The 288,358-nt window shown below is 39.7% G+C and overlaps 1 pseudogene; it reads left to right on the top strand.

Moving 5' to 3' along the window:
• The first annotated feature begins 276,108 nt into the window (after positions 1-276,108).
• LOC130838030 (60S ribosomal protein L7-like) overlaps positions 276,109-288,358 on the top strand; it is a 16,853-nt pseudogene continuing 4,603 nt past the window's right edge.

Genomic DNA, 288,358 nt, shown 5'->3' on the forward strand with positions numbered 1-288,358 from the left:
CCTGGATGATTTTTTAAAAAATAAAGGAACATAAAATAAAAAAGAAGACTAGGGTGCTCTCTAAATAGAACCCAGTTCTAATGAGGGGATTTTGGAGTTGTTTATAGAGCACATCTCTTTATCTGTATAAAGCAAAGAACCTCTCTAGGTATTTTCAGTGGATTGATCTCATCAAGCAGCAGATTTATTAAAAAGAAATACAGATAGAGGGAAACAGGCCACTGTAATTATACATTAGTATTTTTTTAAGAAAATAAAATCTGACTCCAAGTTTTTTAGCCATTGAAATGGGCCCTGCACATCATGTATGTGATGTAATGACAGCTTCAGACTGGGGATGCTTTTGATGCATTATTAACCATAAAAAAGACATTAAATACCAGACTTGAATGCCATGGGGATGCATATTTCACTAGGAATTAGTTTCCAATGTATGCTTAAAGTTTACTTTGGTAAACAGATGACTGGAGGCTGTCAGAGCTGGGGTGAGATTTATGTTCATTTGAAATCTTCTTGAAAGAAAAGGAAATGACTGGGACCTGTTGCACACTGACAGCCAAATGTAAATCTTTTCTTGGCTCCAGGGGAGGTTGGAAAGTGCCACACAAACAATTCCTCCTAGGAATGTGCTTTCCAAGAGGCATCCAGCGTAGATGCTCTCAGAGGCGCACAACCCTGGGGAGGGGGTGGAGGGGACCCACATTCCTTGTGCTCTAGGAGGAGGCAGCAAAGCAAAAACATCTGGATGGGAAAGCTGGCCTCAGGATGCGCCGTCAGATGTCTTGTTGAGCATCAGCTACAAAGAGCACCCTGAATGAATTCCTCCCTCTCCAAGTCAACCCCATATAGGTACTAAGAGCTGATTCCTTCTGTACCATCACATTGCTAGTAACTCTGGTTTGGGACATAGAACTTCTTGGCCATATGGGTTCTCTGATCCTTGGTAAATGATGGAGGTACCCCTATACAGTCTACAAAACCTGTCCTCGGGGGTCTACACACTCAGAGGAACTAGCACAGAATTAGTCAAGGCAGGACCAGCTGCAACCCTGCAGGACCTGAAGATAATTTCAGATGACTACAGAAAATAGTGTCAACATTTAGGGTCTCCTCCTGGCTTTTTACTGCTTGATATTTAAGAAATCTCTTCCTAAAGACATATCCATTTTGGCAGATACTAATAGTTTAATATAGCTTCCCCAGGCTCATACACTCATGTGGAATGCAATAAATTCTGTTAAACACTTGTTACAGAGACACTTAACTACAGATCCAGAGCCAAATGGGCACACTAGCCCATATGCATCTGTTAAATACTTTCTTGTTGACATCCTGCCTGGCCTGAAAAACTCTGAGTGCCCAGCAGATGTTACTACAAGTCTAGGGCTGTAGGTTGGTCTCTATCAGGTCAACGATCCATGATTTGCACTAACAGGACATTAGCAGTGTGAAGAATGCCTGAAAAATAACAGAGAATGGCTTGGGACTGTATTTTCTTTTCACAGCCTTATCTTCTTTAACTTTTACTGGGACTGGTTTATACTGTCTGACAACATTCCAGTTCCTGAATAAGGCACTGAATGAGCCTGTGCATTTTTGTTTCAGTTTCTTATGGTAACCATTAATTGGATCATGGTTTTTGGTGATGCTTTCTCCAAGGGTGGTTGATTCTAAGGCAGTGGTCCTCAATGGAGGGCAACTTTGTCTTGCAGCAGACGTCTGGCAATGTTTTAGACACTCTGGTTGTCAGAACTTGGAGGGTGCTACAGGTATCTCGTAGGTAGAGGCCAGGGATGCTGTCAAGCACCCAACAATGCACGGGACAGCCTTCCACCACAAAGAATGATCCAGCCCCAAATGTCAGTTGTGCTGAGGTTAGAAACCCCGGTCTAAAGGATTGCAAAGGTAGCTCCCATGTTTGGTGACTAGAAGCAGCTGGAATTACAGTTCAGCTGTGAACCATCCAAAATTGGTTGCATTTCAAAATGAGAAAAGAGCTCAAATGTTAATTTCCCCCGAAAGCGGACTTGTACCTTGTGTCCTGTGTTGAACAGCCGGTGCTATAATGATGTCATCACCACTCTGAGACCCACAGAGTGTGACAGAGGACACATCAGGAGTCCAAGTAGGTGTCATTAAACTCATCCTATGGTTGATGAAAGGGAGGCACACACCAGTTCGATGACTCGCCAGGGATCATTGCATGAAGGAGTGGCAGGGTTAGGAATAGGCCCTCGACCTTTCCATCTTCAGTCTCCCACCACCCGGTCTGGTGTTAGAACCAGGAGACCGTGCCGAACACATGCACTCCCTCCCTCCTTTCCTCTCCTGTATATAGAGATATAGCAAAATGCAGGTTAAGTTGCCTTTAATCTTTAATTCATACACAAGGACGTGCTGCACAGAGTGAAATAAAGAGTAAACTCCAGAGGCAGCAAGTTCTGTAGGTTTGGCCAGATCTTCCTTTTCAAAGACAGACAGCCTGGGGAATCGCACAGATGGCCTTCCATTGCCCTCTTAGATTCTTTTTATGGCAAAATGCTCACTTTTATCAATTCCTACCCCAACCTCTGATTCCCACAGGCTGGGGAAAAGCAAACAGCAGTTGAGGGAAGCACACCTACCCTTTCCTCTGATGGAAACGGGAGGCTTGGGTCACTGGGGAGGCAGCCAAGGATGGGAGTGGGAAGGCTGTCAGGGGTGGGAGGGCGGGGGGAGAATATCTGGTTGCGGAAGGCTGTGGAGCAGCTTTTTCTGCTTGGGTGGAGGGATTTGGCCCAGGACCTAAGAGGCTGTTGTTCATTCCAAGTTCCCTGTAGGCATTTCTACATTAAGTGATATCAGAGCAGACACGGAGGAAAGCGAAGGCTATTGTAGAATCCACCATCAAAATGTCTACGTGGAGGCAATGGTCCTGGAGCAGAAGTGCCTGGAGAGAGTGCACTCAGGCGGAAGAAACCACCCTGAACCAGCCTGAGTCCCTGTCAGTGCCTTGAGGTCTTGAGGACAGACAAGGGGATTTGGATGCCAATAACTTTAACCAGCAGCAGATGCAGCTGCTACTGGTTCCTCATTGACACATCTGCCCTTCCTTTTCATTCCCAGTGCATCTGGCCAAGAACTAATGGCAAGTCCGAACCCCAGCGGCCAGCAGTGCTGTGGTTGAAGCCTTGGGGTTGGGAATGCTCGCTTCATTGGAAATGAGAGGAGCACGAGCTAGGCAGAGCTTTGGAAATCTGGTTTCCCACTAGCTGGCCTTGGGGCCCTTTAGGCTTTAAGTCAGGGCAGCAGTGGCCTTGACATTCCCATTGGGTGGCCCAGAAGACCAGGTTTGTGGCCTCGATGCTGCCATGTGTCAGTGTCTGAAGAACGGCTCAGTTCCTGCTCGGAAAGGAAGACAGGTGTGACCTCACATGGGGCCCACATGCTCTCCAGACTCTCCCTGGGGGAGGGCCACACGCTGCATCAAATCCCAGCTGAGACAACCAGAGTGGTCCTCATCCGCCAGACTGGAGCAAACTTTACAGACACAAGCACTAGAGAGTTCCAAAAAAGGCTGGCTCTCTCCCCATACATTTCAACCTAGCTTTGTGCAATGGATTCCCGCTGTTCGCTAAATAGCTCTTTCCCTGCATTCAGCACAGGGATTCATTCATTTGGTCAAAGCCGGCTACGGTGAAATGAAAATGTTAATTCACTGCCTAGATGAATATTTCACCCTAAATGAGTAGTTTCTTTGCTAAAAAAGCAACTCAGTAAGTACCTTTTTGTTTATAGTGCCAAGCTTGGCAATGCAGGCAGCAAAACAGAAGAACATGCTTTGCCCTTTCAAAGCTTCTTGTTCACTGGAGAGCCCAGTGACATACCTGAGCATGGAGAAGACATAGCGGGGCTGAATCATTAATGCTGGATACACCCAAAGACAAGAAACAATGGTTACATTTGGTCTGAGGACAACCATGCCCTGGATAAGGTGGTAAGAAATCTGAACTCATGGAACACACTTGTACCTCTCATTTTAAGGAGCAGTTTCTCCAGTTTATACCTACAGTACAGGTGGGTGCTGACTGGTGTGATCTTCAGGGACAAAAGCTTGTGGGTAGAAGAAGAACCAGACGGGAGAGACTGCATCCTCTGATGATGCTAATGGTATTACTAAGAAAGAATGACCGCAACGGTTACCAGCCACTGAGTGCAAAATTGTGTGCTATGCATAGCGTTATCTCATCTCACTCCTCTAACAGCCCATGAGGTAGGTACCCGTGTGGTGATGTGGCCTCGAAAGCACAGAGAGTGTAGATGACTTGCTCAGTCTCTCAGTGGTAGCTCTGGAATTAGAATCTCGCACCTAAAATGCAAGATGCCATGCTTTTGATCTCCAGTCATTCACCACTCAGATAAGCATAGAGCTCTGTTGTGTGGATGGCTTTGGCTGATTTCTTTAATGGCTCTGCCTGTGGCATTGAGGTCTTCAGAATACATTGTTGATGGCCACCTGCAAACAGCTTTCATGCTGGTAGGATGCTATCAAAGGGTGAACAGACTATAGCCAGAGAAATTTGAGGCCCCTGAACTCTGGGTGAGGGACCCCAGGGGCTACTGGAGAAAGACTAAGAATTTTAAAGACAGAGTCCTGTGATATAGAATCTGCAGAGAATGGGAATAGCCAAGTATTAGAGTTGACTTTGGAACTGATGACATGAGTCTCCATCTAAAAATATCCTGGTCCTTGGTCAAAAATTTCCTATTTTCTGCAGTATTTTACCCAGGGGTTTTGAGGTGTTAGCAATTATATTTACTAGATATTGGTGCATTATTGTTAAAATTTTTTTCAGAAACTGGCACTTGCCCCTTGAAAGATGCTCATAAACTATTTCCTGAAGTGTGATTTTCAAGTGTGTTTTCTGAAGAGAAATCTTTTTTCTGTGCAAACACGTGTCTGAAATTTTAATGTCCATCAAGTGGGAATATATGATTCTACCTAAAAAATTTTATTTAAAATTCTTTTTTCTTTTTTCAGGATCACATTAAGTGAAATATGACTGTATACAGGAAAGATTTCATGGGTGGGACCAATAAGTGTGTGTACGTGTGTGTGTGTGTGTGTCTGTGTGTTAAAAAATTTTTAAAATTAACTGTCAACATAAAATTCAGGGAATAGTACATAAAAAGTGAGATTGGTGGGTTCTCTTGAAAAAGGTGAATATTTTGAACCCAGGGCGGGCACTTGACTGGAGCGACACAGAAGCTGCTGCCTTTGGATGGAGCATGTGCGATGCAGGTCGCCACAGACCCCACCCTCTTACTCCTGATCTGCAGCAGACATTTCCATGTCTGCGTGGCCTCTAGTCAACATCATAGCCTTTGCCTCCACGTGTTGAAATAAGTCGTTCCTCGGTTTCTTCATTAATATGCTTAGTTTCTCCTGTGGTGAAAACTGAAGAAAGAACAATCAAATCCCCCTGAAACAGGCCTAGGCAGGCAGCCTTCCAAAGACTTTCTAATAGAAGTAAATGTCAGAGAATGTACTTATCCTCGAAAGTCCCATGTGCTTGGCGTGCGCTGTACCCATTACAAAGGGCCATCGCAGACCAGAAGCCCTAGATCAGTTATCACAGCCACTTTCCTCCCATTTTCCTCCTTCCCTCCCCTCCTCCCTCCTTCCCCTCCATCACCCGCAGCTGCTGGAGACGGTGCCCCTGATCCCATTCCACCCCTGCCTCATATGTTGCCTCAGGGCAAGGTCTGTAGTGTTAAGACTGGCAATGGCCTGAGAGAAGAGGCCGATGAACCCCTGGGGCTGCTATTAGTATCGGACGTTAGACACATTACAAGTTAAATGGGCTTTTGTGGGCTAGCTGGGAGACACATCCACCGTGCGTAATACTGTTTCTAAGGGAAAATTTAACCCAGGTTCCAAACAACAGACTTACAAATGAACTTCTGCAATATAGCCCATTAGTAAATTGGATGCTTCTAAATTCTAGAAGGTAATTGGGACTTCCATTTGGAACTTCAGCTTTCTTAGGGCAAGACCTGTGTCTCTCTGTGCTGATCCATTGAAAAGCAATCACACAGATGCACTTATGGCTCTTGAGAAGAGCGCTCATCTCACCAAATATTAGCTGCAGGCTCACTGTGTGCAAGGAGCAGTCCTAGGTATTGAAAAGGAAAAAGAATAAAACGCTACCTTGCAGAAGTTTACAATTCAGTGTGTGTCGGGGAGGGGGGAGGTGGTGAGGGTTTGGGGGTAGGGTAGAAAAGAGGCAAACAGAACAAAGTGAATGCTAGGTAATTATGACTGATGTAAGAGAATGTCAAGGAGCTCAGAAAATAGTAGGACTCAAGATATTCTCATAAAGGAGGTGGTTTGAAATGAAAATGAAAAAATAGGTAGTATTTCAAGAGGCCCTTTGCACAAATGATGTGGGATTCCCCAGGCATTCCAGACAGAGGAAACAACACAAAAAAGCAGCACAGGGAGGAGAAAACTTTCCAAGTGGCCCCAGGAGACTGAGGGAGGCTGTCTGGTGTGGAATGTGGCCCCTACGGGGGAGATTAGGCTGGTGGGTGAGCCGGGGGCCATGTCTCAGGAGGCCCTGGGCACTGAGGCGAGGGCATGACTCAGGTGACTGACACACAGGCACTGCCACCTGGAAACTGGCAGTTGCCATCTGCCTCTACAAGGATTAGGTCAATGGCCACTGCAGCCGTGGACCTTCAATATCCCTGAAAGGAGTTCCGGGTGAAGATCAGGAGGAAGCATCCTGTGCTCTGGGGAAAACTGGCAGAACAGGGCTTCAGACTGATATTTTCAGGAGAAGATTTTTATGAGCCCAAATTCTTGCACCTCCTCCTGTCTGGAAAAGCGCTAAAATCATGAACAGCGACACATGTTCCTCGTGATTAGCAGCAAGCCCCTGCCAAAATGTGCACTCCACTGCACGCACCCCCTTCACGAAAACCTGATGCACACTGACCTCCATCCCCACCCCGCCCCCGCCTCTTTGGAGCAGTTCCCGGAGCTATCGGAGAGGCTGTCCCCTGGGCGACAGTCCTCATTTTGCCCAAAGGAAAACAACTCACAGCTCTCAAGCTGCGCTTTTTTTTTTTTTTCTCCAGTCGACATCATGTAAGGCCCAGGCATGATGGATTGGAGAGCAGCAAGACCAGATGTAGGAAGGCTCTTTGAAAAGATACTGCAATCAGCAAAATGTAGCGTTCCTGGGGGGAGGGGAGTGTCAATGGGAATGGTAAAATGAAAAGGTTACATGTGAGAATATTCATGGTTTGGGGAAATCTCAGCAACGCACTTAGATATTGATAATGGTGATGTTAATCCCTATATCATGTAACTATTATTCTGATATAGCCATAATCTCATTCATTCACTCTTGCATTCACTCACTGAACAAGTACGTGAGCACCTAGGGTATGTGATACATTTGATTCACACACAAGTAACCAGTCCAAAGTCAAATGTGGAAAAGATAGAAAACAAACAACCTAGGATGATTTACCCAAAATAAATGATCTATATATTATCAGTGTTTCTCAAATTATTTTCATTTGATAATTACATGGAAGATGCTATGAGAAAGAAAAAAAATATTCAGAAGTCTAATGTTTCACGGCTCTCTTGGTAAGTCCCAACACCCATTCAAAGTATCAAAGGCTCTGTTAAGTCCTGCAGTTCAAAACAAAAAAACAAACTGTTTAACCTTTACAGTTCAAACTTTGACCACTGAAATCTTTTTACTGAATAATATCTAGTAATTTTCCAAAAATGCATTTTGATAAAAGTTGTTACAAAGTATTATATAAAGTATAGACCCCTATGTGCAATTATTCCTGTTAGATCACCTCCCACCTACAACCATCACCTCAAAGGTAAATGAAAGGGACCATAGCTCAGGATGCAACTCCCACAGAGATGTTTTCTATAATCAACCATTTATTCAAGTATCAGGGGTTCACTGAGCACTGACCACCTGCCAGGCACCATGCATGGCATTCGAGATATGGCAGTGACTAACAGATATGTGTCCCTGTCTGTAAGAGAGTAAATTCACAGTTTAATCAGTAACACAGAAACACCACAGTAATCTGTGACAAATTGGTTACTCATTCTCCCACTCTCACTTTCCCTGTGATCTTCCAAATTATATTTACTGAAAGCAATTTTATAGTCAAATTTCAAAAGTTTCCTATTAAAAATGGGGACTTAAGAGATATGATCTCAAACCAATGCACTCCTCTATCTGCTAGCAGATATGACAAGAGACTAGTTGGGAAAAGGAATTTAACAAGCACTGGCTCAAATAAAAAGAGTAGGGGACTAATTTGGATTTTCCTTATCCCTGGAGCCTTCTCTCTCTGTAACAGAGACCACTGCCCGTGATCAACTCCTGGGTGTCTTGTCCCATTTGGCATTCACAGTTAACACTAGGAGTCAACCCTCCCTTTTAGTTACAAACATTTCTCCCTCAGTCTTTTTACTTTTTAAATGATGTCTGATGTATCTAAAAGATAGGCAAAATAAACTGCGATCTTTAATTGTATACTTAAAATAGTACAAATTGGCTGTGGGTTGGAAATCAGAGAAACAGACTTAGCTTATAAGAGACTAAGGGAATTTTTTAGTCTTGAAGTCTGGACATTTTGTGAGCTTTATAGAGAGGATAAGAGTAAAACTTCAGCTCTTAAACTATCTACTTAAAAACTATATTTTACATCCAGTGTAATTCTGCAACCATTAAGCCTTAAATGGATATTAGGCCTGATGCAAAGTAATGAAACTGACAGTGGAAACACACACTATGAATTCTTCAATCTGGGGAGAAAGGGCTGATTCATCTGTTTCAAGGGCCAGGCAGAGATAAAAGACCTCATCCCAAATGGGGCTGCCTCCTTTCCAAACCTTAGCACCCCCTCCAATGTGTTTCTCGGTGTGGAAAGCATTATTAATGTCAGTATCACTAGTGCTTGTAAAAGATTCATGGACCATTTCCTCCCCTTCTCCGTGAATTACCCTGTCTGTGGCAGTTGCCACCCTGTGTTCGTCTTACTGTTGAGCCATTTTGTGACACCAGCTGCAGATTCTGTCACAAGCGACCTCCTGTCATAGAATTGTAGCATTTGAGAGCCGGAAGGGGCTTAGAGATGGCATTTTGAGAAGAGAAAACTGAAGCTCAAAGAAAGAACAGTGACTTGTTTAAAGTCACATGGTGAGCCTGGACCAGAACGTTTCTGGGCTCTTTTATCCCTTTTTCTCATCTTTTCTCTCTTTTTTCTTTCCATTAAAAAAATATCTATAGAGCCCGATTTAGGGACCAGAGGATGAGGCTAGGCAAAATCCTACAAGGTGAGGACACAAATTCTGTGGACAGTCACACAAAAGGTCTTGGGAGTTCCAATCAATACATGTAGAAGGCATGAGAGAAGCAGGAAATTGCCATTAGGACACCACAGTGGTCATTGTTGCAGGCAAGGTCTACACTTCCACAGATGTTAAAACTAGCAGACAAAAGTTTGAGGAGAAGCAAGATATTTGCATAGTCTCAAGGTATTTCCTCCAAGACATTTGTTAATTATAAAGGGACAAATAGTAACTTTATGGTAGGAAAACTCAGAAAATACCATCTTAACCAAGCAACTGAAATTAATAACAAGACAGATAAGCATCGTGTGCCCCCTGACGTGACACGCAGAGAAGAGCACATCACCCTTGGGGTACCTTAGGCAAAATGTGTATCCTCATTCTGATCATGAGAAAATATCAGACACACAGTAATAGAGGGACAGTCTATGAAATAACTGGCCAGTACTTTTCAAAAGTGTTAAAGTCATGAAAGACAAGGGAAGGCAGGAACTGGCACAGGTTGGAAGAGATGAAAGAGTCATGACAAGCAAAGGCAATGTGGGATCCTGAATTGGATCCTGGACCAGAAAAAGAACAGTAGTGGAAAAACATGTGAAAACCAAAAAAGCCTGTAGTTTAGTTAATACTGTACGGATATTAACTTCTTAGTTTTGATAACTGTGTTATGCTCATATGTGATGTTAACATTAGGGGAAGCTGGGTGCAGAGTATGTGGAAACTCTCGGAACTATTTTTGGAGCCTCTCTGTTAAGTCTAAAATGATTTCAAAGTAAATTTTTAAGAAAGAGAGAAAAGAAAAGGCTGGGGGAAGCAGAGAGAGGAAAGGGAGTGGGTAATGGGAAGAGATGCAGCATAGCAGCTATTACTTCTAGAACCGTCTACAGCCTGAGGCCGCTGAGAATTTGCCATTTCCCTCTTGGGTTAATGTGAACTTGTATGCGATTATAGCCATACCATATACAAGTTAAACTTCTGAGAATAGGCCCCTGGGTGTGGAAAGGATTAAAAAAGATTCTGACATCCTCATCAGCCGCAGTTGGTAGCCAGCAGAGCAAGGAGGGATGTCAAGTGCCTTTAGGGACAGCTGGGGTCTGAGACCAGCTACCCTAAAGCCTGCACCCCAGAGGCTCACCTGGCTTAGTCACCTGAAATGGGGAATCCAGTTATCACAGGACAGGCTAGGAAGGGAGGGCCCAGCCAAGGGTGGGGGCAGGGGAGAGGACATCTTTGTCCAGGGCAGTTACCATATTATGTGTATATGTTAATGACAGTGAAATGTGTTCTTGGAAATGTCCTCTTCATTTGTAGACGTATCACTGCAGAGTGTGTGTATGAGAGAGAAAGAGACATGCCAGATCCCAAAGAAAACAGCTTAGTCCTGCATCCCATTATATATACAAAGCTCAGTGTACGTTAGTGATAAATTAGCAGAAGGGGTGGGAATGTGGTTTTGTTAGTATTTCCAAATGCAAAACAGGTCTTCCGTCGCCTCTGTTTGGTTGTTGCTATTTTCCAACAGAATGAAAATGCCAGCATTCAAGACATGTTGCCAGAAACTTGCTTAGCAAAACACTTCAATTCCTTTGTATAGGAGATGAGCACTTCTTCCAGTAGGTACTTTTCTGTGTTCTCCCTGATTCCTGTGGTAATAACGGCTACATTTGGCTCCAGATCTGTGGACATGGTAGAGAAAGCCACCTCCAGATTCCAGATCCTAAAATCTCATGGAAGATTAACATGAACGTCAAACTGACGTTACCAATTTAAGGGATTTAAACACTTAGCTTTAGAGTAAACAAAACCCAGTGGCAAGGTTTGGACAACTTCAGCGGCATTCAACAATATAACCCAGATGTCGGGTAATGCAAACCTCATACATGTTTGCTTTCCATTGCATTCTTCAAGAGAAAAATCTAAGTGGGACGGACTGGATAATGAAGGAAAGCAGAACTGATAATTATTGGGTGGCTTTTATGGGGCAGGTTCTATGGCAGGTGCTTTATATAGACAGCCTCACTTAAGATTTGCAATGAGGTAACTATTGTTATTTCCATCTACAGAGAGGGGTATGAGACTCAGGAATCTGCAGTTTGCCTGGGTAACCCAACTGGTGAGTGGCAAAGTCAGGATTTCACCTGTGTGGGTGTGACTTTAAAAGCTTTGCTGTTTCCAAAAGTCAGCAGTGACTACATATAACACTCCCTTGCTTAAAACCTTCCAATTTCTCACATTGCCACCAGGTCAGCAAGAATTTTAGCCAACTTTTGAGGATGGTGATCACACTGCGCTCCTTTCTGGCCCCGTATTCTGCCACATAAAGCTAAAAACAAGTTACCCAAGACCGAGGCGTTCTCACAAAGACACATGGTTTCCTCAGCCTCCCACACCTGCCAGCATCTACTTTCTGCTGTGTGATTCTTCATTCTCAGGTCTGCTGGCTGCTCCTTGCCCATGAAGGGGTTGAGACCCCGTATCCACTGATAGTCTATGCTCAGGGCTTAATATCTGCTTGCCAAATGGATGACTGAATGGATGGATGAGAAAGAATAGGATATTTCAAATACTTATTTTTCAAGTTTTGTATAACATCCTACATAAGTGCTACAAATGTTACAACTCTTTGTGAATAATTCACTAAAGCAGTATTCCTAAAGATCCGTATAAGATAATATTCAAATGTTTTATTTTGGTGGTTCTCAACCGGGGTGATTTTGGTCCCCCTACCCAGGGGACATTTGACATTGTCTGGAAACACTTCTTTGGTTGTCACAGCTGGGGGCAGAGGGGTGCTACTGGCATCTAGTGGGTAGACTCCAGGGATGCTACTAAACATCCTACAGTGCAAGGACAGTCTCCCCACCCCTAACAAAGACGTCAATGGTGCCCAAGGTTGAGAAACCCTGTTTTAGTTTACTTAATCGCATGTACGTGAAAACAATCAAACTATGTCTTGTTTGTTTTGTTCTGTTTTAATACAGATCTATGGGTAGCCAGACTGACTTTCATTGCCTCAATTTGTCTGAATTCCCAAGGGATGCTGACATTTTCCTGGGGCTGTGCTTTTGGAACAGTCAGAAGCACTTTGGTTGTCTTCATACCTATGCTCCGTAGCAATGTTTTTGCACATTCGTTGACTATCAACTGGTCGTTGTCTACAACTCAAACTACATAATGAATCCAGCACATAAATTATTTACCCAGATTTAATTCCAGAGACTGTTATCTTTGTATTTTCTCCTCTGCCAGCTAATCTGGCTCACTGCATTGGAATTTTGGTCATGCCCACTCTGCTTCCGCACTAAATTATCTCCATAACGTAGTATAAACAGAACAAGCTTGTGTGTGATACGCTTAACTGTTAATTTACCTAATTAAGCTAATTCAATTAAATCATTTACATCTTTTTGGTATCATGCCAGTTGATACCACTGCAGAAGTGGGATGTTTTAGAAGATGATTGTTCAGCAAATGAATGGAAAAAAAAATAATGGAACACAAAAGGAAACAACAGTCCAAATCTCCTGGCTTGAACATTAAATGATACTGAAAAAGTGCTGCTTTCACAGGGTCCTGTGATTAGCTATTTTTCTTAAATCAATTTTGTCTAGAAATTGGTATTTTAACATAGTGATCATAATTTATTGTGTAAGAGATTTTTTAAACACTATTTATATGTTCACATATTTGGTGTGTTTAAGTAATGTGTGTTCGTTCCCACATTAAGGTGCGATTAGTAAAATGTTTTGCGGTGTTAGCAAGACATGAACCGAGCAGATTCTTTTGAACAAACCTGCAAAATAATTTTGCTAAATTACATAAATATCTTTAGGATGCATACATATTTCATTTACAGTCATCATCCAAACATCCCTGTCGTAGTGATAAATGAGCAAAAGTAAATGTGAAACCTTTTATGCCAATAAAAATCAACGGGAAAAAGAAAAAGACAAGAAATTCTAGGCAGGAGAGCCCAAATAAGTTGTCATCTTTATAGATCTGCCATAAATCCCCACTTTGGGCTTGGCTGATATAGAATTCAAATTTGGGTGGGACTCTGGATGCCCTAAGGTTGTTAATGGATGAGCCACCGCCACCGTAGTTTTATCTGCCCAAGGCCTCAGCTTGGCGGGATCTGGCCTCCTCTCCAGGAGAACACACACCCAGGGCGAGACTTGAGGCAATGCTCTGCCTTGACTTACCCTAGGCAAGTAAAGCCCTAGGTTTGCTAGAACATTCTTTCAAAACAAATAATCTCCTGAGTCCACCAGGAAAACCAGTGAGATCCCAGGACTAATCATAGATATGCAGTAAGACCCACCAGCTGCCTGCGGTTTCCTTGTCAGAAAAGTACATTTCTTCCCCCACGCTGCAGGGGAAAATAGGGAATGTATTTTGTTTCCTGGAAGCCCTTGCTTTCCACCGATTTCCACTTCAAATCCAAAGATCTTTTTCCCCCCTATATTTAGGAAGCACAAGGAGATAATTTATGGAAATAAAACAGTGTTTTAAGAAGATGGCTTTTTTTTTTTCTGTTTGGGAGAGGAGCTCTGCAGGTTTTCCTCTGCTTGACCCTTGAATGGGGCTACTCGTCTTTACAAAGAGCGATAACTCCAGCGTATCACAAACTTTCTGACAGTAGAGTTTTGGGGGTTGGCAACCAGATTTTTGATGCTAACCTTCCCTTCATTGCTCACGCCAAACTCATTCTCCCTTAATTAATACCAGTTCCCTAAAAGCAGGGGTCATGTTGCCTATCCCTCCTCATTGCTCTGGCGCAGTGACTGGCACAGAGAAAACACAGGAATTATTTATTTCATAGTTACCAAAGAGTAAAGAGACCATTCCCCAATTCAAATTCACCTTTCCACCCAAAGCAACTTTCCCTTTGAACTTCACAGTAGGTCTGTGGTGCCGTGAACGATCCAGGCACCAGGCTTAGGTCTGATCTTACTGCCTAACGAGTCAAATTGCCAAAGTGCATCCACATCCCCTAACACTCTTTATTTTGTCCTCTACATCTTCCCTCTCCTTCTTAGTAGTCAGGCTCCTAGTCTCCTCTACCTTCCCTGTCATTCCCAATCACTAATGAATACCATGGATGGTAGGAAAACTGTAAAACTGACATTCCTCCTGTATTAGTTGGCCAGGGCTGCCATAGCAAAGTAGCATAGACTGGGTGGCTTAAACAACAGAAATTTTCTCGTAGTTCTGGAGCCTAGAAGTCTGAGATCAATGTAATAGCAGGGTTAGTTTCTTCTAAGGCCACTCTCCCTGGCTGGCAGAGGACCATCCTCTCCCTGTGTCATCACGTGGGCTTCCCTCTGTGAGCGTGCCTGTGTCCTAACCTCCTCTGACCAGCCTGGGCTGTCTTGGGCATCCCACTCACATATCAGTGATTGGGTTAGGTCTGGTCATGTGACCCAAATCTGACCTATGTGAGAGGAAAGAACTTCCTCTGGGGGTTTCCTCGAAAGGTTTTGCTATTAAGAGACCTCGAAATTGATGCTTCTTTTTTACCTCTGGACCATATTGGGTCTCAGTGTGACAACTGGAATTTCTGTGCCCAGATGGCAACCTCGAGGGGACCTGAAGGAGGGCACGCTAACCTAAGGACAGCATTACTGGGGAGAGACTGAGAAAGTCCATCAATGACATCTTTGAACCATGGACGCCACCCATCAGACAGCACCCCCTACTGCTAAACTTGCGAGGCAAGATGATACTTTTTATTATTGAAGCCAATTAGATTTTTACCACGTTAATGAAAAACATCCCAACTAAATGAATGGATTCAGGCCACTTATTAGTGATTCACGCGTCACTCAGTGCCTCAGTTTCCCTCATTGGTAATTAAGATAATAATGCTTACCCCCCTGAATTACTGTGTACCTTGAATGAGGTCAGTCACATAAAGCATTCAACACATTGCTTCACACATAGAAGATGCTCAATAAATGTTTTCCCTCTTTGCGGGCCTCCGAGACTTTAGAAATTGTTCTTCTTGTACTTCCCACACATGTGCTCCTAAGCAGAGTGGCCCAACAATGCGAGCTGTCGATATTTTCATATACAAAATTACAGTCAAATTTGCCAAGGTGGCTCGCTATTTCAAGGAACTCTGCAACCAGCTTGTTTGTCAAGTAGTGTGAACTACTGACCAAGAGTCAGTCATCTTTTTCCTTTAGCCAAAAAATGTAACATAGAATTCTCAAAGACTCTCCTTTTCCTGAAATTGTGTCACTGGGCTGGACTTTCTTACCTGGAGCTTTCTTAACCAGGGCACATTGATCTCTTAATTGGGGTTTCAAGACTACATCCTGCCTGTCCCCACCTTCTCCCATCCTTTGTTTCTCCCACTACCCTGTCCCTCTTGCCTTGCCTGCCTGCCCCACAGCACCTAACACAGTGCTTCCCGGCAGTAATCATCAACAAGTGCTTACTGAACAAATGCTTGGCTGTAGGGAGCATTGTAACAAAGGCTAAGGAGGGGCTGGTGATGGGAGGATGGACAGGGAGAAGCGAGGAAGCCTATTACTGGGAACTGCATTGTTGGGTATTTGTCCTTGTGTTCAGTGGGGGACCAGACTGCAGCTTGGGATGCACACCCACATTGGGGCCACGTGGGGGCGCCCAGGAGGCCCAGCCTGGACAGAATGTTTATATGTAAATATATATTTACCTGACACACCTAGCGATTTACTAACTGTTTAATCTGTGCCAGGCACAATGCCACAAGTTTTATGCTGTCATATAATCACCACCATTCTAAGGGCATGAAGCCCATGTTAAAATGGAGACACTGAGGAGGCAAAAGGTAAAGTGACTTGCCCAAGGCCCTACAGTGGATGAGTGAAAAAGCCAAACCCCAAACCAGAGCCCATGTGTTTATGGCCAGGAGTCAAAGGGTTTGAGAGATATCCCAGGGTCAGGATATGCTGGAGGACCCAAGGGCATGGCAGAATCAGGGCATCCTGGTAGGTACCCTCCTGTGTGTGATACAGCAAAAGAAGCACGAGAGGAAGAGGTACCATCACTACTCCCAGGATGGCCCTGAGCAAATCAGAGAGACCCTGGCTCAGTTTACCCATCTGAAAAATTAGCATATGACTATCAGCCATATCTTCTCTTGAGATCACTGTAAAAATCAGATGGGCAAAAAGGTAACAAAGCACTTCAAACAGCATCAACAGTCTCTTAAAAAACTACACCTTGTTCATTCTTGGCCCATAGTAGGTACTCCATAAATGTTTAAGAAATCAAGCCAAGCAAAACAAAACCTACTTCTTTACCTTTTAAGAAATGTTTCTGCTTCTCGTCTGTCAACTGTGATTCTCTTTTTTTCACTTTTTCTTCCTTCTTTCTTTCTTCTGTTTTCCATCCCCTCCAGCCAGCCCATAGCATTCACCCTTGGTCCCAGGCTGGCCACACCTCAGTGGGTACTAACTGGCTAGTCCCAGCTGGTGTGCACTGGGCCGCCCACAAGCCCTGGGCAGCCAGTCTGTGATGGCCAGAGGTGGGCTGGTGACAAATGGGCTCTCTGTGCCTTTCTGCATGCGTATGGCCCAGAGCCACCGGACTTTCCATTCGAGACAAGGAACCTAAAGCTTTTGGGAGAGGATTTTATTTTATTTTTTTTGGTAAACTAGAGAAACATGAAGCCCAAGTGAGGTAGAGTATGAGATAGACAGAGAAGGGAATCCAGGAGAGTAAAAGAAAAAAAGTCAAAAACTAAAATGGAGTACGAAGGGTGAAAAATGGTCTTGGCCAGACAGTGGCTGTCCTGTCTGGCTTTAGGAAATCACATTAAGGGGGACTGGTAAAGAATTTGGGTCAGAATTATTGAAAACCTTTTACAAAGAAGAGTTTGAATACAGTTCTGCAGCCAGAAGCTTCCATAAATGTCTTCAAATCACATCCATAGGATGTGTGTGTGTGTGTGTGTGTGTGTGTGTGTGTAAGAGCGAAAACCATTCCTGGGCACCTGTACTGATGAAGAAATATGTGTGTGGGGGATGTTTGCAGGAAAAAATATATGACCCTGCTGCACGAGCTGCATGTAAACCAACACACTCTCGGGAAACACTCATTATATCTGTTTTTATCACAAAACGTAAATGTGAGGAAAGAGGTCACAGCGTACTCAACAGATACACCTTGAAGATTCTCTCTGTATCCTCGAAAAGCATCAGAATCTGCTGCAAGTGAAACCTCAGAGAAATCCAAGGCAGCGCCTTTCTCTTCCCCGTGTCCTGCTCACATGCATAAAGATGTCAGCGTGTTGATTATTCCGATTAGACTTTTAGTATAATTTACGGGGTCCAGCCATCGTGCCTGGGTGTCTGGCCTGCACTCGCTGCCCTGACGATGCCATTTTTAAAATGTCAGCTCGGCCATGATTCATGGCTGATGCTAGTGACATTGCCGCTGACCTGAAAGAGTTAGGCAGCAATATTTAATTAAAGGGAAAAAAAAAAAAAAAAAAAAGAACCGGCCTAAAGAAAGTCGAGGGCAAAATCTAAAAGAACCAAATTCATCTCTGGGAAGATCAACATCTCAAAACAGGGTAGAGGCACCGAGAGTCCAATGTATTTTCATTTATCCGGGGTGCTGCTTGTCCACCTGTCATTCGGAGCGGTGAGGTCACTCTTAATGCGGGAGACAACTGCTTAGATCCCACGCACCATCATTCCACGGGCTCCCATTCCACGTCTCTTCTGGGATCCCCTGGAAGGTGGGGCCATGACTTTTAGTCCTTGTCACACAGATATCAGCCTGCCTGCTGTCCAACCTACTGGCCACAGAAGCACCTGGGGTCCTGCTCCCTGCGCTTCCCAGCCTGCAAAGGGCCACGCTCAGCTCCAAGCTCCCAGGCCCAGGATGCTGTACAAACTTCAGGGTGAAATAGATACTGTGGAACCTGTGTTCTGCTTGTTGGGGGCATACATCCAGCACCCACACTCCCTAACCGGAGCCACATACCGGCATTGGGAACAAGGACCTCGCCAGGCTTTGTGTAGTAGGTTAAGTGGGAGAACAACTGTCCCTTAAAACACACACGCACACATACGTAGACACACACATCCACACACCTTAGCTGGGAAGCCTGATAAGCCAGTCCCTTTTCCAGAAGTGGAAAGAGCGTGTTGCATGAATGGGAAGGCTGCAGTGAGCTGAGGTTCGAGAATGAGGGCCGGCCTTTGTCCAGGCCTGTGGGAGCCAGGCTATTGTCTTCCGGGCTCCCCTTCCCCAGTGACCCCAGGGTCAGGGGCACACATGCCGGCCTTGAACTCTCCGTCTGTCTCCCCCACCATATTAATTACTATTCCCTTTGGTCAGGCTAAGAAAACAGCCTCAACTGCATTAGTGCTAATTAAGAAGAGTGAGCTCGCCATCCTGGCAGCCTTCCTCGGTCCGTTCAGGCCGGGAATAGGCCCTGACAATCTTATTACTGGAGAAGAAAATGCCTCCCTCCTCCTTCCTGATCTGGTGAACGTGCGACACCCTCCTTCCAACCCCCAGCCGTGAATTCACCTCTTCCATTACGAATGCATCTGCCCCCAGCAACCAGTGACAGCCGGGGTCACTCAGACACACAGGGCAGGGGCACAGCTACGTTTCCTTAAGCCAAGAGGAGTTAGCAGAGCAAATGGGGGGTCATGTCCATTTCTGACACCATCTGTTGCCTCTTCCTCATTCACTCACCATAAATAAATTAATAGACAGACAGACAGATTGAATAGATGTGGATCACTCTACATCATCATCCCCTATACCCCCGTGCTCCCCCTTTAAACCCACGAGGTTATCACAGGCTCGTGAGGAGAATCCAATGCTCTGGAAGCACGTGTGCCCTTCTGCAGGGCTCTGAAGACAGTTGATGATAATGTAAGCCGTCCTCCACATCGTGTCCTCTCTGCTGTCCTCACCACCCCATCAACTGCACTGGCCTCCATACTGACTCCAGACACCGTCTGTTCCAACCCATCCTCCACGAGATCGCCAGGGTTATATTGAGTATGCCACTTGCCCATTTGATCCCTGTCTGCAGAAGCAAACTCCTTAGCATGGACTACAGGCCCTTGACAACCTGGACATGGCCTTCTTTCCTATCGCATCTCTTGTCAGTCACCCAACACTGGGGTGGCCATTCCCCCTAGTCAGCCTCCATGGGGGTAGGAGTGATCCCAGTCACTACCTGAGAAAGGTAGCAAACACAGAAGCTTGTACGGTCCAGGAGGGGGGAATATATGTCCAAAGCAAGTGCTCGGAGAGTGCAGCTAACGGGAAAGCCCAGGCTCTACCGCCCCCCAACCCCCACAAAAGGGCCGAAAAGGGCAGCTCCTAGTCACCTCCTATGGAAGGTTATCATTTGGAAATAAAGACATTCAGATTCCTACCTACAAGCATCCCCCCCAACCCAGAAAAAGACATACATATAGATATTTATTTAAATTTGAAATTGGCCAGATTTCAAATATCAATAATTAATTAAAATTAGAAGGTCAAAAAAAAATTGCCACGTCAGCCCACACCTGCCATGGGAACTCTGCTCCCCAGTCTAGCATGCTCCCTGCCGCTCCCTGAATGAGCCGAGCATCCTCACCCCTCCAAGCCTTGCTCCTCACTCTGCCTTGTCTGTCTTGTGTAACTGGTGAGCACCTTCTGATCCACTGTCAACTTAACTCAGCACCAGGCTGCCATCGCTTGTCATGGCTCAGGGTTGCCAGGTGTCCCAGGGTGCCTAGTACAATTTGAACTTCAGCTAACAAAGAGTAATTTTAAAGCATACGTATATCCTAAATATTGTATGGGACATACTTTTTACACTAAAAAGTATTCACTGTTTGTCTAAAATTTCAATTTGACTGGGTGTCCTTTATTTTATCTGCTAAATCTGGCAACCCCACTATGGCTACAAGGTACCCACCCTCCACTCTTGCCAGGTACTTGCTGTTCTAGGTGCCGGGGATACAGCAGGAGACAAAATGGACCAAAAAACCAACACCAAAACCAAAAAAAAACCTCTTTCCACTTGTAGCTTATGTTCTTCAGGGACAGTCAAAGGTTTCCTCTTCTATTCCAACAACAATTTGGCTCAAGAGTTAAACCAGAAATAAGTACAGGGAAATTGGTGTTTGAGTCCTGGCTCTACCACCTGCCACTTGCCAAGATGTCATCGTGTCCATTTCACAGATGGGGAGATTGGGCCTATGGTGTATGTTGATTTGAACATGTGAGGTGATGTATATGGGTATCGTCCTAGGACAATGCCTGCCAGAAGTAACAGGTGACACCTGGTATTAACCTTTAATTGTTTACATTTTTATGTCCCCCTTGGTCCCAACAATGTCTTTCCAAGGAAGGGATGACTCACTAAATATCTTCGTATTTCTGGTTCCCAGCACATTGCTGATATGTGGTAGGGACTCAGTGGGTTAGTTTAGCAGGTCACAGTTACAGCTGCTTTAGCACATGATAAGGCATGGATTTTGACTGTCTCCACCCAAGCAAGGACAAATGGAAATTTTAAGCAAGTTTCCTGATTAAGAAGGCCAAATGTCTAATTGTAGAGGAAGTGTGGGTTTCCTTTCAGCATGAATGATGCAATTTGCATATTACCCCCAAGTGGATATTAATAGAAAATTGACTTCACTTTCCCCTTACAGATGTTCTCCAAGAGAGCCTCCTTCTAGGGACTTTGTTACAGAGGTACCCTTAAAAATAAAGTACCTTAATATTTGTGGCAGCCTAGGCTTTCTTTTTGGTAAACATTTCCTGATTATAAAAGTAATTTGTAAAATAGAGAAAAGTTACAAAAAGCCCCAAACTCACCCACAAAACCACCACTCAGAGATAGCCTCCATCAACATTTGGTGTGTTCTTTTATCTCTTTATTACTTGTGTGTATATACTTCTCCCTTTCAGTTGTATACAATAATGTGGGATCCTAATTTATGTAACTTTTGAATCCTGTTTCTTTCATTTCATAATCTTCAAAAACATATTCTTAGAAAAGCAAGGACTTTACAAACCTCAAAATATTCCATATATATATATATAATCCATAAATGTTTTATTACTTATAAATCCAATGACTTATCATTAGATTTAGTTAATCCCAGTTTTTAAAATTATTTAGAATAATGATGTGATGAGTATCTTTTATATACAATTCCATGATTTAGTTCCTTGGGAGAGAAAATCCTAGAAGTTCGGTCAAGAAGAGACACTTTATGATACGTGAAACAGATAAAGCATCTGACCTCTAAGAATCATTACAACCCAGTGTAAGGAGACACCCAACGGCCTTGATAAGACAAGCTGGGACCTTCGATGGTGTCTGTGGAGATGGTTCTCCACATAGGGAGAAGTGACTAGCCCTTGGGATCCTAATCTCATCTCTAAGATTCCCCTACGTTTGGCAAGGGGAAGGTTGATGTTTGCTTGTTATGAAGGCTGCTGGTTGGTTTCCTTACACCAAGAGACTGTGAAGAATTGCTGGGCTGATAATGGGTTACCTTGAGCATTTGTGACGTTCATCATTAAAATCAAAATGTATCTCTGCCTAGGTTTGGATGAAGATTTCTACCTACATCCAAGAAGACAGAGTCTGATGTCTTTAAACTTTTAAAAATCTCAGAGTCCTTTCTTTACAGCAAGTCGATGCTAGGCATAGCAAATGCACAGTTAACGTGCGCTGCTCTCCAGTCCTGGTGATGACAGCTCTCTTTCCCCAAATTCGCGGACTCGGCCTTAGGGGCCTCATCGTAGCAATCTAGGTAGCCCCTCTTAATCGACTGGAGTAAGCACATAACTCCATTTTATAGTGTGGATGCAGAGCTACACAACATAAAACACATCAACTGGAGCTGGACTGTTTATAAAGGGGTAAGAAATCCAGAGCCCTAACCACTTCCTTCCCTCTGGAAAGACTTTCTCGCTTTCTGCTCGATAGTCACTGATCCAGTCTGTCTGTCCCAATCCCTCTGAATTCTAGCATTTCAAGATTCTGGCACCCTGTTAGAGATCATTTTTCATATTAAAGATCCCATCTGACACTTTGCTTGCCCTCTTTGCCACATGATTCCTGTTCACTGGATTGAGGTGTGAACAGAAGATGAGGGAGGCCCACTAGTGCCTTCACAACACTATCAGCAACCAGCACTGAGCAGCAGAAATGGATTTTCGATACTAAGATTATCTTGGATGGACTCATTCTTCTGATTTTTTCCAGTTTGGGCTGTAAGAGGCTACAAGAGGCCTTGGCCAGTCATAGCTCCCCCGACCTGACCTTACAGAGAGACAGTCATGAATCATCTAATTAAAAATGCAGATCATTGTTGCACCAACAATACTGATGTAGAGGATGATCACCCCGATAATGATAGCTGAGACAGAGTCCTGCCGAGACTCACACCTGGGCAAGCCATCAGGAAGGAGAGGCTGGGGGCCCTGCCACCGTCCTACAAGCCCTGTTGTATCCCCGGGTCCTTCTCCTTCTGGCTGGAGAGAAGGATCAGGCAGGGCTGCTTCCTCAGCTCAAGGGCCTCCATGGAGTGGAGCAACTAGGCAGGTCGGGGCCACTGCCACGGAGCTGCCACTGGATATTACTATCACTCCAGACAGCAGCACGTCCCCTGAAAAGAGAGATTTCAAACCCCACAAGCTCAGCCCTCCATCCCCTTGTTCTCCCAGTCTTATAAAAATAGAAAGAACACATGTTCCCATTAGTCACTTGCTTGAGGGTTGCTGTGGGGTATATGCAAGCAGCCTGTACACTGGAACCAAATTTGAATATCATTTGCATCTTTCAGGTAGACAATGGATACTGCATCAAACACGTGGGCACTGCCCCCCTCCTCTCCTTCGCAGCAAGGCACCAAGTGAGGCAGACCAGATGACATTTCCTGGAAACAAGACCTCTCGTCTGTGTGTTTTCACAGCTCCTTGATCAGGCCCCTCCTGGTGACCGAGGCCCACCCCAGCTGGAGAGCCATTCTGAGAGGCTTTTAATTAAAATTCTGCTTGCCAAGAGTGGTTTGCATATGCACAGGGGGGCTGGCACTCCTGGGGGACCCATAAAGGCAGCGACTTCCTTTGCCTCTGTGTGTCCTTAACTCTCTGAGGTCATGGAGCAGAAGCGCGCCCTGGGCTGGCAACCCCTACCCGAAGGGCATCTGCGGCGCAGAGCTGAGTCTGTGCTGCGGGGCACGGTGCAACTTTGCCTGCCTGGTGGAGTCCTGGCTCCCTTGGTACCTGTGGGACTCCCAGGACAGCAGCATTCAGGGTAAAAGCTGGAGAAGACAGGGCTGCACGGGGGTTAGGTCAGGGCACAGCCAGAAGCAGAAAGACTGAAAAAGCCTCCAGACCCCACAGGTGGCTTAGTTATTGACCTGCACTTCCCTTCTGGGAGGGCAGCAGGCTCCAAGAGTAGGCGGCGTCCTTTGTGGCGTTGACCTGACTTGACCTGACCTTTGTAACTCTATCAGGACTAGTGGTCAGTAGTTATCAACTGTCAATAAACTGCCAAAACACACACTTTAATTCAGAATACGGGGAGGCCCATCTATTTGCTGATCGATCTTGGCCTTGCAAGTTGACAAAATGCAGAGTCCCTTGTCTTCTTATCATAATATTGAAAATATGCGCCGCGACAAATTGAATGATCTACACCTCTCTGCCCCACTCCTGGGGCCCTCGGTAAATACAAGACGATTGATTGAGATAAAAGGTGAATGTGAGGGCTGTGCGCTCCTCCACAGAAAACAATGCCATGGAACCGTGGGCAAGAGGACTAAGTAGTCCATCTCATTAAATGTATCTACTAAAACAGGAAATGGGGCAGGGCTACCCTCCTCCAGTAATCTGGGTAATTTAAAATCAATCTGCATGTGTTTGAATAACTGAGGCAAAAACAGATTTGGGGGTTTCATGAGCTATTTTAATAGATACTGTGAGTCACTGGATTCTTGCCAGTTCCTTTCCACATGACCTTGTGCTGTGTTGTCTGTGGTTTCATAATTTCTTCCTCTGCACCCCAGAAAATAATGATATGGTATTGGAGGTGGTCTGATCACATAACCAGGGCTGATATCAAGACACAGGGCAGGTGTCTGGGAGTACTGGGCTGGCCTTCTGTTTTCCAGTTGCTGGGGCAGTGGTGGAGGTGCAAGGTCAGTGACTTCAGCAGTCCCTCCTGCATGGGCCGTGTGCCTCAGGTGACCGCTCAAATGGGCCAAACAAAGAGTGTGGCTGACAGTTTCTGGTAAATTAGCAGCTTGGCTATTTAAATCATCTGTAAGTGGCAGATGAGAATCACACCTACTTCTTAGAGTTGTGATGGGAATTAAAAGAGTGGGCATCTGTGAAAGGCTTGGAACAGTCCTGCAGGGAGAGGACTAACACATGGTTGGCTAGCATTAGGGAGGTTATTCACATTACCACGGTCACAGGACCGTCCTCCTTGTTACACGTAGCACACAGTCAGGATCCTGGTACGCAGGGGTGGAATCTGTGTTTTCCTTTGTCACAGCCGCATGAAGGCTTGTGGGGTTTCTCAGTCTCAGTACTGTTGATATTTTGGACCAGATGGTTCTTTGGTGGGGAAGGGGAGCTGCCCTGTACACTGTAGCATTTGTGTCCTCTACCCGTTAGATGCCAGCAGCACTCCCTTCCCCACAGTTGTGACAGCCAAAAATGCCTCCAGGCATTGTTAAACGTCCCTGAAAGGCAAAACAGCCCTCGACGAGAACCACTGAAGTGAAGTCACAGTCATGAGCTGTATCTCCCAGGTCCCCACCCCCACGTGTGGTCACAGAATCTCCGCCTCTGCTCAAGTCTCCTGTCGCTAGTTGGTTCTCACAGATGCTAACAAATGAGTGGCTTCAGCTCCCGCAGGAATCTGCCATGTTCCTTGTGGGCTATTCCGGCCCATCGGTCTGGGCTGGCCCTGCAGACCTCGAGGGCACCCTCCCAGAACCCACGTTCACACCGGGTGTATCTGCTGTTGCTCCCCAAATGGGTGGTAAGTCCTCCCACGGCCCAGTGTGTGGGCGATGACTACCACCTGCCGCTGCTACCGTGGCTCTCAGGGCCCCGAGTGCCTTCGTCACCCCATCCTCTGAGGACATCAATGCCGTGAAGCCAGGTGATACCCGGGCTGAGGTGGGGGCATGACTGCCTCCTGTATGGACACTCCAATAGATGGCCAACTAAGTGATCCAACTGTCTTTCTGGAGATGGCACAGAGCTTCACTGAAAACAAGTCTTTAGATTCATATGAGAGCTTTGGGGAGGCTGGCCCAAAGCACACATTCAAGTGTCCCGGGCTCTCCTGAGTTCCAAACCATGCCTATTTCATATCCCTCCCCACCCCAACCCACACATTCCCCACTCCAGATGCCTTTAATTCATTCAAGCTGGTCTGGCTTCTCTTAGACTGCAGCTTCTTCAGTCTCTTAGCCAAACAGCCTCTGGGGAAGCCTGGAATCTACCAGTTGCCTGATGTGATCAACTGCACAAGAATCACATGGCTTCTCACAAATAGTAGAAACTTAATTTTGAAGTAATACTTTATTTTGCAGATGGAAAAACTTAGGGTCAGGGAGATTAAATGACTGGTTCAAGGTCACATAATTAACCAGTAACAAAAGCAAGAACAAGACACTCAATTCCCTTCATAGAGACCATCTTTAACTTACAAACTACAAAATGTGTTGTAGAAATTAATACATTAATTTTAGGAAGGGGGTTTTGCACAATAGTGCCTTTTTATCTGACATGGGATTGAGGGGTGTGTGAACATGGTGAGAAATTGAAGCCTATGCCTGTAAGCACCAAAGCATTGTTTTCACTTTAAATGTTTTAATGAAATGTTTCTAAAAGATATTAAGAATATATGAAAGATTTGGAATTGTGTGTGCATGCTGTGTCATACTTTTTTTCTTCTGTAGAAAGCTTTCCCCATCATAATTTTGAGTTTTTAATTTTGTTCTAGTCAATATTACTGGATGTAAATTCTGAATAAATGCCATAGTCTATTATTACTATTTCACCAACAAATCTGTGCTTACCAATTTTTAGATAAAACAGTTTCCAAGTGGGAAGTATTAATCAAAAGAAAATCAGATCTCACTATTTCCTGGATATGCTCTACTCGCAATTTTTACCCACTAAGCATTAATGCCTGTTAATCTTTCAAATATTTGCAAACCAAAGTGGTCCTTGCACGTTCTTCTGTTGTCTTTCTCAATATTATGCTTCTTTCTTAAGCCAATGGGCACCCAAGAAAGCTGCAACTAATAAGGGCAATATTGTCTTTCAACACAGATGTTCAACTTTTTATTTGGCTTCCTTTTCTTGAGTTAGATGATCTAACAGAACTTGATTTGAACGACAAGTGGTTATGGGATTGCCCTAAACCTAAGAAATGACAAATGCTGGTCCGTCAATATTATGTCTGAGGCAGGGGAATGTCAAGAGAGTATCTGCCTAATTCTGTGGTCCCAGTTTATCACCCTCTCCCATGCCTGCAACTCTCAGCTCGAGAATTCTAGCTCATCAAGAAAGAGTATAGAATAAGGCGTGATGACATTATCACAAAGTCAGATTAACAACAAATAGGGGGAAACAAAAATTGGATCTTCCCTGGTAAAGATGTTTTCCCTGCAGAAGGGTAGATGCTGATAATGCGGTCCCTGGGATAAGTCCATCAATCATTATGAACTCATAATGGCTCAAAGGCAGTCTTGGCCATTTGAACAAAGCCACAAAAATCATGAGAGAAGAGGGTCTGAAGCAGATTATAAAATGCACGTAAGTAGATGAAAGAAATAATCATCCAAATGTATTTTAAGTTCTAGTGGATTAGTAATATTCTATGTTGATAGGAAAAATAATAATATCTAATGCAAATCATATTATTCATCCATGCATTGCTTCTGGGTTGTATAAAACTCAGGAATTAAAAAAATTCCTGGGTTATAAAGTAGAAAAATAATAATGCATTAATGATAACCCTTAATTATGATTACCACATTTGTGTTAAATTAGCATTTTCAGAAACTCAAATTCTTTCCATGTTTCCAGCTCCCTCTGGAAAATTTGAAAATAAAATGTGTGGTAATTATTCCAACAACTGTAGCACAAATGTCCTTCTCATGGAAACTTCCTACCTGCCTAGGGCGTGATGGTGTTTTCCACTCCAGAGGAAATCAGAGTCACAAACAGCAAAGGAAGTGGCAGCCAGAATCAGAGATGAAGGTGACAGAGGCTCAGAGCACTGAAGCCAGTGGCTGGGTTTGCTGAGGACAGTGCAAATCTGTGAGCAACAGAATGCCAAAAAGGAAGGGAAGGGGAACTGGACAAGAGAAGCACATCTGTTTTATACCATCATAAGATATAACCTCTGGAGCTTTCACCCTCTTCTCAAAACTGAAGGAAATGAATGGAATCCAGCTTCCATATCCTTGGCAGAGCCTCTGAGGGTCTAGTATCAGCAGTAGAGGTGGGGTAAGAAATCTATCTGCCTCCTTACTTGCTAGAAAGTTTGAAAAGTCAGTCAGCAGAAGGGCACTGCTGACCAGGCTCCTTGGTTCAACAGACTGCCTGATGATTAAATGCGGTTTGGAATATTAAAAGGGCCACCTGGGAGATGAATTAGTGGCTCTGTTTCTCATGCCAGCTTCGTTCATCTCACTTGGCCACCTTTGAGCTCAGTGTGCTATTGCAACTGACCTTCATCTTAAGACGGTGAGTATTAGGAATTTATGGGTGATAGAATTCTCAAACCTGGTGCTTTTGGACTTTTTACTTCTGCCAGACTGCAACTAAATGCAAAATGCATAGGTATGCAGGAGGGAGACCACCGAGCTACTTCCCAGTACTACATTACTTCAATCCCTGTGCGATGTACAGAAAGCAAGCTTCAATTATACAATTAGACTGAATATTCACTTTCCCCATTAATGTTTACTTTTGTCACCAGTCACGTTGCTTACCGGTAAATGAAGGCTGTTAGTCTATGTGGCTCATCTGTTCTTCCCCCTTTGAAGACATTTTGCTGATCTGCTTTGATTTCTTTTTAGCAGCCTGCCGATTCTTCTCTTTACAGATATTCCTCGGAGTTTGAGGGACTCAGAGGTATGTGGATTGCTGAAATTGGACTTACGTGGCATATTTACCTCAAAAAGCTGAGGCTTGTGTAAAGAGGCCCCTGGTAGCTGGCTGTCAGTGGGGCAGGAAGAAGAAAGAAAAACCCAAAGAGGGGAGGATGAGGCTTCAGAGAGAGGCTAACTCCTGGACACGGGGTTGAAGGCAAGGAACAAGGATGGTAGTTAGCAGTCCAATGCATTCCTCAGTGCATGGGATCCAGGTGAGAGGACACTGATAGGAATGCTGCACGATTCAGAGGAATAACCACAGAGTGTTTACTGAACTGCCAAACTGCCTGGCAGCAGCCCATCTGACCATCCAACGAGCTTCCCAGCAGCGCAAATCAGAAAGTCAATAAGACACCACCAGTTTCCAAATTCTATCTCATTGCACATAAACCGAAAGTCTCAACAATCAATAACATGTTACTGAATTACAATCAGAATTCAGTGTAGCAACACCTCGACGAGTAAGTGTGTCCAAGAGGCATTTGAGTCAAAAAGTGAATTCCAAAATTTTCACATGGGATGAGGAGATCAGATTGTAATTTGGGGAGGAATGTCTTCAAGAGAGAGAAAAAGTAAAGATGAGAGAGAAAGACTGCAGTCGATCTTTTTTAAAAATGGTCCGGAGTTCAGTACCAATTAACTATTTCTGTTCCTCTGCACCCACGATGGAAAATCTCCAGTATCTCTGAATTTGTGTTGATTGGCCTCAGTTTCATTTCCGACTGACTGAGATTTGAATTTCTAAAGCTACTGCTGATTGCTTGTTGGGCCCCTACCTACCTTGGCAATGGTTCCAAGGAGATCCATGAGGCTAATTCACTAACCACTATTTTGGTAGTAGATGCACATTTTCAGTACCTAAGGGAACTATCAAGGCTGGCTTTCCAAGCTGTTTTGAAAAAAAATCATCAGTTTCTCAAAATCTGCTTAGCTGAACAAATGATCACTGATCCCGTGTGTACAGACGCCACCACTCTACTTCTCCTGTCATCCGCCTCCTTCCTGTTATTGCTCTCATATTAGTAGATTAAAAGATCAGAATTGCCAGCTTTTAGCAAATAGATTCATCTTTAGTCACAAACAGATTTCCATGAGAATGAACACAAAGTTATTAGAGGAGAGAGACAAGTACATTACATATATTTTAAGCTTGCTGTCTGATTTCTGTTAGGCATGCCCTGATTTCTTTTAAGCACTGGGAACACGTTCATTTTCCAGTTTATATGGGGGATCTTACGTATCTAGAGTGCCATTTAGAGGATTACTAATTTACTAAATGGTACCCCAGTGCCCTGAAAGAGTTAATTCTCTTCCAAGAGATAAGCAATTTATTTTCTATTTAGCAGCAGGATAAGGCCCACTGCTTACAAATGGCTATGAGCCCCTTAGAGAGGAGGAGAGAGAGAGAGAGCGCTATATAAATACAGGGTATAATAATCATAATTACTATAATATAATGTCAATCCACAGTATTATTTTTATACATACCCTTTCCTAACCTTTGTCTAGAAAGACCAGATCAACATTGTGAGAGCCCTGTCACTTTTGCATACATCTTTGGAAAGCCAGATGCCAAGAGATATGCCAGATTCTCTAGTAAAAAGTTCATTTAACCAATCAATCAAGAAATGTTCCTCAAATACCGTAACTAAACAGAAAGCACAGCCCAGAACCTGCCTCCCTAGAGCTTCCGATTTAGTTGGGGTAATAATGATTCATGAGCAAACACCTAGCTGGAGGTGATCACGTGTGAATAGAAAGATCATGAAAGTCAAGTGCAGGGGAGAGAGAAACCAGTCATACTGTAAAACAGCTCTCACTGACCACCTGGTCGTGGGAGTCAGTGACAGTTCCTATCTTTACCTTGGTTCCAATTCCAGCTCTGCCATTTACTTGCTGTGCAACTTTGATCAAGTTACTTAACCTCTCTGAGTTCCAGGGTCTTTAAAAACCACTGACTTGAAATGTGGGGAGGATTAAGCAAAGTTATGTCTGCAAAAATACTTTATCAACTTTGATAAGCCACACAAACACAAATACAAAAGTTTCTCTAACATATGTACTTTTTAAAAAATGGAAACGATGTAAGGCAGTATCTTCTTTGCATGAAAACTTGCTCAACAGATAGTCTTGGAATTCACAATGTTTTCTTTCCTAACAGGGCTCTGGGTCTAATTCTCAATGATGGGGGCCTGGGTAGGGCAGCAAAGAAATGACAGTTCTCAGTGACGATACATCATTAGGAAGCCGAAGAGAGGAGGGAGGGCTGTGTTCTAAAGATGACTAGAAAGAAAAGAAATGTTAGTGAGCCTAGACAGGCCACCCCAGAGAAGGCAAAGGGAAAGGAGAGAGGATGGAAGGGAAAGGATGTCTGTATTAGTTTCCTAGGGCTGCTGTTCAAAGAAGTCTGAGATCAAGGTGTTGGCAAGATTGCTTTCTCCTGAGGCCCCTCTCCTTGGCTTGTTGGTGGTCATCTCTTCCCTGTGTCTTTAGATTGTCTTCCCTCTGTACATGTCTGTGTCCAAATTTCCTCTTCTTATAAGGACACCAGTCATCTTGGATTAGGGCCCATCCCAATGACCTCATTGTAACTTAATTACTATTTTAAACACCCTATTTCCAAATACAGTCACATTCTGGGGTGCTGGGCCTTAGGAGTTCACCATGTGAATTTTGGGAGGGACACAATTCAATCCATAACACATGTAAGTTTATAGATGAATCTGGAACTTTACTTGAGGTGATGATGAAACATAAAGAGCAGAAGAAACAGATTTACAAGTGTATGGAGCAGCCCAAATGATTAGTGACATAATTATAGAGACGTGGGGAGGGAGGAGTTTAGTGAAGCAAATGGTTTTGTGGATGGGAGTTACTGAGATGTGCTTCTGCATGTACATTTTCCTAAAACAATAGCCATTCCCCCTTCAGAGAGTAATCAGAGCTTCTGGACATTATACTAACTTTCAAACTCTGGCCTGGGTCTTTCATATAAATCTTTCACAGAAGATGGTAGTATCTTCTCTAAAAGACTTCAGAACTGGGCACTCCACGGGATCACTTAGAGATCTGCTCCGATGATTTATCTACTCTGCCTAACAAGAAGTTATTTCTTACATCTGACCCAAATCTCTTGCTAATGGAGGCCACAGTTCAGCATTTCAAGGCCGCATGACATTGGTGAGTTCCTTCTCACATTCTCTTCTAGTCTATTTTTCAGTCTTAGTCGCTCCCTCCTCTCTCTTCCCCCCTCTATGTATACGGGGAATAATTACTTAGAAATACCCACAGAAATTCCACCATATATTGAGCAGTTAAGTCACTCCTTGGCTTTCTCTTATTTTAGCCAAAGAAATATCAAAGATTCCCATCCCCTCCATCTGACATTCTAGATCTAGTTTTTTATCAGTAAACACGAGCTACAATACTCAGAAATTTTTAAGTAATGATTTCTAGTATGGGTAATTTTATCAAGTACCATGAAGCAAGTAAGCCAGTATTCCTTATAACATGAACATACATACACTTCCCAATTCCTTAGTTTGGACTTCAAAAGTACATTTGCTTTTCAAAATATGTACGCTTACATATAAGCAAAATAGTTGATTGAAATTCCCTAAACTTTGCTGTATTTTAAATTATAATTTTCTCTCTATCTTAATGAATGAGCTTGGAAATCTTTTTAGTTTTTTTCTCTTAGATTGAATTTAAACCACCATTTTTTAAACCACTCAGTTAGATAATTAACATGTAGGGAAAGGTTGGATTTACGGGATTCCATTCCAATATATGACATGTACAGCTGTCAAAGGCCAAAAGTCACAAAAGCCCCTTCTAAAACTAAAATCAGTATGATATCTTTATAAAAGAGATTATTTGAAAGCAGGATTGCAGGAGAGAGGGGTTTATGCTATGGCCTCCATAAGAACTACGTAATCCCTTCCCCATGTATCAGATTGGAACTGATGGGGATGCAACCCTGCAACACTCTAAATGCTCTCAATGAAAGAATCCATATAGTACACATGCAATACACAACTTTGTACACACTTACTTTGTGTGTATTACCTCACCTATACCTTACAAGATATATATATGAAGATACACATATGAAAACATATGTATATATAATGAATATAATTTGTGTCCACATATATATCTTTATGTGTGTATGTATATACATACACACACATATATGAATATATATATATAATTTTAAAAAATGCTTATGGTTTTTCTAGCTTTATTGATGAGAATGGCTCCCCTTCATCTTTTTTCAGGCCTCCCAAGATATTTCCCCTGATTTTACCTATAAGTGCACCCATTAAATTTGAAGAGACGTTATAACTGTATAAACTAGAAGGATCACTGCCCAAGATCTATACTTGGTATCAAGTAGGAGACCATTCAAGTAGTATTACCATTTAAGCAGCCCTGAGACAATCCTCCTTCCCTGACTATTTTACCCAAATACCAGGATTCCTGAAATTCACAATCACACAGTATGCCCTGGCCATCTTCCCTCGGATTTTACCATTTCAGGGTATGATAGCTCAACTTCCAGCTTCTAGAGCCTGCATCTTATTGAGATCTTTCTTTGGCCATCTGGGCCTGTAGCACTACCTGGGTGTGGGGTAGGCAAGAAGTGAATGGGAATTCAACCCTGGGAACAGTCTCAACCAATAGATGACAGGAATTAGTGTGTGAATACACCAGCTCCCTTTTCCCTTGGGTGCATAACTGTGAAGTGTGTTCTAAACTCTTTCCTGAGTTTTGCCAGGGAAATTAAGCTCCAGGTGCCCACAATGGCAAAGTTGCACATTCTTTATTAGCATCTTTTTCTTCCTTGCTTTTTTCCCCTACACCTCCCCCAGTTCCTGGGGTCACCTTAGAAACAAGTTACTTTTACTTAAATACTTGGCTCAGAGTCTATTTCCGAAAGAACCCAAATGAAGGTAGACAATCATTCCTTTGGTATAGCACCAATATCTCTAAGATGGCTTCTGTTAAAATGCAGAATCTTAGATTTATGGAGAAGATAGTAGGATGAGTTCAGATTACAGAATCTTCTTGCTTTGATATATAAGGAAGAAACAGACTTATCAAGCTAAGGGTATAGCATATTCTAGGAAAAACTGTTACAAATTAGTTGATGATGAGAATATCCTCGCTTAGTTGTTGAGTTCAAAAGATAAATAAAAATGTTTTTAGTTATCCAGGTAGAAAAATCAAGTTCTCCATAAACAGAAAATTTAGATGAGCCTCAAAGTTCCCCACAGCATTGAATTCCAGAAGACAAAGAAGCAACATTTACAAGTTTCTAAAAAAAAAAAAAGAAAGTATATCTATACTCTCTAGAAGTATATCTAAAGTATATCTATATGCTCTATAGAATATCACATTCAGTCAAGCTGATGTTCAGATGTAACCACAACTTTGTGACATCCTCAAATATGAAGGAACTCAGAGTACGGAACCCATAAGCCCACCTACCAATGAAACAAAATATGAACAACAACTTCATGATTAAATAATAGTACTCAGTGCCAAGAGACAATGGAGAAAAGTCTACAAAGTTTCGAGGGAAAGAAAGGATGATCTGAAAATTTTATAGTCCGCTAAAGTGTACTTTTGATTACTCAATTATTCTTATTTATTTATTTTTATTTTATTTTCTATGCCTTTATACTGTACCTTGAGTATAAAGACAACATACATTCTCAAGTATGCAAGAACTTAGAATATGGTATCTAAATATCTTCTAAAAGTCTACTTAAAAATCAAGTTTATCCAACTAAAAGAGAAATCAAAAAAAAAGAAGAAGAATGGAGAACACGGATCTAAAAACTTGAGTTGAGCACTGAAAATGTATTTAAATACAGAAGTATAAAAATATAACAAAATTAATGTGGTATTTATGGTTCAGAACAATTTGACAAATGTTAAAAACTATGACAAAGTAAACCAATAACCAATAAATACAGGAAGCAGAGGAAGGAAATTGGGTAGCGGTGTGCTAATTTTCTCATCTTTAAAGCAGGGAGTCAACCAATACTTTACAATACTGAAACATGAAATTAAACAATAATGGATGTACACAATGATTTTTCCTAATCTTTTTTTCTTAATTGTAGATAGATCACTTAAGAACTATAGTTTCTTTTATAATTTTTTTCTGTTAAATTCTAATGTAACAAAGTCTAGTACCATTACATTTAATACTTGTTATTATGTCACACATCATCCCTTTATTAAAATGTTTTTCTCAGTCTCTTTGAATCATTCATTCTCTGTCTCTGTCTCTCTCACTCTTCTCTGTTTTATATACACATGGTAAACAAATGCTTGGGAAAATGTTCATTAAATCTGAAAGATGACTATTTTTGAGTGGTGAAAGTTTTAGTAAAATTGTGTTTTCTTCTTTGTACTTTACTGTTTTTAATTTCATAAAGTAACATGTATAATTTTTATGAAAACAGTAGTCATTATTCTATAAAAGAAAAATACAGGCATCTAACATCTTGTTGTAAATGTATTTATGATTTCCTACATTGCAGAAAAGGAAAGCAGAAGCTGGGAGATGCTAAGAGCCCAGACTGGAAACTTAGGGCATAACGAAAGGGGAAGAAAATTATAATAGAATTATCACATCATCTTTAATTTTTTCATATTTTTGCCTATGGTTTCAAACGAAAGAAACTATCATTTTAACTTTATTGATACATTGCTAATTCTGCTATTTTCTTCAGAAGATTTAGCCTCTTAGGAAGCAGATGTCCCTCTTCTTTTAATGGTACCAGATCCTTAATTCTGACTCTCAGAAAGTTTAATCCTCAAGGTTTTCTGAGAAGGACTCACCAGTGCCTGCATACATTTGCAGATTAACAGCTTCTGCCATTAGCAAATTGGAAATTCTTTCCCTCATCCCTCTTATAGTGGGAGTCTCTCTCTTTTAATGGTACTATGATTCCCATTTCTGCATCTTCCTTAGTATAATGCAGTCCATAAAGCAGTTTTCTTTTTTTTGGCTGTTTCAGCCTTCTGTTGAGTTTCAAGAGTATCAAATGAAATTTAATACTTATCTGAGGCAACAAAGCAAAGACTCTACCTTCAACTAATGGGAACACTGATCCTTAATACAGAAGGCACACCTTGGTAGGAAACAATACATGTGTTATGTATGTTTCGTGTTCCATTAAGTCATAGAGTTCTCATAAGATCACAGAGAAGACATCTTAGCAATAATGTTGCCACAGTAAGTGAGACGAGACCAGGAAAGGGTTGGCAGCTTCTGACTCAGGGATCTAAATGGGATACTTCAGAACATGATCCACACTTTCAGCATTAACATTCTAGATCCACTAGGGATACATTATACCTTGATAACTGGAAGGAGGGGGACCAGATCCATCACGAAATACCTTAGACCAAGGGCAACTAGGAGTTGAGAATCCTTATTATGCAATTCTTTAGACTGCTTTTTACTTGAATTCAGTTGGCTGTTAATTGCGCCAAGTAATGAAAAGTCCCTCCACCCTCAAGTATTTTGCAAAATCTGTGGGTTCTTTCGAGTCTAGTGCCTGATGGCATCTAGTTACTGCATTAAATATCCTGTTAATACTGAGTAGCATCCCTATTTCTAATTACAAAATGAATATATAGAAGCATTCTTGTTCAAGGAAGCATCAGTACTTTTGTTATTAATGAACCATTAACTTAGTTGACAGAATGAGCCATGTACGTCTGAATGTTTTAAGCATTTTCCAAATTATTATTACTCTTTGGATAAGATGTTTGATTCCCTCCGTATGTCTCTGTTAACTAAGAAATGATCTCAGACGGAAGATCCATTATTTTCGGTAATGAAAGGAATTTTTAAGAAGTTTATAACTAAAACCCAGGACCCAAACCAAGGAGAAAATGGCACACATATATATAACATTTATATAGATATTGACATATATAAATATATAATTTATAACACATTCTATATTATAAAATGACAATAAAACACTAATACATATTATGATTATGTATATATATATCATATGGGAGGACATTTTGATCATATTTCAGGAAAGAACTCTTTCATATGACAAACCCAACATCTTCTTGTTAAAAGCCCAACTCTCTGCTTGAAAAATATCAAAGCTTCACATAAGTTGCCATGGGGCAAATAGAGTTATGTACAATTCAGAATCATTTGGAGAGATAGCAGGTGCGCACACTGTATTTAACTTTCAAAACAGTGAGTAGAATGAGCTCAACAGCACACAAAGGGCTCAGAGTTTCTGGAATAAACACATGGGAAGCAGAGGTGGTGCGGGAGGTAGCAAAAGGAAACTGAAGATTACAAAATTCAGTCACATTTCAAAATTTTCTGCTACAATAATTCACTTTATGTGGAATTAATGTGGCTGATTGAATGTTTGTGCTGTAATTTACTTATAATTAACATTTTATGGTGAACAGATTTCACCATCTCCTTCATGCTGTGACCTCTAAGCCACAGGTCAAAAATGGAGATGAAACAGATAAGCACAAAATATTCTCACTGAAATATTAATGAGATTTTAATTTACTGCTTTAAAAACATCTTTCATCAACGTCTGTATATAAAAAATCACTATTTTGTTTTAATTTTTTAATCACATTAAAAATATAATGAACTCTTCTAGCTGGCAGGAAGACACTAAAGAATCTAATGTATGCAGGCAATCCTAGGTAGGTAAAATGTTTTTCCAACTTCTTCAGCTGCCAGAAATATTGTTACACGAAGAGGTATCAGCTAAAGTCCACAGAGCCAAGAATTCCTTCTCAGTTAACCAGTTCCGAGCCCTAAACTCTATGGAGCAGAGATGAGGCATCCCCACTGCATCCTCTCCAAATTCTCGACCCAGAGACTCTGTGAGTGTAATGAAATCGTTGTTTCACATCATTGATAAATGGAACCTCCTAAGACGCTTTAATATGCTGGTTTGACTTTGCCACTATCTCAGATAATTGTCACTATTATTCTAGAGAGAAAAATCCACACAGAACCTTACTCAACCAGAAACTATTTTACAGATGATAGAAAGATGGTGGGATCTTCGAAGCAAACTCAGCAGACTTAATAAAACTAGTAGTAGAACCAGATGACAATCCAAAGGAAATAAATATCTCATGAGGATTTCATATGTGTTCTCTGAATCCTTGAACATAGTAATGAGACCACTAGACCTACCAAATTTTACCAGATTAGACCTACCAGTTTCTCCAGGAATTTTACTCATGTTAGTTAGCAAATACTGAGATTCCTTCTTCTCCCTTTCACACCAAATCCCTCAAAACAGCTGTTTGCACATGTCCAATTTCTTCATTCTCTATCCATTCCTCAACCCATCAAAGCCTTCACAATGACTGTTTCCTTTTCCAAGTTGGAAGGTCACCCCTCTAAAAAGAGGGTGTGTGGCTAAGCAAAAGGAGTAAGAAATGACTACAAACACTTACAAGAAAGATATACCTGGTTGCATAAGGAACATCCTATCTTTTCTGCTACAAATCTTCTACAATGTTATGCAAATAGTCAAGACTTTTCCATCATTTATGATAACCGTGTTGGGAGAGCTAGGATATTAGAGCATAAAGCAGTTAAAAAAAAACAAAACCCAAACAAACAACAACAAAACTGCAATAGAAAACTAACCTGGGCCTTGATTTATCTTTGTTAAGGTCAGATCAAATGAGAATTAGATGTTTCATGCCAAGAACATGCTACTTATTTTTTTTTTTTCAATGACTTACAAATGGATACTTATGATTACAAATTCTGAATTGACTGTCTTTTTTTTTAAAACCAGTATGGCATTGTTTGGTGTCCATCACAGATGGGTAGCTCATAAAATTAAAGCATGATCTCTTGATAGGAACCAAGATTTGCACAAGCCTGTTTTCCTATCAGCCAACACTTGCTTTTGGAACAAAGGCAAATGCATTTAGTCCATAAAAAATAGCACCTCTGATCTGAGAGGTCCAAATACTTCTGAGAAACCTTACATATGTATTCTTAGAAGAGAATTTCTTGAGAGAATGGAAAAGATAACTCTTCCAATTCATTCAAACATCACAGGGACATGCAAACTAAGGTGTGGAAAATACAGACCCATGTGACTGCATAAATGGACTGTATATGCTGGTTCTACCTAGTCATTCTTCCCACTCCATGTTTGCTTCTGTCCCCTGTATCAACTCAACAAAAATCCCATGAAAAGAAAGGTGACACCGAGAAGAGACCTAGGACATCTAAGAGGAAGCCAGTAAAACCTCACAATTCAATAAAGACATTTCATTCCCTTTACTTTCTAACAAGCTCCAACCCATTCAAAGCACTTATTAGAATTTCAAATGAAATGCTGAATACTATGAGCATTGTAAATCAGCTGCAAACAGCTTTTAAAACTGTGTCAGGAGAAAATACACATGTAATTTTCTTCTTTTTTTAATATTGCTTTTTTTTTTTTTTTTTTTTTTTTTTGCCCTCAAAGGTTTGTTTGTTAAGAAGCAGGTACCAATTTATTTTTACAGAGGGAATCTGTCTGATGTGGGGAGGAGTGAGAGGGCTGGAGAAATTCCTTAACCTGTGTTGGGAGGGCTCCCAGCATTATTTCTACTAGTGGAACATGCTCTACCACCCAAGCTGGTTGGTGCTCCTTCACAAACCACATTGCATTGCTGACATTTTCTCTGTCAGAATTCTTAGAATCTGAAGCAGAAGTATCACTTACCTGGGAAAAACTGCTCGTCAGACTTCTCCAGTCCAGGAAACTACAGCTGTTTGTCTTTGAACAGTCTGGGAAAGATCAGGGCGCTAGAGGGGAGCTCTCCTGCTAATGGGGAAGAGGGAGGCAGGGTCCTTTCTCAAGAGTCAGCAGCCTTTCACCTCTTCTGCTGGGATGTCCCGCAGTCTTCCATAAGTTCATTCTCCTGAGAATCTGACAGGGTCATGAGACGGGGATACTTTATAATTGTTCCTTTTTTCCCTGTTCAAATTCCTGGAAAGACAAGAAAAGAAAAAGAGCTTTGTCAATTTGTCAAGTTCTTGAAGTAGCTGGAGACGGGGATGCATTTCCAGATTGAAGAGTTTCATTCCCTCCTTCCCTCCCTTCCTCTCATCCTTCCTTCCTTATCTCCGGCAGCATAGGAAGCTGGTGTGGTTTTATGTGGGTCACCTTCCACACTCCATAAAGAAAAAGATAAAGAGAAACCCAAGTATCAGAGGGGCTACATCCTCTAGAAAACATCCACAACAATTCAATCTCCTTGTTCCTTTCTTGACACAGAACACTCACTGCTAAAGACTGTGAAAATGTAGGACATGTTCTCATAGAAAAGACCACAGCCAGCTCTGGTGGAAAAGCAGGTGCCACTCAAGTCAGAAACTTTCATCTCTTCTGTTTCAGTTCTAAAAGTAGCTACCTTGACATCAAAATGAAAATTACAACCTTGAAATGAATGAAGCGCTGCTCCAAGGCCTGGAGAATGGGATCCAGATGTCATTTTACCTTCTGTCTGGATAGAAAGATTGAATCAAGCTGCACTGGATAATTTATTTATTTAACAAAGAATTACTAAGCGTCAACTACTGAAAACCATATGCATACACGTTAAGTACCGATAATTCTCTGCCTGTCTCCCCTTCAAATTTTGTAATCATCTTCCAGGCAAAAGCACTTGAACGGTCAAAGTGTTACCCCATCAGTTTTCTTCAGCATGGGTAATGAAGGGTCCTGAGCTCAAGGATCAGACAGACTAGAGAGAACACACAGGAGGAAGGGAATCCACTGGTTGTTCTGGGTTAGAAGTGTAGGGGGACCACCACATACAGAGGGTGGCTGAACCTTGTGTTTCTGGGTAGACTGGAAAACCCACTCTTCTCCCTTTCCTGTACCCTCCCCTCAGAGCCAATATAATCCTCTTCCAATTTTGGAGGATTTTAATTGAAGAAATGACAGGTTTTTTTTCTCATGGGGTAGCATCTGCCTTGAAACCAGTCTGGCAGGTCAAGAGGTGATGACAGAGACCCCAGTGGCAGTGGAAATCCTGGGCACCAGATAAGGAGTCAGTGAGGTCTAGACTTTCCTTTTGGGAAATGTTTCTTCCACCATTGGCAGCCGTGAAGCACATGGCTTTGATTTCATTGTGGGAGCCGGAATGTTTCCTTCCATGTGGATCTGCTACTTATTAGCAGAATGACCTTAGGCAAGCTACTTAACCCCTGTGAACCTTACTCAGTCACCTATAAGATGAGAAAGTAATACCTGCTTCATGGTGATGCCTAAATGAGATAACATACAGAAAGTTCTAAGGATACAGCTTAGCTCAGGAGCACACATGAGTCTAGCTGCAGTATCCTTCCATCCCAACTCCTCCTGGGGAGACAATGACACTGGTTAAAGAAGGGGGCCCTTAAACTCAGTTGTTTAGAAGGGCCTTCTGTGAATTTCTATGGGCTGATTTCACAACCTCTGCCCACAATAGTTACCTATCCTGGTAATGGCTATCGGCTTTTTCTGTCCCCTCTTTAGTCAACTAAAAAAAAAAAAAAATCTCCCTTAAAGAAATCTTTCTTCCTCTTTTCAGCCTCCTTTTCTTTCTCATGATTCCCCATTTTTCTTTACCTCTCTTCCTTTTAGATAGACATGTTTAGCCCCGCAGTGGTTACATGCTGCCTAAGACGCGTAGGTAGAATTCTTATACCTAAACTTGGAATTTCTCCTCTGACTCTCTCTTGGTTTTTTCCCCTCTGCTTGTCACCTCCCTCTCTCTACTTAGCTCACCTCCTCCAGTGCCTTACCCTCAATTCTTATCTCATTTTCTTATACTTTTGTATGATATTTTTCCTTTTTGGTAAAAACCCAACATGATTTCCAATCGCTTGCTCTGTAAAAATCTCTCTTTTTTCCTGCTTTAAATAATTAAGGAGAGAACATAACTGAAACATGTCAACAAGGCCTCATATTTGTAGCAACTGAAACCTGCCTTCGATGACAGGGAGAATAAATATCCTAGTCTATAGTGTTCCAACTGACTTGCCCAAGAAGCTCATTTGCCTAATTACCAGAGCTAATCAAACAAACTCATCTACCTGCTTTTGTAGCACTTCTGCTCTTTGTCACACCTGTTGATGGATATCAGTAAGATAGAAGAGACACATACTTGAGATCTACTGAGTAATTCCTCCAAACAATATCACAGAAAACAGACACAAAAAGTTAATTTTATTTCTAATGTGGAAAAGTTTGTGAAGTCACTGGACGCACGGAACTCCTGGCTGTTTTATTTTTTTAATTAAACTTTTTTTTTTGAGATAATTGTCAAGTCATGTGCATTTGAGGAAATAACAGAGATCCCATGTACTCTTTACTAGTTTCCTCCAATGACACCATCTTCCAGAACTACAGTACACCGTCACAACTAGGCTATGACATTGACAGAGTCAACATACAGAACAACTGCATCCCCACAGGGATCTCTCCTATTGCCCTGTTATAGCCACAATCACTTCCTTCCAGTCCCCACTCTCTCCTTAATCCTTGGCAACCACTAATCTACAGTTTTTTTCTCAATTAGAGGATGTTATATAAATGAAATCATACAGTATGTAACCTTTTGGGATTGGCTTTTTCTACTCAGCATAATTCTCTGGTGATCCATCCAGGTTGTTGTATACATCAATGGTTTGTTCCTCTTTTACTGCTGAATGGTATTCCATAGTATGGGTGTACCACAGTTGTTTAACCATTTACCCACTGAAGGACATCTAGGTGGTTTCCAGTTTTTTACTGTTTCAAATAAAGTTGTTATAAACATTCACGTGCAGGTTTTTGTGTGACATGCGTTTTCATTTCTCTGGTATAAATGTCTAGGAGTACAATTGTTGGGTTATATAATTGCATGCTTAGTTTTTAAGTTTTTAAGAAACTCCCAAACTGTTTTCTAGAGCAGTTGTATCATTTTACATTCCCCCCAGCAATGTATGAGGGATTTGATTTCTCCGCACCCCTGCCAGTATTTGGTGTTGTTACTACTTTTTACTTTATCCAATCTCATATACATGTTATGTTATCTCATTGTTGCTTTAATTTATATTTCCCCCATAGCCCATGATAGTTGAATATCTTTCCATGTGCTTATTTTCCATTTGCCTGTCGTCTTTGGTGAAATGTCTCTTCATATCTCTTGCCCATTTTCTAATTGGATTGTTTGGGTTTTTTTTTACTGTTGAATTTTAAGAGTTCTTAACATAGTTTAGAAACTAGTCCTTTGTTGGATACGAGGTTTGCAAATATTTTCCCCAGTCTGCAGCTTATTTTTTCATCGTCCCAAAAAGACCTTTCACAGAGCAAAAGTTTTCAACTTTGTAGAAACAATTTATTAAGTTTTCCTTAAATGGATTGGGCTTTTGGTGTCAAGTCTAGGAAATCTTTGTCTAGCCCCAGATCCTGAAGATTCTCCAATTTTTTCTCCTAAAAATCATATTCTATGATTTACATTACCTCTGCAGTTCACTTTCAGTTAATTTTTGTGTATGGTGTGAACTTAGGTTGAAGTTCATTTTTGCTTGCCCACGGGTATCCAATTGCACTAGCAACATTTGCTGGAAGGCTATCTTTCCTTCATTGAATTGCTTTTATATCTTTGTCAAAAATCATTTAGACATATTTGTGTGGGTCTATTTCTGGGTTTTCTATTTTCTCCATTGATCTGTGTGACAACACCATATTGATTACTGCAGCCATATAAGAAGTCTTTAAATTGGGTAGATTGATTTCCTCCCATTTCATTCTTCTTTTCAAAATGGTTTTAGCTATTCTAGTTCCTTTGAATTTCCATGTAAATTTTAAAATAATCTTGCCCAAATTTACGAAAATCATCTTGCTGGGATTTTGACAGGAATTACATTGAACCTATATATCAATTCAAGAAAAACTGATATCTTTACTATGTTGAGTGTTCCAAACCATGAACATAGTATTTTCTCTCCATTTATTAAGAGCTTCTTTGATTTCTCTCATCAGCATTTTGTAATTTTCAACATACAAATCCTACATGTTCTGTTAGATTTATACCTAAGTATTCATTTTTAAAAAGTTATTATAAATGGCATTGTATTTTTAAGTTTGATTTTCATGTGTTCAATGATAGTATATAAAGATGCAGCTAATTTTTGTGTGTTTATCTTATGTTCTCTGACTTCACTGAACTCTTATTTATTCTAGGGGGTTTGTTTGTTTGTTTGTTGTGGAGTCCTTGGAAATTTCTATGTTGACAATCATGTCTTCTAAAAATTAAGAAAATTTTATTTCTTGCCAATCTGTGAGTCTTTTGCTTTCTTTTTTGATGCTATTGCACTGACTAGAACTCCTATCAACATGTAGAATAAGAGTGTTGAGAGTGGGCATCCTTGTCTTTTTCCTAGTCTTTGGGGGAAAGCATTCAGTCTTTCATCCTTAAGTATGATATTAGCTGTAGGTTTTTTGTAGACACTTTTTATAAAGCTGAATAAGTTTCTCTCTATTCCTATTTCTCTGAGAGTTTTTATCATGAACGGGTACTAAATTTTGTCAATTATTTCTGCATCAATTGATAAGATCATGTGATTTTCCTTCTTTAGCTTGTTGATATGATGGAATATATTGTATGATTTTTTAATATTTAATGAGCTTTGTATGCCTGGAATGAACCTTGCTTGGTCACAGTATATAATTCTTTTTATATATTACTAAATTCCATTTGCTAATATTTTATTAAAGATTTTACATCTATGCTCATGAGGGATATCTGTCTGTATTTTTTTTTGTACTGTCTAAAGTTGGCCTTGGTATTGAGGTAATATTAACTTCACAAAATGAATTGGGAAGTATTTTCTCCTTTCTGGATGAAATTGTGTAGATTGGTGTCAATGTTCTAAACATTTATAGAGTTCACCAATGAAATAATTAGGTCAGCGACTTTTCTCTGTTTCTCCAACTCTCCTTCCAGATCTTATTTCCCTAGCTCCTTCCACTATTGTGCAAGGTTCTGATGTCTATAATAAATTCCTTATCCCATAATACTCATAGTACTGCTCCTGTGATTAAATTCTGACTGATATCTTAAGACATTTGCTATTAACCTGAAATAATAATAATTAATATTTGCTGAACGCTTAAAACACACCAAGCACCTGCCATGCACTTTACATTTGTTATTTAATGTAAACAACCCCATAAGGAAGGTTATACTATCACCCCAATTTTACAGAAAAGGAAATGCAAGGACAGAGAAGTTAAGTAAGCTGTAAACAACACACAGTAAGGTTGGAGGCAGGATAGAAGTCAAACTCTCAGCCATGAGGCTTTGCTGAAGTTCTTGCTCTTGGCAATGTACTTCTCTTCCAGAAGACCGTGGCATATGGTGCTAATAGAAAGCATATGCTTAAGTCTGAGTTATATCCATCACTTCCAGTATAACCTGTGCATCTAATTTTGTTGGTGTTCTCTTTATACTCACATCTTTTCTTGTTTTCTTCTTTCCTTTGCCCATTGAGGATTTTTCCCCTGAACTTTATCTAGAAGCCCCCTTACCTCCCTAACACCTTTCATAGAGTTGGAAAGTAAGCAATCCTCACTGATGTGCCTCCTTCCAGATTCACTGGCCCCCATATAAGCAAAGCACAGGCAGGAGAACAGGGGCAAGGACAGGCTGCGGAAGCAGCAGGATGGCCAGTGTGGCACGCTCCACAGTAGGTGTGTGCATTAGAGCAAGAACCAGGGGGGTGTGTGGGGTCAGCAGATATAAACCTGCTTAAAAAGCAGAAGAAAATAGTACAGCGTTACTCTGAGAAACCGCCTCTCTTGTTCTTGCTTTTTTTTTTTTTGCTCACTTTGGGGTCAGTCCATTTATTTATTAAAATGTCTACCATGCCTTTAGAAACAGTATTAATGCATTAAAATAAACAATACTTTGGATGCAGAAATGAACATTTAAGCAGATGCAGACCAGATCTATTCCATTCAACGTGTGCGTGTGTGTGTGTGTGTGTGTGTGTGTGTTATTCCTTTTTCTTTTTCCCTGAGTGCCTTTGCTTGGTAAAAGCCATCAAATATCCTTGGGAATTATTGCTAATTTTTTGAACAGCCCTGAAGAATTAAAGTGAGAGAGTAAGAGAGAAGGAATAAGAGGAAGAGAGAGAGAAAGAGAGAAAGAGACAGAGAGGTTAAGCTCAAAGGCAGAGAGAGCGAAATGGACCAGATTATACAAAATTAAAAAGCAAATACGAGCAGACAATTTGTGCCGAGTGATTGCAAGCAATTACAGTCCGGCTTTTCTGGAGGGAAGATGGGGGAGGGGGTTATTTCAGCTTAAAAGGAGACTTTATTCATTCCTGATCAGCTTCTCCTACCATTCTCTCTTTTATTCTTGGATATCAATTTAAAAAAAAAATCAGCTTTCAGATGTTCCATGTCCACCCCTGCAAATCCACCCCTGGGCAGACAGTGAGAGTTTAAGCTTCCAGTCGGTGCTTTCTATAGCCCTGGAAACCAATTTGTTCATAAAGAATAAAATAAGGAGGGGGAGGGGGCAAAACACAACAAGAGCATGTGTTTCTTTTAGAGGAGAGCTTCAATTTTACTATAATTGTCTAAAGACGGAGCTGCTTTGATCTGAAGAATTATTATTGTGCCTCAAATGCCGGCTGCTAATGTCACAGCTGTGCTGGGGCTCGGTCACGCCAAGGGGCTTGGGGACCAGTGTAGTCCCTGACCGGCCTCTGGGTCCCTCTCTCCTTATCTTTCCTTTGTCCACACGGGAAAGTTTGCTTTCCTGGTACATCCCTCCACTGCTCTGTTGGCTTTATTCAGGACCCTGGGGGGCAGGAACGTAGTGGTGGTGACATAACGAGGGGCTGCTGAGGTTGGGCAGGAGTGGGGCTCTTGCCTTCTCGGGGGGGCAGGCAGAGCTGGACATGAACATGCCCAGGAGGGCTGGCATGGTCATTAGACCAGGGGACCCGGCTGCTCTTGGTCTCCTAGTGTGGGCAAGACCAGCGGGGAAGAGGGCCCCAGTGCTTGCAAGAAACACACTCACTGCATTTCCCTGATTTCACTTCTTTGTGTTAACAGTTATTTTCCCTCTCTCCAGCTTAGGCTGCACCGAAGCAAAGGGCAACTCAAGAAGTGCAATTAAACAATTTTCTTTCTTTCAGAAGAACAGCCAAAAACTATATTTAGGATCTGAGAACTAAGCCATCTTCAGCGCTTGTGTTTTCCTTCCCGAGGCTGAAGGAAAGCCCCAGAGGGCCTGTTCACCCCCCTCACTCCCCAGGCAGCTGGGCAGGATGCGCTCAGGGCTGCTCAGGTCCACACCTCGCCTCACTTGCTCCCATCTCAGAAGCTGCAGTGCCTGCCTCTGCCAAGAGCCTCTGAGGTGTCCCTGGAGACTGGAACCCTAGCAGGGTCCTCCTCGTCTGTTCTCTGGCTCCCCACTGCCTACAGCACCATCCAGACTCCCTGCTTTGGCACTCAAAGCTCTGCAGAGAAGCTGCCCACGGACCTCCCCGCTCAGCCCTGCCACCTCAAGGGATGAGCCTCACCTCTGTGCCACACGCTCCAGAGAATTCTCACTTCTGGGCCTTCACTTATGCCTTCCTTATGGCCGGAACGCAGCCCCTCCCTCCTCTCCCCTTCCCTGAGCCCTAGCCCCTTCCTTAGCTCCACTTCTAGCCCAAAGCACAGATGAGATGGAAAGAAAAGCACTGCCAATGGACTGAGAAACAAAGTATCAGAGATATAGCTACCTAAATGGCCTGCATTATAGTCTAGGGGGCCCATGACAATAAGGAGAGGACAGACTGGGAGGGAAAGACCCACCCCCTGGCCTCCAAGCCAGTGTTTCTCACACTGGAAGAATGCACAGAGCCCTTTCAAAGAAGAGGTGGTAAAACACAAGAATGTTTGTGAGCACCTAGGGTCTGAAGCTTCAGTTGGAATAACAACCGCCTTGAGAAATGAAAACCCAGGAACACGAAAATATAAACATAATTGTAGCTCTATGAAGTATTAGGTCCAAATTCCCCACAAAAATCGTTCTTTCCAACCTGAGCTTACCTGATATAAAAATATATATATATATATATATTTCTAGAAGACTTTTATTAGCTGTGCAAGCATGGACCAGTTACTTAACATCTCCGAGCCTTAGTTTCCTCACCCATAATAGGAAGAGAAATAAAAGTACCTACCTCAAAGTGTTGCTAGAGGGATAAAATGAGGTAAGACACATGGTAAAGTGTTTTCATGATCCCTGGCACCTTGTCAGTTTGCAACCAGCAGCAGCTGTTATCAAACCTATCCCTCTAGGTACACGTTTTTTTACTAAAAAATTCAGGGACCTAACCCTGAATCCCCTACTCCCTCTTCAGCTCCAGGAGGTCTGATGCCCTGGGGTTTCCAAGGAGTGGGAGGGTGGATGCTCAGGAGACGAAGGCTTTGAGGAAGGCCGAGGTGCAGCCCCAGAAAGCACAAGAAAGCAGGCACAGAGCAAAACATGAGGTGTGAGCTAAGGGGAGGTGAATTGGTTTTCTAGAGTGACGCGGGTAGGACCTGACAGGTATTGAACACCTGGACAGCTGCCCTAAGGATGGGACAAAGGGAGGCAGGCTTCACTGCAGAGCTTATGGAGGAAGATCTGGTTGAAGAGAAGAACGGGGAGGATTCCAGCTAACGAGGAAGGATCTTTGTGAGCCATGGGGTAAGTATCAGGAGTCAGGCAAGCAGGGAGAGAGCTATAGGGCTCAGAGAAATCTAGAGAACCATCTGAGGGCAACTTTAAGAACAGAGAATGAGGAGGCAAGACCTCTCCACAAGGACAACACAGCTCTCTCTGACTTTGGTATCTACTTCCACAAACTGCCCAGTAACTTTAGGTGCTGGAATAGGAAAGAGGAACCCTGTGAAGATCTGTTAAGTCACAGTTTTTGGCCCTGAACCCCCTGCTCTCCTTTCTTGCAGGGAAATGAGCTTGAACAGAAACAGAGAAGCAGCTGTAAAAATGAACAGAATTTAGGTAGCAGAGACGTATTCAAGAGGAAGGGTGCTGATGCCTGCAACTTACTTTGAAATTAATTACAAAAAAAAAAAAAAAAAAGAAAAGATTGACGGACAGGCAGAGGGAAGAATAGGTGGACACTGTGATAAAGAAAATATGTTCCAATGTTTACAGTGGACTGTAGATGGTGAGTGTATGGATATAAAACTTTTTTCAGTTTTTCCATGTCTTAGCAAATTTTCATAATAATAAAATTGGAAAAAAAACCTAGGCAATGGTGTCCAAAATAATCAACCACATACCCTTGTGGCCCCAAGACAAGTTGTCCCAAAAGAGCAATTGGCAGAATAGTGAGAATGGCAAAATGGCAGATTTTCTTCAACTCTCCTCCCTCGCCTTTCAGCTCACTGCTACTGTCCACACACCTTTTGCAAGGCTGGAAAATCTGCTAGGAATGTTGCTTGTAAAGATTTAAGCTATGAGCCCACCCTGTAGAATCTGTATTTTATCCGATTTTTCCTGACGAGGGATACAAGTCTTCAACGTTCAAAGAAATAAATCTTCAGAAGTGGAATTTGGCCAGTGGAGAAGCAGCTTTAGGTAATACATCAGTTGGGATAGGTCTGGTTGCAAGTGTCAGGCCAAAACAATTGCTACTTAAACAAAATGGAAGTTCATTTCATGTTCACATAAATAAAGTCCAAATGAAATTTGCCCAAGACTCTTTACCTCAAACATCTCAAGAACTCAGTTCCTTTCCAACTCAACTGCTCCACCACCCTAAACAATAGTTCCTTTCTTCATGGTCTAAGATGGCTGCACTTTTATTCCAAGCAGCAGGATGAAGGAAGGAGTAAAGAAGGAGTACAACATCGCACACAAGCTGTCTCTCAAGGGAGGGTCCTGGAAACTGACATGTAAACTTAGTCACATGTTTGTATTTAGCTTCAGGGGAGGCTGGGAAATGTAGTCCTTATTCTCAGCAATAATGTACCCAGTAGAGAAATTATCTTACTATGAAAGAAGGGAGAAAGGATTTGTGGAGATAACTAATAAGCTCTCTCAGAGGCGGGGAGAATGTCCCATCACAAATCCACAGTTTCTGACTTACTCTGCCTTCCCATAGGAGAGCTCTAACCTTATCCGTTGACCTCCATGATAACGGTCTCCTTTCTGGCCTAATCACATAGTGAAGAGGACAAGAAAACAAGAAACTATGTGATAAGTGCTTTAGAATTTAATAAACAGTGTAAGGTAGGTACTAGCATCATCAGGCTAGAGATAAGAAGTGGACTCTCCTTAAATGCAAAAGACTAGTAGGGTCCTTGTCTTTAGAGGCTGCTGTTAAAAGTGTATGAGGATTTACAGCAAGGCTCCTCAGCCTCTCCCACCACCCAGCCCCTCTACCTCCATTGGATAACGGAAACCGTAAAAAGCACAGAGGCTGCCTGAGAGCAGAGACGCCTTAAACAGGTGGTGTCATCTGCGGGGAAAAGAATCAACAAAAGCTAGCAGTGGACTGTAGGGAGGCAGCAGGAAAATGTTGGAGTAAGAAAGGCCAGCCAAGGATCCTTGAGTGGTTGGAAGAGGACAGATGCTGGTATGGAGGAGAGGGAAAGAGGACTGACAAAGGGAGGCATTCAGGTTGATGTAGATCACCTGTATGCCTGCGGCAGTCCTGAATCTACTTCAAGGACTAGAATATGAGTTCTCAAAGTTCTTGAAAGATGTTAAGTTAATCTAGTGCCACAGACTTCCTGATCAGAAGTACCCAAAGCTGACTGCCCGTTAAAATCACCGGGGGCTTCTTAAAACATGCTAATGCCTTTTTCCAACCTCCAAGATTCTGATTTTATGAGTCTGGGGTAAAGACTGGGTGTGGGATTTTTCAAACTCCCCACAAGATTCTAATGTGCAGCAGACTTGGAGAATTACTACAGGCTAGGGCAGTGGTCCTCAAGCTTAAATGTGCACATCCATTACCTTGGGATTACGTAAAAATGCCAACTCTTATTCACGAGGTCCAGGATGGGGCCTGAGACTCTGAATCTTAATAATTTTCCAGGTGATGCCTATGCTGCCCATCTTTGGGGGACACTTGACTTTGAGTAGCAGGTTTGACACTTGCATTTCTCCTACAGATAATGTGCCCTTTTGTTATCTTCACGGGAGTGTTGATGTATTGTCCACTTATACAAGGCTGTCTGGAGGCCAGAGGAGGCCTGGTCCCTGTAAGGAGACACTCCTGATAGGACTCGAGGCCTGCTCCTGGCTTCTGGGTCAATGTCTGCCTTCATGTTTAGCCTGTTACCCACTAAGCTGATGATCTAGAATGACCCATCCTGGACACAGCAGAGAGCAGGCTCCTGGTTCTCAAAACAGCTCTTATTAATATTAAGAATTAATGCCTAGTGCTAATGAGTAACCAATTACTAATAGCAATAATGACATGGAGAAAATAATGATAGCCCTACATGGTACAATCCCCTCTGCTCCCCCTACCCCAAATTATAGTTCTAAATGAGCTTCCAGAATCATGTTTTGACAGGTACAACCTCACACACATTCACTTAATAAGACAGCTCTATGGAGTGAAATTCCACTTTCAATGAATGCGTTTTCAGTGTGGCATACAGGAAATTAAATGTGAAAGTGTCATTAACATGGGAGTTGTGAGTTTAATTCCCTACACAGGGTGCTGACAAACTGAGATTGTTTATCTATTTCTCATCATGGCTACGTGTTTCTTATGAGACCCAGTGAATTCCTTAGAATTCAAAGTCTTCCGTCTCCTTTTTTGGATATACATCTAATTGCAGCTTCAAAGTCCATCAAATTCTATTCTCAGAAGCCAAAAAAGCTAACGTGAGCACATCACTAGGGAGAACGTGACTCTACAGTTTGGTTCGTGATCGCTAGAGATGGTATTCAGGACACAGAATTTTTGTGTGTGTTGTTTCCTTAAATATTTCTTCTTGGAGGAAGTAATGTAGCACACTTAACATCTAATGATATCTATTAAGGAATTCATTAAAGAAAAACTGATAACAAGATATGTTACCATAGTCAACAATTAACTGTGCCATGTAGGAAACTTGGTTGCTCTTAGGATATGTAACTGGCACTGCTTTTGGAGCTATTCTTACAAAGTGGCAAGTGTGGCACAGGTGCATCTTGCTGGGGCTGATTTTGACCAGCGGGCAAGCTACAAGTCTCAGTCACAGGTAAAGAGATGGGCCAAGGCAGGCTATTTATACCCTACATTTGTTACATGTGGGCAAGAGACACCTCCACTTCATGACTTCCACTTCAAGCCATGTCTCTGTCTTTCTCAACCTCATCTGTCCTCAAGTCTACCCTTTACTGCAGGTCCAACTGACCTGGGTGATGGTGGCAAAAGGAGATCCAGGGACCCCTACAAGTTTTGATATCCTTGGGATCTAGGTTAGAGGGAACTACAGGAGAAGCATTTTACTAGCAATCTCCCTTGACAGGAGTGCACCTAAGGGAGACTCAAATGTCTCTGTTCCTCTGGTGGAGAAGAGCAGAGTTAAGAACCTGCCTAAATCTTTACATTTAGCCTCAGCCTGGGAAAGACCCTGAAGCAAGTTAAGACTTCTGAGAGCATCTGGCACGTTAAGCATGTGAGCTAGCCCTCTTCATGGGGATAAATCACCTACCCACCTTCTGCTTCCCACAATGTGATGTCCAACTGGTCCAGCGGCCTAAGCATTTCAGAACCTCCTCTTGCCTCTCCGCACACTCATGTCTGAGGATGGTTCAGACACTCACCTGTATAACCTGTCATTCTTCCCGGTAGTCTTCTGGTTTAAACTTAAAGACCTATGGAATGTTAGAGCCAGAAGAGATTTAAACCAGCTTTTAACCCAATTTCCTTATTTCACAGATGAGAAAGCACCTAGAGAGGATTACCCACAGCCAACCGGAACAGGAGCCCAGGTTTTCTGACTCCTAGTTCAGGGATTCTACTTTGTAAATCCCTGAAAATGGTAAATTTAAAGACTCAAAGAAGTACTCCCTGGATTATCTTGCCTGTGGTGGTACAATGTGGAATCACACTTAGCTGGCTTATAGGCTGCTGTCTACACCATGGATTCTGATGGAGCCGCGATACTTCTGCTTTGCTGACAGATGCGCTGCCATACGGAAAAGGGCACATTCTCCACTTCCGCCGCCCGTGGGAGAAACAGCGTACTGAGTCTTGGACAGATCGTGATTGCCTGAGTCAGGAGGGTAGTCCCAAAGTAAGGGGAGCGCTGATTAGTCTATTTATTCTATTCTGCAGACCCCCACACCATCCTCCATCTTCTCCACCTGTCCTGGGAGACTAACTTCTACAGACTGCATCACCTGGATTTACTGTTCCTACAGCGCGCAGTTGGATTTGACCAAAGGGAAGGCCCAGAAGGTGGTCAGAGCTCAAGGTATGGGTTATTCTGGCTCCCTTCCTGCCTCACCATAGTTTTGGCAGGGGTCACATCCCTCTGCCTACAGATACAGCTCTCTCACAGCCACAGGTCTCACAAGGGATAAATTTTCTGTTCCTCCTTCGGCCACTTCATCCCTCTGTGGTGCTTCACCATCCTTTGTCAGTCCCCTTCACCTTTTCCCCTCTATCAACAGTCTCACTGTTAAACTCTCTTCATTAAATTAGCATGTTGGATGTGCTGTCTTTTCCCTGCCAGGACCTTGACCCTGACCCTGCCCCATCCCTGTGGATTGGGGCAGTCCTTAACTATCTTGGGTATCCCTGGGTGGAACTGTATCAGATAACAGTAGCCTGTATTAGCTGACTTGTGTATGGGGGCACTTCCATTTGAAAAGAGAGGAAGGGCAAAAATAAGGTAGAAGGTATATGGGAAACCAACAGCAGTTCGCAAAACCTGCCTGACACTTGAGAGTCTCGTGGTCTACTTTAGAGCATCCCACTCAAGTTAAATGAGTCCACAGCTGAATCACAGGGTTCCACTTCCAGTGCCACCACCGATTTATTCTGTGGAATTGGGCAGGTCCCTGCTTTCATTGCTCCAGACTGGTCATGTGATTCTGTTCCCTTACATGCCCACTAAAGTACCACTACCTGCAATGTCCAAACTCTACCAACTCACGGTAAGCTGTCTTAAATGCTAAAACAAACACAAATTGAACTGGTTTTCCCATCTGTTTCTTTAACAAAAGGGAGCTTAAGCCCATAGGGAAACTGCGTGGGTCAGGGAAACATCAAATGAACACTTCTGAGTAAAAACAAATGTCTCTGAAGATCTCAAGATATTTTAAACATAGCACTCCATTGGCCAGGCCAGCTCCCCTCCGACGCCTGCACAGGATCCTGATGACAGCATTATTTGCTTGAATTGGATTTGTTTCTGTGCCCAGAAACAACACACAAGGAACCTGGAACAGGAAACGGCTACTGGGTCCTAAAAGTTTTTCCAGGACACTGTCTAAGACCAGACAGGAATGAAACAACAGTTGGAAAGCACACCAAGGGAGCAAAGAGAATCATTCTTGGGGATCTGCATTGTTGCTCTTATTTTACTATTAAAAATATCAAGAGCAAAGAGCCATGGCTTGCATTCCAACCTAAAACCCTGCCACAGGAGACAGCATTTCCAGGGGAGGGAGAAGAGAAAATGGAGGAGGAGCAGCAGGAGGAAGTTTTATTCAAGAACCTGGATTATCAACCCCCTAATGTCCCCTCTCAGCAGATGCTCCTTCTGGGTGCTCTATAGGCCTCCTACATGCCTCCACTCCAGCAGGCAGCTTCCATGCCCATCTCTGGAACTGGGAATGATTCACCAGTGCCTAATGTGCTTGGCACATAGTAAGAATTCAGCAAATACTTCTTGGTTGATTGAGTTAAAGAATTAATGAATGATTGAGTGAATGAGTAAGAGATGAACTTAGTGAATGGAAGAATCAACAACGGACAGCACTACCTCTCTAGCTGATAAATTATTTCTTTCGAAAAGGGCGATAGATACTTACCCCTAGAGGGACCCTATATTATGATGTCATGGGGCCATTTTCAGAGGCTCGCTACTGCTCCTTCCCAGATACCCACGCTCACTCCCAGCAGTATACCAGCATCCCTAGGAGGGGTTTCCTTTTGAGCAGTGCGCCTCACCACAGCTCCCTTAGGGCTCCCCATCTCCCTTCCTGTCCCCCTCCTTCCTTCTTCCTGGGCTTCCATGGTTTTCCTTCTGTTCTTGCCTCTGCTCTCTGACTCTTGGATCCATTCTGATCTCTTCTTGCTAAGTATTTCTTCAGTTTTTATTCCTATTATGGAGGAGGCCACACGTTGATCAGCAAAACAAGGACACTCTTCAGCGTAAAAGGAAGAGCTGGGAATAATTAAAATTTTGTAATTTAAAATATTAACTTATCAATACATTGATTTTATTTTTATTGATGGAATTATAAAATAGTTTTATTTAAAACCTGTTTTCAAACATGAAATTATTTCTATAAAAAACATAGCATCTATGTTCATTAAAGCAAAATGAAAATAATTTCTTTTGTTCACTCTATTATCAGAATATTAAACAATATCATTAGCAGAATAATGGTGCTTGGCATATCCCCATATATTTTGATGTACTTTTAGTCATATTTAGTTTTAATGTTATGTCATAGTATTTTCATAAAGAATGTTTTTTAAAGCATGGCTTTATTTTTTAATCTTTTGTTTCATAAAATTGCAAATAATCTTCTTTGAAGTGGCATTTTTAAAGCTGTTTGAAGTATTACACACTGAAAAGTACTGAAGTTGCATTTTATTATTAATAATATTGTTAAACTGTTGACACCCTCAACTGAATCTTTTCTGTAGATTATATTATTATTTTTAATGAGAAAAATACTTTCTCCAGAGTTACTAAGATGCCTTGTAAGTTCAGGGCAAATTCTACTGGTGTATATTCCAATTCTCTAATTTTCATGTTAAAATGTGTAAATATTTTAGCCCAAATATCTTCTCAGATATTGTCTTTTTACCTCCCAACTATTTATCTCCCACAGATATTTTTTCAGGGAAAACTACACAAATTAGTTTTCTCTATGATTCCAAGTTATAAGCCTTTCAGTTTCATTCCATCCACCAAGAATATAACTTTATGTAATTAAAAATGGAAATGTCATCAAAAGTCTTCCAATAGATCAAGATATTCCAAAGAACAATTATAATTTTGAAAATGAAGTCTATGATTTTTGAGTTCTCAACATTTAATTTGTTCATGGTTTTTTCTTTCTGCTCTAGGGATAAATTTCATGCAAGCATCATTTTCAACAACTGCAACTGATTGAAAGCTTTAAAATGAAGTTTTTGAATACTCCATTCTTATGTAAAGTTATCCAATTGATGTTGAATAAAATGCAACCAAAATTTACAAATTTGTTTATAAAAGAAGGTCAATACCATTGCAAACATGTAGGTTGATTTACAAAGCAGTTCTTCAAAAGTGCAAAATCTTTTAAAATCTCATCGATGATGGCCAGCAAAGAAAAAGTGCATACTGCCATAGTAAAGTATTTAATTATTTTAATTGATGTAATGTTGCAGCTTAGTGGGAGGAAATTATGAATTATATGAGCACCAAAACAAATTCAAAGCCTATTCCTGTCCCATAAGTATCTTAGTTCTGTGATAACACTGCTCTTACCATGAAGATGTGCACTGCCAAAATTTGAATGTGTATTATCACTACAAAAACTAATCATTTTATCTTCAAAGTTAAACTAAAAAGGTCATTTTTTAAAGATGAATTTTACACTAGCGTTAACAAAAGCAGATACGAAATTCCAGAAACTTTATTTGGATTTCCTGAAAGTGAATACTTGACCTAATTATAGAATTAACTGGTTTTCTTTGTGAAGCATCGAATAGCACTAATAAAATTGATACCATCGAACTATTTGCAGTAGAGTCAACATATTAACTATGAACACGTCATATTTTGCAAATGCATGAGGCGAGCTGGAATTAAAAAAATGAGTGAAATTTAGGGGAAAAAAAGTCACCTGATATAAAAATCATGCTTTACAGAGGAATCTGTAAACCTACTTTTTGCAAATTCATATGTTAATTTGTTGTCTACAAGAGAGCCTTCTTAAAATAACCGATTTTAAAAATTAGATGCTGTTGGCAACTTTTGTCCTCTATTTTTCATGTGATTATTAACCACAATGGATGGTAAATGTTGATAAACATTTTGTGTAAGCTGCATGTCCATCAGCTTTTCCAAGAAACAGAAACACAGTAATTAATTTTTCATTAAACATTCACTTTTTTTTTTAGCTCATTTCTGCCATAAGGGTTTATTTCAAAATCAAAAAGTTACCAAATAATGAAATAAGTTGTGGATTTACATTACAATAAATGACAAAATTGCTATTGCAAGAGCATTTTATGTTCTATGGCAGAGCTGTTAAGACTCTATTTCCTGCATGGAATCAATATTTTCCTATACACCTACACTATGGTTTTCCACAGTTCACACACACCCTGCCATCAGGCATCCTAGAGGCTTGCTGCCCTCTGAGGGCCCTGGCACTGGCCAAAACACCGGTAGCAAGTAGAGGCAGCAGCATCCACCACTTACCACCACCAGAGGCCCTGAGGAGGCACTAAATCCCAGTGTTCACAGCTGAGTACGCTTTGCACCATCAGCAAGTACCCTGCACACGGCACTTGAGAAAGTGGCATCAATTACCTCGTGTCCAGAACAAACTGGGAAAGAGATGGGTCATCCCTGGTAATCTTTCAGCCTTAACTATAAGTTACAAGGAGGACTCTGTTCACTGAACTTGCATCTCATACACAGCTGGATGAAACCTTGGCAGGAGCCAGCAAAACTAAGTGGAGGTCCATCAGCCCTCCTGGATTATTTTAATGCAACAATTAATTGTGACATTTTGTTAAAAAAAATAGTAATAAAAGTAAAATCCAGAACAAATAGTAAATTGCACGAATACCAAGACAATAGTCATATACCAGGAATCCCGTGGGCAAAGGTGGATTTTTTTAGGATTCTTGGGTTTTATTTTTCACTGCAGCAAATCTCTTCATTTCTTACTCTTTTCTCTGCTAAGTGTTTTTCTGTGCACGTGTCCATCCCTTAGAACTCCTAGCTCTTTCATGAAACAAAAAAACAAGGTGCAAATATCTGATAGAGTATGGATGCAAGATGACTGCAAATCTCATGGAAGTAATGGCCATGGCCTCACACCCAAGAGAAACCCACACCCCCTCATCTGTTGGAAAAGATCTAGCGTCTGCTCCGTGCCTATGCCATGTTCTTGCTACCCTTCCTCCCTATGAGTGAGATGAATTTGAAGCGGGAAGCCACCCACTAAGAATGGTGAATCAGAAAAATAAAAGGATCGTGGGTTGCTGATGACTGTGGAACCCCCACAGCTATGAACTGCCAACCTCCAAGGCCACAATACAATTCCTGACTTACAAAAACACTCATGGGTACTGTTCCTACTTTCTGCTCCAGGTTTCTCTGTCTCCAGTCTGCCCTTTGTGCCCCACTTCCTTTTCCAGAAGAGTCTTTTCAACAGTTTCCAAACTCATCCCTCTCATCCTTCGTACATGCTGTTCCCTTGACTGAGATGCCCTTCCCAGCCTTGACACCCAGCTACTTCTGCCAGAAATGAACATAGTCATCACCTCCTCCAGGAAGCCTCTCCAGGTTGAGCTAGCATGACATCCCATGCTTGTGCCCTCACACTGCCCTATCATTCATCACCAGTTACCTTGCCTGCCTCCTTTACCCTGTGATCAACCTGAGGGAGGGGATGGGTGCTTTCCACATTTGTTGTCATGTGCAACCATACTTGGTACAGAGCAGCACATCTCATGTGAACTGAATGGATGCTGAAACTCCCCACAAAAGGGAAGGTCCCGCAAAGGCCTCTAGGAGGATACCTGCAGAGCCTCTAAAGGCAGACGTCACAAAATGGCAGTTACTCATTCTCCATCAATAAGATCAGGCCCGTTATCCTATTATACCTCCTCAGGGACCTGGGGGGTGAGGGAACACGCCTGTTAGTAACCCCAGTTTATAGCTGGGCAAATGGAGGCACAGGAAGGTTAAAAGCCCCAGGTCAGCCTAGGAGCTGGTGATGGACCTGTGACTAGCAATCAAGGCAAGGCTGTACATGCACCTGGTGGAGGTCTGTCCTCCAAGCCCTGCTACCTCCAAGGCCTCATCAGTACTTTTTTTTTTTTTTTTTAAGTAGAATCCAAAAAGTCCTCTCTCCAGATTAAGTCATCCTGGCTTCAAATATCGAAAGCAGCTGTTTTTTTTTTTCCTTTAGCATTTGAAATGTTTTTAAGGGTTTATTTCAAACACTCTTTTCTTTGAACTGATTGTTCAGAACTTTCATTCCACTTTGTCACTGTTTTTTGTAGTGAGCTCTGATTTCTAAAAGGTTTTTATTTCTTCTGTATTAGCAGCCACCACCTGCTTACTGTTTGGATGGGGTTTGCTGTATTTTCTTTGCTTTCATCTATTGAAATGGCTGAGCGGGACCTTAGGTAATGAACCTTGTTTCCCCTCTTCCCCCTAACCTCCCCTATTTTTAACTCCTCCTGCCACTGCTAAGGATGAGGAAAAGGGTGGAAAATGCCTGGGGTATTTATAAGTCTATGGGAGTCCCTTTGCCTTTCTCCCCAGGCACAGAGAAGGAGTGGCAGGCAGAAGAGGGCAGAATCATGCCTGAAATGTCACACATGCCCTGGCTGTCTTTGAGATTGCCTGGCCATACTGCTTGGTTTTCTAAATGGCCTTCCTGACTGGGAATGAACGGGTGTCTTTCTGTATTCTAATGGTGACCCCTTGCCTGTAACTGCAATGTGTGTCACTGGCCACTGCTGAGACCCCACCTTGATGGACACTAGCTTGTCCCATTTGGGAATAATCTGCACACACTGGCCCTTATGGGAGCAGCATCGCATATAAATATATAAATATTTTACCAGTCCATCCTGCCCTCAGGGTATCAAGTTTAATGAACTAAACCTCTTCCATTAATCACCCAGCAGAATGTTATTTACTTCTAGTGAGAGGGTAAGTGGCCAGCTGCAAAGACGGGGTGAGGGCTCTGTCTACACAACACTTCCCTAAGCCATGTTGTCCCAAATCTTTAAGAAAAAAGTCTTAAATCCAGCAGGTCTGCAATCTGAGTTGACACCTTGCTCCCCTGCCCTCTTCTCTCCCCCTGCCACATTTCAGATACCAACTTTCTCCCCTACCTTCTGTCACCTTTAAAATAACTCATTCTTCCCCCATATCTGCCCAGTCCTGGAAATGCATGGCTGTGGGGTATTTCAGCCCATTGAGGCAAAAAGAGGTGTTTCTTGAGTGCTTCTCCCATAGCCAAGGTCAAGTATGTTGCAAGTGACACTGAGAAAATGTAGCTGAGGTGGGTATAGTACCAGAGGCCCTTTGACATCTCTGAATATGCTCTGTAGATAATATCTGTCACCCAGCTTAGAGCTCTGACAGCCACTCAATGCAAGTGTGGAGTCAGGAATGAAGGAAGGCGCAGCTGGAGGGAAGGAAGTGGGGGCTGGTGTTGGTAGGCAGGAGGCGGGCTTGCGGAGGTAACACAGCGGTGCCCAGGCTGAGCAGGACTTTTCCACCCTCAGGTACCCCACCCACTACTCCTACAGACACAGACAAAGGTAAGGCTTGGAAGCTGATGTCTCACTTGATTCTTATTGGGAACAGTGATGTGCTATACATGTTGACCCTACTGACATTTAAGGTGTTGGGGGGAGCTGCCACCCTGGCACAGAAAATGGTACAAGCTACTGAGGCTCTGAAATGCATTCTGCCTTTTGTCTCCGTTCTTTTGCAGGGCTGACCCTGGCTCACCCACTCCCCACTAGACTGGCAGGCTCCTCCCCACACATGGCCAGACTTCCAGAGCATCCTGCCTTTGGCCAGAGGTCTAGCAAAGCCTCTCTCCGGCTGTGCACTGCTCCAGCCCAGCGCTAATTAGTAATGCAATCCCTCAAAGAGTGAAGCTGTCTGCCACCTCCCCTCACTCATAGTGATTTATGTTCAATTTGTACAAATGGAGAAAATGAGATTTCAAATTTCAATGCCATTTCTGCAATGAGGTGATTAAAAGAGAGAGAGGTATCGCCTTCCACTGTATAGAATATTGATCCCAGTGCTATTTTCCTTTGCAATAACCATTAGCTCAGTATTATTTGCAAACCTCTAATGTGAACCTGGAGATGTAATTTACATTTGTGCCTCACTTATTTGCTTTAACAAAACAACACAAAAGCTTTGGGTCTTTCAATCTATCCATATTGTCAATAAAATTAGCAGCTTGAAGGGGGAAAAATTATATTCAAAACCATAACTTCCCATTAACTACCGCAAGACACAACACATTGTTCCAAAGAAGCAAGCACGTCACGGTTAAGCCCCTTTCGTATTCTTCGTCTCCTCCCTCTCCCCCACCCCCTTTGTGGGGCTAAGATGCAATAAGAAAACTTAAAAGTGAAGCATCCCCTCCTCTTAATGCGGATCAGCCTGAGTGCTTGGGGCACGTCTGATCCCTCAGAGCGCGTCCCCGGAAGAGCGCGTTCCCAGTGCCAAGTGCCTGCACGCGCCTTGCCCAGAGGTCCGGCCCGGCTGCCAGGACAAATGCGTACACACAGCCACGTGCGGGGCCGCCGCTGACCCTCCGAGAGGCTTCCCCAAAGAGAGGGGGGAGCCGGGGCGGGGCTGGAGGGGACAGAAGAAAAGAAGAGGAGGAGGGAATCATGAATAAAAGCGCAGAGCTGTGTTAGCGCAATTCAAGTGGCAGTCCGTCAGCCTCCGACTCTTTAACAAATAGGCCACGCAGCTCCGCTCTCTCATTTCTTGTCTCTGCAAATCCGTCAGCTGCCTACCACTGCCTACCAGACCCTGGAAGACAGAACAAGAAAGAGGGCGGGGGGGGGGGGGGGGGGGGCGCTAATGACCCATAATTGCCATGATAGTGGGAGAGGGGCCAGGCAGCTGTTTTACATTCCTGGTATGTATAGTATGCAAATATCGACAAAGGCTCGACACAGTTTCGCTATTGTGGATCCGGAGGGTAACCAAATTAGCCTTTGGCAGCCATGGTAATTGGGAGGTGCTGTTCCCATTAGGAGTCCTGCAAATTATGAAGAAAAATGGACCGAGGGCTTTGTCACAAATAATAATACCAAGAAGAAAAGAGCAGGCGGCTGTCTTTTCTTTTCTCACCCCCCCCCCAACTCCTCACCCTCTGCCTTTATTTTTTTTTTTTTTAATTTCTGCATTGTGTTAATACCTCTCCATTTTGTAATAAGAAAACAGTCTGAAATACCCCACTAGACGGTGCCCAGACTTGGCTGCAAGAATGTCAAGTTTGCAAGGGGGAAGAATATGGGTCAGGCCAGGAGCTTCTTTTCTGTGCTGGAGCCCAGAGCCTGCAGGTAAGAAAGGTGCAGATGTCCTGGGCCAATGCTGTGGCCCAGAGCCCTGGGTGATGAGAGAGTCTTTGGAACTGATGGGTTGGAGAAAACGCTCTCTCGAAGGAGTATCCTCTCCTTAGTCCAGTGGTCCAGAGAACCTGGCCTCCTGGGTCATAGTTGGACTTTGTCCTCCGTATTATTCCCAAAGAATCTAAAGTTCTGGCTGCCTTTAAGGTCCTAACAATTCAGATACTAGCCTGCAACCCTCCAGTCAGGATGCATTAAGTCCCAAACTCAGGCAGAAAAGGTTTGGAGACTGTTGCCCTGGGCATTCCCTTGAGACAGCCTAATTCCATGTCTCCAGGAGCTGGGTGCCTAGTGACCAGATGGGCCACCAGAATATCCGATGACTCCAGGATGAGCTCACCCCCTTGTGTGGCATGGGTGAGTGAAGGGGAGTGGTCAGCGGGGGGCATCAGAGGGGACAGCCAACACTGTGTTCCAAGAGCTCCAATGTGACGGCTCACACTTCCAAAAGCTCTCTCTCCTTTAAAGCATCAATTTCCAATTTCCCTTGTTTTAGCCTCTGTTTGCTCTGCGGGAGGAGTGCCTTCCATGAAAAAGGCCTCTCCGGACATACAATGTCTTTCATTTATATTCCTCCAGTGGCATAGGAACATTACATGCATTGCTTTGGCACTTTATTTTTATTTTACATTTCATAACTGTTCAGAGTTGAAACATGGAAAGGAAAAGGAACCTTCCACTTGGATAACTGGAAAGATATAGCCATACACATGCCTTTAAAACCAGACAGCATTTCCCATAAGAAAAAAAAATGGAATTTTTATGAGGTTTGAAGTATCCTCAGAGACACAGCTACAAAAGGATCCTGCCAATTTTGTCCTCCAAAGGGTAAAGAAAGAACTAATGGCTAGTTCTGTGCATTCGGAAAATTAACAAAAACACGAGAGAGACTAAAAATAGATGAGGTCATAGCAAAGTCAAACAGAGGGTTGAAAAATGAGTTAGAGGGGAAATGACAAATTGCTTGTACAATGTCACTGCAGATGGGACCAATGGGTGACCTAGGGAACGGCTGAGTGAAGAGGTAGGGCCCCCCCACCGAGATGCTGACTCCTTCCATCTTGTCCTGTTCAAACCCATTCAGCAGACAGGAAACAAGGGGCCCTGTGTTTCTCTACGCAGCCTCCCTCCCAATCCCATTCCTGGCTCGTTGTGGGGTACAATCTCGACTGCTGGGTACAATCTAGGTTTCAAATCTCTTAGGAGAGAAACCTGAGAGTGGTATGTATGTGGGGGGAACCTCTTTAGCATTCACAAATTTTTTTCAGAAAAAAATGTTTTTGATGAAAATGCCGTTCTGTTTTGTGATTGTGTTTAGGCCTTTGTTCTGGTTCTGCCCCTTGACCGGGTGACGAGACCTGCAGCATCTCGGCTCCCAGTTGCCCTCCAATATGATTTCTTTCTCCTCCCTCCTCAGAAATCCAACCATACTAAATGTGTGTCAGTGTCTTGAACCCAATGTGCTTTCTCTCACCTCCTACTTCCACACAAATACTGCCTCTGCCCATTGGGATGTCCCTGTCCCCTGCTCCACTCTGTCACAGAAGCATCTGTAGGTGCACACGGGGGAGACGTGTGCGCGAACCCCCCCCCACACACACACCCTCAGGCTGACTCATCTGAATCCTCTTCCTTAGCTCTCTGCTTAGATGCTGCTTCCCCTGGCAGCCTTCACTGACCTCCCAAGTCTGGGGCAAGCCCCCTCTCACAGTGCCCAGGGCGAGAACGTATTACAAAGTTCTCTAATGGATGGCTTTTCCAAGGCTGTGAGCTCCATGAGAGCAGCAGCCATCCCTCTCTTGTTCACCATGGGCCTCTGCTACCTAGCATGGTGCCTGGCACATAAGAGTGGAGCCATAAACGCGTTGAATACATGCTATCTGATTATCCAAAAGCTTAACTGAGGCCTTAAAGTGTTGCTTGCTAACACTGCTCCACCACTCTGTTTTTGCATCTGGAAAAACAGATTTTGCATTGCCAGGAAAGCCTATCCACTCCAGAATCCCAGCGAGCCCCCAACGTAAAGGTAGGCCCGTGTGTCTTCCAATTACCAAATTAACTCGACGGTGCTTGTTGACCTCATGGGTTTTGTCATGCAGTTTTCACTCTAGCCCAGAACCTTCCTTGCTTCCTGCTGAAACTAGGGCCTCTCTTCTTTTCTCTTCAGAAATGGAATTCATTTTTATCTGTGAATGTTGCAAAGAATCCGTCCTTCAATGTGCTGTGCTCTGCTCTGCACATTTCAGGATCCCAGGCTTTCCCCATAACCCAGAGCAAGACCACTTCAACCCTTGCAGGGAATTCACAAACCCTGAGGTAAATTCCTTTCACCATAAGCCCAATTCAAGGCAGGTTACTGAGTATTTATATCTTAGGTACATATATGTTAGGGCCTACAACCTACTTGTAAAAATAAGGCTTATGAGATGACAGCAATAGCAGAAACAAAATGATGGGAAGTGGGACTGGAGATTGGAATTTGGTAAAATAGTGTTCCTTAAGCAGAAATAGCTTACTATTTAGAATGAGCAAGCTTTTGACCTTGAGGAAATGGGAAGAGACAGTGAATAGAAGCGGTGGCTAAGGTAGAAGATTCCTGAGGAGGTTTATAAAAAGAGAATTTTAGAAGAGAGCCACATTGGTGAGAGCCTTGAAAATCAAACTAAGGATTTTAGTTGCTGGTGGGCAGTTTGGCTTTGGTGTTGTAGGGCAAAGTCACTCAAGTGTCTTCTGAACCAATTCCAGGATGACTTTTATTAAGGTCTATTACAGCAATGGCCCAATGAATCACATCTCTGTGTATCCACATGATTATGTACACCCTCTCACACTGACTCTGGGCTTGATCATGTGACTTGCTTTGGTCAATGGGACTTTAGCAAATGTGATACAAGCCAAAGTTTCGAAAAGTGGTCACGCTTTGGAGTTTGTCTTCTCTTACTGCTTACTGGGAGTCTTTCCAGCACCATGTGAAAAAAGCCTAGGCTAGCCTCCTTGAGGGTGAAAGAGAAAATGGAGAAAGAGGTCCAGCTGTTCTAGCTGATCCAGCTGAGGTCCCAGACATGTAAGTGAGCTTAGCTAACATTCTGTGGGGCAGAAATGAGCTATCTCAGCTGAACCCAGCCCAAATGGTCCACCTACAGAAGATTGGGCTACTATATCGTTTTTGTCTTAAGTGTCTAACTTTGGGGCTGATTTGTTACTCAGCAGTAGATAATTGATACAAGGTCCTCAAGAGAGGAGTCTAGAAGAGCTTGAGAGAACAGAGTTGCTCTTTTGGGAACTGATATAAGAGCTGCGAACACTTTAAGAAAGCTGAAAGAATGGGGCCATCCTTTAGGGCTGCCTGATCAGGGTTGTGACAATACCATGGCAGATTGAGGACAGCAGCCATGAGGGTGGCAAGGGAAGGTGAGACAGCCCACTATGGTGGTGATCAGAAAAGCAACATGGCCCTGCAGTGGCTGGAGTGGGGTTAAGGGAAGCCCAAAAGGATGGAAAGAATAAAAAGCCCACATCAGCAGGGATCTCATGGCCAAATGGCAGGTCACAGCAAGGCCAGCCCACACTGGAGCAGCCAGGATAACAGAGTAGAAGTTAATATTGACATGGATGGATATAGCAGACGAATCTCAGTGGCTGACTCTTAGGATCCTGTTGAGGCAAGAAAACAAGGAGGGGAGGGGTGATATCTTGACTCTCCTGGGAAAAAGTTTCACTGATCAAGTTTTCCCCATTCTAGGCAGTTGGCTGTGATTTAGGAAAGCATGGGATGCCCAGAGAATAATGCTGCGTGACAGGGTATATGAAACCCAGCAAAAGTTGTCTGTCAGCCTAGACATTATTTTTGTTTTTATTTCCATTACCCCATCCACTATTGAAGTTGATGTCCAATTGTATGCTCAGTTGTTAGGGGCCAAGACAGAATGGTGACCAAGAGTATCTGTTCTAGAACGAAAATGCCAGCTTAAACAGCTACTGGCTGATGGCCTTGGGCAACTTACTTAACATCAGTTTCCTGATTATAAAATGGAGATAATAATAGTTTCTATCTCACATGGTTGTTGTGAGGATTAAATAAAATTATACATTCAAAGTATTTAGCACAGTATCCAGTACATTATATTGTTATTATTTTCAACAGTTATTTGGTTCTCCATACTTTCTCAAGGTTCTGAGTAATTCATTTGGATTATCCAGAAATATTTCACCATTTGAATACCATCAAAACTTTCTCTGTTACCTAAATATATATTAATTAGGGAAGATGCCCTCTTGATCATAGCATTTGAAACTAGCAAGGAGAGCAGGAAGTTCTGTACTTTCCTAATGTTTGGGATTCTAATGTATTCCTGATGAAAATCTATATATACATTCAACTGTATTTGATCTTTATTTCTATCCCATCTGGCTAGCAAGTTCTCATTAAGATATGATTTAAGAACTGAAAGTTCATTAAAAAGATCATTCTGTGACAAAGTGAGATGAGCGACGTAGAAATGATTCCATATCTTTTCCAGATCATCCCATTTAGGGCTTTTTTCCAACTGAATCCAGCATAATTCATAAAAGCACTGAGATTTGCCTTTTAAAGCCCTGGAATAATTCAACAATTAATAGTATACACTGCTGTTACCGGATGGACGCTCTGGATCCAAATTGCAACAAATACCACTATTAGTAACTTCCTACTACAGCTTTCTTACTTTAAGCAGCATTATCTTAGGAAACTTTCCTTCTTCTAAATTCAGTTCTAAGGGAAAATATTCGCAAATAATCTCCAACTTCAATATAATTTCCCCTTACTTTCTTAAGAATAGAACTATGGGGAAAAATACTTCATGAAAAGGACCAAAGTTTTGATTCAGGATGCATAACACATCTTTTTTTTTCAGATTTTTTTTTCAGATGAATAGAACAAAAGCTCATAGAAATTGCAATATTATTAGCATCCTTTTAAGAGCAGGGATCAGTCACAGAAAGCTTGTGTTCTACAATGTCAAAATTTGTCTGAACTGCACTTTAATAAAATCACAAAATGATAACGGCATCTCTATTCATGCTATATAAATATGAAAAACATCACATCAAGTGTAAAAACATGAGATGCACCATTTAGGTAATTGTTATAAATTCCTGTTGTGTAACCAATTCCCTCAAAATTCCACTGCAGTTATTCAAATACTTGTGGAAGAGTATCTTAAAACTTCTACATTTTGCACCGTAAAGTTAACTTAACAAAAATACCGTCAGCCAAGATGCTAACAATTTTATCAAGAATTCCACTGCAGCTCAGAGTAGAGGAATAACATTAGTTCCTTCATCTAGAGATATAAAGTTCAAGAATCAACATCATATTAACTCTAGTACTTCCACAAACGTTTTCCAGAGACAGGAAGTTTTTCATATTTTTTCATTCACACAGAGTTGTGAAGTTTTGCCCAATTCCTGTTGTAAAACTTTTTAAGTGGGTAGAGAAAAAACCACAGGTGATTCCCTTATGGTTCACACTAGTGAAAATTTTATTGTGATTTAAGTAATGTGGAAATTAGTTTCAAAGTGCACATGAAACATCTGAAATCAAGACTAAATTGGTACGTTGTCTAATTCCACCTTTCACTGACACAAGCTCTATTTAACAAAATCAGTTGTGTTAAAAAAAATAAAACCAACTCCACTGAAACTGGGAAACTACAAAGGTGACAGCTAACTGATGTTTTTTTACTGAATATATAATATGATGTCAGATTTCTCAATATGACTAACATTTATCTTACTATTCTATTAGGTACAGTTTTTATATGTGGTTGTCATGTTCCTATAAATTGGATACACATTTCACAAAACCTCATTAAAATTTTCTTGCTCCTCCTACCTTCTATGCTAATAGGATTTCTATTTGTCAGGGTAAAGCTAAGCTCTGCTGTGGTAACAAATAAGCCTCCCAGCCTTAGTGGCTTGACATATCATATCCATACAAAGTCAGATATGGTTCAGGCAGCCCTCTTCCATCTTGAAGCTAAGTCATCTGGAATATGCCTTCTGATGCTATTGTGTCAAGGGCAAGAGAGATGGAAAAAAGACACCTGGCTTTTATCTATTTCAGCCCAGAAGTGATACATGTCAATTTCTCGCTCCCAAAATCATTGAATAAACTAGTTGCCTGACTCTAACTCAAATGTCTGAGAAATATGTGAGCACATGGGTAGTTGGTGAGCACCAACTGTCTTTGACACAGGCACTAAAATAAAACTGTAAAATTAAGTGATTTTGAATATCCCTTGAAAGGTTTCAAACTATAGGCAAGTAACTGGTGCTAAAGCATTTATAAATATTCAGTATTCTGACCGGTTCACATCAGAGTAATTTTTCACTGTTTGTGCAGTTAGAAGAGTAGCACTGAGTCCTACTGAATGGAAAAATAGCACAGGTGTACATAATATATACAAAGAAGTTATACATGTGTGTGTGTGTGTGTGTGTGTGTGTGTGTGTGTGATGATATTCATGCTTATAGATAGCCATATGGACTAGAAAGAAAATTCTATAGTCAACCTCAGTGGTTTTCAAATGGGGGCAATTTTGCCCCCCAAGGGACATTTGGAAGTGTCCAGAGACATCTTTGGTTGCCACAGCTGAAGGATGAGAAGTTGCTCCTGGCATCTAGTGGGTAAAGGCCAGGGATGCTGCTAAAATCCTACAATGCACAAGACAGCCATTCACAGCCATGAATTACCTGACCCAAATTGCCAATGGCTCCGAGTTGAAAAACCCTTGTCGACCAGTCGGTCCATGGAATGCCCAATGCCCAATGTGCCCACTGCGTGCTTGTGAACAAAGCAGCCAGAGACAACTGCTTGTTTGGGGCCTTGTACTCCTATTTCCTTGGCCCCTTTGTTCCTGGTTCCCAGGTCTGTATATCTAGCTTTAATCTCTTCCAAATGCCGTATATCCAATTACTATTAGCTATGTTTACCTGGATGTCCGGTCATCTCCTTACATGAAACCTGTTCAAAATGAAATTCATTGCCATCTCCTGCTTCTCACTCCAACCCTCTTTCCACCTTCTCTAATGCCACTGACCTTCTACCCTTCCAGTCACCCAAGCTGGGTACCTTAAAGGCTATTCTTAACTCCTCCACCTTCACAATGGTCTCCCAATCCCGTGGAGAGCTCTGAGGAGACTTCCGAACCTGTCGTCTCCCACTCCCTTGTCACTTGTACACTGTACATCTCCTCGTACACTCGCTGCTATTCTCATAGATAATAATACTGTTATTCCCCTTGCTGGTCCCTCACACCAGGCTCTTTCTACCCTGGCCCAACTTCCACACTGCCACCAGGGAAGCTGCATGGTAGAGGAGAGTGAATAAAGGATCTGGGATCAGATAGGCCTAAATCTGAAACCCATATCTTCCTCCATAATACGTGGGATGTACCTTAACCTCTCTAAGCCACACGTGTAAATGTGGCACTAAAAGCCTCTCCCTTATAAAAATGGTTGTGAGGATTAAATGATACAATATATAGAGATCCCCCAGGACAATTCCTGGGCACATATAGGTGTTCAATAGGTTTCATCATTATTTGTTCCTGTTATTATTATATCACTTTTAAAATAACTTTTAACATTAAATTATTTCCATTTGTAAGGATTAAGCTTTCACCGCCGAATGCCTTAAGCCTTCAGTAATCTGCTTCTAGACAACTGTTGTGAGGCTGTAAACTCTGCTTGGTCACCACCATGTCTGTGTATTGTGTCCCACTGTATTGACAATGCTTTTAATGCACAGTAGGTGGTATTAAGTACGCACTGAACAAATGAACAAAAAATAAATGAAATATTAAATACCCATATAATAATCTAAACACATAATAGTAAGGGAAGTAACAAATATTTCTTCTCTATTTAAACCAGTATTAGTCTTTCACATTTTAAGGGCTTCTTGCTCGAATACAATCCTTCTTCTTGAAATTTACCCATAGCTACTTCTCTCCCTGCAATAACCCTCTCCCCTCTGTTCTATTCTAACTTTGAGGCTTTCTTTGGAGGCACCTCTTGTTTTGCAGCTGTTGGCCTCATCTGCTTCTAACAGACTTTACATTCCTCTCTTGCCAGGATCCTCTCCGGGTCACCGTTATCAATACTGTCTCTCCCCAATACACAAATACATGCACACAGATGTATGCACCTCAGTTGAAGTGACAGATTTTTCTCATTCTTTTTTCCCAAAACTTCCATGGCTACAGGTCCAACCCATCCCTCCATTTGCATATCCCACCTTGTAAATCCTATCACATAATATTCCAAGGGAAAGCTTCATGTCACAGAAAAGCAGCATTCCCACTCTCCAGATGACTGGAGAAAACAAAAACTTATACTCCACAGGAGTGAGAACCAGATAGGCAATGACAGATTGGGGCAGAAACGAGAGAGGGCTTCCGGCATTGCCGGTGTCTTTTTTTTTTTTTTTTAATTTTATTTATTTATTATTTTTTTGGGGGTACACCAAGTTCAATCATCTGTTTTTATACACATATCCCTGTATTCCCTCCCTCCCTTGACTCCCCCCCCACCCTCCCTCTAGTCCCCCCCACCCTCCCCATCCCCGTCCTCTAAGGCATCTTCCATCCTCGAGTTGAACTCCCTTTGTTATACAACAACTTCCCACTGGCTATCTACTTTACAGGGCTGGCTGGCCCACTGTGCTCGGGAAGAACAGGCTCACGTGGTCCTCAGCCCCAGTCACGCCACAGACCAGCCCTGACCTCCAGGGTCAGTGCTGTTCATTCTTCCCAAGGCCTTTGCCCAGTTCTACCCAGGTAATTTCCTGGCTACTGAGAAGACAATTAACTCAAAAGCCATTGTTCCTGGGTGCCTGGCAGGCTGATGGGCAGATGCACACACAGCTGACCCTTGACCAGCTGAGATTTCTCTGATCTGAATTCACTCATCTCCCATGTCATCTGACACTCAGTCTCCCAGACCTCAGAGCCGCCAGAAGGGAGGATAAAAAGTCAAACTAATGAAAGTTGTATCAAGTGCACCCTGGACTGAAGTGTCCATGTGGCTTTTGAAATTGCCTTGCTTCCTGCCCAGAATGCCTTATTTCTTTCCATCTTGGGCTGTTCTTCTTGAAACCTCCAGACTTGCTGCCTCACCCGTAGGTCTGCGTGCCTTCCTCCTGGGTTTCCCTTAGGGCCTCTTTAAACTGGCAGCCAAAGAGTCACTTCCCGGTAGGTGCAGTTGGCACGCCTGCAAGTGTACTTAAACTTTGTGTCTGATCAAGTTATGTGTATTAGATCTGAAACCAGTTAGTCGATTCGTTCAGGTCCCTAAGTGGCGATTTGTGGTAATGTCTACATCAATACGAACAGAGCGGTTTGCTAGCTGGTTTAGGTAAAGCAAATGGCTACAGGAAAGGGGCTGCCTCCCACCTTCTCTCTGCTAATGAAGATATGGCTGGAAAAGAAAGGAAAGAGGATGGAAACAAAAGTGGCCATCTATACCTGCATAAACACATTGGTGGGGTCGGGTTTTCTGGGTTGCATCAATTTAACCTCTTCAACCCATCCCACGTTTCTTATTCTCCAGTGGCTGTTTTGGTTGATACTTACACGTAATCATGAGTATTATAATCATATTCTCTATATAGTAAACCCCCAGATCCAGGGCCAATCTCTTTTTTTTAAAGGGAAACTGGGGTGCCAATATAAGCTCCACTTGGAGACACGGGAATAATCGAAACTAGAAAAACAAATGTGTAATGTTGAGTTCCACCTCTCTCCACGTTTCTCTTTTGTACAAACAGTTTCTCATTTGCCTGGGCAGGGGAGGAAACAGCCAGTCTAAGACGGAATTTATTTAGTGTGTGTCTGCATATTGGCTGTATCTCTTTACTACTGCAGAGTACATTGTTTCTAATAATTGTGATGGATTGATACTTATGACTGGCTGGCAGAATTCCTTTAGCATGTTAAAATATTACCTTTTATTCCTTGGTCTAATGCATAAGCTGATGTTTCAGTTGGTTTTCAAATGTAATAAACAAACTTGAAAAGCAAATACCCCTAAAGGAAAGGAAGATGCTGTGTCTCTGGGTGGGTTCCCTTTGAAATCACTGCCCTCTATCAGCCAAGGGAACCACTCACTTAGCAGCCTTGTTCTTTAGCTCTGGTTCATTCACACCTTCTAGGAGTCTGATACGAAGAGAAGAAATCTGTGTCCATAAAATACATTGAATTCTCTGTGGCAAAAATGCTTCTGCTAAAATGGAGCAGCAGAAATCTACCTTGTTCTGGTCTGCTAAGCTAGGCAGGAAATAGCGGATTTCATGACTCAAGCCTGAGAAGTGCTTCCCTGAGTTCCATTTCTGTCTTCACCTGCTTGTGGGAAATTTGGTCCCAGTTTTGCCCTTACAATTCCTCCTCAATACACTGACCCCCAAGATCCCTCTGGAATGTTTGCCCCCATAAAGACATTAAGGTTTGGAAGCTTACCACCACCACCTAGGATCCAGCAACAATCCTTGGGGCCTTACGAGAGGCCCTTTTGACATGGTAAGAGAACAGGTTGAATGGCTTAGCAGCCAAGTGGCTACATGCATATTTGATTTCCTTCCCCTAATCAGTGCACAATTCTCAAACAAGTGGCTTTAAGTCACGGGTCACGTGAATTTTTACTTCATTTTGTTTTCTTGCATTTTAATCTCCATTCTTTCTTATTGTTAGTTACATCACTTTTCATTGTGGTCGTGCTGCAGAAACAGAGAGCACGATTTATGCGGCCTTAACATAAATATGATGCTAGACAGAAAGAGAGCGACATATTAGTTTAGAATTTGCAGACTCTCACACACGGAGCGCACATTGCTGATTTATGAAACTGCGATCGCCTGTAAATCCTAAAGTAAGGTGCTGCATCCATAAGCGCCCAAAGAGGAAGGAACAGAGCCCCTGAGCACAGCCTCCAGCTGGCAGTCCCCAGGCCCTGAACACAAAGGCACTAAATGTTTAGCCTTTCACTATCCTTAGAAACACATCCTAAAAAATTAGTTCTACATCCAAGTGGTAGGAAGGGTTTCTCCTCATCAATAAATGAGGGATGGGAAAGGGGGTCTGTTGGCCTCTTTGCTCTCAAATCCAAACCCTCCCTTCCTGCTTGTACTCCAGAGCACAGCCCTGTGCCAACTCTGTTTCCCAAGTGCTCCTCTGCCACGTGGCTTCTGGTTGGGGTCAGCCAAAGGGAGGCGTTGGCAGGAGCCTGGAGGATGGGAGTTAGAGAGAAGCCAGGTATTTCTCCCACTTCCCCTCTCCTGTTGCCTCAGCTTTGGGTGGCCCCAATGGAAGTTGCTGCTTCTCCTGCCAGACAGCTTCTGCTAAACAACCCTCTTGTGATTCTTGCTCCAACAGCTGTCCCAGGTCCCTGGGCTCTGTACCACCACCTCCTCCCTTTGTTTCTCTAGGCTAGGGTTAGTAACAGCTTTCTGCTATTGTTAATCTCTAGGTTGCCTCCCCACGCCCTTGCAGCACCTTTGAAGCTAGACCCCATATTGAATTCCCTGTATCAAGAACACTGGCTCTCTTTTCCTGGCTGGGACCTGACTGATTCAAGGGGGAAAGTTTGGAGACTGGACTACCAACTCCAACTGATCAGCAGGTCCTCAAGGAGCAAGATAAAAATCTGCTTCACTCCATCTTCAGCCACTTGAAGACTGTCTGACAAATTCACTGCAAGCACATTTATTGCACAATCCTTTCATTTCATCTTCCCCCTGGAGAAAGAAAGCTGCAACCGTAGACCTCAATAAATGCAACTTGAAACTTTTTGGGAATCCTGGCAACAGCATTTCAAGGAGTGGGACCGAACATTGCAGCACCTCAAAGGATATAGTTAGAGGAAGAGAACTTCAGCAGTGCTGGGGAGAGAAGGATTATGAGAATTATAAAGTGATACCTTATAAAATGCATGACTCCTTTGGAAAACAAAAAATGGCAATATAGCCAGAGCTTAAATTGTTAAAAACCAGTTTAACTTCAAATCCCAGCCTTATGACTCCTCCAAATCCAACTTAACCATCCTGGTGACTAAGTTAAAATAATATGACAACTTGGCTGTATAATGTTTTGCAACCATTTGTCTGCAAACTACAAATGCCTTTTTGGTTGTACAATGCACAATATTAACAGTGTCACTGCTTATACTTTTAAGTGCTTCATCTAAATACTGAGTTGTGAGTTTTTCCCTTCTGCATGCTGCTTTCTAAATGTTTTTATTGCCTTTTAAATGCGTAACAGAAATGGTGACTCTGCCACCAGAACTGACCAAATTTTGAAGACCGTCAATGAAAGAGAGAAAGTCAGAATGCACAAAACAATCATTTTAAAATTAATTTATGTGGTTAGAGTTTGGAACAGTATTGGCCTTTGGCAGAGGAACTGTCTGGGCACACGAGGGAGCTTTCTGGATGCTGGACATGTTCAATATATGGATGTAGTTTTCGTTACGTGAGTATATATATATATGTAAAAATAAACCTGTGAGCTGTATGCTCAAGACCTGCACTCTTTATTGTAAGTATGTACACATCAATAAAAATGTGAAAATAGTCACTTTCTCAAAGCTCTGCAACTTCAACCCCTGAACAGTTGAAGAAGGGATTCCTTCACAGAAAGATGTTATACCATCTTTTTAAAGGATGGACAATTTAATGAAATGTGGTAGTCATGGCAGAAAAGTTAGCAAAAGGAATAACTATTGGGTGAGCAGGGGGTCAAGTACATCAGACCATGTGTCTCAGGTCTCAGAGTTGCCTCCAGGGCACCACACTGAAGGTCTTATTGGGAATGGGTCTTAGGTATGGAGACTCTGTGAGGGATATTTCCACGCACGAAATTTACTGAGGAACATGAGTGGGAACAGTACCACCCTTGATGGGGTGAAGGAAGGGTTGATTGGGTCGAAGAAGAAGTCAAACTGTGATGCATATAAAACCCAGGCCTTAGAGGAGTGGGAACTCCAGAATGGGATGTAGTCTGCCTCTCAGCAAGAGGATTTATTAATCTGGTACAAATACCAGAGAGAGGACTCTGTTGAGAGCTGTCCAACAGTTCCGACGCCAGGGGAATTGATGCTTCTGTTCTGAAGTGGGAGATGGATCTGGATGGTATGGAAAGATTCCACTACAGGGTGGAGGCAAGAAGTAAGGAGCAGGTACCACTTTTCACCCCTAAAAGTAACCCACCCACCCCCAGAATGTGTGAGCTGTTTGCTTCTGAGAGCTGGAGTTGGGCTTGCCGTCATGGGCAAAATGAAAGAACTAGTTCATTTCAGTAAGGACTTCATTTGGGCATCCTAGGTAGGAGGATATTGAGCCTGCAAACAGCTGGTAGCTAAAGAGAATTGGACGGCCTGAAGGAGAAACTCAGAGGCACCTTCCCAGTCCTTGTGCCCATGACCTCCTCTGTTGGGTCACAGCCAGGAAAGACAACCAGAGCTGCAGGCTCATCCCCGCGCGGGCACTCCTGAGCTCCGCCGCACTAGAGAGAGGGGCTCTGGTTCGGGAAACTGGTAACAGGCTGCCACTTTGCATTCAGCAGTTCCCTTTCTGAACAGGTGGCAACTGACTGACAGGCATTCTCTGAAGTGGAGGAGGACATCTGTGTTTTTCACACTGTGGAATACTGGATCTTTCCAAGTCACACATTTGGGAAAACAGCTGAACGGCCTTCTAAGTCCCTCATGTTATGATACAAATAGCCACCTGATGAGAAAACACGAGAGAGGCACAGCTTTATGCTAGAACCAACTAAACCAAGTCTGCGAAAATCCAGATAGCAACTTGACAAGTGGAGACTATAGATATTTTAAGAGGCGATCTCCGCAATGAAAAGAAAATATGGAAATAGGAAAAATATACAACAGTCACAAAAATCTACACTAAAATTTTTCCACATTTTGTCTCTCTTTAAACACACCCCCCTACACACACCACTCACAGTTTGAGACTCTGGAACTGACCTGCCTTCAGCATGAAATAAGCCAACTGTGTTTGTTCTTTTCTTAAGGTATCCCAGCAACTCACAAGAAGAAACTGTATCATTTATGAGCGCCTTCATTCTGGAACCTTTAACCAGCAGTCTCCCTCCCCCCACTCTGAACTGTGTTGTGAGTGCTTATGATTTATAGGTCACTGTCGATAATCAAAGCCATCGCTGGATTGAAAATGACAATCAGATCAGGCATCTAAATGAAACAGGAGCTCAAGTGTCTTCCGAAGGATCCATTACACTGAAAGAATTTTGCTGAAGACACCAAGACATTTATTGAGAACACCTCAGAGCAGGACTCAAACTGTGAATAAAATGGAAGATGTCTCAAAGAGCTCGCAAAATTAATTAGAAAAATTGAAAGAAACCTAAAAGAAAAGCAGCTGTGTGGGGAAGATGGAAGTTCAGAGAGGGAGCCTGTGCCCATGCTTGGAAGACAGATCGTACCCAATCTCTCTCCCTTAGGAAGATGAGGGGCCACTGAAAGTGCCTTTCTTATGCTGCCTCTGCGAAGAGGCTCTATGAGGAAAAGGTTCGGTTGCTGTTATGTAGCATTTTTTTTAAAACAAAGAGCCATTTGTTTACTGTGATAAACTGTGCCTCCCACAACCAGTGGGTTATCTCTCTTTTCCGTTTTTTTCCACTAGGAGGTAAACTCACTGAAAAGTGGTTGAAGATACAGCATTAAAAGTCACTGATCGGGCAAAAAAAAGGCCATAGATCAAGAAACCTGTGGTCATTCCACTTTGAATATAAATGGGAACTTCTAAAAGGCCATTAAGGAGAGCTGGCTGGAAAATGCACTCTTCTTGGTTTTCTTTGATAAAAACTTGTGTCCAGTGCCAACAAGACCTGCAAGGTAGTGTAGAGTCGAGGAGCCTTACACATTTAATGATTAAAGGCTGAGAAACGTAGAGGGGCCCACCATGCCCATGTTCCCTTTTTGAAGGGGTCATCCTGCCTCCTTTGTATCTCGTGGTTCCAACAACTGACCACAGTTAAAAGGGTCAGAGATAGGCCACTGATCCCATGACAATAACAGATATTGGAGCAGTGGCCTCTGAAGTGGCCTGGCCTAAGAAGCTGCAGTGATTCAAAGCACTGAGATCCTTGCTCCTGGGGAGTGTGGAACTGAGACCTGTCAAGAGGTGCAGAAGTAGTGCAGAAGCTGAGAACCCCACAGTAAGAAGGCAGAAACCATGGGGAAGGAGGGTAGAGAGAGGAGAAAGCAAAGCAGAGAAAGAGATGAGTGGATCTCTTGAACCCCCAAGTCCAAGATGGATTTGCTAGAGCAGCAGCAGTGGGCAACATCTGCTGGAGAGAGAGGATGCCCTAGTAACCCCAAGAGATGAAGACTGTTAGAGCTGCTGAACCAGAGAGTTAAAACTCCAGAGTTACTGAATGTCCCCACGTGATGTTCCAGTTCTTTCTGATCTTTAGGTGCCTGCTCAGGAAATGGCTTCCTTTACTTCTCATTCCCCAGGGTATTATTAAAATGGGCTTTCTTAATGGAAGTAAGCTCAGATCATCTTTGCTCCTTGTAACCTCAGAGCACTTCCCTGATACACCAGCATAATAGGGTTCAACACGATGGCAAACAGTGTTCATAGTGCATTTCTATGTGTCTCCACGAACTGGGATATCAAGCCCATTGTGTCCTGTTTACTCAGAACTGTTGGTCCCCTTTTCCGCTTTCTCAAGAGATGCTCTAATCAGAGCTAGATGATGTGCACCTAAAACGGGAGTCAGCATTTTCACAGCAGGACCATGGCCTGTGGATATTCACAGTTTCATCTGGGAGGTAGCCATGGTGATGAACTGGAGGTGTTCGTCTCTACATCTGTACTTAGCTGTCTGCGTGCCTCACGTTCCGGGGTCGGTACGTCATGGTCACTTAGGTAAACAGCATTAGCAGCCCAGGGTAAATCTACAGGTGGCTTTGTCTCTGGGGGTATCTGAGATGGTGAACACATTGAGTACCATAGGCTTCCTTTCACTTCAAGTCATAACTGTTCACATGTATGGGACCTCCCTGAGATATGTCAGGTGGCTTAACATGAGACCTGTTTGCAAAAGGCATTGACTACACATATCCGCTCCTGGTGGGGCCTCCACAGTGTCACCTACTTCACGAGACTGACAGCGGCACATCCATTCTCCTCCAGGCCCCAATCTAACTCGTGTGGCATCTGATCACCAAAGTGTCAAGTGCACACCATGTTAGGATTTCATTGGATGAACCATTTCCTGAACAGGGGAGTGAGGGAAAAGGAGCAGGGAGTTGCCCTTGAAGAGCAGAGGTACTGAATGCATATTTACACGAAACAGGTTATCAAGAAAGATGAGGGATGCTTTTGGGGGAAATGCAATCAACAGAATTGGCCCAATTTCAGACTAAAGTCGATGGATGCACAAATGGCATTTTTTATGATATTTTTGACCTGTTTCTTCCAAAAAGGAAAATAAGAATTCCTGAAGGAATGAACTGGGGTTTATGCTCCTAGAGGAAGAAATGAGAGCGATAGCGGTTCATTTCTTCATTTTTTAAAAAATACTATTCTGCTCTGGAAATTGCTTTTTATTAAAAAAACAACAAGAAAAGGTAGAGGGGTACAAAAACGGGAACATATACTTATTGTTTGAGTCAATGACAGGATTAATAAAAGTCTGATTAATAAATAAACACAAATGGAAAAATGTTACAGTTTTCTCATAAACCATATTCCAACCGATTCTCTCCTTTTTTTCCCTCTCGCTCACTCTTTTTAAAATATCTCCCCTCATCTACTCCCAGCTTTGAGAAGAAAGTATTATTTTAATCTTAATATTTTCTTTTAATAGGTGTGGAATAAACAGTGGCAGAACGATAAACCAAAGGAGGAAAGAAACGTGTGAAATCAAATCAGAGAATTCACATCAGCTTTTTTGAAAGTGGGAAAAACAAAAAATATGCATCTCAAACTGCAACCCCTTTATTCTCCCCAAACTGCCTTCTTCTTTATTTGTTCCTGTGCAAAAAGTCTACCCAGGTTTCAAAACCAATTTCTCCTTTTTCCTAGAACCAACCAAATGCTGAGTGTATGTGAAAACATGGTAGCTTTAAAAAAAAAAAAAAAAAAGATAATTATCAGAGAGAAGGAGGAGGAAGGAAAGAGAAAGAAAATAAGGAGATATGACACAAGGGAAATGGGCCAAATGAAGACAAAGCAACGCACTTAACCCACCTGGAGAGCGAATCGGACCAGCAAGGCGCTCTCAGCCAATCGCCTGGGTCTGCTGCGGGGAGGAGAGTCCGCATGGGTTCATTTGGCCGAGGAGTGTGTTTCATAAAGCTTACGGTGCAGCTATGAAAGCTATCAGGATCTTCCCACGTTTCCTGTCATTCCGTGGAGATTGGCTGCTGGAGTGTTGTGTGGGGGGAGTGGTAGGGGGTGGAGGTGCAGGGGGAAGAGGGTTGGTTGGGGTGTTGAAGGGGGAACTGGCTCTGGTGGGAGGCGGAATCACACAGGAATTTATTTTAAGTGCATATACGAAACGAAATGAGGGAAAAAACCCAGTGTATTCCTTTTGGGTCATGTGAGGGAGCCACTGGCAAAGATAATAATATACGAGTGGGGGGTGGGGAGAGAGGGAGAGAGAGGCAAAAGGCTTTCTATTATTCGGGACACTGGTGAAGCACACTGAGGCAGCTGGAAGATTAAATTAAGTATTATATCTGCTGACCCTATTGCCATGGTTACCGGACAGCGGAAAATATTAATCAACCCAAGCCTTTTCAGATGAATGTGCTTGAAAAAATACAATAAATATAAATATATATATGTATATCCTCCCTGCTCTGCTCTCTAAATGCAGGATGCCAGCCAGTGCACCACCTGATAGTGGAGATAAACAAATTTTTTGAAAAGTCTTGCCTGTTGGAGAGGCTTATGTCAATTACGGTAGGCAGGGCATGAATGGTGCGGCTGACCACTCACTCACTTTCTCTTTGACTGGTTTCTTCCCTCACCCCCCTTCAATGATGGACTCCAACATCTGGCTGGATTGCAAAGTGCAGGGGCTGTCTCCTTATTCCTAGGAACCTCATTCACTAACTAGTCACCCTTGTGCATTGACTAAAGCTGAAGCACACTGAAGGGAAAGAAAGGCAAAAAATGCATATAAATAAAATCGGAAGCCCTCTAAGTCAAAGTAAGAATGGAGACAGTCCAGTCTGTTTGGTTGTGAGTCTAAAGGATCCTTGAAATTTCACGTCTTATTTGGGCTGTAAGGCTTAGTACCTGAACCTGGTCATCTCTAAATCCTAGATTTTGTTTCCACCTTACCCCCAGCAGCTGACACTGTGAGACTCCCCTGCTTGCCTTTAAATGTACTGCCACTGTTCCCACAATGGAAAACTTGAGGAATTGCAGAGCAGAACCAAGAAACACGGCTGCATTAACACTAACATGCTCACTGGAGAAGAATCTTCCCTTCTGGATGCACAAGGATTGATTAGCACTCTGCCGCTAGACATTTTCTCATCCACTCAATGTTTTCTGAGTTCCTGCTATGTGTCAGGCACCCTGCTGGACCGTGGGACAGGGTGTGAGGGGTATGGAAACTGAGGGGCTCACATTATGGCAGGATGGGCCAGGAGGCAGGGGCCTTGACATTCATCTCATTCAAACTTCATCATTTTGTAGATGAAGACACACTAGAAATCCCAGTGGATCAAGGATTTGCTTCAGGTCAACAGCTCTGTTGTTAGAGACTAGATCTTGTGGAGAATCTTCTAAGCCTGGGATCTGATTTGATCTGAGATGCCAAGACTTTTAATAGCAAGTTTATCTATATTTCCATGAAAAACTACTAATTCCAAAAGCCCCAAGGTGCCACTTTGCCTGGACCTGTCCCAGATATTTAGGGATGCCTAAGAAATCTACTGGACAAGTTCTCTCCTATTTTCTGGGTCACCTCTCTCTACAAACCCGACACCTTCCTAACTCTGTTCCCCATAAAATAAATAACATATTGTGGACGTGTAGACTTGGTGTCCAGATTTACTTCTCCTGCTGAATACTCCCTTTCTTAGGTTCACACAGAGTCTCAAGAAAATGCTCTGAAGTTTAACAGAGACCTGCTAACAGAATGTCCATGCGTCTTAGCCAGAATGATCTTGTGCTATGACACCAAAGCAGGTCTCTGTGTCAGGCCTGGCTCCGACACCCCCCTCACTGGAAGCCACAGGGGTTCAGATGGCTTTTCTCCTAGTTAAGCCTTCACCACATGTAGCCCTGACCGAGACCAATCAGCCTTCTCCTTCTGCTGAGGTGCAATTTTGCACAGTACGTGACATTAACTCAGTAGCTGAGTCCCCACGTGCAGCCACGGCAACCACAGGGTCCCAGCAGATGACAGGAGGCAGCGGGTTGTATGATCCTGTAAATGATTTCCCCATAGTAACGGCAAGGTTACACACTTTAATATGCATGTGGCCTTGGAGAGCCCTCCTCTTGGCTGAACCAAGGCGATAATACACATTTTGTGTCCAAAAATCCATTCTAAACTGTGCCAGGTGGAATACTCAGCATTTCCTAAAGGGTTCCAACACGATCCTTCTTACCTGGCCTCTTCCACAGATCTACATGTGGAGTGTGTCTCCCTTTGCCTCTAAGTTCTCCAGTTTTATATCCACACTCTTAGGAGAGATTCAACATCCTTCTTACTTTTAAGCAAACCTTTTTTTCTAACATCTGCATACAGTTTTTTTCCCCTTTAGATGGGCAACCCAATTTGGGTTTCCTTTTTAGGGGAAAAGAGTGAAATTGTATTGGTAAAGAGGGTGGGGGAATAAAATAGAAAAACAAGGTGGTATTAGACGGTCCAGGATGGTAGTGCCTACTGTATACACAATAGATCCCAGGTTTATGGGCTGAAGGCTATATTCCTTTCAGTTCAGTACAAAACTGAACTGAACTCTCACCCTGCAGTGACTCCTAGAATCTTGAAACCAGACAGTCCATGCATACCCTAGCATCAGACTCAACAGAAAGAGGAGTAGATTCAGTGGCAGAGTACAAACTTCAGCTCTGCTGCTTTTTACTTGTGAGAGTACAGACAAATTTGTAACCTGTCTAATCCTCAGCCCCATCAATAAAATAGAATAATTACAATGAGCTTAAAAATGTTGTGATTAGATAAGTCCCTAGCCATAATAGATGCTCAACAAATGTTAGGACCAAGGCAGGGAGGCAGGATGACATTTGCAGTCCTTCTGCAAATGCTTAAAGATGATAACTAGGTTTTGATATAGAGTGACTTTCCCCGAATGCCTGTGGATACTATCAGCTAACCAGATCCATGACAATCCACATGGCACTCTAAGAAAATCTTATCAAGGCTCCCAGAGGGGTTAGTAAATTCATTCAGCCTCTAATGTGCTGAAATATTTTGCCTAGGCCTCAAGTCTCCATCTGTGAAATGGGTAAGAATGGGCCACATGGAGACAATAAGGTTTTGTTTAATTCTAAGTGCTTTGGAGTAATGTCTACATTTTATGGAAAGAAGTTAGATCAGTTAGTGAGGGTTATTCTTTGCTCCTCTTCAAACATCTTAACAAAAAAGGGGAAGGGGAAGCATGTTCCAGGGAAAAAGACCTAAGTAAAGTACCACAGGCTACTCCACGCAGGTGAAAGGGTATTACACACCAAGCACAGACACACAGCTCCTCAGGACTGTCATTACATATATGTGAGTGAGGCAGGGCAGAGCATAAAAACAAAGCTTTCATTTTATCAGATGGAACCAGTTAAGGGAAATAGCGTGAGCTGAACTTTGGACAACCTTGAATCGTACTCAATTTATTCTCCATCATCCACCAAGTCATCATCAAAAACAGGCAAAACACAGTCTGGGGGGAATAGTACACACTGGAAAGATACAGATGGAATGGTGCATTATTGTCCAGACATGAATGAAACTGTGGCTTAGTGAGACTTAGGACTTCAACGGCAAAAATAGAAGCAGTGTGTCTCTCTCCACCTTTGCCAAAGGAGGCTGTGTGTCTTGGACACTTGTACCAAAATAAGAGCTGTCCTGAAGGTCTGTGCTGTCTTTTGAATAAATCTGGGGAAAAAATACCCCACTGCTGAATGTGCAAAGGCTCAAATACCAACACTCAAGGCACCTTTTAGACACTTTGACAGACGGTGCCAAGGCATCAAATCAATTCCAAGTGCCGTCTCATGGAGAAATACATGCTCACATACAGCTGATGAGAATTAATTAGATATCTTCAAGGTCTTCCCTTCTCTGGCTTTGACTTTGACCTTGATTCTCACAGGTACAAGTTAGTCACAATGGTAGCTACTAGAAATGAGTGTTTTCATATTTGGGATTTGTCAATTCTGTTTCTTTTTAAAATGCCCTTCCTCCTCCCCACCTGAAGAATTCCTACATATGCATTAAAACCCAGGTCCCTCTGATTTTGTAAGCGGCACGCCCACAGCACCCTCCACACAGTTCCCGTCTCTTCTTCACTGTGCTCCCCTCCTCACCAATCCAGCAGCTAATCTTTTCTTTTTCTTTTTTTGGCCACGTCATGCAGCATGCAGGATCTTAGTTCCCCAACAACCAAGGGTTGAACCTGTGTCCCCTGCAGTGGAAGTGCAGTCTTTCACTTGACCACCACTGGACCACCAGGGAAGTCCCCAGCAGCCGGTCTTTTCAACACCTGTTTAGAGTAAGAGTCACTGCACTGTCCTGCATGCTCTGGGCTCTGACTACCTCTCCCACTTCATTTCTTTCCACTCCCACCTCGGTCTTGCTTTCTTGCCCTTTCTCAAGCGTGCCCAATGCCTCTCTCAGGCACCTTTGTGCTAGCTGTCCCTACTCCTGCAGCGCTGTTTTCTATGAGCTTGGCGTGGCTAGCTCCTTCTTGCCATTCTGACACTGGCTGTGATATCACCTTTTCCGAGAGGGCACTATTGATCAATAATTCTAAAGTTACTATCTAGCCAGTTCTCTTAGTTAGTCCTATTTTAATTCTTCTCATAGCATTTAGCATTATCTGACATTTTCCTTGTTTGTTCATTGCCTGTTTTCCTCCACTAGAGCATAAGCTCTGTGAAAATAAGGACTGTGTTTGTTGTGTTGGCCACTATATCCCCAGCAGCTAGACAAGTAAGTGGTAAGTAAATTTGTGGTGAATGAATGCCCCAACCTGAATCCCACGTAATTCATCACTTGTATTTTGTCTTCCCATAGTGTTTCATATAGACCACAATTATAACATCAATCATGTGGGATTCTGTTTATCTGGGGCCTCACCTAAATCTGAAGGGTGGAGACTCCGTTGTGGTCCCTTTGGATAATTTACTCTGAAATTAGGAAAATCACCCAGGGTCACCATGTACTGATGTGCAGGTGATGTACTGGGCAACTCCCAGGGGAGAAATTTGCACCATGATGATGTGAATGGCAGCCCATGGAGCTGGGCAGTAGCCAAGCTGAACAAATGTGGATGGCAGCTCAGATTTCTCTTCATCTGGGAGAGAAATCAGGATGACTTCATTTTTTTCCTTCACCCCTTTCCCTAGGAACAAATTCAGAAACCCAGTGTACTTGCCCTGGCCAACGTCTCCCTCAGTCCGTACCTGAGGGCTTAGGAAGGCCCTTATAGGTAGACGTCAGTGGGATCTTGTACAGGACGACTCACAGGCACCTCTCCACATCTTCTCTGCCACCATCTACTCCATCACTAGTGTGATGCCCCATTATGCTCAAACATCTTTGACCCGAGTTTTGCAGATGCCAAGCAGCACTTTGCCTTGGAATGTGCATCATAGCTTTGGCTTTTGCCTTATGTTTCCCTGATGCTGTCAAATGAGACATCTGTAGGAACTTACTCAACATTCAGGCATGGCCACCTCAAAATTGGCCAACTTAGGATGGAAGTTAATGGAAAATTTCTTCTACCTTGTATAACTCAGGTGGACAACTCTGACACTCATCTCAGAGTTGAGAAAAAAATTCCTCAGAATTCCAGGTGGGAGTAAGCACCCATTGCTTCTAGCAGTGGCCAACTTGACAATTACCCTTATACTGGCTTCCCCTTATTCCATGTATCTTTCCTACAGTCCACTCATTTCTACCCTTTGAGGTCACTTCCAAATAACCCTCCTGGTCTTCTTTCTGGGGAACCCAGGCCAACGCAGTTGTTATGAGGAGTGGTGATAACACTGACATGCAGTAGCACCATGGTTACTGAGATTCTCACCTGTGGTATATGGACAGGAGGGCAAGCAGAAGGCAAACCATGAGACTGCATGGTATCAAAGACATTGTTATGGCCTTGGGAAATGGTTGTTACAAATATTATGGAGTTGTTTGACTTTAGTTAACTGTTTTGGAAAAAACAAACAAACAAACAAAAAACAAACCCAGGTTAAACAACTATCAATCCCAGGCAGCTATGAAACCCAGGGGTCTCTATGTCAGCATTTCAAGACCCTCATCTTACATGGCAGTCACATGGCAGACAGAGCTGAAAATCAGATCAAAGATATCATTTTGAGGGTAGAAGAACTACAAAGGAGATTAAACACACAGACTCAACAGCTCTCCTATACCAAAATCAGGACTAATAGAAAAAGATTTGAACATTAAAAGCTGAAGTGCAAAAATTCTGGTGGATGATCCTAAGAATCTTGACGTTCTGGACTCTCCTGAGCCCTTAAGTTTGGCAGAGGCAGTCCAACCCCTTTGCCGGAAGAGAGCAGTCTCCTCTCACCTAGACGCACCTGCAAAGGTCTCACCTGAGGCAGGGTCTTTTTCAAGATCATGCCTCTGGTCCTCAGGATGCACTCTTACCACACCTTCTTGCCTACAGCCTGATGACCAGGGTTAGGTCTCAGGAGGCCTCAAGTGGGGAAATAAAGTACCAGCTCCAGGATGAAACACCTTACACACTGAAGGAACCAGAGGTCATGGCATGACAATGGACCTGACGGATGTTGGAATAGGAGGACTGGAAAATAATGCAGAGAGAATAACTTAATGAAATAAGATTCTATCATGATCTGGTGAAGATACCTGGAGCTGGCCTTAATAATTGCTGGGGTTAGTTCCTAAAAGATTGGGAACGGTCACGGCCTATAGCAAATGGGATGGAGAAATACAGTGGCTTTCGCAGTGTATCCAGGAAAGGGTCAGAAGGATCAAGAAATAGTAATGTTAGAACAGATTTGTTATCTAAGACTTAAGAACCCACTACTTGACTATGTTGCTTGGGAAGACCCAGAGATATTCCCTTCACTGAATCAGTAATGAATACACTAGTGAGGGGGCACTGACATCTCTCATTGGTGGCTGTCCTCTACAGGTCAGAATGGACAAAAGGAAACGCCATCATAGAACAGGGTTCCCCACGTCAGTGAGTATAAAGGATTCTTGAATGGCAGAGGTCAGAAAGTGGTACTTAACCATTCAAGGCAGGGCACAATAATTTGTAATGAGAAGCAAAGTTGAGCTGGCTATCAGAGATCAGTGAAGATGCCTAAAAATCATGTTGTCCTGATGGGTAAGGTAGATGGATAGCTCTTTAAAAAGCAGTCCCTGGTGCACAATTGAGCCCTAGTAGTGACTGAGAGTCTGATCACAGGACTCTAAGTCACTACGTGACTGGTGTTGCTCTTCATGAGCTGGGTATTAATAGATTCACTGAGGGATGAAGTTGGACAGGCATTGTGTGTTCCATCATACAATGGGATTGGTAGGTATATTCAGGATCAGACCTGGGAAGGTCCAGGGTTACATGAACAGGTGGCCGCGGTCCCCATGTCAACTAAATCTGTTGCCCTGACACAGCCTTCAATCCACACCATCTGCCTTATGGCAGGGGGATTCCCCTAAGACTAGCTGATGGACCTTGGGATGGTTCATAGATACACTGGCACAATATGTTGGTGTGAGCTGTAAATGATTTGATAGCCTCACTCGAGGGTGGCCCACAAGACAGTGGTGATGGGTCATTTTCTCCTAAGGCAGAGCCCTAAGTAGCACACCTGGTCATCGATTTGGGGTGAACTTGAAATGTCTGAGAGAAGATATACAAAGACTCGTGAGCAGTGGCAAATCTCTGGTTAGTCAGGAGCTTGGAAGGAGCAAGATTAGAATACGGAAAACAAGGACATCTAAGAAAGGAACATAAGTATATACCCATGAGAGACAGAACAAAGCGTGTAGATCTTACACTCAAGCCCATCACAGGGGAGGCAATGAATAAGCAGGAGGAGTCACCCTGCAGATTGTCAGCCATTCTCTACTCTCAGCCATTCCAGCTTCTGCAGAGTCAAGATGGGTTGACATGGAAGGGAAGGTCACAGAGGAAGTGATATTTTAGCCATAACAAAGGAAAAATCTGTATTTGGCAGGTGACTACTATTGCTACTAGTATAGAGTACCATTTATTGATGGTATGTGATGGTCCAAATACTATGCTAAGCATTTTATGCTTATTTTCAAATGGATTCTTCACAATGACTCTATGAATGATGCCCTATTATTATCAATTATCATTTTATATGTGAATTGACTATCCTGAAATATTATTATTATATACTTCCACTAAGGATACTAGCAACATTGGTTGAGAGCAAACTTTGCACCTGTCATCACATTTAATCATCAATAACCTTCTGAGACAGGTATGATTGTTGCTGTTTTACAAGCAATGAACTGAAGCTCAAAGAAGTGGAACATCTATCTGCCTCAGTTACCAAGGTCTCCTGGATCCAAGACTACCTTTCATCTAAGTACTGGATGCCACTCTTATCCCTGCCTGGAGGTCAGAGATGAAAGGTTGGTAAGGGTGGGCCACTGAGCTTGATCAAATTGTTATGAGTGGGGCTTCCCTGGTGGTGCAGTGGTTAAGAATCCGCCTGCCAATGCAGAGGACACAGGTTCGATCCCTGGGCCAGGAAGATCCCACAAGCCACAGAGCAACTAAGCCCGTGTGCCACAACTACTGAGCTTGCACTCTAAAGCTCACAAGCTACAACTATTAAGCCCAAGTGCTGCAACTACTGAAGCCTGCGTGCCTAGAACCTGTGCTCTGCAACAAGAGAAGCCACCACAATAAGAAGCCCGTGCACTGCAATGAAGAGTAGCCCCCACTCTCTGCAACAACAGAAAGCCTGCGTGCAGCAATGAAGACCCAATGCAGCCAACAAATTAAAAATTTTTTTTAAATAAATTAGTTAATTTAAAAAAATGTTATGAGTGAATGAATGAGTGAGCTGAGATGAACTGCCAATGTCCCTGATCTGCCTTAGGAAGACTGCCGTCCCTGCCTTCCTCCCCTACCCCTTCCTCTCTCTCTCTCCAACATGTGTTGTGATGGACAAAATATAATGACAACTGAGCTGGTCTTAGTCATCTTTACCATCTTAATATTGTATTTCAGTTTCCTTTCTTTTTTTCTTATAAACCAAAAGGATTAGTATTTCAAGATATAAAGAAAAATAAAGAGAACTCTAGCACGTTCATTGCAAGGTATGTATCCCAAATGTTTCCAGAGGCTTTTCCATGCTGCTTCCCAGAAGGGTTTGAATCTGATACAGGCCAGGAAATCTGCTTTCTGAAGGCCTTCTTTCCACGCCTTCATCTACATAACTTTCATTGACCTAAATCGGATTTGTGTGTGTAGAAGGGCAGCACAATTGAGGCTCGGCAAGTCCTGTCGTCTTTTTTGTTAAGCTTCCCAGGCTGCCAATTACCAATTCTGTGCACTCGGGGATGTACAGACACAGCACATTAAATTGGAACAGAATGTACTGGCTAATGATAACCCAGTCAAATATGTAAAGAGATTCCTGGGTAACAAAGATGAAGTGAGGTCTGAAGCCAGTAAGATAGGGCTAAACTAGGATGGAGAGGCCAAAGGAAAGGAAAGGAGAAGAGAGGGGAGGGCAGGGAAAGAGAGGGGATGGGAGGGGAGAGACTGAGTAGAGCGAGAACAAATATAAGAATATGAGAATCTGAGGATATAGTTTCTTTAGAAGTACATAATGGAGAAGAGGCTGGAAAATAATCCCTTGAAATGATTTATGGCTAGGGGGAATCTGGGACCATTTAAAATCTGTCATGGAGGAATCTAGGACTCTACATGGGAGACATTTCTTTGAGCTGTATCTGTGTCTAACTATTTTGATCATCTGACCAGCTGTTTAAACGGAATGATTGTGTGACTGGACTGATGGGCTAAATCAGTCAAACAAGCCCATCTGGAAGATGATGTAGAGTCAGTCAAAATACTACATTCTCTGTGAAAATGCAAACACATTGTTTCCATTGGTCATTTGCCATTCATGGGATATAACATGGAGCTAAGTAATCCCGATGATATAAATTTACATTCAAAGACAGAAAGCAGGAGAAAATATGTCAGCACCTCTGTTGCGACCTCTTCACAATCATCGTTAAACACTGATCCATGGGGTCTTTTAAGAATACAATGCCACGACCTATATGAACACATTCTGAAACATTAAACAAGTCATACAAAACCCCAATACTAGGTACAATCACTGCTAGAGAAGATAACAGCATTAAATCGCCTTGTGTAGCTGAGGCTGTACAGAGGAAGCTAGGCAGCATGGCCGCCTTTGCAATCAGGGCTTACATTGTACCTGACTGAGGTCCATAGAGCTGCATGGTTAGAAAAGAAAATGAGTGTGTGTGTGTGTGTACACATATACGATCGACCATGTATGAGATACACTCACACACATGCAAAAAAATTCAAGTACCCAAAGTGCCTCATCTTTACACTGCATGCAGATTTCAGTGTTTGAATGTTCTAACACATGATGTATAGGTGCCATGGTGATTAGAAATTTCAAATGCCACATTTTGCAGGTAATATTCAGCATGCCTCCAGGTCAGCACTTTCTCTGCTCAAAGCACCTATAGACCACTAGGCATTTTCGTTTGAAAATTGTACTTTGGAGCCAATATATCCAAAAATAAAATCACCACCTTCTCCTCAAAATATTTTTTCCTCCCTCCATTACCCCTGATTTTTACCATGTGAATGCTAATGAGGTAAGGGGCTTTGTCTGATTTGCTCACAACTGTATTCCCAAGGCCCAGAGCAGGGTCTGGCACACAGGAGGTGCTCAACAAACTCGTGTTGAATGATCTGAGTGGATGGACAGATGGACAGGGCACAGATATCACTGTCTTCCCCACTTTGGGGCTCATCTCTGATACGTTCCTTTCCAGTTACCCACTGAGGCCTGTGACAACTTTGATCACAATGCTTCTCTGCATCTGTTTACCTCACTGGGTTGATGGTGGATAAAATGAGATCAAGCACAGGGAAATGCTTGATAAACTGTACAACACCAAACTCATTTAAGGTAATAATTATTCCTTTCCACTTCTGTTTGGCGGCATTCCAGTTGAGAACTTCATTCACAGCAAATCTAACAAGCTGACCTGGCCCGCTTTCTTTCAGAGTTTCGCTTCATATCACCCCCATATCTCCGTGAAAGTAACACCTCCTAAAGCTCTGTGGTGACTATGTTATTCCAACATCTAACACCTTCAATAAGAGGCTCCCTAGACTCTAAAGCGATTGAGACCATCAGTATTTGCCCGCCTGTGTCCCCCACTCATCTCCTCTGCTCGAGAAATACTTACCATCTCATGCTCCTCTAACAGGCACTGCCAACCTCTGCCTTCACAGTGCCTGTCTTTACATTCATCAGTAAAATTCATGGATGAACAAATGTACAGGTAAATATTCCTTCTCATCTATTTTTACAAATTTCATCCACCTTTCAAATGCCACCTCTAACTCTATAGCCTTCTCCCCTGACTGTGTGAGTTTAGGTTAGTCATCTTAGTACACGAGGCAAGAAATCTGATGGCATATGGTTTATTTGAGAAGAACAGGAAAAATCAGCAAGGGAGTGGACAACTGTGGGAAAAATACTGCAAATGGTACAAAACATATACTTTAGACCTATCTTACCAGTGAGGTAAAGGAGCTGGGTATTTATACACCAACTCCTAAAAGTTACTGGTTGAGGGCCAGTGTAGGGGAGGGAAAATGATAATTTCCAATTACTTCCATCTGTCACAACTGCAGAAGAAGCCCTCAGTACAAAGACGTAGATCCTGAAATGCTTTAGGTCTAAGAAGTGCTATCCAAAAGAAATAAAATGTGAGACCCAAGTGCAGCCTGCATATGTAAAATTTTAAGTTTTATAATAGGTACATTTAAAAAGGTCAAAAGAAACAGGTAAAATTAACTTCAATAATATATTTTATTATTTAATATTATATTTTTTATTCAACCTAATATATTGCCCCAAGTATTATCATTTCAATATGTAATTAACATAAACAATTGGCTGAGGTATTTTACATGTTTTTGTAACAAGTATTTGAAAGCTGGAATGCATTTTATATAGAGAGCATATCTCAATGAGGACCAGCCACATTTCATGTGTTTAACAGCCACATGTGGCCAGTGGTTGCCATGTGGACACCGTGGCTTCAGATATATGAGCAGACCACTAAAAATGTCTGCTCCACTGATCCTTTCTAGTCACTGAGATCATCTTTCGATTGACTATTTAAAGTACCGATCTAAGACTCAGCATACGTTGCTTTTTTTTTTTTAAGCTCTTTATTGGAATATAATTGCTTTAGACTCTTGTACCAGCTTTTGAGGTACACCAAAGTGAATCAGCTGTATTTATACATATATCCCCATATCCCCTCCCTCCCACGACTCCTTCCTGCTCTCCCTGTCCTGGCCCTCTAAGGCATCACCCATCAACGACTTGATCTCCCTTTGTTATACAGCAACTTCCCACTAGCTAGCTATTTTACACTTGGTAGTGTATATATGTCTATGCTACTCTCTCACTTCGTCTCAGCTTCCCCCTCACCCCCCACTCCCCAAACTCCGTGTCCTCCAGTCCATTCTCTGTATCTGCATCCTTATTCTTGCCCTGTCACTGGGTTCATCAGTACTATTTTTTTTTTTTTTTGGATTCCGTATATATGAGTTAAGCATACAGTATTTGTTTTTCTCTTTCTGCTTACTTCACTCTGTATGACAGACTCTAGGTAAATCCACCTCATTACATATAGCTCCATCTCATTCCTTTTTATGGCTGAGTAATATTCCATTGTATATATATGCCACATCTTCTTTACCCATTCATCTGTTGATGGGCATTTAGATTGCTTCCATGTCCTGACTATTGTAAATAGTGCTGCAATGAACATTATGGTACATGTTTCTTTTTGGATTATGGTGTTCTCTGGGTATATGCCCAGGAGTGGGATTACTGGGTTATATGGTAGTTCTACTTTTAGTTTTTTAAGGAACCTCCAAACTGTCTTCCATAGTGGCTGTACCAACTTACATTCCCACCAACAGTGCAGGAGAGTTCCCTTTTCTCCACACCCTCTCCAACATTTATTGTTTCTAGGTGTTTTGATGATGGCCACTCTGACCGGTGTGAGGTGATACCTCATTGTGGCTTTGACTTACATTTCTCTAATGATCAGTGATGTTGAGCATCTTTTCATGTGTTTGTTGGCCATCTGTGTGTCTTCTTTGGAGAAATGTCTATTTAGGTCTTCCGCCCATTTGTGAATTGGGTCATTTGCTTTTTTGGTATTAAGCTGCATGAGCTGCTTGTATATTTTGGAGATTAATCCTTTGTCTGCTGCTTTGTTGGCAAGTATTTTCTCCCATTCTGAGGGTTGTCTTTTTTTTTTTAAACTCTTTATTGGAATATATTTGCTTTGCACTCTTGTACCCGTCTCCGAGGTACACCAAAGCGAATCAGCTGCATCTACACACATATCCCCATATCCCCTCCCTCTCGCGACTCCCCCCCACCCTTACCGTCCTGGCCCTCCAAGGCATCTCCCATGAAGTTGATCTCCTTTTGTTATACAGCAACTTCCCACTAGCTATCTATTTTACAGCTGGTAGTGTAAATATGTCTATGCTACTCTCTCACCTTGCCCCAACTTCCCCTTCGCCCCTCACCCCAGCCCCGTGTCCTCAAGTCCATTCTCTACTTCTGCATCTCCACCCTTGCCTGTCACTGGTTTCATCAGAATCATTTCTTCAGATTCCATATATATGTGTTAGCATACAATATTTGTTTTTCTCTTTCTGGTTTACTTCGCTCTGTATGACAGACTCTAGGTCTATCCACCTCATGACATATATTTCAATTTCATTCCTTTTTATGGCTGAGTAATATTCCATTGCATATATGTGCCACATCTTCTTTATCCATTCATCTGTTGATGGGCATCTAGGTTGTTTCCATGTCCTGGCTATTGTAAATAGTGCTGCAAGGAACATTATGCTACTTGTTTCTTTTTGGATCATGGTTTTCTCTGGGTATATGCCCAGTAGTGGGATTACTGGGTCATATGGTAGTTCTATTTTTCGTTTTTTAGGGAACCTCCAAAATGTTTTTCATAGTGGCTGTACCAGCTTACAATCCCACCAACAGTGCAGGAGAGTTCCCTTTTTTCCACACCCTCTCCAACATTTATTGTCTCTAGATTTTTTGATGATGGCCATTCTGACCAGTGTGAGGTGATACCTCATTGTGGCTTTGACCTGTATTTCTCTAATAATTAGTGATGTGGAGCATCTTTTCATGTGCTTGTTGGCCTTCTGTGTGTCTTCTTTGGAGAAATGTCTTTTTCGGTCTTCTGCCCATTTGTGGATTGGGTTATTTGCTTTTTTGGTATTAAGCTGTATGAGCTGCTTTTATATTTTGGAGATTAATCCTTTGTCCGTTTCTTCATTGGCAAGTATTTTCTCCCCTTCTGAGGGTTGTCTTCTTGTCTTGTTTATGGATTCTTTTGCTGTGCAAAAGCTTTTAAGTTTCATTAGGTCCCATTTGTTTATTCTTGATTTTATTTCCATTATTCTAGGAGGTGGGTCAAAAAGGATCTTGCATTGATGTATGTCATAGAGTGTTCTGCCTATGTTTTCCTCTAGGAGTTTTATAGTGTCTGGCCTTACATGTAGGTCTTTAATCCATTTTGAGTTTATGTTTGTGTATGGTGTTAGGAAGTGTTCTAATTTCATTCTTTTACATGTTGCTGTCCAATTTTCCCAGCACCACTTATTGAAGAGGCTGTCTTTTTTCCATTGTATATTCGTGCCTCCTTTGTTGAAGATAAGGTGCCCATATGTTCTTGGATTTACCTCTGAGTTCTCTATTTTGTTCCATTGATCTTCCTTTCTTTTTTTGTGCCAGTAACATACTGTCTTGGTCACTGTGGCCTTGTAGTATAGTTTGAAGTCAGGAAGCCTAATTCCACCAACTCCATTTTTCCTTCTCAAGATTGCTTTGGCTATTCGGGGTCTTTTGTGTTTCCATATAAATCGTAAGATTTCTTGTTCTAGTTCTGTGAAAAATGCCATTGGTAACTTGATAGGGATTGCATTGAATCTGTAAATTGCTTTGGGTAGTACAGTCATTTTCACTATGTTGATTCTTCCAATCCAAGAACTTGGTATGTCTCTCCATCTGTTTGTATTGTCTTTGATTTCTTTCATCAGTGTCTTATAGTTTTCTGCATACAGGTCTTTTGCCTCCTTAGGCAGGTTTATTCCTAGGTATTTTATTCTTTTTGTTGCAGTGGTAAATGGGAGAGTTTCCTTAATTTCTCTTTCTGTTTTTTCATTGTTAGTGTGCAGGAATGCAAGAGATTTCTGCACATTAATTTTGTATCCTGCTACTTTACTAAATTCATCAATTAATGCTAGCAGTTTTCTGGTAGAGTCTTTAGGGTTTTCTATATATAATATCATGTCATCTGCAGAGTTTCAATTTTACTTCTTCCTTTCCAACTTGGATTCCTTTTATTTCTTTTTCTTCTCTGATTGCTGTGGCTAAAACTTACAAAACTATGTTGAATAATAATGGTGAGAGTGGGCACCCTTGTCTTGTTTTTCCTGTTCTTAGAGGGAATTCTTCCAGTTTTTCCCCATTTAGAATGATATTGGCTTTTGGTTTCTCAAATATGGCTTTTATTATGTTGAGGTAATTTCCTTCTATGCCCATTTTCTGGAGAGTTTTTATCATAAATGGATGTTGAATTTTGTCAAAAGGCTTTTCCGCATCTATTGAGATTATCATATGGTTTTTATACTTCAATTTGTTGATATGATGTATCACATTGATTGATTTGTATATATTGAAGAATCCTTGCATCCCAGGGATAAACCCCACTTGATCATGGTGTATGATCTTTTTAATGTGCTGTTGGATTCTGTTAGCTAGTATTTTGTTCAGGATTTTTGCATCTATATTCATCAGGGATATTGGCCTGTAATTTTCATTTTTTGTGAAATCTTTGCCTGGTTTTGGTATCTGGGTGATGGTGGCCTTGTAGAATGAGTTTGGGAGTTCTCCTCCTTCTGCTATATTGTGGAAGAGTTTGAGAAGAATATATATTAGCTCTTCTCTAAATGTTTGATAGAATCCGCCTGTGAACCCATCTGGCCCTGGGCTTTTGTTTGTTGGGAGATGTTTAATCACTGCCTCAGTTTCCGTACTTGTGATTGGTCTATTCATAGTTTCTATTTCTTCCTGGTTCAGTCTTGGAAGATTGTATTTTTCTAAGAATGTATCCATTTCTTCCAGGTTATCCAATTGATTGGCATATAGTTGCTTGTAGTAGTCTCTCATGATCTTTTGTATTTCTGTGGTGTCTGTTGTTACTTCTTTTTCATTTCTAATTCTGTTGATTTGCATCTTCTCCCTTTTTTCCCTGATGAGTCTGGCTAATGGTTTATCAATTTTATCTTCTCAAAGAACCAGCTTTCAGTTTCATTGATCTTTGCTATTGTTTCCTTCCTTTCTTTTTCATTTATTTCTGATCTGATCTTTATGATTTCTTTCCTTCTGCTCACTTTGGGGTTTCTCTGTTCTTCTTTCTCTAATTGGTTTAGGTGTAAGATTAGGTTGTTTATTCGAGATTTTTCTTGTTTCTTGAGGTAGGACTGTATTGCTATAAACTTCCCTCCTAGAACTGCTTTTGCTGTGTCCCATAGGTTTTGCGTTATTGTGTTTTCATTGTCATTTGTTTCTAGATAATTTTTGATTTCCTCTTTGATTTCTTTAGTGATTCCTTGGTTGTTTAATAGCGTATTGTTTAGCCTCCGTGTGTTCATATTTTTTACACTTTTTTTCCTGTAATTGATATCTAGTCTCATGGTGTTGTGGTCAGAGAATATGCTTGATATGATTTCAATTTTCTTGAATTTACCGAGGCTTGATTTGTGACCCAAGATGTGATCTATCCTGGAAAATGTTCTGTGTACACTTGAGAAGAAAGTGTATTCTGTAGTTTTTGGATGGAATGTCCTATAAATATCAATTAAGTCAAATGGTCTAATGTGTCATTTAAAGCTTGTGTGTCCTTATTTATTTTCTTTTCGAATGATCTGTCCATTGATGTAAGTGGGGTGTTAAAGTCTCCTACTATTATTGTGTTACTGTCAATTTCCCCTTTTATGGCTGTTAGCATTTGCCTTATGTATTGAGGTGTTCCTATGTTGGGTGCATAGATATTTACAATTGTTATATGTTCTTCTTGGATGGATCCCTTGATTGTTATGTAGTGTCCTTCCTTGTCTCTTGTAATAGTCTTTAAAGTCTAATTTGTCTGATATGAGTATTGCTACTCCCGCTTTCTTTTGACTTCCATTTGCATGGAATATCTTTTTCCATCCCTTTACTTTCAGTCTATATGTGTCCCTTGGTCTGAAGTGGGTTTCTTGTAGGCAGCATATAGAAGGGTCTTGTTTTTGTATCCATTCAGCCAGTCTGTGTCTTTTGGTTGGAGCATTTAATCCATTTACAATTAAGGTGATTATTGACATGTGTGTTTCTATTATCATTTTCTTAATTGTTTTGGGTTTGTTTTTATAGATCTTTTCCTTCTCTTGTGTGCCTACCTAGAAAAGTTCCTTTCGCAATTGTTGTAAGGCTGGTTTGGTGGTGCTGAATTCTCTTAACTTTTGCTTGTCTGGAAAGCTTTTGATTTCTCTGTTGAATCTGAATGAGATTCTTGCTGGGTAGAGTATTCTTGACTGTAGGTTTTTCTCTTTCAGGACTTTCAGTATATCCTGCCATTCCCTTTTGGCCTGCAGATTTTCAGCACAAAGATCAGCTGTTATCCTTATGGGTTTTCCCTTATATGTTATTTGTTGGTTTTCTCTTGCTGCTTTTAATATTTTTTCTTTGTGTTTAATTGTTGTTAGTTTGATTAATATGTGCCTTGGTGTATTTCTCCTTGGGTTTATTCTGTATGGGACTCTCTGTGCTTCTTGGACTTGATTAATTACTTCCTTTCCCATGTTGGGGAAGTTTTCCACTATAACCTCTTCAAATATTTTCTCAGACCCTTTCTTTTTTTCTTCTTCTTCTGGGATGCCTATGATTTGAATGTTGGTGTGCCTAATGTTTTCACCAAGGTCTCTGAGACTGTCTTCCATTCTTTTTATTCTTTTTTCTCTTTCCTGCTCTGTGGCAGTTATTTCCCCTATTCTATCTTCCAACTCACTTATTCGTTCTTCTGCCTCATTCTGCTGTTTATACCATCTAGAGTATTTTTAATTTCGATTATTTTCTTGTCCATTACTGTTTGTTTGCTCTTTAGTTCTGCTGAGTCCTTATTAACTGTTTCTTGTATTTTCTGTATTTTGTTGTTGAGATTTTGGATCATCTTTACTATCATTACTCTGAACTCTTTTTCAGGCATTTTTCCTATTTCCTCTTCATTTATTTGGTCTTGTGGGGCTTTTTTACTGCTCCTTTGCCTGCATGGTGTTTTCTTTGTTTTCTCATTTTGTCTGATTTATAGGATTTGCTGTCTCCTTTCCCTATGCTGCCTAGTAGTAATTCCTCTTGTTTCTGCTCTCTGCCTCCTGTGGTGGGGTTTGTCCAGTGTCTTGAGTAAGCTTCCTGGTTGGGGGAGTCAGGTGTCTGCTTTCCAGTGTGTGGCTCTATATCTTTTCTCTCTGATGAGCAGGGCCGTGTCAGGTGGTGTGTTTTAGAGTATCAGACCTTAGCGTGCTGGATCCCACAGCAGTTGTGGGGAAAGCTCAGGAATAGCCTGATTGTTTATAAATGGCATCTACTTTTTCAGGTGGTCAGGTCTTATTTCCCTGAATAAAGAAGTATATTTCTAGGATTTACTTGTATTACTTCTCCATTAGTTCCTTTTTTTTATTGCCTTGTTCAATTATCTTTTGCCAAATGACTGATTCTCAGAAATCACCTTATCCACAGGTCCCTCATCTTCTGTGAGGAGAAATCACTGTAAATTTCCCATTCAGGGGAGCAAGGGGAGATGTACTGACCCCAGCCTCAGCAGAGAGGGACAGTTAGTTCTGGGGCTAGATATAGTCAACCACTTCACAGAAACAAGAATTTTAAAGACCTCCATAGAGAGAGATGCAGCAAACTCCTCCCATAATAAACTTGAATGTCTAACAGATTTTGCCATGTGAAAAAAATTTCCATCTGTCTAACCTAAATTAATCTTAAGCTGTTTTTTGAGGGAAAACTCTATTGCCTGCCTTCACTTCTGAGTCCAAAGAGGTCTTTGAAAAGCATGGGATGCACACTTGGTGATCACTTTGCCATTAAAATGTTAACATGTCTTCTAGCTAAAAAGAACAGTGGCCATGATGCCACAGAGCTAAAGGCACCAAGATTTGTGGCATGGAAGAAGCACAGCAATGAAGGTAAGGGGATTGTGCAAAGTCCAGTAAAGTCTCAAAGGCACTAAGTGGTGTTCATTGTCTGCTAATGGAAAATGTGAATTTCCTAAGTCTCCTTTAAGTAAGCAGATAGACATAAACATTTCCAAACCCATCAGCCTCTTAGGAAAAAAGAGGCAATCTGCTGGATTCCAGAGGGTTCAAAATGACCCATCCTTCTTGATCTTAAGACTAAAAAAATTTCCAGCATCTCTAAGAATTACTAGAGACAAACAGGTAAATCACCAGTAAATCATAAGATGAAAAGCTTCCATGGGAAAAAAAAAGATATTTTCTTCATTATTGGTTATTTTAATTGGCCTCATAGACCCATTTCTTTCCCTCTTCATTTATCTAAGATTAAATGTACATTTAACCAGTCTTTTTTAAGATTTTCTATAAATTTTCTTTCTTGAATCCTTTTTCTGTATTTCTCTAAAATCTTACTTATTTTGAAATTATTACTTGCCTTTCTTTTAATAATTGTTTCTTCCTTCTTAACACCTTTTCATTCCTCTCTTCCCTGGGCCTCTTATTCATTCTCATTAATAAAGTTTCCTACTTTCAAAATCATGTGCCTTTGAGCTCGTACCTTGGTCAACTGGAATTTTTCTCCTTTCTTTTTCTACCTTCCAAGTGAGATCAACTTTCTCTGCCCCTGGTTCTTCCTGGTCACCTGTCTAGTCTTGCTGTTCTCACTTCACCAGAGTCTTTCTTACCAGGGACTTCAGTGGTTGAGGGGTTGAGAAGGCAGCCCCAACAATTCCCTGTCCTCATTCTAGAGGATGGTGAGACCTGGGCACCTAGGTCTACTTCTTGTACCAGGAGTTACTTGCCACAAACAAATGATTTGTGTAATAAACCATACTCAGATATTTAAGTAGTACTGCTCACAGACTACTAGGAATTAAGGCTATTTCATTTTCAAAGCAAAAACTTCTAGGAAAAGAAGTAGGTTTATTAGGAGTATACTTGGCGTGAAACAAAAAAAACCTGATGCCTTTCTCTAGAAAAGGGTATATAAGGCCCCAGGCAAATTACATATTTAAAGATAAAAGAAAGGATGGAAACTGCTGCCATTTGGGGTTGATTTACACAGACTTGATTTAATTTCATGCCAGACACTTATTCACAAACTCAAGTCTAGTATGGAAGAGTAAAATTTTCTTTTGGACAATGAACTTATTTTCAAAGTGTTGCTTTATAGAAGACAAGCCACAGAGTGGGAGAAAATATTTGGAAAAGACACATCTGATAAAGGACTATTATCCAAAATATATAAACCACTCTTAAAACTCAACAGTAAGACAACAAACAATTTGATTAAAAAATGGGCCAAAGACCTTAACAGATACCTTATGAAAGAATACATACAGATGGCAAATAAGAATATGAAAAGATTCTCCACATCTTATGTCACTAGGGAAATTTAAATTAAAACAATGCAATGCCATTACACACCTATTAGAACGGCCAAAATCCAGAACACTGATAACACCAAATGCTGTCAAGGATGCGGAGCAATAGGAACTCTCATTCATTGCTGGTGGGAATACAGATGACATGGCCACTCTGGAAGACACTTTGATGGTTTCTTACAAAACAAACATATTCTTGCCATATGACCCAGCAATCCCACTGCTTTGTGTTTACCCAAATGAGCTGGAAACTTATGTTCACGTGAAAACCTGAACACGGATGTTTACAGCAGCTTGATTCATAATTGCAAAAACTTGGAAACTACCAAGATGTCCTTGATTAGATGAATGGCTAAATAAACTGGTACATACAGACAATGAAATGCTGTTTAGCACTAAAAAAGAAATGAGTTATTAAGCCATGAAAAGACATTGAGGAACTTTAGATGCATATTATTAAGTGAAAAAAAACTCAATCTGAAAATCTACAATCTGTGATTTCAACTACATGACATTCTGGAAAAAGCAAACCTATGGAGACAATAAAAAGATCAGTTGTGGCCAGGGGATGGGGCCAGAGATAAATAAGCAGAGCACAAAATATTTTTAGAGCAGTAAAGGTACTCTGTATGATATCATAGTGACAGATAAATGTCATTATACATGTATCCAAACCCACTGAATGTACCACACCAAGAGTGAACCCTTAGGTAAACTATGGGCTTTGTGTGACTATTATGTGTCCACGTAGGGTCATCCTTGATTAAAAAAAAAAAATGTACCACCTGGTGAGTGATGTTAATAACTGGGGAGGCTGTGCCTATGTGGGGGCAAAGAGCATATGGAAAATCTTTGTAACTTCCTCTCAATTTTACTGTAAAACTTGCTCTAAAAAATAAAATCTTCTTAAAAAGTGTTGCTTCGGGACTTCCTAGGTGGCACAGTGGTTAAGAATCCGCCTGCCAATGCAGGGGACACGGGATCGATCCCTGCTCCAGGAAGATACCACATGCCGCGGAGCAACTAAGCCTGTGTGCCACAACTATTGAGCCTGCACTCTAGAGCCCTTAAGCCACAACTATTGAGCCCATGTGCCACAACTACTGAAGCCCACACACCTAGAGCCTGTGCTCCACTCTACGACAATGAGGAGCCCGCGTACCACAATGAAGAGTGGCCCCTGCTCACCACAACTAGAGGAAGCATGTGCAGCAACGAAGACCCAACACAACCAATAAAATAATTAATTAATTAATTAATTATTTAAAAAGTGTTGCTTCAAATCCCATTTTTAAAAAGATTTAATGAAATATTATTGTGTCTTCCAACAATTATTATATTTTATGATTATGTCTAATCCCCAAAGTTCCATTTTTTGAAACTTTCCATAAATTGCCCCACATTCTATGAACTAGAGTTGGAATTATATAATCTTTTGTCTTCATCTAGGATGAAAACTAAAATTATAAAGGCATAACTGAACAAACCTATCTGAAATTTTTCTAAATTCATGTGTTAAGCAAAGACTGACCACAAACTTTCACTTGAGGAGATAGACTTTTGGAAAATATCTTGTAAAATAGCGATTTTGGTAAACTTCAGCTCACAGGTACTGGTTTCCTTCTCTCTTTGGGATTAGAAGAGCAGGTGAGCTGCCTCTCAAAGTGCCCACCCAGCTTCCTCCGCTTCCAGCCCGTTCTGCTCTGGAAGTTTACTGTCTCCATTCATTCTTCCCACAAGCATCTGATGTCTAGCAAGTGTATGAAGTAGAAGTGAAATTAACATTTATTGGAGGAATAAACTGGGTCATCTATAGAGTTAAGTGAAAATTTAGACAAAATCAATTCAGTTTAACAAATATTTATTTAGCATATACTATTTACACTAAAAAAATTAACGATATTTATTATGAAGGCATAGATTCTGCCATAGAAGAGTCCATAAAATAGTATAGGGAAGAGAAGAATAGAGATCATTATATACTGGAGTGATAAGGATAATATGTGGATGACAGACTCTAAATTAAGGTTAAAGGGACTAGAAAGACTAACATGAAATACAATACACAAAATAATTTTTAAACCCTCAAAAATGTCAGATTACTACCATATATAGCACTTCAGAAGATGACAGTGTAATAAAACAAACAAATCCCAAATAGCTCCCTGCTTTTCAAAGCAGTTAGGGAATCTCAGCTTTCAGTGATCAAACTTAAATTAGGTCTCCCTGTTGATTGAATACCTTATAAAGAGCAGATGCTAGAGTGGCTCTGTCATTTTCTAGTTGAGGAATCTCATCAATCAAATACAAAAAATTAGTATCTACATTAAAGGGTTGTTGTAAAGAGTTTGCAATGCAGTTTGGTGCATAACCAAGCTGGATGAAGGTACACTGACATTAATGATAGTAATAATCATTTGTTCCACTAAGTTACTGGGTCCCTAACTCTGAACCTATCAGAACAGCACTGGTCAACTTTTGCTTAAATGAACAGATGGATCCTATAGACAGGTTGGAGGAGGAGTGATGTCTCTGGCTCACACTGAACCCCGTATTTATTCTATTCCAAACCCCCACATCATCCCCCTCTCCCCTGGTGACTCTCATGGAAGCCACTGTGAGAAAATGTAGTAAAAGTAGACAAAGGGAGAAATCTGGGAAAACTGGGAAAATTCTAAAAATAGGTTTCTCTGTTAGTTGGGATCCTGCTCAAAAAGGTGAATGCACACAGTGACCAAATTTTTTCACTTCTGCTTATTATGGTGTCCAAAATTCCACCAGGAAAAAAAAAAGTGGTTTCCAGGCCTGGGTCCTTAGAATCCTGGGTCTGCCTTGGTAGTATTTTTCGCATAATAAAGATTTCACAAGCCTTGATGAAAACGCCAAGTTCCTTTCCCTTTGGCTAAAATTATAGCAAGTTTGCATGGAAGCCTTGGTTATCTAATGATTCAGAGTTCTGACTCTCAGTTCTATAAATCTGTACTTACTGAATATGGAAAGAAAAATTCATGATTATTCAATCAAATGTCAGCATCAGAGCATGAGCGTTCATTGTTTTTGATCACAGCAAACATACATGACTTCCTGGGAAAAGATTTGGGAATGTTGACAACTTGAAAAAAGATTTAAGGTTCAGCAAACAAAAACACGTGAAAGCTATTTAGCAAAGAACATAGTACCTGCCCAGTACAATGAGATCTCTTTCCACCTAGATTGAAGAACCATCACTACAGGTTTCCATACTTGTGACCACACGTGCCCTCTCTGGATTTGCACACTCTGCTGACAGCACCCGAGGTGTCACCTCAGGGGCAGTGTCGGTGCTGCCTTCCCAGGGAGATGGTGGCCTGTCCCACAGGCAGAGCTCACTGACCTGCCCAGGAGCACGCTCTGCACCAACGGCATCCTCTCCTGTGCCCAGATGGCATTATCAGCTTTGTGTATGGCCACTCACCCTGGGTGCCTGGCATGTTTCATTGCAATTTATGTGGTTCCAGGGGTCTGCGGGAAGAAAACTCAGTTTCTTTCATGTGTAAATGCTGAAGGAAAGGATGACAAAGAAAATAAGACAGGAGATGGATGACGTTCTCTTTCTCACCCCTTCCGAAGTTTCTTCTTGACTTTGCCTTGCCTCTTACATGTTCCTCACGAAGAAGACATTGCTGTCCTGAGGAAACTCTACCTTTTATCAAAACAAGCACACAAACCTATAATATTTAGATGGAGCAATTAAGACCTCCATCATTGAAAATATAGAGGCAGAGATGGTTAAATAAAAATCTAGCCAACTCATGGACACTACAAAAGGGGATGAGGCATTGATTCTGAGAACTTAGGTAAAAGATCAAATGAAACTTTCAAAAATCTCCATCACTTCAGCCTGTAAAGTCTTCAGGTAAATAGTATTACTAGAATTATATATTGGAAAAATGACATCCTGGCAGTTCTGCTTGTGCCAGGAGCCACGGTGAGTAGTTGATATGAATTTCTAAGTGAGGGAAGGACAGAAGGCTGAGTGTAAACTTGGATTTGAATTATGTGGGGCTTTATCTGTTATCTAATTCCTTCCGCAAACCAATTCCAGACACATTATGGGCACCTACCATGTCCAAGGCACACAGGCAACCCTGATCATTTTTTTTACATCAACACATTCTCTTCCTATGACTTGGCTTTCTCTCCCACAAAGTGATAGCAGTCCTCTAGAATTACAGAAATGTCATGCCAGGAAGAACCACAGAGATTAGCAATTCCAACCCCTTCATTTAAGATTTATACTCTGATGCCTCTTGCAAAGTTGATGCTTGAGTGAGTGGTGGCATCAGGATGGGAGTGAGGCCTCTGCCTTTCAGTTTTTTGCCCTTTCCATTAGCATATGTGCATACAATGAAAACAGGGAGACAGGGGGGTAAGAGTCACTTCCATGGCAGTTAGTTTTGTTTCATTTCCCTAAGAGCTGAGGAACCAGCTTGACTCATGTTTTGATCATGGGCTGGATGGATTAATCCCATCACTCAATAAATCTTTTTCTTTTTTTCTTTGGTGCCTATATTTATAAGCCACTACTTGTTGTGGTAAAGAATCCCAAGATAAAAATGATGCAGCTTTTGCCTTCCATGAGCTCCCCACTTAAAGGGCAAACATCTTAATATGAATCTTGTTAGGATCAGCATGTGTATGGTCAGCTTGTATTCTATTAACCTGCCTTTATTTGCACGTGTGTTGTCAGAAGTCTTCCTTTTCTGCATTTGTACACAGTCTTTCTTCAGATGGTCCGAGGACAGAATGAATATATGTCCTATTTCACAGAAGGCCAGTGTGCTTGAGCAATTAGACAGGAGCTCTCCTCATCGCTCCCCTCTTCCGCCAACCACTCTACAAAATGAGGTCACATAAGGACCTTCCCCAAGTTCGAGAGTGAGCCGTGACCTGCAGAAGCTCTCAGACCACATAGACCCCAGGAAAAAGATTTTTTTCCATGTATAGAAGGCATTGTCCAATAACGACAAACAGACCCAGGACCCAAGCCAGGAGCCAGTGAAAGGAAGGAATCACAATTTAGCTTTTACAAACACTTAACTCTCTCCCCACCTCTGGAGGTCCCTGCTGGTGATTTCTCTTCTTTGAAGTTTTAGCACATACATTTAGTGTTAACTAGTAAACGTCTTTATACAAGGGAAAACCCAGGACAAATCAAAGCTATGCCATTGTATTTCTAAAGCTTCACGCACAAAATCCAGTCATTGTAGCTTGAACTAAGCAAAGGTATACTATTTATTTGCTGAATTTTAGCTAATGGGGAAAATCTCCCTCTCAGTTCTTTCAGGAACCCAGGTGGTGGTGTAGTAAAACAATAAAAAAGACTTTCTCACAGGAAAAGAACTCTTAAGATTCACTTACTTAGTTTCAAGAAGAACAAACAGAAAAAGAGAAGGGGGTGTGCAGATTCTGAGGGGATGTACAAGGCTTAATTTCAGGTACAGATAACATTTATCTTGGTACGAGGGTATGATTTGAGCTGCACACCAGCACACCCCAAGATACCACTAAGTCTAAATACACCACCATAAAAGGTAAAAGGATGCAAGTCCCTATCCTTGCCTCTCCCCCTCAGGACCAGCAGCCAATATCTCCCTTACCTCCTCAAAAGACCCAGAAAGGGTAGGCTTAATCACTTGTATACAATACACCCTTTACAGCCTTTTAATATTTCCAGTAATTTTTCTCTTATGAGTTTGGAGCTAACGTAATTCTCAAGACACTTCCCTTTGCAGCCTTACATCAGCAGAGGCGAAAGCAGTGTGCCCAGGGACAAAGCAGGGTACAGCCAGAGACAAGATTTCCCCCACGCTTGTGGCTCTTGGTGGCCTTAATGACAAAGCTTTTAACTTTGTACAATCCCTGCCTCTCAAACAAAGACGTGATTAAAAGAAGGCAGGGGGAGGGGAAATAAAGATGGAGATGTACAGGAGGCCAGCTTGGTCCCTGTCCGGCACACAATCCATTCCCGGCCAGGAAAATGATTGCCGCACAATGGCTGGTATGGCCAGCCCAGGGCAGCTGTGAGATATAAATTGTCAGCAATGACCATAAGCACTCAGAGAAACAATTTAATTCCTCACTTCCGCCATCATGGGCTGATATATTCTTTCAAGGTCATTACCCAAGGCTAGAAGGGTCGCTTGATTAACGAGTGACAGGCCCAATGAGGGCCAGTGTGCTCGAGCAAGGCCTTATATTAATTAGACAGAAGCTCGGGAAAAAAAATGTTACGGAGAAAGGAGGGGCCAAGTCTTTGGCATAAGCTGTGACCTCGCCACCCCCACCCCATTCACCCCACAAAAGATAACACCCTGACCTTGATCCTTAATGCTATACTTTAGCTTTGTTTTAAAACCTATAAAATACAAAACATAAACCATGCTTCGTTTCATATTCAAAATGACCCAGGCCCTGGCCTCCAGTTTCGACACTGCCTTTGTCTAACCCTTTCTCACTTAGTTATTCTAATTTATTGGTTAATCCTGAGCAGGGATGGAGAGAACTGCTTGCTTTGAACTTCACATCTCAGAAGCAGCTGAAACCATGTTGATCTGAGCCAAGGGAAGCAGAAGAATGATGACACTTCAGTGTTTCAAGCCCGGTGGCTAATAATCTAGCAATTGCTCTTTAATAAAATGTCATTATCTTGCTTCAGGAGTTAAGGAGATTTGGCAGTAACAGTGGACATTCGGGGCAAATGACCATTCAGAGCAAAAGGGGCTTAAAAATACCCTCTGCTCCTTGTCCACTATACTGTATCTCTTTGATTACGTCTATCCTGAAAGTCTCGCTTTAAGAGACACAAAGGAGTAGACTCCTAGGGGACTTCAGTCAATTCAAAGCATTCGTTTCCAACACAAGAGACAACCAGTTTCAGAAGGGAGTTTCAGCTTCACCAACCATCAGGAAGGATTTTTCCTTCCTCCACCCCCACGCTCCACATTTTGATCACTGATCCCATTGGGAAAGCAGTCTTGCCATCTCAGAGGCTCCCATCCTGCGGTGTTCACTGTGAGTGCAGAGCATGTTTGTTTGAATTTCCCAGAAACCCACTGCCATCTACTGAAGTGAGCTCAGGCAGTGATGCTAGGAGGCTGAGGTGCCACTCAGGATGTGAGGGGTTGTTGGCAGAACTTTCCAGCAAGAAGCCACATCCACCTCTGTATTCTGTCAAAATGGAGAAAACAGAGTTCACCTTTGAGGCAGGTTGCTTCTGTGGTCTCTTATTTGGCACCACCTCTGACCCAACACTGTATGTTCAGACAGACAAGAGGCAGCTGGCAGATGGTCCTTCTGTGAGCTTTGGGGACCCACCATGGTCGACAGCATCTGAGACGGCCCTCAGGGATCCCTGCCTCCTGGTATTCAGGCCTTACACTATCCTCTCCCCATAGGTGTGGTAGGACCTGCTGACTCACTTCTATCAAGAAGACCAAAGCAAATGTGATGGCTTGTCTTTCTGAGGTTAGGTGACAAAAAAAGACTGTGATGTCCGTCTTGTTTGCTCTCTCTCACTCTCTCTCGGAGCCTTCAGTCTGCAGGAAGCAACCTGCCATACGTGAGCTGCCATGTGGAAACCAAGGCCAGGAGTTGACGGCTCCAGCCAACAGCCAGTGAGAACCTGAGATCTGTCAACAGCCATGTGAGTGAGCTTGGGACGAGTCCTCTCCAGCTGAGCTGGGAGGTGCGGGAGCCCTAGCTGACACCTTGATCACGGTCCTACGACAGACTTTGAGACGGAGGCAGCCAGCTACACTGCACCCAAACTCCTAACCCAGGGAAACGGAGATAATGAATGTTTGTTGTTTGAAGATGCTAAATGTTAGGGTAATTTGTTGTAGCAACAGATAGCTAACTCCACTGATCCTACAATGCACTACCCAAGGTTGTGCAGAACAATTCAACTGCTCTGTTTTAAATTCCTTTTCTCTAAAATGGGAGCAGTCTCCCAGAGAGGCTTTAGACATGCATTAAATACCTACAAGGGTTTGGTTCTGTTGTTGGGACAGGAAATTCAACGCATTATCAGCATATTATGAGTAATCGATGTACACTACATTATCAGATTTATCAGTTTTGTGGAAAACGTAGCATTATCGTCAAGTGTGGTTATTACATTCTATTTAACACCTCTGCACTATCATCCTTGACGGATATCAACAGAGGTACTAGCCAAGAGATTTGCAGAGACAATCTACGCACTTATTTATCCATCCATTTTTCCAACCATCCACCCTTCTATCCATTCTTACAACAAATATTTAGTGAGCGTGCATGAGCACTGTAAGAGACATAAAAATGTATTCAATATGGTTTATGTCTTCATGAAGTTTACAACTCAGCAGGGAAGACAGTATGTGGACACTAATTACTGGGATCTCAAGTAGAATGTGGTAAGTTTCATGAGAATAGAAAAGTATGGAAGAGATTCAGAGTGGGGAGAATTCAGCTCTGGCCGGGCAGGGGGTCGAGGGGAGGCTCAAAGAAGGACCCGGCATCCACACTAGCTCTAAGGAGCGTGCTGCGAGTTCTTGATTCTGAAGTATCGATGATGTGGTGGTCACAGCCTCTCATTCAGTCTCACTTTGACCACCTCATCCATTTGAAGGGCAGTACGAGAATACAGCTACGGTCTGCAGCCAGAGAGCCAAGGTAACTGGCACCCTGGGAATCACACCCAGGACCTCAGCTTCATTACACCAGCTACATTATGATGATACATGACTGAACATCAACCTCCTGGATACAGGACAGGCATCTGGCTGTCCAACCTTCTGAATTGAGAGCAGCATGTAATGAATCCCCAGTTCCTTAGCATGTTTAACAATTAATAAGCTAAGGTTTCCTTAAGGACAGCGAAGAATGAAATACGAGCATAGCAAGGAAGAGGTCACACAGCATAACGCATTGTGTGAAAACAGTACATGTGGTGAGGCTTGAGGTGGTGGGGGTGGAGGTGAGTAGCTTTTCTTCTACGTGGAAAATAGAGTAAAATACATTGGGGGTCTAAATTATCCAGACATTGGTCAGTTCTGCATTTCATTCTGCTGCTTAGATCCCCTATATGTAGACAGTAATTTTGCCCATTGGACAGAGAAGCTGCTAAGAGAAAAGCTGCCCTAGTCAAAAGATTTGCTATTAATTTCAGATATGCTCATAAAAAAGCCTATATGGGAAAGGAGAAGAAATCAGAATTTGGTGCCAAGGAATAGGATTAATAAAAAAATATTCCGGCCCTTCTAGAGAAGCCGAATCAGCAGGTTTCACTCCTGTGATGTGTTCAACCAGCCTCGCGTGGAGAGAGGTGGCATGGCACCCACCCACACGGGGAGGGATGCTGGCAGCCCCCCAGCAGTGGTGCCACACAGACACAGGAAAGACTTCCCTGGCCCCTGCCTTTTCCCCGCCTGCAGAGGTCATCTGGCAGGCCTGGTGAAGCTGCTCTCCGGCCCCTGCCCAGTATCCAGGTGACAGATGAGAAAGCCCCCATCAGAATCTGCAGAAAATGCCAGAAAGAAGCAGAGTTCTGAGGCAACCAGTGGTACCATAACTTTATGCCTTCGACTAGACAGTAATTCAGGGGAAAATGATTTTCACGCTCAAAAATTCTGATTTCAAGTGCTGGAAATAATTGTGTCATTGCGATTGTTGCTGTTGCATCCCAAGTGATGCACCTGCTTCTCAGTTCATTAATTAGGCGATCTTAGGCTATGTGATGACACGCAGCACTGGGCAACAGAAACTTCTTAGAAAATAACTCCCTTCATATTCAAGATTCAGCTTTATGAGGGATTTTTTGGGGGGAGGGATGGAGGTGATGGAACGACTGCCTTGTATTTGGCAACTGAAATGCACTGCTTGTGTTCCAGATTAATTCTCTTCACTAACAGTTCAGATGTGACCAGAACTTCTAAAGATGCATTTCTGTGGCTGCAAATCTGCCTCCCTTATCCCAAAAGTTAGGACACGGCTTCTCTTATGTGCATACCAAACTGCCAAAATAATGCCAGTGCTACTGGAGTGTGGACCACTTTTTGAAGAGTGAGGTTCTAAATTACAATTTTAACCATATCCACATTCCTATATTTTTCTGGAAGTTTTTCATTGATTAAGATAAACTCATTATGGCTTATGAAGTGCCACCATTTATGTATTTTGCTGTCCATGCACTTTTCATACCACACAATGACTGTTCTCTTATCTATATTATTTCTACATTATGACCTTTAGGAGGTCGGGTCTGTATTTTGCTCATCTCCATAACCCCAGTGTCTGGCACAAAAAATGGCTGACAGCCAGGTGTGGATTTGAGCTAAATTCTGTCCCATAGTGAAGGCTGAACATCCATCCAGTCGCCAGCTGAGATGGTTCTGTATGGGAGAAACATGCCAACATACTGAGAACCTAAAAGCTGTCTTAAAGCTGTTTATCAACAAGAAAAATGAGCTGTAATTATTTTTGGCCAAATATGTCTGGTAGCTTTTTCTTCCAAACCATCATTATCTGTTGGGAAACTTACAAATAGCATGGCTTTTAAAAGACTCAAGATATCTTGCCTTTCCTAATGGGAATCTTTATTTCAGATATAGTAGGTTCGGGGCTCTGGCCTGGCATGGCCCTGGCCATCCTTCTCTGCCCTGCAGTTCTGCTTAGCAGATGCCCACTGCCCAGTATGTTTAGATTGGTTTCTTCCTACCTCCCAGGTCAGCATCTCCTACTATTTAAATGCTTTCAGAAACCTTTCAATAACAACTTTCCCTTCAAGAAACACTCATCCCGAACTTACTTCACTACCTTTCTTCTCTGAGCAGTTTTGTATAGAATTTGTTTTGTCTTTTTAATCAAAGCTGTTACTTTTTTGAAGAATCTGAGTTGAGAATTTGCAGTACTCCACAACTAGAAAGCTTGTGTCTTCATAGCCATTATGAGAAGCAGAATAACAGTCATTTCTTAGTTAACTCTAAAGTATACCTTGTGGTGCTTAAGAGGACGGATTCTGGTGCCCGACTGCTTGAATTCAAATCCTACCTCTGCCACCCACTAGCTGTATAACCTCATGCAATAACTTAACCTCTCTGAGCCTAGGTTCCCTCGTGTAATGGAAAAATAATAATCATACCCATATTATGACCATCAATCTCAAGTGGACCTTTTATGTCGGCCAGTGATTGCTTTGTATCTTTATAGTTCCTTTGCCATTTTATTCTCCAAAGGATGACTGGGACATTTTCTCCTTTCATCTCAAACCATCAATGCCTTCTTCCCCACCCTCATTCTCAGCTAAGGACCTTGCTTCCTACTTTACTAAGAAAAGTGAAGCAATCAAAAGAGAATTTCCAAAGACTCCTAAGTACTACATCCACCCACCAACCAGCACCTGCACTTCAATATTCTGCCATCTTGTTAGGGTGGATAACCTACTCACTCTCTTATCTAAAGCCAATCCTTTCACTTCATACTAGATCCTAGCCCTCCTACCTACTGAAGGATCTCTCTCCAGTTAGTCTCCCTTCCTCGCTTTATCTCTTTATCCGTCCTCTCTTTATCATCAATTTTTCTCTCTCTTTGGGTCATCATCCTCATTGTCTTGGTGACCACGTCTGGTTTCATGGTTTAAACACCATCTGTGTCCCAAGGACTCCTGCATTTTCATCTCTAGCCCAGACTTCTCTTGCAAACTCCAAACTTTAATATCCAGTGGGTGACTCAACATCTTCACTTGAAGGATTTTTAATATCCATCTGAAAATCAACTCAGCTAAACTACTTTCCTCCTTTAAATCTGCCCATTGCATGGTGGTAACTGTTGCCTTAGTTGATGGCAGCTTCATCTTCCCAATTGCTCAAGACAAAAGCACTAGAGTCATCCTTGAATTCTCTCTCTCATGTAACATACATATCTAAACCATCAGGACATCTTCTTATCCCTTCCTTCAAAATGCGCACAGAATCTGACCCCCAATAACTTCTTATCACCCCCCCGGCTGCTGGTCAGAGTTGACGTCATCCCTCACCCGGATTACAGCAGTAGGCTGTCTACTTCTGCCCTCTATTCTCAATACAGAAGCCAGAATGGTCCTTTTGAAACCTGGGTGAGGCCATGTTCCTCCTCTACTCAAGATTCCCAAATGGCTTCCCTTTCATTCAAGGTCAAAGCCAAAGTCCTTCCAAAGGCCTACAAGGTGATCTACACCCCTCCTCCCTTATCTCTCTGACTACCTACTTCTCTTCCTCTTGCTCATTAGGTTCCAGCCACACCGATCTCCTTGATGTTTCTTGGACATACCAAGCACGTGTCCACCTTAGGGCCTTGCCATGGCAGCTCCTCTGCCTAGAGCATTCCTTCCCAAAATATCCACAAAGGCATCTCTCTCACCTCCTTCAAGTTGCTGTGGAAATGTCTTCTTATGGGGCTCTATTCTAATCACCCCATTCCTGCTCCCATCCCCAGACCTCTGAGTTGCCCTCTCCCTGCTCTATCTTTAGTTTATTCCATGACACACATGCCCTCTACTGTACTCTGTAATGTGTAACTTTAACATGTATAATATTTGTTTGTATGCCCCAGACAAAATGTAAACAATGAGGATCTCTGTTCCCTCACCAATGTCTTTTATGTGCACAGAACAGAAACTAGCATATTGCAGGTGCTCAGTAAATATTTGTTGAATTAAAATGAATTCAGTCTGAATGATAGGTGTTATGAAGACCAGATAAGCCCATAAAGAGTCTGAAAGCAGTGCTCAGAATGTCGGCTACCATCATCATCATCACAGTTGACCACCAGTCATGGTGCCTGAATCGTCCTCATGTTATGTTCTCGCTGTTGCTTTTGTTTCGTTTTGTTTTCCCTCGTGTCATTTTGTAGCAGAAAGTACGAAAATAAATGAGTAAGAACTAGGATATTCACTTTGTACAAAAGGAAAGCCTTTAGATTTGGGGGGTAAAATCCAGTTTACAGGGATTCTCTTAATGGTCCATTCCCCTGACTCCTCCATGAGGTGGGATGCTGTCACCATTCTTTTTACAGAGAAAGGGACCCAGACCCAATAGCCACCCAAAGAGAATTAGATTTGGTGGTATACTGATAAATATTTAACAATTAGCTCTCCAGGAAACAACAATAACAATAACAACACCACCCTGGGGACTTCCCTGGTGGCACAGTGGTTAAGAATCTTCCTGCCAATGCAGGAGACATGAGTTTGATCCCTGGTCTGGGAAGATCCCACACGCCGTGGAGCAACAAAGCCCATGTACCACAACTACTGAGTCTGCACTCTACAGCCCGAGAGCCACAACTACTGAGCTCACGTGCCACAACTACTGAAGCCTACACACCTAGAGCCCATGCTCCACAACAAGAGAAGCCACCACAATAAGCCCACACACCACAATGGAGAGTAGCCCCCACTCGCCGCAACTAGAGAAAGCCCGCACGCAGCAACTGAGACCCAACTCAGCCAATAAATAAATAAATTTATTTAAAAACAACAAGAACAACAACAACACCCTGATTTGTAGTGTTTGCCAATTTCCATGATGTAAATACTCCCACCATGGCTGATTTCAAGCTTCCAACACATCACTGAATGAAAAGTTGAGAAGAGATGTATAGTAGTACACCATTATAGAGGAGTTCTACCATATAATACAACAGCCATAAATAACCTCAAGAACACAAATAGTAAAATGTAATAAAGTGATAATTTTTGAGGAATTATTACATTTAAAGTAATTTATTTAATTGTAAGTTTAAATAACTTGCTCTTCAATAATGGTTGTATTAAACAGCTGCAGCGTACCACTGGTGAAACCAGAATGGACATCTGTCTCCAAGTAGGGCCAATAAGAGTTTGTTCCCCAGAGACTCAGGGAATCAGAGCGGAGAGAGCTGGTCCCTTACATTGCTGTAATATAACTTAGGAATTGTGAACAGCCATTTTTCATTTCCTATAAGGACAGAGTAGTAAGAAAATTTAGTCTGCTGAAAGAATAAAGATCTGCAAAGAGAACCAGGGATAAGAGACCAAGAGAAAATTCTTCCCGGGTGATGGTCATCTCCCAATTCCTGGATCCAGCTGTTGCTGATACTGGACCTTGGGTTCTATGAGAGGCCTAAATTCTCCATCATTGGGCAAGCTTTAGGTGGCTTCCAATACTTGCCAACAACTGTCCTAAGGAAATACTATACTTCTGTCTGGGAGTAGTTGTTTGGGGTTTGCTGGAATTATACCAGTTCAGTCAGTAACACTAACTACTTTATACTTATCAGCAGGTATAGGTATCTTTAAATAGAAAAACAAATGATTACATAATGTGTGCATTTCTGTAAGCTGAAAAAAATTTTTTCAAAATATGAAGTTTACAGCAGGAAAAAAAAAGCACAGGTTCTTGGAGGGGAAAATTGTAAGAGCTACAGTCTCAGTTCACACCGGCCAGCATTACCCAAAAGGTTGTCATTTCCCAACTTCAGGCATTCTCGTACCACTTTTATGATTCCTGCCATAACTGTGTATCATCAAAGTCAATGTACCGCAGAAAAGAAATGCTATTCATTCCATCTATGTAAAGTGCAACTTCATTTAATTGCAGCCTCAGCCAAAGTACTTATAAAATTGGGGATTTAATGTGTTAACTATATTTTAATATATTTTAGAATAAATACACTATTAAGAAATGCTGCTGTACCACCTAAAGTGGTACCCAGGACACACAGGGAAACATCACTCCGGTTAAGCCAGAGTCTCTAAAGCTGTCTCTGTTCTCATGTGGTTTTCTTCTAGGCACTTCTGCATAGCCAAAAAGACTCTGGATTTGTCAGAGGACAACATTTCAAGGCTCCAGGACTTGAGAAATTAATCTACTGTTATTAAAGTGAAAGCAATGCATGGTAGGCACACATTTAACTAAGGGATCTGTGTTTTATTATTTGGGAAGATGTATTTGCGTAGGTTAATTCAATGACATTCTTTATTTTAAAAAAAGAAAGAAACTCACATGGTGAGCATCCACCAATCCCACCTTTCAAGTTCATGTTACTTTGCCTTAGTGTTTATCTGACCTGAGCATCCAAAGACACTGGCAATAAGTTATTTATCTCATCACATGCTGGGCGAATAAGAGACCTGAGTCAGTTACGACCAATTGAATTTATTCAGTCAACACGGAGTACCCAAGGCCTGAGTAGATATGATATTGCAGGCTGATATTTGTCTTCAAAACTTCAGCTGCTCATGGCTCAAAGTTCAGCACCACCAATATTACTTTCATCCCTAAGATAAGAAAGCTGGGGAGTGTCTTCTTGTGTTTTGATTCCAGCTCTAAAATCACTCCTTAATGATTTACAGGGGTGCCTCTGAGACCTGCAAACACAGAGGCTACAATCATGCTGAATGGGAAAACAGCATCTGAGACCAGCCAGTGCAAGCCCCTCTCCACACTGGAGCAGCTCAAGACCCTTTAGAAAACCCATGCAATAATGGTGGTGTATAAATCAGTCTTCTCTAACACATTACCAGAAAAAAACTGGCATGTGGTGAAGGAACCAAAGCTGGCTTTAGTGAAATCTTACATACTTTCAAGCCACAAGTAGTAGTTAAGCCTTGAACAACAGGTGTCTGAACTGTGAGTATCCACTTATATGTGGATTTTTTGCGGTTAGTTGAATCCGCGAATGCGGAACCGTGAACATGCAGGCATTGCAGATGGGGCGGGGAGGGACGTGGCTACCATAAAGTTATACGATTTTTTACTGTGTGGGCGTTGGAGCCCTAATGCCCATGTTGTTCAAGGGTCAACTGTATATTGAATCTGTACAAACAAAGAATTTGGGACTTGCTGATGCAGTACTGAAAGGCCACTCTTTAACTTTTCTCACTGCCTTCATTCTTCATAGATGGGGCTCACTGCTTTACAAGTTTTCTGAAATGATATTGACTAGCCATTTCTACATTTTTTTGACTGAGTAAACTGTGAGGATAAAAGAGGTGGAGCAGCCAAGTGATTACAAGAGAGCATTCGGGAGGTTGAACACGAGCAGTGTGTTATCACCCGGCATACGTGCACATCACATCAGTGGCTATTGTATCACTGTTCTATTTTTTATTTTTTCACTACCCAGACCAAAATAAAAAATGGAAAAGCTTTCATGCCACTGCCTCCAGCATTTCGTCTTATGCCCTCTTCTGTTTCCCCTGTTGCAAAAGGTTTGGAGAAAAAATTCACTAAGGAGTATTGGAATAAAATTTTAGAGAAAGTCCATAAAAAAGGAAAAAGTCACCCTGTACTTGGGCACGAAATCCAACCCCCAGCTCTTAAGGTATACCAGCAAGAAGTGCATGTGGGCTGCATCCCAGAAACCAAACTGCAGTATTTATTTTTAAAATCACATCTGTCTGAAAAAGTCATATAAATATTCTCTCATTTCCAAAGAAACAGTCACACTTCCCATCAAATCAGGGGTCAGAGGAGAAGTCCAGATAGAAGACGAAACACACAGTGTCACCATCTCCTTGTAAGTGGTCCTGTTGCTCACACAGCCCCTAATTCCTCACTCCTGGCACATGCCCATCTGCTAACACAGCAGAGACATGACAATTTAGAAATTTGGAGTCACCATGTTGGTTAGCCTGACACCCCACATAGGAGCAGTTGGAGAAAAATGAACAGGTAGGTCTGCTCTTCCTAGTCACTGAACAAACTCCCAACAACAGCAGCACCTCCCTCCACCATGTTTTCAATAACCAGACAGACTTGGATAGACATGCATTGAGAGCCATAAGCAGTGGACAACGGTTACTTCAATAAACCAATGACATCATGTTGAGTCCTAAGTCGCCAAGACATCTTACTTGAAGATACACCAGTTGACAACAGGTGAGGCAGGGGGCACAGCCAGTGAGGTCTGCCCAAGAAAGTGTGATCTAACAAGGAAGATTGTGTATGTGTGTGGGTGTTGAGGGGGTGGAGGGGGAGTGACAGCACCTAATTCCAAATTCTCACTGAAAAAAGACACTAATAAATCATGCTATCAAACAAGGGGTTTTTGTTTTTGTTTTTGTTTTTTGTCTTTGAAAACTGAGTTGAACAAGTGTACCTGTGGATTTCCAAGTGTTTCTTACATGACCGGGTGGCCCTGTAGACATGTACATCACACACCTATCTCTGCATTCAAGCTAGGGTGTAAATGAGTCTGTGAATACCTGGAATTCTATTCTACGTTATTGGGTGAAACTGATTTTGTGTCCTCCCTTATGTGCCCCCACCTCTTCCTGGAAGCCCCTCACACCCCTGATCATTTCCAAACTCCCTTGTTGCTATGGCTGCTTCTCTTCTTCTTCTTCTTCTTCTTTTTTTTATAAGGCCTCTGGCCTTGCACTGCTGTTTATCACCTAAGGCAAACTCTCTCTCTCACTCCTTTTCCCTCTCTGTTTCTTTAAATCTCTAAACCACAAAGCAGCATGTGAGCAACACCGTGGGTCAAGATATCAAAAGAGGGAACTTTTATAGGTTTCCTCGATAACATGGACAATAAAAGAAGAAGGAGCACAGGCAGCATTACTGACCTTATTTGATGCTGTGCAGTAAAGAGAGACGGTTCTTCTGCCATCTGCCCATGTGGGTCCGGGCATTGGTGTGTGAAGAGGGGAGCTCGGGATCAACACTTGGTCTGGGTTTTCCTACACTCTTAGGCCAAAGCTTTCCAAGTGTTTTCAGCAAATAATACCCAAATAAACAGAAGGTTACTGAATACATTAAACTCACTGCGGCAAGAAATTGCTTTTTGATGCCCGGTATACACAGACGCTGTTTTTCTCTGCACACTCACACATATGAGTAGAAGTAGGAATACACAGACTATGCGAGGGATGTCCATACTGTGAGAGCACAAGTCTATATTCCAAATATTACAGATGTTAATCAGCTCTGCCTAGGCAGCTACAAGCTACAGACTTCTATCAGGGTGAGTTTTTTGGAGCTAATTGCTATAATGTGTAATGCAGACACGCTGCACTTAAAGAAAATGCACTTTTCTTTGGTGTGACATGACTACTGGCTTTCATGTGTTATGGGCCCAAGAGGACAGAGTTTTCAATGGCCTTCAAGAACAACTGCTTCCATAGGCATTTGGGCTAGTTGAACTCCTAGGTGAGTAAAAATGAAATAGAACAAATATACTTTGCAGGTGAAACTTTTTTTTTTTTTTTAATAGTTAAGGTCTCTTTTTTAATCTACTTTCAGGGAAGCCATGTTTTCTCTCATAATCAGAAATCCCATGAAGGAGATAACCACTATTTGCTTCAGGAGCACAAAGATTGTAACCCTACCTTTTTGTTTCCCCCAAATTTTCTAAGAGGATCATCTTAGCCTCTTAACTTCCCACCTTAACAGAGAAGGATATATCATATCACCATTGGTCAAAGGGGGAAAAGAAAGAATAGTTATTTTCTTCTCTGGAGAAAAATTCCACTCCCTAACTCCCAAAAGAAGTCACATACACACATCTTCCACTTTCTTTTCTAAATATCTGTGGACCACATGCTTTCTCCACTCACTTCAGAAACGATAGCAATCAGAAGATCATCCTATCAACCATCATTTTCACTGTTTTGTAGATCGAATACTGTGGTTGTTGACAAATATATGCCTTGATTGCAACCCAGACCAGGAGTGACATATTTGAACGTTTCCAGAATCAGCTGCATGCAGATGCCAGCAACATGCTCACTGTCTGAGGCTGCTGCAGACACTGGTGTGAGCCGGGCTGAGCCTGTGCACACACGAAGCCGTGGGCATGTGCTGCTTTGTTTATGCTTCATAATGCAGGGAATTTTGGATCCAGGCAATTGAGAGAGATGCTCTTTCGGAATAGGCAGTGGCAGACATCTCAAAGACCACATTTCCTCTGCTCCTCCCAGAAATGACAGCACTGCCCCCTGCCCACCGGGCAGGAGTTATCCAAAAGCATCAGATCAGCCTGACCCCCCACTCTCTACCCACCCGTCTGCATCCTGAAACATGTTCTCATTTTTATGAATATTTATATTGGGCCCAGCAAACTTATGTGAGATTTGACATGCCCCCTACTTGGAACAAAGTATTAAAAATATGCAGACAGAAATGTATAAATAGAAATCAAATTCTTCTATTTCCTTGGCAGACTAAATAAAGGCTAGGAAAATGCCCTCTGACCTCCAAGCTGAGAGCAAGCATGAGGGCCCTACACGCTGAGGCCTGGGTCATCCTCCCTTCTCTACACGGGACACTCTGAGCACAAAGGCTGCTCACAGTCTGGCTGGCAATGCAGATACAGAAGTGTGTTTCCCCTGCCTCCCTCTGCCTCCCCTCCTGGGCCCCTGCTCTCCTGTTGGGTGGTTATTTTAGCTTAATGTGGTGACATCACAGGTTCCCGAGTGAGGTCAAGCACTGAGCACGAATGCAAGATACATTACCCACCTCCTCCCTGTGCACTTTCCAGTGACCAGACCCAGTGCCTGTGAAGGCTCACTGTTCATCTCTGAACCAGAAGATGCAGGCCTGTGTGGGGGCTGCACAGGGGTGCATGTGTCCACACTCCTCTGATACAGACTGGGCTCATACACAAGGCCTGCCAGGTGATGATGACAGTGTGGCCCCAGCCTGTGTTCATGGGGTTTGGCACATTTTATCCAGAGTCTGCATTTTTATACAGCTGAGCTGAATGGACAGACATATGCCCATTGTCAACCCTTCAATTGGTGGAGTTTGTATGTCAAGACTGAATAAGATGGCTTTTGACAGACTGGGGAACCTGCACACAGTACAGTACCTCACTTTTCTGTGTCACAAGCTAGACCCCAAAATATTCAGATAAGTCTTTTTATAATTATGTATTTCCTAAGTGACTTGAAATCATTGCTACCCTAATTCGTTTGCAGGAAATACCTGGGTTTAAGAGGAATCTTGGCTGCCAGACTTAGCAAGTTAAACAAAACAAAACAAAAAACACAAAAGAACAAGGTGCTCAGTTAAATTTGAATATCAGATAAACAATGAGTAATTTTTTTGGTATAATATTTGAGACATATTTATATAAAAAAATTCATTATCTGAAATTCAAGTTGAATTATCATCCCATATTTTCTCTGGGAACCCCAGCCCTGCAGAGTTCGCGTGTGTGCATGTGAAGATGGGGGGGAGGGTGGGAAGAAGGTAGTGTAAAGTAATTTCACCCTTCTGTGTAAATTTGGGGGGAAATGCATCTTTGATCCCTGACTCGTAGCTCGGATAGAAATACGGCCACTAGAGAGGTCAGATGAGCTTCGCAGTTTTCAGCCATGTGTTTCCAGGTGCCTGGGGACCTCTGAGGGGAGAAGGTTCCAAATGCGATACTGACTTACCACGTTAGAAGGAAGCTCAGCTTGGGCAGGTGTGTTTTTCAACACGGCACTAACAGAGCACGCACAGGTGATTAACATTCCTCTGCTGAGGTTTGTGACTTCATTAGAATATTTCTCATCATAATTGAATAGGTAAAAATACCTGGCTATTAAATACAAGCCTATCCCTCAGGATGACCAGATTATCACTTGAATTTAAAATCTTTCTGAATTTTTAATAGTGCATAACAAATACGATTATTTATGCACTTTCTTCCAGTGCTCGAATTGCCAGGCCTACAATTATTTGGAACGCCTTCCATTTCGATGGGAGGGATTACATGGTGCTGTGCTGTTCCTTGTATTTCCTGTATTTCCCAATTCCTGTAAAATATTTAGCCAACAGGTTCCCCTTTTCTTTGTGACCTGGATGCAGCCTGTCCAAAATCCTTTGGGGTCCCTGGCAGGGCCGGGTTCTGCATTCTGGAGAAACCCCTGGTAATTAGCAGCCGGGAGATGCACGGAGCTGTGGTGTAAAGGGAGCAGCTGAGAGTCCATAAAGCTGGCTGATGAGAAAGTCAAGTGGAGGGCTGCCTGGCTGAAACCTCTTCAATAGATCTGTAGTCTGGACTTGAACCCTGCCCTCTCACCTCGGGGTCCGATATTTCTTTCTTTTCCTTTTCTTCCCCTCTGCCCCCACCTTTCTCTTCTCTTCCTGGCTTCTCTATCAAGGAGTGATGTACTCAGACTGACTGTGAATAAAAATGTGAGTGACCCCCATCTAGCCACCCCCACTTCCCTGAGAAGGGGTAGGGGAGGGAGGGAGGAGAGAGAGAGAGGAGAACCAGAGAGAAGAGGGAAGGGAGAGAGGGACGTACAGGGGAAAGGAGGGTCCCCGACTTCCTCACAGGTAATTAAAGGGACTGTTTTCAAGGTTGCATGGGCAAAAGACAATTCGGCCCTAATGAAGCATCGATCGACTGGCACTAAGGTAGAAAGGAGCTGACATTCATTCAAAGGTACCTTTAACTGATGTAAGACACTGCACCGGGAATTATTCGTTCTCTGCTGTCATTGCCTAGGACCCAGGATAGAGGAAAAAAAGGAGGGGGGGGGGGAGTTTGTTTTAAATTTATTTCTGCATTGCCACAAATGTGTGTGCTGAGCTTTGTTTTCTTTTTCTTTTTTTCTTGTAAAAAATATAATGCATCAGGGCACATTCTATTTGGTGGTAGGGAGAGGGGCCTCCCCCCCACACCGGGGCAAATTTTATTCATTAGTCACGTTTAAAAGCCCACCAATCAGGCCCGCCAGTCCGGGATTCATGAGGTCAGTGATGGCAAAGCAAGGACTCCTGGGGTAGGTAGCGACATCGCTGTCTGTTTGCAAACCCAAACCCGCTTCCCTCCAAGGATTTGGCCGCTATCTACTTTGTGCTGGTGTTTGCTATTTTATGGCAAAAACAGAAACCTCGGGGGGAAAAGGGGGCCGGAGAGGGGGTCGATGAGGGTGTGTGATGAGGATTGAGTGAGAAAAGGACTGAGGATGCTGTCTCGGATGAGTCTTTGGCAACACAGGCACCGAGATAGGGTTGCACGTTAGGAAAGAAAGCCACGTAGAGCCCCAGGTAAAGGTGTGGAAGAGCAACGAGAGCCCAGCTTCACTTCCCAGCCCACTTGGCAGCTGTGTGAGGGCTTTCTCCAGGCTGGACATGCCCTGAATGTGGCTTCCAGTTTTCCTCACTAAGCCCTAAAAATGTTTGCATTTGGAGAATATCTGAATGATGATAAACGGAGGAGAAAATTCTAGTCGTGCCAAGGAAATTGAGGTGGATGACAGGGGAGGAGAGGTAGTATCGATTCCAAAACAAGTTGAGTGTTATCTGAAGAAGCTTTGCCCACAGCCCACAGCTCAGCTGGGTCTTACAAGAGGCCCCGCGATCAACAATAGCAGGTCCCTTCAGAGCAAGAAACACAAAGGGAATTTGCTCTGGTTCATTCCCCACAGTGAGGCCCTTCGGAAGCTGAAGAGAATCACATTTTTTTCCCCTGCTAAAAATAAGGGGGAGAAAAGAATTCTCTTGTACACACTCCCGTATAGACATGCAGGGTACAATGAACTGAAGAAAAGGGGCCGTTTGACGGGACATTTCAAATCACTGGCTCTTTCTCACATTTTCTTCCTTTTTTCTTTTTTTCTTTCCTTCCTTTCTTCCTTCCTTCCTCTTTTTCTTTCTCTCCTTTTTTTCTCCAAAGAATTTATTGTTGTTTCTTGATTTTGCTCTTCATTTTGGTTTGGTTTTGGAGGGAGGGGTGGCAGAATCTATTATTTAACTTGATAAACAGCATTAGTGCACCGCCTCGCTGCCTCCCTCCCTCGGCCTCTCTCTCCTATTTATTCATTTGTGTTTACATTTCTAAGACATCCCTTTAGCTGAAGGAGGACACTTCCCACATATTGCAGTATTGGCCATTAATGCAAAAGGATAATTTATTGGTTGCACAGCCTCTGAAGTTGAATTTTTAAAAGAAAAAGCGAAGCCCAGTTTCCCTGGGTTTGCTGCATTCATATATATTTGGTTTGTACCTTTCTCTCCTTTATCTTTGAAACAGTTTGTAACATTCTATTTATCAATTTGATGCTCTTTCATCCTGGTTTTTATTTTATTTTATTTATTTATTTTTTTAAGCCAAAGAACAGGTCAGGAAACAGAGGCAGAAATTGCATGGACACCTGCTGAAGTAATAAAAAAAAGTTGCCCCCTAAAAATGGCTAAACTGTAGCTCAGCAGATCCTATCTGCATTAATTTGGCTGAACAACAAGATATTGCAGGGGACAAACTCTGAATAAAGCAGTTCCGAGTTCCCAGAATTGGCACAGCTCAGCCTAAACAATGGCTGCTTCCTATTCACCTTAACCCAGCTTTTCAAAAGAACATCCCCAGAAACACAAAGCATCAGCGGGAAATGGCAATTTTATGAATCCTAATCAATCAAAGGGCTTATTAACTCAATGTGAAGCCAGATTAAAATCTTTAATTATAAATCGTGCTAAAAGGAAAAACAAAATGTACTTATGGTACATTGAAAATTCCGGATATTAACATAGTTGCTATTATCTCTTGCAATATTAAATTCCCCCTCCCTCTCCCCCCAACAACCTCACCTTTTTCTATTACTAAAGAACAGGGCTACAGGACCAAAATCATTTTTCCCCTCGATTTATTAAAATGTATTCTTTTTCTCCCCCTGTGCACTCAATAGGCTGCTGGGAAGCTGCGTTGGTGGTTGTAGGAAGGGGTACGAGAAATCCCATTACCGAGCCCCAGGCGCCTAGGGTTGCAGTGTGATGCTGGGGGTACTTTGGGAAGCTGTTTATTAAGAGGGCAGAGTTGGTGTTATAGGGTTGGTAGGGTTTTTTTCTGTGTTTTTTTTTTTTTTCTTTCTTTCTTTTTTCTATTTAGGAGGCTGGGGGAGGACAGCAATCAGTTGTGGAGCATTTTCGCGAATGAAAGCGGCATGCACGTCTGTGCTAGTAGGATTGACTGGCAGGAGTGGAGATTGCCAGCTCCAGGAAGGGCCCTCACTGGAAGTCACATCACAGTGTGAGAAAAGGGTCCGGGTGCTGTGGCTGCTGCTGCTGCTTCTCCTTCCTTCCTTCTTTTTTTTTTTTTTTATCAGGCAGACATTTGGGAAATGACCACAGCAAATTTAATCACAGTTGGGGGGTGAGGGAGGAGGGAGGTAGAGCAGAGACTGTGATTCACATGTTTTATTTATTTGTTCAGAGTCACGGCCATCCTATTGTGTGTCCCTCATTCTGTCATTTCAGGCCCCTCGGACCCACCCCCTACCCCTGCCCCCATTGTTAATGTAAGAGGCAGAGAACATAACCACATTTTATAATAATAACATATCCAACACTGCAAAAGCAGAAACCTCATTTGAGAGGGGTCCTTTTCTTATATTGAAATGATAAAAAAGAAAAAAAAAAAAAGAAAAAAAATCTGTCCTAATGACAATGTCGGATAGAGAGATTTGTTCTTTGTGTAAAAAATTCAGTGATCTTCGTAGCAAGGGTACATGCCCCCATTTCCTCCCCTCCTGCACATGGGCTATTGTATTATTCTATTTTTATATTTACAGAACAAGTCCCATTTTACCAAATTGACTTTAAATTAAAAATAGACAGAATGAAAGAAAGGAAAAAAGAGAAAAAAACTGTACAATGTCTTATGTACAATCAAAGCTAATAAAAAGAAAGTAATGCCCTGGTTTAAATTAAATCCTACTTCATTCCTTTTATTCAAAGTTCAGACTGTCTTCCTCTTAGCCCCTCTCCCGAAATATTCCTTTCTTTGGCTTTATTCCTTCAGTTCCAGGGACAAGAAGACCTCATTCCAAAATGAGGTCTCTTAAGATTCCTGTCACTTTCCTTCCTAACCCTAGAACCCAGTTTTACCCAGGGACAGAAGGAGGGAGCAGAGAGTGGATGAGAAAGGGAAGAAACAGCTCTTGCTGACAATCTTGATAGTGAAGAGGGTTTGATTTTCATAATACAAGGTTATCTTTGTGCTCTTTTAATCTGAAGGCTAGGTCTAAACTGTCCTATTTAAACCTGAATCAGGAAAAGGACTTGTTGTGCATGGATACTAACCAAGGCTGCCCTGGTGGCAAGTCCTGGCTCCTGGCTCTGTGCGTTCCCCAGGCATTTATGATCATGCCACACCATGTTCTTGTAACTACTGCTATTTCTAAAGTGCAATAAAAAACTGATTTTCCTGATTACTTTAGAATTTCTGAGCACAGATAATGCCCAATGTTACTTTAAAATCATTTACAAACAGCTTCATATGCTTTAAGTAAAGATATACCCAAATGCTACTTTAGCATCTGAAAACTTGCAGCCTCTTATTTTGGTGACCAACTCTGTAACCACACCTGCCTGCTCCTTGCGGTAAACAGAGGAGTCTGATTTTTCTTTTGCTAAGATGTGTAATTTCTGTTTGGGTCCATCCCTCCTTGATTTTTCTACCTTTGCCGACTGATAATTTTGTAGTTATCTAACTGTACAAATATAGCTGGAGGACAAAGAGTAAGAGGTCTTAAATCAGTTTTCATGGCTAAACTGCACACGGAATCCATTTTGGCAAAAAGCACTCAAATTCTCAGAATTCCTCTAAATCCTTAAATGCCACACGGCTGTGATATTCCTTTGAAGACGAGCATTGGACCTAATAAACCGAATACTGGAGGCACAGATCTCGTCTTCTTTAGTTCTTGCGACAGCTTTTCACTAAATTCAAAAAAGACCTTTTGTGCTTAACTGGGTTTTCATTTCATTGCTTTTAAATTTGCTAAGCTTGACTTTTGACACTTTGGGTGTTTAGCCTTTTTCTTTTTTTAAGTGCAATTATATAATAAATATTTGTGTTTCCCAAAAGGAAGATGTTAATCTGTCGTTAAAGCTAGTATACAATTTTTTGTTATAAATAACCCACATAAATATGTACATTTTCTAAACACCATCTTTAAGCAACTAATAGTATAAACTATTTTGAAACAACACACTGAAACATTATATACACAATATATTTACTCTTCTCCACTAGAAGGTATAAACAAAATAGAGAAAAGAAAGATTAATAAAGCCAAGAAAGGAAGATAACTTACATAAATAATTATGTAAATAAAATATGCTTCTGAATTGCTATTTAAACAAATTAGACTTCAAATGATAAAAAACACTAGTAAATTTTAAGTCTCTATCAAAGATAAAAGTATTTGACTCTTTCCTCACCAATTTACATTCCCAGTTCGCTTAAGCAAATGAAAAAATATGAATGGAGACAGATCTCATCAGCCAAAAAATTAAAATAGGTATTTGTTTTAAAAAATTGTATATGGAATTTTAGTTACTTCTCAGAAAATACAAAAGGGACATTTAGAAACTGTTCAAATGGTGATGCTCTGAAATGAAATTTTCTTCTGATACACTTTTTTCCTTTAAAATATTCAGAAGTAATCATATTCTTAGATGAGTGCATAGTCTAGATCTAATAGAATTTTTTTTCCTTTTCTGCCTAAAGTAAAATGATTTTAAAAATATGTCACAAAGAAATATTACATTAAAATCCATATGAAAAAATATTATCATTAGTAAATGGAAATAATTCCTTAACATTTTAGTCCACTCATTTCAAGTATTCCAAAATATTTTTTAAAAACATTTAAAGTTTATATTATATATATATATTTTTAATGTGCATCACAATTCTTACTTGGGCACTATTACAGATTTGTATTTTTTTTTTAATGTCACAAAGAAAACAACAGTCATGATAGCAAGAAAATATGTACATTCTTCTGTCTTCTTTGGTTTTGTTTCAAATCCAAATAAATAGGAATGAAAAAAAAAATGGTTTAAATGGTTATTTTTGAACTCTGCAGGGAATCTTCTTTTTAAAAGTATTTCAAGCCTTTTCTAAAGATTTCTCACATCAGTATTGTTATTGGTTTCCTTTTGAAAAATACTCTTTTTTAAAGAACCTTATAATTTAAATTTATTTCCTATGCATATGGTTTTGTCAAAATCCCAGTTCAAACACAGAAAATGCCCTGTGTCTCCTTAACACCTACAAAGTTAATGTTTATAGGCCAGCTTAAATCTGAGAAGAAAATATCCTCCACAACTCCAAGCTTTTTTTTTTTTTTTTTCTCTTCTGGATCAGTCGAGCTCTACATTTGATATACAGACTGATTTTTTTTTTCCCCATCAAAATTACATGAGAAGCAAAAAGCTGGAATCTAAGACTCTCGACAAACTGGGCGGTTCTCCTCACTCCTGTCTTTTCTCAGTGTCAGACTCTATGTTTAGATAAAACAATTTATCTTTATCATTTTCAAGCTGGTCAGACGGGCTGGGGGTGGGAGGTGCCAAGAGGTGGAGGGGTGAGGGAAAGGTGATTGTTTCACTTGTTGTCAGAGGGCATTGATCAGCCCTGCTGTCTGCTGGTCTCGGAGGTGAGGCCATGTCCCCCAGGAGCACTTCGGGGCTGGGCCGTGTCAGTGAAAAGCTGTATTGAGTCATGACCCAAATGACGGCTTATTGAGGGAAACGGGTATTGGCGTCCAAATCATTCTGAGACACCCTCAGTAACACTTAAACCAGTCCACTCCGTTAATGTCAGGTCACGGGGGACACATTTAGCCCCCTCTGCTGACCATTAGGCCCTTTGATGGAGTGGACGATAAACTTGACGGGACAAGCTGGACCCCGCTCTTGAGCCCGCCTCTGCTGACAGCAGGCCCAGGACAGGGCTGCCTTTCGGAGGAGCAATGGGTCCCTGTGGTCAGGTCCCCTAGGGATTCTGTCCTTTTTACACCAAACAGGATAAAACATACCTAAAACTAGTTTTAATGTTATGACGTCGAAGGGAGAAAAACTAGCCACTGTGATCCTTCACCAAATATTTCAACAATGAGTTCAGACACAAATTGTGGATAAAGTGGTCAGGCTCTACCATTTTGTAATTTTTATTTCTTGCTTTGATTTTTCTTTTTCTTCTAAGCACCGCTGATAGAGTGCAGGTATTTCGAAATCCATTTGTTATACCTTCTGTGGCAAAGAACAAAAAGAATTCCTTATTGTTTCCCAGGGAAGTGGAGAAGAATTCAACAAAAATTTACTCGTGTGATCACAGCGTTTGCAAGGCAGTGCTCTGGAAGGGAATTATTTTATTTTGTATTGCTGAACATCAAATATATTTTGGGGGGCAGGGGAGTGGGAAGTTAAGGATAATTGCGTTTCCCATTGATGGCGGCATTAGCCTAAAACAAACTTCAGCTTGAAAATGAATCGAAAGCACAAACTAACAAAAACCAGGTCTTTGTTAACATTCAAAGGGTGAATTAATAATCATTATTGCTACTATTTAAACAAATTATACCTAAATCTTCTGTTACACGAGAGATTGCTACTGTTTACTTTTTCTGCTTTCCCACCAGGAAAGCGGCCTCTAGTTTGACAGAGCAGATTTTCTGGTATTACAATGCTTTTATCCTAGTTTTAACACCTTGTCTGGATTCCCCTTGAGAATTAACTGATATTACATTAGAAGGGAAAATGAGAGGGAATTTTTCAGTGGCCCCCACCATCAAAAACTGAATCCAACAGAAACAACCCCTCTATTCTTCCAACAACACTAGTCAGCGCTACACAACCAAAAAAAAAAAAAAAAAAAGTAGTACAAATGGGCTAATAATTTGACCAAATTATGCATCTGTTTTGTCTTAAAAGTAGAAATCTAATTAACAGGATAATCTATTTACTGAACTATTAACTACCCTTCTGATAAATAAGGAAGCAGCTGTGGGACATGTTGAACAGAGTGCGGGAGGTGGAGTTCTCATCTGGCTCTCATTGTCCACTTCGAATAATCTAAAACTGAGGGACTTTTTCAGACTTCATAGGCTTTGTCTCTTCATGCAGTTCGGAATCCTTAGAGCTTGCTAAAATTTAGAATTATTTCTTCTAAAAGAAGTCAGTTTATCAAACCACATAGATTATACCTCATTTTCATTCCATTTCAGTATGGTTTCATTCCATTTCAGTATGGTTTCATTCCAGAGAAATTGGATAAATTAAAATACACCCACACCCTGCTTTATCATATGCTGTTCCTGAAGCTTAGAAGTGAGATTTTCATGGATTTGGAGACTTCAAATGATTTAAGCAGTTTTATATTCCGGTATGCTGTTTAGACAAGGAGTTACAGTAACTCATTTTCTTTCAATGTACAATTGATATTGTGTGTACCATGTATATAGTAACTGCACAGCTATCATCAACATTTGCTAACTCCATCTTGATGTTTTATGTTGAAAGGGTATAAATAATCCCAGTCCAGATAAGTCTGTGAGTATGCCTGTGACTGAGGTGTGTGGCGGGTGGGGGTGGGGATGTGGGAGGGTGGGTGGTAGCAAACACATGATCGTCCATCTTCTACTCATCTCATCCAGACAGACTTCTAACTAGAGCCCTAACTTGAGAAATAAATTGCATTGATCTGGTATTCATAATGGGGCAATCCTGAGTTTTTAGTGGGACAAGATACCAAAGGGAAATTACATCATTGCCAGTAATCTTCTCTCTCCACCCTGCTTTTGGTAATTTTTCCCACCCCTTCCTTTCAATTTGCAAAGCCAAGAAAGTGCGCAATTAGGAGAACTATATCTATCTATTATGCCCTATACAGGTTTTTAGCACCTAATAAGTATACCGTTAGTAACTGAAAAATCAGTCATGAAATCCATATTGACTAACATCCTGCCATTTCATTCAGAAATCACTCTATCCTGATCCACACGTACATTTCCGAGACAGAAGCTTAAAGAGCCTAAGACATGGACACCACTAAATTAATTAAATCAGCTTGATTTTTGAAACAATTAGCATCTGCAGTGCCACATTTACACTTTTATTTTATCACTGCAATTAAAATTCCAACTGAAAAATCAGTAGAGTTGGGGTGAGTTCTGCACAAATCTAAAATCTTAAATATTTTTCTGAGAACTAGAAGACAGAATTTTCTCTGAAATCTGCTCCCTGAGGACCTGAGCATAAATGAGAGAAGAAAGGCATTTTGTCCAGTAGCAAAAGAACATTAGATACCTGTTTGTCATGCTGTGTTTATATTTCTTTTTGTGTATTAAAAAACAAAAACACAAAAAGAAAACCAAAAAAAAAAAAACCCCTTCAATTGTCCTGCCCTAGACTCATCTTTCGACCTACAAGTTTCCTGAAAAATAACATACCAGTCAACACGCACATCTGAAAGCACCTAATTCTGAATTTGACTCTCTTTTCGTGTGACGTAAGTCATCTTCTCATGATACCCACTTGTATTCACAAGCCTGAGTGTTCCCGGGAAACTTTATTCTTCAAGCACCTTTTGTCACGTCGCCATGCTCTGCTAACTGCCCTAATTACATCACCTGTGAATCTGACCCCCAAGTGTGACAAGTGCAGTGTGTTCCACTCTCTCATGATCCCTATGAAAAATAAAATATAAATATTTTACCCCCATAAAATAATCCATTTTAAATTGATACCTGAAAAAGAAGTTTTGTACCTTCTTTTTTCTTCAAAGATGGCTGATGAAAAGTATTCCTTATTTGTATCTTTTATTTAAGTTTTGGATTTCTCTTAAATCTCGACACATTTTGAAATAGCTCACTGAGCTCCATTCTCTGTGCTGTATGTCACTAGAGGCCACTAGAGGTCACAACAAGGTTGCTAGGCTATTCTCTGAAAACATCACATAGTATACAAATATACATATTTCAGAGTTTTAACACTGTTATCAAGAACTCTAGCCCCCATGACCTGAATCCCTGACAGCAAACAAACCCCCTTCCCCACCTAAAGGTGACCAAGGAATTCACAAGAGGACTCTGGCCTGTCCTTTGAAATAGCTCTTGGTCCCTATGCTGAAAGTGATGGAACCCTGATATATCAGAGCCACTTCCAAACCAACTAGTCACCCCCATGTGACTTAGTGATTACAAGTTTATTTGGCAGTTATCAGACTATTTATTTGGCAGTTATTAGACTAATCTATCCTGCATAGACTAGTCATGTTAATCAGTTTATGATGACCTGAAGGCTATCCAATGTCCAAAGCAACTTGAGGGCAAGATGGTGACAAGGTGTCCAGCAGAATGGAGGATCCCTCCTGACTAGATAGCAGAGGACCCCAGGTTCATTGCCAAGTACAGGGTGGGGAAGGAGGGGCTCTTGCTGCTTCTAGGGGCAGGCCTGGGGCTCCTCCCACATAGGGGGTCTAGGCAGGGAACCAGATTTTTTCTTTCCATACACCGTGCTTCATCATCTGGTCACTGAAATGCTTAATGTGAGTTTTCAGAAAAACTAGGGCAGGTGATCAGGAAAAGTGATAAATGGGGGCCTGCATTTCACACAGTTGTTTATAACAAACTAAGTCTGAACTACTGCACTGGGAGTCAGAGTACAAGGGGGGAAAATGCATGCAGGCAACAGGGAGTTAAGTAAATAATTTTTTTCTTTTCTTTGTCGATGTGTTTAGTTCTCTTCCTGCCAAGATTCATCTCACTCTGCTATCTTGTGAGAGACACATATGGTGCAGTGAAATTGCCATCCAAGAAAGCATGTCCCAGCCTGTTGAGACATCATCAAATAAGATTAAAGCAAAGTAAAAATAAAAAGATAGAACGATTTTTTTTCTTTTCCTTGTACAGAGAACATCTGATGAAAGCGACTGAGGTACTTGAATTGCTTCTAAAGGTTTTGCAGCCATTTCTTTACTTTGGATGGTTAAGAAAAAGCCAAGGATAACACGACAATATCTTCTTTTCTTTCTCTAAGTTAGTGGGAAAAAATGTGCTTCATAATAAACCAGATGTATATGAATAAAATACAATATTGCCTTCGGCACTTCTGTTGCAAATAGCACCGAAACATGCTGCAGACAGACTTCAGTCTCCGTTTTTGCTCCTTCTCTCTGGATTCTATAGATTAAAACTTTGGTGGTGGCATCAAATAAACTTCTACTTTTTTAATATTAGTTATTATAGCCAGATTCTTTTTGTGGCAAAATATCCCTAATTTCTTGCTTTTCAGACCTCAGTACAGGAAGGACTCGGTTTCACCTTCACCCAACCAGTGGTCAGATTTCTCTCCTATTGCTGACACTCAGGAGATGTGGGATGTGCAGGTAACTAACTACTGACCCTAACCGGCACCCCCTGGACCAGCCTGTGAGAGACAGTGTTTGCCTATGACAGTGTGAGCGTCCCTGTTCTCATAAGATGTGCACATGATGCTTAATGTCCAATAATGCCAGGAAATTATAATGTGCCCACCCTTCACCAGAGTGTCCCTGGTTCCTGGCAATACCCAGATGGTACACTTATGAATTGGCTAGATTAATATCATAGCCACCTCCAAAAGGCAGCATCTTTCCTACCCAGATTCTCCCTAAGTGACAATAATATCAACCTCTTTCCCCGCTCACTTTTACTTTAAGAACCTGATGGGTCTGGACAAATTTATGATGGGGATAGGAAGAGGGGAAATCCACACGCTACTCCCTTAAGTCTCTTTTCGAGAACATGCAAAGAATTTCTTATTTTTCAGGGGCTTACTTCCCCTTCCCTCCCAGAGTGGGATTTCAGGAAGTACTGTAAATTCTTTAAAGGATGCAGTTCAGAGGTAAACAATACCACGCTTCACATCAGAGGTGGGGCCCAAAGCCAAGCTTTGAAATTAAAATAAATCTTTTTAAGTGTCTGGAGAGGAAAGGGTAGCAGGCAGTGAAAGACAAGCATGCCCCTTTCTTCATGCAGACACACTGTTCTCTGTGATATGAAATCAGCTTGTGCTCAGAAGCAGAAATGAGGAAGCAGTCTGTGCATTTGTTTGCAAACTGTCCTAGGTAAGAAGCTGTAGGTTTACAAGATCTTGTTTCCGATGCACGGCCTTAATTGGACCTCTGGAAAGCAACAATGCATCAGTAGAAGAGATTATCACTGGCCTTAATAAGCTGTTGTTGGCTTTCATAACAGCCGCAGCCTAAAACGAGGCACACGGAGCCCAGAGAGGATCTCACCAATTGCCTGGAGCAAGGATTAAAGAAACAAGGATCCGAAGGAGAAAAAGAAAGAAGTAAGGAGGGGGGCCGCGCAAGAAACAGGGGCTAATGTAAAATCGTTTCCATATTAACCTTCTTCCCTTCTGACAATGGTCAAGTTCTGATTCAAAACACAAATTATCTCCAATTACTTCAAAAGAGGCAGTCAGAGAGCTGTCATTTAACCTTCACCATCTGTTTGCCTCAAAAGAAAGCTGTACAGCCTGCCACGCTGACCTCAACTTTCCCTCTGAGCTCTGGACGGGCACCAAAGATGGGGGCTTATTGTTCTCCAGAGAGAAACCTATTGGGGTTTTACTGGGAGGAAGGGGGAGGTGGTTAGGAAGGAGGAAAGAGAGAAAGAAAAGAGATATTGAGGGACAAGAGGAAAGAGTTCTGAGAGGTGACTCAATTCAAACTGTGTTGATGTCTCATGTTGAGTGGATGGCCTTACCCACCCTCCAGACCCTGCTTGCTGAACATCCTCTGCTGGAGGATGTGTTTTAAAATAAGACTGGCTCTAAGAAGGTCTCAATGAACTAAGACAGGTGATGATTCAAGGATGAGCAGGACAAGTTAGGGCCCATGGTGTGGCTGACCCTGATGCCTGGTCAGTTGTAGCAGGAGGTGAACCATTAGGAACACAAATGTGATGGGGCTGCCCAGAAGGTAGAAAGCACCCAGGGGACAAAGGTGTCTTGACACAATCAAAGAAGCAAGACTTGAAGGCAGAGAGAAATGGAGCTTTGGGAAAATAAAAATCTGTTACTATTGTACTGTCTGACAGGCAATTTGTAGGCTGGAAAAGAAATTTAAAAAAAAAAACAAAAAAAAAACCAACCAAAAACAAACAAAAAAACTTACCTACTATACAAAAACCCCAAAATCACAGCATTCAGGATGGCCAGGTGGAGACCAAAATCATTCTGGAGGCTCTCAGTGGTGATACAACATGTCAGTCTGTATCAAAGCAATTATAACTAAGAACACCAAATTTAACCACCCAAAGCAGTTCTAATCAGGGATTCCCTCCTTTAGGAAGCTGAGAGGTAAAGGCTGGAGAACACCCATTTAAGAAGATGTCCCAGAACAAGGCCAAAAGGACTAGGAGGGAGAAAAGCTTCCCAACAGGCCATGGTGAAATAATAGGGTGAAAATTTCTAAATGCCTTACATTTTATGGTAGAGTTCTAATGTTTCTACCCAGGTACATTATACTATTTCCACAACCTCTGATCTTTACTTTCCATTTTACAGCCCACAGAATAACAGTTTTCTTCAAGAGGGAAAGAAAGAAAACAGACCCCCTATAAATGAGGATAACTTTGCCTCATAAATGGTTTGTGTGTTCAGAAAGCAAAGGCACCTGGAATTTTTCTAAAGGAAAGCACTTCCAAATACTAGTGCCATGCACTGGTAGGGTAATTCCTTCTCTTATCAAGCAGTACTGAAGCTCCAGATTTTTACCACGATGCCTGGAGTAGCTGCTGGGGCCTCTTATTTCTCATTGCCAAAGCAGATGGGGACAAGCTGATCAAATACTGAAAGCTGTGGGGTTCTCTGTATCAGTGTCAGGATGGCAATGGTGGGTGTGAAGACGAGCTGGTGGCCAGAGACACCACTGTGAAGGGGTGAAACGAAAACCACTGAGGATGGGCTCTCCATTCACAGCCCCCTCCCAATACGCAGAGAACTCCTTTATTTCGATTTTCCTTTTCTCCCTTCTCTGCCCCCTGCCCTCCCCTCAACACATTTCTGAATATAAGTCAAGGCCTCCATTGGCAGGTCACTGATAGATGTTGAATCTAACTGCTGGAAATTACCCTGTGACATTGGGCCATGATGGAATTACCCTCATTCAGATCTACTCTCAAGTCTGTGTATCCTTCCAAGTTCAACTTACGAGACAATGGGCCACCTGCATTGTCAGAAGAGTGAAGGATGGAAATGAAGATACACATGCTTTTCTCAGGTTTAGATGCCGCATCTAATCTAAGTAGCTGTGTCTGATGGGCATCTTCCCTCCCCTTCATGCCTCTTTGCTGGCCAGTACAAATGCTCCACGATTGAAACAAATATAGTATCATAAAGAAAACATGGCAGAACTTCTTGGAATAAAAAGGCCTTTGGCAAACTGGGGCTCTCCCCAGTTCTCCTCTCCTCCACCATCCCCTCTATGGGAAGGGATGCAGGGACAGTGAGAAAATTTTTCGGAAGGAGCATCTGGATCTGATTAATTGACAAGCCAGACTGTTTGCAAACTTGTCAGGCCTGAACCCACGATAAAGTCTCGTGAGCAGGTTTGTGTTTAAGAAGGGAGCTGGCTGTTACATTTCATAAGACAAATATTATCTGTTCCTCTTCCAGGATGCTTGTTATTAAAAGCTGGATTTAATAGAAGAATTAAAAGGCCTTGTTTCATTTGACATTTCATCCACTGAAGACCTGGGGGTGGGGGGTGGGGGTGGAAAACCCAGTGCTATGATGATCCAAAGCTTGTCTGTCAAGTTTTCCCCTGTTTGGCTTTCCCTTGTTTTCTGTTGACTGTTTTTGCACCAAATGTTAAATAAGTCACAAGATGCTGACCATTTCCCGATTACAGAAATCTTTTCATAGCTTATTTCAGGGACCACAGATGTGCAAAAGATTTTCACTTTATTATCTCTAAGTAAATATCACACTCAAAAACAAGCTCCCCTTCCCCCCCCCCACCCCCGCGCCCCCGCAAACAGGTAGCAGAGGAAACAAAAACAGAACTCATTATTACATCTGTCAGTGCTTGGAATGGTTGTGAAGCCCTTTTAAAAAACTCAACGCTGTTTTATCATAAAGACCCTGACAGGGCTGATTTTTTAAATGCTTTTTGGATGCCAAGATTCCCACTGATTTCATGTTTGTTCTCTACATTTATGGTTCTGTAGTTCTATTCTTATGTTACTCCATCAAGTCAGCACTTCATAAAGCCTGAATCATCATCGCTATTATCTTAATTGCCAGCGAGTGTTTGGAGTGGGTCCAGGTCAGAATGATAAAATCCCTGTGGAATTCCAAGGTGCTAAGGAGTGACCCTGGATGGGGATTCAGAAGGAGTCTCCAAACTCTACTTGGATCAACAGCACATGGTATATATGGATACTCTCTGTAATTTAAAAATAAGGTCCCATAACCAGGAGATGGGGAAGTGGTGTGTCTGTGATAGGACCTCTGAAATTTCACTTGTGTCCCTGTTTCTACTTCATGGTTCATTGGGTCAGAGACAGGCCAAGTTCAAATACTCCATGAGACTGGGAGGTATCACTCTGTTCCTTGTTTAAACTACAGATATCTTGGAAGGTTTGATTAAACAGGCAAAATAGTAGGAAATCATCAGAGAAGATGAATAAACACAATCAAAATCTTCCCCTAATTAAAGTTACCAAATAAAATTCAGATGTACTATATATGTAATATAATAAAATATTTAGTATATTCGGTATAAAATATTTACTATAACTACATCCAAATATGGGACATAGTTATACTAAAACAAGTAATTGTTATTTATCTGAAATTCAAATTTATTTCAGAGTTCTGTGTTTCTATTTGCTACATCTGACAACCCCGTACTAAATTTGAACCAATTTGATTTTCAAAGGCAGAAGACTGGAGTTCTAAAAGTTTCTACTGACAGTAGATTGAAGGCAACATGTTTCAGTTTCCATAAATGTACAGATGTGAACTGTGTAATAAGGTCATTCTTCATGAAACATCTGAATTTTAGATTTTTTTAATTTAAAAAATGTTTTGTCACTTTTATTGTATACACAATTACCTAAATCACCAAAAATAAAAGAACTCTTTCTAAGTGAAAGGCCTTAGAGAAGATACATACATAACAAATGTTAAATCCTTGCATATCACAATTAATTAGCTCAAACCCCTAAAAATAGTTGGTTAGTTTAGAAATGCTCCTTCATATTTTGTCACAGTCCATATTTACAAACTTAGTGCAAAGATAGCAGAAACCTAAAATTTCTCCTAACTAGGTCAAATTATCACAAATTTGGAACTTATCAAATTCAAAATAGAGTTTATTGTTCTTATATTTCACTCAAGACAACTAATTTTCCCTCAGTGATTGCTTTCTCCTTTCCCTTCAGATTAGAACAAAATCTCATCACCTAAAGTAGGCTTCTTCTTGAAAAGGAAACAAAAATACCGAGTTCCAGGATACTAATTCTAACCAAAAGTTGATTTTAATTGTTCCAGGCTCTCCCTGTGGAGATTTGATCCATCCCTGTGGGCTTTGGAATGACTGAGCTGGTCTGTGTGGGCCTCCCCTATACCCTGGAGCAGATTTGCACTTCAGCTTTGAGAAATAAAAATAAGGCTCCTGATGTCCCCGGGGTCCCTTCCTATTGCCTTATTAACTCTGCTTGGGAAGAAAGTGCCCACATGAATGAATGAATGAATATTGAAAAAGTAAAAGAGCAAGACAAAAATCTATACCGCCACTCTTCTGATAAGAGTGGACCTATGTGTAAACATCCAGATGGGATATGACCATGAATGTCCTCTTTATAAGACAGTCCAACAAGTTTATCTACTGAAGCAGAATGTTCCAGAAGTGGAGACTCTATTTTGGATCTGAATATTCCCTAGAATCTGACAGGTTATCATCTGTCCTAAGCATTTCTCTGTCAAAGGATTTGCTAAAATATTCCAGGGTGAAGGCTTTTCCCCGCAGTTCCAAATCACAAAGGGCTAGGACAGGACGCATCTCAGAAGAGACCGTGAGAAGCATCTTTGTTCACTTGTCTCACCAGAAAGGACAAGGCAGATGTCTCCCTTTTCAAAGATGGCTTTAGAATGATAATGAAAGGGTCAAAAGACAAACAAAATTTTACACATATATATATAAAAATTTTAGTTACTTTAGTTTAAAATATATATATATCTATATATTAACGTACAGGCAAATCCAATGCGTCTGTGTTTTTTAAAAGCCTTTCTCTGAAACCTGTCCTGTTTATGAGTGGTGAAATACAAACCATGCTATCAAGAATCTTAAGGAAATAGATTGCTGTTAAGTGATACTTCAGAATCCACTCCCCAGCAAATCTACTGCGCCATTACAGGAAGATAAGCAGAAAATCCTTGCCTCCATTAAAGAAGACCTCTGCCTGAAACACCGTAAAAAACTCAGTTGCAGTTCTAATGCCAGTGATTCAAAATATTGCTGGGAAATTTCAGTTAACCAGCGGTACCCACAGTCTTTACAAATGAAGGCAAAGACCAAGAGCTGGTTGTTGGAGGGAATGTTAAAGGGGGTGCTTAGCCTCTAAATGTGCAGTCCTAGAGGTCCAATTTTTCACATGTATCAACATCACATGTGATAATCTACGGTGTTAAGGGTTGTGATTGGTTGCTGCCTGGCTCCATGCTGAGTAAAACAGCAATAACCTAAGTGTAATATCACCCCCTACCCTCCTTTTACCCTGCACCCTGCTGTCCCCCACTCCTAGCCACAGAAAGCACTGGGTTGTCACCAAGAATAGGTCACATGGGCAGGCTTCAGTTCTTAGTCTGTTTTGTTTTCAAGTCCTGGGATTGTTTTTTTAAAGAGCGAAAAAAAATTTGTTTTTTAAATTTTTTCTATACTCAAAGAGCTTACAGTCCAGGTGGGAACACAAAATACCCCTGAGGGAGATGACATAACACTGTGTTAGACGAAGACCCCTAAATTAAATCCTCAAGTGACTCAAAGCATTTCTCTTTATAATAAAAAAGCAAGTGGATGAGATTCGTCAAAGATGTCTTCCGTTATAGTCCAAAACAGGACTCATAGTAGAGATGGGTCAAGGGCAACGTCTAACAGATTACATTCATAAGCTAGGGCATGGTTTTGTCCCTCGGTCGTGGACAGGACTAGGGTGAGTCAAGCATGCATTTCCTACCTGGTCACAAGTCTAAAAGTCCTTTGACCGCTGGGTTCAACCTGCCCCCATCCTGAGTCCATGGGATATAACCTGGCAACGTGTCATGATCCCCGTCCTCATTCTCCACAATAGCTCGGCTTCCCTGGACCAAGGGCTTGGTGTCTACAGGGCTAACAGAGCCCAGCCTCCTCCCTGGGCCACAATGCACTTCCCTCCCTCATTGGCAACGAGCTAACCCTGCACCTTGGTTTACACAGAGTTTCTTCTAAGACGATAGCCCTGCCTCATCTCCACTATTGTCAATCCTTGGTTTCATCCCTTAAAGGTGAGACTTGCTCCCTCTACCCTCAAGTTACATTGACTGTTCCACCATGTGAGTTTCGACATCATTGCCTTTGATTACAGTTATTGCCACTATACCAAGACTCTGGCTCCTATACGCCCTGCTTCCTACCCATCTGGCGTCATCATCACTCCAACCAGCTCAAACCCAATACAAATAGGGGCATGGATTAGACTCAACATACCAATCTACTCTATGATCACGCCCTCTAGCCATCCCCTGGCATTAGACCTTCAATCGGGTCTGTTTTCTACATAACCCATTCTTAATCCTCATATTTCAGAATCATACTGCTAAGGTGGCTCTGTGGTTGGTGGTCAAGCCTGCTCAGATTATAAGAATTAGACAGCAGTTTCTCCAAAATCCTCTCATGGTACTAAATACTGGTAGCTAAGCAATGTATTTATCTTTGGAGTTCCTCTTTGTTCTTTTAGGCAAAAAACACTGAAATTGATGGCTTTGGGGATACCTCTCCGTAGCCATGCCTTCTGAGTAGTAGGAAAACATCTCCTAACATTTGTACCTGGTACTAATTGTAAGGAGCAGTGAGGGTCACAGAGAGTTTATTCAATTTTACTTTTTGTTTTCACATTGGTGACATTAGGAAGAAAACTTCAATGAATCCTTCAGTGATCTCTGGCCTATTTTGTAACATAGGACTCTAAAATTCAAAAGCAGTAGCTTAGACACAAGGTGGTGCTAAGGGGTAAAAAATTAACTGTGGGTCCTTTTCCCCAAAGGTTACCTCAAATACTTAAGGTTTGCAGGGTAACTAACAATTTCCAAATATTTTCATACACATTATCTCATCTAGACCTCAGAATTCTGAGAAGGATGAGCTAGCCCCATTTTTTAATAGATGAGGAAAATAAAGTTTGTCTGGGTTAAATGACTTGTCCAAGGTCACCTAGACCAGTCTAGGTTGCACTTCCAAGTGTAAGTTTAGTGATCTTCTTTACGACACAGGTTAGTTCCTCTTCTTGTAAATACATTCTTCAAGTTGGCTGCCATCAATACCTTCCAAGCTAGGGCATTCTGAAAGCACAGCACAACCTATGGTGTGTGTCTAATGTGCACTGCTGCATCAGGGAAAGGTGGATACTTGAATCTGTGTTCTCAGGGCTCTTTGGCCAAATTCTAGGGCATAAGAGTGACAAAAAATCTTTTTTGGTCCCTAGGAGAAAAGATCGGTTATGGGAATATCTGGATTTGTATCCCCTTGGGCAGAAGACCCTTTGTGGAAACTTCCTGCTCAATCCAGAGCCTGACAACTGTAGACCAGGGCTAGCCTGAGACTCCCAGGGCAGCTTTGTTGAGGTAGTCTTTTTACTCCCTCCTAATACCAGCTGAAGATATGTTTTGACATGTTGGAGGGCCCTGGGTACTCTTATACCCTAAAACTGTGTGCCATACAAGTGAGACCAAGAGGGCTTTGTAGATGACAGATGAAAGTCAGATTTATCTCCTGTTAGGATTAAAATACCCCGAATGGGTGCTGTATTTCTGGGTGTATTCGTTTGTGGGGGCTGCCCTCACATTAACACAAACTTGATGGCTTAAGACAATAGAAATTTATTGTCTTACAGTTCTCGAAGCCATAAGTCTGAAATCAAGGTGTTGGCAGGGCTGGTTCTTCTCAGGCTTTAAGGGAGAATCTGTTCATTCCTATCCCCTAGCCTCTGGTGGCTCCAGCAATCCTTAACATTCCTTGGCTTGAAGGCTCAACAGGTCCTTCCCTACCTCTGTCCTCACACAGCTTTCCCCTGTATCTCTTTGTGTGTCAGATCTCCCTCTCTTTTTTCTTGTAAGAACATTAATAATTTGATTCAGCACCCACCCTAAACTCAGGATAATTTCATCTCAAGATCCTTAACTAATTACATCTACAAAGACCTTATTGCCAAATAAGGTCACATTCTGAGGTCCTGGGTCGACATGAATTTTGAAGGGACACTATTCAACCCACTATACTGGATAATCCATTCCAAGCACTCACAGATTTTCCTCCTTCAAACTAATTCTCCATGTTAAGCTGGAGCCCAAGATCTCTTGCCCTGAACTTAAAGAAGTTGGAGAACCATTAGCCACTATCATCCCTACAAGATTTCCACATTTACATTCCTTGGGACACTCTGTAGTGCTTCCTCTACCAGGATAAAACCAGCCAACTTCAGGAGCATGTTCTGAAAACGGAACATCCTGTTGGCCAAGGTCAAAGTACAGTATCTTCTCTTTCTTCAGATTCCACAGTGCATATTTAACCAGCATGGGGAAATGGAGAATACTTTTTAAAGTTGGAAGGGACATTTACAGGCTTCATCCATTTGTTTTCTTTCCATTCCACAGCAGGATTTGCTTGTATATCTTCTGGCCTAAGCGCCCCCTTAATTAAGACATGACTCACAACTCATTTTCATGGCAACAGGCCACAATGTTATATACCTTAGAATATTTCAGTAATGAACCTGAACAGAGCAAACTCTTTGTTTCAGTGAGAAATGCTAATTGAAGGAATTTTTTTTTTTCCCAAAAGGACATTGACTAGAAACCAATGTACTAAGCAAAATGTAGATGATGCCTCCCTTTTATCTGCTGTTTCTTCAAACAGAAAACAAAACATAATCCCAACCAAACCAACAGTTCTGGCAGGAAAAAAAAAAAAAAAGACAATATTTATGTTCTCCAGCAAAGTCGGTAAGGAAGGAAGAAAGGTGAATGCTGCAAATACCATTCAAAGCATCACAGAATAAAGCCAGTTCAGTTTATTTCAGCAGCTGGAAGGAAATGTCTCAGCAGCCCCCTCCCTTTAAATTTTTTTTAGTTACCGAATTCCTCTATGTTTCTTTTCTTAGAAAAGTGACTTTATAGGTCATTAAACAACTATTAAAAACACAAGTGAGCAAAACCCAAAGCATGGGCCTTTTTCCTTTGATTTTTTTTTTTTTCCATTTTCAGGAAAGGATTTTTGAGAGTTGGGGTATGTTTGTTAATGTCTTTGTGGGCATTTAAATACTCCTTCCATTTGTAACATCCCCTAAATAAGGCAGCTAGAGGAAACCTGCCTTGCATTAGCACACCTGCTGGGCCAAAACATGAACATGTATTACCCCAAATGGGACACCTCATTTGCCAAACGGACTCAATATTACCTGCTTCTTTGGATTGCTACACCTGGTTTTCATCAACCTGCATGGAACTCGATTTTCTACTTTTTCTCTTCCTCCGTGGGTTGGACAGGAAAGGAAGAAGCAAAGAAACAGAGAAGAGAAGGAAGGTGCAGGTAAGGGCAGGTGAGTCCTATGTACCAAGGTCATCACTAGGCCCAGGCATGGTGAAGCCCTCTCTAGTCGCCAGGTCAGGCTGGCGTTGGGGTGTAAGGTCCTCTTCTCCTGCAAATGTCTTTGGTAGTGAAATCTATCAAAGGAATCTCAAAACAAATTACATGGTAAATTAATGTCTCAGTTCTGGCCTAGTCTCCTTGCCCCACTGTTTGCTCCCGAGCGTGGCTCTGAGAGCTGTGGGTGAGCGGCTGGTGAAAGGCTGCCAGATAAGCAGATTACAGAATGTCATGTGCCTCAGGCCGCTCCACTTCACAGCCAAACTTCTCCAGCCCAGCCAGTTCATTCAATTCACATGTGTCACAGGCCGCTTCAATTAATGCCCCTCTAATGACCCAAGTTTGTTCCCTAATGTGGAAGGGTGAGCAGATAAGAGTCAGGCCAGGGACCTGAAGCATATTTGTCCTCTCCCACCCTCTACCTTGAATGCTCTGCCCCAAGCTAACTTACATAAGAAAAGAGGAAATGGGCTTGGAAAGAATATAGAATTCCTTTCAGATAGAAACCTTTTATGTCACTTTCCTATCGGTACCCATGCAATTCTGAGTCTTCAGTGGCCTGTGGGTCCTAAGGTAGTGAATAGCAATCCCTGATATGAAAACAGAATACAGAAAACAAATTAGCATTTTGAAAATAAAAAGCCTGGCTTTTAATCGTATTAAGATCATGGCTGCATTTTTTTTCTCCCCCTCCCCTAAAAACTCTGAAAGAGATACTGATGTTCCATTACCATAAATGCTGAAATCAGCATTTCCTTTGAAAGAAGTTGTTAATATTTGGAAATGGTTGGATTTCCAATCCAAGCTTTGATTGTTATTCTATACTAGCCAGCAAGTGCCAAGGTCACGGGGAGATTCACCTGCAGACTGAGCTAAATGAATCCACACGGCCACAATGCATGTATAATTTAACATTCTCCTCTCAAGTACTTCCATGCATTCCTAAAAAATATTTTATTACAATAACAAATTGGTTTCAAAATCATGCATTATGTATCCTGAAATTAGGTCTGCCAGTGAAACCTGTATATACAAACATGTACACTCCCAGGCAGAACCGGAAGAGCACACAAATGCTCTTGATGCCAGGAAGAAGAACAGTTGAGAAGAACAGTTAATTCCTCAAGGAATCCAGTGTCACTTCTTTTATTATCTCAATCTGTGTATTTGGAAAGAAAAACAGCAAACTGATCATTTGCTGTAAATAGCAGTTAGAAACCTAATCACCCATTTTCCTTGTAGTGTCTCCTCTCTGAGAATGTAGAGTGTGCTATTGGCCGGAGGTATCTGGTATCCTAAAAATAGACTTGCTAGGCAGTTTTTATAAGCTTTACTTAAAAAACAAATATTCCTTGAATATTTAAAAGTCTTCTTTTCCTGTGATCTGGCACTTTGCAAGTAGACATTTTACGGAAACTGGACTTTAACAAAGCTTCTTTGAAACATTAGAGATGAAGATATCAAAAACGTCCTTACAAATTTGTGTTAAGAAATACACTAGCTCGGCTGTAAGCTTTCATCACTGAGTTATCCAAAAAAGTTAACATATTCATAAAGCTCCTTAGGATTCCCATCACAAATGCAACCTCATATAATGTTTCCCTAATAGATGCTTGCTTCTGCCCTGCAACTTTTATCTGAAGTTAAATACACATTGATTTAGCATCTTTTACAACATAGGTATGGTTTACTCATGCACAATATGCTTGTTTCTTAAGATGCCTACATATGAATCATTCAAATTAAAAAGCTTTTCTGATTCCTTCATTTTTTTTTTCTATTTTAGACATTTATATAATACTGAAAAAAGTTCACATATGACATTAGTGAACTCTAAGAAGGCAAGATTCCCCCCTCTCCAAAAGTGAGTTCCATGATACAGAAAGTATTTGATCTTAAAAACATGAGAAAGAAATTTAGTAGTTTTCTCCTTGAAAAGTTTCTTAGGCATGAACTTGATCTCTCTATATTAAAAGAAAAAAAATCTAGTTTATTTCAATAGGGGATTTGTTTTTCATTAACTTGCAAGCTAAACGTCATTGGTATGTTTCTATTGGTCTACTAACTTGGTGAATAAAACAACAAAATTCCTAAGAGAACTGCTTATAAATCTCTTTAAATTAAAATCAGTCTAATTTTTATTATAAGACCGACATCATGATAGGCTTTGTATTTTTAAGGCAATGCCCAGATCTAAAAAGTTTAATTCCCTGACAAGAGCTTTTAATAAAGACAAATCACGGGTAAAATTAGATGCTGCAATCTTCCCTTCTCAAAAAAAATATACAAACACTATGTTAAGAAACATTTCTCCTTAATTTCGTTTTGAGGTAGTGATATGACTAGACATATAGCTTTTCTACAGTGAAATTATAAGCAATAATTTTCTCTAATCTAATCAGTAAGATCTGAAAATGGGGAATGTTAACAGCATAACTTCTGATTTCTTTTGTATTGTAATTTAGTCTGACACATTAAAGCTTTCCTTTTCAGAAGAACAATTAAGAAATTGTTGATAGAAATTAAATATTACTGACAACTGAAAATGCATTTTTTATCTCATTTGCTGCATCTAGAAATACCAGTCCCACCTCCCATTAAAGATAATCTAAACTAAGATAGTATAAAAGTAAAAATGAACTAAAAAAGCTTGGTTCTTTTCTGCTAAATGAAAAGGTGATTTATATAAGTAATAAGCAAATTCCAGAGTATGTATATGTGTGTATGTGTATATATATACATATATACATATATGTATATATATATATTTGAAAATCCTCTAAAAATGCCTTAAGTTGTAAGCTGCAGGCTAAATGATTAAACTCTCTGGGTTTGTTGGCTGCAGAGCTATATCCTTCATTTTAGCTGTGGGCTATTTTAAGCTGAATACAAACTGCTTTTTTATTTGTTATTAAAGGCAATTCACATCTCACACCACCTTATGTGTGTTAGTATACAGGCCAATGTACACAATTAAGAGAAGCATTAAAATAAAAATAAAAATGGAAAAATAAAAAGCCTTCAGTAATAATTAAATTTCATTCCCATAACACAAGAAACAATTATTTTGCCAACTTTTCTAATACTGATATGAAAATCCTAAGTGATAATTTCATGGCACAAATAAAAATGTGTTACAAACTCCTCTTTGGTTTTTGTGATGAGTGTTTCAAACTGGGCTTTAAAAGGTGTTCTAATAACCACAATATGTTTTTATGGTGAATTATAAATATATACATTCATAGATGATAAAATACATAAAATTATGTTCAAAATTACATTAGTAAAAGGGACTAAAATTTGTCCTTTTTGTAATTTGTAAATAAAAATTTGTCCTCTTCGAAATTTGTAAATAAAATTACAGGTAAGAGGTCCCAAAATTCTAAGGGTGAGTGTCAGCAGTCAGTGCTTTCTGATTCATCTTAAGCAGAACAGGAGTTTTAACACAGACCTCTCTTAACAGCTACCTAAGCAGGATTTGAGGAGAATAATTCCCTAATGCCACTTAAAAAAAGAAAAGTCAACGGGAAGCATCAAATGGGTTTTGAATGTAAATATTCTTAAAGCAACTTTTTCCTGAATTGGCAGCTCATAGAGTCAAACAGATAGCATGACGATAAGATAGACACAGTCAACATTCTTGGGTTGGTCTGGGGCTGTTTTACGTAAGTGTGCCAGGAATTCCAGTTCTTTAAGAGTCATGGCCTGAATTCAGCTGCCTCCAGTTCTGTCCCACACCTGGCCATCTGCCAGAGAATGAAACACGTTCAAGGACAAAGTAAGAACGGGTTTCCCGCTGCTCCCCAGACCCAAGCTGCTGGCTTCAGAGTGAAAACTCCTAGGAGCCTTAAACTTGGCCACTTTTAGCAGGTCAAAGACGGAGAGGGGGACGGAGAAGACGACATAAAGCTGTCTTGAGCCTCCGCTCTCCGTGGGTCTAATGTTGCTTGGTCCACAGAACAATCGCAACAATAAAATGCAGTGTGTCCTGGGGTCCCCTCTGAAAGAATAAAACTGGAAGCCTGTCTGTCACGCTGAATACTGAACCAGAAGCTTACACCGCGGGGTTCAGTGCCTCGAGCCTGGCTGCATTCACAGGCAAGGAAGACAGATGCACGGCCTTTGACAAAGCCAAGAGATGGGCATTTCAAAAATAAAATCATCTCCCAATTACAGGGAACCCTTCCTCCCTGGGACCCCACAGCACTCTATCAACCTAAATTGGAATCCTGTCTACCGAGCTGCCTTCAATGCAGCCACTCCAGTATAAATTGGATCAAATGCTCTCAGATTAATTCCTGGAAACCTATATTCATCTTTGTATATCTTTATTACAAAACTAGCCACAAGACTGGCCTACAATTTTCATTACCAGAACGGCTTTCAGAGCTGGATTACGCCATGGTTTATCCCTCTGTGACCCCAAACCATCTTGTTAGCCCCATTATTGTACATTCATGCAACACACCTGAGCCCAAGATAATAAGAGAGTTATAGTGAATGCGGGGAGGGGGTGCGTTTTATTGCATTTGATGCACTGCTCTTCAGCAAGAATACTGGACCCACTGCAGGCACCCCCAGAGTTCCTTCCTTACTCCCGTGCTTCCTTTTGTGCCCTAACACCTAAGACTCTCACAACTCTCCCCAATTTGAAGGGAAGCGAAGCCATGCCTTGACTTCTAAGCAAAGGCCGAACTTCATTTCTAAAATGGGAGTGAGAGGCAATTGTATTCTTCTTGGGTCAGTCTGGGTTATAGAATGAGGCCTCACACCCTCTGAAGCCATGGCAGAGAACCCCTGGACCTTCATGGAAAAAGATCAGGATTTTGGCTCCCAACAGGAGGATGGGACTTTCATGTACATAAAATAGAAGGTGGGAATGAGGGTGGTCAACACTCTTGGCTGTAGCTATATTTGATTAAAAATATTTGTTTCACTGATGTGTTGTTTGCAGAATGCAGCCTGCCACTGGCAGGTATCAAATAAGGTTAATTTTATGATGATGATTATACTCTAACTATTAGATTATTTTCATATCTATTGACTTTATAGATAACCATAATATTTCTAACTATTATGTTAAAATTAAGTGATTTATTTTTCCATAGCTTGGCTGCTTTTCCCTCTCTCACTCTCTGTCTCTGTATGTATGTGTGTATACACACACACACACAGACACATATGTGTATATATACACACCCACAATTATATATAGACAAGATACATACACATATGTTTGCACACATATGTAATTATATATATGCACACAGACATATGTATGTAGATACACACACGCTATAATATATTTACAATTATAAATATACACACAAACACACATATACATTATAATATATAATTACATTCACACCACTTTATATTTACATATACACATATGGGTGCACACACTTGCTCGCACCCACACACCCCCGCCCCAATTAGCCACAGCTCTCTAGCTTCTCTCTCACACAGCTCTTCAGTCTTCCCCTGTTGAGCAGTAGTGACTCTCCAACCTGTTCCCTCCCTCTTTCCCCTGCTCCCTTTCCTCTTCCTCCCTTCTTTTCTCTCTGTCTTCCTCCCTTGCTTTTGAAACAGTGCCCTCTTGGTTCTTAAGACAGGGAGAACTTAGAAGAATAATCCATATTTACATATTCCAGGGAAACTAGAAGACGCCTATTTTCTTATTCCATTCACTCGCTATGAGGCTAAAGTACAATGCGACTGATTTCATATGTGGATACAAAAAAGAAATAGTCTCACTGCTTCGCGGTCATGTTTTGGTTCCTCTGTTTAAAATCACCTGTTTATTTCTCATTGCCTAGAGAAATAATGTAACACTTTATCCAGATAGGTGACAATGTACATTGTTCTTTAGACCTTAGACCCCCTCAGGAAGTAGGTCTTCAACTTACCTGGTTATCAGATCATCCTGGTCTTGCTGCTCAAATTGGAGCAGGCACACCATGCATCTGTAAGCTTGCTAGACCTAGAATCTCAGGCCCCACCCAAGACCTACTGAATTAGTCTGCTTTTCAACAGATCCCCAAGTTGTTTACATGTGCTGTAGAGTTTGGAAGCTCTGGTCTTAGAGACTTTTAATTACTGATTTCTCAACCCCACTTCAGATCCACTAAATCAAGAAACCAGGAACTTATATATTATAAAATTCTGTAGATGAGTCTGATAACCAGCCAGACTGAAGATCCACTAAATTAAGGTTTGACTGTGTATCTCCTAACAGCTACATTGACAAAGGGAAGTGGATGTCCTCACACAGGGGTTTTTTTTCTGTCACCCCTCTGCTTAGATTTCTACAGTGGGTCTCATTGCATCTGTTTTTGGCATCTTGGTGTGAGATTCAGGGTCCTCCATCAAGAGACCAATTTCCCAAATTGTCTTTCATCTCCTTTATCCAATTCATTCTCCTGCCTCAAACAAGCTAAATCATCCTAACTGCCCTGGTTTCTCATGACTTCTCCTTTTTCCCTTAGGAGAGTTCTCTTTGCTCTTACTGCATTCACATCTGCCGCCTCCTTCAAGGTGCCTCTGAAGGCCCATGGCCTCCTGGTGATCCACCAGGTTGCCCACAACCCACACCCTACTTAGCATACCACTTTGTTCTACTTTCCTTTGTCTACTTATCTTCCATGTTCATGTGTTTAATTTTAAAGTCACCACTTGGTACTTGTTATAGACTGATGTTTGTGTCCTCCCCAGTCTCCCAGTGTGATGCTATTAGGAGATGAGGGCTTTGGGAGGTAATTATTAGAATTAGATGAGTTCATGAGGATGGAGCCCTCATGAATGGGATTAGTGCCCTTATAAAACTCACAATAGAGCTTGCTTCCCCTCTGCTGTCTGCCTTGTGAGGACACAAGGAGAAGTCAGAAGTGGACTCCCACCAGAATCTGACCAAGTCAGCACCCTGATCTTAGACCTCCCAGCCTCCAGAACTGTGAGAAATACATTTACATTATTTATAAGCCACCCAGTCTCTGGTACTTTGTTATAGCAGCCTGGACAGACTTAGTACCCATTAACACTTTCCTTTAAAAATGTCCCTCATGAAATTTTGTATGACTTTTTAAAACTAAGCCATAAGTTCATATAGTTTTACTTCTTTACAGATTCCTCTTTTCCATATTCTACGTCACTGTTACCTGTTACTGTGTTCTGCCCACCACCTTACACATTATGGGTCAACCAGTTTTCAGGACCCTCCCACCGCTTCATGGTACAAGTGAAAGAAGAATAAAACTTCAAAAGCATCCAGAATTCCAGCTAATTTGTCCCAAAAGGAACCTAGGGGAAGAAGCATATTCTCAGAAGTATTTAAAAATCAGTGCTTCATTCTCGGAAGCTGCATAAGAGGTTGCCAGCTAAGACTTTCAACAATCTCCCTGCTCTGGGCACCTGACGATTTGTGCTCCGTTTTATTGTTTCTTCTCTATGCTGATTGGTTTTGATTCATTACACAACACAAGAGCTATGAGAAAAGCCATTTTTCAAGTTAACAGGTGCATGATGAAATTAGATTAAAGTTTTGTAAATTTGCAGGTGGGAAAAACATCAACATGGGACCAATATGAGAGATCTTGAGTAAGAGAAATATAAGAGGGCAACATATTGAGACTTGCCTTGTTTGAGGATGTGGATATTTGCTATTAACATGGAAGGGTCGGCAAAAGGAAATCTGTACTTCTCCTTCCATCTCTATTTGTGCCAGTTTCCCCTGGAGCTTTTCTTGTCTTGCCCTTTCTCTGGACATGGACCTGACTCTGGGTCTTGTCATATCTCACTCATGCCATGGGGCTCTCGGGTTCAGTAGGCAGAGAGCCGAATGACCCAGGGCCATGTGAATGTATCTCACTGGACATGCTGCATGCCATTCAATTCCTCTAAGCCCTGACCAGCTCAGACCCCGATGATTGTGTTCCTTTCCTGTACCCAGGGTAAAATATGGCAGGCTTTACCATGGGAGATGTGCACACAAAACATATTTTCAGGATGAATGGAAGCCAACCCCCTTCTTCCTCTTTTATCCATTTCTTTTTTGTCTTTTTCTCTTCTGCCTCTTTATTTTTACCTGATACTTTTCTTGACCATTTCCCTCAATTTTTTAAATTCTGAAATGCCCACTGAAGTGATTATGACACCCATTGGGAGGAAAACACACCATAGCACTATTTTTTTGAAGCTTTGTTAAAAAACAATCCCCTTTTAAGCAGTGACAGCCAGGACTCTGTAATCTGTACATACAATTTAATCCTTTAAAGAATCAGCAGGGCCCACATCAATCAAGAGTCTTCATCAACTTGTAAAAACAATATTTTGATTCAATCAGATTCAAAGCCCTGAAATTCTCAGCTAATTAATGCAGGGTCACTCAGGGGCTGTGCAATGGTGGCTGGAACAACGGTCAAATATTTACCCTTGGCACACACACGTTTGCATCACCCAAGGATCTGAGCGATGGGCAAGAATAGATAATGCACCTATGGCTGCAGCAGGTTTCATCTGGCACAAGTATCTGGATAAATAATTATTACAAAGGGAGGAAAGAAGAGAAATGATTCTTCCATCCTCATAGATGCACATAGGGAAGTAAAAGTCTTTTAAAGGTAAATGGATAGGGACCCTCCAACACCCTGTTGACCGTTCTGTTTTAATATTCCATAGGTTTCAAGCAGAGAGGTATTTTTGTACAGTCCTTCCTATAACATTCAAAATAAATGACAGGTTTAAAATTTCCTAAGACAGCAGATTCAATTCATGGGATCTTTTGTTAGGCCCAGATTCCAATAAATATGCTTTCATTTGCACCTTCAGACATTTTGAGACTTTATATATTTTGTGGGGGGAGGGGTTTGGGAGCAAATGCAAAATCATATTCTTTACGTTTATTTCTAAGTGTCCGTGCTGAGCATGTTAACACTTTATGCACACATGAAAACACATGATTTACTTATACAAATGCAAAAAGAGAAAGCTTCAGGATGCCTCATTACTGATACAAAGTAATTTGGATTTCTTCTCTTAAAACATGGATGATAGGTAATCAATCTGAAATGAAGTTCATGCAGACATTGTATCTTTGGCCCCCACCATTCTTCCTTCTTTACTTTTGGCATCCCTCTAAACTCTTTGAAAATTGTTCATGGTGATTCTGGCTGTGATATTTTACTATATAATTTTGCAAGATGTTATTACTGGGAGATACTGACTCTGGAATATATGACATCTCTCTGTATTATTCTTATAACTGCAAGTCAATCTACAATTATCTCAAAATTAAAAGTTTAATTTAAAATCTCATATATTGGCCAGAGATAAACTATGGCCAACTAATTTAGGACAAAGGAGGCAAGGATATACAATGGAGAAAAGGCAACCTCTTCAATAAGTGGTGCTGGGAAAACTGGACCGCTACATGTAAAAGAATGAAATTAGAACACTCCCTAACACCATACACAAAAATAAACTCAAAATGGATTAAAGACCTAAATGTAAGGCCAGACACTATAAAACTCCTAGAGGAAAACATAAGAAGAACACTATCTGACATAAATCACAGCGAGATCTTTTTTGATCCACCCCCTAGAGTAATGGAAATAAAAACAAAAATAAATAAGTGGGACCTAATGAAACTTCAAAGCTTCTGCACAGCAAAGGAAACTATAAGCAAGACGAGAAGACAACCCTCAGAATAGGAGAAAATATTTGCAAACTAATCAACAGACAAAGGATTAATCTCCAAAATATATAATCAGTTCATGCAGCTCAATATCAAAAAAACAAACAACCCAATCAAAAAATGGGCAGAAGACCTAAATAGGTATTTCTCCAAAGAAGACATATGGATGGCCAAGAGGCACATGAAAAGCTGCTCAGCATCACTCATTATTAGAGAAATGCAAATCAAAACTACAATGAAGTATCACCTCACACCAGTGAGAATGGGCATCATCAGAAAATCTACAAACAGTAAAGGTTGGAGAGGGTGTGGAGAAAAGGGAACGCTCTTGCACTGTTGGTGGGAATGTAAACTGATACAGCCACTATGGAGAATAGTATGGAGGTTCCTTGCCAAACTAAAAATACAGTTACCACATGACCCAGCAATCCCACTGCTGGGCATACACCCAGAGAACACCATAATTCAAAAAGACACATGCACTCCACTTCATTGCAGCACTATTTACAATAGCCAGGACATGGAAGCAACCTAAATGTCCATCAATAGATGAATGGATAAAAAAGATGTGGTACATATATACAATGGAATATTACTCAGCTGTAAAAATGAATGAAACTGGGACTTTTGTAGAGATATGGATGGACCTAGAGACTGTCATACAGAGTGAAGTGAGTCAGAAAGAGAAAAGCAAATATCGTATATTAACACATATACGCAGAATATAGAAAAATGGTACAAATCAACCGGTTTGCAAGGCAGAAATAGAGACACAGATGTAGAGAACAAACATGGACACCAAGTGGGGAAAGCGGGGAGGATTGGGGGGGATGAATTGGGAGACTGGGATTGTCATATAACATAACTAATAGGAAAAAAAAAACCAAATTGTACATTCTAAATATATGCAATTTATTGCATGTTAACTGTATCTCAATAAAAGTTCTTAAAAAAATAAGTAAAGTAAAAACCAAAAACAAAAAAAATAACAACTTGTATATTGAATAGTTGTAGGATAGACACAGAATTGGGCAGGCTTTTTCTTACGTTGTTACTTAAACATTTCCACTCATGTGCCTGCCCCCTTACCCTCACTTCCCAACCTTCAAAAAAATTCTACAAAAAGCAAAGAAGAGGAAACTGTTGACAGCACACTTTTCTTTCCTTAAGTTTGAGGCACTAGGGGTTGTACTTCTGCTTTAAAAGTCCTACATTTATCTTTAAGGGGTTTGAAAGAGACAATATGTGTCTTTTAGAAAAAACATTGTTAAATGATGGTCAGCCAAGGATCTCCTTACATCCTCCACATTTTTATAGTTATCACCCTACGAATTTAATAATTAAAGATTAGAAAAAATGTGTCTAATTATTTGTCTGAAGGAAATATGGTAGATTCAAACACATTCCAGATCAAATATCAAACTTATTCCAAATAAGGCCACAGTGGTCATTTCAGGGATTCCCGGCAATACACGTAGAGTGAACTTGCCATTGCTGAGCTTCTGATTGACATGAATCACTGTATCCAATCTGATTGTTGAGCAATCAGCCTTGATCACTGTGATAGACCAAATGAATGCTGTGGCTTTGCTCAAGCTCAGCATTTCACAAATACAACAAAGCTTGGATTCATAGGATGCTGCCAAGGTTATTTTTTTTAACACTCAAGCTGGTCTACCTGGGGCTACTTGATAAAACATTTGGACTGAATTAAATAGGCACTTCTGTCAGACAACTGATTTGATTGATTTTTTTTCCCACTGAATTAACTGGTTATTTTGATTTTCTATAGACATTTAAAAGACTTACAGAATCATAGACTCAGAACTTTAGCGCCAAAAGGGTCCTTAGAGATCACACAGTCTAGAGTTTTTCCCAAAGTTTCATAGGTGTTGAATGAAAATAAATCAAGGGTAAGGGTATTTTCATTAAATATATTTGGGAAACACTGCGCTAAAGAGGTTTAATTGTTTGATTGGCTCCTTATGTGTTATGACTCTAAACGACAAGAATGTAACATGCAGGTTTTTTCAAGCTTACAGTCAACATGGAATCCTCTTTTTTTCTTTATTGCCCAGATCAGAATTCCAGTTTAATAAGTTTTGAAAAAATATGATGTACTACAAACTGTTTTATAGACAGGGAAATGGATACTAAAAGAAGTGATTTGCCTCATTTAAAATGCCTCTTTTATGTGGAGTTAAAATAAGAATCAAGGCCTTAAATTCCCATTCTAGTTATTTTGGCTGAACCAAAATGAATTTATTTTAATTTTTATTATGAAAAATTTCAGACATATTCAAAAGTAGAGAAAATAGACAATAACCTCCATATTCCCATTATCCAGATTCAATTATCCTCTAGGTTTTGCTTTATCTCCTCTTCATATGTATATTATATACATATAAAATATATAATATATATAAATATATGTAACTTTCTTGGACAATGTTACAAGGGATTAAATGAAAACATCCTGTCTTTAGCATTATGAAGAACCAATTATTTCATTAGGGTCTGTAAATAGTGATTATTAATTTCATATTTTTTCCCTATGTGTTAGTTGAAATTCTTCTGTATAAAACAAGTTTCCCTCATTAACTGGGACTATTTATTACCCAGAAATACAACTCATATGGGAAAGACAGGGTAAATGCTGCTTACTATTTCTTTGCTTTTAGTTGCCAATTTTCAGAGTAAAGAGTAAATACTAATTGTATCCAATCAGTAAAAACAGATGATTGAACCTGGTGTACCCCCAAAAAAATAATTAAAAAAAAAAATAGTATCCAATTAGTTGTGGTGGTTGCTTTTGGGTTTTCTTTCTTTTCTTCTCATCTCTCTTCATTTGCGTGTCACTAGACTCAATGTGTTTCAACCAATTTCATTCCTTATTCTTTTTGATGCTCCCAGTGTCCCATTTCTTGTCAATGGGAGCCCATTCACGTTTATTCTTGTGTCCTTGGACAAAATCCTTTAATTTTTTGTGTCTTCTTTACTTTCTGGCATGATAAGATATCTTGTAATGAACTTATATATCTCCTGCCACAGACTAGAACCAGTCAACTCTTTAAGAAGCCCTCGTTTCTTTAATTGGGGAATGGTACTTAGAAACCATAATTTGGACACTGTGAAGGTTCATTACTTTTAGGTTACCAATACTTTTAGCTTGTTAAGTGGACAGGTCTAAGAAATATCCATCTTGCCTTTTGAAGTGTTCTCAGCAGGAAGCTACTAAAAAATAGCTCAACTATTGGCCTTCTCCAAGTATTTTCAAGAGAAGGGAATTTTATATTGTAATTTAGGCACATGGCTACCAACATTGAGAATAAAAGTAATGGCATTAATGAGTGGTTCACCTTTGTTTATGTGAGTAATTTGATATGGAATATAGTAATTCCTTCTAAAGTCCTATCTACATTAACATTTCAGCTATAGCAGTTGGGAACTAAGCTAAAATAAGCAGTACAGTTCTGACTTCTTTGTTCACATCTGAAACCAGACTTGTCATTTCCAGGAACAAAAAAGATATCCATAAATGGACCCTTGTCACATTCCAATAAATCCCAGGGATTAAGCTTGAAGTGTTTAAATATAAGCAGTAATTTTTAAAGTATTATATTTAAATAATTATTAATTTTATTACAGTGATTTTAAAGGGTTAATGTTTGCATTATCATACATGTCACTAATCAGTCATAAAACTTGGAACAAATTTTCCATTTAAAACAGTGAACTGGGTACATACATATAATTCCCCTACCTTTCAAGTTCACTCTGAAATAACAAACACTGTTTTTCAAATGAATAATGGCATGATTATACTATGAGACAAAATATGGATTGAGACAAGGACTAGAAAATGAAATCAAGAGAGCAAATGGAGTCCCAGACTGTTGGAGAACTCAGAGTAAGAAAAACCATAGTACAAAACCCTAGAGGCAAAAATATCCTTCCTAAAGGAGTTCTGGAGAAGTTTCAAGACACAAACAATGCAAAGATTGGGCCATATTAAAATAGGAACATGTGAATATGTGGTTTACATTAGCTTTCCCTCACCTTCCATGAGGTTGTGTCTAATCTTCATAAATCCAAAGTTATGATGTACTTATTCCTACCAAACCCCAAGTGAACGCACATCTCAGTCCTACAAACTTCTAACATTCTTCACAGTTAAGAAACAGGAAGATAGGAAATTAAGTCTAAATCTAATGATAACTAATAGTTATCCAGATTTCCCATCTGGACCTAACTCTTGCCTTAGAGTGATATCAGATGACATATAGCAGGAGAGCTTAAGCAGCCATATAACATCCACACGCTGAGATTTGGGGATTAGTTCCAGGTACTAACAACCTTGCGAAGCTTCAATCACTATTGTACTGCCTTGTTTTATATAAACTGTAGAATTTGCTTATTCCAAATATTAAAGGCTATGTGATTCGTTTCTTGTGCTAGTCTTAGGACATGGGGGAATTACAACTTCAGGGTTGTGGGGAGTGGCTACAAACCACAGCTTTTCCAGGGGAACTCTGACATGGTCTTGAAAAATGTTTCTGAAAATCTCAACATGTACTGACATATCTGGGCTAATGAAGCACCTTTGCTTCTCATCTACTGCCATACCTGCGTACCCCTTTCCATACAAAGAGTGAGCCTGTAATACCTATTCCAACTAAAAGCCCTCCCATTTGAATCAAACCTACAAAATCAGAATAAAATATAGCAATTTTTAAAATCCAAAGCTAATCTTACAAGAAGGAGGAAATGTTCAGGTACCAGGAAGAAAGAGTGGTCTGAAAACATGAGAAGTAAGCATTTGGGCTATCATTGTGACTAGTGTGGTGGGGACAAAGGCATGTGTTTCAGATTTAGGACCCCAGTGATTTAGGACTTAATGACCAGGTAGAGACAGAAAACAAGACTGTATGCACTGGCACTTCCCTGGTGGCACAGTGGTTAAGGATCCGCCTGCCAATGCAGGGAACACGGGTTCGAGCCCTGCTCCAAGAAGATCCCACATGCTGCGGAGCAGCTAAGCCTATGCACCACAACTATTGAGCCCGCATTCTAGAGCCCATAAGCCACAGATCCTGAAGCCCGTGCACTCTAGGGCCTGCGTGCCACAACTACTGAGCCCACATGCGGCAACTACTGAAGCCTGCACACCTAGAGCCTGTGCTCCTCAACAAGAGAAGACACCACACTGAGAAGCCCGTGCACTGCAATGAAGAGTAGCCCCCACTCGCCACAACTAGAGAAAGCCCACGTGAAGCAAAGACGACACAAAGCAGCTAAAAATAATTTTTAAAAAATTGTATGCATTGTGTGCTGGAAAGTTATTTCAGCTAATCTGGAATGCTCACAGGGCTCATCCTCTGTAAAAGTTAGGCTAGTAAGAAATTTTGCCATCCTACTTGAGGAGATAACAATGAAATTTATCCCCACCTGAGATTTTGGTAGGAAAAATAGTTGCACTTTTACAGGAAGGCCAAGTCCCAGAAATTAATGTAGTACAAAATCCTTCTGGACAAAGTCCCAATCCAGGCGATCCTCCCCTGAAGATAAACGCACAATTCAGATTTATAAATTAAACCATGTAAGAAACCTGCCTAACAGGAGAATCAACAAAACCCATAAAACAGAGTATTAAGGCTCTCCAGAACTTCTAATAGAATCTTAAAGATTCTAATCAGATTCCAATAGAGACTGTGATATGAGCACATATAAAATTATTAAAACCACAAAAAGAATTAAAAAGGATAAGAAAAGGATCACTCACTATGAAAAATAAACAGGCAGAAAGCAAATTAAATAGAACTTTCTGAAATTAAAAAAAAGAATTTTTTTACTTAGTCACCAAAATCCAGAAACTCAAAGAGCAAGCTTAAGCAGATTGGAAATAGATGAAGATAGAGTTAGTGAACTGGCAGATATATCTGAAAAACTTATCCAGGGCATAGTACAGAGAAACAAAAATATGGAAAATGTAAAAAAGTGGTTAAGAGAAATGACATTTAGAAGGAGAAGTTCTAAAATACATCTAATTGGAGTCCCACGAGACGAAGAGAGGATGGGTAGAAGATACATTGGAAATAATGGCAGAAAATTTACCATAAGTGATGGTTATGGTCAGATTCATAGAGCTTACTAAAACCCAAGCATGACAAATGACAGTAAATCTCTATCTAGACACATCATAGTAAAATTGTGAAATAGCAAAGACAGAGAGAGAGAGAGAGGGAGCGTATAGTTTACCTTCAGAGGAGGAACAGATTGACAACTGACTGCTGTCCAGAAACAATGAAAGTGAGAAGCCCCCAGAATGAAATCTTCAATGTATTAAGAGAAAATAACTGTAAATACAGACTTCTACAAACAGTGGACAATCACTGATAAAGATTTTAACTCACTTCTCTCTGTTATTGATAAGTGAAGAAGACAGAAGGTCAGTAAGGATATGGAAAGTTTGAAAAACACAAAACTAAAATTGACCTAATGGAAACATTGTTTTACCACATGAAACAGCTAGTATTAGATGAATTAAAAATTATCTGAGATTGGTAAAAATTGATATATAGTATATTTCCTACTGTCTCTTGAATTCATAAGAAGTCTACTCTTTACTTTTCTTTAATGATTGGGCTGTTTTTGCTATTGGTTATTTTTCCTCCTGTGTAAACATTATGATAGTGTCAAAATAATTCTAAACACTTTTTTTAATATGTAAATTTAAACTGACACAATACCATTGAAATAGGCTGCAACAACAATTTTGCCTTTGGAGATGGCTCTGTTAGTTAAATAGCTATTTGCTGGTGGTTTAGAAATCATATTCTAGGGATCTGAGTCTCAAAGGCCTCGGGGAGACCCAACTCTGGTTTGAAAGGTCAATTCCAAGCCAGGGTGGAAGCTAATTCACAAATCATAATTCGAGATCTATGACAGTTTCTCAACACTTGACTGCAATAGGAAAGGTTAAAAAAAAATTAGAAAAGTGAGTCCGCTGATAAATAATGAACCAAGACATTTGGAGGTATATCTACCACTCACCATCACAAAGCCATTTTTAGAGTGAGTCATAAGCTGTATGATGATTGCAAATGACCTGAACAATGGTTGGATGTTGATGAAGCTTCCAAACAAGCAGCAAAACCACAACTACTACCAAATGGTTCTTATGACTGCATGTTGGGCTGCAAAGTCATAATTTATTATTCTTTTAAAAATTTGAGTTAGGCAATAACAGTAGCATCATATAATCAGAAACTGAAATTATGCACAAAAATATGATCTTAAAGCAACCCACATTGGTTACTAGACATATTCCCAAACTTTGCATGCCAGCATTCTACCGCACTTATCACCAACAGTCACAGCAAAAGTAAGTGAATTGAGCATGACAGCTAGCTCTGTCCAACATTCTCACTAGACTATTATCCAATGTGCTACCACCTTTATCAGGATTTGGAGTTCTTCCCAATAAACAAAACATTCCCAATGGAGAAGCAGTTAATTGAAGGGTTTGAATAACGTATACAGTCTAAAAGTGCAAATTTAATATTTTACTCAAAAACTATCAATGCTGATTGCATATATTTTAAATAAAGCATACTTTTCAAAAGTGCAGAATTTTCATTTTGACCTTCAAAAATATCAATTTCATGCAGTACAAGTTAAATATATAGACCATTGCACCAACCAACTACAGAATAGAATACATTCTTTTCAAGCACATGTGGAACATTTATAAAGATGGGACATATATTGGGTGAGGAATGATAAAGCAAATCTGAGCAAATTTCAAAGGACTGAAATGATAAACTACATTATACCACCACAGCAAACACTGGTATGTTCTCTGACCATATGCAATTAACCTAGAAATCAAAAACGTAAAGGTAACTAGTCAAACCCCTATGAGTTCAGAATTTAGAAAACATTTCTAAAAAAGGAAACTCATTGGTAAAAGAAAAAAATCATAATAGAAATTACCAAATATTTACAACTGGATAACAAAGAAAACACTACAAAAATTAACTTTCAAGCTTATAGAATGCAGGTAAAACTGTATATGGATGAAAAGAGATCACTTCAAACGTTTACCTTAGAAAGGAAGAAAGGCTAAATATTAGTGCAATAGGAATCCATCTTAAGAAAAAAGAAATGGAAGAACAAAATATATCAAAAAGGCTTAGAAGATTTTCTGATCTAACTACCACTGTACAGCAATACAGGAGTTAAAGGAACATGTTAATCAGTGTCATAAACATGCAATCAGCCAAATTCAGACTATAGAAAACTCTACATGACAAATGACCTCTTTTCTCTTCAACAAACTGCTAGAGGAGGGGAAAGAGGAAGTGAGGATGTGGGGGAAACATATACAGTACAAGAGACTTAGGGTCTGGTTCATTAAAAAAAAAGATTTTTGAAAAAAGAATAAAAATGATTTTTAGGATGCAATTTGGGAACTCTGAACCCTGACTGGATATTTAATTAAGAAAATATTAAATTTTTAGATGTGATAGTAATATTACTGTGTTATGTCAACTGTTTTTTTTATCTTTTAAGTGAAAAAATGAAGGTAGAAAAAAGCATATATATTATGCTACCATTTACCTAAGAAAGGATAAGTGATCATATAAATATGCGTATATATACAATAGAAGAATAAGTAAAAATAAATAAATAAATAAATAAAAGGTAATGGCTACCTATAGGGAAGGGGGAAGAGTAGACAGTAAAAGTTGTAATGTTAGCTATGAATATATTTTGTAGTGTGGATTTGACTTTGGAATCTGGTAAAAGTACAACATTAAATTTAAACTATAATCCTTAAACATTGAACTTAAAATGAAACTAACAATGTAACTTCTTCTCAAAGAAGAAATATCCTAAGTGTTTTTAAAATATGGTATGTTGACAGTAAATCATACTGCCCTAAATCTTTATACTCTAAAAAAAAATCAAACTGTTTTCAATAATCTTATCATTGGTGGCAGTATTGGTACTTTTATGCTGAGACTTTTCTATGTATTTTGTGGGATAATGAAAATAAGTAACTGCAGGGATTTGGGGCATGGAAGAAATGATATGCAGATATAAGTTTGATGAAGGTAAGCAAAAACATGTAGCCCTGAATTTGAATTGGAAGTACCTGTATGAATTCATGACAGTAATAATTTTTAAAAATGTTCTACCATTGTCTATTGAAAACTCAAAAACCATGACCAACCTGTTATCAACGAGTAGGTCTAACATTGAGATTGTGGTCTCTAATTATTTCCAACTAAGAGGAACCAGTGCTCCTTGGAAAAATAATTGACCCCCAGTCTGAGACAGACTGTACAGGATAAGCATGGAACATTGTGTCATGCCAGAAGGCAGGGTGTCAATGATGACAAAGGCTATATCATAAGGACACAGGAACCAACTTAAAGAGCTTCCCACTGGCCACAAATGGGACAACATGAGCAGCAGCAGTAATAACAACTTCAACACATCAAAATACATGAACATATTTAAATCTGTGAGTTCACAATAATACTTTTGATCATATTGGCCAATACATTAGCGTATTCTAGAAAACCAACTCATTATTTTGAAAACTGGTAAACAAAGGGAAAGAATCATGTCCCTTATTTCCTATATAAACTTTACTTCTTGCTTAAAGCAAGAAGTTATCTTGCTTTAAGAAATGCTCTGGCTAATAGAAGGTAAAAGATAGAATAGTGCCATTGTGTTAACCACTAATGAAGTAATGGATCAAAGCAATAATCATTAATAACTGTAACATCACAACAAAGAAAAATCAGACATTGTGTGTCTTCTCATGAAGTGTATCTAACCCCTTAGAGCATTTTTGGGAAAAAAAAAATCAAGTCAGTATATGATTAAGCCTATAGGTCTAGCTATTATTTTACATGAAGTACAGGAACAGAACACATTAAATGACAACAGAGCAATGGAAAGAGCAAAATTCAAATTGTGGATCATTCTACAAGACAAATGTTTGGTTTCTTTAATCAACCGATGTATAAAATCACGCAAAGCAAAAATTAAGAAAAGAGTAAGATAAGATCATTTATTAAAAAACACAAGGTACGTATCAATGAATGAAATATATGAATTTGAATCTTGATTCAAGGAAATGGTAAAATAAAAAGAGAGAATTAGGAAAATAAACACTGACTAGATATTTGATGATATTAAGGAATTACTGTTAATTTTTAGATATGAAAATGTTTTTCTATCTATATTTTGCAATGAAGTCCTTAGCTTTTACAAATATATTCAGATAGTTACAAATGAAAAGATATGAATAGATGTTTCTTTAAGTAAATATTTTCTTTAAATAGTGTAGGGGAGATAGTGGGAGGGATATAGAGGAAGTAAGATATCAAAAATTGATAGTTGCTCAAGCTGGATGATGGCTACATTAAGGTTTATTGTACTATTTCCTGTACTTTTATATACATATTTGAAACTTTCCAAAATAGGATGTAAAAAAGTTAAAAAAAAAAAAACTACCTTTCTATATCATTTAGAGATATATAATAAACTATTTATGGGGAAAATGGCATGCTCCTGGGATTATGATGTAAAAATAATCTAAGGGCAGGGGAAAAGTGGGTAGGGGTATGAATGAAACAAGGTTGATCATATATCAACAATTGTTGAAGCTAAATAATGGGTACCTGATAGTTAATTATACTATTCTACCTAGTTTGCATATGCTTGAAATTTTCCACAATAAAAAGTTTCGCTTTTTTTAAAAAGAGAAAAGTAGAAAGCAGAAAACTAAAAATAAAAGCAGAAATAAATGGAATTTGAAAATAAATATGCAGTGAAATGAATCAACAAAAACCCAAGTTTGAATTTCTGAATTAATCAGCTGAAATAATCAGTAAAACTGACAGATCAAGAAAAAATAGAAAATATAAAAAAGGATATTAGCAATAAAAATGAAGACTACTTACAGCTGTTAGAGATATGAAAAAGAATAACAAGAGGATATAATGCATAACTTTATATCAATAAATTTGAAAATTTGGTTAAAATTTAAAAATTCCTAGAAAAATACAGCTATCAAAACTGGCGCAAAAAAGAAAAGGAAAACCTAAATATCCCCATAAATGTGTGAAAAAACAACTGAATTGGTAATCAAAAGTCCTCCCTTAAAGAAAACTAAGTGCTTCAATGCCTTCACTGATGAATTTTACTAAGTAATCAGTGAACAAATAATTTTAATATACAAACTATTCTAAAATACAGAAAAAAAGGGAACAGTCCCCAATTAATTTGATGAGGCTAGCAAAATTGGATGCCAAACCCTGACAAGGACATTACGAGAAAGGAAAATTACATCATTCAAAAAAAAAAAGATGAAAAATTCTAACTAAAGTATTATCAAACCAAATCCACCAATATATAAAAATGATAATATGTCATGCCCAAGTAGGATTTATCCCAGAAATGAAAAGTTCATTTAACATTAGAAAATTAATGACAAGTCACTACATTAACAGATTAAAGAGAAAAATGGTTATTATTTACTCAATAGATGGAAAAAAAGAATTTGATGAAATTCAACATCTATTCAATATAAAAACTTTTAGCAAAATAGGAACACAATTAAATACCCTTTGCCTGATAAAGGGTATTTAGCTCTGGCAAACTTCTTATTAATGGTGACATATTGAAAGCCCTCTATCTGAAACTGGGAGTAAGAAAGGATGCCCACTCTCACTACTCCTATTCCACATTGTACTGAAGGTCACAGCTAGTGCAAGGAGGGAAATAAAAGGTAAGATTGGAGATGCTATAACAAAATTACTCAAATAGATATGATTGTGAAGGTGAAAAATTAAAAGGAAATCTAAATTATTAGAAGAGTTTAGCAATGTTATTCTGAATCAATGTATAATAATTTTATTTTTATATAATTATATTTTTATATAATTCAACTAAAAATTATTCAATTAAATTTTAGAAAGATATTATTTACAATAGCATGAAAATACAACATGCCTAATAATACATCTAAGCATCTACTGGAATGATTATAAAAGATCTAAAGAGAGAACCATGCCACATTCATAGATGCCACAATCATAGATTCACTCAATAGTGAAAAAATAATAAATTTCCTCCCAGTGGATCTATAGATTCCAGGGATATCAATGAAAGTCCCACTAAAAACAATTGAATCAGTAATCAAAAATCCCCCCACAAAGAAAACTAAGTGCCTCCCACAAAAGAAAACTAACAGGGGTTTAATTTGTGGAAATTTATAAGTGAAAGTGACTCCCTAGAGGGAGAAAAATCAGGCAGATCTCTATGTCACACCATATTCAAAAGGGACTTCCAGGGGGGATTAAGAAATGCAGAGTGAAAGGTAAAAGTATAAGCTAAAAGAAGCAAAAAAAAAAGAGAAAATTGTCATGATATTGGAAGTAGGTAAGGGAAAGAAATTATAAAGCAGAAGTATTAATGGGTATGACAGTGTCAAAATTATGGATTTCTAATAAATAAAAGTTATTTGCAATGTCTAAAACCAATACAGGTTTAACATAAAAAATAAGCAATGAACAAATGAGCAATAGAAAATGATAGGAAATCAATAAGAAAAGAAATAGACGAAGGCTGTGACTAGGCAATACAAGGAGGAAAAAAGCACTCCTTGAATGTTTATAAATGTATGAAGATAATACCTTACTAGTAATAGGTGAAATGTATTTGAAAATAACAGTGAGACACCACATTAAACCAATCAGATTGGCAAACATCAGAAAATGGAATAATACCAAGCTTTAGCAAAGATAGCAATCTTCACACACTGCTGTTGGGAACATAAAATGACAGAGCCCTTCTGAAGAGCTACCCGGGAGTTCTTATTGGCACTTAGTATCCTTATACCTTAAGTATGACTCAGCAATTCCATTTCTTGTCAACACCCCAAAGGAGCTCTTGTACAGGTCTCCAAGGGAACATGTGTGAGGATGTTTGTCTTAGGGTTGCTTGTACAAGCAGGAGATTTCCTCAGGATGCTTTCATTGCAAGTAATGGAGCTCATTATCTCCCCTTTCCCACACATAAATAACTTCTACATCAGTGTCCCTTTCTGTCAATAACATCACCATCATCCCTCTTACAAAAGCTCTACACTGCTTGCCTGACTATTAATCATCTATTTTTACGCCACCACTCTCTTCTTCCAGATCAGCACATCCCATGGGCCAGATGACGGCCTCCAATGTCCGCCAGCAACAGGCACCAAGGACTACTCAGCTGCTCAATCCAATGGACACTGTTCAGTTCTTACCTTATTTGACCTCTCAGCTGCATTCAAAAGAACCAACAATTCCCTTCTTAAAGTATGATCCTTCCTTGGGTTCCATCACCCATTCTTTTCTGGCTTTCATCCTGCTTTGTTGGCTGAATCCCTTAGTCCCCATTGCCTCCCCATTTCTTCACTGCTTAAGCTCCCATGGTTTGGGCTAGGCCCTCTCCTATTTTGACTCTACTCACACTTAATTACCAGTAATATGCTGATGGCTTTGACACTGTTATCTGAGCCCTGATACTCTGTTACACAAATTTATATCTCTTTCCTAGATATCTCTTCCTAAATACCTCCAAAGAGCCTCAAATTCATAACTGAGCTCACCTTCTCTCTTTCCCACACCTACCCTTTCAGCTAGCCTCTAACTCGTTGAATCATTTACTCAGTTGTCTATGCCCGAGGGTCATCTGTGGCTCCTTCCTCTTCCTCAACTCTATGTCCTATCACTCTGGAGTCCAGTAGATTCTACCTCTTAAATAGCTTTCAGATCAGTCTTCTCTCTGTTTCTACTGCCACTGCCCTAGGCCATGCCACCATTTTCTACCCCCCCGATCACCACTTTCTAATCTCTTCTCCACAAAACAACTCTTGCAAGCCTTTCTAAAATGCAGCTCTGACTATGTCACCGCCTTCAGGATGGCATTTCAGCTTGCTTCTGTCCCTCTCTCTAGCTTCATTTCTGACCCTCTCCCCCACCTCTATCCACACTGTGTTGACCATCCCCACACCAACCTTCCTCCTGTGGGGGACTTCTTTTAGCTTTTCCTGATGGCTTTAGCCTCTGGGCCTTCAAACATGTTGCCCACGCTCTGAATGCCTGCTTTGCAACCTGTCCTCCCATCTCAGCTGTAACATCAATCTCTTTCAAAAGCTTTCCATGGTTAGAGTAAGTGCTTCTCCTATATGTGTTCATGGCACGCATCATAGCATGTTTCATCCTGATACTCAATTATCCAAGTTCTCTATCTTCTTTACTGGGCAGAAAGCTTCTGGTGGGTAGGAAAGATGAATGTAAGTCACCATCAAATTCTCAGCTTTATTATACCCCTCAGAGTCCAGAATTCAATAAATACATGCTGCACAAAAGAAATGAATAAATGCATCCTCTGCACTTCTGCCATATTTATTTTACTTAAAACACAAAGCACAATCTATCACCTCCCTTAAAAAAGAAATCAGTGACTCAGCACTGCCTGATGAGCGAAGTTCACACGCACTGGGCAGCCGTTCATGATCGCCAGCGGCCGCTCCAGCCCACTTTTCTGGATGTTGTTCATAATCATGTGTTCTATTTTCCAGCCGACCTGAACAACTCATACGTGTACATGTTCCTCTGACTCTCGCCTCCCTGTCTTGGCTCATGTTGTTTCCCAAACTCTCTCCATACATTATCTCCACATGTCTCAGTCCTATTTACCATTCAAAACCCAACAACAACGCCACCTCTTCCATGGAGCCTTCCCTGATCTTGCTCCTGAACATTGTCTCCCCTCCCTCTGGCTTTTCACAGCATTTGATCTGTATAGTTTTTATGAGACATCACTTTGTATCTGTAGAATATATATTTGTATTTCTCTTTTCCCACTCTGGATGGCAAGCAACTTGAGAGCAGTAAGTTCTGAAAATCTCTGTGTTGTGAGTTGAATAGTGTCCTCCCCAAATTCATGCCACCCATAACTTCAGAATATGAACTCATCTGGAAATAGGGTCTTTGAAGATGTAATTCTCTAAGTTAAGATGAGGACATATTAGCTAAGGATGGGCTCTAGATCCAACAGCTAGTGTCCTTTCAGAAAGGCCATGTGAAGATGGAGGCAGAGACTGGAGTGATGTGTCCATAAGTCAAGGATTGCCAGCAACCACCAGGAACCAGGAAATAGACATGGAACAGATTTTCCCCTAGGGCTTTCAGATGGAGCATGGCCCTGATTGACACCTTAATTTCAGACTTCCAGCCTCCAGAAATGTGACAGAATAAAGTTCTATTGTTTTAAGACACCCAGTTTATGGCAATTTGTTACAACAGTTCTAGGGAACAAATACACTGTGTATCTGTTAGCATTTAGTAGAGCCCTTTGGTGCTAAATTCAATAACTGTTACAAGATTAAATGAATGGCTGTTGAGGCCTGCATCACATGACTCTGGGACAAATTATCATTGATACTCTAGGCATTTGGCATGGTCACTGATGGATCCCAAACATGTCTTCCCAAGGGCATGCAGAAAGGATGAATGACTTCCAAGGCTGATTCAATGCGAGGGAGGGGGATCAAGGGCTCCGGATAGGCTGCTAGGGTATCCCCGGCACAGAAATGGAGGTCAGGATAGTTGGGGAAAGGCAGGTCTCGAAGAGACATGTAAGGCATCTCTGTAGGAACAAGTCCCAGGGCACTTACTTGTTCCTACTTTTTCTTCCTCTGCAGTTTCCTCTCCATCAAATGCCTTCCTCAGGACAAATTCTTCTAACCCAGATAGGTCAAGTCACACCACCTTTCATCCATAAATCGTAGTTCACATCTGTTCTCTTTCATTGGCCAAGAATAGGACTTAAAATCACAATGGGACACTAGAATACCTTTCTTGGTGATAACAGCTCTTAAAATACTGCCTTAAAGAGTGGGTTTCTCCACACCTTCTTAGTTCTTACAGAGGAGGACACGTTTGTTCCCTGTGACCTTTAAAGTCGGATGTTATATGTAATATCCTACCTTCTTGCTTTGGGCACTTGGCAGACTCACCACATGTCAGCTATCTCTCCATTAGCCATGTGGATATCAGACAAAGAAAAGTCACAGGTTGAATGTCGACCACTAAACCTGCCTTTGAGAAGTCTCTTCCTTTTGTTCATACGGATGTCTTCTGGGATGCAGAATCATGTTACAATCTATCTAAGAAAAGCCAATTTGAAGCCAAGATCAGGTACATAATTGGCAGGGTCCAGTGCAAAATGAAAATGTGGGGCCCTTTGTTCAAAAACAATTAAAATCCCAAGGCAGTGACAGCACAGCATTAAACCAGGATCAGAGCCCTTCTGAGCAAAGGGCCTGTGTGAGTGCATAGGTCACACAGCCATGAGTCTGAACCTCTCTGCAGTGAAAAACCAGACATTACATTTCACAAGCAAAAACTAACAGCATTTGGATTGTCAGCTGCTTTGGATTTTCTCCATAGCAACTTCCTTCATTAGGAAGGTCATCAAATATGATGGCGACTGATTGAGAACTACTGTATAAGTGGTTTACACAGTGAATAATGAGTTCAAGATTAAAATATCATCAAAAAAAAAAAAAAAAAAACTCAATCCCAATCCACTGGTAAATACACTTTCCCCCCAGTAAAATGAGGCTTTCTTTTAGGACATAGAAAGATGAACTTTTATCTTGTGAGTTTTGAGCCTGCTGAAGTCAGTTGGCTTCTTCTGTTTGGAAAGTTTTATGTTCAGATTGTGCTGCAAATGTTAGCTCTTCCCTCCTAGGTTTTCCCACCCACCCCATCCCCAACGTTATTGGGGTAACGTTGGCAGGGCTGGAGTTGCTGGATAGTGGAGTCAGTAACTATATACCGAGCATCTTATTTGTGCATGGAAAGATCCCATTACTATGTCACAGAATTCCGAGACCCTCTTTATATGGGTATAGGATACCTTGCCCATGCACGCCAACTGGACCACCTTACAAAGCTGGATAAGACTGTATTAATCATATTAGACCAAAGCAGAGAGAAAGATCTAAAGTGGGCTAGTTCTGAAGACGCTACATTATTTCTGGGAAGAAATCCTGCGAGGCCTTACAAGAGATGGAACTTGGAAAGTGACCCAGAAATATGAAAGCAGCTGACGTTTTTCTTCCCTGACCCATTGTCCCTTTCCCACATTCCCATGGCTGCCATGTCTTCCGGCTTAGTGTATGCACCATGGTCTCTCTTCTAATGGCATTGTGGATCTCTGCAATCTTTACCACTTAGCTTGTCCTTGTCAACACATGCTTAGCCTACCAGTCCCATTTTACCCCTTCAAGATGAGGAGGCACATAAGCCAAATCTGGCCCATTATGGAGCACCACTGCTCCAGACAACTGAGTTGGAACCCAGTCTAACTCCAGAACAGCAAGCTATATTTAACATTAAAAAACTGCCCTGCCCAGAGTTGGTGGTCAATAACTATTAGAGGAAAACCTCAACACAATGAGTAATAGCCTTTTTTCCAGAAAATGTTTAGTGTTTTACTAAAAATATGTATTTCCATTCTGGTTTTAAGCCTTAGAAAATTCAGTTCATTTCTTGACACTTAAGCATACGCTGGCTTGTGACATTTAAAAAGTTTTCCTGCACTGTTATTTAACAACTGTTTGACACTCTGTTTTAACTTATAGTGTGTTTATTTTTACTTTTCTTCCTCAATTAAAATAAAACTTGAGGGCAGAGAACAGGTTTGTGATTTTGCATATATCCCAAAGCAACCCAGCGGAACTGGCACTTAATAGATACTTGTTTTAATTTCTGGTTCCGTAGCATCTTGCCACTCTTTCTTTAATTTTGTCTTTTTTGCCACATTTCCCCTACCAGATATTCCTTCCCATATACAGCATTTGAAAACATATACTTAATATTTTAAAAAGTGATACTATCTTGAAAATAATGTTAAGTGAATGGAAAGCAAGTTAATGAAACAGATGCTTAATATAACATATTATAACACAGAATTAAGAATACTGGAACGAACACCTATGGGTAGTAAAAGCATAACCTGGTCAGGAACAAAATAATCAACTTTAGGAGAGGGAGGGGGGGAATGGGATTAGAAGGCTGTGATTTCTTATTTCACAATAAAGAAAACTAGGAAAAAACCGACTGAAGCAACTGTGGCAAAATGCTAACATTTTAGAATCTGGGTGGTGGGTTTGATCATGCAAAATGTTTTATTCTAAAACGTTTTAATTGTTTCAATTGGGGAGGCCTCAAAAAGTCTGGTCACAGAGAGAAATCTACCTCTTGCAATGCCCAGCCTACATTTTGGTTATACATTTAAATATGACAAAACCAGAAGCTTCTGATTTTAAATGAGATGTGATGAGTTAGACACAAAGAAGCGAACACTTTCCAAGAGAAGAGATGAGAATCAAACCTTTTTCCTGCAGTGAGGACAGCCCTAATCTTCCATACCATACCCCAAGAAGCCTTTAAGAAGAACTATTTACATTTATTTAAGTCTTTCATGCAAAACCACAACCTCCATGAATTTCTAATTATGAATGCTTCCACTTGGTTCCTTTTACTCTCCTTGGTAAAATGATTTTAAAATATTATGATCTGATGGCCTTAAGATATCATGCAAGTCAATAAAAAAGAGAGATGAACACCCCTGCCAATGGGCAAAAGCATGAACCGATAGAAACCCTCAGATGTAATACAACTGGTTAATAAGCCCATGAAAAAATATAATCAAAACATTAAGACGTTCTTTAAACAATTAAGTTGGAAAAATCTGAAAATAAATGAATTCTCACCATCTGAAAGCTGGTGAGAATGTGCTCTCACAGAGGGCTGAAAAGAATATAAGTTGATACAAACTTTCTAAGATATTGAAGAGTTTTACCCCTTGAACTAGTAACCCTATCTCCAGAAATTCCTCCTAAAAATTCATCATGACAGTAATTATTATAACAAATGAATAAACTAAAACAAGTTACATGGCTAATACTAGAAGAATGAATACAGAAATTATTATATAATTATGGTATGAACTATTATGCCATCAACATACTCATTAAAAAGGCTCAGGGGAAAAAAATCATACTGTACCATTAATTAAAATAAATAGCAGAACAGAAATAAAGTAAGGTAAAGTCTCAACATTGTTTAAAATTATATTATACCTATAAACAGAAAATAAAAACTAAAACTAAATGCACTGAAATAGTACCTGTGGGTGTCTCTGGGTAGGATGGTGGATTCCTCAGATTTTTTTTCATATTTTCCAAGTTTTCTATATTGGGTTACATCTTATAACTCAGGAAAGGAACACCAAATAAACACTATCTTTACAGGAAAAAGGGAAGTAACTATTGCCCAAAAAATACCTACCTAGGCCTAGATTTCAAATCTAATTCACTGGGAACACAGGTGAGCAAGTCAGATATGCTTTAGTTTCACAAATTGCCTTGTTAAAGTTTCCCATGATCACAAGCCTCTGGGTTCTCTCCACCTCTTGCTGAGCAGGGCAGGAAGTGTTTGACCCATGCCTACTGCCATGCCAGTGTTGGCTACCACGTGGAGACAATTTTTAAAATCTATTCTAGGGTAGACGGAGGCAAAAGAACATCCATTTCTCACCAATGCACTTTATGTTCCTTTCTACATCCAATTCACTTAATCTGTTTATTTGGACCACCCCTCTTGTAAACTGCTGAGCCTGGAGTAACTGCTCTACCTTCCTGTGACAGCCTAATAAGGCCACACTCTGCTTTAATGGCTCTTCTGGCTCTGCTCTAACTAAAATGATGACTTAGGCCTGAGAGTTTCATCTTCCAAGTGGCGAATGTGGTCATTCAAACAGCCTAACCTTCAAGATGCTCTTAAAATGGAACCCATGTTTCTTTAGCCAACAACGTCCCTTCTATTGTCTTTATTTAAAAAGAGTCATAGCTGCAAAAGAGCTAAAAAGGAACTCACTGAATTACATCATCATGGAGAGGGGTAAGGAATCAAACATGATACACATTTTCCCTTTATTTTAGGATATAATGATGCAAAAGAAAACTCTGTCACTGGGGTCCCTAGGTTTCACTGAAACAAATTTTATGCTGGAAATCAGACACTTAAGTTAAAGCAGCTAGATGCATTTCCATTACATCCTTGTTTCTAACTTTAACCCCAAATCAAGGCAGATTCCAGGCATAACTGGCATACTTTGGGTTTGTCTGAGTGAACTGAATGGTCAAATAGTATTAGCCAAATTTCTACACGCATAGAGCCCCATAACTTCTGTGTCAAATACATAAGGGAAAAAAAGAGTTGGTGTTTGCTTACAGAGTCAATAATCTAATTGGGGAGGGGGTGGTTTGGGTAGGATATGAAGAAGCCTGGAGAAGATGGTGTAGAGCTCAGCAAACATTTTCTTAAAGAGCCAGAGAGTAAATATTTTAAGGCCAAGAAATAAAATGTAGGCTATAATGTAAGTACTTATAAAGCTATTTAAAATGTAATAATTAAAAAATGTAAAAATCATTCTTTCATGGGGCCATTAAAACAAAAAACAGGCTGGTCTTGGCCCTTGGGTCTCAGTTTGTGGACCCTCAGCTAAGATAGTAGGTAGAATCCCTGGCTAAGAGCAAGGGAGCTGCAGTTCCAGTTCTTTCCATGTGATTTTAATGTAAATCATTTTTTCTTCAACAAAATGGGAAAAGTACTAGGTATCCTTGATTATCTAACACAGTTGTTTTTGATGATCCAATGAGGAAATAAATGTGAAAGAACTATGATCAACTAAAATTTTCCAAACCAGCATAAAGTATTATCATTGTGAACGCTGCTCGTAGGGGAACTTACAACCAAGTCCCATCAAGAAAAATCTAACATTAGTCATCTCAACTAGGAATGGCCACAAAGGATCAAAGTGCATGCTGAATACTCTGACCTAAAGCATGAGAGAAGGGTACGTTTCCTAAAGATGACACTGGGGAAAGAGCACCGCAGTCCGCACCTGCACTGAGGGATAGAGATGGGCAAAATGTATGCAAATTGGCTTTATGCCTCAGGGAACTTTTCTGTCCATGAACCCTACACATTCCCCCTATTTTCCTGTGCCCTTTTTCTTGAAGCTGGCTCCATGTTCTAACTGGATCTAAAACAGAAGACTTCACAAAACTTCCCAACATGGTAATACAGTATGTACAGGAAACTCTAAATTGTGCTTGGCCTAATAATACTTGCACATAGCAGGCACTAAATCCATGCATGTGGAATTTAATTTAGCTGACTCTCTCTGCTTTGAAGGAATGTTACAAAGATGGGTGAGATCATTTATTTGTTTAGAAATTATTGAAAGGTGGAAAACAACAACAATGACACTGCTTCTCATTTTGGTGAAATTGAAAAAATTTCTCCACAGCTAAATATTTGTTAATGCTAATATTTCACAACAGGCAGCAGCTGAAAAATTTTCTTGTGGCTTTTTCTGTATCTGAAATGACATGATATTAACTAATAATTAATTATGTGGCAATGACCCTCCAGCAGATTCATGCCTATATTGAAAAGGATGTGATACCTGTGTGTTTGTCAACTTCAGTCCACAAGCAGAGTTCTTACTTTACAGCTTCTGGCTCCAGATTTAATAAACATTAAAAGGTATTAAAAACAAACAAACAAACAAACTTTAAGTGAGCAAAATGGAGAGTTCAGCCATGAAAACTACCAACTGAATATACATATAACTGGACTTATTGTTAGTTATTTCTTAATTACTCTATCTTATCCCTTAGGTTCCATCTTCCATTTATTCTCTCCTTAGCATTTGCAGATGCCCAGATTTCATAAATTGCAGGAATAACAACCTTTCTTTCAACTATCCATAAACTTCACATCAACTTGAGGTTTTCCTCCTCTCTAAATTGGCACAGATCCCCCTGTGTCTCCAGTCTGGATATGCACAAGCTGCAACCTTCATTCTGGTAGAAACGCAGACATTTGGAATCACTCTGGTAAAATCTCTGACTTGACGCCATCTCAGAAGTGAGCAGGCGTGCAAAGACATCTGATTTGCTCCCTGTCATCATCCTTCCATCATTTGATTTCTGCATTGTACAACCGATTTATTCCTCACAACCACCTACAGAATGTGCATGTATCACTTGCAGTGTTTACTCCCTGCCCGTGGAAAAATAAATGATCAAGACAAATTCGAATATCTGAGACTTCCTCCATTTCAAAAAATAAAAGGATCAATTTTAAGCCCTTCATTACCATCCCTATGAGGAGCAGAAGGGAAATTGAATGTGCTGCCAACAATGAAAAGGAGTTTTCCTTTAGAATGCCCTGATTTAAATAGGGAGTATGAGCAGACACAACTGGAAGCACCCACATTAAAATTTTTAAATGAAAACTTGAAAAACAGAAAAGATTTAGATTGTGGATTTGACCCTCAGCCACTGGCAGGTTACTTAATAGGAAAATCATAGGTAGCCTGAAAGGAAAGGAGGGAAAGAAGGAAAGAAGGAAGGAAGGAAGGAAGGAAGGAAAGAAGAAAAGAAGGGAGGGAGGGGGAAGAAGGGGGAAGGGAAGGAGGAAAGGAGGAAGGGGGGAGGGAAGGAGGAAAGGAGGAAGAGGGGAGGAAGAAGGCAGGAAAGACAGGAAAAGAGGGAGGGAGGGAAGAGAGGGGAGAGTTCGAGAATCCTTTAAAGGCATTGTTACCTGCTTTAGGAATATAAAAAAGATAGGGGTATGTATACTCATTGATGAAAACTTTCTAGAGAAGCCAGTTAAGAATGGCTACATCCAAAAATTCAAATCCAATCAAGCCAAATCCTAATTTCATTCTAGCCTACTGTATAAAAAGAAGAGACACTATTCTTAAATTGCTTAGGCCATGAAAACCCCAGAGTCATTCCTTCAACTGATTAATCTGAAATGTGTACATATGTATATAAAAGTTGTAAATATGTATAGACCAGGTGTGGGGTGGAGGGTGGTGTGGTCAGGCTCCTGGCTGTTTACACTTCAGAGCAGAGCAGAGGTGGTCAGGGGGCCATGTCCCTCATCCCTCACCATGGCAGCCAGGCCTGAAAAGATCACACCCCACTGCATGAGGGAAACAAAAGCAGGATTTCAATTTTTCTTAGGGAGCCCTGCACTCCAGATTTTTCCAAGGCCAAAGTACCCACATTTAATAGCATTAACTATAGAGGGAAAACAATATTCAGGGATTAATGGGAAATGGTGGGGGGCTGGACATGATGGATTCATTTTCACTCTAGAATGAAAATCTGACGCATTCACTCACAAAAGGAGATGATTTCACACCTCCATCATTGTATTTTCTATCTGGGCACTGTGTGGCCCTTTTTCTTCACACACATGTGAATGCAGAGTACAGAAGGGCATGTTTGTTTGGGAGCTATCACTATATAGAAACACTGCGCATTTGCTCCCCTCTGCTCCATACATTTCTTGCTCTGAAAATGCTTCACTTTGCTGGGGATAAAAGCACTCAAAGGCACCTTTCTGTTGTTGTTTACCCACAGGAAAAACAAATAGTCTGTTAACTAAAATACCACATTGAAGGGTTAAACCTGTTAGTACCGGATTTATAAAATTATTTTTCCCATTCTTCTAATGTTTCTGAATTTATAACGCAATTAAAGTAATACAATTAAATTAAACAATACTTTGGTCAAGAAACAGGATGATAAATACAATCTCCCAGTTTAAAAAAAGAATCAGACTGTGAGAGACAACGGGAATTATTAAATATCTTAGCAGGAAACAAATACATTTATTTTCTCAACACTAGTTTAGAATTGCATTTATTTGGTTAGGAAAAATTTGGCTTAGATAAACATATTCTGAATTCAAAGGACTGTTAAAAGCCGGGAGTCTGGGGAGCCAAGCAACTGCATTTCAGGGCTCAGGACGGTTACCACCGCAGCCTCCGACGACAGAAAGATCCTGAGACAACGTTTTTCTGGCACTCGATGTAGCCTTTGTCAGCCGCTGCTGGAACCTCAACTCAAGCTGAAACAGCTGAAACATCAACTCAAGCTGTCACCCTCGTGCTAGGTCTCATAAATCCAGATTAAACCTTGCTGTTTGTTTGCTGGTTTGGCTTTGTTTTGGGAAGTCAGGAAGTGGGAGGAAGGTTAGAAAAATAGTTTTGGTTTTTGAGCGCTTGATTGCTGTCCAGAAGCTCCTGGATGAGCAGGGCAGTCGTTTCTTCACTCAACAAACATTTTGGCGGCATGGGCTATGCTGGGAGGGGTAATTCATAGATGCGGGGGGGAGGGGAGGAAGGAGTCCCTGACTTGTGGGGGTTTGTAGTCTACTCTAAAATGGATCTGACTACAAAATGCTTTTGTCTCAAGCATTGTGGATGTTTTGGGGAAGAACAAGCTCTTTCCCATCACATTGTATATGGCAGAACACAATATTCATTAATAATATATTGCCTTTGATTTATCCATCTTTTCCATAATATATAAAAAAATATATAAACATATATATTTATGTATATATAAATTTGCATGAAAAATATTAAATAAAAGAATATTTTTTAAAAATTAAATAAAATTGAACTAGATGAAACCCGACTCCTGAAACATAACGTGAGATTTAGGCAGCCACATATATACTGGTCTGTGATTGAAAGGTAAAACACCTCCTAAAATTACCAAGTGAAGATCTTATTAGAAGTTTCTGGCAATTGTTTGCAAACAAAGTCAGGATTCTCAATTATACTTCATTTAAATTGACATTCTAATATTGTATTTTGTTTAATGAGCCTGTATATTTCATTCTTTAATGTTTAAAATCAACTTAATAATTTATGGTGGTTTCTGTGTCCTTACCACACACTTTTATTGTTTTGAAAAAGGCAAAATATGATCCTGGAAATGTAAATGGTTTTCTTTCTAAATATTTTAAACTCTCCTAGAGAACATGCACTCTCAAATGCATACATATATATGTATAACTTCTCACAAGGTTATGACAGGTTTTCTATCTTTTCATGCCATCTTTGGGCTTTATTATGACTGTAAAATAATTCTGTTAACAATGCTGAAAGACAGCAATTGTATATAACATGCTTTTTTTTTTCTTTCATTTCTAAACCGAGTTGGATTTAGGTTTGTAAATATTTGAAGCAAATAACATTAATCAGAAACTGAGCACAGTGGAGAATTTTTGGAAGTGAAAGGCAATTAAAAACTGCATATACATAAAAAAGTTATTTGGGGAGAAATTCCTACTTAGGTTTTTTGACACTTGCAGTGATTTTTTTAAAGGGCAACATGGTGTTTTAAAATTTTAATTTAAAGAAAACTCAACCCCCAAAAGCTGCGCTATTGCATGGAAACCTCAAGAGGCAAGCTTCAGTCCTGAGCAAACAAAAGCAGCTGCATTTATAAACCCTTGAAAAAAGGGTTTATAATGCAAACGCTGCTGTGACCTTAACTCCAGAGGTGCAAACAGGCGGTTGTAATAGGAAAATTATGCATTAAAACAGAATGGGGTTCAAAGAATGTTTTAAGATTTCTATTTGATCATATTTTGTGGCTTTTCCAGTTTCAAATAATAAATAAACTTATGCAATTGAATGAGAAGGAAGCCTCTGTTTCCTCAAAACACTTAAAATGGGTGAATTGTATGGCATGTAAATTATATCTCAATAAAGCTGTTTAAAAACAAAACCAAACCATGGATTTCTACCAAGGGCCAAAAGGAGTTTGAGAGGGTGTAAGGGGCATCTTGTCACTGCACAGTAAATAAGGACTGCTTGGTGACTAGGGATTTCCAACAGATAGGCTAACTTACAAAATAGTTCTAGCATTTGGAAATGTGAAGTGCAATGAGCTGCATTCTGAAAGCATAGAATGCACACTTTAAACACGGTATAACAATTTGCTTTTAATATAATTAAAAAATAACAAATTCATTTTGGAGTTACTTTCTAAAGCTCTTAAGTGAAACATAAGAACAGTGTACCTAAATCTTAAAAAAGGAAAGACAAAAGAAGGGAAGAGAGGGAGGGATAAAGAAGTATTACAAAAAGAGCAAATGCAAAGAATGGCAGTGAATAAATAGAAGGAAGGAAAATTCAATAAAATGAAAAAGAGAGGAAATAATGATTTAAGACAGTTAAAGACCAGAGAAGATAAGGGCATATTTTCAAAGAAATTTCTAATATTTTAACACCCTAGGAGAAAAAAAAAATTTGCCAGAGTAGAAAATTTGGAAAACACATGAAAGAGAAAATGAGTCTTCACTTATATTACTGGAAATTAAAATCTTGTTCAGAAAATTAATGTTAGTATACCATTATATAGACAACCAAATCCATATTTCAAAAATGTCTGTAGGTCAAAACAATCTCAGCAGAATCTGCTAAAACTGCATCTTCATTTGGGGCAGATGAGGATAATACCTAAGGAATTCCTTTCCCTAAATTCTGATTCACCCAGGGCTTCCACTTAGAACTTATCTTAATGTTCAAAAGAGAGAGAATATCTACATAAAAGAACAATAAAGAGATGCCAGTCCCTTATCATTTTCATTGACACAAGGAAAATCCATAATTTTAATTTTTGCTTTTGTTATTTGGAAGTGAGGCAGGATTCTGAAATTCACAATGATCCTGGTGCAGGAGAAATAAAAAGCAGTGAAATTGTTAGGAAAATGGGTGGAAGTTTCTACAAGTGGGATGGCTGTGATTTGCTCTTTTGGGGTTAAATATAACTCTTCCTGTATGTGAGAGTAAATGTGGCAAAAATTGCCCAGGTATAGACATGGTGAGACCTGGGTCCTCTCTAAAAATAACCTTTCAGGGCCACATGATGCTCCCTGGGGCTCCTGAAATGGGCAGTGGTAGCTACTTTGAAATGTTTTTGTAGAGCCCATCTATGGAGATTTTGTGCTCTGTAGAACTGGGCATAGTATTCAGGATTAGTGTCTGTATTTGTTCATCTTGTGAGCAGTTTTGTGTAAGTAACCCTAGGTTCATTAATCTCCCAGAAACAGTGAAGAACCAAGTTGTCTGTTGCTGTGGCAGGAGGTAGGGTGTGGCCACAGCACTATTAATGTCCTAATAAAATCAGCCTCTGAGATCTGGACCCTAATCCCTTTGAGACCCTCAGCACATGGCTGTTCTCTATTAGAACTTTTCTTCAGGTCCAAAGATCAAGCTATACAATGAGCTTTCTTCTACCTCTATCTTATACTGCCTGAAATGAATAAGTAAACTTTGTTTTATGTAATATCCTTAGTAATATCTATGTCTGGAAAGAAAAGATTAACAATACTCTCGAACAAAGCAAAGGAAGAGTGTGGGAATTAAAAGAGGGAAGACACACAGAAACACGTCCCCTCTGCACATCTGTGCTGTGTATGGAGCAGCCAAAAGTCAGGTTGGTAACTAGGCATCTGTCTAGTCAGGACCACATCTGACCAGCCATCCAGCCATTTTACAAAATAAGAGGCAGGGGTCAACATGCAATATGGAAAGCCAACTCAGATTCTGAATGTCAGGAGTGGACAGATTTCTGGCTCTGAAATAGATCCTCTTATTTTGAACATACCATTTCTTTTATCATGTTGGCTTTTCGAAAGATGCCAACATCATTCCGTCCTCCTTTTCTGTCTTTTTTTTTCTTGAGTAAAAGCTTAAAATAAAAAACAGAAAGATTCTACAGGTAACGCTTACATCTAAAAGAAGAGCTTACACTGAGAAGGAATGCACGTTTTCACTTCTATTGCTTTCTCAAGGAAGATCTTAAAGGATCTTATTTCCCAGCTCTTTTTGCTTAAATCTGGAACCTTGACTCTATAGCCCTGCCTCACCTGTGTGAATGGGAAGTGAGTCTGCTGCATTTTAACAATGAAAATCACTTTGAGTAGGATAGCTTTTTTCTTTCAATGTGATCCTCTCTTGGAATAAACCTAATTAAATAACTTATTCAAGGGGGCAAATTTATAAGAACAAACAAAAAAAAAAAACCCTGACATAACCAAAGGCACAGTGTGGGAGCTGAATCTGGAGGAACGGCAGAGGAAGGGAAGGAATGGTGAATGGCATGTGTGTCTCGAGACCACTGCTGAAGGGGCACCAGGACAAAGTGGCCTGGGATGATGCCTGTGATAGGGCTGGGTCAGGGACCATGAGAAGGAATTTCGGTTCTCATAAAGACAGAAAAAACACAGGTCTGTGGAAAGATTCTGTCAAAAAAGAAACATTTCTGAACCCAAAATATAAACTAGTCCCTTGCAATGTTGGTACTTGCAACGTTGGTACTTGCAACAGGGCTGGTAACAGGGGATGGGAGTTACCTTCAAATCTATATACCAGCAAAGTCCTCCTGCAAAAGACTTGGGATCCAGAGATCTGTCTTGGAATCCAAGACAATGGATAACATGACTAGCTGCTTACAATTACATGAGATTTACAGGTTTCCTCCAAATCACAAAATGAATTGAGTTTGGAAGAGATAACTAAAACATGGTGTTAAAAATCTAAATATTCAACAGATGATTCACATCATCGCAGAGCCAAATCCAGGATCTCTGCTGCTTTTGCAGAGACAAGATTTTATGCTCCTTGGATTGAGCACAACAAGTACAGAAACAGAACTGGGACTGACACTTGCAGAAACACCTTCCAAGCATGTAGATACAAATAAAAGACACAGCAGAACAAATTGTAGCCGTTCACTCCAGCTACAGTTTTATAATCTCCAGGCTGCATGGTACCTCTATAATGCATTTTTGAACTAGAAATATTGAAAATTTGAAGCTTAAAGTGGGCTGCAGGAAGAGATTCATGTGGTTTCATACCAGGATGGTTCAGGGAAGACATAAAAGCTACATGAAATTTTAAATGTAATTATTTTAGATTAGAATATTTGGATTGAAAGATCTGGAGGGTATTGTTTTTGATAAGACAGTCCCACTTGACAAGAGCTGTCACCACTCTGGGGCTCTCTGTTGTCAACTAAAAATGAAAGGCCATCAGAAAGAATTAACTTCAGCTTTTAAACAGTTTGAAAATGTCAGCAAGGTCAAAGAAGATATATTTCTTTATATGGCATATTTACCTGATGAGCTTTTGGGTTACAATGTGTTTTTACTTTCCATTCAAGTTAGTGTAAAATCATGGTAATTGATCACAGGCTAATGACAGCTGACAAGGAAACACTATGATTGGCTGAGGTCTGTGTCAATCACAGCTATTTCAGGTGTAGGCAGAGCATACTAGATCTTCTAATAGCAGTAATTGGCAACTATGGAAAAAACTGTGCTAGGTCTCCTTTCCTATTTTCCATAGCCATTTATTTGGTTTCCAGTTACATGGAAGCCAATTTAAAAGCTTTTATACCTCCTACCTCACTAGTGGACCTATTGTTCCTATGTTCTCCTGGGGAAGCTCAATAGCCACTGCAAAATTCAATGCACACACACACACACACACACACACACACACACACACAATGCACTTCAACATTAAATGTAAATATTGGTTTGTTTAAAAAAAAAACAAAAGCGAGAGAGAGAGGGAGAAGAAAACTTGTATGTTATTTATTATGATCACCTTAGTAAATTCTTTTGACACATCTGATTTAATATTATCAGGAAGTTTAGTTTCATTTTAAGCAACATGAGGCCTGAAGGTGATTTTGCATTTCTAACGTGCATTCCTCCTTCTAAAGAGGAAAGCGATAAGTTAAAGCAAGTTCAAGTACTATTGTAGCAAGCTAATTTCCTTTTTCCACATGCGATTCAGAGAGAAAGGTCAAGTCGGCTGTCACTTCTCTCTAACTGATGCTCAGAGTCTGTGTGCACTGAGCATGATGTATTTAAAAGAAGCCAAGCACTCGGCCATTTTCTGCGTCGACTGTATTCATCATAAACCCTCCATCTTGAGCCGAAATGAAAGATTAGCTGCAGATGAGTTTGTAAACAGCAAATGCATAGAGAAGTTCTTTCTGCTCAAAGCCAAACACCTCTTTCCCCACCATTTTGAAATGTAAGTAACCCTTGCAATTGGGAGAAAGGGGCTCTACCAGCAGCTGTAATTTATATGATGAGCTGCTCATAATGTGGGAATCTAGCTGCTGACCACTCGGGCAGCTGACTCCTCATCAAGCACTGACAGTGAGGCGAGGAAAACAGCAAAGGGCGAATAAAAGGCACCGAATATTGAAGACAAACACAAGATGTGAATTCTTCTAGGAGAAGTTGCTGAAATACACACTGGGGACCGTGAAGATAAATGTGGTATATACACGCATACAATAGAATTATTTGTATTCCAAATAAATCGTCCTTGATCATTTTATAGAGGATACAACATATTAAAAACATGTGAAAAACAATGCCAAGAGAACTGACCATCTACTTAAATGCTTTTCACTAAGAAGATAAATCTGTACAATTTACTTAACAGAGATTTATATATGAGATGGAGACGCCTGAAAAATTGTTTCTTTATTAAAATATCTAGAAAAATAAATACAATCATCCAAGCTATTATTAGTCAAATGTATTGTTTTTGTTAGAACTGATTTTGCAGGAGAAAATCACGGAAGAAAGCTCATTTATAGGAAATCAACTTACAAAACAATGTACCATAGAGAGGACTTTAAAAATGTTACCCTGCTTAAAAAAAAAAAAAAAGTCTCATTCAAATCATTAGGACTGACATATTTTCTGAGGAGGAGAATGACAGTGCCTTCCTTCAGCTATCCAGATGCTACCCCTTCCATTCATACAGGCTCACTTGGGTGTCTTAAATAATGTCCTTGTCATTTCTCCTTGACTCCCAAGGCGGTGCTTCCTGTGAACTTCTCCTGGCTGTGCACACTGGCCTACAAGGCAATTGAACCACTTCTTTCTAAGTCATTAACTAATGTTCAGGTACTGTCAGATCACTCATAACGGAAAATCCATGCAACCCACAGGGTCTCCTTTTGCCTGGCAAATGAATTTGTTACAACTGGACACTAGCAGTGCTGTGTCTGGTGTCTAGACTTCAGTCAATAATGATCATTATTAAAGCATTCCACATTTAGGGCAGTTCCTTAGAGCTGAGTTATCCGAGAACCTCAGACTGTGAGAGGCAAGATCACCATCACTGTCCACTGGTGCTCTTAAATCCCTACTGGTGATTCTCCACCAAATTAAAGTCTACAACATCCTGGGATTAGAAAATTCTATCAAGTCACAAACATAAACACAGAAGATGCAGGGGATCTTCTACTATGACTCAAGCACTCTGCCAGTGTCTTTACTTTTTTTTTTTTATCACAAGCTTATAGAGTAGAGAATTATTATCATTCTCCATTCACAGATGGTGATACTGAGGCTCAGAGAACTTCAGTAACTCACCCCAAGTTCCACAGCTCATAATGAGAAAGTCCATAATCAAAATTGGGTCTCTTCCTTTTCACAGCAGGATTAAAGAACTGAGAAGTACTTTTTAAAAACATATGTAGATGTCAAACCACGAAGAGATGACTGCAATTCTAATTCTCTGATTTTTACCTCTTGATAGAAAGAGTTTTGAATTTTCAAAAAGGCAAAATGAGCTTTGCCAAATCTCTGAAGGTGAAGCAGGACCCCCAAGCTAAGTTTGGCCCCAAAGATGCAAGGTGTACCCATTATATCTTTAGTGCCAATTGATTCAGTCCTGGACACCACTCACTTTCTGTTGCTTTTCCTCAGTAGTTCAGAAGATGACATTTTTTGAACCAGAATAATGGCCTAGGATGTGACTCAAGGCATGAAACTGATGAGACTATGACCTGTCACAGCTGACTGCCATGGATAAGTTACAGGATGCTTAAGGGGGGAAAAAAAGAAGAGCATATTTTAAATCACCAATGTCCTAGTCTATGAAGACACTGACCAGCTTCATATCAATGGATGTTTAATATGAGAAGCTAAAAGAAATTAAATGTAAAACCTCTCTTACGAGAAGGTTCAAGACAAGGACACCTTCAAAATTCTACCCAAAGCTATACAAAAATTAATAAAAATGAGCAGCATGGGGAAAATAAAACTACAGGTCTGTAAAGCTCTTGGCATTTCTATCAATAGTTTTGCCTTTTTCGAACTCAAATAGTCAGTGTTCTTTTAATGGCTCATGATGAATACCCTACAAAGTTTATAGAGTTCTCTGTTTCCCTTTCCAAATTTATTTCCACTTCTTTCTTATTCCAGCCTCAGCTGCAGACTGCAGAATATTCCCAGCTCCTGCCTCACCTGCCCTTTGCCAGGAATGCTCTACACCATTTTCTGCTGACCAAACCCAACACCCACCCACAAAACTGTCACTGGCTCCCACACACTGTCTCTCTGAACATCCACAATAGTCTCTATCCCACACCTTAATTTTTAAATCATGTAATGCTCTATCAACTTTACTGTTGGTTGTTTCTCTGACTACATGTATGAGCATGGCTATCTTTCTCCTGTATCTCAAAAATACCTAGCATACTATTAGACTTCAATAAGTCCTTCATACTTATCCAACTGATTAATTTAACCCACAGACTGCCTTTGAAATCCTAAAGCTTCAACTGCATTCAATTGCAGGGGGAGGGGGCACTCAGGATACTGGCAGGTGCAAAAGAAGAATGTTCTATTTTGGTTATATCCTAAGAACAAAAGCATAAGTGTAATAGCATACATCTGTTTCTCAGGTTGAGATTTATAAATGGAAGCATTGATTTCAAATGTCAAAGAAACATAAATATTGCTCTTAGGGCAATAAATGCAAAACAAAACTGAAAGCTTTGACGACATTTCCACTGGGTGGCTGTCACTCACCAACCCCAACCTTTTTCACAAAATTTTTGTTTGGTTTAAAGTAATCATGAAGTTTCATGAGCCATCAGAGGTAGTATAGGAGATGTTAGCAATAACATCTTAGTAGTTAGGACAGACTAACAATTTCTAAACATTTTCTTTGATAAAAAGTCTCTGGTTTGAGAGAATATGAACACATAGCACTTTACTACTAGAGTTGATGCAGTTTTAGATGGAGCATATAGGTTTGCCCAACTTTCTGCAGGATTGCCTTTCCTTCCCAGGTTCATCACTGATCCCTTTCCCCTCTGTCAAGGCAATGCCTTAGGGACCAAAGCTAGAGGAGCTGCATCTTTATTTATTAATTGCTCTTTATTCAAATTTGGACAATATATTCAAAGACTACTATTCAAGAGATTCTAAAATTGACCAAAGAATTAAGAGTAAACATTTCAAAACAGGTCAACATTCAGAATTAATAGATGGCTAGAAGGTGGTTGAACAGAGAAGATATGAACTGGATCTCTGAGTGAGGAACAAGTCAGTAGGCGTCCTGGCTAGACTATTAGATCCTTATGAAAATTGTTACATTGTCCTGCACTTTGGTCTCCTCTTAGGAAAAATGAGGATCACAGTATCTGTCCTGTAGGGTGGCTGTGATTACTAAATCTATTGATGAATTTCAGTTGTTTGGCCCCAAGGACAATGATTAAGTGGGGAAGGGAAATTAAGAAGTTAGAAAGGAAATCCTACTCTCTTATAGTCCATAGGTCTCTGCCATTTTGTCCTTAGTCATTACCCTTATATCTCCTTCAGGAGTACTGACCTCGTATTATCTCCCTTCTGCGGCATTGGCTACTATTCTTCCCCATTTAGACTTGCCAAACTGCCAAATTTTCAGGTCTTGACAAAGCACTGCTGTATAAAACAAATATTTCATTAACAATCTGTTCCCAGGTGCTACAAATGTTCCACCTGAAATGAAAGTAGAAATTCATATGGTCTTCCCCTCCAGCAGTCTCATTCTCCAGCAAAATAGAGGTTTAATTAAGGTCAAACCTCCCAAGCCATAGCAGAGGATGAATTTAGGTCAGTTGAAACAGTTATTCTAGTTAATTTGATCTAAATGGTTGTGTTTTGCGGGGAGGGAAGGAAAAGGCTTTTAGAAAAGGGAGGCTCCTGAATAGCAGAGAATGGGGAAGAATAGAAGTAGTCAAAGTTTGAGTCATATAAGAGCTGCATACTTCTTAGGAGAATAAATCCTGAGAATTTAGAAAAAATATATGTATCTGTGCAATTCTCAACTCCAAGTTAAGTATTTACAATAACAAATTATTTGCATATTTTTGGTAAAGCCAAGACACAGAGGGTCTTGACCAGCTTGAAGACCCCAGAATCTTCAACTATAAATGAACTATTTCACTAAACAACTTAAGAATCTCAAAGAAAAAATAATATACAAACCATAGAACCAGACATAACATAAGATAGGAGAATTTTAAATGCCATCAGAGCCAAGCATTTCTTCAGTAAACTCTAATGAAGAAGAATTCTACGTCAAAGGGAAAATGGAGAGATGAACATACACCCTCCCCCTGGGACTTACATTCCTGCTTATTATTCTTCATTTTCCCTTTGTTTCTGCAACAAGCTTTCCTAAACATACTGTATGCTCACCTGTCTTATACATTGCCTCAACAGGACTCTACAGTTGGAGATGTAACTTTTGTTCTATTCCTCACACATGCTGCTTCTGTTTACCAGAACTCTGTTCATATACTGGGATGTCAAGAAAAATAACATCCTATTTTAGAACAAATCCAGGTTTTGTAGGATCTGAAGCCTATAGAATTTGGAGAATTCTCTGTAAGAAAGGAATATGGAGTAAGTTTCCGACATTAATATTTACTTAAAATGAGAAAATAAATCACAACAAAGAGCTAGGCTCTCATCATTCAGATCCCTCTTTTCTGAGATTTTTCCCTGATGACACCTGGCATCCCCCCTCCCATCCCAGAATCTCCACACCTCCCAGTAGCTCCCAAGACATTAAAGGCACCTCTCAGATGAGGACCCCGGGGCTTCAGGCTCACGCGCATCACTGTAAATCCTCTCTGCACTAATTTCCCTAGAATAAACACAATACATGTAACCATCTCTCCCCATTTTGCTGTCAGTCCCTGGTAGACATATTTTACACCTAAAGATGATGTTCATGGTTCAGGCTCAGGTACCTGGTGATGAGCTGGGTTGTTTTCTCCCCATTCAAAAAAGTGAGACAATAGATTACGAAACAAGTTGCCTAATTGTAAAATTCAGAAGGGCACATTACATTTTTAAAGTACAACATATTTTTCCATCTAATTCGAAACTGTGAATGTTAAACTTAAAGACTTTTTCCAGCTTCTGTTAGTGACAGACAGGGCTCCCCAAGGGGTGGCTGCCTTCAAAGACAGGTAAATGAGGGCCCATATAAAACAGCCAAGTATTGATGTTGTAGTAAAATTCCAGAAAAATACATTGGCAGACAAGTAAATTTGTCACTAATAATTTAATGTAATTTCCCTAAAATGGAGGTAATAGGTACTCAGGGAATACACCTCCAGGGTTTACATCAAATGTGCATGTGGAAAATCATGAAATAATATTTTTTTAAAACGTAGATGCTTTGTCTGACATGTTGGTTTATGAGGAAAATTATTCTTCCAAAATGAAAATGGGGAGGGGAAAATACAACCTCCCCAATGCACATATCCTTTCTCTCCCAAACCTTTCCTAGTGGTGGCAGTTGAGAAGCAGTGACTGACTGGAAGCTGCAAACATTTGTTTGCATTTTATTTCCCCCTTAAAATTGATGTACTACAATTACCAAATATTAATGAACCAATCATGTTGCAAATAGTATTTCCTGTGTCACTCTGAGTTATAGAATCTAATATTGGGCTCATTTGAAACATTCCAAAGTTGCATATTTTTTTCCCCTTTGCAAAGTGACAGCTCAAATTGTGTTTAGTTGCATCCGTCCAACCATGAGCAAATCAAGTATAAAAATTTCATTTTGTCTAAGTGTTAATGCAATTTTTTAAGCTCATATCCTGGGATGGCTCACTTTGCACTATGCTGGATGATATTAGATGCTGCTTAAACACTATTATCAATTATATTACATGGTGCCAGAAAATTTTAAAATAGCACTTGTTTGGGACTCAAGTCATGAAGTTCCAAGAAAGGAAAAATACAAAGCAGAAAAAAAAATTCTTTAGCCTTTTCAAATGCTCCAATGTTTATGTTTTATATTACAAATAGGCTGATTTGCAGCTATAAATCTGAATTTCATTGCCGTTATTGCGAGTTTAATATGAAAAAAGACCTGCAGTTCGCTGAGGCAATAAGGAGAGACGCAGCTGTCATAAGCTTAGCTGCCGGATGGAGCAACCAGAGACCCAAGTCAGGGGCAGGAGGGAGGAGAAGGAAAGGCTGCAAGAGAGAAAAGCAGCCCTAAGGTAGAGCCATCAAAATTATGAACTAATATAAAAGTCAAAATTATAGAATGTCCATCATTTTTCTATAGAATATTGACAGAGTGAAATGAATTCAGCAGATAATAAAGAATCTATCCCCCAGAAAAAAAAGGGGGGAGGGGGAAGAAAGGAAGCAGTCAAATATGCCGGCTTCAGAAGCACATTTCATCAAATGTGTGCGCTTAATACAACTGCCAGGGAAAAGCCGGATCCAATTTTGTAGGAGGTCACCGTCAGAAGTCCCTGGCTGTTAATGTGTCTTGGCGTTCCCTGATTTCTGACTCCAGGTAGTGAGGCCAAATGCGGCCTCTTGCTCAAAGACATTTCTTCTTTCCCCAGATTCAATCTCACACACACTTACACGCACAGGACAGGTGTGACTGCCGTAATGAATGCTAATGGAGAAAGTTGCCAAATAATGTCGATTATGGCCCCATTTTCATGGGCCCAGAGCACAGAAGAATTTCATCTTTCCTATTACCACATTTCCAGTGGCTGTTCTACACTCTGGCACACACACAAGTGATTTTTATTTTAGGTGTCTGAGAAAAATCTCTTCGAATTCTGGAGCTATTTAAATATAGTATATATGTGGAGCTATGGAAAACATGTGTCATGCTTTTATTTACTTAACTCAGCCACAGCTAGATCTGTACCATTTGGGTTTGTAAATCAGGCATGCAAAGTCTGCTAAATTTTTAAAGTGCTGTAGTTTGTACAAAGCTGGTTATGTTTTCTGCTAATTCGGAATATAAACAAAGATTCACCAATGGGAAGCCCCCCATCTCACAGTAACGTTACAGCTCACATGTGCCTAGTTCAACATGTTCACATTTTGTGAAGTTTAAATATAAAAGAATCAACCTGAATTCTCCTTCAAGTTTAGGATTCTGGATGCTTTTCCTGATTGAGGATCTATGAGAGAATTAATTAAGCTCTAATCCTCCAAGGCCTCCGTTGTATGTAATAAACTAACCTCTCACCTCTGCATCTAGAATGAACTACTCATGTATCAATTTTGGAAGACTGAGAAAATAGCCTCTCAAATCATTTTCTGCATTTTTGTGGTTTAGATGAGGAATCCCGGTTGAAAAAGGCTGTACAGTCTGCAGGTCAGTGACATTTACATCACTTAGGGAGCTTGTTCAAATGTAGATTCTAATTTAGTGGGTGCAGGCTGGGACCCAGGAGTCTGCATTTCTAACAAGCCCCTAAATGATGCTAGTGGTCCTGGAACCACTTACTAGTAAGGCTCTAAAAACTCCCTTTCTCCATGAAATAAATCTTAAATGATGATAGTATGACACTAAATAATGTATTTGACATGTCATGTAACAAATTTGGTTTTCACTTTGTGTTGGGCAGAGATAGCTATATACCTCTTACATCCAGGATGGAAGCAGAGGAACAGGAGTCATTGACTAAAGCAAAGCCATGAAAGAAAATCCCATGGCTTCAGTTTCCTTAAATCCACCTGTACCCCCCACACAGAAGACTTCTATCTTTAAATGCCCATTTACACAGAGAATTTGTACCCATATCTCCCAATCTAAAACCAAGATATATATTCCAATCTACAAATCTATTTTTATGAAAAAGCTTACAAAGATGTGAAAATTAAATTACATTTAGACATTCATTTGATGAATGGCCTTCATTGAAAAGAATTAAGTGATGTGAAATGAGAACCAGCTACAAAATCTAGACTATGTGATCACCAACAAACGGTCTACTGCCCTTTGCTGCCAGTATTCTTTTTCTCTGGAATATCATCCCTCTTTCCTCACTGCAAACACTCTTCTTACCTTTAATGTCCATCTCAGGCCTTCCACCAGCCTGGAAGACTCAGCCGCCCTTCTATCCTTCACTTACTTTACATTCCTCTAAACCATGGTGACACTCATGTTTGGGACTCTACACCTTTACCTGAAACTGTTACTTTGGTTTTTTTCCAGTTGTTTCATCTAACTTGTACAATCTCCCTCAACGTACAGCCCAGTGAATATTTATTTAGAACCTATTTTGTGTCAGGCTCTGTGTTTGGTGTAGGGGATAAAGGGATAAAGAGGGACTTTATCATTTACTTCTGATGCAGCCATAAATATCTTTGTTCCCTATGTAAAAAAAAAATCATATTATAGAGCAGACGTTAAAACAAAAATAATATACTGTTATGAGTATAAAACTGGAGCATATACACAGTTTTGAAGGAGAGAGTGGATTTTGTCAAGTGAGAAGAACATTAAGCAGAAGAGATTTCCCAAACGGGTAGGGGGCAAGACAAATACAAAGACAGATGTAGGCAACAGCAAAGTGAATGCAGGGGCTCCTAACAGTTTATATTTGCTAGAATTTGAAGACAGACAGAAGGAAGAGGAAACAAAAGTGAATGCCCATATCATGAAGGGTCTTCTATGCTAAGGAAAGGTGTAATTAGATGTGTAAGCAAGATCAATCTGTTGATAAAGTGAAGGAAAATATCATAAACTCTGTAACATCGTTTTCAGGCTGGAAAGTCTGAGGTACGGAGACAGGGACAACACAAAACCTTACTGATCAGCGTGTCAAGAGGAACCGGACTTTTGATTCACATGACTTAAAGCTCCTTTGTTTTTGTTTTAACTGTGGCTGCACTGCACGGCCTGCAGGATCTTTGTTTCCCGACCAAGGATTGAACCCCAGCCATGGAATGAAAGTTCTGAGTCCTAACCACTGGATCGCCAGGGAATTCCCAAAGCTCCTTTGAATTAAGAATATTACATAAACATGCAGTGGTGTCTTTCTCAACCATTTGTTCATATTAATGATCACACCTGGGAAAGACCTGACATACTTTAAGAAAACAGCTATTAGTGGGAAGAATATCGAGAGGTGGTAGAAAGAAGCAGGACACGCTAAGGGTCTAGTGCAAGGTGTCTCCTGAATTATGGGTTTCTTGAGGTCAAGGAATTTTATCTTGTTGATCTTGGTATCCAGTGCCTAGCACAGTGCCTAGCAATGAGGAATATCTATTTAAATTGTTCTACTTAATAACTATCCAAGATGTCTACCTCCAACATATTACTCCTTTTATCACATGTCTGGGAATAAGGAGAGCCATTTTTAACCTTTCTTCATTAACAAACATATCACTGTGTTATAATATAAAAAATATATATATATTTTAAAATATATTTTAAAAATTCTTCTCTCAAACAGCTATTAAGAAATTAGATGATTTCTAAGGTTCAATTTATTATGAATCTATTCATTTAGAGAAAAAGCATCCATTTGTAAGGTATCCATATTCTTTCAGGCTTGGAAAAACAGTCTGCTGAAAAGGGCTCTGGCCCAAATAAGCTTCTATTTGATCCTAAACAAGATTCTTTCACCAGAAAACAAGGTGTCCATGGGGTAGGATGAATTGGGAGATTGGGATCGCCATATATACTAATAAGAGAAAAAAATCAAATTGTACACTTTAAATATATATTTTTAAAAAAAGAAAAGAAAATAAAAAGAAAACAAGGTGGTCAGGGGGATGGGTGGGGAGTTGTACCATGTGAATCCTGAGAAGCTGAATTTTCTCAGTTCTAGAAACCCTCTTGTGCTCCTTACAGCTCCAGTTTCTAAGCCTGCCTTGCTCATAATAGCCACTCAATATATTAACATTTGATTTCACTAAATTTATAGCTTCAGAGACCATTTGCATCTATTTTAATTGTTCTGAATCACACTGGCAAACCTATGAATTTCTTCTTGCCTGGACAGTTCCTATTTCAGGTTCATTTCTGTCTCTTAAATAACCTAAATTTTAAAATGAAAAGCAGTAAGCATTTAGAAACAAATCTCTTTGAATACACTCCCAGCGCTGGCTGAGATGTGTAGGGTCTCATCCCTGCCTCCAGGGGCCTTGTACAGGACCCAGCCCCACAGATATATGAATGTCCATGCACCAGGTAAGCTCTTGGAAAGAACGAGTGTGTGACTGTATAAATCCTTATCCAGGAGGACAATGAATCTACAATGTACATACAGTCCCATACTGGCTGTCATACTCTGTAATAAACCCCCGCCGGTGTTCCCGTGACAAAGTTGATCCCAAAGGATAGAGAGCAGTGATGGGAAATATAAATCTGGACCAACAGCCAGCCATTCCCCCTACGCCAGCGTGCTGTATGTGTGTGTAGGCAAACAGGGCTGCCAATATGAAAATACTGCGAGTGGTGCAATCCATCTCCTGCTGCACATTCTGTTTCCATACATGCTCTGTATGTGGCCTGGAATTTCATACAGTATTCAAAAGGATTGAGATTGCCCAGCCTTTGTTCAGAGTAAGTAAGCAGGGAGGGAGGTGGTCTGACTCTAGCAGATTCAGAGATTGTATTTTCCTTCTTTCTTGGGGAAAAAAATCAGCTTCTTAAAATTGCATTGCTAGTGTTTATGATTCATATTACAAGAAGGGCAACCTCTACACCCAAACTGAAATTTCATTTATGATACTGTGGCCTTAATATGAATAAAGGCCTAGTGTTTTCCAAAGCACCAAAGAAAGGTGCACCTGCCACAGGACTAATCGTGGGAAGGAACCAAAAGATGGAAGCCGGGTGAGAATAATAAAAGACAAAAGCAAACTCAAATGCCATAAATTGATACGAAGAGAAAAACAAATGAAAAGAAAAACAAAAACAAAAACAAAAACATTGCAACATTGTGTGTCCATCTCCCAAGCACAAGTGATGGACTTTATAGAGATGAATTTAAGGCATACTTAAATCCCTGCCACTTTCCTCTTCCAGTTTGGAAATCCTACTAGTTAGAAATAGGACCAAGATAACTAAAAAGACACAGGCAACAGGACAGTTTGCATAGTAAATCTGAGGTATGCCAGGGGGTTTGAACAGATAGTTTCTTTCAACGACACAAGAAAGAGGTAATGGAGAGAAGGGTACAGGTTTAAGCAGGCTCTTGATGTAAATGAAAATAAAAACTGTGAAAACTTTTATATCTTTATAGCATTCGGCTAATGAGTCACTAAAACCATCGCTAGCACATCCATCATTCCTATCGCAGAGACTCAACCACTCTCTTGCTCTAATTGGTCTAGACAGGTGTCATGGTATTTCAGCACAGTGAAAAAAAATTCCAGAGGTTTTCTTCAGTGAGACTGAAAGGTAGACACTTTGGAAAATGTTAGTCTAATTTCAACCTTCTTTGAAACAGTTTACATTTAGCAAGAAAATCAAGACAAATGGAAGCCTCCAGATTTAATTCCACCTCCAAAAAAGCCCTTTGTGTGGCCAAAAGGGAAGCTGAAATTAATTTGATGGTGTGGAGGGGGTGATCTGTCTCTCAGAAGGAAAAGGCTTTATCAGAGGACCTCACTTCTGTATTGTTTTCTATAGCAAGCAAAATTAAATACATAATGTTTCAAACGTCAACTTCACCTTGCCATAAAGTGACTAAAGACAACTTTTTGTTATCAAATGATTTTAGGTGCTGCTTAGTATCTCTCAGGGTACTGGGTTCCACTGAACCCGGTACTTTTGAATGGAAAGAGACAGACAGCAAACTGGGAAAAGACCGAATCTAATGAATGGACCTGCCACCACATTTTGACCAGGAGCAACCACTCATTGACGATGTTTTAAAGTCTCATTTCAACAAAGTTGTGACATAAGTGAACACCAGCCAGGAAATAGAACGTTCAGCTAGTGCCTCACTGTTAACTCATAAACTCACAGAGGAATAAGCCAGAACAGTCCAACCTAAGGAAAGAATGACAGGCTCAACTTAATTTCCTGGTTGTTATCAGGAGGAGTGGCAATCTTGGTGCTATTTAAATACATTTTAAAAAATCTAATTTCTTTGGGAGAAGAGGGTAGCTATTCAATAAAAAAAAATTCCCTAGAGAGAGATGACCTGAGTTTCTCCTTCTGTCTTCCTGTGTTTGTTTTAACCCTGTACTCAGATCCTAGTGTCAACCCACTAGGCTTTTCTAACTTAAAATTGGGGTGACACATCCTGGTGTCAGAATTTCCCTCAGAATAAGTTTCAATGTGGAGCAGTGGTAAGGAACTAGGAAAGGTGGTTTCTGAGGTGGCTGAAATGAGGCATCACCATTCAGAGTTGTGGAGGATTCCAAAGAGAAACGTGGAGTTGGACCTTGAGTCAGGTATGGCTTTTTGGTGTGAATTTCACCTACCTCCCTGAATATTTAAAATGCAAAAGCTTTCTGAAACCAACATGGCCCACAAATACTAAACGTTATCTGGGAAATTAATTCATCCTCTGGATATGTTAAAAATTCATAATTTCTTTAACAGCTCAGGATGGAGCATTCAGAGCTTCAGAATTGAAGGAAAAAAAAATGTTCTAAAGCCAAGGAAGTGCCAGCTTCAAACCATTTGGTTGTATAACTTAAAACACATAATCTCTATGTACCTGTCATCTACTTCATTTGTCATCTAGCTAGAGATCACCTCTCTATCTACATATAAGTCATAAATCTATGCACAGAATTGGGGTTAGATAACTCAATAAGATGTTTCTGGGTTAGAACAAGCATGCTGTTAATTTTTTCTTGTGTTCACATTTCGTGTTTTTCTGTAATAGAAATGTTTTGCATCTCTAAATAGAATTAAGGCTTATTTCAAATAAACAACTAGGCAATTTTACTGAAAGCAAGTAGGCAATTTCACTTAAAGTTATACTTAAAGACAAAGAAATACAAAGGAGATAAGAGAAGGTGGGGAGAAGGAAAATGCCCCAGGATAGATTCCAAAAGGGTCATAAAATGTTTTCACTAAGTTAGCTGCATGTAAAATATGAATATGATGGTCATTTCTTTATTTAACAAACATATTCTAACAATTTTGTGTTCCGGAAGGGTCAGTGAGGGGTCTGGAGTTAGAAAAAAAGATTAAGAACTGGTTCTTGCCTTTAAAATGTTCACACTTGATTGAAAGAGAAGAATATACCCAGGCATGAAAAAGCTCATTCTTGCCCCATCAACACCTAAAATTAGGCACACAGGTAGATGGCTCTCTTTATAAAACTACACAAAAGAGATTAGTAGAAAATCATATGTTATATGGACTCTGGACATAGAAAGATATGAGCATAAAAGTAATGGTTGAAGTTAACAAAAAGATTGATAGCTTTGTTGTACTTTAATTCCTATGTTTCAAAAAACATTTTAAACAAAGGTAAAGACAGTAAATAAAATGTTTTCTATAAATGTCTAAAAGGCTGATTCCTTAATATATAAAGGATATAGAAATTGACAAGGAAAAACCAAGGGCCAATTTTAAAAGGGACAGACAATTCACATTAGAGGAACTATAAGAGGCAAAAAACCATGAAACGTGTTCAAATTCACAAGTAAGCACAGAAATACTAATTAAACCAACAATGCAATCTTGTTTTCTCATATATCATATTAGTAAATGCTTAAGAAATGTTAGTGCAGTAAAAGTACGGAGATGCATGCAAGAATGATAAAACCACACTTAGGAAAGGAGTCACCTTTGAAGGAAAGTGAGGCAAATGTGATGGGGCCTTCACAGCTATTTGTAACTTTGATTTCTTTAATTGGTGGTGGGTACATAGATTTGATTATATCATTCCCTGTAATTTTTTCCTGTACCTGAAGCAGTTCATTAAACAAAGAGAAAAAGATACATAATATTGCTCAATGCTGGTGGCTGTTACAGCAGCATGCACTGATGGGGCCTTTCTTCAAATCATTGGCAACATGTATCGTGGGCCTTAAAAATGGCTTTTGATTGCTTCCATGCCCTGGCTATTGTAAATAGTGCTGCAATGAACATTATGGTACATGTTTCTTTTTGGATTATGGTTTTCTCCGGGTATATGCCCAGGAGTGGGATTACTGGGTCATATGGAAGCAACCTAAGTGCCCATCAACAGATGAATGGATAAAGAAGATGTGGCACATATACACAATGGAGTATTACTCAGCCATAAAAAGGAAAGAAATTGAACTATATGTAATGAGGTGGATAGACCTAGAGACTGTCACACAGAGTGAAGTAAGCCAGAAAGAGAAAAACAAATAACGTATGCTAACACATATATGTGGAATCAAAAAAAATGGTACTGATGAACCCAGTGACAGGGCAAAAATAAAGATGCAGATGTAGAGGATGGACTTGAGGACATGGGGCTGGGGCGGGGGTGGTGGTGAAGGGGAAGCTGGGACAAAGTAAGAGAGTAGCATAGACATATTTCCACTACCAAATGTAAAATAGATAGCTAGTGGGAAGTTGCTGTATAACAAAGGGAGATCAACTTGATGATGGGTGATGCCTTAGAGGGCCAGGACAGGGAGGCTGGAAGGGAGTCGCGGAAAGGAGGGGATATGGGGATATATGTATAAATATAGCTGATTCACTTTGGTGTACCTTAAAAACTGCTGCAAGAGTGTAAGCAATTATATTCCAATAAAGAGCTTAAAAAATATTTCTTAAAAAAGGCTATTGACTCTATAACTCCATCACTAAGAATCTACCCTTGGAAAAAAGTCAGTCAGGACAAAAACAATGGATTAAGGGTAGTGATCTTTATCAAAGAATTATTTCTAATAGTAAAATATTTAAAATAACCTTAAATGTACAATAAAAGAGGAATAGTAGAATATGTATAATACATCTACGAGACAATATTATGAAGTGATCAAAATATTCTTGACATTTTTATAATATACAGAAATGATCAAAATATGTTATGTGATCAAAGCAGGATGCAAAGATTTACCTATGTATATGTACATGTACCTACATATGTATATGCATACACACACTATATGATGTCAATAAGGAAATGTACAAAAATGTATATGTATACAAAGGAAATGTATGTGTTACACAAAACTGGGAAATTATCGTGCTGCACTAGTGAACTAAAATTAAACACTGTTATTTTCTTCTCTCCTAAAAAGAGACTAATTCTATTCCTTTCCCTCGGAGATATTTTCGCCTCAAAGTGGCTCATGAAGAGCAGGCTGAAATTTAAGAAGTCAGTCTAGGGTCATTTTGTACTAGGGAAAAATACAATCATGGAGAAGGTAACTCAGCTGGTTATTATATGTATATATATTTAATTATAAAAGTCATAATTTCATTAACACTAATATTTTAAATATTAACAGTTTAATACTTAAAATAAAATTGGTACCATTTTCTGGATTTTTTTTTACAGATGTGATTTTTACAAGTAGAGATGGATCTCTCATAGCATTTTGCATCAAAGAGCTTTTTAACCCTTTTTGCATGTATGGATCTTACAAGTGAGTAGGATGCACAGAAGTTTCTTGGGGACAACAAACACCAACAGCGCAGGTGCATTATCAATGGACAAGCCCTTCTGAGTCACTGAAGGCAGCATTGGATGACAAAGAAGGTAGAGAAGAAGAAACAAGAGAAGGGCTGCTTTCTCCTTTCTAAAATCTTGGAACTTTTACTGCAGGCTTTAAGGTATGTTTACCTCATTAAAGACCAGTTTAACCATAAAAGTAATAATTTGATGGGTGGTGGTGGAAGAGGTGGAGGAGAAGACTCCAATTTGCAAACTATAGTGTTTTGTTCCTGTGTAATCTTATCAAAATTTCCTCACTAAAAAGAAATGTAGGCAAAGATCTCCATGTAGTACAATTATAAAGAGAAGGTAGGGAACACCCAAGAAATTTTTCCAGTGGAAATAGGTATATATTGTACTCTAGCAAATTACTGCCTAATTCACTGATATGTCTTCTCTCCAGAAGCCAGTAGAAGACACTGGATGAGTGAATTGTTTAGATGTTTAGCAGATACTCGACTTTCTGCCAGAGGTGCAGGGAGGTGCACACTACTCAGGTTCTCAGCCCAGAAAGTGGCGTTTTCCCACACACTCCCCCATGCACTCTCTTTCTCCCTCTCTCCCTCCCCCCGCCCCGAAACACACATTCTCTCACCCTCTCTCTCTTACACACACTACACACACACACATCAATACATGTATGACACAGTGTTCTATTAAATTGTGTACAGGGAGCTGATGTCCTAGGCTTATGATGAGATTGTAGTGGTAGGCTGGAAATGAAAGAAGCTCTCCTTTTCTCTCATCTCAAAACAACAGTCACTCCTCTCCCTCCCTTCCTCCTTTCCGAAGCTACCATCTCACTCTATGACCTGGATTGTCCCTTACTGACTACTGACCATCCCATTGCTCCCATGACTATCCACATCCACCAACTATCCCCCTTTTCCTTTGTCTTCAACCTTTTTCTCCTTCTGTCAACAATGTTTATCTCTTCCTTTGATGCTTTTTCCTGCTGAAGCTACTAGCCTATTTCTTTTATCATGAAACTATTGATACTTTAAATAGTTGTTTATATTGGCATTTCCATTTTGCCAATTGAGTAGCTTTTCTTTACTCCTCATCCATTTGATATTTCTTTATTATTTTTATATACTTTCCATGAATGAGCTTATTTATTTCCATAATTTCACATCTACTCTCATAATTTCATTTCTCAGATATGATAATAAAAGTCCTAACTAGATCTCTTGAATTAGCTTAATATCTCCTATCAGATATTTCTAGATCCCTCAAACTCATTATCTTCAAAACTAAATTTATTACAATAAACTGTAAGAGAATATATCCTCAACATAATAAAGGACTATTGGAAACTAACAACTAACATCAAACTTGGTAGTGAAACTCTGAAAACAAAAATAAGACAAGTTTGCCTGGTTTTATTGTTATTAATACTAACATTCAATCTTATTTTGGAAGTTCCAGCCAAAGAAATAAGATAAGAAAAATAACTAGTTAAGTATGCATACTGGAAAAGAAGAGGCAAAAGTATCACTGTTTGCTAATGATGTAATTGTCACCTGACAAATTTAAGAGAATCAACCAAAAAACTTTGAAAATTAAACCCCTTCAACAAGGTGGCAAAATTGTAAAATTCAGTTATTTTTTTTAAAAAGCAATAATTTTCTTATATGTCAGCAATAATCAGTCAGAAAAAACAATGGTAACATGCCAATCACTATGGGAATTAGGAGATAAAATTATTAGAAATATATTTAATAAGAATTGCATGTTACCTATATATGGAAACTGCAACATTTTTACAGTGGGACATAAAAGAAGGTTTAAATAGATAAAGAGACAAAATCATATTTGTAGCTAGATGGAAAGCTACACAACCATAAAGCTATTACCTTCAGCTAAATTAATCTATAAATCTGACACAATTACACTAAAAATCCCTAAGTTTCTTCGGCGTGGGCTGGAATTTAATAAAATGATTCTCAAGCTTATCTGAAAAAATAAAAACAGGAGATTAGCTTTAAATATCAGAAAAAAATGAACAAGGAGGAGTTGCTCTTGCAGATATTGAAATTTATAAAGCTACGGTAACTAAAACAACAAGGTTCTGGTTTGAAATAGATCAATGGAACAAAATAACATGTGAAAAATATACTCTAATATATTTTTTTAATTTGTATACTTTAAAGTGGCACTTCAAATCAATAGGAAAAGTAGCCAATACAAAATAAACAGATGAAGATCAGAGACTATTTGAAGGAAAGATGAAGTTAAAGTCCTATCTTTTGTCTTTACAAAGATATGTGGAGGCAAGAAAGATACATTGAAGCCAATGTGCGTGCACGCATGTGTTTGTGCATGTGAATGTGTGTGTGTATGTGTGAGCTAAGTGGTGAGTGTGCGGATATCTATTATATAATGCTTTGAATGTTTAAGCTATATCTTGATTTAAAATGAAAAAAGAGGATTCCATCAAGCCAGAGATTTATACATTAGCCTAACAAAGATGTAAAACTTATGCATTAAAAGATACTATACAAACAAATTGAAAAACAACTTATGCATACAGCATGAAAGACAAAAATCTGCAATATATAACAAGTGCTTAAACATAGTATGAACTGGTGAACACCCTAATAGAATGTACAACAAGAAGTGGCTTAGGCAATTTGGTAAAAGAGTGTTAATGAAAGACTTAGAAAACATATGAATTTATTTTCAGCTTCTTTGGTAAATAGAAGCTTGAAAATAAAACAACTATATGTCACTTTTATCAGTCAAATTGATGAATTTTTTTAAGAACTTGGAATTCCCACTGTCAGGGAGAGTACAGGTAAAACAACTTTCTCATACGCTATTAGTGTGAATGTAAACTTATACACTACATCCTGAGGGCAGTGTATCAGTAGCCTGCAAGAGATATAAAATAATCACACTCTTAGAGAATTTTATTCTATGGACACATATATATATATATATATGTTTTTATATATATAAAACAATGCTCAATGACAGTTTGATTTTAATTTTTCCCAAACTGGAAATTAATAAGGGGATTGACTTGATTTTAGTCAGGTAACTGATTTAACTTGATATTAATTTATTAGAAGTTCTGATTGTTTTGCATAGAACGAATTGCCAAGAAGCAAGAATGATAAGTAGAAGATGTAAACAAAGGTTAAGTTTTTTTTTTAAAAAAGAGGCAAGCATGGAATAAGACCAATTAGGCATCAAAAATTACAAATATCTTATTGAATACATTGGTTTTTACTTGTGATTTTTCAACATCTGGACATATAGTAAGAGGGCCTTCATTTGTACTCTTCCCCTAGGCCCTTCCAATGACTTCACATGGATGCAAATCCTTTCAAAGGTTCCATTTTGCATGTTAGCATCTAGCATAACTTAAACATAATATGCCCTTAATAAACATCTGTTACATAAATTACTATATCTCTATGATAGCACCTGTTCTATTGTGCTTTATCTGGTTAAATGTCTGTGTTTCTCAGTAAACTGTCTGTCTCTGAGAGTAGGGGCCACTCATCTCTACATCCCTATCACAAAGCACAGTGCCAGATACATAGGTCGTATTCAACAAATGTTTATTGAATGAGTGAAAGAAGTAGCAATCTGACTTATTTCTCTTAATATGGACTCTCTGTCTATATTCCAAAACATTTGTCTAAAAATGAAGGCATCTAAAAGTAGATCTTGGGGTATGGGCTTTAACTTTGATTACAGCTACAGAGACTTCAGTGACAGACTTCAGGGTCCTGTTGAAAAGACAAGTGGGAAGCAAAAGGGAAAAAGAAGGAAGAGTTGTATATTAGCAATCTGTTAGATTTCCAGTCACTCAAGAAGGTGTTCTTGTGGTCTGTCCAATAGAAGCCATGCAGAAAAAAACATCAAGTAATGGTCCTTTGCAAGTAAGTATATGGGAAACATTCTTCTACTTCTTTTAATCCTCCTACTCCTCCTTCTTTATATCCAAGATCCTACTATAGAACATCTTAGAACCTCTATCAGTAGCCTAATCAAGTTCACAGTAGCATTTCCTCTACAGTCCTGGGTGAATCTGCCAGCAGTAGCTCCCCTGCTCAGATATATTGCACTAAAGTAGTTTTTCCTTGATTTTTCCATTGTTGTTTATGCAGGAAAAGTCACTAATATATTTTGGAGACAATAAGCCCATTTGCCCACAAATAGAAAAGTCCAAAGCAGGAATCTCTAAACCATGGGTTTACAGTAGCCCCATGAAACTCAAGAATCATTGAAGAGTTCTTTATTGGCATGTTCTTGAGAAAAGAGTGGTTTAATCATATCCTTTCAAAAGGTTAATATTAAAAGTGAAACATGCCATGTTCCTGGGTTGTGTTTAGAGTCAGTGGCAAGGTCAGAATGAGAAATGAGGATTTTTCTCTTTTCTTAAAGCAGGAGGTTCCCCGTACAATCCAAAGGCATTAAAAGTGGTTCTAAAGGCAAAGCCTCATATACTTCCAGTTAAATATGATAGATTGAACATGTGTTTATCTCTGCTTCCTCACCCAATCCTACCAAAATAATGAAAATAAAAAGTGGAATAATAATAATCAAAGAACAAGAAGCCATAAATTTACAAGGAAAAGGAAAACGGGAAAGAAGATGATAGTGGATGAGAAATGTCAACAAATCTTTGGAAGAAAGCAATTCATGGGAAGAATAATAATTGCCTTAGCAGAGCAGATGAAACTGAAATAAGTTTCTCTAGAGGGAAGAGAAGAAACTGATTCCCCTTGCAGAATCATAAAAAGGCTGAAAATAGGAGGATTGGTTGAAAGTTCGTAGAAGGAGCATTTTCAGTTCTCTGTTCCCTCCTCTATTCTGCAGAGCCAGGAGACAACTCCTGCTTCATTTCTGCAGAAGCTGGAAGGTTTATTTCAGTGAGCATTTAAGCTGAAGTGGCTCTAGACTTGGGAACAAAACAGGAGCACTGAGTAAAAGTTTGCAATATGAACAGTGTTGCCTGATCCCATATCCCCTGCCCGGCTTCCAGATACCTTCCAGCCAGGATTATATCCTTCAGGCAAGAAATGAGAGTTTCTAGAGAAACTGAACAGTACTCAAAAAGAAATCTATCACTTGGGGGTCCCCCAATAAAAATGTTCATTCCCTGCCCCTACCCTACAGTAGACAAACCCAGCCAATCAATTTTTAGTGTCTCATTCCTGAACTGAGGAAGTCAAAGAACACAACACACTTGGGGAAACAGAATGACAGGAACTGAAGTGAACCGCTAAAAAAGAATCTGAGGAAACAGAACTAAAAGCACAAAACCTTCAGATTAAGAGTTTCCAGCCAGGTGCCCTGCTCAGTGAATGCAAATAGACCCCACATGAAGGCATATCTTTGTGAAATTACAAGATGTTGCAAACAGAGAGAAGATTCTAGATATTTCCAGAAGGGGAAAAGCAGGTTACACAAAGCAACAGGAACCAGAATGACATCCATCTTCTCAGCATCAGCATTAAAACTCGAATTTTATACCCAAAGTATCAATCAAGTTCGAGGGTTAAGTTTTCAAAATATCTACCTCTCAATACATGTTTTCTGAGAAAGCTACCGGAGAAGCACCTAACAAAATGAGGGCATAAACTAAGAAGGAAGGTATAAAATCCAGGAAAAGTCACCAAAAACTGGAAAGAGGGAAATGGTCATTCTCAAGATGACAACAAAAGACTGAGAACAAATGAGAAATGGCCTCCAAGCAGGCCTAGAAAGAAACTATCCATGCTGGACCGGAAGTATATAGGACTTTTGAAAAATGCAATGGACATAGTTAAGTGATTGGTCTGAAGGATGATGGAAGATTTGGGGAAGGTGTTGGAAAATATGGAAAGAATCACTGAGAAAATTAAGCAAGTGAAAAAAATACTGTGAAAGAAAGTAAATAACTATAGAACATATTGTACTCAACATAAAGGTATAAACCTAAATATTTATTTAGGGAGGATGGCAGAGGGGAAACAGGGGGTGATGTACAAGGGTGAGTCAAAAATTATCCAGTCTGGTTATATTAAAATTTCTGTAAATTCTATAGCCAGAGTACAAATAATTTTTGACTCACCCTTGTATGTGAAAGCTGAAAGCTCATCGGCTAAAACAGAAGCCCATAAGTTAGGACTAAAATGGATAAATTAAGGAATAGTAGCATTATTTAGAAGCATATAAACACCAGAAGAGATAGATAAATGAATGGAAATTAGCTCCCTTTGAGGACTAAGATTAGGGATGTGAGGTGAATTAGGGAATTGCTTTTTGCATTTTAAACTTTTGGTATTACTTGACTTTTTAAAACTATATTCATGTATTACTCTACAAAAATAAAAATTAATAAACAAAAAGAAGTCAGTCTCTGAAAACTGGTTTCTCTGCAAAGTCCCCAGATGTAAACGAAGCAGGTAAAACTAGTTCTGTGCTGGGATGAAGAGGTCTAGCCCACATCCTCCTCCAAGCCTTTTCCCAAGAACACTGATTTCGGGCAGTTTCTGAGAACCTATCCATCTAATTTGTTACTGCTTATCAAGGCAGCTGCTTAAGGAGGAAATGTGGTTCTTGGGCCTGGATGACAACAGGGATTCATGAACTCGGGGTAATTTCAAGTCACTCATGCAGCCAGCTCTGATGCCCCCCAAAATCCAATCTCTTTTACTTTATCAAATGGTTCATCAGACTATACCCACCTCATGCTTGGTCCTTAGCCTTCAGCTTTGCTCTAAGACTTTGCTCTAAGAGTACAGATACAGCCCCTCCTTTGTTTTTCTGGTTTCTCACTTCCTCCCTCCCAGTTCACACTCCTAACTCTACAGTGTTGCTCTCCTTACCATCTAGGATCTACATATGCCCTCTTTTTATCTATGACATATTGATATGCTCACTGATCTCAATGGAAAGAAGACATGTCTGTAGAAAGGTCCCTGAGTACAAGATCAATGGATATGTTCCTCTATATATAGAGCAATTTTGTAGTGTGTGTTCAAAGATACATGCCTCTGTTTATATCCACACAAAATATTTATATATACCAAAATATTAAATGGCATATAAAAACATAATACACACACCATTCCTATGTCCCTTTATGTGTCAATATATTATATAAATACCACATACATCCTGCCCCCATAACCTGTATTATGTGTAGCACACGTTTGCATACTTTCACGTAGGCAACCCAGAATAGAACAGCCTGAACAGACGCAGTTTTTCCTTCCTGACAAACGGGCATGAAATAACAGGCTGACATCTGCCTCTGCAGGTCATTCAAGTTGGCCTGCTGCATGTCAGAATTCAAACTGCTCCATCCATCAACGGCAAACCCAAAATTAACGTAGCTTGGAAACTCTGCGGCAAGACAGTAACAGCCCAATTCAAAGTCTGACCTTCGAGGAATGGTGGGGTACGATGGAAAATTATTTCATGCCCTGCACCAAAGCCAACAATACAATCTGAAGAGGTTTTCAGTTAAATTAATTTTAAAGAAAAATCCCCCAGTGTAGCAGTTTAACTCTTAGGGTCATGTAAAGGGAGCACTAAGCATAGAGATTTTGATATCTAAAGGCTCTGCCAGCACCTTTTCTGAGAGAACTAAAAACATTATCTTAAACAAAACAGTTCAAAGACATTTGCATGGTAGCACATACTAAAAGTCTTTATCAGTAAGTGAGGAAATCATCAGGAGATTTAGTTCTTCATAGAAATTTTTTTGGAAATGGCTATTAGTTAAAATACAACTGTAAATGAGATCAGTCCTTCAAGATTACAAATACAAATGAATCCATTTCTGGAGATATTTTTAAAGGTAATGCTTTTTCACTACTCAATTGTCACAAAATTTATGCAGAGAGATTTTATAACCAGGAACCAAAGATGACCACCAATTTAACAAATGAACTAGACTCTGATGCATAAAGTGATTTTACCTACTGCTTTGGCTGTGATACTGAACACAGCTTTTTTAATGCCATTCATTTGTAGCCAACGACATATAGGACTGTGCTTTAAATTCATATTCCATTAAGGTGAAGTTACCCTCTTCTCCCTGCTGAAGACTTTCAAAGCTCAATCTGAAAAGTTGTCCTAGGGCTCCTTCCCAGAAATCCCAGTGTTTCCATTAACATAGGTCCAGGCTAAATTTGAGGGGATGTTTCATAACTTTGTTAACAGAATGCTTGGGGTCCCAAAGTCCCACCTCCCTGCTGCATCTCTTCATCACCTCTTTTCTCTCTAGCTCTTTGCCCACAGCAGGCTTAAATTTCCCCTAAAACAAAAGCCTCTCCTTGGTTCTACCCCTCTCTTGAACTGCTCCACCTCCCTTTCTCTCTTTGCCTTCACACTTCTTGAAAGGATCATCCACTTTTTCTCCCTCCCGATCTTCAACTCAATATTGTTTTGCTATCTGGCTTCCATCCTTATTATCACACTGAAAATAACACTCTCCTAATGGCCAGGTCCAATGGATTGTCTTTAGGCCTAAGGCTAATTGACCTCTCTACAGGTTGGACCACAGGCCTAATCCACCCATCACCTTCTTTCCTAACACTTACCCACAAATAACATTCCTATTCTGCTTGATCCTTGACATGGGTGACACTTGACTCAGGATACTTGAAAGCAGATGTTTGTGCAACTGTATACTGATAAACTTCAAAATCTAAGTGAAATAGATGCTTTTCTAGGAAAATATATAAATTTCCAAATTGGCTCAAAAATAAACAAACAAAATTGAATATATGATAACCATATGAGAAATGGAAAACTTTGTGAAAGATCTGCACCCCCGAATGCCTCGAGTTCAGCCTGTTTTGTCATTGAGCTCATTCGAGAGGGACCATATAATTTATAGCCCACACTGGGGCACTTTGGAGAGTGAAAGACAGTGTTATTAATAATTAAACTGGGATGACTACACTGTTTGTAGCAACTTTCAAAGGATAAATAATTCTAAAGTTATAGAAACTGCATCATAATTTACAAAAATATTAAAGGTTTTCTAGTCTACAGTAAAAAAAAAGCAGATGAGAAGAAAAGAAAGAAGAAAGAAAATTATAGGCTTATTGACACATATTCCTAAATAAACAAAGCATGTATGTTATACATACCGCTAAAGGGCACTTACAAATTAAAAAGGAACAAAAAACACAATAGAAAAATGGTGAAAAGAAACAAACATAAAATGAATACAAATCAACCATATACATGAAAAATACACTCAAATCCATTACTAATGACTGAAACAAATTAAAAATAATGTGATACTTCATATTTTATCTCATCTGATTAAAAACTGTTAATAATAATATTATGTGTCAATTATATCTCAATAAAGCTGAAAAATGTTATTAATCTTAAACATCAAGAAGGGTGATCTATCATCCATTCTTGGTGAGAATGTAAATTGGTACTACCTTTTGGAGGATAATCTGGCAGTTGTTTATCAAAATTCTATAAGTGCACATCCTTTCATATAAAATTTTCCCTAGCAGGAATGTATGCTACAAGAACATTTGATCAAACGCACTAAGATATATGTGTGAGGGTGCCCTCTGCCACACTGTTTCAATGATAACAAATAACTGGAAACCACCTAAAATATTAATTTTTCAGGAAATGAAAAAGTCTCAGAGAAGTTAAATAACTTGTTATAAATTGGGTATATAGGACTAGAAAAAGTTGTGCATAAATAAGGACTTTAAAACACCACAGAGCAGTTTGTTCACTAATATAAAATGAGAATATTATAGTTTGACTTGTCTCACTGTTGGATAATTTCCATTCTAAGGTTTCCACAGTTGTTTATAATCCTTTGATTAGAAACATACTAACCTCTTAGCACCAATCAGCCCTTGCCCTTCAAAATCACGTCCACCCTTGGGATGGCTAATTTTGCCCTTTTCTGATTTTCAAATATTTAATAGAAATAAAGACTAATTTTCCAGGGCTTTTAAGTGATATATTAAAAAGCCCCCTAGATGCAAATCTCTTTATATTTGGATATTACAGTTATCATTTTCAATGTTGTATGCTTTGAAATAACCACTATGCTGAGAAGAAAAAGATCAACAGGAACAGAATGTCACAATAGCCTTTAACCACATGGGATAATAATTTCTATGTTAACCATCGTAACTATCTATGCTTCAGAGAGAACAAGTACTCTCTCTTTACAATGATGTTCCATAGGTGAGTAATGATTTGCTGCATAATATTAGAAAATAGTTAGGAAAATAAGTCATATTGTACTCTTTTTTTTTTTTTTTTTTCAGTGTGAAGCTCGCAATATCTTAGAAAAGCCTTCTGGCCTGATTTCCTGTTGCTTTCCAGCTTTGATCTCAATCTATACTGTTCCCTACTCAACATGTAATCATCATTAAGGCACATGATACCATGCAGCCAAAACCTAGCTACAAAACAGCATGCATGGCATGAATCCCTTCTAGAATATAAATGTAAATACAGAGTGTGTGTATATACGCATAGAGTTTGGAAGGATTTCCAAGAAATTGTCTTTGACTGGATATGACTACAGCTATGATCTATTTTCTTGGTTTTGCTGAATTTATGTTCTATAATATTCTATAATAAATATGTGCAAGTTTTTACTACGAAAGAACCTTAATAAAACTTGTTTTATCTGTGGACTTTAATAGTTACAAAGAGTTTGGGTCGCTAAATGCGGCACAGGGCAGAGCTAGTTAGACTCTTTACAACATCTTTGTAACATAAAGAGACTTTCCTAATGGTTACTACTCAAATTTCCGGGGCCAGAGGCAGAGATCTGGGCAAATCCCAAGAACACCAGCCCATGCCTACATGGGCTGTGTGTAGAAATATTTCATAAGAGACCAAAGGCCAAAGCAGAGGGCAGTAGGAATAATTCTGAATCTGGCGAGAGAAACTACATGTTTGAATAAAAGCACAGGTTGTGGTTCAAACAGATCTAGGTTTGAGTCATAGCTCTAGCATTTAAAAAAAAACTCGTGTGAGCAACTTACTTATCTGTGAAACAGAGTGGGGCCCTGAGGGGCTCCCACACACTGAAATCAAGTGGGGCCTGGACACAGAGGTCTCCTTTTGTGCACCAATTCGTATAGGAAAGACTCCAGCCTCCATGACCTTCCCTAACTTGAACAGTTGCTAATCAAGGGAGGAGCAGCCAAGAAGCCACCTGAGGCAAGATTAAAGGGACCAGAGAAGCTCATCAGGATTAAGAGAACTGACCACCAGAGAGGATATTAAGGGAGTGCAAGCCCTGCTCACACCCTAATCTTGTCAGAGACTCCACCTTTGAACCACTGTTATAAAACCCTTCACAAAATCCTCCAGGGTTGAGACACATACTTTTTCAAGACAGAAGCCCAGTGTGTCTCCCTTTGCCTGGCAAAGCAATAAAGCTATCCTTTTCTTTTCTTTCTTTCTTTTTTTTTTTTTTGGCACACGGGCTTAGTTGCTCCAAGGCATGTGGGATCTTCCTGGAGCAGGGATCGAACCTGTGTCCCCTGCATTGGCAGGCAGATTCTTAATCACTGCGCCACCTAGGAAGCCCAAGCTATCCTTTTCTACTTCACCCAAAACTCTGTCTCTGAGATTTGATTCAACACCAATATACAGAGAAGCCAAGTTTTCGGTAACATCTATGCCTCAGTTAACTCATCTTTAAAATGAAAGAAATAATGGTAACCACACTTTGTGAGCACTGATGAGTCCCATCAAGTTGGAGTTGGGACCTTAAAATGAGAGGCTCTGATCATATATCTTCTGCCTTTGGCTCCAGACTTGCTCCCAGAGTTAAAGAACAGGGTTTGTCATTCACAACCTGAATTGGTAGTTTAAAGTAAGAGTCTCTTTTAAAAAATCAAGCTTGAAACTTTACTTTCTGAAAATACGGCAGGCTGGAGTATTTGGATTAATCCTCCCATGGAAAATAATCACAAATGATGTTGGACATTTTTTGAAGTAACTTCTTAAGACTATCAAAGATCTGATAAGATAGTAAAAAATTTAGTTCAAAATATCAGAGAAAGCAGAACCCAAAGACAGAAGCAGAACACTAAAATTTCTTTTGCCCTAAGGGCATTTTCCAAACAGGAAAACTTCTCCAAATTAAACTGGATTCCCAAAGACTCACACCCTCGGATAAGAGTAAGCCAGAAGTAAATCCACCCAGCCAACCTTCATTCTCAGGTGACTGAATTAAAGTTGCCTGGACAACAACATAGTAAAACTACAGACCACTGAAAAGGAGTCATTAAAAATAAATAAAACCTAAAGACAAAATATATAATCAATGGAGAAATAATTAAACATCTGACACCTCAACAGCAACACTGGAAGCCAAAAGACAGTAGAATTCTTCAGTATAGTAAAAGAAAATACTCGTAAAACTAGAACTCCATACTCAGAGAAAATATATTTTTAGGGTTTGGGGCATACTACAGGAAGACAGGATGGAGCTTCACTGAAAACTTGGTTTGGGTGTTGAGACTCTTTACACACACACACACACTCACTCACATCAAGAGGGTATGAAAAGATTTATTACTTATATAATTAAAGCTTTCTGGAGAGAATGGAGCAGATCTCTCAAGATGGTCTAAAATTGCTTAGAGCAAGAAAGGGAGACTGGCTTGGGGCTCTCATTGTAGCTATGGGATAGACCCAGGGTGAGGGCTCCCAGACATTGGAAGGGGTTTCTGTAGTTTGAATCTATTTCTGGTGACAAAAGAGAGAGCACCTTGTCTTTCTTATCAGCTTACCCAGATGTCAGGCAGAGAGGAAGAAGGAGAGGGTGAGGTTTAAAAGCCATCAATAGTCAAATATAAAAAAAATAAAATGAAAAAAAAAAATGGAGTCACACTCCTTATTACAAAGAGTGAGGGGGAAATTAAAGCATTCTTTAAACACCAAAAAACTGAGGTTTATAATAAGAATATCTTCACTAAAGGAAATGATAATTCAGGAGGAGGCAGAATTAATCCCAAGAGAAAGATCTGAGATATGAGAGAAAAATATAAGAAAGAGCTAAATATACGGATTCATTTTAAAATGAATAATGTTTATAAAAAAATTATACTATGTGTAACAAAATTATATAAGTAAAAAAGAAAGTAGATGAAGTTAAGGTGTCAAAGACCTTTCTTTTCTCTGGAGAATGAGCAAAGATACTGATTAATTTCAGGTTTTGATAAGTATACACACTGTAATTTCTAGGGGAAATCAGTAAAAGAATAAAAACAGAGTATACAATTTCCAAACTAGTACAAGAAATAATTATAAAAACAAAAAATAATCCAAAAGATGGCAGAAAAAGGGAAATACAAGCACATAAGTTGAAACACAAAAAATATAAAACAGGATGGCAAATTTAAACACAAATTTAACATTGACTACATTATGCATAAATGTAAATAAGCTAATGGCTCCAATTAAAAAGTAAAGATTGTCAGACTGAATAAAAACAAAACCAATTTATGTGATGGTTATAAGATACATATCTAAAAAATAAGGATACAAAAAGTTGATGCTAAGAAGACAGAAAAAGATAGAACATGGGCCTTTCAACCTCCCCAAAAGATATACCTATATTAGCAAAATTACAAATTTTAAGACATTGATAAAGAATGTCACTTAATGAACATTGTGGTATATGAATCTTTTTGAATTATGGTTTTCTCCAGGTATATGCCCAGTAGTGGGATTGCTGGGTCATATGGTGGTTCTATTTTTAGTTTTTTAAGGAACCTCTATACTGTTTTCCATAGTGGCTGTATCAATTTACATTCCCACCAACAGTGCAGGAGGGTTCCCTTTTCTCCACACCCTCTCCAGCATTTATTGTTTCTAGATTTTTTGATGATGGCCATTCTGACTGGTGTGAAGTAATAACTCATTGTGGTTTTGACTTGCATTTCTCTAATGATTAGTGATGTTGAGCATCTTTACTTATCCATAAAAAGGAATGAAACTGAGTTATTCGTAGTGAGGTGGATGGATGTAAGAGTCTGTCATACAGAGTGAAGTAAGCCAGAAAGAGAAAAACAAATATCATATGCCAACACATATGCATGGAATCTAGAAAAATGGTACTGATGAACCTAGTGACAGGGTAGGAATAGAGATGTAGATGTAGACAACAGACTTGAGGGCACTGGGGGGAGGGGAAGCTGGGATGTAGTGAGAAAGTAGCATTGACATATACACACTACCAAATGTAAATAGATGGCTAGTGGGAAGCTACTACAGAGCACAGGGAGGTCAGCTTGATGCTTTGTGAAGACCTAAAGGGGTGGGATAGGGAGGTTGGGAGGGCAGCTCAAGAGGGAGGGGATATGGGGATATATGTATAAATGTGGCTGATTCACTTTGTTGTACAGCAGAAACTGAGACAATACTGTAAAACAATTATACTCCAATAAAGATTACAAAAAAAAAAAAAGACTGTCACTTAATAGACTTAGTTCATGCTTTTCTTGCTACTAATTAGATGGACAGAAAAAGTCAATAAGGATACAGAAGATTTAAACATGATTAACAAAACCAAACCAAAGATGACCTTTACTATATGTCACAATACCCACTATACCCAAAAAACACAAATGTATTTTTTCTAAGCACACATGGAACATTTACAAAAATTCATCATAAATCAAGTCTCAAAAAATTTCTATGAACTGAAAGCATAAAGATTTTCTCTGACCACAACTTAATTAAAACAGAAATCGTTAAATAAATAAAACCAGAAGATCTCCCATAAGTTTGGAAATTAAAAAAAAAGTTCAAAATAACTCATGGCTCAATAGACAAATATAATGGAGGTTAGAAAACATTTTGACGGGCATAATAATAAAAATACTACCTATCAAAACTTGTAGGATATAGCTAAAGCAGTATAACTTTATAAGTGAATATAAATTCATTTATAAAATTTTTGAAAAATTACAAAATTTAGAAAAATTATGAAATGTACTGATTATTCATTTGTGAACATATAAAAACAGCAGTAAAACAAAAAAACCAAACAGCAAAAAAAGAAGTGGAAATGGAAAGAAAATAATAAATACATAAATTGGATTTATTAAAATAGAATAAATATGGATCATAAAACAAAAGTTGGGGACTTCCCTGGTGGCACAGTGGTTAAGAATCCTCCTGCCATGCAAGGGCACAAGTTCTATCCCTGGTCTGGGAAGATCCCACATGCTGCAGAGCAACTAAACCGGTGTGCTACAACTACTGAGCCTGTGCTCTAGATCCCGCAAGCCACAACTATTGAACCCACATGCCACAACTACTGAAGTCCATGTGCCTAGAGCCTGTGTTCTGCAACAAGAGAAGCCATTACAATGAGAACACCCACACACCACTCACTGCAACTAGAGAAAGCCTGTGCACAGCAACCAAGACCCTATACAGCCAATAAATAAATATTTTTTTTAAAGTTGCTTCTTTGAGAAGAATAATAAAATTGCAAAACATTCAGTAATACACATAAAGGAAATGAATAAGGCACTAAAGATTGCAGTATTAGGAATGATATAGAACATGATTACAGATGCTGTGATCATTAAAATAAAAAGAAAATGTCATAGAAAACTTTTATCTCAATACATTTAAATGTTTAAACTAAATACAAAAATTACAATAGCAAATTTAATAAAATTGGCTAGATACTTTACAAATATTGAGAAAACTGAAACAGGATTCAGAAATTGTCCCAAAAATAAAAATTAGTCCCAGATAGTTTCATCAGTGAATTCTATCATACATTGAAGAATAAATCAAAAACAAAATAATCTTACAGAGACTAAAATCCCCAAAATAGAAACAATGGAAATCTTTCCCATTTCTTTTTGTAAGTCCACTTTTATCTTGATACCAACCCCCAATAATGACACTATTATAGGTCAATCTTACTCATGAACGAAGATATATAAAAGTCTTAAAAAATTATTACCTATCCAATTCTAGCAATATGCAAAAAGATAAAGTCATGATTAACTTGGTTTTACACAGGAATACCAGGTTAATTTAAGATTAGTAAATCAATTAACATAACAACCATATTGACAGATTAAAGGAGAACATTTATATAATCATTTCAAAGATGCAAACAAAAAAGATAAAATGTAACAAACCGTTTATGTTTAAAAAAATTTAGCAATCTAGGAACTGAAAAGATTTTTTAAAAATAAGGTATAGATTATCTATTCTATATGCAGCAATTTTCATATTTAATGTTGAAATACTGAGCATTTTCCCCTTTGAAATCAGAAGAAATATGAAGGTATTCATTATTACTTCTACTCAGCATTATACCAGAGGTCACAGCCAACACAGTAAGGCAAGAAAAAGAAATAAAATATATAAAGATTAGAAAGAAGGAAACTAAACAGTCATCATTGTACTCATTATTGTACATGGAGAAAATCCAAAATAATCTAATGATAGACTATTAGAATTAATATTGACTCTAGCAAATTCCCTGATACAAAATTGGTATGAAACATTAATTGTATTTCTATATGTCAGCAATAGTATGTTAGAAAATAAAATAAGATATTCATAATTACATCAAAAATGTTGATGGCACTTCCCTGGTGGTCCAGTGGTTAAGACTCCATGCTTCCACTGCAGGGGGTGCAGGTTTGATCCCTGGTCAGGGAACTAAGATTCCAAATGTTGTGTGGCCAAAATAAATAAATAATGTTGAATAACTAGGAATAAATCTAACAAAATTTTATTTCAAAATCTAATGTATGAAGAGATGCACAATCTAATTAATAATCATGGTTTTACAAATAAAAATCACAAAGTGATACCATTACCATTAAATTGTCTAAAATTTAAGAGTCTATCATTACCAAGTACTGAGAACTCTGTTGAGTAATGGGAACTCTAAAACACTTCTAGTGACCCCGTAAAGTGAAAAAAACACTTTGAAAAGCAATTTGACATTTAATAGTCAAGGTGAAGACATCATATCCAGTGACCCATTATTTTTTGTCCTAGGAATATACGTTCTACAGAAATTATTGCACAAAATACATATATAAGAATGTTTATAGCAGCATTTTTTGTAATATCCCAAACTGGAAGCAAACCAAATGTCCATCAAGAATAGAACAGATAGTGTAACATACACACACTACTATATTTAAAATAAGTAACCAACAAAGACCTACTGTATAGCACAGGGAACTCTACTCAATATTCTGTAATAACCTATATGGATAAAGAATCTGAAAAAGAATGAATATATGTATATGTATAACTGAATCACTTGAATTCACTGTGCACCTGAAACTGGCACAACATTGTAAATCAACTATACTCCAATAAAATAAAATAAAATAAAATAAAGAATTGAACAGATAAATAAATTTTGGAAAAATAATAATCAGGGAATAATATGCAATGATGGAAATGAATAAACTATACCTATGCAATTGTTCAAATCGGGTTTGGTAACTTGTGGCTTCAATAGAGGCCTGTTTTTGTAAATAAAATTATTCTAGAATACAACCATCCTCATTCATTTACATATAGTCCATGACTGCTTTCATAGCTTTACAAAGCAAAGCTAAGTAGCTGGGACAGAAATCATATGGCCCTTAAGACCAGTATTTTTTACTAGCTGGTCTTCAACAGAATAAGAAGCTTATCCTTGTCTTAAATGAATCTTACAAACACAATGCTGACCAAAAGAAACAAGTAACAAAGAATATATACCAAGTTATTCCATTTACATAAAGTTGAGAACCTTCCAAAAGTAAACTATATTGCTTAGGGATACATATATATATGGTAAAATCTTAAAGCAACTTAAGGGAATGATTATCTCAGAAACTGTATTTGAGGAAATCAGAGGGGTTGACATTGGAGAGGACACTAAAAGAGGCTTCCAGAGAGCTGACAGTGACCTGTTCCTTAATCTGGATGGTAGATACATAGTATTCACTAAATCAAATACATATAGTTTAAAAAGGTTTTCTGAAATTATGCTAAAATTTACACACACAAAAAGTGAAAAACAAAAAAGTACTGCTGTCATCATCTAGTTTTTAAAACAAAATGTAAGTTAAAATGTTCTAACTATATTCAAATTTAAATGTGAAAGACTTAGTACCATATACATTTTTTAAAATCACATTTGACTCAAGCTCTGATTACAGTTTTCTCATTCTTCCTAAATTTCAACATGATTTATATCAAAATGTTAAAAACAGCCAATATAAAGAAAGTATTTGCACAGGTTCACTCACAAAATAAGTTACTACTTCTGTTATAATAACAATGCAAGTCTTTGGATAGCATGTCAATACATATTAGCTAGAATATTAATCTAGAAATTTCACTCCAGCCAAAGTATCTTAAAGCAAATAATAGTTCTCTTTTTCAAAAGTAATCAGATATTTTTCTTTGCTTATTACATTTCAGATATAAATGTAGATACAAGTCCTAACATTTTTTTGTTACAGCTTTATCGAGCTATAACTGATACATCATATAATTCACTTACTTAAAATGTAAAATTCAGTGGATTTAAACATACTCACAGAGTTATGCAACAACCAATTTTTATCATCCCCAAAAGAAACTTAATTACCCTTTAACTATCACCCCCAAACACCCTATCTTCCTCTTCCTCCAGCTGTAGGCAACTTCTAATCTACTTTCTGTCTATATGTGCTTGCCTATTCTGAACATTTCTTATAAATGGAATCATACAATACGTGATCTTTTGTGTCTGGCTTTTTTCACTTAGAATAACGTTTACAATGTTCATCCATATTATAGCATGTATCAGTATTTCATTCCTTTTCATGACCAAATAATATTCCATTGCATGGATATACCACATCTTGTTTATTCACTCACCAGTCAATGGCCATTTGGGTTGTTTCCACCTTCTGGCTATCACGAATAATGCTGCTATGATGATTTGTGTGCACATTTTTGTGTGGACACGTTTTTATTTCTCATGAGTATATACCAATGAATGAAATTAGTCCTAATATTTTAATATTTGACTTATGCCTGACTATAATAAACTATATAATTCAGAAATCAAATTAGAGTATTTATCGTTTTTAGGGAATAAGTTTTGTGAATTGTTGTTTAGTTTTCTAAAGTTGATCACCACCTTAGTGAGAAGTACATATAACTTTTAATATAATACTATAATTAACATCACTTTATGCTTCAACCACACAATTAAATATGTTCAACCACAACTTCTGAATTTCAAAAAATACTAGTCTTTTAAACTCATGGAGTGTTTCTTAAAATATTTCTCACATACTGAGAATTTTGCAGGCTAAAATGAAAATTATTATAATTTTCCTTATTTAAAAAATTTCTATATGACCTATCATTACACATATGTATTCAGAACCCAATTGAAAAAGTCCAAATATGTTTACCATTTATAATGACAACAAATATTCTGCAATTTAGAAAGCTTTTTCTTAAAGTAGGCTAAAACAAATTGACAATTTGACAATTTAGTACAAAACAACAAACACTAAAAAAATGGTGTTCCACAAAACTACATCTTTGTTCAAGATTTACCTATTTGCATAACTGTAATAACCAAAACTTTGAATTCTGGCATTATAATTATGATTTTAAAAGTAAAACTAAATAGAGAATTCAGTATTTACCACGAATTCTTTTGTTCAATCAGGTAGGCCTAACGCTCTTGAAAACTCACAAAGATCTTCAGATAGGTAATCAAAAGGAAATAGAGGAATTTTGAGACTCTCTACTGCCTTCAAAAATACAAAGTGCTAAAAATTCCAAGTGAAAAAGAAAGCAACAGTAACTAGAAAGAAAGATAATTGGGAGCTGTTAAGAAGAGTAAAGAAGATTAAGAATTAAGGAGAGTTAAAGAGAATAAAAACAGAGAAAGAAAAAAAGAGGCAAAAACAACAAAAGGACTGTTTAGTTGGATTTCAATGATGTTAAGAAAGTCTGCCCAGGTATGGATAGTTCCCACAGATGCACCATGGCTGGATCTGCAACTAAGTGGCAAAAACCCAGAATCGTGATACAGCAAAACAAAAATCTGAAAATCACATTCAGCCAGTCGGCCCCAATGACAGGCTTGAATTCACACACACTCTGGAGCAACGTTTCTGCAGCCAAATATGGATGGATGTGTGAAACAAGCCAGCCAGTGCGTCTGCTGGAGGACTCGGGGAGGAGAGGGGCTTTAAAGCGGCTTCAAAGAAAATCAGCATCCTTCAGTCTAATTAAAACCTACTTTTATTTCATTTGTATAAGGGTGTCAGGTTCGATTAGAGGCCACATACAATTTGGCTCTGAGAAGAATGGTGGTTTTCTTTCATGAAGAAAAACAGGGGGAGAAGAGTAATTCTTAAATGTTATCATCAGAGGTTCCAAGGGCAGCATGCCTAGCCATGAGGTCATTAATGTCCCTGGAGAGGGGGCTAAAGGGTCTGTTGTCAGCTGTGGAAGGATTTCATGCTCCTCTGATAAAGAAATACAGTATCCTCAGTTAACTGGATACACAAATTCATTAGGCAAGCAAAGAATGGCAAATTTTACCCTCAGTTTGCAGTTCCACGGCCCAGCGGGAAAAGAATGTAAACTGTATTTCTCTGTGGTTCCTGTTTATCTGTGTACACTCATCTGGGTGTGTATCACATAACACGCCTTCTTATTGTAGGCAGTTCCAAAATACTTAACGCAAGCTTCCTTATTAGCAGCAAGTGGGTCTGTTGAAGCTTAAGAAAGCCATTTAATAAAAATAAAGCCACCCGAATGAACATGGATTGAAAAAAAATTTAGATTGATGGAGCTAGGTTGGTCACTATAATTACGGAAGGTGTATCATTTCCTAAGCTCTCTTTGCATTAAGTGTATGCCATACATTTATCAGACGTAATTAGCACTTTAGGTGACAATAATTTGATTTCTTTCCTTGTAATAAAAGCTCCCTGTGTTGGCATATACATTCAGAATGGGAAATTGAACACTGTTGCTGTTTATTCCCCTGAGGCAAAATTTAGGACAAACTGGGGAAAATATGAAGAGGGCTTACAGAACAGCCCTTTGTGAATTTTGCAAACAGAAAAAGAAAATAGTTCAATAAAAGCTTTTAAGGATCACAGTCAAATGCATGCTTTTTGAAAGCAAAGGATATCTATGGAACGTTTCTCCACTTTCAAAGTCAGCATTTAACTTTCCTTTAGATGTGAACAAACCCACAATAAATTGATTTGTAGGCACAACTGCAAAACTGAACACATTTAAATTACTGTGTCCAAATCAGAAAAGTGTTTGTGCTGCCATCTCTGAGGGGACAGAAGAAAACTGTTTTAAAAATTATTTCAAATAATTTTTATTTTGAAATTCTTTTATTTCCATTTCTATTGCCACAATTAAGAATCATGTTAATTCACTTTTCACAGATTAAAATGTTTATATAAAGGTTGCAAACTGTTTTTATAAGGGAAAAAGGAGATATGCAAGGTTTGAGGTATTGTATATGGCACATAAAGGATGCTACATCCTCTTAAAATCTATAGCCCCACGAAAAATACTAAGAAAACTTATGCTTTTGCCTTTAAATCTTCTTGGATAGCCATTTTCTTCTCTTTTTCATCAAAAACAAAATGTGACAGTTGGGTTAGTTGATTCCTTTGACTGCATAAATTAATCAGAAATGTGGTCACGGCTAAAGCTTGTTAAAATAAATACTTCCCAAGTAACTACATCTAATGTTATTAAATAGCTTAATGCAAATGTTCCCACTTACACTGAACTTGATGAGGTTTTGCTTAATCCTAAGGTTTGTTCTACTAAGATGCTGATATACAGATAGATGCCTATCTGTTAGAGAATGACTTGCCTATCAGCCTCTATTCCAGTGATTCTAAGGTCTTACAGCATCGTGGAAAAAAGAATGTGTGAGAGACACTCTAACTGCACAACATGACTCCTTTCCCTAGGGATCTTTATTTTACATTTTCTTAAACTTATATGGACCTCTTATTGACCCAAATAAGAATAGTTTTAAAGGAATATTTCTGTGGTTTATGTGAGTTCTTATTTAAGAAGTGTGTAACTAATAAACCAGAAACACAATGAAATCTTTTGAAAAATTAGTATGGAAAAAGTAGTAGATTGTGGCATAAACATATTTTGCTTACATCGTAAAAAAATAGAAAAGGTAACTGTTTAGAGCTTTTCAGAGTTAACATTATAATTTAGAAATACGTAAGCATTATGGGAGTTCAATAGTTGTAGGCATCACAATTTTCTAAGTGTGAATAAAGGATGTGTGAGGCATTAGTAATGGTTTCAAAAAATAATTTCTCTTAGCTAAGTTTTAACTTGAGCCCAGTGGAGGTAAGGCCACACAAAGAAGTACTATTTATGTATTCTCCCTGATAGTGATATATTATTTTGTCTTCTCAACATAAGAGAGATTTAGTTTAGAAACTCAAATCTGATTTCTGCAGGCTTGCACCTGTAGCTTAAGGTTTTTTGAGTACAGGCACGAGGGACTGGAAATAAAAAGAAAGGAATGAATCATATTATAAGAGAACCTGGGGTTACCAGGCAAGGCCAGGCTCAACAGAATGCAGCTGTCGGTGATGGCCAGTATTCACCCTCTGATCCCAAATTCTTATGTGAATCATATTAAACTTCCCAAATTGCAAGGTGATATAATCACCTGTTACAGAATTAATACTTGTTAAAACCAACTAGTTACTAAACAGGTTTACAACCAGTTATTGTTAGCACTTTTGTTTCAATGCAAAGCCTTTTGCTGGATTTTTTTTTTTTTTTTTGCTTTTTACATATAATGTTATTTTATAATCAGTGCCATGAAATTTTGCCTCTCTCATGTGAAAATATTAAACAGCCATGACCTATGATCATGAAGTCCTCTATTATTTCTCTTTAGATGGGTATCTTTTACTGTTATAATAATGCATGCACATGTATACATAACACATATATGCAATGTCAGAAAGCACTTTTGATTTTTCTCCTATACTCCCTTAGGATGATGTAGGGAACCCATGTCAAAAACTCTCACTTTAGAACAATAAATAAATAAACCAGCCACAGCCTTCCTGAGGCTGGCCAACTCTAGCATAAGTAATTCAAGAGGCTGAGAGATGCCAGATAAATTTGATTACTATAAAAGATGGGAATATGTTTCTTTCCTTTGAGAATTCACAAAAAGGGGTCAAAAACAAAGCAATGCTGAAAGCGAACAATTTCATTTCGCCTGCAATTCAAGGTGAAAATTCAAAGGCAATTTTGCAGGAACATTTTATCACAATTTTATAGACCCTCATTTCCTGCACACATCACAATCCTTAATTTCTGAAAGAGGAAAGCAAGAAAAGGGGAATTGGGGAGGGGGGGCGAGGGAGAGGGTGAGGAGGCTGAGACCAACTGTGAGGGGCTTTTTCTTCCTCTTCTTTAAGATATAAATGCAGATATTTATAAAGCAGTGAGGGATTTGTAAATCTTTCTTCAAAGCTGAACCTACTGCTGGGATTGTGATTTACTAAAAGCTGCTATAGGCATACTCCAAAACTCAGCAGGGTCATCCCTCCCCTTCCAAAAAAATAAAAATAAAAAATAAAAGAAGCAGGGGTTGGGGGGAGGCACTCTGATTAGCAGCATCTCAACAGACACAAGAGTTTGAGAAAACTGTTTTCGTTTTACATCTTCCCCTTGAATCATACATATAGATATATGTTTTTCCTTTTCAAATACACAAAAAGAAAATTTAAAACTCAATACTTTTCTTCTCATCCAGTTGTCTCACTGACGCTCCTTGATGCCGTTTGAAAATGGCGGGTCATTTCTCAAGGACAAGTTGCTCAGTGGTCCTTCGGAAGGTCACAATTGAGGACAAACGCAACGGGCACTGATCCAAAGGGTACTTTGACCACTGCTACTCCCTGCCCACAGGTCTTGTCTGGTGTAATGAAAGGTGCAGTTAGTTAGCTGGCAGCATGAACATCTGATTTCCAGTTTCAATCTTATCAATAACTTCATGTGTGATCTCAGAGGAAAGAAACAAATTCTCTCTCATTTCCTATTGGGGATAATAAATAAAAGGCCTACTGGCTTCCCAGGGTTGGAAATATAGCAGAAAACAAGGGGAAATTATTTTGCTCATTTTGAATACTGATACATCTCCAAGACCCATAAAGTGTCTGGGACAGAGAAGGGGCTGAGGAAATATTTGTTAACAAAAGAATGAACGGAGTTTGAAAAGCACAGCCATGAAAATCAGAGTAAAGCTATAACAGTGGATTCTAAAGTGAAATCAGTGATGGATCGTGCTATGAACCTGTTATCTCTAAGAGGGCACGGGACTGGCTTCAGGATGTGGCAGCCGTTTCTTTCTCATTGGGGAAGTTAACCTCTGCTGGCTGTAACCACCTCCCATCCCAACCTCATGCCCTGACATACTTATCATTTGGACTGAAAGGACTCAAAAGGCTACAGAGGTTATTGGGACTGCAGAGAACATGGCCTGTTTGGAAATGTGACATAGTGGTTTTACATTTTTCTCTACATAGATATATTGTTTTCAGATAGAACTGGATAGAAAACAATTTTTACATTGGAAAGGGAAAATGGTTAAAGAAAAAAAAATAGGAGAAAAAGAAAATCCTTCCGTAAATCACTGCTTTCCAAACTGAACCAGGCACTGCTACCAGGTAGGAGGGAACTTAATTTTGCCAAACAGTGTTGCTGACCTTCTTCTGCATGTCTGGCACCCTTGTTTTCCAGGGTAAATTCTTGGGATGCCCTGGCACTGTTCAGTGCTGACCTAAATTCCCATTAAGAACAAAGAGCTACAGTAAATGGAGGAACTAAGCTTCTGACAATTGCATCAATATCTAATATCAAAATGCAACATGGTTTAATTTTACAGCTAAAGCTCTTTATACAGCACAGTTCTGTATACAGTATATAAGTTCTATGTAATGGCTACATATTTATATCCTTTCAGAAACCTAATTATTAAAATGCTAGTCTCTGATTCAATGATTGCAATTGGTTAAAAAAAATCAATCAGTCAATATCCACAAATAACCAGAGATCTATACTGAAATTTGCAATCCCATAGTATTTGCCATCTTGGAATTCCCATCCTGAGGAGCAATCACATTTATTTACATCAAAAAAGACCACCCACCAACTAAATACTAGGTGCTACTCATATATCAACTTCAGTGAGACACAGCACATACTGTACCAAACACTCATTTGAAGGAGCTGCCACCTGGTTACATCCAGCCAAAAACAAACAAATAAACAAAAACATGCACATATGCAAAACATATATCAAAGAGGAAATTTTAACAAAGCATTCAGATACACCCTAAACAAAACTAATCATAATGGCAAAAACTTTGCTTTTCTTCACTAACAGTATTTTTCAGACAAATGATACTTAAACTAATTTTAAAGGCATTTAATTTAAAATATAGACTGGTATAAGCATGTGGTCAGTAGCACAATTATGGCCCATTAGGGATGGCAGGTACCCTTCATATATTCATTTATTCAACAAATATTTTGCTAGTGCCTCCTGTCAGCTGAGGATACAGCAGTGAATAAGAGAAGCATGGTCCCACAGAGCTATAGGGATGAATGCAGGAGATGAATAACTAAGTAATTAATTAAATGAAAGGGGACATAACTGGTGCTTGGGACCATTGAAGAGATGATCTCTCAGGTCGTGACTGTACTCCCTCACTTTTGAAAACAGAAGCTGAAATCCAGAAAGAGGACAGTAAGTTGTCCAAAGTGATACAAAGAGATTGTTCTAGCAAAGTGAAGGATTTGGAAGTGAGAATGTGACCCAGAGAAAAGGATAAATTTCAGAAAATCTACTTTACTAAGAGGAGCCATCCAAATACATCTTAGAAGCAAATGATACACGAATAAAATAACATTTTAAACAATAGACAAATAGAGGCATGGCCTGGCAACACCGAAGAACAAATGATTTTTTTCACTGTACCACATAGCAAGTCTTGTGACTTTTCTTCAATAACCTTTAAAGCAACCTGAGTGGAAGTTTGCAGACAGTGGACTAGCGAGTTTATTCATATCTGGAAAAGCACATGTGAAGATTGGTTTAAAGGGTTCAAATCTCCACATCTTAGAAGGTCTATAGATCCGCTACTCACACAGCAAAGAAGTTACATGGGATTCCATCATGTCATAACCATGTCTCGAAAGAGTCACCTATTTATATATGAAATAATCAGTCCTTCTAAAGTAGTTCCTCTTTATTTACATATAAAATATTGTGTTTCAAAGGGAGCTACAACCATCAATTTTAGGTCTTCGAGCATCTCCACCAAAATCCTAAGGGAGTTTTAAACATTTCTTCAAAGAATGATGGAAGTTTATAAACAAAACCTTTTAAGATGGAGAAGATGCTACCATGTAAAACAATGAAAATTGTACCACAGGGTGCCAATGTAAGGTCACAATGTCAGATCTGTGAACATCAGATAGCTGGTCACTTCTTTTTTTAAAGTAAGGCTTATAGTGAATAAAATCCATCCATTTCAGTGCACAGTTTTATGAGTTTTACCAAATGCACAGTCAGGCAACCACCACCAACCCCAGGATACTGAGAAGTTCCATGACTCCCCCAAAACACCCTTATACTTTTAGCCAACCCTTCTGCCAAGCCCCAGTCCTTGGCAATCACAAATCTGTTATCTTTCCCTAAAGTGTTGCCTTTTCCAGAATGCAATGTAAATGGAATCAATAGCATGGATATTTTTGAGTCTGGCTTCTTTCACTTAGCGTAATGCATTTGAGATTTATCCATGTTGTTCATTCCTTTTTATTGCTGAGTAGTATTCCTTCGTATGGATAGACCACTGCTTATCCATTCACCAGTTGAAGGACATCTGTACTGTTTTCAACTTTGGATGATTAGGAATAAAGCAACTATAAACTTTTGCAGACAAGTTTTTATGTGACCATAAGTTCTTCTCTTGGGCAAATCCCTAGGAGCAGATTTTCTGGGTCATATGGTACATGTATATTTAACTTTATGAAAAGCTGCTAAAGTGTCTTCCAAAGTGGCTAGACCAGTTTGCACCCAACCAGCATGTATGACAGTTTGGTCACTTACTTAACATGAGACACTAAAGAACTGCTAAGCAAGATGAGTTAAAGGTATTTAAGAAAATACTGGGCCCTGATATTTGGACCTATGAGGATATTTTTTAATTACATCAATAGGAAGGATAATAACCAGTAAAAGAAAGATTAGCACTAAATTTAGTTCCACATAATATGGACTGAACCAACACTTAATCTCATTAATGATGCTTTAGGTGAGAATCTATTTTAGAAATCACAAACCCTATTACACTGAAGTTGTGTTGTTATTGAATGGTAGCCTTGCCTTAGTCAGCACAACCCATTACCTCCTCTCCCACTCATTTTCACTTCCCTTGTCCAAATCTCAGGTTGCCAAGAGTCAGTTCAAATACCACCATCTCATAAAGCATTCTGGTCAATAATAACCAATCCCTTCTCAGAACTTCTGCAGCCCTTATAACTCCTCATAATTTATAACTTCATTATATATCCCATAGTTTCTATTCTATTAATAACATGTATGTTATTTTTCTTCCTTGAGAATCATAAGCTTCCCACATTAGGACTGCCAACAGAGATTAATTCATCTAAGTTAGATACACCCTCTAAGCCAGTATAGGTCTATGCATGCCAGGCTATTTTGTGACACAAGTGTCCATCATGTTCAAGGTCAATGTACTAACTACTATAAATACCCAGGAAGACAAAAAAAATGTACGACTTCAGAGTTAATCCACATCCACCTGGAGAGTCTATGCACATAAGTCAAAATGCTTATGTTTAAATTTTTCAATATGGATGTGGCTACTAAATTCAACAGGAGAAACCTCCACCTGATCTCCAGATAACCACCTAAAGGGAATTAGAAGACACCACCACATATTGCCTGTTGGTCCTCCAACCAACAAAGAAGCTCAGGAAAAGGTCACCTGTTTTTAATAAGAGGTATCTGTCCAAAGAAGCCAACTATTGTACTTAAAGAGGGTTACAGGAGACTAATGGGAGAAATAATTCCATGGATTGACAGTCATGCAAAAATGTTAATGTGAAGACTTGAATGCTAAGAAAGTAAAGAACATTCCCCATACATTTTATCTACTTTTCATCTTTACTAGGTCCAAAAAGACATATATGAACTACTTGCACTTTAATTTCAACTGAGCTTGCTTCCTCAGATGCCAGCTCAGTGCCACTGAGACGGTGGAAGCATTATTGGGAAATGCCATAGCCAAACCCCAAACAGCTTTGCTGGAGTCTTTTTTTAAATCTCAGAAAATCACCTTTTATACCTTTATTTAAAATTGTGATCTTGAGCTAAGCTGTTGTACTTGACTGTGTCCCTTTAACCTAGGGAACTCGCTGCCAAAAAATGTTATTGAGGCCAACAGCTTAATAAGTTTTATAGAAGATTAAATATTTATATGAATAAAAATAGCACCTGCAGCGACACCAGGAAGGATAAAATTACAAGGGCTATGAAATCTTCATGCTTCAGGGCATAAATTGCTTACCAGCTGGATAAGGCCGTTTTCCTCATGGAAAAACTCTGCACTGCTAAATACCTCTTCCTGAGAAGCATCTCAACATGGACCACTTTTTGGACCAAAGAGTAAACCAGAAGGACCATTAAACTGTTGGTATGCACCCCATGGTTGTACAGGATTTAGGAAGTGGACATGATGCCATACCAATATCAAATACAAAACAATGATAGGACAGGCAACAACTCCATTCAAACTGAATGGGTATAAGATGGAATAAAATTATGAAAGACAAAAGGACTCAAGAGGGGAAGGATTTCCTTATTTTGACAGCCATTATGGAATCACTACAGTAAAGAATTTAGGACCCCAGATCTTAAAGCTAGTCAAGAAAAAGGTGGAAAGTAGATAATCAGTAACTGCTTAGGCTAAATCTTTTCTTTCTTTAATATTTTCCCCAATGTAGAGAGAACATGAAGATTATCAGTAAGACTTTATTTTTCTAAACTTGACAGAACCAAGGCCAACATTTGACTAGAGAGGAAAACAATGGGGGAAATAAAATGAAATGAGAAAAGTCAGGAGAGTAACAAAATATGTGCACCAAATTTTAGATGCCAGATTTTACTTCTCCCAGGACCAACTGTACAATGGCATTTTGCAAATGATTCCTTTTTCTTTATGGGTTACAGGAATAATAGGAAATATCAATCAATCCATTTTGTAAATAAAATATTCAACAAAGTAAAGAGTAGCATCCAGCCAGGCAAAGCATGCTAACAAGGGTAATATCTTGTTAGCATTACTGAAAATTCACTTGACTTTACAAATTTAGGTAACCCAAAGTGCACAAACATTCTCCAATTACTAATACGATTTGATGTATGGTTGCATAGTTAGTTGCTTTCTATAGATTTATTTAAGAAACAGCTATGGGCTCTGGGAAGATGCTCTTGTGCAAAATAGTGTATAGAAGTACTTGATGGGTGGCCCTCAGAATGACTAAATGAACAAAGGACTCCTGTGGATTTTAATAACACTGATCCACTTATGAATCGTAAATCAAATGGGAATCCTCTTGCAGTTCGAAGATTTCCAAGATTTCTGGGGAGAATGCTCCAGCAAAGCAGCATATTATGGGCCAGGATTAGCCATATTTGTTCACATTCTTTTAAATATAGTGTTTCGCACTCTCAAATAGGTGCTGGCAGGGACCAGCAAAGGTGCAACAGTGGGAAAGGTGATGAGAAGGGGGCAAAGAGAACATTAGGGCCTGGGCTGGGGTCTTTTAGAATCCAGAGTTTTGCACAGAGATGGCCATAGCTGAGATGAGCAGAGAAATGCAGGCTGATAAAGATGAGCCATCACAGCCTAAGTTAGAGAGACAAATAAATGGTTGGTATCAACAGGAGCCGTTTCTCATTATTTTTAGAAAGCCTTTAATTTAATGCATATTTTCTTTGCTGAAAAGGAAATAGTGATATTAACAAATTGGTTTTATTTCTAACCTGGCAGGCTGCCTGCAGTGAAATGTAAATACATGTACATGGGAGCCGGGATTACCATTTACTGAAGAAAAAGAGTAGTCAATATTTTAATGAGGAAGTCTAAGAAAGCAATTGCATGAAACACACTCCGATGTCACAGGGGAGCTTTTTAAGTTAAGCCAACTAGTTCCAAATTACTACTTTTCTCAGCTTTCCTTTACGGGAAGTTTAGACTTACTTAAAAAAAAAAATACAACTGTGGCATTTAGTCTTAAATATCATAAAATAGCTGTAATATTCCTCTGTATGAATACATATATTAACCTATATACATCTTTCTTATATATAGAAAAAGAATGTGACATGCCATTCTTCAGTTAAATGGCCCATTTAGCAGTGTTGTCCTTCTGCTTTTTTCAAAGATAGAAATACTAGGTGAAGAAAATTGATACTATCCAAGAATGGGGGACAGATTTGGGCAGGGGGGGAAATGCATGATAGGGAATATGGGTGATCAAAGTAAATGAAAAATGGTGATAGCTTAAGGACAGAATCATGTACCTAAGATAGGTTTGGGTAGCAAACAAAATCTATTAGAAAAACACTATCATATAATTTCTAGTGTGGCACCCCTAGGAGGGGTCCATCTTAGAATCTGATTTTATCGAGAGTCAGGAAAAGAGAAAGGAATAAGGACACTCTGGAAATAAGGTGAATGTGGTAAACCTAGGAGATAAATAAGAGACATAAAATATCACCAGTATCTCAGAAATAAATATTCATGTTTAAATGAAATCAAATAATTCTAAGTGTACAAGACTTCTATTTCAACATTTCTGAACTTCAGGGTAAACAATAGGACTAATTACTTCAACAACACACATTGAAACAGTATTTCCAATATTTTCATGAGTGCTATCGTGAACATTTTATGTCTGACAAATATTTAAGGATTTTGTGCTCTTAAATTGGCCAAATTTTACCTGCTCTTCAAAACTCGGTACCAATATCAAATAATAAAGATAAGAGCAGAAATTAGTAAAATAGAAAATAAACATTATAGAAAATGATCAGCAAAGCCAAAATTTATTATTTTTTTAAAAAGCATAAAATCAATAAACACATAAGGTAGAATAATTTAAAAAGTAAAAAGGTAGGAAGTTGTTGTATAACAAAGGGAGTCCAACTTGAGGATGGAAGATGCCTTAGAGGACTGGGACGGGGAGGGTGGGGGGGACTCGAGGGGGGGAGTCAAGGAAGGGAGGGAATACGGGGATATGTGTATAAAAACAGTTGATTGAACTTGGTGTACCCCCCAAAAAATAATAAATAAATAAAATTTAAAAAAAAAAAGTAGAAAGGTAAAAATGACCAATACTAAGACTGCAGACATTAAAATGATCCTAAGAAAGACTTTATAATTATTTACACTTCACACTTTTATACATTTATATTTATACACTCTCATGAAATATCTGTATATCCAAAAGAAATTATTACACATAAAAACGGGAAGAAATATACCCAAATATTCAAAGCAACATTATGTTTACTAGACAAAAACATTGTTTTTAATTTAATAAAGATATTTAAAAAAGACATCATGCATTCCCACAAAAGGCCTACTGTACAGCAATGGAAATGAATAAAATACACTTACATGGAGTAACATAAATGAATCTTGGAAACACAAAATTGGGTGAAAATTTGTCACTGACATCGGTCTACGTTCTGTGTGATACAATTTTTATAACACTCCCAAAGTTTAAAAATCTAAGCCATATATTGTTCAATTCAACATACATATTAAATAAAACTGCTTTTTGACAGACAAGGGAGTAGTGAGCCCAATATTCAGAATAGTGGTTATTTCTTGGTGGGAGGACATAGGATAAAGACTAGGGAAGGTCCAAGAGGTAGATGCCATGGCCCTGCTTGTGTTTTTCTTCTTAACTTGAGTCATAAGTTTGTTGATATTCATTTCATACATATATTACATATTTAATTTTGTATGTATAAAATATTAATGAAAGTGGTTGCAAAAAAATCACAAAACCTGCACATAAACAGAGTAGATAGGAAAAGAGCTCATATTCCTCCACTGTCAAAACTGACACCTCCCAACCCCATCACCAGCAAGTAAGAGACTCCTGCAGACCTAGGAGATCATAAGACTAGCAGCTGTCTCTACACCAGGCAAGAGCTGTTTGATGAGAAGCCAGAATATTTTCCCACAAAAATCTATCCATTAACCCACCTGCCATCCATCCAGAGACAATAAATACAGAAAGGAAGAAAAAAAGAGAATGGGGGAGGGAGAGAAGTGTAACATCTCCTTGGGAAATACCATCCTCAAAACTGAAGTACTGAAGTTGGGGCAAAAAAGGGAGAACAGGAGTGCATACCCAGAATTTGAGTTTTTTTATGTATTCCATTTGAACAGAGATCTAGGCTTTCAGGGATTAGCTCTCTAAATGACACTCCCTAAAAACTAGGGATTGGACTAGGAAGTATACACATTAATACATCCTCCATATATAGATCCAAGAAGGAATTCTCACCACCACACAGGAAGACAAACATAAGAGCAAATCCCCAAGTCTGTTGAAAAATACCAAACAAAGCATCTATGGTAAGACTAAAGCAGAAAGGGAACAAAAACATCCCACACACAGATGCATTGGGAATGCACGGAAGGATGCAGTAATTCCCACAGAGAACCAGCTGAACACCAGCAGACGGCCTCGGACACCAGAAAGGGCTGCGGGGAGCCCGACATAGCCGGTAGGGAGGCAACTACGACGGCTAAAAGAGGGTGAAGCGGCAGAGCTGTGGCAGACGGGAGAGAGTGAGAAACATACGCAGGGTCCGCAGCGCAGCTCAGCGTTCCCGGACCAAGACATCGATCCGCGGCTGAACGGAGGGTCCAGGAGCGGGAGCGTGGGAACCGGAGAGCTGGTTCAGGGACAAGAAATCCCCAAAAGTTTGGACAACCATAAGGAAACAAATAAACACCATGCAGGCAAAGGAGCAGGAAAAAAACCCACAAGACCAAATAAATGAAGAGGAAACAGGAAAAATGCCTGAAAAAGAATTCAGAGTAATGATAGTAAAAATGATACAAAATCTCGATAACAAAATAGAGAAAGTACAAGAAACAGTTCATAAGAACGCAGAAAAACAAACAGCAATGGATAACAAAATAACGGAAATTAAAAATACTCTAGATGCTATAACCAGCAGAATGACTGAGGCAGAAGAACGAATAAGTGAGTTGGAAGATAGAATGGGGGAAATAAATGCCACAGAGCAGGAAAAAAAAAAAAAGAATAAAAAGATTAGAAGACAGTCTCAGAGACCTCACTGATAACACTAACCGTACCAACATTAGAATTATAGGCATCCCAGAAGAAGAAGAAAACAAGAAAGGGTCTGAGAAAATATTTGAAGAGGTTCTAGTGGAAAACTTCCCCAACATGGGAAAGGAAATAATTCACCAAGTCCAAGAAGCACAGAGAGTCCCATACAGAATAAACCCAAGGAGAAATACACCAAGACACATATTAATCAAACTAACAACAATTAAACACAAAGAAAAAATACTAAAAGCAGCAAGAGAAAAGCAACAAACAACATATAAGGGAAAACCCATCAGGATAACAGCTGACCTTTCTATAGAAACTCTGCAGGCCAGAAGGGAATGGCAGGATATACTGAAAGTCCTGAAAGAGAGAAACCCACAGCCAAGAATACTCTACCCAGCAAGAATCTCATTCAGATTCAACAGAGAAATCAAAAGCTTTCCAGACAAGCAAAAGTTAAGAGAATTCAGCACCACCAAACCAGCCTTACAACAAGTGCTAAAGGAACTTCTCTAAGTAGGAAACACAAGAAAAGGAAAACACCTACAAATACAAACCCAAAACAATTAAGAAAATGGTCATTGGAACACACATGTCAATAATCACCTTGATTGTAAATGGATTAAATGCCCCAACCAAAAGACACAGACTGGCTGAATGGATACAAAAACAAGACCCTTCTATATGCTGCCTACAAGAAACCCACTTCAGACCAAGGGATACATATAGACTGAAAGTAAAGGGATGGAAAAAGATATTCCATGCAAATGGAAGTCAAAAGAAAGCTGGAGTAGCAATACTCATATCAGACACATTAGACTTGAAAGTAAAGACTATTAAAAGAGACAAGGAAGGACACTACATAATGATCAAGGGATCCATTCAAGAAGAACATATCACAATGGTAAATATCTATGCCCCCAATACAGGAGCACCTCAATACATAAGGCAAATGCTAACAGCTATAAAAGGGGACGACGACAGTAACACAATAATAGTGGGAGACTTGAACACCCCACTTACATCAATGGACAGATCATCCAAACAGAAAATAAAGACACACAAGCTTGAAATGACACATTAGACCATCTCGACTTAATTGATATTTATATGACATTCCATCCAAAAACAGACAGATTACACTTTCTTCTCAAGTGCACATGGAACATTTTCCAGGATAGATCACATCTTGGGTCACAAATCAAACCTCAGCAAATTCAAGGAAATTGAAATCATATCAAGCATCTTCTCAGACCACAACACCATGAGACTAGATATTAATTACAGGAAAAAAACTGCAAAAAATACAAACACATGGAGGCTAAACAATTCACTCTTAAACAACCAAGCAATCACTAAAGAAATCAAAGAGGAAATCAAAAAATATCTAGAAACAAATGACAACGAAAACACAACAACCCAAAACCTATGGGACGCAGCAAAAGCAGTTCTAAGAGGGAAGTTTATAGCAATACAGTCCTACCTTAAGAAACAAGAAAATGATCGAATAAACAACCTAACCTTACACCTAAAACAACTAGAGAAAGAAGAACAAAGAAACCCCAAAGTGAGCAGAAGGAAAGAAATCATAAAGATCAGAGCAGAAATAAATGAAAAAGAAAGGAAAGAAACCATAAGAAAAATAAATAAAACTAAAAGCTGGTTCTTTGAGAAGATTAACAAAATTGATAAACCATTAGCCAGACTCATCAAGAAAAAAAGGGAGAAGATGCAAATCAACAGAATTAGAAATGAAAAAGGAGAAGTAATAACAGACACCTCAGAAATACAAAAGATCATGAGAGACTACTACAAGCAACTATATGTCAATCAATTGGATAACCTGGAAGAAATGGATACATTCTTAGAAAAATACAATCTTCCAAGACTGAACCAGGAAGAAATAGAAACCATGAACAGACCAATCACAAGTACGGAAATTGAGGCAGTGATTAAAAATCTCCCAACACACAAAAGCCCAGGACCAGATGGGTTCACGGGTGAATTCTATGAAACATTTAGAGAAGAGTTAACACCTATCCTTCTCAAACTCTTCCAAAATATTGCAGAAGGCGGAGCACTCCCAAACTCATTCTATGAGGCCACCATCACCCTGATACCAAAACCAGGCAAAGATGTCACAAAAAAAGAAAACTACAGACCAATATCACTGATGAATATAGATGCAAAAATCCTCAACAAAATACTAGCTAACAGAATCCAACAGCACATTAAAAAAATCATACACCATGATCAAGTGGGGTTTATCCCTGGGATGCAAGGATTCTTCAATATACGCAAAGCAATCAACATGATACATCATATCAACAAATTGAAGGATAAAAACCATATGATCATCTCAATAAATGCAGAAAAAGCTTTTGACAAAGTTCAACATCCATTTATGATAAAAGCTCTCCAGAAAATGGGCATAGAAGGAAATTACCTCAACATAATCAAAGCCATATATGAAAAACCAAAAGCCAACATCATTCTCAATGGGGAAAAACTGGAAGAATTCCCTCTAAGAACAGGAACAGGACAAGGGTGTCCACTCTCACCATTATTATTCAACAGAGTTTTGGAAGTCTTAGCCACAGCAATCAGAGAAGAAAATAAATAAAAGGAATCCAAATTGGAAAAGAAGAAGTAAAATTGTCACTCTTTGCAGATGACATGATATTATATATAGAAAACCCTACAGACTCTACCAGAAAACTGCTAGCACTAATTGATGAGTTTAGTAAAGTAGCAGGATACAAAATTAATGCGCAGAAATCTCTTGCATTCCTATACACTAACAACGGAAGAGCAGAAAGAGAAATTAAGGACACTCTCCCATTCACCACTGCAACAAAAAGAATAAAATACCTAGGAATAAACCTGCCTAAGGAGGCAAAAGATCTGTATGCAGAAAACTTTAAGACATTGATGAAAGAAATCAAAGACGACACAAACAGATGGAGGGACATACCATGTTCCTGGATTGGAAGAATCAACATCGTGAAAATGTCTGTACTACCCAAAGCAATTTACAGATTCCATGCAATCCCGATCAAATTGCCAATGGCATTTTTCACAGAACTAGAGCAAGAAATCTTACGATTTGTATGGAAACGCAAAAGACCCCGAATAGCCAAAGAAATCTTGAGAAGGAAAAATGGAATTGGTGGAATCAGGCTTCCTGACTTCAAACTATACTACAAGGCCATAGTGATCAAGACAATATGGTACTGGCACAAAAATAGAAAGGAAGATCAATGGAATAGAATAGAGAACTCAGAAGTAAGCCCAAACACATACGGGCACCTTATCTTTGACAAAGGAGGCACGAGTATGCAATGGAAAAAAGACAGCCTCTTCAATAAGTGGTGCTGGGAAAACTGGACAGCAACATGTAAAAGAATGAAATTAGAACACTTCCTAACACCATACACAAAAATAAACTCCAAATGGGTTAAAGACCTACATGTAAGGCCAGACACTATAAAACTCCTAGAGGAAAACATAGGCAGAACACTCTATGACATCCATCAAAGCAAGATCCTTTTGGACCCACCTCGAATCATGGAAATAAAATCAAGAATAAACAAATGGGACCTCATGAAACTTAAAAGCTTTTGCACAGCGAAAGAAACCATAAACAAGACTAGAAGGCAACCTTCAGAATGGGAAAAAATAGTTGCCTACGAAAAAATGGACAAAGGATTAACCTCCAAAATATACAAGCAGCTCATGCAGCTTAATACCAAAAAAGCAAATAACCCAATCCACAAATGGGCAGAAGACCTAAAGAGACATTTCTCCAAAGAAGACATACAGATGGCCAACAAACACATGAAAAGATGCTCAACATCACTCATCATCAGAGAAATGCAAGTCAAAGCCACAATGAGGTATCACCTCACACCAATCAGAATGGCCATCATCACAAAGTCTGGAAACTACAAATGTTGGAGAGGGTGTGGAGAAAAGGGAACTCTCCTGCACTCTTGGTGGGACTGTAAGTTGGTACAGCCACTATGGAAAACAGTTTGGAGGTTCCTTAAAAAACTACAAATAGAACTACCATATGATCCAGTAATCCCACTCCTGGGCGTATACCCAAAGAAAACCATTATCCCAAAAGAAACTTGTACCATAATGTTTATTGCAGCACTCTTTACAATAGCCAGGACATGGAAGCAACCTAAATGCCCACCAACAAATGAATGGATAAAGAAGATGTGGCATATATATACAATGGAATATTATTCAGCTATAAAAAGGGATGAGATGGAGCTATATGTAATGAGGTGGATAGAACTACAATCTGTCATACAGAGTGAAGTAAGTCAGAAAGAGAAGGACAAATATTGTATGCTAACTCACATATACGGAATCTAAAAATGGTACTGATGAACTCAGTGACAAGAACAAGGACGCAGATACAGAGAATGGACTGGAGAACTCGAGGTATGGAAGGGGGCGGGGGGTGAAGGGGAAACTGAGATGAAGCGAGAGAGTAGCACAGACATATATATACTCCCAACTGTAAAATAGTCAGTGGGAAGTTGTTGTATAACAAAGGGAGCCCAACTCGAGGATGGAAAATGCCTTAGAGGACTGGGGCGGGGAGGGTGGGGGGGACTCGAGGTGGGGGGAGTCAAGGAAGGGAGGGAATACAGGGATATGTGTATAAAAACAGATGATTGAACCTGGTGTACCCCCCAAAAAATAAAAAAATTTAAAAAATTTAAAAAAAACCAAAAACAAACAAACAAAAAAAAATCCCACAAACTCAGAGGAAGATCATTGCCTCTGAAAAATATGATATTTGAGGAAACAGACCTCATTGTAAAAGGTACAGAAAACTATAAGAAAAGTATGAAAAAGTAACAGAATAAAAAAAAAAAAGATGAATGCAGTAAGAAGAGACTATATGTAACCAAAATGCACTGTCAGAATGTGAATTTACATTAAAGCCAGTAAATACCAGAATGATAATGTATAAAGAGCACAGTGTAACATTTCAGAGGGACAACAACTCAAACACACACCCTAAGGGTTAAGTTCCAATTTAATCGGCCAAGAGAGCAACCAAGTCATGAATATATAGATATGTTTCAGCATAAATATCTTTGGTTTCCAGAGTCCCTCATAGGAATACAGTGAATTGTAAAGACGGCCTCAAATTTGCCCACTCCCTGCATCCAGGCCACTGCAATATGACATGAAATTTCCCCCAGTTAAGAACTAGAGTTCATTTCTATTTGAACTAGTCAGGTGAATTTCTTTGGCCAAGGGAACCTTAACAAAGTATGCAATCAGAGGCTTGAAAAGTGCTTGTGTATTGGTATTTTCGCACACTTGTTGCTTTAGGAACTCTCAGAGTTGAGGCTCTAACACCAGACACATGTGTGAGGCCATTAGGTTCACCTGCAGTTGACCCACCAGCTGACTATAGTCACATGAGTATGCACCTGTGAGACTTACAAAACTGCCCAGCTGAACCCAGCCAAAAGAGAAGCACAAGCTAATAAATGATTGCTGATTAAGCCACTAAATTTGGAGGTGGTTTGTTATGCATCAAAGGCTAATCGACACAGAAGCAGTCAGCTGTCACTGATACTCTTTTGCCAAGATGGAGACTTTAGAACTGAGCTCAGTCCTAGCTCACCTCCTCTTTCTTACTCTTGGATTTAATCATCAATTGTGCAGAACTTGAACTAGTTATGTGTTAAGAGGGACTGTCTCAGACTTATGAGACTTTGCTGATGCTCAAGCTAATGACAGTTACATTTAAGCCATATCGTCATAAGAAGGCAGGCGAAGGGGACAAAGGAAGCAAAATCAATGCTCAAGTAACCTTGAGCAAGTTAACCTTGAAGTAGAACCTTCAGCTTTACGGTTTCCTGGAAAGTCTATTTCACAAAACATCCCTAAAAGCAGAAAGAAAAAAAAAAAGATTAAAATTATCAGGAAGGAAAATGTATGCATGAAGGTCAGAGATGGGGTTTATTATTCATTTACCTATCCATTAAAAATACACACACACACACACAAATACATATATACACATATACATACATAGAATGTCTACAATGTGCCCGGCTTTGTATCTATATACCCAGGTACAGAGCAGTGAACAAAACAAAACTTCATAGAACTTACTGTTTCAACATCTGAATCACTGGGGTTCTTGAGACGATCATCATACAGTGACAAACCTAATAATTTAAGCTACAATAGATAAAAACACTCATCAACTGAAAATATTCCAGTGGATAAAGATGAAAAATTTGATTTTATCTAGGCAAACACATACTTGGATGCATCCTGTCAAAATTTTTGAGTTACAAGAAAAGATCTCAGGACTTCCCTGGTGGCACAGTGGTTAAGAATCCACCTGCCAATGCAGGAGACACAGGTTCAATCTCTGGTCTGGGAAGATCCCACATGCCTTGGAGCAACTAAGACCATGCGCCACAACTACTGAGCCTGCGCTCTAGAGCCTGCGAGCTACAGCTACTGAGCCCACATGCCACAACTACTAACAAGAGAAGCCACCACAATAAGAAACCTGCACACTGCAACAAAGAGTAGCCCCCACTCACCACAACTAGAGAAAGCCCACGTGCAGCAATGAAGACCCAACACAGCCAATAAATTAATTATTTTAAAAAAACGAATAAAACCTCACAAACATCCAGGCACAGAAAAACAGCATGAGACACACACACTGATGATTCATACGTAGACAAAAATAAACAAACAAAAAAACAAATAAATCAGCCTTGCTTCCGACTTTTCCTTTGATGCGGAAATCAATACAACAAAATTATGGAAATTTGAAGGTAAATGGTGCAACTCAAGAAATGTATACCTAACCAAAGAATAAAAAATATTCTCACAAATGTATGATTTCAGAAAACATACCAACCATGCATCCTTCCTGAAAAATGATCTAAAGCCATACTCAAACTCACTGAAGGATTAAAAAGAATTAGGAGCTCAAAAAGAAGAAGGTATAATGACCTACCACTATTTAGGAATAGTGAAACCAGTTAAATATAGAAATAACAAAATAATGAGAGCATACATATTTTAAAAGCTAAATATACATTTTAAAATACTACTCGAAGAATAAGGCATATGCTGTAAAAATAATGATTTTCTTTTTTTAAAATAATACTGTTTCTAAAACTTGAGATTATAGAAACGAAGTCTAAAATGTAGGGCCTGGAAAGAGCAATGGTATGTATGTTGGAGCAGAAAGTGTGCTAAATTTTTCCGTTTAACTAGATGTAAAAATGTTGTTTGCCCTTAAATTTGACAGAGATATATAACTTAAAGGAAGCTTTGGAGAAACTTAAATGAAAACAGAATTTAATACCAAACATATACTCTATTCAACATTAACAAAGAATGGTATAGTCTATGTGCTCAAAGAAAGAGAATAATGGGGGAAAAAATCAAAGAACTGAAAAGAAAACATAATGAAAGAAGTGAGGTTAATATATTGTTTATAACAATATTTGTAAATGGCTTAAACTTCTCTGTGAGAAGACAAAAAATAGACAACTGAGTCACAAAATAAAACCCAATCACATACTTATTGCAAGAGATACACCTAAGACAAATGGCTACAAAAAGGAAAGTACAAAGGTGAGCAAAGATTTGTTAAAGAGATACACATGAAAAGAAAGTAGAGGTTTTAATATTAATATTAAAGAATATTCAAGGCAAAACATTAGATGTTCAGAGAGATTTTATATTAAGGCAGTAAAATTCAACACAAATATACAATGTTTATGTGTCAAATAATACTGCTCTGTCAGAATGCAAACATCTCTATAAATGAGTTAAAGAATAACAAGAATGATTTAATAAAGGACTTCAACATCCCTCACAATTGCTCAAAGAAGATCAAAGAAGACAAAAAATGAACTCTGATGTAGAAGAGCTTGATAGTATAATTAGTAAGATTAAATTCTCTACTCTAGATAACATAACTTTCATCTCCAGTGCCATGGACTCCTTCCCAAAGATAATCATATATACTATTCTATAAGGACAATGTCAATAAAATTCAAGTAAAGGTCATAGCAGGTATATTTCAGAGACAATTAAATAAAACTAGAAATTAATAATAACAGATGAAATCTTAAAATTCAACCACTTTAAAATTAAAAATTACTCTTTTGAAAGAATTTTGGATCATAGAAGATTAAGAGTACTTCAGGTTATCAAACAATGAATGAAATTGGTTTTTACTAAATTATTTATTAAATTTAAATACATTAAATTATTTTAAAAATGAATGTATACAATATATCAAAAGTCATATGATACAGTTAAAATGAAAGCCATGGGAAAACAGTTTAAATATTTTGAGTGAGTAGTAAACCTAAATTGAACATGCAACTTAAGAAGCTAGTAATAAAATAGAAAATCTATGGAAATAGTAAGTAAATTCAATAGCTGGTTCTTCAAACCACCTCTGGCAAAGCTAATAAGAAAATAATATCTCATATTAAGAATGAGAAAAGTGATTTAATAATAGATCGAGAGGATTATTTTTAAAAATTGTAGCATAATATTTTGCATGCATCTATAATAACAAATTTAACCTCCAGATGAACTGATGTTTCAATAGGAAAATATAAATTACCAAAGTTGATTCAATATGAGATAGAAAACAACCTAAACATAAAATAACCTTGAGAGGAAATTAGAGGTTTCAAAGAACTTATCCCCCCAAATAAACCAGATGCAGACATTAATTCTATTACACCTAAAGAAGAGGGGGGTACCTTTATGCTATTTATACTCCTCCAGAGCATGGCATGGGGTGGGGAGGAGGGTTAGGGAGGATGAAGGAATCTTGTTTATTAATATTATGAAACCCTCATTCAAAAAATTAACAAAAATGGCACAAAAAGAGAACTTTACAGATATAACTTAAGCATTATATGCAGAAACCCTAAAAAATTTTATCATGACCTAACTAGGGATGCTTATTTCTGGTATACTAGAATGAATCCATGCTAGAAAATCCACCAATAACTGAAAACACACAGTATCTTCTCTAGTGGAATGACTCAATTTACTCCAATCACATAGAAATATAAGCTGATCACCATCAAACTCCAACATGAACAACAAACACGACAGCCAAGAACATTTTGAAAGAGAAGAGCAGAGGCAAGTTTGGCACTACCGAATATATACCAAAATTAATGAAATCATGTAAACATTGTACTACCTATATAGGAAATTGTTTGTATGAGCAAAATTAGAAACAACCTAAATATTCATTGTACAATAAGAATGGGTAAAACTTCTTTGTGCTACACTTATATAACTGAAAAACATGCAGTGATAAAATTACACTGTAGAAGAGCATAGAAAGATATTCAAGCCTTATTGGTAATAGAGAATAAAAATTTACAAATAAGACAACATAATTTTTTTTAAAGAATTCAATCTAATCACAGGGGATAAAAGCCTTAAAAAATAAATACTATACATAAACAAAGGATATTTTTCCATAATGAGATTAAATGAATTCTAACTTTACAATTTGGACTCTTCAATATTTCCCCAATTTTTCAAAACAAATATATTGCTATGATTTTCATAAATTTTTTTGTAACGGTGAAATCCTCTCAAATCTAGAATTTTATTAATTTAAGTATACTTATACATGACTGAAATTTATTTGAAATATATATAAAGGAAATTGGTGCTTTGTGCCAATGGTAAGCATCTGGATATGACTCACCAAAAAAATGACTATATGTCTGAAGGAAATATTAAAATAAAGAGCCCAGCACTACAGTGATTGCACGAAACTGTATATATTCGCTCTGTGCACTGGACAGGAATTTTTCATTTCATACATCATTTACAACTTGCTGCAGTGATTCTGCAAAATCAGTCCATACCATTAGCACACACAAAGAGAAACACCCAATGTTCTCATTGTTGGAAAATTCAAGTGTTTTGGCTCCAATGTGCACAAATGTCAGTATTCCATCTAAGCAGATGTTGCTCTTATAACCAGGAATAAGGACACCAGGTGACCAGGTAGGGATCAAATATGCATAGTCAAGCACATTGACTTTTTAAAATCTATAGTCCAAGCTTGGCTTATGCTCATAGATATATTTAATTTTTAAAACTACTTGAAATAAATGAAAACAAAATGGTGAAAGTCATAAGCAAATTCCTCCAGAGGGGTATTTTTTTTTTAATGGGAACCAGTTCTGATTTCTAAAATATTTTATCAAGGCATTTGATACCAACCATCTGGTTTACTCAACACTTCATCAAATGAATATCTGATCCAGTCACCTAAGTCCTTGCTCTTTCTTAACAGTGTCTCTATTTTCAGATCACAGGATGGAGGAGTTTATTTCCAAAGCAATACAAAATCTTGCCTTGTATACTTCAGGTCAGAGAGAGAGATGTTTTGCTAGACAATGAAATGCTCCCAGGGTCAGAAGCGTTGTGGGATAAGAAACAGGCATAGGAAGAGCAAATGTCAACTTGCTTCTGCTTCCAATATGCCTTGACACTGAAAGTCTCTTTCTCTTCCCTTCCCTTTCCCTATTTAAGAAAATCCAAACCACAGTTTTTCTGGTGAGTGCATTTGCCATACCCTCAAGTCTAGCTAGAGCCATGGAAATGAATTCCAAACAGCAGCCTACTTCACTATTCTATGGATTTTCCCATCATTGTGCTTCAATCATTTCTAAAACAAGGGGGGTCCACAGTTACATTCATTCTTAACAAGGAATGCATCTATGAGCCATACATGACACTCACCAAGACTAGCCATAACTAACCACAGAAACTGCCAAAGCTCATGACTTATAAAGACAGGATCTTCCTTAGAAATTGCCTATTGTCCCCACCTACACACCAATAAAATCTTCAACAACTGGATTCATTTTCTCAGGACCAAAAGTTCAAAAGTTAAGCAGTTGGTGAGCACATCATAGTATGTAGAGAGCACAAAAACACTCATAACAAAAGTCAAATTCATGAAGGAAAATCAGAAGCAAAATATATAAGAGTTTGGGAAGTAAAGCCATTAAAACTTAAGTTACTCAATTTTACGTCACACATATTCCAAATCATCATGTCTAAGAAACCAAACAGAACAACCTCCCTGCTGAAATCAACCTTCAACTACTTTGAATAAAACAAAGCATTCTGAAAAAAGATTCCATGTACATCCCAACTGGGATGTGTGTACATACCAAGGGAAGGTTCTTCTTTGATTTATTCTTCTTTTGTTCACAGAAAAATTCAAGAAATCCAGAAGTCTGTAAATATTTAAAAAAAAAAAGAAGAAGAAAAGAAAGAAAGTTTGCTTTAAGGAAAAGATCTAGAAAATAACAATCAAAATGATCAAGGAGAGCTGAGAGTTGTTATATGTATGTTTGGATAAAAATGAATGGGAAGTTGATTAAAATCTGCAAGGTATGGAGGTCATGGCCAGAGTGAATGCTGACTGCTTCATCACATCACAAAGTGTAAGTACTGTTTCCAATGGAAAACAAAGCCTGTGAAGTACTATTCATCGCCAGTCCCTCCCAAAAAAGACGTAGAAGGTAGTAATAGAAATTCATTTCACATTAAATAATAAATTCCTAATGATGGATACATTTTAATTTATTAGTAGTTTAAGCACTTATTTGGGGAAAGACTATTTTCTCACAGGTCTCCATCTGCTAAAAGTGCAAAGTAAGTGACAGTAAATTTCTTCTCCAAGAATAATTAGAAATAATTTCTAAGTTATACTACTCAGTGGTAGAAGTATATTATGCAGATCGGCCTAACCGTAACACAAATACTTAATGTACAATCTAAAACTGTACACTTTTCTGCAAAAGACCTGAATTTAAGTGAACCTTTACGTCATTTGTGTTTCTGTGTGGGGATAGCATGGTTCATATATTGTCACCAGCATCATGTAAATAGGATGACACAGAACACAAGTAAAATATATGTATGCAGACTGAGGGCCAAGTAAGAAAAAGAAGTCAGAATAAGAATAGCAATCAAGCAAGAATCACAGATGCAGAAAGTTACTACAAAGGTTTTGGTTTTTCTACATGTCAGACCAGAAGTAGACTATCTTTCAGTGGATTTCTGGTTTTAGAGGAGAGAGTAACCTATTGTTTATTATTTACTTTTAAGTAGAGAAATAAATGTTGAGATGGTCGAACCTGGTAGAAAATGGTTCTATACATATATTGCGTTTATTCTCAGACTAAAATGGATATGTATATAAATTAGGAGAGCATGGGTGGGGGAAAGCATTTTTAATTGGAGACTATTGTTTCAGAAGAGCAATAATAATTGATCCAATTACTGGCTACTCTACAAAACAGATTTAAGAATTATTGTCCAAAATCAGGATTCAAGTGTCTTGCCAAATGAGTGAAGCAGGACTAAAGTACATTTATTTATTTGTTTACCACGCTGCTCGGCTTGCAAGATCTTAGTTCCCTGACCAGGGACTGAACCCTGGGCATTCTCAGTATTATCTAATGTGCCCTGTGACAGATACCTAATCCTATTCTCCAGACTTCACATCCCATTCTTCCTCCCATGTATAAACTGCATTCAAATTCAGATTTTTACCCATAAGGTACTCAGGAATGTTGCTTTGAAGAAATATTGCTCAAAATGCAGATATTCCATGGAATAAAATCCAAAACTACTTCATATGGAAAAGTCATAAAGAATCTACACAGTACATAATTCACATATGATACACTGATTTAAAAGAAAGATAAATAGCAAGTGCATGATTTTAGGAACAGACTGTATTCTAGATATTTTCAACATTTTTATTCTCACAGGGATCTTTTATTATAATTTTGCAAGTACATAAATGGTATTTATGAAAATGTTGTTTAACCTTGAAACCATCAATGATGTACATTATGGGTGAATGCACAATTACAACTAGACTTGAGAAATGCTAAGAATAGCTCAAAGCCTATACTCACTTCCCCCTCATTCTTCTAGAGGTTGAGTAGAGGGAAGTATGTGTATATGTATATATGTGTGTGTGTGTGTCTATGTGTGTGACAAGGTGGTAACCACTGATAAAACCTAATCAGAGACTTACAACACTGTGTAATCTTTTGAAAATATGTAGATACAATCTACCTTAATAACGTAAACATGTGATTTTATTTTCTTAAGTGACTTAGATGATATTCATATTGTTCCAGATTCCCTAGGTAATTTTACAAACCTCTACTAAAGCCAAAACCTAGAGCATAGAGCTAAACCTAAAAGCATAGAGCTAGCTATGCCACATGTTTCAGGGATTTTAAGTGACACAACATCTTCCTTTGCAGCAAAAAGAGAGCAGCAAGGCATTAAGCCTTAGAGTGTCTAGAGTAGGGGCTGGCAAACTTTTTCTGGAAAGGGCCAGATAGTAAATACTTTCCTCTTTGTGGGCCATGTGATCAGTGCCAGAACTACTCAACTCTGCCCTTATTTATCAGGAAAACAACAGAATTTATTTACAAAAACAGGAGGAGAACTGGATTTGACCCACGGGCTGTACTTTGCCAACCACAATTCTTGAGGTTCACTATTAGTAGTGACTATTTCTCTGACAAGGCTTATGTATATGCAGGCATGTGTGATGACATGAATTTTAGAAAAGAATGAGGATATAAGAACAAAAGGAAAATAAGGATAGGAAAATAAGTTGAAGGCCCAAATAGTTACTAAATAGCTCTCATCATCCTAGAAGCCAAAGAAAAAAGAGTGATATGCATGCTTTGGGGTGTAGGTAGAATAACGGCCCTTCAAAGATGTCCATATCCTTCTCCCCAGACCCTATGAATATATTAGATTACATGGCAAGAGGGATTGAAGGCTGCAGATGGAATTAAGGTTGCTAATCAGCTGACCTTAAAATAAGGAAATTATCCTGGATTATCTGGATAGGCCCTCTGTAATCACAAGGGTCCTTTAAATGTGGAAGAGAAAGACAGAGGATCAAGAACCAGACAGAGAGTTGGAATCATGACAGAGACTGGACTGGCTGTTGCTGGCTTTGAAGATGGATGGGGGCCATGAGCCAAGGAATGTGGGCAGTCTCTAGAAGCTGGAAAAGGCAAGGAAATGAACTGCCCCTTAGAGAAGCCTCCAGAAGGAACAGAGCTGTGAGACCCATCTCCAGAGACTTCTAACCTCCAGAATTGTAAGGTAATAAATGTATATTGTTTTAATCTACCAGTTTCATGGTTGTATTATTTAATAATGTAGATTACATACTTAACGAGGTGCCCACAATGAATGTAATGGCAAGTTCCTTGTATCTCTTTTCTGAAACAACCCTTAAGTAGACTGATGGCATAATAGCAGATCACAGCATGGCAAATGCACTTCTACAAGGAGCCAACGCTATGTAACCTATGTCATTCTCTAAAAGTCTGGCTTAATGTGAGGATCAAACTTAGATTAACTAGATCAACATTCTTTGAAGTGTGGGATGTTATTATGTGTCAGGAGAAAGAAATCTGTGTTCACAGATGTGTAGGAAAAGATAGCTCAAACAAGATTAAACTATGTCCAACTTCTCTGAACCTTTAATATGCTTATGTGAATCTCTAAGAGGATAATGACATATTCAAACCATTCTAGCTATGAATCCTTTTTCTCTTCTGGGAGTATCACAGGTGGAGGGTCACGCAGAACTCATTTTGGAAAACTGTAACCTACAGCAATGTACAAACCCAACCAACTCTTAAGGAATTTTAGCATGCTATCTAGGTGTTAAGGAAACTAATGCCTCATGCAGTTAAGTGATTGGTCTCTCCAGCTGCCCACTGTGATTGATGCACAAAGGGCTCGGCCTGTCATCCAGGCTGTAAACATCTGGGTGGAGCCTTCCCTCTGTTAAGGATGAGGGCTTCTCTTCAGTAGGGCATATGCAATGTACTAATTCACTGTACTAAGCATAAAAGTGGACATTCCTGTACTTGTAATTACTAAAGTAACTAGAGTAACTATTACATTTGTAGCACATATTTCTGGATTCAAAACCCTTTCTTTAGGAGAGTCCCGAAATCTATCACCTTAGCACAAAGGAAAGGAACATAATACAGCCAATTTGCGGGGGAAGAAGGGGTATCTTGGTATAGGCCCACACCACCCTCTCTTCCTCACCCTTACCAGAACAGAGCCTCTGTATATGCCTCCAGGGAGGGGAAGCTTAATTTTCAGCATCCCTATTTAGGGAAAAAAATGAGCTGCTATAAGAAACATATTTTACCTTTTCCTTCAAGTTGTATTTTTTTATTTTAATGAGTTTCCAAACTTATGGATCTTTTACTACTAGATAAATTGTGTTGTTAAATGCTGAGAATTGAAAGCTAAGATAAGCTACAAAGTGACCCCATAGTATATTTTCTGTTCATGTACAATAGAAAGGGAAGTACCATCATTAGCAGCCTCTAAAGATTCAAAAACTATTAATATTAAAGACCACTCGAGTTAGGCCCCAACATTTCCACAATAACAGTAGTTTTATCTTTAGGCAGTGCTTTTTTTTTTTTTTTTTTTTTTTTTTTTCAATTTAAAACCCCAATTCCAGTTTAACACAAATCAACTCATTTAAAATGATTCAAGAAATATGTGCTAAATGACAAATGGTGCTTGTTGCAAGGCATAATCAATTACACCTAGAGATGCAAATTTAGGAGAGGTTATCTTAATATTGCATTTCTTTCCATTCAAAATATCAAAATAAGATCATTTACATGAAAACTTTAAAGTTCCATGTCATTATTATGCACATTGCTGTGATTTCACATGCTCTGGGGACAGGACAATTTTAGGAAGTCCTCAAATTTCTAAATTCACTCAAGACATCCCAAGAGAGCAGCCACAGTGTCCCAGAGGTTGATTTCCTGGGGTCACTGATTTTGCAGCATGTCCAAGCTGCAAGCTCAAGGTAAGGCACTGTGAGGAGGCACACAAGCAGGCATATTTTCTGACCTAACAAGTGAAGGAGCAGGCTAGGCACCATGCAGATGCTTTGTTGGTGGAGCAGAAATTAGGCCTGTGTACCCATCTTCTCACTGCTCCCCAACTTGCTCAGCATCTAACCAGCTGCCTTACTTGGACATGGGACTAAAAGGGTGGGGAATCAGAGAGAGATGGCCTAGGCACAGCATGGCAGCTTCCTGAGAAAATAGTATCGGGAGCTCTATGCCATAAGTCAGATAAAATAAATGAAATTTCTGAGTTTCCTGGGATTTTTAAATTTTTGTAAGAAACTGTGGAAAACATGACTATGAATTTTCGTTTGCAAGGCTTACCCAGCCCTGGAGACATACAGTATTTACAAAGCATAAACAAGGCTTTTACATCCACCAACAGTCTCAAGCTAGATTTGCAGACTTGGATCTGTTTGCATCTTAGCATCCACATGCAGGACATATGCATTAAAGTTTCAGCGATCACCAACACACATTGTGGTCACCTAGTAACCTGACTGAAGCACCTATGTAAGAAGCACATTTCACATCAATTCTTCACCAGTATAACTCTGAGTTGCAAATCCCTCAAAAGATTTTTAAGGATTTGTTTCACACCCTGGAAACATGAAATTGCTACTATCTTCCACACTGTGGTAACTGTTTGCAAAGATGCCCAAAATGATTCTACCCAACCCATTACAATGCACACTGTTTTTTAATATGACTGCAGTTTTTTTCTCCACTCCTTGAATCTGGGCTTAGTCATGTAACTCTCTTGGCCAATGGGATATTTACAAATGTGATACAAGCTGAGTCTTGAAAAGCACTTGTTCATTGGGACATTTCCTGTTTTGGCTGCCACAATGTGAATAAGCCCCAGCTAGATTCTAGAGATATGTGGTCCAGCTGAAAGCTAGTACCAGCACCAGACATGTAAGTGAGACTATCTTAGACCATCTGCTCCCAATCCAGTCATCCAGCCCCAGGTGAGACCAGCAGCAGTGCCCAGCAGACCCCAGCCCAAATCACTGACTTAAAGATTGGTGAGAAAATTAAATGATTGTTGTTTTAAGCCTCTACAGTATAGGGTGGTTTATTACTCATCAATAGATTACTAACACAAAGACCCATTTTTTCCCTCATATCAGACTGAACATTGTAGAAAGAAAAGTGTAGAGGAAAATGTTGTCCATAAGTAATTAAAGGTTTCTCACATGTTCATCAACACAGGTTATGTGGGGTCTCTCAGTTATCAAACACAAATTAGAGTGGGTTCTTGCTGCTGCTATTTTTCTTGCTATATAGCTTAGTCAATCAAAACAAGTGTTCTCTAAAAATGGTCCTGGTGGTATTACTTGCTATTTTCTAGGAACTAGCCTAGAAAAATCTGTTCAATTACTAAGCTTCAAGAAGCTACATCATCTTCCTCAACTGAATAAAAAAGCCCAAGACTTCATTAAAAGCCGGGTACTATACAACTTCTATCAAAATATTGACTGAAGAGGCCCAATGAGTTTAAATATTACTACCCATGAAAGTAGTAATTCAATTTTTTAATTGAAGTTTAGTTGATCTACAATGTTGTTTTAGTTTCAGGTGTGCAGCAAAGTGATTCAGTTATATATACAGATATTCTTTTTCAGATTCACTTATATGTGGAATCTAAAAAAATTATACAAATGAACTTATATATAAAACATAAATAGACCTACAGACATAGAAAAAAATTTATTGTTACCAAAGGGGAAAGGAGGAGAGGGATACATTAGGAGTTTGAGATTAACATACACACATTAAGAGAGAAAAAAGATGGCGGCAAAGTAGAGGGATGTGGAATGCATCCCTCTCCACAGAAGCATTGGGAATGAACAAAAGATGCAATAATTCCCACAGAGAACCAACTGAACACCAGCAGATGGCCTCGGACACCAGAAAAGACCTCAAGGATCCCAACATAACCAGTAGAGAGGCATCTACAATGGCTCAAAGAGGGTGAAACTGCGGAGCTATGGCAGAAGGGAATGAGTGAGAAACATACAGAGGGTCTGCACCGCAGCTCAGCATTCCCGGACTGAGACGTTGATTCACAGCTGAACAGTGGGTCTGGGAGTGGGAGCGTGGGAACTGGAGAGCTGGTTCAGGGTGAGAAAAATTGTTGCCAGAAAGGTGACAGACCAAGAGGACAGGAGGGAAGAGGTTCACAGCGAGGAGTGCCCGCCCCTGAGAGCTGCCCGGCCATGATGGCAGCTGGATGCTGCAGGCTCACGGGCGGGGGTAAGGAGCCAGGGGCATAACCTCTCTCTCTCTCTTTCAGCGCCTGCAGCAGGCAGTGGAGCCACCTAAGTCGCTCAGGGATAATAGGGACCCTCAGGCCCTCAGGCGGGGCTAGATTAAAACCCCTCTAGCAGGGAGGCTGCTGACAAAAAAAACCCTGAGAAATGCCCAACTCTTAGACTTTCTGTTTACACCTGAGCCACCAGCATCCCTCTGCAACAGGCACCTCCAAGCCTGACTGAAACAACAGTGCGCCACTGCTCACTCACTCTCAGGGGAAGGAGCCACTATTGTACCCTCTCCCTCCCCACACACCAATGCTTACAGACCAACAATAAAGGAAGCTCTGCTGGTCACAGAGTAATACAAAAAAACCCAAGGCGAGTAGAAGGACACTTACAGCTGAGACTCTAAGGAAACAGAAATATTAGTACCAATTCTATTGAACTGGTCCATTCAGGGATCAGTTCTGGATTTTTTTTCCCTTTTTTTCCTTTATTAATTATGATCTTAGTCCTAAGGGATCTACAAGTTTTATAACATATTTTTTTATTCTATTTTTTATTCTATTTTTATTTTTTTGCTTTTTATATACTTCTATTTCTAGCTAAGTTTTTCGTAGTACAGACAATATATCTCTCATACCTTCCTTTCATCCATGACTTTTATACATTTCTATTCCTTCCTTTTTATTTGCATATTTCCTCTTCTGTTCCCCTGTCTTCCATCTATTTTTAGTTTATTCTATCTTAGCATACTTATAAGCAACACTATCGATCTGCTCAGACTCCTTGCTCTATTCTCCAGATGACACATTGCCTTGGTATTTAATATTAGGTTTTTGCCTTTATCTTAGTTCTTAGTACAATTGTCTAATTTCATTCTGAGAATCTCCATTCTGTCTGGTGGTACTTTAGCTCTTTTTTATATTTGATCCTAGCTTATAAAATCTCCCTAGATTAGTGTTCGTATGTGTAAGGTGTTATTTGTTTGTTTGTTTATTTTTGCTTTTGTTTCCGTTTTGTTCTGTTTTGGTTGTCAAATTCTGTTGGGTTTCTCTTTGACTATCTGATAGCATACTGGGGTTCTTCTGTCAGGTCTTTCCAGAGCCTTATGTCCTAATGGATTCAGTAATTGTGTGTCTTATACATGTATGTGTTTCCTAGACTTAGTATTTGTTTAACTCAACATTCGGACATTAGTCTGAGGCTTGGACAGTCTTCTATAAACACCTCTATTGCCGGGACAAGCAACCACAAAAGTTTGGACTACCATGAGGAAACAAAGAAACACCATGCAGGCAAAGGAGCAGGAAAAAAACCCACAAGACCAAATAAATGAAGAGGAAACAGGAAAAATGCCTGAAAAAGAATTCAGAGTAATGATAGTAAAAATGATACAAAATCTTGATAACAAAATAGAGAAAGTACAAGAAACAGTTCATAAGAATGCAGAAAAACAAACAGCAATGGATAACAAAATAACGGAAATTAAAAATACTCTAGATGCTATAACCAGCAGAATGACTGAGGCAGAAGAACAAATAAGTGAGTTGGAAGATAGAATGGGGGAAATAACTGCCACAGAGCAGGAAAGAGAAAAAAGAATAAAAAGAATAGAAGACAGTCTCAGAGACCTCAGTGATAACATTAAGCGTACCAACATTCAAATTACAGGCATCCCAGAAGAAGAAGAAAACAAGAAAGGGTCTGAGAAAATATTTGAAGAGGTTCTAGTGGAAAACTTCCCCAACATGGGAAAGGAAATAATGAACCAAGTCCAAGAAGCACAGAGAGTCCCATACAGAATAAACCCAAGGAGAAATACACCAAGGCACATATTAATCAAACTAACAACAATTAAACACAAAGAAAAAATACTAAAAGCAGCAAGAGAAAAGCAACAAACAACATATAAGGGAAAACCCATCAGGATAATAGCTGACCTTTCTACAGAAACTCTGCAGGCCAGAAGGGAATGGCAGGATATACTGAAAGTCCTGAAAGAGAAAAACCTACAGCCAAGAATACTCTACCCAGCAAGAATCTCATTCAGATTCAACAGAGAAATCAAAAGCTTTCCAGACAAGCAAAAGTTAAGAGAATTCAGCACCACCAAACCAGCCTTACAACAAGTGCTAAAGGAAATTCTCTAAGTAGGAAACACAAGAAAAGGAAAATACCTACAAATACAAACCCAAAACAATTAAGAAAATGGTAATTGGAACATACATGTCAATAATCACCTTAATTGTAAGTGGATTAAATGCTCCAACCAAAAGACACAGACTGGCTGAATGGATACAAAAACAAGACCCTTCTATATGCTGCCTACAAGAAACCCACTTCAGACCAAGGGACACATATAGACTGAAAGTAAAGGGATGGAAAAAGATATTCCATGCAAATGGAAGTCAAAAGAAAGCTGGAGTAGCAATACTCTTATCAGACAAATTAGACTCTAAAGTAAAGACTATTTTGCAAGAGACAAGGAAGGACACTACATAACAATCAAGGGATCCATCCAAGAAGAGCATATCACAATGGTAAATATCTATGCCCCCAACATAGGAGCACCTCAATACGTAAGGCAAATGCTAACAGCCATAAAAGGGGACATTGACGGTAACACAATAATAGTGGGAGACTTGAATACCCCACTTACATCAATGGACAGATCATCCAAACAGAAAATAAAGACACACAAGCTTGAAATGACACATTAGACCATTTGACTTAATTGATATTTATAGGACATTCCATCCAAAAACTACAGAATACACTTTCTTCTCAAGTGCACACGAAACATTTTCCAGGGTAGATCACATCTTGGGTCACATATCAAACCTCAGCAAATTCAAGAAAACTGAAATCATATCAAGCATCTTCTCAGACCACAATGCCATGAGACTAGATATCAATTATAGGAAAAAAACTGCAAAAAATACAAACACATGGAGGCTAAACAATTCACTATTAAACAACCAAGAAATTATTAAAGAAATCAAAGAGGAAATCAAAAAATATCTAGAAACAAATGACAATGAAAACACAAAACTCAAAACCTATGGGACACAGCAAAAGCAGTTCTAAGAGGGAAGTTTATAGCAATACAGTCCTACCTTAAGAAACAAGAAAATGATCGAATAAACAACCTAACCTTACACCTAAAACAATTAGAGAAAGAAGAACAAAGAAACCCCAAAGTAAACAGAAGGAAATAAATCATAAAGATCAGAGCAGAAATAAATGAAAAAGAAAGGGAGCAATAGCAAAAATTAATAAAACTAAAAGCTTGTTCTTTGAGAAGATTAACAAAATTGATAAACCATTAGCCAGACTCATCAAGAAAAAAAGGGAGAAGATGCAAATCAACAGAATTAGAAATGAAAAAGAAGAAGTAATAACAGACACCTCAGAAATACAAAAGATCATGAGAGACTACTACAAGCAACTATATGTCAATCAATTGGATAACCTGGAAGAAATGGATACATTCTTAGAAAAATACAATCTTCCAAGACTGAACCAGGAAGAAATAGAAACCATGAACAGACCAATCACAAGTACGGAAATTGAGGCAGTGATTAAAAGTTTCCCAACACACAAAAGCCCAGGACCAGATGAATTCACAGGCAAATTCTATGAAACATTTAGAGAAGAGCTAACACCTATCCTTCTCAAACTCTTCCAAAATATAGCAGAAGGAGGAACACTCTCAAACTCATTCTACGAGGCCACCATCACCCTGATACCAAAACCAGGCAAAGATGTCACAAAAAAAGAAAATTACAGACCAATATCACTGATGAATATAGATGCAAAAATCCTCAACAAAATACTAGCTAACAGAATCCAACAGCACATTAAAAAGATCATACACCATGATCAAGTGGGGTTTATCCCTGGGATGCAAGGATTCTTCAATATACGCAAAGCAATCAACATGATACATCATATCAACAAATTGAAGGATAAAAACCATATGATCATCTCAATAGATGCAGAAAAAGCTTTTGACAAAGTTCAACATCCATTTATGATAAAAGCTCTCCAGAAAATGGGCATAGAAGGAAACTACCTCAACATAATCAAAGCCATATTTGAGAAACCAAAAGCCAACATCGTTCTCAATGGGGAAAAACTGGAAGAATTCCCTCTAAGAACAGGAACAAGATAAGGGTGTCCACTCTCACCATTATTATTCAACAGAGTTTTGGAAGTCTTAGCCACAGCAATCAGAGAAGAAAAAGAAATAAAAGGAATCCAAATTGGAAAAGAAGAAGTAAAATTGTCACTCTTTGCAGATGACATGATATTATATATAGAAAACCCTACAGACTCTACCAGAAAACTGCTAGCACTAATTGATGAGTTTAGTAAAGTAGCAGGATACAAAATTAATGCGCAGAAATCTCTTGCATTCCTATACACTAACAATGGAAGAGCAGAAAGAGAAATTAAGGACACTCTCCCATTCACCACTGCAACAAAAAGAATAAAATACCTAGGAATAAACCTGCCTAAGGAGGCAAAAGGTCTGTATGCAGAAAACTTTAAGACATTGATGAAAGAAATCAAAGATGACACAAACAGATGGAGGGACATACCATGTTCCTGGATTGGAAGAATCAACATAGTGAAAATGACTGTACTACCCAAAGCAATTTACAGATTCAATGCAATCCCAATCAAATTGCCAATGGCATTTTTCACAGAAGTAGAGCAAGAAATCTTACGATTTGTATGGAAACGCAAAAGACCCCGAATAGCCAAAGCAATCTTGAGAAGGAAAGACGGAGTTGGTAGAATCAGTCTTCCTGACTTCAAACTATACTACAAGGCCATAGCGATCAAGACAGTATGATACTGGCATAAAAATAGAAAGGAAGATCAATGGAATAGAATAGAGACCTCAGAGGTAAGCCCAAACACATATGGGCACTTTGACAAAGGAGGCCCGAATATACAATAGAAAAAAGACAGCCTCTTCAATAAGTGGTGGTAGGAAAGTTGGACAGCTACATGCAAAAGAATGAAATTAGAACACTTCCTAACACCATACACAAAAATAAGCTCAAAATGGATGAAAGACCTACATGTAAGGCCAGACACTATAAAACTCCTAGAGGAAAACATAGGTAGAACACTCTCTGACATCCATCAAAGCAAAATCCCTTTTGACCCACCTCCTAGAATCATGGAAATAAAATCAAGAATAAAGAAATGGGACCTCATGAAACTTAAAAGCTTTTGCACAGCAAAAGAAACCATAAACAAGACTAGAAGGCAACCCTCAGAATGGGAAAAAATAATTGCCTGTGAAAGAATGGACAAAGGATTAACCTCCAAAATATACAAGCAGCTCATGCAGCTTAATACCAAAAAAGCAAATAACCCAATCCACAAATGGGCAGAAGACCTAAATAGACATTTCTCCAAAGAAGACATACAGATGGCCAACAAACACATGAAAAGATGCTCAACATCACTCATCATCAGAGAAATGCAAGTCAAAGCCACAATGAGGTATCACCTCACACCAATCAGAATGGCTATCATCACAAAATCTGGAAACAACAAATGTTGGAGAGGGTGTGGAGAAAAGGGAACTCTCCTGCACTGTTGGTGGGAATGTAAGTTGGTACAGCCACTATGGAAAACAGTTTGGAGGTTCCTTAAGAAACTAAAAATAGAACTACCATACGATCCAGTAATCCCACTCCTGGGCATATACCCAAAGAAAACCATTATCCCAAAAGAAACATGTACCATGATGTTTATTGCAGCACTATTTACAATAGCCAGGACATGGAAGCAACCTAAATGCCCATCAACAAATGAATGGATAAAGAAGATGTGGCATATATATACAATGGAATATTATTCAACTATAAAAAGGAATGAGATGGATCTATATGTAATGAGGTGAGTAGACCTACAGTCTGTCATACAGAGTGAAGTAAGTCAGAAAGAGAAAGACAAATCTTGTGTGCTAACTCATACATACAGAATCCAAAAATGGTACTGATGAACTCAGTGACAAGACAAGAACAAGGATGCAGATGCAGGGAATGGACTGGAGAACTCGAGGTTTGGGGGGGCGGGGGGTGAAGGGGAAGCTGAGACGAACTGAGAGAGTAGCATAGACATATATATACTACCAACTGTAAAATAGATAGCCAGTGGGAAGTTGCTGTATAACAAAGGGAGCTCAACTCGAGGATGTATGATGCCTTAGAGGACTGGGACAGGGAGGGTGGGGGGGAGTCGAGGGAGGGGGGGAATACGGAGATATGTGTATAAAAACAGATGACAGAACTTGGTGTACCCCCCAAAAATAATAAATAATTTTAAAAAATACACACATTATACAATTACTATATGTAAAATAGATAAACAGCAAGGACCTACTGCATAGCACAGGGAACTATATTCAATATTTGGAAATAACACAAAAGAGTAATATTACCTCCAACCTTGAAGGTACAAAAGTTAGTACTATGAGCTTTCAAATAAGACAGATATGAATTCAAATCCTGGCTCTACCATTTAATAGCTGGAAAACTTGAGTATTAACAATAGTTTTAATAGCTAACATTTATTGTGTTTATTATGTACCAAATACTATACCGAACAGTCATTATCATGTAATTCTTATAACAACTCTATAGGATAGCTTCTATTAATAGTCCCATTTTTACACTGAGGCTTGGAAAGATTCAATGACTTCCCAAGAAATGTACCTGGTATGTTGTGGGGTCTGGATTTGAAGCCAGGAATTATGATTCCAGACAGTATCTTCTTTACCACTTTGACATACTCCTTCTCAAGTTATGTAATTGAGTCACTCATTCTTCATTAACTTTTCATTTATTGAATTACTGATTCATTGATTCAGTCATTCTAAAAATATTTAAGGAGCATCTCTGACATGCAAGGGATTTGAAGTGCTGGGGAATCAATGGTAATGTGGCCCCTGCCTTAATAGGGTTTCTGGTTTAGTGGGTAAAGGAGATTCTGATCAAATAACCCAGCCTCTTCTGCACTATATTTTTAGACCAACCTTTTTCTACTGAAGATCCCTGTCACTCCTTTGTCTGAAATCCTTCTCCAGGATTCTGGTGGTTTTAAAATATGTCCACAAAAACATTCCTCCCTTCAAGAAGTAAAACTTAATTCTCCTCTTTTAAGTGTGGGCTGGACTTACTGACTCACTTCTAATGAATAGAATGTGGTGGAAGTGACAGTGTGTACGGAAGACATGGGTGGGGGAGAGGAGGGAGCAACTCTCCTAAAATTTGAAGAGTCTCATTTTTTAAGAGATTACTAGAGATCGGTGCAATCTTCAAATGGGAAACCACAGGGAGGATCTGGTGGATCAGGCCGGGAGTTGCATTACACCCCATTGATGAATGAATCCAGCCAGATGTATAGCCAGATCCCAAGTAAACTGGGCTTCTATATCATCTCTTAATTATGGCAATTCTAGGGTGTTGAGAGGAGAATGAAAGGAATTGAAGATTTAAAGGAGGTAAAGAGTTTTAAAGGATTAGGAATTTCAACATAGTAATGAAGGTCCTCCCCCCCCATATATATATATATATATATATATATATATATATACACACACACATATATACATACACACTCTCTCTTGCGCACGCGTGCGCGCACACTCTCTCTCTCTCTCTATATATATATATACTGTGAGATATCATGCAGCTTTATTTACTCTTGAAATCATTACACCAGAATTATAGATTGACATGGGTAATGGCTGAACCATAAGCAAATTGGGAAGTACAGAAATATCTCACCCAATCTCTATGCATTTTTAATTGCAAGAATTACTCTTTCCAAGGAAAAAGTAATTACTACCATTTCTCAGCTGAATTACAGTGCCATATCATTGTCCAAGTGCAAATACTTTGGGGTCTATACATTCAAGTTTGCAATGGAACACTTTACCCATCTAATTTTAAGGGGGAATGAGAATTAGACTTGGTGTTTTTGTAGTGAGAATTTCAATGAAAATATGCCATTTCATTTGCAGAGCATCAGCACTTAATTGTCTAATTATTCCTGGCATGAAAGAAATGAAGTTAACGTACGATCGAGGCAGAAAGGCAAGCAGAATGAGCGCCACATGAAAAAATGTTTTGAATTGTATAAATAGTTTTGAACTATGCCGTTTTATTTTGGCTGGCAAACAATAAGATTCTTAACATGTGAAATTAGACCCATTGAAAAAACTAAAAGAGTATCGCAGATGAATGCCAAGTTGTTCAGCAAGAAATCATGAAAATTTGGCAAGAGCTACAATTCACTTGAGGACTCCACAGGTCTCAGGAAGTAAAGTTAGCAGTAACTACTCAGCAATCAGGAAAGATAAGAAGGACTTCTATGAGGACAGAGAGCCCTTGAGTTCTATCAGCTTATAATAAATAGCATTTCAAAAGTAGCACTTTTCAGAGATAATATAAATATTTTAAGTAGCGAAGCATAGGTGTGGGCCATTTTTTCCTGTACCATGTCCAGAAAATCTGCACATACACATCAAATTCTGCATCTAGGGACTCTGTTTTATTGTGATGTTTGCATTTTTAAACAATGTGCCTGACCTATTTGGAGGTTAATATAACTAAATGGAGCCTATTTGCTGTTTATTATTTATAGAAGATTCACTTTGGATTAGGGCTTCTCAAGACATTTGTGTTTTAGCTGCATCATGAAGAGTTCCTGGAGAGCTCCCAACACCGTAGTAGCAGGCAAGAAAATGACAAGTTAGAATATAGACCAACCTACACTCCACACTATAAAGGCTAAGATGAAAGTCAAGCTCTTTCCTTCTTGTAACAGTCACACTGGCCTCTGTCTAATCAGCACAACTTGGGCTCTTAGAGTCACATAAAGGACAGCCCTGCAAGTCAGTATGAAAAGTTCTTCTCTTCAGAGGATCCCAACTACCATATACAAAGTAAAATGCCTGTCTTCCATGTAAGAGATTTTCTTAGAATTCCTTTCCTTGTCTTACACCTACTAAAGGAGGCAACCTATGAATCTGCATGGCTCATGGATAGTTACAAAACACCTACAAATGGCTCCCAAGATGAGAAGAAACAAAAGAAAATTATAAGTAAATTAGTGTCAAAGTGAGCTCTGCCATCAGCCCTGTCTATCCTGCGGGCTCATTCTGGACAAGGTGACAGCTCTAACTCTGCAGACGCGGATAACCATGAATAGTTTATAATACAGAGGTTTGTAGGTTCTTTTGGTTTTGAACGGGTACATTCTGAGAGCAAGAATGGCCCCTCTGAGCAGCTTTCCAAGTTGCTGTGCTGGGAATATGAACTTCTCTCAATGGAAATGAGCCCAAGCCACTGCATCTCTCCTTTTATCATTATGGTAATGAATGCTGGAAGCTTTCCAAAATACAAAGCCAACTTGACAGTGACAAATATGAAGCGAAAGGCCACATGATGATTAGGTCGTTTACTGACCGATGGGAAAAACAGCCATGATTGACCCAAGAGTTAGAAAAGCCAAGTATTTCACTAAGCTGAGGAAGTTCAGATCCATGGTGTGGCCAGCAACTACAAGAGGGGAAAGTGATTTGTTTAGACAAAACAGCTCTGCCTTATTACTTCTGTTTACACAGGTGATTACAAAAGAGTCACATACTTCAGCCCTTCCAGGGCTGGCAAAAGAATGAGATAAAATAACCTTTGTAAAGCACTCAATACAGTACAGTGCCTGGGTCACAGCAGGTGCTCAATAAATGGCTGATTCCTCTTCCCTGCCATGACTCTATGATACCCAATTGTCTCAGCATCCCCACTGCCTTCCATCCTGCTCACCTACTCATCCCCAAGCTCTCCAGGAAGAAATCAGTTGGATAAGAGGCCAGAGGAACGAAATAAACATACAGGAGCAATAAAGGAGAGGACGTAAGGGATTTGGAAACTGTATTATGCTAAGAGATAACTCAAAATTGGTCTGGCTATAGTTTGTGTGCTCTCAAAAGCAGACCTTGAGACAAGGATAATAATGCAAGTAGTGTATTTAGGAAGTTATCTGGGGAAAAACCAATATGCATGAGACATGGAAGCAGAGGAGGCCAACAAGGGTGCATTATTGAGTTAGTAAGCAATTGGAGATGAAACTCACCAGGGGTCTGGGAGATAATGTATCACATGCCCCAGAGTTATTCTAACCAAGGGAAGATGTAGGGTGTATCCACAAAAACCTCATTTCTTATTGCTTGATAGTTCCTTCTGGTGGCATCAACTCTCTGGCAATTTTGGCTTGCCCTACGTGCTGGCCAAGCTAAGCATGCAATCGGAAAAACCGTCCTCTGGCAGAGAGTTACAGCTGCTCTCAATAAGCAGCCTCCAGTGTCAAGAGGTAAGTGTCCATAGGATTTAGGTGGGGCCCATCAGGGTCTGCCATAGCAACTAATTTGACTTTCAACTTGTAAAAGAGGTTGAGATAAGGAGTAGCACCTTGAGATTCTTCCTGAAGTTAACACTGTGACACTTGACACTTCCATGGCAGCTGTTGGGATTGACATTAGATAAGGCAACAGTATGATGAGTCAAAAATTCTGATTCAAGAGTCATTGATAAAAGATATGCAAAGCCATCTATAACTCCTATCAACTATCCAGCGTGGAAAACTCCTCATACGATTTGGTTTTTAAGACAAACCAACAGGAACTGGACATAGTATACTGTTCAGCTCTAAATTCATTGCTTCGCTTTGTGTGGGTTTGTATGTAACGTCAGCCTTATCAAAACCATCAGATTTGTGAATACAGTAGACAGAGGTCTGATTTATTCTCTAGTCACTCTCCTTCTCCCAGAGCAATCCCACACAAAAATCCTTCCTTAAGTTCCATATACCCATTTGACTTGTGGCTTTCATATCTTCAGTATTTCCAGAGACTTCTGGAAATAATGAAAAGACTATTTAAAAATAAGTTGTAAGGTAGGAATAAAGTGTTGATAAACTCCAACCTTAAACTGTACAATAATCAATAATGACAATTATGTCCAGCATGTAGCAATTAATTCTAACAGCAGCAATTTGCTCATGGACCATCAAAAAGGGGACACAGCAAATGATGAAGAAAAGAAAGGAGAAAACAAAAATAGGTAGAAAAAAAGGAGGGTTTAGTTATTTATAAAAATTTTATTGGAGAAATAAGGAACAGAAAAAAAGGATTTTAATTGAATTAACTCTTAGCCAAACCAATTCTGAGATCACTTATTTCTAGTGTTTCAAGACATAATAATTCTGTGGAGTTAGAAAAATGTCTATTTCTGAACTTAACTTTTTCATTTAAACACTAAGAAATGATCAGGAAAGTAGAGATTATGTAAATATCATGAGGTACAGGAGTATTAGAAGCTTTGGAAATTGTTGATTTTCTTCACAAATTCAGGTATATTGGAACAGAAATGAACCATGGTTTCAAAATACAAATGCAAAATGTTTTGTTTACTTAGCACATACAGTAAGCCCTCCATATCCCTGGGTTCTGCATTCACAGGTTGCCCATCCACAGATTCAACCAACTGCAGATCAAATATATCCAGGGGAAAAAGAATTCCACAAAGTTCCAAAAAGCAAAACTTGATTTTGCCACACACCAGCAACTTTTTACAAAGCATTTACATTGTACTAGGTACTATAAGTAATCTAGAGGTGATTTAAAGTATCTGAGAGTGTACTTTAGAGTACATGGGCTATACAAATAGCAAATACTATTGCATACTACTATATGCAAATACTATGTCATTTTATATAAGCAACTTGAGCATTCATGGATTTTGGTATCCGAGGAAGGGTCCTGGAACCAATCCCCTGAAGAAACTGACAGATGACTATATACACATTAAAGACTGTCACCCAACTATGAAAATATCCTCCCAATTACTTATTATATTTTATTAAATAAATAATTTGGCATTGTTCCCAAGTCGCCAAATACCTGAGAATGAAATTCAAGGTGCCTTAGCACCATGTGCCAAGACATTGATGTGGAAGGATTGTGAGAAAGTTCCTCTTCTGTTTCATCCGCCATACAATGAAGACTTTGTCTAAAATCCTACAATGGATTCACATTCCTAATCTGAATATGTGCTAAATCTCAGCTTTTAAATTTTCCTACTTCATTTTTCTACCTACACAAACATACTGATTGTCTTCCTGAAAAGCTTTCATCATTTTCTTCTGTTGTTATTAAAAAACAAAAACAATGACAATTTCAAGTCACTTAAGAATCCATAAACAAAGGTAGCTGTAGTTGTATGCATGACTTAGTATACATATATATATTTCCAAGCTCTACTCCCTGAGATGACCTAGAAGCAATAACACTATGTAGTAGTGAGCACCCTTGGGGGTCTAGATCTTGCTGTCTAAATACCACTGTCCAATAAAAGGAACCAGGGCCTCTTAAATCCAAGATGAGTATGGAATATCTTGTGGTGCCACAAGAAGTCCTAAAATAAACTGGGGTATGTTAAGAGAACATGGAAGCAACCTGAAAGAGCTCCCAATTGCCAAAAATGGAATAATCTGAGAAAAAAAAATTAACAGTAGTAAAATTAACAGTAGTATTGGGTTATAATCCATAGAATAAAATAAATATCCATGACTTCATTTTTATATAAATAAGTAATTGAATAAATAAAAATAGTGGAGACAGGACAGCTCTTATTTTCAGAAGAATTCCAATTATTCAATGTGAAGAAATATGGAAAACAGAAAATCTCCATTAGAACAACACAGTAGGGATGTTCCTCGTGGCCCAGTGGTTGAGAATCCACCTGCCAACGCAGAGGACACAGCTCGAGCCCTGGTCTGGGAAGATCCCACATGCCACGGAACGACGAAGCCCTTGCACCACAACTACTGAGTCTGTGCTCTAGGGCCCATGAGTCACAACTACTGAGCCCATGTGCTGCAACTACTGAAGCCTGTGCGCCTAGAGCCCACACTCCACAACAAGAGAAGCCACCGCGATGAGAAGCCCGCACACTGCAACGAAGAGTAGCCCCCACTCGCAGCAACTAAAGACCGCACACAGCAACAAAGACCCAATGCAACCAAATAAATAATCTTAAAAAAAAAAAAAAAAAAAGAACATCACAGCAATACTTGCTGCATGCTAAAATTAGTAGGTGAAAAGTTGAGGGAAAAAAAAGATATTTACATAATCTCAAAGCAGCTCCCTCAAGGTATTTATCTTACTATCACCAAGGGAAAAATAGTAATTTTGCAGTGAAGAAAGCCAGCAGTTACCGTCTTAACCAAGTAACCAAAGTTAACATCATCAGTAATGACATATCAATGTCACATGTCCCATGATATATAGACTGAGAAGGGTGCATCAACTCTGTGATATTCTTGCCAAAATTGTATGACCTAAATCTAATGATGATAAAACATCAGAAAACCTCATATTGAGGGACATTTTATGAAATACCTAACCAGTACTCTTCGAAACTGCCAAAGTCATGAAAGTCAAAGAAAGACTGAGGAACTGGCACAGATTGGAGGAGGCTAAAGAGAGATGACAACTAAGTGCAGTGTGTGGTCCTGAACTGGATTCTGGAACAGAAAGAAGACATGAGTTGATAAACAGTGAAATCCAAATAAAGTGTTCCGTTTAGTTAAATGTATTCTATTGATAATTTTTTTTAATAAATAAATTTATTTATTTATTGGCTGCATTGGGTCTTTGTAGTTGCATACGGGCTTTCTCTAGTTGCAGTGAGCAGGGGGCTACTCTTTGTTGTGGTGCTTGGGCTTCTCATTGTGGTGGCTTCTTTTGTTGCAGAGCACAGGCTCTAGGCACATGGGCTTCAGTAGTTGTGGCACGTGGGCTCAACAGTTGTGGCTCTCGAGCTCTAGAGCACAGGCTCAGTAGTTGTGGCACATGGGCTTAGTTGCTCTGCGGCATGTGGGATCTTCCCGGAGCAGGGCTCGAACCCATGTCCCCTGCATTGGCAGGCGGATTCTTAACCACTGTGCCACCAGAGAAGCCCAATAATTATTTCTTAGTTTTAACCATTGTACCAGGGTTATACAAGATGTTAACTTTAGGAGAGGCTGAGTGATAGGTAGATGGAAACTTTCTTTCCTATTTTGCAGCTTTTTCTTTAAGTCTAAAATTACTTGAAAATAAAAAGTAAAAAAAGAAAGACATGAGAATTGAATATAAAATAACAGATTAACATATTTCACATGAATAAAGAGCTATGTTTTGTGGATTGCCTGCTATATCAGTCACTTTCCCTAGTGGTTTATGTTTCTTTACTGGCTTCACTTTCAAAAGCTTTTCATATGTAGGTCAAAATTTAGATTGCCAAGTTTTTACTACAGGGCTTTAATAGAATATTTTTGTCAACATCTGTCTAGCGAAAATGGTCATGCTCTATAATTACCAGTAAACAAACATACTAGCTAGCATTTATTCAGTACTTACTATATGCCAAACACTGTTGTAAGTGCTTTGTTTGTGTTGACTCATTTAACATGCTCAACAACCCCATAAGGCAGATCCTATTATTACTCCTATTTTACAGATGAGAAATAATTCAGTCACTTGCCCAAGGTCATGCTGCTTTCCTGTAGTTTTAATTACCACGGGGCTTTGCCTGTAGAGTAATGTCAGGGCCAACATACCAGGTCAATCCTGCCTCAAATTTGAAAGACAGAGAAAGACCACAGGATTAGAAAATTCAGGTTAATATCCTGAAAGAATATTCAGAAGGACATCGTTATAAAGCATGTATTGAAAAATAAAAACATTCCCCTCTTCTGAAAAGTTAGTGTTTTTGAGGGTTCTGCTCTCCCTAAAAGTTTCATTTCAAAGCCTGCCATACATGTTTAAGAAGTAAAAAAAAGACAAAACTTATGTGCTCAGAGACAAGATAAACCTTAATAGGTTCTTGCAAGACATTATGATCTTTCATATAACTATGTTTTTAGATAATTCCTCAAGTGCACATTCTTTACTCAATGAATGGTAACGATTTCTGCTGGTGAATAAGATATTTAAAGAATGTGTAGAATCTATATTGTTTTCTTAAAACACCTGAAGTCTATTATGTAAATACACAGTGCATTTTTTGAAACACAGATTATTTACCAAGTAGATTAGGTGCTTAGTGAAGAAGCTATTACAGACTATTGGATAAACAGATATTTAGACCATTTTCAACCAATTATTTAAAACACATGCCATTAAAAGTTTATTAGCATGATTATTTTTACAGAACCATCACCAAAATCATTAAAGCAATCAAGGTTCTATGGAGACAATTAAAATATAGCAATAAGTAAACAATTTGCATTGCAATAAATGCACGTATCACACCACAAATGCAAGATGTACTTTTATTTTCTTTTAATACTTCAACTGTTTAATCTCTCAGCTCAAAACACTAATTGAATTGGCCTTATCGTGAGCCAAACCTTCCATCACAATTAGTTTTGCAAAAATCACTGACTTCATATTGCTTGTGAAAGTCTTTTTTTAGCAAAGGACTCTACTATTTTACTTTTAAACCTGCCCTCACTTTATTGTTTTACAACAGAAGAATGATTTGCATTCTGCAGCCTCCCGTTTGGTTTGTGTGTATCTGTCCCACAGACCAGATCTCCTATCTCACCCACGGGAGATGCAGAATTGTAGACAGAAAGAAAAACAACACACAAATACGGGAGGACCACCTTTGTGGACATAAGCCTCCATGAAAAATGAACAAAAGAAAATCATCTATTAGTCCAAAATAAATAAATCAGGGTTTTTAAAAAAATTGTTGTTACTTCATCAATTTGAATAACTTTTAAGCAAATTGGCAAATGTTTCCAAATGTAATTGTGAACATGAAAATCAGAAACAAAGATTTTTAATTATATTTTCAAAGTCTTCAAAAATTGTCTGGATATAAAATTCAACATTCCCAGGCCATGTTTTATCCTGAAATGAAAATGATAGTTAAATTAGAAATCCTTGAAAAATAGGATTGATAATGAAAATACCCACAGAAGGCAGGCTGCAATTGTTCCGCCACTGTAATACAATCTATTCCAGAATAATTTTTCTTTTTATTATTTCATTAAGTTGTATCTCACTAAAGTTCCTCTTAGGATCTCTCGGCAGCACCAAATTTTTCATTGAGAAAACGATAAATCACTGGCCTAAATTACAATTTAATTATAAACGCCTTTGCCTTCTAATGCTGCCTAGGACCTTTTACCCTGCTACATAATTCTAAAAAATGACCCTTGTCATAATTTCCTTCACTAGAATAATATGGGGAGATCTAATCCTGAATCCTGCTGTCTTATAATTTAATATAAGAGGTAATTATTATTCAAAAGATAATGTTGCAGATATTGAAAATATTCCAAAGTTTGAGTCTAAAAAAAGAAAAGGAAGTCTTAGGTATGTGGGAGCTTTCTATCACCGCACCTATCAAGAGAAGCAAGAAGAAAGAAGCAAAGGGTTTTTAATGAAAAAATATTAGAATCTATATACAGCTGGTGTTTTGTATTGTGTGAAACACATTTATACAGTCTTCAAAACCGTGGTTAGAAATGAAATGCCTCATTTCCAAAGTCAAGGAAGCAGAGAGAGCAATGTGGCCGTGAGCTACAATTTCTTTAGTTCTGAGTCTACTTTAGTGTTGGGGTAATAAAAATCACACCCTCCTTCCAGGTCGCAATAGGAGGATTTGGGTGGGGAAGGGCTGCAAAAAGGAGAGAGGAGGATGAAATGAAATGGCCAAGTAAAAGTGTCCTGAAGTGGGATGTTAGGACGTAATACAGAGAAAGGGCTTCTTGGGAACATTTTATTGGCAGCATCACAGAGCCTGGATGGGACACATTACAAAAAACAACTTGGCCTCCCCAGCAACATCTCAAAACTGTGCTGAATGGTGGGGTTTTCTCTCTCCTAGAATTCACAAAGAGGTAAACCAAGAGAAAAGAATAAGTGACAGTTGGTGCCTTGAACCCTCCTCAAAACTGACCTGCTCTTTAACCTCTAATAGTAGGAATATAAGTTGTATTCAGTTGATGCCCAAGAAATCACAACTTTCCCATCTGCTCAGGTACCAGCCCCTCCACAATGCACTTCAATAGCACAGGTACAAAGTCAATTGTATCGGTGGGAGTTTCTTTCTCTGATGTGACCTGAAAAGATGGGACAGCACAGCATTCACAGAGCAGATCCCATGGATGAAATTCAGTGGCATTTTAGTGGCAAACTGAATCACATGTTCTACTACCTTTTCACAAAAAGGAGAAAAGACAAAGGGTTTTTATTAAATTACAAATATCCTTGAGGTCACATATCCAAGTGCTTACTTCACTGTGCCGACTTGTATGAAATAAAGAGGCCCCTCTTTCACATTGTTTCTCCCCTTAAAAAATTTGAGATATGGTGAAATGAACCATCATCACTATCTAATGACATGGATGGAATGATGTGAGGTAGCGTCCGGACTGCATGGTAGAGGAGGGGGAGGTAGTGATGCTGGCGACCATGCAGAAGGATAAAGAGCTAAGGGCAAACAGAATACAAGAGAGCAGCTCAGCTGAAATGCTCAGTCTTGCCTATCAGTTCCAGACCCGTCAGCAAGCCTCTGTACAGCTCAATACACACCAAACTAAACAGTGCACAGGGCTGTACTGCCCTTTTGTTCTGTTCTGTTCTGTTCTTGCTTTGGGAGCAGTTCATTTAAGATGTAATACATTGAAAAGGTGCTTCCCCCATCCCGTCCCCTCCATAAATCTCAGGACAGTGCAATGACTTATGCCTCATTACGGACAGAAAGAAAGGGGCCTCCCTAGGTGGGGACATCCTCGACTACCATTAAAGCAATCATTAAAAATAACAACCCACCTAAGGATGAAAAAGGGTCCTTTTTTTAAAAAAGATATATATTAATTAGCCAATAATATTAAAACTAGGTTCTGTGGGTTCAAATAGGAATTGAAATCCAGAATGCAAGAGAAAGCGGAAAAACTGATGTGGGAGGGGAAGGGGGAAGTTTACAGGAAGAAGGTCTATAATTTCCAATAGCAGTAGCAGAGAGAGCCATGAAACGGTATCCATAACGAACTAGTAATAAAGAAGTGTGCAGAGACTGGTGGACTGTGCTTACCTGCATCATTTCATGAGTATGAAAGATTTAAGAGTCCCAAGAGGTTCAGGGCAGACATTGGAGTGGACATTCCAATAACTAAATAAAAGTACTTTAAGATGAACACATAGGTAGATGGAGAGGAAAGCACAGACAGGCAATCTTCGGGTTTAAGGTGCACTAAAAATTTTCTGCTTCATTGTGGTAAGTTTTCAAAGGACCCCAGTTGAAAGAAGGCAGAGTGAGTGAGTCAAGAGTAGGAAAATAAAAAGCAAGATGAAAGTTGGACATTAGGTGGCCCTACCAAACAAGCCAATTCTATCTTCACTGGCTAATTCCGATCACTCCCTCCTGTGTTTAAAAGTACTCGGGGGAACTAAGATCATACCACAAAGTGATAAATATCTGTACAATGTGAATGAGCACAAGCAAATGTGTCTTCTACTTGCAGTCACAAAAAAAAACCGAATTACCTCATTTCAGATCATACAATTCCAGACTGAAAAAGTGACAACCCTGCTCTTTGGTCCTTTAAGATGAATCCCAATCTTTAAAAAAAAAAAAGACACATGCAGTTAAGTAACTTTGTCCCTATAGCAGTACATGTTGGAGGGATTAAAACTCACGGTTCAAGAAGAGTGAACAATCGTTTGTTCACCACACTACTATTCTTCAAGGAATGGATGAGAAATTGTACTTACAGACACAAAAGAGAGAAAATGTTAGATTAAAAAAATAAAATAGATTGGAAGCATATTGTTTAAAGTCATTAGGACTATACTTCATGGGGAGAAGAAACCTTTGGTGCTAATCCTCAGTGGGTCATCCACAAAGCATGTCCTCCACTCGCGAGGGTGCCGCTGCCCACTAGGTCACAGGCAACTGTTGACCTACCTCATCATTTACCCTCATCAGAAAGAGGAACCATTCTTGTCATTTGTCTTGGTTTTGGTTGTCTGAGAAGCATACCTTGGAACAAGGATTTCATCTTAAATAGTTTATTTTAAAAGTGATCCAAGAATTATTGGGAAGGGAGTGGAACAGTGAGACAGAGAGAGCAAGAGAGCCAAAAATGTTACGTCATCAAGCAAGTTACCAATGAGAAACTGGACCCAAATCCTGCTGGGGAACTCAGCCTATGCAGATCTCTACCTTAGAGCTGTCCCATCTGAAGGGTAAAGGAGCTTGATTGTTTATTTACCATCTCAGTAATGTGCTGGTAAGTGAGAGTGGGGTTGAGTGATCTCTGATTTGCAACATTTGCCAATTTCAGTGGTGTAAATTCTCCACTCATGGCTGATTTCAAGCCACTGACAGAGTATCATTGAACACGGAGCTAGGAAAAGAACCATAGCAGCTGCTGCTATATAGCATTGCTGACTTTTAGATACAAAAGAGCAGAGCAAATTGTAAAATGTTGTAAAATAATTATCAAGCAATGGTTGATTACCTTTACTTTTAATACAATTTACTTAATTGTAAGTGTATGTAATTTAATTTTTAATAATGGCTGTGTTTAACAACTGACTCACAAAAATTCCAGAAAATTTAGCAATCAGGCCTTGCAAGCCAGTATGAGCCAACTCCAATCCACCATCACACAAATTCCCCTCAGTTGTTGGTTGAAGGATGCACTTAGTGGGGATTCATATCCCTCATACTTCCAGTCTGGGGTGTGGGCAGCAAAGTGAACCCCAGAAGCCAGACAAAGCAGATGCCAGCAGGTGGACATTGGACCACACTCTTCCCTGAGTTGTCCTGCTTTTTTGTGATTTAAAATTGAGTATGTCCTAGGGGCTTCCCTGGTGGTGCAGTGGTTAAGAATCTGCTGCCAATGCCTGGGCTGGGAAGATCCCACATGCCACAGAGCAACTAAGCCTGTGCACCACAGCTATTGAGCCTGCACTCTAGAGCCTGTGAGCCACAACTACTGAGCCCACGTGCCACAACTACTGAAGCTCATACGCCTAGAGCCTGTGCTCCACAACAAAAGTCACCGCAATAAGAAACCCGTGCACTGCAACAAAGAGTAGCCCCCGCTCTCTGCAACTAGAGAAAGACTGTGCACAGCAACAAAGACCCAATGCAGCCAAAAATAAAATAAATAAATGAATAATAAAAAAAAAAATACTGAGTGTGTCCTAAACAACTTCGTTCACTTTCCTCTCCCTAGTCCACAAATCATTAATCCTCCTGTTGTCCCTGTTTTTGTTGAGCAACTGTTCCTCCCCTAGAAATCCTGCCTTGGACCCTCAACTTGAAACTCTCTCTTGAATCCATATCCAATCAGCTGTCCTATACATTCAGCCCCCAAGAATTTTCCTCTCAACTGCTTGCCACGTTTCCTTTGACAGTATAATGGTCCAAACCCAAGTCGTATCTCACAGAGACTCTTCCAAATGCCTTCTAAGTAGATTCACAGCTTCCACTGATTCCAAAGCACCTAGATGGCTTCTGTAGTAATCTTTCCTGCATGCCTTGAAGAGCACTACCATAGTTATAAAGGAGAGACCTTTAAAAAGTGTAGAAGTCCCCCTGTAGTTTAGTCCAATCTCCCATTATAGCCTTACTCCTCCTGTTCTCCTTCACGTCCTAGAAGATCTGAAAAACTAAACTGCTTGCTGGCCCCAGAATTCAAGCCTTGTCATACCACCTTTATGGTGCTTATTCTGACTATTTTAGTTACTCGTCTTCTGGTATTCTCACTTTACTAATTTCTTTTGCCCCTGGGACACGTAGCACAGTATATTGCACATAGTAGGAGTTTAATATCTGTTGAATTAATGTCATGTCCATTCCAATTCAAATAAACTGGATAAGACTGAAATGGGAGTTAAAAACCTAATTCAGCAGCCAATATACTTTATTATAAAATTCACTGTATATTGAATTAATCAGATTTTTAATTCAATTTATTTGAAGTTGCCAAGCTGATTTTTTTTTTAAACCCCTTTCTTCTCAACTTTCTTGTAGTTGCTTTTTCCTCATGATTTAAGCTCTAACTACTCCACCCAGAGTGACCTTTTTGCTCGGAGAGGGTGGAAACATGTCTAACCCATACTCTGGAGAGATGGTAGTGAATTTACTTACAAAGAAGCCTTTGGAATATTCTATGGTAGTTAAAGTGCTAAATATATCAATGTGAAGACATTTCAAAAATTTAATGAGTGAAAAAAAGCAAGTTGCAAATAGATATTTACAGTTTGATAACACTGATGTAAACATTAAAAACAAGCAAAACAAAACTATATGCCATTTTCGGTGGCACCCATGTGAGCAAAAAGAGATAATACCAAATTCAGTAGAGTGGTTAATTCTTGGGGGTAGGGAGGAGAGAAAGAAATGAAATCAAGGAGAGGCTCACACAAAAGGCTTCAAATGGATTCGAAACATCTTATAGGTTGGAAAAAGTGGTCTAAAACAAATGTGGCAAAATGTTCAAATTTGACAAAGTTGGGTGGTTAAGATAGATATTAGTCTCTATACTTTTATCTGTACACTTGAAATATCTCATAATTTGTTTTAAAAGTATCTACTTGTATTGGAAGATTTCCCAAATGGTTTCACATGAGATTTGTAATTTAACAAAGGACTCTTGAATGGTATCAGGTCAGACATAGAAACAGTAGACTGACTGTACGAGTAATTGTAGTCTTCATTTTATAAATACTTTTTGATCTTTTAATCTAACTAAATTGATTACAATCATCTATTTTGGGCTGATTACTCAATTTTAGCTTTAACTAAATCACTCACCTCTCAACTAAGTATATGCAACTGATTTAAAGCAACAAAACCCCACTGAATTGGAAGGTTAACAACACAAACTCCAGATGATGCCATGATTCACAGTTTCATTAAAGGAAATCTGTTACTCCAGGAACAATTACTGGGTCAATTGTTCATGTGGATCATGGTCTCGTCCCAAGAACATTCGAATTCATCTCTTCTAAGTAGTAGAATTCCTATCAAAACTGCTATCATACATTATTTCCTTGGTAAAACAATAGCACCTTCCTCCATGGGTTTGTTTTTAGGACTGAATGAGTTAATACATTAAGCACGGAAATCAGAGCACCATTATGCATGCTGCTATTATTATTATTATTATAATAATTATTATTATTATTAATTATCTGTAAAATGGTAATGACAATGTGATCATCTTAAATGAGACTTAAGCCCAAAGTCCATAACAGAAGCTGATTTTCATTCCCAAATCTATCTTTTTTAGATTTCTGGTCTTTTACCCAAAAAACTGCAGTAATTACCAAAAACAAAGCCCCATCACCCACTAGTGTCCAGCACAGGAGTAGGAGAAAGATTGCCAACAGCTCAGATTTTACTTCCTGCCCTTAAAATGAAAGAAACCTGGGCGAAGACAGCAGTGAATTGCAGGCCTCTGGACCCATAAGGAGTGTAAAGAGAGCCCCTGTGTCCCGCTTCCAACCCAGACAAAGGTGGCCTTCCAGAGAGATCCAGGCCGGGTCTGCCTCCCGTCCTCTGGCAGCCACAGGCCCCAGCCCACTGCGTCCTGCTCAGTAACTGGGCATCAAACAAGAATAATTGACAGCTTCTCTCCTCCAGCCTCCCCTCTCAGAGCAGCAGTTTCCCCAGGAGCCGCCTCGTACAACCTCAAACACTTTATTACTGGTCAATTTGGGTTTCCTGCCCACTTTAAGTGGCAGTGCTGAGGGTCTGCAACTCTCTCTAGCCCTCATTGATCAATATTAACAGTCACTTTCACAGCATTTCCCTGCTACTCAGCAAGGCCAGGGACTGGCTGTAAATCACCACACAGCCTGGTCATTATACGGAAAGAAATGCTGTAATTCAAAAGTTAAGGCTAATTGTGAAAATAATTTCCATCACGCTCCTCAGTACCCAAATCAAAAATGGCAAAGGAACTCGGAGCTTGTCCATTTTGGGTTTGTTTGTTTAATCAGAGTATTTAACTGTGTTCAACCCCGGGAGATCCACCCTCTATCTGGTATTTTTTATGTAGATGGGTCCAACGACTTCAAATACCCCCACCAGGTGACCCTTCAGCTCTCCAGAGAGGTGGGGGAAGGAAAGCCATCCTATAAAGTTTAAATCTTAGGTTTACAGTCGATGTATTATAGGTATGAAAAAAAAAAGTCAAGATTTAACAATTATTGGCTGAGGTTCACATAGTAATATTTGTTTATGGGGTAAAATTTAACAAGAAACAAACAGCAAGTGTTGTTTATAAGCAAATGTGAGCCCTTTAAAGGCAGAGAGAGGCTTTGTAAGCACAAATCTCTCAGAACCTGGCAAAGAACTGAATGGAAATTCCCTGCTTCTGGCAGCTGACTCACATGTTGAAGGTGACAGAGCAAACAGCCACCAGGAACTGGCCTTCTGAAGTGGGGGGGGGGCAGAAATACGCTGTTCAGGGGTTTTGGGGGCACACCACTGGACTGGGAAAAGACTGGGCCCTGGATTTGGAAGCAAGACTAACGTACGAGTACAGCAGAGAGCAAGAGGGAGGGAGAAAATAAAAGGCTGACGGAAAGAAGCAGTAATTATTTTCAGACCCAAGAGGGCCTTTCTCCTCCAAAGATGGATTAAGTGTGTCACCTAGAACCACCTCAGCCGGGTTGTTTTTCCACTGCCTTCGAAGTGCTGCCACAGAAGGCTCGAGAGAGAGCCCTCACTTTGGCTGGAAGGAGGAAATAACAACAAATCTATAGAGGGGCACTCGGGCAGCTGCACGTGGCAGGAACATCCCCAGCAGACCTGGCCTTGGACACACCCTCTGGGAAACCCTGTGTTCAAACAGCCAGAAAGGGAGAGGAGGGGAGCAGAGAGAAGGCAGGAACCTGCCAAGCACTTAAAACATTAGAGTTATTGAAAAAAAAAAAAAAAATCATTCTGCTTACTCTCTTTATACATAAGCCTCATGGGCAGGATGAAGAGCGATCGGATCTGGTTCTAGAAAACCCTGTGAGGTACCACTCATGGTGGCCCCTCAGCCACCACACCACACCTTATGGTTCAACGTCTGAGCTGCCCTACTCCCTCAGGGGTCAAAGGCTACCCTCCTTTTGGCCTTCTCCTGGGTGGGTCATCAGAAAGAGTCCCACCTCAGACCCGGACCCCTGAAATCTCCTGGCTCCGCCACCCCCTGCCCAAGTTGCAGCCTTTAATTTACTTTCTTGGGCCTAATCTTCTACCTGTCTGGGTAGGTAGCACAAACCCCATTTGCCTCTTGAAGATAGGAAACACGCCTACTTCTCACCAGCCTCTCAGCACCCAGCTGCCCAATTTGAAAATAAGAATCTGGTGGCCAGTGGGGAACAGCTGGATGCTGGTGGCCAGTTGGCTTCCCTGAAGGCCCTGACCTCCCCTGCCCTTCCGCCCCTCCCCCCACCCCCCCAAGCACACCCTTCTCGTGGAAGAGAAGGAAACCAGGTCAGGGCTGAGAATCAGAGTCAGTGTTCCCCAAACTTTATCTCCCCAGGAGTTTTTTCCCTTTGTTTTCACCCTAGGAGGGAAGAAGTGATCTCAGCTCCTAAGAAAAAACACAACATAAACGACACCCCCATTCAGAGCCCAGCAGTAGGCAGGAGCTTTTCCCCCACGATGGGGAGATTAGGGGCCACTGATGCCAGCTCGAGGGGCTCGTGCATAGCAGACGTGGATGGCTGGCTGGCCGCTCCCCAGGCTCCACGGTGGTTCAGAGCCCTGGACTCCACTCCTGGGCAGGGACTGTTCCACCAGCCTGGTGATCGGCCTGGCTGATCTCCCGGCTCCAGGACCCGGAGGGGAATTAGACACCAGACGCCCCATGCTCTCTTTTGTTTAGGAAAAAGGAGAGAAAGAGAGAGAGTGAAAAATAAAATCCTCAATCGTTTAGTACAAGTCATTTTACATGCTGGGATAATGAAGTATAAAAATGCCTTCAAAGAACTGATTTCCTACTTTTAACTCACTGCCAGCCAAGCTCTTTGTGAGGCCTCTCTGGAACATGCATTCCCGTCCCACTCAAACAAAAGAGCTGCGAATTCATTAAACTATTTAATTATGCCTTTTTATTTTTCTCCATTAGCAAGTCCTACCAGCACAAAGTAAATAAAGCCACCGTGGTCTTTCCCCAGCAGACACACTGACTGTTTTTATTCTTTATTCAGTTTACAACATAAAGGGCTATTTCTCCCCCTCCTCCTATTCTTGGCGAGTTTCCTAGTACAAACCCTGCAAATAGAAGCACCCAACTGTACATGCAATGCATGAAGCTAGCGCCGGAGCATTCAGCATTGCAGGCACATACCCTAGACAGCTTTCAAAGTCCTCGCAGCCAAAGGCAGCCAAACAGCACTTTACAGCCAGGCGCGGAAAAGATATTAGTTTTTTTTTTTATACTCTAGTAAATTTGCTTTTTACATCTATTTCTTTTCAGAAGGGCTTGTTATTGAGCTCACTGTCCACAAATTCCATTGATCTCAGGCTGTGACTCAATCCATATGCTCACGCTTTGACACCAGCACAGCAAGCAAGCGATACAAATCCTGTTCAGGCTACAAACTTATTGATTTTATAGATTTCCCCCAAAGTTGTGATAATGATATATCATTGTTAAATTTGGTAGAACAAACTGCTTTCCCAATCTGTCAATGCGAGCATGAAAACCAATTCACAGCCTTGTTTAGAAGGCTTTCCCATCAGAAGAATAAGTACAGCCAAAGGAAGCAGACCACCGATACCTGGCCGCTGGCACCGGCTTGACGTATGACTCCTTCCTCACTGCCCTTTTCCGACCCGCAGCACACTGGGCTGCCAGACTCACACTTACCGGCTACAATTATCCATAGTGATTCCTCCCCAGGATGCTCAGTATTAATTATTAACAGCTGGGAGCACGCTGCTTGGGTGACCCACATCAGTAGGTTTTAAAAGACAATTTTGGTAATTTTAATATGCTATTCAGATGCACTCGGATCCATTAGGATCCTGGGATTATTGACTTTAATAGGTCAAAAATTCTTTTTCTGCTCTCTCTCCCTCACCTTTGGGAGTCAAGGCAGCTGCTTCCAGCAGGGGGCAGACATCAGACATTTCCTTTGAAAGGATACGGCTTCATGTCTAGCCGATGATGGGTTAGGTGGTGCCTAACTCTCAGCTCATGTCCTAGACATGGGCTAGATCTTGAGTTCTACCAACCTGGTAGGATTTCATTAGCTCTACTTCTTCCCAGAGTGTTTGTGACTCTGTTTCTCAAATTACGTCCCCAAGTGTCCACCCATTCATGTACCCTCTGGATGACCCCACTTTCTGCCTGTGCATTCAAACTCTTTATCACATGGAGATATCTGCCTAACTCATTTCAACACGTGTTAACCTTCTCTCCCCAACTGCTCCATCAACTGGAATATGTTTTCAACCATTATTGGGTGATTTCCTTCCGTCATGATGATTGTGATTATTTTGGATATTTACAATGTGTCTACTTCCCCTATTTCTAAAATTTTGGTACTACTGTAGTCTCCTTTTTTCCCCTTGTCTTACCATCTGCCCTTTCCTGCTTTTTACTTTCTTACTCGGGGACTCCCATGGGCTCCTCTCACACACCAACCTGTTAGTCCTCTCACCACTAATTTAAACAAAACAACTTAACAAAACCATCGAAAACTCTGCCAGTCTCATCTTCTCAGATAAAATCCAGGTCTCTCTCTCTCTCTCTCTGCCAGAATCTTTCCTTGCCTTCGAATAGTGCCTTCTTTTCTCTGTGGCTTCCCTCCCCGCCAAAATGACAACTACCTCTTATTTAAGGATAGAGCGTCAACTCCCAATCTACCTGCTTGACTTAAACTGGATGCCACAGGAAATGTGGTCTCATCAGGTCATTTGTCAGATAAAATTCCAACTATTAGAATCTCCAACTTTTATTTTCCTCTCATATACGTTGTCAATTTCAACATGGGCTGAAACCTAGGTTTCCTATAGTCTCATGTTCTATAGGAAACTGACTTTAATGAATAGGATCCAAGACCAAATGAGATTAAGCATGCCAGCACTGTATGGCCACGGACAGATAGTGGGATCTTTTCCTTCAAGGACACCTTAGCCAAGCTTGTTTATCTTCTTTAAGCTGATAATAATGTACATTCTCATATGACTTCAATGCTGGCAATGGATTTTCATACAACTTTCTCACAACCTGAAACAGAGCATAAGGAGGTATCGCCTTCCCCATTTTAAAGATGAAGACACCAGGGCTCAAATGCACTATGGGTCAAGTTACTAAGAAGCATAGCTGTTCTTTAAACCTAGGACTTCTGGGCTCTAAATTTAGTGGTCTTTCCAACAGAACTTATTTCCTCTCGATGTTAGTTATTAAATAACAATCTTTGCATTCTAGGTACTCCACTTCCCCAACTCAACACATCAATTGAAAAATTATTTTATTGATATTTTGTTATTTTTAATATCACCTGTCTCATGGCATATCTAATTAATTTTTAGGGTCCTCCTGCTAGGAAATAAAGTTAATTTAGCAGTGGCCCACAAGAATCATCATTATGGAAATGACTCCCATTCCCTTCTGCATTTCAGGAGTAGGGTGGGGTGGGATGGAGGGAATCATAATCTTACAGAAAAAAAATAGTCCCTAAAGGAACTTGTGATATATTATCTTTTCAAAGATCACTAAAATAAGACATTTGTAAAGTGAAGAAATTTTCAAAACAGCCCACACATACAAGATTGTTTACAGTCATAGATCCAGTATGGAATTCCCAAAGTCCTTACAGAAGAGTTTCCAGAAAAACATCAGAACAATAAGTCCTCAAGCCAGGAAATCAACAATTAAATAGGCTGGCTTTTCTCCTTAATCCATCTATTGCAACTTCCAAAGGGTTTACTGGGGTAACTCGACTCCAAGGTTTCCCACATTGGAAGGGCAGATAGAAGGATGCACCTTTCCAAGAAAAGAAGCAGACAAATTTTTACGATGAGTAAGCTCCCCCCTCCCCCAGAATTCTTACTCTGAACACACACACACAGGCAGACCAAACCGCCCTCCTGTTCATAATTGCACTGGTCCAAGTGTGCAGAGCCTTCACACAGAATGATGGCTTCCCCTGTCTCCTGCATTTGTTCGGCTCCTTTGGGAGGAGCAATTTACAGAAAGCATTATCGATTTTTGCCATAATAGGTACAGAGATGCCTCACCGTCCCTACTCAGCCAGCTCGCTCTCCGCATCACAACTGTCAGGCCAGTTTGTGAAGCCCCGTCATTATTTTTTTTCAAGTAAATCCATCACAAGCTCGGGGTTGGGGGAGGTGAGGGAAGTGATGAAAATAAAATTATTTTCACCTTGCCATATGAAAGAATGTTCATGTCCTTCGTTGGAAATGAGTGCAAGCACCGTAGACTGGCAGAAAAATAAAAGGAGAGAAAGGAAATTTGTAATACCAGAAAGAAAAATAGATGAAAGACAAGGAGATCTAGTTGGGAACCTATTTGAAATATTTTTAATGTAGTTATACCCGGGCTCCAGATCCCTGTCATCCTCCTCAGGGGGCCTAAAACACCTGCAGACATTGTCTTTAGTGTCGAATAAAGGGAAAGGAGACATGGATTTATTTACTTCTTTATCTATGTGTGCGCATTATGGGATGGAATTCGCCTTAAAATGCCCTTCTCAACAGACCACCCACTTCTACCAGAGATCACCAGTTCCCACTCTACTTGGTTCCTTTGTGCCAGAGGTTTCCTGATCCCCCCACCTCTACCCCACCTCCCCCACTGTTCACTAGAGGCCTCCACCATTTGGTTACTGATCAGCATGTGAATGTAAATGCATCTTACTTGAAATATTTTTTAAAATGAGAAAGAGCCTCTTAGAAATCACATGGAAAACCAACAGAGGGGGAACCACACTCAATGTGTTACTGACGCTCAAACGAGCCTTTTGATATTCATGATCTGCCTTGATTGGTCACTGGTACCCTCTTCAAGCAGGTCTCCAGGCTCAGCGAGGGAAGTCAGAGCTTATCTTCCTTCATCTGAGGGTATAGGCTCTCCCCTCCCCCAAATTCCTAAACACAGCCTTGTTTGAGGCTCAGAAGATTTAATCCAAGGATTGGCTCTGGATCTCATTCCCAGATCCTCAATTCATTAGCCATGAAAAGTGATATCTGCTTAAGATTTTTATGAGACGTTGTTCCAAAGACGGACCACAGAAAACTGCACAATTACACAGCACTTTGCATAAAGCCTGCCAGCCCCTGGCTCAGACCTGAGCAGCTCAACAGCCATCAAACTGCGGAACGCAAAGTGGCCAGTTTGCTCTTGGGAAAAGGAGAGGATTTGGTGACGTTCTACTCCACGTGGTGCTTTCTTGAAAGGACACACTTATTCTGATATAAATTCAACACCTAACAGGGTATCCTTCCTCCACTCCCTGCAGCCCCAACCTCTCCACCCTCCAACTACAAGAAATGATCCTTAAAAGCCCACAGGTCCCTCCCTTCCTTTCTCACAGCTCCTATTTGACAGGAACATTTGCAAACAGAGAAGTAGAGAGGGACTGAGATACAGCTGAAAGAGGCAGACCTGGGATCCACTTGGACACTGGCCTTCTGTGGCTGGACCATGAACTGAATCATTTTTAAAAACAAAACCCAGCCCTTCTATATCAGACCATATGGAAAACACATCGAAATCAGGTCAAGGAATGGGATTGGTCCCATAAAACTTGTAATTCTAATTGCGGTTGCCTGATTCTTTGTCACTCTCAACGCCATATACTCAACTACAACATGACAGTGTGCACCAGATTCAAAAAGCCTGTGTAGCAAGAAGGAGAAACGAGAATCTTCGTGATTTTGAACTTTCATTTTTAAATTGTATTTCAAGAATCCCACCAGAACATGGGGTCTAAGTAACGCTATTCAGGCCCTTGGTATCAATCCAACCCAGAAGAAGGTTAACTATGAGGTCCTGGAAGAGACCATAGCAAAGACTCGTAGGGTTTTGCAAAATTTGCAAACATAAGATACGCAAGGCAGTCAGTTAAGGGTACTGTCTCTTTTCAAGTTGACTTTTTGACACCACCTCTCACATCAGGTGGCACCCAAGTGGCCATCGACATTATGTGAATCTGGTTACATTTAGTTTGGCTTTAAAGAAATACATTTATTTGAGGTTCACAGTCATGTCCATGAACGCCTATGTCATTGCCAGCCAACTCAATATAGGCAAATTGCAGAAACATCCTGCTCCCAAAAGAGTAGCTCATGCTCCTGGCTCAGAGACACATACAACTACAAGAATGACTGGATGATAACCTACTACAGTCTTGTATGAGGCAGAACCTACTGTATTAAGGGTGTTACAGACATGATTTCATTTAATTCTTACAATAGACATCTGCTGTTTCTTTCATTGCTGTTTCCCCAATGACTAAAACAGTGCCCAGTATGTAGTAGCTGCGTAATAAATATCTGCAAAATGGATGAATAACCCATAGAATAATGGGCAAGAACATGAAAATAAGATTCACAAAGAAAAAATGTAATGGACCAGTAAATACTAATAATCAGTGAAGTAGAAAATAAGATAACATTTTCTATTAACACATGGACAAAATTTTGTTAGTTTCACTTTTTAATGACAGCTTCTAGTGTGGAAAAGAACTGCAGACATGGTTTACATGGGTGTAAATTGGTGCAGCCTCTCTGGGTAACAATCTGACCGTATTTATAACACTTTTAAAAATATTCATACTCTTTAAACACAAATTTCAGCGTTTGGGAATTAATCCTAAACATCAGAGTATTATGTATAGAAGTTAAGTATGAAGATTCTTAGCACAATATTATTTAAAAGAGAAAAATAATATGTAATCTAAATGTCCATTTTGGTGGTTAGATGTTAAATGGTGACATAAGGTTTGGTCCATTCACATGATAAAATGTCACATAGCCATTTAAAATCATGCTTTTAAAGTAGCATCTAATGACATAGGAAAATACACTAGTTATATCTGCACAATTCTGTGATGTCTATAAGACTATATCTATGCATTGAAAAAACTGTAAGAGACTACACATAGAATATAAAAAAGGGTTATCTCTTTGTGATAGTAGGGCTTTATTTCTTCAGTAGTCCTGAAGATGCATGCAAGGAGATGCTCTTTGGTTCTCCTGCCATAGACCCAATCTCTAAGAAAACAATATCTTGATTCTGGAAAATGTGCGTGGGCCAAGGGTATTTACTATTAGCTGGCCTTGAACAATGCCACTAGTAAATTACCCAGTTTTGATGGTTAGTTCATTTAGTCACTCATTCAATAGCTAGTAAGCACTTCCCATATGCTTAGGGCTCAAATAGGTACTGAGCCTATAGCTGTTAATAAATGAACAAGATCTCTGCCCTCATGGAACTTACATGCTAATTTAACCACAGACAATAAACAAGTAATATTCACAAAGCAATATTCACATTCTGCTCGGAGACAATGATTCAAAGAAACCAAGGACGATGATGTCATACTCACTTGGTTGATAGGGCTTTGGAGTACTGCTCACTGGACTTAGGAAAAATGTAGAGTGAATTAAACAAGTTCCAACTGTCCGAATTCAATTTCAAGCTATCTGGGACACCAACACCATTTTCCTAAAACTAACCTTGACTTTATGAATCAAGAAATCCTCTCACACTTGGGTCCGATTTGGAGGCAGCAAAATTAAACTTCTTTCAAATGCACAAGTTCTTTTCTCTCATCTCCCATGCAGAGAAGTTAGTTCAAAGTGCAGTAGGCACAGTACACCATGAAATACAATAGCATGAACATTAGATATGCCCAAATCTCCAGAAAAGTATATTTTTTCTAAGGAAGAACTAAATTGTAAAGTTGAGCCATGTGGAAAGCAGATTCTAAATGGTGATACAAACCATGACACATTTAATGAAATTGTCTCCAATAACCTGAATAAGAATGACTCACAAGGAAGATGTGCAACATTTCTGTGCAAACTGGATCTAAAGCAAAGAGAGTCTATATCTCTCTGGAAAAGATATATTTTTAAATGTTTTTGAATCTGTTCAAAATACGAGAAGATATGCAACCAGATATTAAGAGAGGTTGGCATTTCTCGTCTCTTGCTAAGCAGAACATTTGAATCGTTCCTGAATTTCCAACTGTCTCAGTATCAAACTCATGGATACTCACATGGCTGTCTGACACCTATGTGGCTGTAAAGCTAAACGCTGAAGCCAGATAACATGGTTAAATTGGTCTCCCTTCCACTGATGAGACCAGAACTAGTCATTCGTTTTACCAAAGTGGCTCAGTGTTACTTCACACTGATTATCTAATAGCACCCACTATGAGGAACACAGCCCCAACTAGCCACAAAATCATCTTCCACTGTTGATTCCCTGGACAGTTCACAAATGGTTTAGACTGGGAATACAGATGAAATGAACTTATGCTTATGTATAAGAAGTTTACTAGAGATCCAGGGAAGTACAAAAAGGAAAACAAGCAAAATAAGATATTCAGAAGGTAGATTCTATAGCTACAAAGATATTCATTTCAAGTGCTCTACGGAAAATTCAAAGTGAGACATAATATGAATATACAACCATAAACATTAAATTATGTCACAAAACATGATGCTACTAAGCCATTAAAAATGTTGCTGATTAGTGAGTAAAGAAAAATGTTCACAATGTATTATTGAAGTGAAAACATAGATTATGACACAACACACAGTAGGATTCCAAACAAATACACAATTAGAAAAAATATGAGAAAGGTATACACCAAAATTTTTACAGTGGTCATCCCACAGAAGTAGAAGTGAGCCAATACTAATTTTCTTCTTTTTGTTTGTAATAAAAAAAGCATATTTCTCCTTTATGTGACTCAAATAATTATAGACCTAATTGGTCATTGGATAAAACCCACGAATACCCTAGTGGTATAAATAGTTAAATAGGTGAGATACTAGTATGAACAGGTGGGATAGCTTTGGCAATGGTCTGTAGATCACCACTGGTCTGTGATGAAGTGTTCACTAGAAAATTAGAAAAGAATGGATAATTTGATAATTTTTTTCATAAAAATAAAATTATTCATCTGAAAGACTACTGTTAAGTCTGAAGTGTTTTCCTCCCTACTCTTTTGGCGGGTGGGGGTGGGGATTAATATTCTTTCTTTTTCTGAAACGTTGGCGATAGTGAATAGTAACTGTGTCTGCTTAACACACTCACATAGCAAAATAAAAGGCTGACAACTCCTGTGTCAGCTTCCAAAGCTTAAGAACACTTTTACTAGTGCTAACAATTTAAATGTGGGGACTAATTATCTCTAAATGGTGCATTTCTATTTATAAACATTTTATCAGAACAAGATTTGCAAACCTATTGTCCTCAGGCAGAGTATACCCTGTAGATGAATTTTGTTTACTTAAAGTTGGGAAATTTCTCATAAACATCCCTTTACTGGGCTCACAGTTCCGTGGGGCACCAAGATGCTGTAATTGAGGACTCACTGTTTCTTTGATGGGCTTGGAGTCCCCCAGTTTGCTGCAGAGAACTGTCTGGCTCACTTTGGCCACTTCTGGTATCTGACTGGTCCTTGTGGGCATTTGAATCTGCTACCCTTTTAGGAAACACACTAATGGCCTATTTTCAGGAGAGAGCATTAGGGGATTATGGAACCCACAATCTGTTTAGTAGGACTGGAGAAAAACTAGCCCCAATCCTTCTGCATAGCAACTTCTTGGATTGTGGTCCAAGAGCCTGGCATCACTGATCAAAGTTGCAGCAGTGGCCTTTCAGCTGTAGCCAGTAGCCATGGCTGGAAAGCAAATCAAATACAAAAAATAACCCTCAAACATTCCTTGTATTCCTCCCTCCACCCCTGCCCCCACCATCCCCTGAGGGGATGCCTTATTTAAATATTTTCTTGCCTTGGTTTTCTCCTTCAGAATCATTCATACCATAAAAATGAAGCAAGAAAACACCAAGAATTTTAAACACCTCAGTCTGTAATGGGATTAGAGCATCTGTAAGGTGTAAAAAATGATTTCATTGTTTCCTATAAACCGGCACCTTCCTCACCAGAAAGGGCCTCAGTCAAGATGTAGAAAGCAACTTTTTAAACAGCGTGTATTAAATCTGACAAACATCTGGTCAATCAAATTTACAGCAATACATAGGGTCTAATAAAGGTTTATTTCTTCTTGAAGAACAAATTTAAAGATTTTTTTTAAAGCTTTTATATATAAAAAGAAAACTAGACCTGCATTTTTGGCCCAGGCTGATTTCAAATGCTCTGTGCTTTGCCAACCCCCAGCCACTAGGGTTCTGTTTCCTAGAGGCGGCAGCAAAGGAGACTTGTGCTCAGGCTTGCAGGCTAACAGCTCTCCTACATCACAAAGGAAGAACCCAGCGTGGCCCTGGAGGGGCTAAGTTTGAAGCTGACTTCGGTCCTCAGTGGGACAGGGGCCAAGGTGGCAATAGGGAGCCTCAAGGAAGCCAGAATCGCCACCTATCAGCACCATTTCTCAGTGTTGCTACCTTCCTGCATGTTGAGGTGCATGTTGAGGCTGGGGGATCAGGGAATGGGGTGGAGCGCAGAGTAAGAGACGGGAATGGAAAAGCACAGAGGAGCTACTTTAGCCCCTCCCTTTATTCCCTTCTCTAATTCTTTCAAACCAGCAGCTCTTAGGAACAAGGTCAGAACATGATTTAAGCTACTTAGAAGAAGGGATGGGCAGTGGTGTTGAGAATAAAACCGAGCTCCCCCTTCAAACCATGAGTGATTCAGGTTACAGAATAGGACACCCACTCAGACACCGTACCTCTCTGCGCCTGCCACATCCTTGTACCATATGCTCACCAATACTCTGCAGTAGCCCCATTAGCCATAGCATAAAGGGGATGATATTTTGAAAATATTAAACTATTTATTTTTTTCCCCTTAAGTGGATTACTCTCACCATCCATTAAATAAATGTGTGTTATTGTTTCAAGGGAAAGGTAGATAGGTAAAAGCATCCCTTGATGGGGCTAAGCCTGGGGCACCCAAATCAATTAGCCACAGAGGAGAGTAAATGTAGGAGATGATAAAGAGAAAGTGAGTAACGGATCGATACAAGTACCCTGAATTCCCTTTTGGGGTCAAAACTCCAGAGAAAAATTAGGAATAAAGGGTGATAGAAAGCTTCACATAGTGTTACTGCCAAAGCATTGTTTAGAAATCGTTGAGGGAGGCATTTAAAAAGATGGACTAATACTCTGTAATGACCTATATGGGAAAAGAATCTTAAAAAGAGTAGATATATGTATATGTATAACTGATTCACTTTACTGTACACCTGAAACTAACACAACATTGTAAATCAACTATACTCCAATAAAAATTTTAAAAAAAATTTTTAAATAAATAAATAAGTTTAAAAGATGGACTAGAAGGAACTTTTCAACCTCAGCAATTCGGGCCAAATACTTCTTTGTTGTGAAGCCTGTCCTATGCATTATAGGATGTTTAACAGCATTCTTGGCCTCTACCTACAAGAGCATGGATTGCCTACCAGTAGGCATGCCCACTGCCCCAGTGGGACAACCAAAAATATCTACAGACATTGCCAATGTCCTCTATCAAAGGCGCAAAATCACTCCCTGTTGAGGATGCTGGTACTTGAGGCGGCACCCTAGATCTCAGAGCCTGTGCCAGTATCAGGGAATAAAGGAAGACCAGATGCCTTGAAAGGGGAGGACAAGTAATTAGTGAGGGAACTGGTAGACCACAAGACACCACACATGGAGGGAACCAGAAGCAATGGTGAGGCCAATGCAGACCAGCTAGATCCAACTGAACTTCAGTAGGCACAAGCACTGAATGTGAGGCACCCACCCAGGCCACCCTTGCTGTAGAGGAGACCTAAGGATAGCACCCATACCAAGGACCCTCTCCTGTTGGCTGCCATTGAGAAGACTTAATTCTTCCCAGTGCCTAAAGGCTACTGAGACAAAAGAGGTATATCAGATTAGATGGTTCAGAAAGAGAGAAACAACCTTCCCTGTAAGGAGGATTGAATCTTAAATTAACCCAGTATTTACCCAAAACAGGATGAATATAATTTAGAGACTGTTGTCAAGAACCATGGCAAGTCAAGAATAAGATGAGACAAGTTATAATCAGAATTATAGCAAGTGTCCAGGACCCTCTGCATTTTATTCCAGATTTTCTTATGTTCCCATTCAGTTTCTAGGTTTCAGCCCCTGACTCTGGCTACTTTTGATCTTCAACCTTGGGATCTAGTTTTCTGTCTCTTCCAGGCTTGGATTTCACTGTTTATCAAAGAATCATGGAAATCTCTAATGTGTAAAATCCTTAGGACACAACTCAGTGTCTGGTGTTCCAGTTGAACCATCCCCTTGATGGTCAAGGAAGAATCCCATTCCTACAGACTTTTCTGGATTCATAGTAGAAGAGCTAATAAGTAAATCTTCTAGAGCTGCACTACCCAATATTAGCCACTAGCCGCATGTAGCTATTCAAATTTAAATTAATTAAAATTAGATAAAGTTAGAAATTAGCTCTTCAGTCACTATTATGGACAGAATTGTGTCCCCCCCAAAATAATGTTTTAAATGCTAACCCTCAAAATCTGAGAATGTGACTATATTTGGAGATGAGATCTTGAAAGAGGTAATTAAGTTAAAATGAGGTCTTTAGGGTGGTCTTAATTCAATCTAACTGGTGTCCTTATAAGAAGAGGAAATTAACACACACAGAGATATACCAGGGATGCATGTGCACACCGAAAAGACCCTATGAGGACACATAGCAAAAAATCAGCTATTTACAAGTCAAGGAGAGAGGTCTTGGAATGAAATCAACATTACCAACACCTTGATCTCAGACTTACAGCCTTCAGAACTGAGCAAAAATAAATTTCTGTTGTGTAAGCCACCCAGTCTGTGGTATTTTGTTATGGCAGCCCTAGCAAACTAATGCAGTCACATTAGCCATTTCTCAGTAGCAGCATGGAAACAGCAAGTTCTACAGGATAGCACCACCCTATAGCTAATGGCAGCTGAAATAAAGATAAAATAAAACTTGTCATGGCCCACCACTCAATCTTATACATGATAACTCTTGTGATTTATTTGGCAATTGTGTTGTCTAAGTAATGAGTCTCTTCTTTTTGCCTCCTACATTCAGTTAGAGCTCAAATAGCCAAGCAGAGGATCTGGGACTCTGCAGCCCCTTCCTCCTGCTCATGACAGTTTTTACTTTGTGTGTAACAAGAGGCCTGTGTCTCTGCTTGAGGATCACAGTGGTAAGTGGTACCCATCCTCACACACACATACATACTTTCCTTAAGGCTAAAAGGAACAGAGCTATAACTGTTTTTAATTCTCTAAAACACATAAACCATATGTACCAGAAGCTACTTGTGCCTTCCCTAGATCCCCTCAGGCCATCCCAGAGGTAATCAGCAAAAAATTCCCATACACATAGCTTCCTGTTCTCTCTAGCCAAGATAGTGGGTTCAGGACAGAAGAGAGGCCTGAAGTGCTAAGAAATTGATGCCCAGGAATGACCTTCAACTAACAAGAGATAGAAGTTATGGATAAAAAGCCTTCTTGTCCCTCAAAAGTCTGATTATGAAGGATGGTCTACATAGCCTCTGATGATCCCCAATAGGAAGAAGCTCCAGTTGCCCACAGTATTAACCTACTTTATCAGATCCTTCATAGGCTGCCTTCCCCTCCCCACTCCCTCTCAGCACACCTCGGACCGTCTTCTGTTTGGGGGTAACCCCAACTAATACACCATGAAAGACTTGGCACAATCTTGGCAAACACGAAGGATAGGAACTGAAATGTACACACAAATTTAAAA

This window comes from Hippopotamus amphibius, chromosome 16 (assembly GCF_030028045.1).
Source record: "Hippopotamus amphibius kiboko isolate mHipAmp2 chromosome 16, mHipAmp2.hap2, whole genome shotgun sequence".
Classification (NCBI taxonomy): Eukaryota; Metazoa; Chordata; class Mammalia; order Artiodactyla; family Hippopotamidae; genus Hippopotamus; species Hippopotamus amphibius.